This window comes from Thalassophryne amazonica, chromosome 3 (genome assembly GCF_902500255.1).
Source record: "Thalassophryne amazonica chromosome 3, fThaAma1.1, whole genome shotgun sequence".
In the NCBI taxonomy this organism is placed as follows: domain Eukaryota; kingdom Metazoa; phylum Chordata; class Actinopteri; order Batrachoidiformes; family Batrachoididae; genus Thalassophryne; species Thalassophryne amazonica.
The window spans coordinates 39,910,259-40,174,980 of NC_047105.1; the positions used below are offsets into that span (position 1 = coordinate 39,910,259).

The 264,722-nt window shown below is 41.9% G+C and overlaps 1 protein-coding gene across 1 annotated transcript; it reads left to right on the forward strand.

Annotated features, from left to right (window-relative positions):
• The first annotated feature begins 92,677 nt into the window (after positions 1-92,677).
• Positions 92,678-242,443, forward strand: snta1 (syntrophin, alpha 1). The gene is made up of 8 exons (XM_034166081.1): positions 92,678-93,130; positions 139,815-140,000; positions 233,464-233,659; positions 233,902-234,091; positions 236,535-236,665; positions 237,073-237,269; positions 239,417-239,604; positions 241,264-242,443. The coding sequence occupies exons 1-8, from the start codon at positions 92,848-92,850 to the stop codon at positions 241,354-241,356; spliced, it is 1,464 nt and encodes a 487-aa protein (XP_034021972.1). The 5' UTR covers positions 92,678-92,847; the 3' UTR covers positions 241,357-242,443.
• The last annotated feature ends 22,279 nt before the right edge of the window (positions 242,444-264,722 follow it).

Here is a 264,722-nt window from a genome sequence, read left to right on the forward strand (position 1 = left end):
TGCAAGTCACACATGTGTACCAATTTTCATCTCCCTACTCCAAAAAAACCCCTACGTGGAGGGTTTTTTGAAAGTTTCAAGGGGGCGCTATTGAGGCATTTTGCCCCACCCATGGGCAATGCCCCTATGAATTGTAAGAGGTTGTCGTGCTCGACCTGTGAGTCAATTTTCATGATGATGTGACAAAATTAAAACCGTCAAAAGGAAGAACGTAATTTCATGGCAAATGGTCAATATTCGGCACGCTGCCACACGGACGCCGTTACTCGTAACTTCACGGCGTTCATCGCCTACGTTCACCAATTTGTTGTGCATGTTTTAGAAGTGGAATGACGTTGATTGGGTTAAGTATGTGACATCAGGACCTCTTAAAGTAAAAATAGGACATTTCCCGCCACCACCGGGGGGCGCTATGGCGCAGGTGGGAACTTAAGATATGTAAACGTTCAGGGCGGAGCCCTCATCATGTCCAGCAAGTTTGAAGGATCTAAGATGAAGTATGTGGGCATGACAGCCGTTCGAAGTGAAATGGCGTGCTCCGAAAAGCTCGCCAAAGTTTGACGACCCCTAGCAGCCACGCCTTTTGACTTAATTAGAATCTTTTGATAACTTTTGATCACCATTGTGTTGTGATGATTTTGACCAAATTTGAAGACAATCGGATGAAATCCCTAGGACGGGTTCGTTCAAATGTAAGTAGTGGAAATGGCCAAAAATGGCAAACATTTGCTCAAAATCGAAAATTAAAATCAAAATGGCCGACTTCCTGTCGATATTTCACCATGACAGTAAGAGACTTTTTTGTGCGTCCTGGCATGGTAAATATGTGTACCGAATTTCGTGAGGCTACGATGAAAAAAGCCCAATGAGGAGGGGTTTTTGAAAATTTCTAGGGGGCGCTATTTCGCGATTTTTCTGCGACCATGTGCGACGCCCCCAACATATCGAATTTCGGATCTGGCCGGATGACTTTGGAAAGTTTGGTGAGTTTTTGAGCATGGGAAGAGGCCGAACTTTCGGCCGAAATTTCGATTTCAAGAGTGAGAATAATAATAATAATAATAATAATAATCAATCAATCAATCAATTTTATTTATATAGCGCCAAATCACAACAAACAGCCACCCCAAGGCGCTCCACACTGCAAGGCAAGGCCATACAATAATTACGTAAAAACCCCAACGGTCAAAACGACCCCCTGTGAGCAAGCACTTGGCGACAGTGGGAAAGAAAAACTCCCTTTTAACAGGAAGAAACCTCCAGCAGAACCAGGCTCAGGGAGGGGCAGTCTTCTGCTGGGACTGGTTGGGGCTGAGGGAGAGAACCAGGAAAAAGACATGCTGTGGAGGGGAGCAGAGATCAATCACTAATGATTAAATGCAGAGTGGTGCATACAGAGCAAAAAGAGAAAGAAACACTCAGTGCATCATGGGAACCCCCCAGCAGTCTACGTCTATAGCAGCATAACTAAGGGATGGTTCAGGGTCACCTGATCCAGCCCTAACTATAAGCTTTAGCAAAAAGGAAAGTTTTAAGCCTAATCTTAAAAGTAGAGAGGGTGTCTGTCTCCCTGATCTGAATTGGGAGCTGGTTCCACAGGAGAGGAGCCTGAAAGCTGAAGGCTCTGCCTCCCATTCTACTCTTACAAACCCTAGGAACTACAAGTAAGCCTGCAGTCTGACAGCGAAGCGCTCTATTGTGGTGATATGGTACTATGAGGTCCCTAAGATAAGATGGGACCTGATTATTCAAAACCTTATAAGTAAGAAGAAGAATTTTAAATTCTATTCTAGAATTAACAGGAAGCCAATGAAGAGAGGCCAATATGGGTGAGATATGCTCTCTCCTTCTAGTCCCCGTTAGTACTCTAGCTGCAGCATTTTGAATTAACTGAAGGCTTTTTAGGGAACTTTTAGGACAACCTGATAATAATGAATTACAATAGTCCAGCCTAGAGGAAATAAATGCATGAATTAGTTTTTCAGCATCACTCAAGACAAGACCTTTCTGATTTTAGAGATATTGCGTAAATGCAAAAAAGCAGTCCTACATATTTGTTTAATATGCGCTTTGAATGACATATCCTGATCAAAAATGACTCCAAGATTTCTCACAGTATTACTAGAGGTCAGGGTAATGCCATCCAGAGTAAGGGTAATAATAATAATAATAATAATAATAATAATAAATAATAATAATAATAATAATAATAATAAACAGCGCAATTACAATAGGGTCCTCGTAGGATGTTGCCTACTCGGGCCCTAATAATAGCTAAAATATGCACGGAAAAAAGTATGATGCATTACTTCATCCAAAGATTTTTGAAAAAAACAAAAAAACAAGTTAACATTAATGAGAAACCACAATTCACAGACGCTCACAGCACCTTGGAAAGATGTGTAAATGTATCAAGTCACAGTAAATTTTGCAGAAGAACCTAACATTGGAACCACTCCAAATGGCATCAAATAATCTCTGCCATAGTGTCAGATCAGCAAGATGTGCAACTCTAACAGAGTAATTTACGATGTCTGTTAGAAAAGTATCCAACCTTTTTATTTTTTGCAAAAACCTGATGGATTTGAATCACGTGTGCTTGCATGAGCCAACCATGAACCTTTGTGCGCATGCATTAATTTTTTCACGCCTGTCGGTTGCATCATTTGCTTGTAAGCAGCCTTTGTGTGAGGATGGGCTGGAGTCTCTCGTCGGATTTTCTTTGCAAGGAAAATGGCAGAACGATTGGAGCAGCGCGACTGCATCAAATTTTGCCAGAAACTGGGCGACAGCCAGGTGGAAACCATTCGGATTATTCAGACGGCTTTCGGTTACAATCCTATGGGCATCACACAGATTAAGGAGCGGTACAACCGGTTTAAAGACGTCCGCACAATCACATCACATCACATCAGCACTTTTTCGGCACATTCCACAGTGACAGAAGATTTGGCCATGAAAAGAGTTGCAGCGAAATTCATGCCAATGGCTTCGGCACAAAGCTGCTGAAGGAGCAAAAGCGCCTTCGTGTTGAAGTCTCACAGGACATGCTGTGACATGCCCACCTCTTCCACAATTTCTCGGATAGTCACACGACTGAAAAGCCACCGAAAGCCGTCTGAATCTTCCGAATGGTGGAAGAGCTGGGCATGTCACAACATGTCCTGTGAGACTTCAACACGAAGGTGCTTTTGTTCCGCCATCAGCACCTTCGTGCTTAAGCCATTGGCATGAATTTCGCTGCTACTCTTTTCATGGCCAAATCTTCTGTCACAGTGGAATGTATCGAAAAAGTGCTGATGTCCACCTCTTCTGCAATTTCTCGGATAGTCACACAACGGTCCCGCATCACCACAGCATTCACTTTAGAAATGGTCTGGTCATTTCAGCAAGTTGATGGCCGACCGGAGCGTGGCTAGCTCTCCACCATTGTGCGGATGTCTTTAAACCGGTTGTACCTCTCCTTAATCTGTGTGATGCTCATAGCATCGTCACTGAAAGCCATCTGAATAATCCGAATGATTTCCACCTGGCTGTCGCCCAGTTTCTGGCTAAATTTGATGCAGTCGCGCTGCTCCAATCGTTCCGCCATTTTCCTTGCAAAGAAAATCCGACGAGAGACTCCACCCATCCTCACACAAAGGCTGCTTACAAGCAAATGACGCAAACGACAGGCGTGAAAAAATTCACGCATGGGCACGAAGGTTCAAGGTTTGCTCATGCAAGCACACATGATTCAAATCCATCAGGTTTTTGCAAAAAATAAAATGGTCGGATACTTTTCTAATAGACCTTGTATATTGTGATGGAGTCGATTTAGCACTGCATTTGTTAAATGCTTTTTTGGATTGCTACCTCTGCATGTTTGTCAATGTTTTGTTGTGCTTTTGTTTTATTATTATTTTACTTGTTTATTTTTGTTTGTATGGCTGAAGCAGATGGTCCCGAGCTGAGTCTCCTTGAGGTTTCTTCCTACAATCAAACAACACCTGGGCCTGGTTTTGTAAAGTGGTCTAGTCTTTTAGTCTACTAAACTTACTTAGTTGACTATGGTTAGTCACCCAACATTAGCTGTCTAATCACCATTTCACATCAACAGCTAAACTTGTAGATTTTAGTCGTCTTACGTTAGTCAATGATTTTCACTGGCATATGGACCTTGCGAGTGCCTTTGCCAAGAAACACCTCCAATGTGCAAGAGTTTTATTTACTCCCAGGGTGGTCACAACTGCAATGTGTGTCTTAGAGTCCTGCTCAAACCCACGAACCCCTGAGAATTTATGCCCGCACAAGAACAGAGATGCATTGATTTTGTGTCTTTTCCCCTCCCACCGAAGAAAACGCATTATTTAGGGTATTAATAAAGAGATTTGTGGGTTTTTTGGTTTTATTTCCTGGCCTGTATATCTTTTGATGCGCTGGTCAGGAATAGTTCTCCTATTTCGTTGTTTTCATTTATCTTAAAGATGGTTTCGTATGTGTGCCATATATGGGCATGCAGTGCTGCTACAGTAACTCTCGCTGTGGCTATGTCTATGTGTGTAGTGCTGGCCACTCCTAACATCCCTCACGATTTGCCACACGGTTGACTTGGAGATGTGGATGTTATCATCGATAACCTGCTGAAAGGTCTCACCGGTGACATTTTTGAGGTAAGACACTAAAGATTTGTTGACTAAAATAAGATTAGCCTCCATTGTAGCAGGCTAAAAGCTTTAGTTTGGTAATGTCAAACTTTAGCCAACTAAATGCTTTGTGTAATGATGAACGTCAAAACATTAATTGACTGAGTTTAGTCAACTAAACAATATTAGACTGCTTCATGAAATTGGGTCCTAAGCGTGTTTTTCCTTCCCACTGTTGTTAATGTGCTTGCTCATGTGATGGGTATGGTTTAGACCTTACTTGTATGTAGTGCCTTGGGGTAACTTGTCTTGTACTTTGATGCCATTAAGGCCCCCTGGCACTTGCACGACTTTGATCTGCACACTTGCGCACACTCTGCCGTGCGTGAGAGTACACTCGTTGTAAATGGTTGTAAACCATATGCGGCTTTGTGCACGTGCACAACGAAAATTTTGAAATGTTCAAAATCTCCGTCACGCATTGACGTGAACTTCAAGTGAACATTACACAAACAAATCAAAAACACTGTGTGCGAGTGCGAGTGATTGCGTCAGCTCACCACATCAGAGCGCAGCTCATATGATCGATTATAACGAGATGTCAAATCTATCATAAATGTACTTTTACAGCTGCACACAAGAAGGAATGAACATGCATCTGTTTTACCAAGTGATTACAATATAAATAATTACCTTTTTAGATGGTTCCAAATGCGTTCTCCACTACATTAAGCGCGCATGTGAGAGAAACAGAAAAACTGCAGCTGGAGTGGTCCGCTGTGATTCCGGAAGTGATTAGAGGCATTTTCAACACCCAACTCCGACAGAAAATGATGAATCCACGACAAAGTCATTATTTTATATACACAGCGTCCAAGGTACAACACGTGGCAGCCAGTAGAATAAAGCGCGGCGTCCAGCGGGTGGGATTGTCACGATGATGTGCATGCAAGTGCGCGGATCAAAGTCATGCAAGTGTGTCAGGGCACCTTTAGACTGAGTAGAACTGGTAGCTCAGTGGAATAGGAGGTGAGCTACCAATATGTAGACGGATTAAATTCCTGGTCCTTGGACAAGACACTTCATCTGTATTGTCTCAGTCCACCCAGCAAAAAATAGGTACAGGAATGGCTGGAGAAGTAACCTGTGATGGACTGGCATCTAGCCCAGGGGAAATCATAGACTCTCACCCGTCCCACGCTATGCTACCTGGGAATGATCCAGATAAGCGCCAGCACCACTAAGCCTGAATAGGACTTACTTCTACCTACTTCTTTTTAGAGTGGAACCAAATGTTGTCCTTCCAGAGTCTATTTCATGCTGTAAAATTTACTGTGCAACCAGAGTGGGTATTTCCATATTTTGACCTCTAAATATTTCTTACGGTCGTTTTAAAAGAGAGGCATGACAGCAAATAACACAGCCCCAAGAATGTCATGTGCTTTCAGATAATCGCCTGCAACAAGGTATAAGCCTGAAATGTCAAAGCCATTACAACTTGGACTAAATGCAAACAGCCAACAGACGAAGAAAGTGAAAGCACTTTCCGGAACTGTGACGGTATAGTGTTCCTTTATTCCAGCCTGTGTGTATTTTTCTTGATGTGTACGTGAAACACTTTGCTACCAGCAGTTGGTTCTGGACAAACATGACTCTCTCTCTCTCTCTCTCTGTGTGTGTGTCTCAGTCTCCCTGAGGCGAGTAGCAGCTGTGTTGCTCTCTTCCTTGGCGAAGGCCACACCTGTTATCTGCAGGTGGCTCATCTGGCAACAGAGAGGGGAACACCTGGCTTGGGCGAAAACAGCCTCCAGGCTTTACTGTGCATGTGTGTGTGTCACTTTGGGGATTTCTGAAGGGTTCAATTAAAGCTGAGGGAAGATAACGGCTGGCGGTTCAGGCGGCGCGCGCACACACACACACACACACACACACACACACACACACACACACACACACACACACACACACACACACACACACACACACACACACACACACACACACACACACACCCACAGAGACATGTGTTGGCATTTCCCAAGGTTAAGCCGCAGCGTTGTTTGAACTTCTCAGCGTTACACTCCAATCCCCGCTTTTGTTTGTTTGCATTTATAGTTTTACTGGTTGTCGTCCTTCTTTCCATTTTAAGACATAACATCTGAAACAAATCCTTGCACAGCGTTCCTGCTCAGCTTTGCTGACAAAATCATACAAACTTTGCTGACGGAACAACAGATGCTGAGGCAACGTCTGACATATTATTACTCCGAGCAGCCTCCAAGGTTGTGTGTTAAAAAAACTGTACTTGCACAAACAGGGGAAAAGACACACTTTCCAGCCTTGCAGCATGAGGTGGTTTGCAAGCTGTGGAACAGGTTGCATTCTGACAGCAGTAGACCCAATGGGAGTGAAATCTGAGAAGGAACAGACAAGGTGAACTTAACAAAAGTCATAAAACTCACGAGTGACACATGGGGAGAAGTACTGGGGAGGGATGCTGGCTTAGACTAAGATTTCCTGTCACCTTCACTGCTTGTGCATCCTTTCCTGTCCTGTTATCTCCACCATGGAGGAAATATGATAACTGACACCTGTTTGAAGCCATGTTTTGGCCACGTGTGCCTCTGGGGAGGTCGGCATGCACCTTAGCATACAGCAGCACAAGTCAGGAAAGGTTACTTAAACTCGTGGTTTTGAACACACTCAAAAGTTTCAGAGTTCAGCTGGACTCCTGAACACCTCACTCGGTGCAGGCTCGAAACAGTTCATCCAATTTTCACACCAAAGAAAGAAAGAATCATCCACAGATAGATTTAGGGACGTAGTTCACCCTGAGTTACATCAGGTTGCCATGCTGAACTGAGCCTGTTTGTGGATTTGAGGTGATGGGGACTGCACTGAGTATTTACAGCAGTGAGTATAATTAAGGTGTAGTGTATTGCACATATAGTAAGAGCACAGGAGTACTAAAAACACCAGACGAGATTAAAATCAAGAGCCAAATAATTGATAGAATCAAAACAACAGTGAGCCAAGAAGGGATCCTTGAGGAACACCATGATGAATCAGTCATGTATAAACAAAATGCACTTTTATGAATATAACGTTTAGATCATTTAGAACATTTCTTTTCTAAAAAGAAAAGATTTTTCTGACTTTTGCTTAGTGTTGTGTCTGCTTGAGAGGAATTGCTATCTGCGCAGGAAAATTAGCCAAGGTGCACCTTGTTGCTGCACTTAGGTGTGTAAATCTACAGTAGTGTTCAGAATAATAGTAGTGCTATGTGACTAAAAAGATTAATCCAGGTTTTGAGTATATTTCTTATTGTTACATGGGAAACAAGGTACCAGTAGATTCAGTAGATTCTCACAAATCCAACAAGACCAAGCATTCATGATATGCACATTCTTAAGGCTATGAAATTGGGCTATTAGTAAAGAAAAGTAGAAAAGGGGGTGTTCACAATAATAGTAGTGTGGCATTCAGTCAGTGAGTTCATCAGTTTTGTGGAACAAACAGGTGTGAATCAGGTGTCCCCTATTTAAGGATGAAGCCAGCACCTGTTGAACATGCTTTTCTCTTTGAAAGCCTGAGGAAAATGGGACGTTCAAGACAATCGTTCAGAAGAACAGCATAGTTTGATTAAAAAGTTGATTGGAGAGGGGAAAACATATATGCAGGTGCAAAGAATTATAGGCTGTTCATCTACAATGATCTCCAATGCTTTAAAATGGACAAAAAAACAGAGACGTGTGGAAGAAAATGGAAAATAACCATCTAAATGGATAAAAGAATAACCAGAATGGCAAAGGCGCACCCACTGATCAGCTCCAGGATGATCATAGACAGTCTGGAGTTACCTGTAAGTGCTGTGACAGTTAGAAGACACCTGTGTGAAGCTAATTTATTTGCAAGAATCCCCTGCAAAGTCCCTCTGTTAAATAACAGACATGTGCAGAAGAGGTTATAATTTGCCAAAGAACACATCAACTGGCCTAAAGAGAAATGGAGGAATATTTTGTGGACTGATGAGAGTAAAATTGTTCTTTTTGGGTCCAAGGGACGCAGACAGTTTGTGAGACGACCCCCAAACTCTGAATTCAAGCCACAGTTCACACTGAAGACAGTGAAGCATGATGGTGCAAGCATCATGATATGGGCATGTTTCTCCTACTATGGTGTTGGGCCTATATATCGCATACCAGGTATCATGGATCAGTTTGGATATGTCAAAATACTTGAAGAGGTCATGTTGCCTTATGCTGAAGAGGACTTGCCCTTGAAATGGGTGTTTCAAAAAGACAATGACCCCAAGCACACTAGTAAATGAGCAAAATCTTGGTTCCAAACCAACAAAATGAATGCCTCGCAGATGTGAAGAAATCATGAAAAACTGTGGTTATACAACTAAATACTAGTTTAGTGATTCACAGGATTGCTGAAAAAGCAGTTTGAACATAATAGTTTTGAGTTTGTAGCATCAAAAGCAGATGCTACTATTATTGTGAAAACCCCCTTTTCTACTTTTTTTTACTAATAGCCCAATTTCATAGCCTTAAGAGTGTGCATATCATGAATGCTTGGTCTTGTTGGATTTGTGAGAATCTACTGGATCTGCTGGTACTTTGTTTCCCATGTAACAATAAGAAATATATTCAAAACCTGGATTAATCTTTTTAGTCACATAGCACTACTATTATTCTGAACACTACTGTAATTCAGAAAGACCTTGGAATGTGTTTCTTAGAATTTGCTCAATAATTACAGCAATTAATCATAACAGGGAAGACTAATGATTTAACAGATTACAGCCAAATGTATTGACTGTGACCATAATAGTATTTTTTATTTCTCAACTGATATTTCATAAATAAAGAAACCTGCTAAAATAGTAAGCTGTTGTTATTTGGCTGATTATATATATTTCATTTGATATAGTTAATTAAATAATTTAAAATATATTCTGAAGTATTTTTTATTTTGGGGAATCTCAGAACCTGGATTACTCTTTTTAGTCACATAGCACTACTATTATTCTGAACACTACTGTATCTATGCATTTCAAATAATGTAAACATTACCACCCTTATAGTACATATCTAAATCCTTTATATTGGCATGGATGTTCAGGAAAACATCCTTTCGATTGCAGTGCAAAACCTTTTGCATATATATGTCACACCGTAGTATAAGTCGCACCTGTTTTCTCTATATGGAACTCACTTTTTTAACACAGCATTTCCCTGAGGCTCAGTTTACCAACAGACAGGAATTCAGTGGAACATGTGTGCACACTACAGCATGTGCTATTACTTATAAGGAGTTTTAAATTTCAAAAATAAGCAAGATGGGCAAATAAATGTGAGCTCTATACCATTCCACTTGGCCACCACCCCTTTATATCATTAGCTGTGTAATTCCACAAAATATGAGACATTCTTGGTTTTAAAGCTGAGTGGCATTGTACAAAATGTTGGGTAAAAATCAAATGCTAATCAAATTACATTTTTTCTGTGAATCTGATTGGTTAAGCATGTGAGATTTCAGACCGTATAATATCGGGGTAACAGTGGCAAAATATTTGACGTTTCACATTTGGATGTATTACTCCACACCCTGACCGGTGTTCTGACGAGATGTCATTCCTGTTGTATGTCATTCCTGTCCTCTGTGCAACTACACGTGCAACATTGTCGGGACGCGGAAGTGTTGATTTATGTGACAAGACACCTAAATGGGTGAATTTAAGCTACCATATGAAAGTATTGATGTGCATTCTGATACAGAATTACCGTTTCACATTTGATGGAGTTGATGGATTTTCACGTTTGACGGATGACTCCGCGCCCTGACCGCTGTTGGAGCGACATTGCTTTTGCTCGATGGTATGCCTCATCGACCGAATTACCTACAGAGAAATTAACCGTGCAAACGATATTGAATTAGAATGGAAACAACCCCCTTGCACCTGATGATTTATGGACGTTCATGCTGTTATACGGTCGAAAATAGCCGTTGTACCGGCTCCACTAATGCGTCACCGGTAAAGCTCTATTTGCGACCGTATAACCAGCATGAATGTCCACAAACCATCACACACAACAGGGTTATTCCCAAAAAAGTGTAATATTTGCCATTGTGAAGACTTCTCAAACACAAATATCAGTGTTGAGTAAGATCTGGTGCACATGTGGATGTCTGCCATCCTCTGTGTGATGACAGGGCCAGCTGCACTTGGACACTGCGTGATAGTCAAAGCAGACTGCGGGGAACCAAGTGAGGCTTACAAGGACAGAGGCGAGAAAAATAAAGGTATCGGAACAATAGAAGGTATGACAGAGGAAGCAGTGCTCGCTCCTCTTTGTCTGAGCCAAGTGGGAAATGATGGAGACAAGCGAAAAGCATGAGAATTGGGACATTAAAAAGCATAATGTGGTAATACATTCTTTTCCCTCGCTTTTTTATATAGCCTCGACGCAAAGCAAAAGATTGAATAACTGCATCCCGCCATCCCGATAAAGGATACATGTCTCTGTCTTTTTTCCCCCATGATGATTTAAATGAAGCACTTTTAACAGGAGAACACACAAAAGAAACCTTAATCCCTTTTGGATGGACGTTTCAAAGGCAATGTGACAAATATGCTAAACCGTCTCAAATGCTGCAAGATGCATTTTGCAGCAGTCAGATGTGTCAGGGCAATGTTTACGCTGCATGGTGACACCTGAATGAAGAGGTCATGCCGCTGACTGGCGGTATAACAAGGAGCTTGCGATCAAGAGTGAAAAGCAAAGAATTATCTTTCAGATCCGAGGAGTATTTTTTTTTTTTTTTTTTTTTTGACAAAGGGCATTCTGATCACCCTCCTACATGGCCGCTGTTACTGAGGATTGTTACTGGTGGCCGATCCTTGGCGCGAGCTCACATCTGGATCCTATCCTCCCAGGCGCTCCGTGCAGAGCCGCACAGCAAGAAGAAACAGCTGTGCAAAACTGGCTTCAATTAGCCTCACATTCTCCCTGACAGTTAATCCCCTTCGACTCGACTCCGCACATTTTTTTCCCCCTTTAACTGGTCGCTCACTCTTCTGTCTTTGTTTTAAACTTTGCTTCAGGTCACCACACTATCTGAAGTAATGGACTGAGGAGTGTAGTGTTAGCAATTAGAAACAGACAACAGAGCCCAAAGCTGAAAGATCTCACGAAACACGACAAATGCTATCCATTAGAAAAAAGCAGTGACGTCCCGATGGAGTTGTTTTGCCTCCGAACTAGATCTAAATCGATCGCCAGTACCGAGTGCCAATCTGATACTTGTGTTTTCCGAGATATCGCACTTGCACAATGTGTGCAGAAAAGACACTGAAGTTAATCCACTGTACATGTTTGATATTTTATATTGACTTGTGTGTTGCCCGTGGGGATCCATGAGCTCTAAATTGGGAATTGTATATAAAAAAGGTAGCTGACATTTTTTCAAGGGTGGTAATAAATTATGCAAAGTTTCTATCATGATTTAGAATGGCGTGTGAATCTAGAATGAAATCAACATCCATTGTTCACCATTGTTATGCAATATCTGTAATTTCTCCAAAAATATTAGTCCATCCTTGACCCAAAATAGATAAGCATACCAAACGGCAAATGTCAACTCTCCTCAGTTTCTCCATGATCGAAGGCACACACACGCACACAGAGGCCACTTGGCTATAAATGTATATAGACTGGGTGTCAAAACTAAATTGTATGGGAAAGCATGCAAGTCTCAAATTTGAAATGCTGAAAAACAACTAAAAACCATTTTCATGCCAAATTCTTTACTAGTAATGCGATTGCTGTGGAAGGGGCGGGGCTTCAGGGATGCCTTTGACTTTATTTGTTTATTATAAAGTAAATTATATATTATACTTTATTTGTTGTCTTTCTGCCACTTGATTCTGTTTTTTCTCTCTGTTTGAGGTGCGGCTCCATCCAGAGGAGGGAGTGGGTGTCTTCTTCTGCAGTGATCTTGAAATAGATGGAATCTGTGGACCCAACCCCCTCCCCTGCCCTCCACAGCCAGCCTCCCATCCTGGACACCAGCATGAACTCCCAAAATTTTCTGTACATTTGTCTTGTCAATTGTGTTGGTAGCAGTGGGTCACCCCTTTGAGTCTGGTCTGCTTGAGGTTTCTTCCTCAATATCATCAGAGGACGCTTTTTCTTACTACTGTCACCTGTGTGCTTGCTCTGGGGGTTGGTAAGGTTAAACCTTACTTGTGTGAAGTGCCTTGAGGCAGCTTTGTTGTGAGTTGGTGCTATATAAATGAAATAAAGTGAAAATTGAAATTGAATTGACCAATGCTGTTAGAGTTATTAAACCTCCTTTGCATGTTGTCATGACATTAAACAGAATTAGTTGACTGTTTCCTCCATTAAAACAAAAGAAGTAACAAATTCACATTTAAAAATTCACAAAACATATAATTATCAATAAATCAATCAATCAATCAATTTTTTTATATAGCGCCAAATCACAACAAACAGTTGCCCCAAGGCGCTTAAATCACAGAAGTAGAATCACATTTAAAGTTAAAATCATTATTAGTATTTGCATTTTTCCTGTGAGCTTTTACAGCAGACACAGATGAAGCCCACTTGAAAGGTCACGTGGTTAAATATTAAAGAGACGCACTGATGTTACACTCACACATGGAGCACTTAGTAATAAAGTAAATCACAAATTTCAGCCGTACAGTGTATATTTTCCCACTAAAACCACATGTTGCCAACACTTAATGTCATCGCTAATGAGCCATTAATCAAAATCAGTTTAATTCTGTCTGATTTGGCTAAACAGCAGTAGGGATTCCAGCTCAGATTGGTCCTGCAGTCGTAAATAGGAGCCAGATTCGAGGAAATCTGATGGGCCTGATGAGCAAATGTAGAAGGTTCTGGAGTCACTGTAGCCCTGGGGCCCACATAAAGCACTAACAGGTGGTAGTGGTGGTGGAAAAGACCCATGCAGAGAGCAGAGGGAGTGAGAAGGATACAGGCACACAGCCTGACACACACACAAAAAACCCCAACAAAACCAAACACAGCTACTCCACCAACGTGCATGATGCATTTTCAAAATTGGGACGTGCAGCAGATAGAAACTCATTATCAGAATCTAATATAAAAAGCCCAGAGAAACCAGCAGCAGTGTGTGAATCAGAAAAGCTCTGCAGGCACCTCTCCACACCTCCAGCACAGGCAACTTTACCCACATGGCAAAACACAAAAAGCCCACGTCTGGCAACGCTAACAGGCCACTCAAGCCAAAACCAATTAGGTCTCTAATGCAAACCTGCAGGGCCCCTTTGTCGTTTATTTCCCCTTTTAATGTCAGCGGATTGGAATCCGACTGTGTAACCCACCCCCAAAGAGAGCGGGGGGGGGGGGGAATTATCAGGGCTTCCAAATGATCCACATGTTTTCAAGTACAGCTAATTAAATCAAGGCAAGATGGAAATGACGGACTCGTGTGAGCCTACGCGCTCTGGAACACAGAGCACGCATGTCTGCGCGGCAGCCATTTAACTCTCGCCGTTACATGGTGTTAATTAATCCAAACAAAACATCAGCTGCAGTCAAACTTAAAGTTTCAGCCTTTTCTGTTTAAGATGGAATGCATTTTTTTTTTCTTGCCAAATCTGGAGTTGCACCCTGCTTGTGGTTTGACACTACAGTGCACTCTGCTGCTCCCTGGTGGTCACTGCAGCACCTGTGCCATCACATGGCTTTGATTGGCACATTGGCAGTACCGCTGGGATTGGTTACTGTTACTGTATGAGATCAGTTGAGGGAGCCCTGCTGACCCGGGTCACGCCGCACTGCAGGACTGCACCTTTGACCCCTGATGGAAGACAAAAAGTTGTGGTGGCAGTCAGCAGCTCTGATCTGTTCTCTCACCGCCTGGTGTTTTTGTCTTCAGAAGCTCTAAAGTCCAGATGGTGGAAAGAGAGAGAGAGAGACAGAAAAAAAACTTTGCCGAGTGGATTAAGGGCTCCAAATCCTCCACTGAAAAGACACGTAGAGCCAAAGCTGCTATTCAGTCAAAATAGAAGCATAATAGCTGTTATGTGGGGGCTACATGAGGGATAATGCATCGAGTGTGTGTCATGCATATTTTCCTTCTCACCCTTTAATGGACACTAATGAGCGTAAGATCTGTGCAGACAAAGACATGACTGAGGTTTTGTTTGGTCATTATCTGATTTGATCTGAAGTAACACATTCCAAGGTCTTTTCTGAAGGCGGAGCTTACAGGAGCGTCAGTAAACAGCAGCGGATGGTTTTTACGTCTTCGTCGTGTGACGTCAATACAGCCGAGGTTGTGTTGCATTTTTATTTTGCAGGCAAAGGTGGCCCTGTGAACTCAGTCTGTGGTGGTATAGGGGAGGCCGGGTTTACTTGACACATCCGTGTTACTTTTCTTTAGATTGTTTAATGAGTTTTACGACCCGAAGCCATCAAAATATGGACATCGGGTATTGCAAAGGCTTTGTGTCCATCCGTCTGTCTGTCTGTGCTCAGCATAAGTCCAGTCCTATTACTGCCAGGGTCTTCAAATTTACAGGGAACATTCTTGAGACACAGACCTTGGACAAGTTCAGAGGTGGCTAACTTTGACCGATTTTAAGAAGTCAAAAGGTCATATTCTGTTTCTAATTTTTAATCTATGAATCATGCAAATCCATTGTTTGTTTGTTTGTTTGTTTTTTGGGGGGGGTGACAGCCAATCAGAGTAGAGAGGCACCGTGACATCACTGGTCTCTCTCTGGCTGCGCAATCTGCTCCCATACCACTGTGTTTCTGTGTAAATGTAACATGTTTCTCATATATTATGTAAAAGCTAGTGAGAAATAAATACTTATAAAACTGAAAACGCTATTTTTTTGTAACCTGATAACACCTCTGGAGTTTTTAAAACTTTATTAATCCCTTGGGAAGACTTCCTCAGGAAAATTGAGGTTCCAGCAGCATTGCATAGCAGCACACAGGGTAAGAAGCACACAGAGTATCAAAAGTGAAAGTAAAAAAAAAAAACCTATTTGCAAATATAAATATAAATACACAAATATAAATACCAGACATACTGATCGCTTTATTCATCCTGTAGGAAATTCAAGTACCCCATAGCATCCATAAAAATACAAATACACACTATCTAAAAGATCTGAATACACGGACATACACACAATAAAAAACAAGAACAATTGTAATACAAGAAAAAAGAAAAAAAAAAAGGCACAGTGGTTGATGTCTTAATATGGGAGTCCAGTCCAAAACCTGAGTGCATGTATGTATGTATGGGGGGGAAATACCACTAAAAAGGCATAGACCAGTGTGCAGTAGATACTTAAACATACAGGTATTTCTGTGTTACGTTGTACAGTTAGCCCATGGTACAAAAGACGTCTTCAGCCTGTCAGTAGAGCAGGACAGACACATGAGTCTGTTACTGAACATGCTCCCTACTTGTGGAATGTGGACTAAAAGGAATGAAGATCATTGTCCATAACAGACAGCATTCTGCTCAGGGTCATCTTATCTGCTGCTGAGGTCAGTGTCTCCAGCTCCACACCAACAACAGAGTCAGCTTTCCTTACAAGCCTGTCAAGTCGCCCTGCATCCCTCTTCATAGTGTTACCTGCCCAGCAGCACCACATAGAAGAGGACACTGGCCATGACAGACTGGTAGAACATGAAGAAGAGTTTACTGCAGACGCTGAAGGACCCCAGCCTCCTCAGGAAATAGAGTCTGCTCTGGTCCTTCCTGCAGAGTCCATCTGTGTTAGCAGACCAGACAAGGTGAAGTCCAAGGTATTTGTATGTACTGACTGTCTCCACATCCACACCATCAATGGAGACAGGTAGCGTAGTGGGGGCTGACCTCCTTAAGTCCACCACCATTTCTTTGGTTTCAGTAATGTTCAGTTGCAAATGATTCTTCCTGCACCGTCCCACAATGTCCTCCACTCAGCCCGTGTACTCCCCCTGCTGGCCATCCTTATTTATAACATATTAACATAAATTTTGTCATATTATCATCTCACATAGTTCCTCATATATGATGTAAAAGTTAGTGAGAAATAAACACTTCCCAAACTGAAAAAAAAAAAACAGTTTTTGTAACATAATAACACCTCTGGAGTGATTTACAAGACATCTCACGGACGTCAGTATGCATGCGCATCACACGTGATCAAAGGTAACTTACGCTCTTTTCAAAAGCTCATGTATGTGCACACACACACACAACCTCCTGCAGAGGCCGTTACAACGTAAATAAAATATTGTTTATGATTGATTGAGTTTATTCTGCAACATCAATATAAACATACAGAGGTGAAGCATAAACGCTTATTATATATTATATATTATAGCTAAGACACACACACACACACACACACACACACACACACATATATATATATATATATACATATATATATATATATATATATATATATATATATATATATATATATATATATATATATATATATTAGTTTGCACTGGGATACCATTAAACAACTGCAAATTATAAAGAAGACAATGCTCATACGGCCAAGGGTATTTTAGCATTGCGTTATATTTTTACCCGAGGCCATCAAATATGGCCATCTGTAATTGCAAAGGCTTTGCGATGGTCCATCCATCTGTCTGTACTCAGCATAAGTCCAGTTCTATTACTGCTAGAGTTTTCAAATTCACAGGGAACATTCTTGGGACACAGACCTTGGACAAGTTCAAGGATGGCTAACCTTCAGCTATAAGAGGATAAAATTCTGTTCACATTCAGATTCAATCTTCTCATTTTGTTTTTGGGTGGTGGGGATGACAGCCATTCAGAGTAGAGCTGCACCGTGACGTTAGTGGCTGGTCTCTCCAAAACCGCTTTGTTTTGTGTGTTTATATATGTTTCTCATATATTATGTAAAAGCTAGCGAGAAATAAACACTTCTAAAACTGAAAACGCTGATTTTGGAACTTAATAACTCTTATGGAGTCATTTACAAGACATTTTGTGGACGTTAGCATGCATGCTAACTTCTGCTAACTCAAAGCTAACTTCCTGTGGAGTTAAATTTGTCTCATTAATACCTGCAAATGCACAGAGGATGATCTACAAATATTCGCACAACTTCCACTCTTGTCAAAAGCGCATTTACACACACATACGCAAGGCCTCCTACAGATGCCGTTAAAAAGAGTTATTTTTGATTGACTGATTGATTGATTGAGGGGCTTTATTGAACATGTACGTAATACAATAGGATCTTAATAATTAATTAAACAACTGCAAAATATAAAGAACACAATGCTCATACGGCTGAGGATATTTTAGCATTGTGTTATATTTTAATATATATTGGAATTAGAGTTGGGTATTGCCCGGAGAGTGCATATACTGGAAAAATATACATATAAATCTGATGAAATTGCTTCAGCTGTTTCATGCAAATGAATTATTTTTGTCCAAATTAAAAATGGACAGCCTTTGGGTTTTCGCCCGAGGCCAAAATATGGCCATCGAGTATTGTGAAGACTTTGCATCCGTCCATCCGTTATGCCTATCTGTCTGTCTTTGCTCAGCATAAGTCCAGTCCTATTACTGGCAGGGTCTTGAAATTCACAGAGAGCATTCTTGGGACACAGACCGTGGACAAGTTCAAAGATGTTTAACCTTGACCTATTCTGAGGAGTCAAAAGGTCACGTTCTTTCTACACACTCTTTCATTGATTACATGCTCATACGGCCAAGGGTATTTTAGCATTGCGTTATTTTTTAAGGTTTAAGTTCTAAAAATATATATTTTTTGCCACCACTATAATTTAATTTATTAGCCTTTAAATGGGAGATTCATATGACATTGCCAATATGATCAAAATTCATGCTGTTTGAAAAAAAAAAAAAAAAAAAACATTCCAAACAACATGAAATAGCTGAAAATGCTATTGCACAATGAGGGAAAAAATTCAAATGAACAGACGGCCTTGAACTACTTTCGCCAGCAACCAATACAGTCTATGATAGGGACCACAGCGAGGTCATAGATTACATGGGGCTTCCATCAACTTACGCAAGGGATGCTGGGAAGCACACAGTGGCAGCCAATCAGAGTAGAGATGCACAGTGACGTCAACTGGCTGCTTGCTCCAACAAAATAATCCAGCATGGTGGAAACGTTACAAAACAGCTTATTTCTGTATAAACCTAAAATGTGTCTCATATATTTTGTAAAGTCTAGCGAGAAATACACTTTTAAATCTAAAAATGCTGTTTTTGAAACCAGATAACACCTCTGAAATAATTTACAAGACATTTTACACATGATAGCATACCTGTTCTGTATACAGTATGTGCATCACGCGAGGTCATAGGTAACATCCAATAACTCCAAAATCTCATGCATGCGTGCATGCACATCAGCATTCAAAGGCAAAATAAAATATTCCTTAAGGAATTCCCCCAGGGAAATATGTTCTCTTCATTAAAATGAGCTGTAATTTTGCATCACATTTAAAAAATAAACCGGCATTATATGTTGGAGTTTTGTGAAATTTAAAAGGCTGTACAGTTTTAAGTAACAATTGGGCATAAATATAACTCATCAATTTGGCTCAACCTAATTAATTTGCGTACTGAAGCATTTCATTAGCTTTGTGCAACAATTCTCTTTTCTCAGTGTACCTTCCCTTCTTATGCTGTGAGCATTTTGAAACAGAAGCCTAGATTTACAGAATTTGACAGTATCTCACTAGACATGCTGACGAAACTTGTAACGTCAACAAAAAGCACAACCTGTTTATTTGATCCTATGTCAATCAATCAATCAATTTTATTTATATAGCGCCAAATCACAACAAACAGTTGCCCCAAGGCGCTTTATATTGTAAGGCAAGGCCATACAATAATTACGTAAAAACCCCAAAGGTCAAAACGACCCCCTGTGAGCAAGCACTTGGCGACAGTGGGAAGGAAAAACTCCCTTTTAACAGGAAGAAACCTCCAGCAGAACCAGGCTCAGGGGCAGTCTTCTGCTGGGACTGGTTGGGGCTGAGGGAGAGAACCAGGAAAAAGACATGCTGTGGAGGGGAGCAGAGATCAATCACTAATGATTAAATGCAGAGTGGTGCATACAGAGCAAAAAGAGAAAGAAACACTCAGTGCATCATGGGAACCCCCCAGCAGTCTAAGTCTATAGCAGCATAACTAAGGGATGGTTCAGGGTCACCTGATCCAGCCCTAACTATAAGCTTTAGCAAAAAGGAAAGTTTTAAGCCTAATCTTAAAAGTAGAGAGGGTGTCTGTCTCCCTGATCTGAATTGGGAGCTGGTTCCACAGGAGAGGAGCCTGAAAGCTGAAGGCTGTGCCTCCCATTCTACTCTTATAAACCCTAGGAACTACAAGTAAGCCTGCAGTCTGAGAGCGAAGCGCTCTATTGGGGTGATATGGTACTATGAGGTCCCTAAGATAAGATGGGACCTGATTATTCAAAACATTATAAGTAAGAAGACGAATTTTAAATTCTATTCTAGAATTAACAGGAAGCCAATGAAGAGAGGCCAATATGGGTGAGATATGCTCTCTCCTTCTAGTCCCTGTTAGTACTCCAGCTGCAGCATTTTGAATTAACTGAAGGCTTTTCAGGGAACTTTTAGGACAACCTGATAATAATGAATTACAATAGTCCAGCCTAGAGGAAATAAATGCATGAATTAGTTTTTCAGCATCACTCTGAGACAAGACCTTTCTAATTTTAGAGATATTCCGCAAATGCAAAAAAGCAGTCCTACATATTTGTTTAATATGCGCTTTGAATGACATATCCTGATCAAAAATGACTCCAAGATTTCTCACAGTATTACTAGAGGTCAGGGTAATGCCATCCAGAGTAAGGATCTGGTTAGACACCATGTTTCTAAGATTTGTGGGGCCAAGTACAATAACTTCAGTTTTATCTGAGTTTAAAAGCAGGAAATTAGAGGTCATCCATGTCTTTATGTCTGTAAGACAATCCTGCAGTTTAGCTAATTGGTGTGTGTCCTCTGGCTTCATGGATAGATAAAGCTGGGTATCATCTGCGTAACAATGAAAATTTAAGCAATGCCGTCTAATAATACTGCCTAAGGGAAGCATGTATAAAGTGAATAAAATTGGTCCTAGCACAGAACCTTGTGGAACGCCATAATTAACCTTAGTCTGTGAAGAAGATTCCCCATTTACATGAACAAATTGTAATCTATTAGATAAATATGATTCAAACCACTGCAGCGCAGTGCCTTTAATACCTATGGCATGCTCTAATCTCTGTAATAAAATTTTATGGTCACCAGTATCAAAAGCAGCACTGAGGTCTAACAGAACAAGCACAGAGATGAGTCCACTGTCTGAGGCCATAAGAAGATCATTTGTAACCTTTACTAATGCTGTTTCTGTACTATGATGAATTCTAAAACCTGACTGAAACTCTTCAAATAGACCAGGGGTAGGCAACCTGTTCCAGAAAGAGCCATGAGGGTGCAGGTTTTCTTTGCAGCCATTGACTCCACCAGGTGATTTTACTGATTAATATCACTTTGAGCAGATGGAATCAGTTAATTAGTGAAATCACCTGGTGGAGTCAGTGGCTGCAAAGAAAACCTGCACCCTCAAGGCTCTTTCTGGAACAGGTTGCCTACTCCTGAAATAGACCATTCCTCTGCAGATGATCAGTTAGCTGTTTTACAACTACCCTTTCAAGAATTTTTGAGAGAAAAGGAAGGTTGGAGATTGGCCTATAATTAGCTAAGATAGCTGGGTCAAGTGATGGCTTTTTAAGTAATGGTTTAATTACTGCCACCTTAAAAGCCTGTGGTACATAGCCAACTAATAAAGATAGATTGATCATATTTAAGATCGAAGCATTAAATAATGGTAGGGCTTCCTTGAGCAGCCTGGTAGGAATGGGGTCTAATAGACATGTTGATGGTTTGGATGAAGTAACTAATGAAAATAACTCAGACAGAACAATCGGAGAGAAAGAGTCTAACCAAATACCGGCATCACTGAAAGCAGCCAAAGATAACGATACGTCTTTGGGATGGTTATGAGTAATTTTTTCTCTAATAGTTAAAATTTTATTAGCAAAGGAAGTCATGAAGTCATTACTAGTTAAAGTTAAATGAATACTCGGCTCAATAGAGCTCTGACTCTTTGTCAGCCTGGCTACAGTGCTGAAAAGAAACCTGGGGTTGTTCTTATTTTCTTCAATTAGTGATGAGTAGTAAGATGTCCTAGCTTTACGGAGGGCTTTTTTTATAGAGCAACAGACTCTTTTTCCAGGCTAAGTGAAGATCTTCTAAATTAGTGAGATGCCATTTCCTCTCCAACTTACGGGTTATCTGCTTTAAGCTGCGAGTTTGTGAGTTATACCACGGAGTCAGGCACTTCTGATTTAAAGCTCTCTTTTTCAGAGGAGTTGTCTTCAATGAGGATGTAAAGCTATTGACGAGATACTCTATTTCACTTACAGAGTTTAGGTAGCTGCTCTGCACTGTGTTGGTATATGGAATTAGAGAACATAAAGAAGGAATCCTTAAACCTAGTTACAGCGCTTTCTGAAAGACTTCTAGTGTAATGAAACTTATTCCCCACTGCTGGGTAGTCCATCAGAGTAAATGTAAATGTTATTAAGAAATGATCAGACAGAAGGGAGTTTTCAGGGAATACTGTTAAGTCTTCAATTTCCATACCATAAGTCAGAACAAGATCTAAGATATGATTAAAGTGGTGGGTGGACTCATTTACATTTTGAGCAAAGCCAATTGAGTCTAATAATAGATTAAATGCAGTGTTGAGGCTGTCATTCTCAGCATCTGTGTGGATGTTAAAATCGCCCACTATAATTATCTTATCTGAGCTAAGCACTAAGTCAGACAAAAGGTCTGAAAATTCACAGAGAAACTCACAGTAACGACCAGGTGGACGATAGATAATAACAAATAAAACTGTTTTTTGGGACTTCCAATTTGGATGGACAAGAAAATGAATTAAAGCTCTGTCTGGGTTTTTGATTAATTAATAAGCTGGAATGGAAGATTTCTGCTAATCCTCCGCCTCGGCCCGTGCTACGAGCATTCTGGCAGTTAGTGTGACTCGGGGGTGTTGACTCATTTAAACTAACATATTCATCCTGCTGTAACCAGGTTTCTGTAAGGCAGAATAAATCAATATGTTGATCAATTATTATATCATTTACTAACAGGGACTTAGAAGAGAGAGACCTAATGTTTAATAGACCACATTTAACTGTTTTAGTCTGTGGTGCAGTTGAAGGTGCTATATTATTTTTTCTTTTTGAATTTTTATGCTTAAATAGATTTTTGCTGGTTATTGGTGGTCTGGGAGCAGGCACCGTCTCTACGGGGATGGGGTAATGAGGGGATGGCAGGGGGAGAGAAGCTGCAGAGAGGTGTGTAAGACTACAACTCTTCTTCCTGGTCCCAACCCTGGATAGTCACGGTTTGGAGGATTTAAGAAAATTGGCCAGATTTCTAGAAATGAGAGCTGCTCCATCCAAAGTGGGATGGATGCCGTCTCTCCTAACAAGACCAGGTTTTCCCCAGAAGCTTTGCCAATTATCTATGAAGCCCACCTCATTTTTTGGACACCACTCAGACAGCCAGCAATTCAAGGAGAACATGCGGCTAAACATGTCACTCCTGGTCCGATTGGGGAGGGGCCCAGAGAAAACTACAGAGTCCGACATTGTTTTTGCAAAGTTACAGACCGATTCAATGTTAATTTTAGTGACCTCCGATTGGCGTAACCGGGTGTCATTACTGCCGACGTGAATAACAATCTTACCAAATTTACGCTTAGCCTTAGCCAGCAGTTTCAAATTTCCTTCAATGTCGCCTGCTCTGGCCCCCGGAAGACAATTGACTATGGTTGCTGGTGTCGCTAACTGCACATTTCTCAAAACAGAGTCGCCAATAACCAGAGTTTGATCCTCGGCAGGTGTGTCGTCGAGTGGGGAAAAACGGTTAGAAATGTGAACGGGTTGGCGGTGTACACAGGGCTTCTGTTTAGAACTACGCTTCCTCCTCGCAGTCACCCAGTCGGCCTGCTTTCCCGGCTGCTCGGGATCTGCCAGAGGGAAACTAACGGCGGCTAAGCTACCTTGGTCCGCACCGACTACAGGGGCCTGGCTAGCTGTAGAATTTTCCATGGTGCAGAGCTGAGTCTCCAATTCGCCCAGCCTGGCCTCCAAAGCTACGAATAAGCTACACTTATTACAAGTACCATTACTGCTAAAGGAGGCCGAGGAATAACTAAACATTTCACACCCAGAGCAGAAAAGTGCGGGAGAGACAGGAGAAGCCGCCATGCTAAACCGGCTAAGAGCTAGTAGCTGCGCTAAGCTAGCGGATTCCTAAAGACACACAAAGTGAATAATGTGTAAATAATTTAGAGGTGATTCAGCAGAGGGAGTGCTTTAGTTAAGGCACGTGAAGATTACACTGTGAAACAAATCATTATCTAGGTAACTAGATCAATCTAACTGCGCAGATTTAAACAGCTAACAGATACAGCAAAACACCGCTGTGCTCCGGAACAGGAAGTGATACAATACCGCAAGGACCTGTGGCCCACTCTTGGGCCGACTGTACTGGAAATGATTAATCTTTCTTTAACTTCTCGATCTGTTCCTAAATGTTTCAAATCTGCAGTGATTAAACCATTACTTAAGAAACCTAATCTTGACCCTAGTGTATTGAAAAACTATCAGCCGATATCAAATCTATCACTTTGCTCTAAAATTCTGGAAAAAGTGGTTTCACAGCAGCTCGTGTACTATCTTACTGAGAATAATCTCTTTGAGCCACTGCAGTCTGCTTTTAGAAAATATCATTCCACAGATACGGCTCTCACTAAAGTGGTGAATGATCTTCTGCTTACAATTTATTCGGACACCACTACGGTTCTGTTGCTGTTAGATCTCAGTGCTGCATTTGATACAGTGGATCATCATATTCTACTTGATAGGCTGGAAAATCATTTTTGGATTACTGGGCGTGCCCTTGCATGGCTGACGTCATACTTGACTGTTCTCACTGTGTTCTGTACAGTAACACTACCTCTAACCTTAGTGACATTAAATTTGGGGTTCCACAGGGGTCTGTCTTAGGCCCCCTGCTTTTCTCCCTTTATATAGCACCCATTGGGCACATATTGCGGTGTTTTGGGATTACCTTTCACTGCTATGCAGATGATACTCAGTTATACATGCCGATAACTGCTGGTAATCTCATTCACATAAAATCCTTAGAAGGTTGCCTTGCAGGATTCAATTTGACCAGTTAACGCTCAGCCTCGGCTCGTGTGTCATACATCACACTGACAAAGTGAGGAACCTTGGGGTAATTTTTGATCCTTCATTGTCCTTTGGCCTCCACATTAGAAATATCCATGTGTTTATCTCTTCTAGATTGGACTACTGCAATGTTCTATTTTTTTGGTTTACTGCAGTCCAGCATTAGGGTTCTCCAATTGGTTCAAAATGCTGCAGCCAGACTTTTGACACGAAACATAAATTTCGACCACATTACACCCATTTTGGCGTCTCTTCACTGGCTTCCTGTCCCAGTGAGATCAGATTTTAAGGTTCTGCTACTAACTTATAAAATTATTCATGGACTGGCACCTCCCTAACTAGCTGACCTAATTAAACCTTACGTACCAGCCCGGGCCTTAGGTTCTCAGGGTGCAGGACTACTTAGTGTCCCTAGGATGAATAAGAAGTCTGCAGGTCATAGAGCTTTCTCTTATCGTGCACCTGTTCTGTGGAATTATCTCCCTGCGTCAATAAAACAGTCAGATTCTGTGGAGACTTTCAAGTCCAGACTTAAGATGCACTTCTTTTCCCTTTCATATGGCTAGCATACTGGTACAGTTTTGTTTTACGCTTTTTACTTTTTTAATTCATCTTGCAGCCGGTCTGCTCTGTGTCAGCCTGATCCCGTCAGATCTCAGAAGCTAAGCAGAGCAGGATATGGTTAGTACTTGGATGGGAGACCTCTTTGGAACACCAGCAGCTGTGTGTGTTTCTCCAGGTAAAACTGGAGTTGCGTCAGGAAGGGCATCCGGCATAAAACTTGTGCCAATTACCAATGCGGATCTGGGTGTATCCACTGTGGCGACCCCGAACAAAAACCGGGAGCAGCCGAATGAACAACAACACTCTTAATTCATGTTATTAGTAATTGGAGTGGGCCGCGGCCTCAACTTTACCTAAATTCTGGGTCTTTTAGTGAAGCTTAGGGCTAGTGGTCGGCGATCACCTTAGTATTTCTTCTGTTTTTCTTGTTGGTTATTGCTGGCAAATTATACAGTATTTTTTGTCTTTCTGATGCCTGATTCTGTTCTTTCTCTCTGTTTAAGGTGCAGCTCCATCCAGAGATGGGAGTTGTATTTGTGTTGGTGACCCTCCTGCCCTGTGCATCAACAGCATTTCTTGTATATTCGTCCGTGAATTGTTCTGTAATTTATGTTTGTAACATGGCCTAAGCAGAGGGTCACCCCTGTGAGTCTGGTCTGCTTGAGGTTTCTTCCTGAGAGGGAGTTTTTCCTTACCACTGTTGCTCTGGGGGTTAGTAAGGTTAGACCTTGTGTGAAGCACCTTGAGGCAACTCTGTTGTGATTTGGCACTATATAAACGAAAATAAATTGAAATTGAAAATTGAAAAAAAATTTCTGAAGATATTCTTTTAGACCATTTTGACCATTTTAAAATCGTGAAATATTTTCTGAACCGTGGCACAATAGACATCACCATCCGTGTCTTCTAGCAGTGATTTTCTGAAGCAACGGTTTTTGTGTTTTCAGCAGTTCAAACAGTGACTCATTTCCTGAGTTTGGTACATTTATTATTTAGAGAGTTTGACAACTGAACTACCTAAAATAACTGTTTTGTTTAGTGTTTTGACCATTTCAGCTCATTCTTTAAAAGCCCATGATTAATTTAGTCTTCCAAGCATTTCAAAAGAGGGAATATTTCTGAATCAACTGGCTCACTTGATTGAAAGTAGCAAAAAGTCTTGTTTCTGCAACTGCAATATTTGTATTGTTTTTTTTTTTTGTTGTTTTTTTTGGCTTTGTTACAAAATTTAAAGTAACTGTGCTCCCTATAGGCCTACTCTGTCTTTGTCAATTCTGACCATTGTAATAACCTATTTGTGTACAAGAAACCACAATCTGCCTTCAAACACAAAAACTGTAGAAAACTGGGTAGTGTAAACGACTTCTTTTAATGAGTATATAATGACTGACATCAGGCAAAAATGAACTAATGTGACTTCATAACACAATATTGAACACAGAGCAAAGTTTACTTAAAATTCAAAGCATTTGTCATTCCTTGTAGTTGCAGTTGTGCTCTTCTGAGGAGAATAACGACACCACTGGCAAAATTGTTTGGATTCTAATGGGTTGAGTTTGCTGAATGGACATCTGTCTACAGTAGAATGAAGGGAATGTGTTGTGAACCAGACTTCAGATATGTGGTGTTCTGAGGCCACAGAATAAATACAAAAGTCAATAATGGCACAGTTTCATGACACAGCCGTAATGAATAATTCAGCATGCATAGGACACCAGTGTTCTGCTCGCAGCTTCCATTGCCTACAGCAAAGTCGTCAATGACCCTGACTGTTTGGTGTATTGATTTTGTTCTTTACTGCCTTTAACTGCAGCCTGTACTGCCTCAAACTGTCATTGAAGTGTGCAAGGATAGCTGAAAACCTCCGGAATCTAAATGTGATTGATTGAACATGATAGTAGCTCACTTACTGAGTCAAGTAACACATCAGGACAAGTTCACCTTTTACAAGCTATAGTCATATGAAAATATTGTTAGCAATCAAGCCTCCGAGCACAGTGCTTATCTTTGGCAACTCAAATGGTGTTTTCCCCAGCATTAAAAGTCCATAGTTGTAGTTATTAGCATGTTCTTGCTTTTTTAGATGACTTCATATATTGCTGTCTAGTTCATGTCTGGTGTAATGTTTGAGGCATGGATGGAGACCCCAGTGCAAAGAATGCACTGAGAGGTTACAAACACTAGGCAACAGTGTCCAATAAATAGCAGGCAAGGCTCAGAGTCCACAGGAAACAGCTCAGGTCAGTAACTACAATTATACACTTAGAGATCCGTGCAGACGAGGACTGTGCAGAACACAGGGTGTTAATAAATGCACAGAGGGGTGTTATCAGGGATACTGAAACAGGTATACAAGATCACAATAGGAAATTAGAAGCATCTACCGTCATGTTTCAGATTCAGTGGTTAACCCTCTGGGGTCCGAGGGCATTTTTTTGGACAGTTCACTTGCCTTGCATAAATGTTTTATTATTGCTATAAACAGCTCTCTCTGCATCCCACATTCAAGTTTTATGTCTCCTTTTTTCAGGACAACCTGTACTTTCAAAACATATATGCTATAGTTGTGTTTTATAAGTGTAATAAAGGTTTACAATCAGAAATAAGAAAGGAAAAAGTAAAGCCGAAAATTATTTTCCACACACATTTATTAAAAACACACAGCAAAATATAATAAACTAGTAACACATCACTCCTACAAACAATCTTTGGTGTGTCACGTGAGGTAAATCTGCCCTACAATTGGAGTTTGGAAAACCATGTGACGGTGAACCAATTCCGATTGAACACTCACATTGCTCACGTCATCACACAGCTTCTATGAGGAGTACAAAGATGGTGTACAGTGGCTCAAAAGTCCGCGGAGTTAACTTTTCAGCAAAAAAAGTAAGTTTCTATCTCATATCATTAAAAATTTATTTATAATTTAGTAAAGCTTGGTCGTATACGACGGCGTTGGCCCCAGAGGGTTAAACCCTTAGATCTTCAGCAAATGTATTTATAAAGAGAAACTGCATGAACTGCACAAGTTTTTTTTATTTTCTAATAACAAGTTTATTCAACGAGGAGAAACAAATGCTAAATTATTGTTGTGTCATAACTTAATTTTTGTTAAGCCTTTGTGACCTGTCTTCATGAAGTTAAATGCAAAAATGTTGAAATTGGCTCTATCCTGCAATAATAAAGAATCCATAAAAAAACTTACTGGATCCGGATCGTGTTCCGGATCATTACCAAAATTTAATGACTTCTAAGTTAGGCCAAGATACACCCCTGGTAAAAATTTCATTGAAATCCGTTGAGGATTTATTGAGTAATCCTGCTAACAAACCAACCAACCAACAAACGGATGTGACCGAAAACATAACCTGCTTGGTGGAGGTAATAACTAAAAACGCGATGGGGGAAAATGATATCAGATGAGTGAACACCAGCAAATCTACTCTTAACCCTGAAGAACTAAATTCAAGAGATTAAAGTGGTGGGCTTGTGACCAGAGGATACTCGGTTCAGACTGGAAATCACTAAGGACTCTTGGCCAAGTTGCTCCTGTTGTGCAGTTGAGCTCTTTGCATGTCAGCACCCTGACATTGGTGTGTTTGTGTGAATGGGTGAATATCAGTCACCACTGTAAAATATTTTGAGCATTAAAGTGTCATATAAATGCAGTCCATTTACCATTTACATGAGCACAGAAAACATGAGCGAAATAAACACTGAGCACTAGGAAAAGAATATTTAGGAAATAAAATCTGGACATGCAGATGAAACGTTTGATAAGACCAAGAAACATAATGGAAAAATGAAGGGTCAGTAACAACAAGATGCAAGACACATCAATGGATCATGAGGCTGGGAGCATGAGGACGGCTGCATCTACCAGCCTATTGGCCCCATTGAGATATCCCATAATCCCTTGTGTGCCAGAGAGTTGCAGCAGTGTAAACAACATAGAGAAACCACATGACAACAATTTCAAATGAACATTATACTACCACAATGTAAATTTTTATGCTTTTCATCCAGTAAAGGCCCCCTAACACTTGCACGACTTTAATGCACACACTTGCACGCACTGTGTCATGCAGCAGAGTAAACTCGTGGTTAAAGGGTGCAAACTGAACCTGAGAAGGGTGGTGCCACATGCAACTTTGCAAAGAGAATTTTGAAATGTTCAAAAAATCTTTCACACATAGATGTCGTGCAACAAACGTGAAGTGGTAGTGAACGCTGCACGATCTACTCGCCAACACCACACACAGCTCATCAAGTTGAGTAAAGAAGAAGTGAAGGGTGCAAGTGATTGCGTCAGCGCGCCACCATCAGACCACAGCTCATCTGAAAGATTATAACGAGATGTTAAATCTATTAGAAACATACTCTTACTGCTGCACACAAGAAGGAAAGAACATGCAACTGTTTTACCAAGCTACTACAATATAAACATAACAAATAATGACCTTTTTAGACGGCTCCAAATTCTTTTGCCACTTTGTTCAGCATGCATGTGAGAAAAGCAGCAGCTGGAGCGCTCCTCTATGATTCCGAAAGCGATTAGAGGCGTTTTCAAGAGCCAACTCAAAATGATTAATCCGCTACAAAATTATTTTATATACGCAGCGTCCAGCACACAACGCATGGCAGCCAGTGGAACAAAGCGCAGCATCCAGCTGGGAACACAGCGGGTAGGATCCTCACGATGATATGCATGCAAATGCACAGATCAACGTCGTGCAAGTGTCAGGGCACCTTAGCATTTACAAGAGACTGCTGTTTGAGACCCTGAAAACTTGCTAAAACTAATACTGCAAATATTCCGTGTCTGCTACGTTTAACCTGTGTGGAACTTCATGAACGCAAACTGAATTTCGGACATCTTATATATATTACTCTGGAAGAAACAGGACAAACAGTGTTGTAAAGGACAATAAGCAGGACGTTAAAGGGCAAGCTTCACTTTCCCCCAGAATGATAAGAACAGGAAGTGATCGCGACACACAGCGATTTCCATTGAAAATAACGGAGAAACAAACCTGAGCTTCTCACATGTTTACATAAAACAAACACAATAATAACGTCTAAAGGTAATAGATATAGGTAATATATTCACGAGAGTTTTAGGCACAATATACAAAGCATTTTAGTTTGATCAGAGCATCTCAATGCAGTGTCAGTGTTAATGACATCTGGCTGAGCGGTGAACTCTCTGAAGTTTTGCAAGATTTTGCAGGATTTGAAGCCTCAATAGGGCAAATGGAACCACCTTGGGTTCTGGATTACAGTTTCCCAGGCACACAACTGTTCAAAGTAGCCATCTGTCTACAGCAGCCAGGTGAGGTTCTTATTACTGAGTGCTGGATTGTGCAAGGGCAAGCGCACCACATGGCCAGAACATCATAGCTCATGATCCCGGTGGAAGGCACACAGACAACTGTGCATCTTTAGCGCACAGCTGTGATGTCAATACAGACTCCGATATGCATTTGTGTATGGCAGACCTGTTACGCATGCAGACATTTCTTCTTAAAGTAAAAACAAACACTCCTTAAACATGCCTAAGGCATAAAATGAATGATTTGATTGTTTATATATATATATATATATATATATATATATATAGTTTTGTGCAGCCGCTGTGCTAATCAACATTGTGTCAAGCACAATAATTTAATCACAAGGTTTCAAACTGGCCTAATTCAGATGCAATCAGCACCCAATAAATTTCTTTTTGATATTGATAAATCTGTTGCATGTGCAAACATCACCTCCTTGCATGTTTCCTCTCAAAATTTTGTGCACCCAGGTGGACAAACCCCAAAATACATATGCATGAATGCAAATGGCCTAAATGGACAACATGTGGCATTTTGCAAAACTGACAGATGCAATCCTTGTTGCACACTGTTAGTAACTTAGCATGCAGAAGTGTTTGTGAGCGCAATGGTGCTTGCACATGTTTTTATGCACACACACACACACACACATACACCATGAGTAAATCTCTTTAGACTGTTATGTGTCGGACGCAGCTCGGAGAACCGACCAGCGTTTGAAGGACCCAGTATGAAATAAGCAGAGCACGGTACAAAGGCTAACTGAATTTAATATATAACAGTGATGTGATACAAAACAACAAAAGAGTGTGCGGTCTGGCGTGGTGGTGATACGGTGCGCTCCCAGCAGCGCTAACGGTCCGGAGCCAGAAGCCGTTCGGACCCAAGGACCCCGCCGACACCCCCCAGGTGGCCGCAACAAACCGAGTCTGTGAAAGAAGAAACCATTATGTGAGTCCACACTCTACACACAGAGAGACCACTCAAAGGTGTACATAAACAGCAAACACTTCCTGGCTTAATTACTAATCAGCTTCCCAACCTGCAGGCATGGAACATCCAGTTCACAAAACTCCACTGCAGTGGAAGCCGATACATGACTAACGTACAGCTCAATATAATAAGGTGTGAGGGACACCACATTTACTGACTGTATAAACGTTAGTCACAAAATCTAACGTACCTCAGGAAGTGTGCTGACGAGCGTGAGACCTCACCCCCTCCTCTTTCACAGACCGTGCATCAAACCCTGGACGTTCTCTGCATCCACTGATGATGAGATGGCTCCCGAGACGACGATCTCACCCGTCTGGTCACAAGGTCGAGTCTCTGGCAAATACACACTGTATACTCCAGTCTTAAATGCCACCATGTTCCAATCCATATAGATGCACCACAGCTGTGAGTCCTGACGAGCCGCAGGTGATCAGGGTGAGGTCCTGATAACCTCAGCTACACAGCCACTCAGTCCCAAATGCAAGCCACCTGGAAGGAAAAACAAAAGACAGAAACAAAAAGGCAGCCAGGCCCCCCAGCCATACAACATAGTCACCCATTTAAAGTGAGACTTTAAAAGTCTAGGTGTTGAAACTTGCATAGTCACCTTTTTCACATTGAACTTGATAGAGTCTTGAATGTTTAACTCTGAATAGTGTTAATTACGAGTTAAGTATAAGTGTTAACATCAACATTGTCAAAGTTGATGGCTCCAGCCAAAATTTTACATCTTTTTTTTAATTTGAATGACTGCAACACCCTCAAAACACACATGCACACACTCAAACATCCACCGTCATCTTTCCACCCCCTTCAGCCACCCACATATGCCACACGTTCCTGTTCAGTCCCTTCCTCCTTCTTTCCCCCCTGCCAGGCCGCCACCTGCTCCCTGCAGCATGCTGCACAGCTGCTCTGCTACAATAAGAAATTACGGTCCACCGTGCACACACAGGAGTCATTACCTGCTGCTCCTGCTATTGGGCAGCAGAGGAGCCATCAGCTCCTGAGGAGCACAAGTTTCTCCTCATGGCGAGCAAAGGGAGCGAGGGCCACTAATTGTTCTGATGTGGATCAGAGGATGGGGAGCTGTAGAGGAGTGTTGTCAAGGCAAGACGAGGCCACACTGCTAATTTCATCAAAAAGAAAGAAAGAAAGCGGTTCTGATTTTATTGGGATTATTATGCCAGACACATTTTATTTATTGTACCGTGATCCATCTGAAGGCGATTATCAAAGCATCAGAAATAGCTGTGTGCCATCCCCGAAAGTTCCAGTGGGAGGATATTCATATATATATATAAATATATATATATTTATATATATATAAATATATATATATTTATATATATATAAATATATATATATTATATATATATTTATATATATATGCCCCATGGGCTAAGGCCCGACCACCAGGCGCTCGCGCGCGAGCCCCAACCCCAGGCCTGGCTCCAGGGTGGGGCCCTATACCGGGTGACGTCTCAGTCCTTAATTTTTTACTGGTTACGGGAGCTTCTGAACTGCCCTTAGTCTGACCCGTCACCTAGGACCTGTTTGCCTTGGGAGACCCTACAAGGGGCACAAAGCCCCCGACAACATAGCTCCTAGGATCATCCGGGTACGCAAACTCCCCCACCACGATAAGGTGGCAGCTAGAGGGGGAGAAACAACAGAATACAATGATTTGCAAATCCTCTTCAACCTATATTCAATTGAATACACCACAAAGACAAGATATTTAATGTTCAAACTGATAAAGTTTATTGTTTTTGTGCAAATATTTGCTCATTTTGAAATGGATGCCTGCAACACATTTCAAAAAAGTTGGGACATGGCAACAAAAGACTGGGAAAGTTGGTGAAGAACACCAAATTGGAAACAGCTGAGTGTCATGATTGGGTATAAAAGGAGCATCCCCAAAAGGCTCAGCCGTTCACAAGCAAAGATGGAGCGAGGATCACCACTTTGTGAACAACTGCTTGAAAAAAATAGTCCAACAGTTTAAGAACGTTTTTCAGTGTTCAATTGCAAGAAATGCAGGGATTCTATCATCTACAGTCCATAATATAATCAGAAGATTCAGAGAATCTTGAGAAATTTCTACATGTAAGTGGCAAGGCCGAAAACCAACATTGAATGTCTGTGACCTTCGATCCCTCAGGCGGCACTGCATTAAAAACCAACATCATTGTGAAAATGATCTTACTGCGTGGGCTCAGGAACACTTCAGAAAACCATTGTCAGTTAACACAGTTCGTCACTACATCTACAAGTGCAAGTTAAAACTCTACCATGCAAAGTGAAAGCCATACATCAACAACATCCAGAAACGCCGCCGCCTTCTCTGGGCCCGAGCTCATTTGAAATGGACAGACGCAAAGTGGAAAAGTGTGCTGTGGTCTGATGAGTCCACATTTCAAATTGTTTTTGGAAATCATGGACACTGTGTCCTTCAGACCAAAGAGAAAAAAAAAAAACATCCAGACTGCTACCAGCACAAAGTTCAAAAGCCAGCATCTGTGATGGTATGGGGGTGTGTTAGTGCCCATGGCATGGACAACTTACACATCTGTGATGGCACCATCAATGCTGAAAGGTACATCCAGGTTTTGAAACAACACAAGCTGCCATCCAAGCAACGTTTTTTTCAGGGACGTCGATGTTTATTTCAGCAAGACAATGCCAAGCCACATTCTGCACGTGTTACAACAAAGTGGCTTCGTAGTAAAAGAGTACTAGACTCTAGTACTCTAGAGTACTACACTACTAGACTGGCCTGCCTGCAGTCCAGACCTGTCACCCATTGATAATGTGTGGCACATTATGAAGTGCAAAATACGACAACAAAGACCCCAGACTGTTGAACAACTGAAGTCATACATCAAGCAAGAATGGGAAAGAATTCCACCTACAAAGCTTCAACAATTAGTGTCCTCAGTTCCCAAATGCTTATTGAGTGTTCTTAGAAGGAAAGGTGATGTAACACAGTGGTAAACATACCACTGTCCCAGGTTTTTTGAAATGTGTTGCAGGCATCCATTTCAAAATGAGCAAATATTTGCACAAAAACAATAAAGTTTATCAGTTTGAAAATTAAATATCTTGTCTTTGTGGTGTATTCGATTGATTATAGGTTGAAGAGGATTTGCAAATCATTGTATTCTGTTTTTATTTACATTTTTCACAACGTCCCAACTTAATTGGAATTGGGATTGTATGTTTCAAACAACCAAAGAACTCTCTGTCATAGTTAAACATGTCAGTGTCGTATGTATTCAGTGCTTTGACCAAACAGTGAATCAACCCAAACAAACCCTTTGATTGTGACAACATTGTCCAATCTAACTCATCCTGTCAACCAACCATTTGACATGTTAACAAAGAGATGACTAGTTAGTTAGCAGGAGGTTAAAGTCAAAGACGAAGTCAGACGGCGACAGATTTGCCGTGGCCATTATGTTCCTTCTGTGTGACAGCTGGTCACAACCCCCCCCACCCCCCCACCCCACCTGCCCTCCCCTGTTAGAGTCTTTGTCACAGCCCCTTTAATCACTCCAGCAGGACTGTTACAGCAAATCAGCTGACCAACTCAATGCACTTACTCGAACAAACATTTTGGTGAATTAGATCAACACCAAGGGAAATGGCAACATTAACATTTCGCAATTTTCATTTCACATGTGTTTGCCATATTACATAGGCATGGAAAGTCATGGAATACTGAATCAGTGAATATGGCAGCAACAATTCAGTAGGTGTAAATTCTTTATTTTTTTTCAGATGCATCGTGCTTTTTCAGATGCTGTGACTTAGCCAGCATTTTTTTGAGGGGGGGGGGGGGGGGTGTTCTGTTTTGTTTTGCTTTTTCTTTTTTAAAGGACTTCACACACGTTATTTAACATCTCAGTTAGCAACACAGAGTGGCCCTCAAAATGCAGGAAATAGTGTTTCAAAGGGTTATAAATTTCAAAATTTTCTCAGGGGGTGCCCTCGGACCGTCCTACAATATTCGCACCTGCAACGCTCGTCGCACAGCTATGCCCTAAGTCCCCCCCACACACACACACAGAATGTGTCTCTTCCCAGATAGATCTCTTTCAGTGCAGCTTCTTGTAGAGGTGGGCGGATCAGTCCTAATATTGATAATATCGATACCAACGCTGGTATTGATATTGAACGATTCTCATGTAAAAAGATCGATACTCAAGCTTTTTTTCTCTCCCGCACGCACTGACTGCTGCGCATGCAGATTCATCAAAGTCTACTCTCTGTCTGTAAGAGCAGCGCTGTGCTGTGTCACACAACACGGAGCGGTGCACCCTTGTATTGTGGTTTGTCAGCCCTCTACCTCAGGAGATTTTGTTTTAAGTTGTGTTGAGTGATATTTTTTTCAACAAAAATGTTGATTGTGATAATAAAGTATTTTGTTGTCACGTACAATGTTTGGCGAAATTCTATCCTAGGTCTTTTGGATCCTTTGGATCTATGAAGCTTAAATATGAAAAAGTATTGGTATCGGCAGAAGGTTCCGGGTTCAAATCCCACCCCTGCCTCATTTCTCCATGTAATGTGGAGTTGCGTCAGGAAGGACATCCGGCGTAAAACCTATGCCAATTCAACATGCAGATCCACCTTGGATTTGCTGTGGCGACCCCGAGTGCAAATGATAGACAATACTGGGCCTGTATTTACTTGGTATTGGATCAATACCAAAATTCCCGGTATTGCCCACCTCTATCTTCTTGTTCTGACTTTAACATGAAGTTAACACCCAAGTCTTTCATCGCCAACTGTAAATGGTAATCAAACCATTCCAACTGTATCTTCCTGAACTCTTCCGCATCAAACTCCATCGTGTCAATGTTTACAATGTGCTTGAGCAATAACAAGTGAAGTTGCTCATAAACTTTAAGTTTCTTAAATATTTATTATGGCCACTCTTAAAACTTCAGTTATTTTTATAATTTTATTACTGGTAAAGTTTGGAATTAATTTAAATGACATATACTCATTATCTCACAGGAATATATCATAATTATCTGGGAACTACTTTTTGCGTAGGAATTTATCCAGCACATCGGCCACAGGCGTGTACTAACACAGAATACCCAGAAACTGGATAGTTGTTTGGCCAAAATGAGAGCGTCCACTTTTAGCTTGCCATAAGCTAAGCTAGTGGTGCGTGTGAGAGTATGGTTCCCCCCATGCTGTGAAAAAATCCTGGCAAGAACCCTGAATATGGTGGGGCCACTATGATAACCACGAAGGCCCAACAGGAACACTGAACACGAGATATCTAATGGAGTTCTGGTGGATCTAATGGTGGATCAGGTGGATGAGGTGATGGCGGCTGTGAAGGTGAACAAACGCTGAGGCAAGCCCCCAGACCCCAATCGTCTAGAAGTTCCCAGCCACTGAACCAGACTAAGGATCTGTCAAGGATAGTGTGTTTGTCATAGTACAACGACATTCCCACATTAAACAAACCTATGCACAGTATTCTCTACATCGAACCCTGGACCTTTTCTTTGCACCCACCATCCTGCACAGGAATCAATCAAGAGACAATCTTCCTCGCCACTGAGGGATTGCCATGGCGTTTATCTGACATATTTAACTATCGCCTGTTTCCCACATATAGGAAACATGTAACAACGAGGTGGATCATCCACTTCTTGGTTTCCCATGATGCCCTGCATATTTTGGTCTGTCTCTACCGAGTGATAAGTGCCACACTGCTTGGGAAACCTGTCAATTTACAGATACAATCCTAAACTAATGACAGAGGCTTTAAGTAAATAAAAAGGTAATTACACTCAACAAAAATATAAACGCAACACTTTTGGTTTTGCTCCCATTTTGTATGAGATGAACTCAAAGATCTAAAACTTTTTCCACATACACAATATCACAATTTCCCTCAAATATTGTTCACAAACCGGTCTAAATCAAGATGCTGATTAGACACCATGATTAGTGCACAGGTGTGCCTTAGATTGTCCACAATAAAAAGCCACTCTGAAAAGTGCAGTTTTGTTTTATTTGGGGGGGATACCAGTCAGTATCTGGTGTGACCACCATTTGCCTCATGCAGTGCAACACATCTCCTTCGCATAGAGTTGATCAGGTTGTCAATTGTGGCCTGTGGAATGTTGGTCCACTCCTCTTCAATGGCTGTGCGAAGTTGCTGGATATTGGCAGGAACTAGTACAGACTGTCGTATACACCGGTCCAGAGCATCCCAAACATGCTCAATGGGTGACATGTCCGGTGAGTATGCCAGCCATGCAAGAACTGGGACATTTTCAGCTTTCAAGAATTGTGTACAGATCCTTGCAACATGGGGCCGTGCATTATCCTGCTGTAACATGAGGTGATGTTCTTGGATGTATGGCACAACAATGGGCCTCAGGATCTCGTGCCATCAAAATGCCATCAATAAAATGCACCTGTGTTCTTCGTCCATAACAGATGCCTGCCCATACCATAACCTCACCGCCACCATGGGCCACTCGATCCACAACATTGACATCAGAAACCGCTCACCCACACGACGCCACACACGCTGTCTGCCATCTGCCCTGGACAGTGTGAACCGGGATTCATCCGTGAAGAGAACACCTCTCCAACATGCCAAACGCCAGCGAATGTGAGCATTTGCCCACTCAAGTCGGTTACGACGACGAACTGGAGTCAGGTCAAGACCCCGATGAGGACGACGAGCATGCAGATGAGCTTCCCTGAGACGGTTTCTGACAGTTTGTGCAGAAATTCTTTGGTTATGCAAACCAATTGTTTCAGCAGCTGTCCGAGTGGCTGGTCTCAGACGATCTTGGAGGTGAACATGCTGGATGTGGAGGTCCTGGGCTGGTGTGGTTACATGTGGTCTGCGGTTGTGAGGCTGGTTGGATGTACTGCCAAATTCTCTGAAACGCCTTTGGAGACGGCTTATGGTAGAGAAATGAACATTCAATACACGAGCAACAGCTCTGGTTGACATTCCTGCTGTCAGCATGCCAATTGCACGCTCCCTCAAATCTTGCGACATCTGTGGCATTGTGCTGTGTGATAAAACTGCACCTTTCAGAGTGGCCTTTTATTGTGGGCAGTCTAAGGCACACCTGTGCACTAATCATGGTGTCTAATCAGCATCTTGATATGGCACACCTGTGAGGTGGGATGGATTATCTCAGCAAAGGAGAAGTGCTCACTATCACAGATTTAGACTGGTTTGTGAACAATATTTGAGGGAAATGGTGATATTGTGTATGTGGAAAAAGTTTTAGATCTTTGAGTTCATCTCATACAAAATGGGAGCAAAACCAAAAGTGTTGTGTTTATATTTTTGTTGAGTGTAGATTGTAAGTTGTATAAAATCTGTTACTGTATAGACTGACTGCAGTACCTCAAGAGGAATGAAGTAGCGTCTAACACCGTGCAAATGGTTGAACACAACTCCCCTTGGTTGTGACTTGCGAAAACTACATGGGGATGACAGCTGACTGGAGATAATGATACTTACTGGTACAGTAATATTTACACGTGCATTGAGATTAAAATCAAATGAGATTCGGCCCTCCCACTCCTGATGCACTCAGCTGGTAAATAATTGCTGCCTCTGAGTCATCTGACAGCGGTGTGAGTCCACGTTTAACCCCTGTGATCCTTCATGTTCAGTTACACTCTCCACTGTAGTTTTTTGACCCGATTGAATTTTAATCTTCACGAGAAAATATTCTCCAGTTATTTACTCTTCTGCTATATGGCACAGGGGTAAGCTGTTAGCAAAGACTGTTTACCCGACTTTCTCAGCGGCTGTGCCATCTGTCGGAGCTTTGTAGGTTGGATAAGGCTGAGCAGATATGACACCTCCACAAAACCTGCTGTTTTTAGCCTGTTTTTTTTTTTTTGTCTGTTTGCTTGTGATGTTACATGTTCTTCTCCATTGTAGCTTCATCCAATTTCAATTCATGTTTAAGTTATCAATTTCATCTCCTATGTGACCCTCATCACCTCAGGGAACAAGATATTAGTGCTCACCTCAGACCTGCTGGCTAGATTTATTTTTTTTAAGGTATTTTTGAGTGAGTGAGCGAGAAAGAGAGAGAGATTCTTTATCATTGACAGAGTACTTTTTTCTTCTTCATTGCTTCTTTCAATTTTCATTTTATTGATGGAAATCTGTGAATTTGAATTTGCATCTGGATATATATATATATATATATATAGAGAGAGAGAGAGAGAGAGAGAGAGAGAGAGATGTATGTATGTATGTATATATATATATATATATATATATATATATATATATATATATACACACACACAAAAGAAACAGCACGTGCGGAACTCCTCTGCACGTCTGTCTCAATGTGCCGAAAAAGTGCTGAAATCCACGTCTTCCGCAATTCCTGTGCTAGTCAGACGACATACCGGATCAAAACAGCATCCAGTTTAGAAATGAACGGCACATTCCACTGTTACAGGAGTTTTTTTCATGGAAAGAAAAGCGGAGGAGTTCCGCGCGTCACGGTGGAGCCGCATGGCGCAAAGCAACGCCGTGATGAAGCCTCACAGGACATGTTGGGGCATGTCCAGCTCATGCTCAATTTCTCGGATAATCACACGACTGAAAAGCAACCAGAAGCCGTCTGAAAGCCACCTGAAAGCCATCCTGTGAGACCAACACGGAGGTGGTTTTGTCCCGCGCCATGAACGGCATGGTGGCGCAATCCTCCGCTTTTCTTTCCATGAAAAAAACTCCTGTAACAGTGGAATGTGCCGAAAAAGTGCTGATGTCCACGTCTCCTGCCTTTTTGTGAAAGTCAGACGACGTCCCGGATCAACAAAGCCTTCACGTTGGAAATGATCTGGTTGTTTCAGCGGGGTGTCAGCCTGTCGACCGGCGCTCGGAGCGCGGCGCGCTCTCAGACGCTGTGGACCGTCCTTAAAGCGGCAGTAACACTCCTTAATCTGTGTAATCCCCACAAAATCGTCCCTGAAAGCCATATTAATTTTCCGAACAGTGTCCACCTGGAGGTCTCTCACAGTTTCTGGAAAAAAATTGATGCAGCAAAGCTCCAAATCGTTCAGACATTTATTTGCAATAAAAAGAACGACGAGAGGGGTGGACCACTGCTCACACAAAGCCTGCTCACAGGCGAATGACGCAACCGACAGGCATGAAAAAACTCACGCATGCGTACGAAGGTTCAAGCTTGGCTGATGCAATCACACGTGATTCAAATCCATATAGTTTTTGAAAAAAATAAAAAGGTCAGATACTTTTCTAACAGACCTCGTATATATATATATATACACACACACACACACACACACAGTGGGGAAGTTAAGTATTTGACCCCCTGTCAGTTTTGCAGGTTTTCCCACCTACAAAGAATGGAGAGGTCTGTATTTTTTATCTTAAGTGCACTTCAACTGTGAGAGACAGAATCTAAAAAAAAAAAAATCCAGAAAATCACATTGTATGATTTTTAAATAATTAATTTGCATTTTATTGCATAAAATAAGTATTTTATCCCCAAGAAAAACAGAGCTTAACAACTAGTACAGAAACATTTGTCTGCCATTACAGAGGTCAGACGTTTCCTGTAGTTCTTGACCAAGTTTTCACACACTGCAGCAGGGATTTTGGTCCACTCCTCCATACAGATCTTCTCCAAATCTTTCAGGTTTGGAGTTTCAGCTCCCTCCAAAGATTTTCTATTGAATTCAGGTCTGGAGACTGGCCAGGCCACTCCAGGACCTTGAAATGCTTCTTATGGAGCCCCTCCTTAGTTGCCCTGTCTGTGTGTTTGGGGTCATTGTCATGCTGGAAGACCCAGCCATGACCCATCTTCAATGCTCTTACTGGTTGTTTGCCAAAATCTCGCAATACATGACCCCACCCATCCTCCCTTCAATACGGTGCAGTCCTCCGCATGGTGGCTGGGCGCGCCCTTAGAGATAGGGTGAGGAGCTCGGTCACTCAGGAGGAGCTCGAAGTCGAGCCGCTGCTCCTCCACGTCGAAAGGAGTCAGTTGAGGTGGCTTGGGCATCTTTTCCGGATGCCCCCTGGACGCCTCGCTGGAGAGGTGTTCCGGGCATGTCCCATCGGGAGGAGGCCCCCGGGAATTTAATACAAGTAAAGAGTGCAGAATAAGTGGGCTTCTTAAAGAAAAATTAACAGGTCTGTGAGAGACAGAATTCTTGCTGGTTGGTAGGGGATCAAATACTTATTTCATGCAATAAAATGCAAATTAATATTTAAAAATCATACTATGTGATTTTCTGGATTTTTTTTTTTTTTTTAGATTCTGTCTCTCACAGTTGAAGTGTACCTACAACCCCTGGCAAAAATTATGGAATCACCGGCCTCGGAGGATGTTTGTTCAGTTGTTTAATTTTGTAGAAAAAAAGCAGATCACAGACATGACACAAAACTAAAGTCATTTCAAATGGCAACTTTCTGGCTTTAAGAAACACTATAAGAAATCAGGAAAAATAACTGTGGCAGTCAGTAACGGTTACTTTTTTAGACCAAGCAGAGGGAAAAAAATATGGACTCACTCAATTCTGAGGAATAAATTATGGAATCACCCTGTAAATTTTCATCCCCAAAACTAACACCTGCATCAAATCAGATCTGCTCATTAGTCTGCATCTAAAAAGGAGTGATCACACCTTGGAGAACTGTTGCACCAAGTGGACTGACATGAATCATGGCTCCAACACGAAAGATGTCAATTCAAACAAAGGAGAGGATTATCAAACTCTTAAAAGAGGGTAAATCATCATGCAATGTTGCAAAAGATGTTGGTTGTTCACAGTCAGCTGTGTCTAAACTCTGGACCAAATACAAACAACATGGGAAGGTTGTTAAAGGCAAACATACTGGTAGACCAAGGAAGACATCAAAGCATCAAGACAGAAAACTTAAAGCAATATGTCTCAAAAATCGAAAATACACAACAAAACAAATGAGGAACGAATGGGAGGAAACTGGAGTCAACGTCTGTGACCAAACTGTAAGAAACCGCCTAAAGGAAATGGGATTTACATACAGAAAAGCTAAACGAAAGCCATCATTAACACCTAAAAAGAAAAAAACAAGGTTACAATGGGCTAAGGAAAAGCAATCGTGGACTGTGGATGACTGGATGAAAGTCATATTCAGTGATGAATCTCGAATCTGCATTGGGCAAGGTGATGATGCTGGAACTTTTGTTTGGTGCCATTCCAATGAGATTTATAAAGATGACTGCCTGAAGAGAACATGTAAATTTCCACAGTCATTGATGATATGGGGCTGCATGTCAGGTAAAGGCACTGGGGAGATGGCTGTCATTACATCATCAATAAATGCACAAGTTTCCGTTGATATTTTAGACAGTTTTCTTATCCCATCAATTGAAAGGATGTTTGGGGATGATGAAATCATTTTTCAAGATGATAATGCATCTTGCCATACAGCAAAAACTGTGAAAACATTCCTTGCAAAAAGACACATAGGGTCAATGTCATGGCCTGCAAATAGTCCGGATCTTAATCCAATTGAAAATCTTTGGTGGAGGTTGAAGAAAATGGTCCATGACAAGGCTCCAACCTGCAAAGCTGATCTGGCAACAGCAATCAGAGAAAGTTGGAGCCAGATTGATGAAGAGTACTGTTTGTCACTCATTAAGTCCATGCCTCAGAGACCCCAAGCTGTTATAAAAGCCAGAGGTGGTGCAACAAAATACTAGTGATGTGTTGGAGCGTTCTTTTGTTTTTCATGATTCTATAATTTTTTCCTCAGAATTGAGTGATTCCATATTTTTTCCCTCTACTTGGTCTAAAAAAGTAACCGTTACTGACTGCCACAGTTTTTTTTCCTGATTTCTTATAGTGTTTCTTAAAGCCAGAAAGTTGCCATTTGAAATGACTTTAGTTTTGTGTCATGTCTGTGATCTGCTTTTTTTTCTACAAAATTAAAGAACTGAATGAACATCCTCCGAGGCCGGTGATTCCATAATTTTTGCCAGGGGTGTACGATAAAAATTACAGACCTCTCCATTCTTTGTAGGTGGGAAAACCTGCAAAACTGACAGGAGGTCAAATACTCATTTTCCCCACTGTACATACAGTAATGGTCACTGGTCTACAATTTTTTTCTAAGTTGTCTGCTTTGGGAAGAAATTGTGCTGTTTATTGTGGATTATGGTGTGCTAAATTCAGATATGACAATTATAGAACAGCTGATTCACACTGTTTTCCAGATATTTTAAAATTTTACATTTCACACCTATGTGTATTGAGGAAAAAGAATACTATAGCAACCACAGATACTCATTTCCTGGATATAGATATACAAATTAGCACAAGTTAACATCAGTCATGCAACGATTGTTAATTTTATAGCAAAGGTGTATTTTGTGGGGTTAAAATCTTATGCAAGTAAATGGCTATTGCTGGCCATCTTGGATCATCATAATAAATCTGAAATGACACAGGGGCCTGCTTAGAATTAATCACCTTTGTACCAAATAACATGTTACGACAGTGTTAGAAAGGATATTTGAGGGTGATTCTTTAACTACGGGCACTATTGGCCTTGTAAATGTAATTTCCACCACACCATTGCCTTACAATATAAAGCGCCTTGGGGCAACTGTTTGTTGTGATTTGGCGCTATATACATGTGCTCTGATGTCACTGTTTATGTCCATAGAAACTACCCAAACAATCTTTCTTACAAACTGTTTAAAGGGACATTACAGTGTTGTGGTGGAAATTACGGCAATAGTGTGGGACAACTACATTTTGTTTAAAAAAATCACAACAGTTGTATGACATTGAATACCCAAATTATGTTTTGATTATTTTACTAATATTTTATTCAGAGATATTTTAAAACATTAGAAAAAAACGTTTTTTTACCATTCATTTTTATCATTGAAGATCAAAAGTCTGGTTGTGGGACAAGCACAAAACGGCAATATTTGCATATAATGATGCTGAAAAAAAGGTGAAAAAGTCATCACAGACTACTAGAACAAATTTCTTAAAACACTTTCATTGTAAAGATAACTATAAAAGTGTGAAATTTCCCCTTTTTTCTGTTTTTCATACAATATGATCAAAGGACATAAGTGCCCGTAGTCTAAGAATCACCCTTGAACACTTCTCTTTGAACTTGTCTGTCCTCCAGTATTCCCAACCCATGGGTCATAAAATGGACTCAGGTGCATATCTTGAAAACTACAGCCAATCACTTCCCACTGTCGCCAAGTGCTTGTTCACAGGGGGTCGTTTTGACCGTTGGGGTTTTTACGTAATTATTGTATGGCCTTGCCTTACAATATAAAGCGCCTTGGGGCAACTGTTTGTTGTGATTTGGCGCTATATAAATAAAATTGATTGATTGAATCAGCATTTTTAAGTGTCACTGTCATTTTCAGTGACCCAAAATTAGTAAAGTTTGATGATATTTATGTTGGAAGCTTTCATGCTGTCTACCAGTATTATTTCCAGTGTCAAGTTGATTCATCAGTTGGTTGCTTGGTCCATAAAACCTCAGAAAATGATTTAAAAAAAAGGCTATCTGTGTTTTCTCATCGTGCACCCACCCTGTGGAACAGTCTTCCTGTGACCGTGAGGCAGTCGGAGTCCGTGGACATTTTTAAGTCAAGACTTAAAAACCATTTTTACTCTCTTATGAATAGTTTGTATTTTTTATGTTTTATTCTTTTACTTCTGTTTTAATTATGTACTTGATTTTTTTTCATTCATTTTTAATATTTATTTAATTTTTATATTGAATTGTTCTGTGTGAGGCGCCTTGAGACGGCTTTTGTTGTGATGTGGCACATTATAAGATGACTAAAATGAAATGGAATTTTCCAAAACTCACGGTTATGTACTCAAAGCAAAGATTCTGCTGTCAAAGTCGAGAAAATCAACCAGAACATATTCACACTGAAAAACCTGAAAACAGAGAATCTGGATTTTAAAAAGTCTCAAAGTGATTGATCTGTTATCAAAATAGTTTTTTTTTTTAAATTGTCTCGCTCTTTTTTGCAGACATTTTCATATATTCATACTGAGATGCTCATCTATTACTTATCCTCTCCTGTCCTCCTGTTGTCCTCGCCAGCTGACAGAACAGACCTTTGCCTGGTGGTGACACTTCACCCACACTGACCCATGCTGACCAGGGACAGATCACTAGTCCACGTGGGAGCCGGAGATAGAGCCAAGGCCAGGGTTTCTGGTGGGGGTGTCGTCCTAATCATTCATTGCGTGTTGGCCCTTCTGTCTTCAGCCTCTTTCCACCCCTCCTGTTCTGTGGGAAGGTTTTTGTCCCTCTCGTATCAGAGCCACACGGCACGCGTATCAGTTGAGCCCAGAATGATCTGAGTCAAGAAGGTCAGGTGGCAGACGCCTGGTTAATTATCCTGAGGGTTCACAAAGCACCCGTGGCCTCATACAAACGCACACTGAAGTGCACTAATAGAGAGAAACATTCACACGGACACATGGGGAACATTCAGGACAGAAGACACCTCAGTGTCCATCGATAGGAGCCAAACCGTTGGGGGCAAGGAGGAGGCCAACGGGGCTTCTTCAGACAAACCGTATAAGATCTGCATGAAGAAGGCGGGGACAGTTATACACATGACCAGATGGAGAGAGACAGAGAGAGTCAGAGCTATTATCAGCCTCCTCATGCATATATACCTTTACATTATTCAGTAGGTTCTAATGAGAGGAACTGAACGTTGAGGGGGTGGAGGAGATGAAGCCGGCAGAAGGTTGGCCACAGGTGTACAAGCCCGAGTCTCATTCTTTTGTGTGACCTCTCATTATCACCCCAGAGAGCCGATTCATTATTATCCCAAGTCCTCGGGTGTTCGGGGAGTGACATGGTGCGTCTGCTCACCGCGCAGTTTGTCACTCATATTTTAGGAATAAATTATTCCATATTTTTAAATCCTTTATTCTGTCAGCTCATCTCTTTGACTGGTTCATGGTCTCTCCATCTGTCTAACTTCGCCCCCCCCCCCCCCCCACCTTAAAATGAGATCTCTCTCCCCACTGATTATTATCTCCAGAGACGAGGTTCTCAGTGGTTTCTTAGTTTGTTTATGTGCAGAAAAGCTCAGAAAGTTTTGACCTGCTCTCCATGTAGTGTAATACGTCTTATCAGTAGGAAAGACCAGCAAATGTTGTTGTTGCTCTGGATTCATAGGGGATCCATGTGGGCGTACTGGTTTCCATCTACATGTGAACAACATTAACCCAAAGAGTTTTGATCTGATTAGGATTAAACTTGGTGGAATAAATGAGAGTCAACTAAGGATAAAGTGGTTTGATTTTTACTACAACTAGTTAAAAGTCATGGCGACAGGCCAAGGTCACATTTTTGCCACGTGCTTGTTTAAAATGGCTATTTTTGAGGGAGTTTGTTTAAGATACACCTATGGTTACGATTTGATTGATATGGCTTAAGGGGGGGGGGGGGGGGGGGGGGGTAAACTAAAATACAAACTAAAACAAACAGTGAGCATCCAAGCAGTGTTGTGGGTGTGTGTATGTGTGTGAGCACTCCCAGTCCTGCGTTCATGTCTGTGTCTTGTGGTCCATATTCTACCCCTTGTCACTGTCTGTCACTTGGGTGTGTTGTGTTTCTGGCTCATCCTCTGTCTTTGTCTCCGGTCTGTCTCTCCACTGTCGGTGTTTTGTTTCCCCTGTGGCCTCCTGGTTACACTCTGTTGTCGGTTGTGTTCCATTGACTATGTGCTTGTATTTCTTGATTTGGGTTCCTGTTCAGTTCTTTTTGTTATTTGATTCATTTTATTTTGTTAATTTTCATGTTAGTTTTTGTACTGTCTGTAGCGCTTTTATTTCTATGCTAAGCTCCATGTTGTTTTGAGTTCTTGACTTAGTCTTTGGTTTTTGTACTTTATTTGATTGCCTCTTTTTATGTGTTTGTTCTTCTTGAGTTTTCTCTTATGTTACACTTTTTACACCTTTGAGTTCCATGGTTGTTTTTAATTTCGTACACTTGGATTTATATTTTGATCCTATGTTTTTATTTTTAACATCTTTACTCGTAGTTTAATTGTTTTTATCCTTTTCTCACATTCCATACCGTTGGGTTTTTGCTACCTTCCTGTTTGTTCATGACCTTTGACCTTTGCACACACCTGTCTTCTATTTTCTCATCAGTTCTTTTTGCATTTAAGCCACACTTCAATTCCTGTTTGTTTGCCAGCTGTTTCACGTTGCTTACTGTGAGTATTCAGAGTTGGACTTTGCTGCTGTATCATTCCAAGTGTTTCTTGTTTCATGTCCTTGTGACTCAGACTCTGTTTTTGGATCCTTTTTTTCCACATCTCACATTTTGTCAGTGTTTGGGGGTTTTTTTAAGTGTTGTTTGGACAATAAATCACCTGGTTTTTGCACTTACCACCTGCCTCTTGCTGCCTTGGATTTTGGGGTGTTCGATCAGATCTTGTATCAAACCTATCCAGCAGAATCCATAGTCCTCCAGTAAGCCAATCAGAAGCTCTCCTCTTGCAACACCTTTGCACAAGCAATCAGGAAAATGAACTGTCACAGGACACCACTGAACACTAACACAAAGTCACAGATCACCTTCCTACTGGTCACATGACCTTTGTACTTAAAGGAAAATACATTTAGAATGGTTATTCTGAGGAACTGGTTAAATCTACACCTGTGGTTCCTGTGAAACATGAACATGAAATCATATTTTCTCTCTATATTTGTCATATGGTCTTTGACGCTGGGTGACCTTGAAAGATCAGCACACAGCTGATTTTTGAAGGTCAAAGAACTGATCAGAACCTCCTGATGCATCTCCGAACCTTTACTCATCTGGCTGTTATTTTTAATTTAGTTTCCCCAAAAACTTTATAGCAACTTTATCTTATTGATTTGTTTATTTATTTATTTTTTTAATCATTTTCACACTGGTCTGTCCTCCATGGCCTGCAGAGGAGAGGTCTAATCTGTGGTTACACAGGAACAGGTAGAGCAAACTAACACACACACTCACAGCCGTTCAGACACTGGTCCATATGGTCGCCCTCCAGAGCTGTTGCCATGAGCAGATGAGGGGAGGGATGGATGGAGAGATGCAGATAAGGCTGGAGGAGGATGAAGCAGAGGGGAGTGTGAGGGGGAGATGAAATTAATCAGCAGATTGCCCCAACTGTCCACTGTCTTTAGGGAGTTGAGACATGCATATACACTCAACAAAAATATAAACGCAACACTTTTGGTTTTGCTCCCATTTTGTATGAGATGATCTCAAAGATCTAAAACTTTTTCCACATACACAATATCACCATTTCCCTTAAATATTGTTCACAAACCAGTCTAAATCTGTGATAGTGAGCACTTCTCCTTTGCTGAGATAATCCATCCCACCTCACAGGTGTGCCATATCAAGATGCTGATTAGACACCATGATTAGTGCACAGGTGTGCCTTAGACTGTCCACAATAAAAGGCCACTCTGAAAGGTGCAGTTTTGTTTTATTGGGGGGGGGGATACCAGTCAGTATCTGGTGTGACCACCATTTGCCTCATGCAGTGCAACACATCTCCTTCGCATAGAGTTGATCAGGTTGTCAATTGTGGCCTGTGGAATGTTGGTCCACTCCTCTTCAATGGCTGTGCGAAGTTGCTGGATATTGGGAGGAACTGGTACACGCTGTCGTATACGCCGGTCCAGAGCATCCCAAACATGCTCAATGGGTGACATGTCTGGTGAGTATGCCGGCCATGCAAGAACTGGGACACTTTCAGCTTCCAAGAATTGTGTACAGATCCTTGCAACATGGGGCTGTGCATTATCCTGCTGCAACGTGATGTTCTTGGATGTATGGCACAACAATGGGCCTCAGGATCTCGTCACGGTATCTCTGTGCATTCAAAATGCCATCAATAAAATGCACCTGTGTTCTTCGTCCATAACAGACGCCTGCCCATACCATAACCCCACCTCCACCATGGGCCACTCGATCCACAACATTGACATCAGAAAACCGCTCACCCACACGACGCCACACATGCTGTCTGCCATCTGCCCTGAACAGTGTGAACCGGGATTCATCCGTGAAGAGAACACCTCTCCAACGTGCCAAACGCCAACGAATGTGAGCATTTGCCCACTCAAGTTGGTTACGATGACGAACTGGAGTCAGGTCGAGACCCCGATGAGGATGACGAGCATGCAGATGAGCTTCCCTGAGACGGTTTCTGACAGTTTGTGCAGAAATTCTTTGGTTATGCAAACCGATTGTTTCAGCAGCTGTCCGAGTGGCTGGTCTCAGACGATCTTGGAGGTGAACATGCTGGATGTGGAGGTCCTGGGCTGGTGTGGTTACACGTGGTCTGCGGTTGTGAGGCTGGTTGGATGTGCTGCCAAATTCTCTGAAACGCCTTTGGAGGCGGCTTATGGTAGAGAAATGAACATTCAATACACGAGCAACAGCTCTGGTTGACATTCCTGCTGTCAGCATGCCAATTGCACGCTCCCTCAAATCTTGCGACATCTGTGGCATTGTGCTGTGTGATAAAACTGCACCTTTCAGAGTGGCCTTTTATTGTGGGCAGTCTAAGGCACACCTGTGCACTAATCATGGTGTCTAATCAGCATCGTGATATGGCACACCTGTGAGGTGGGATGGATTATCTCAGCAAAGGAGAAGTGCTCACTATCACAGATTTAGACTGGTTTGTGAACAATATTTGAGGGAAATGGTGATATTGTGTATGTGGAAAAAGTTTTAGATCTTTGAGTTCATCTCATACAAAATGGGAGCAAAACCAAAAGTGTTGCATTTATATTTTTGTTGAGTGTATGTAGCTGATTGAACAGCGGGTGTGACACGGCGTAGCGGGATCAGTTGTATTTGTGAGTGTGAACGCATAATTAATCACATATTGGGGACAGAAATCTTTTTGCACAGTCACACCTATGAGACTCATGCTGCCTGTGGAATAGAGCATGTCCCCACAAGGTTAGACTCATTTTTTTTTTTAAACTTAGGCTTATATTAAAAGGTTCACACTGTGGACATTGTGGTTTTGTCGACTTTTACACTTAAGGATGGTTTTTATTTCACACTGAACATCCTGCGGTTGTCATCCAGGACCCGGGGTGGTTGCGTGGTACTGTGGATGTGGTGATGCACAGCCTGTCCCATGCTGCACATGATCCTCAAATTCCTACAGCAGTGTGATTGTGCAAGCAGGAATGACTACGTTTTAAGATAAACATTTTATTTTATTTTACCTTATGTTTATATTAGTTGTACATATACTCTGAATAATTTACCGTTAAATTTCACTATCTTTTATTTGGCTAAAAATGACTCGCACCACGGAAAGCACCTTTTTGGAGTTGCACTCAAATCTCGTTGCAATGCAATTTACAATAACAATAAAGGTGATTCTGATTCTAATCAGAAACAGCTTGCTTTAAACTACACACACCTGCATCTGCAGTTTTACCTTCTCAGGAGTTGGGAGCAGCAGTTCCTTTTCATTTAAAGCCGCAAAAACAGGTTTTTATCTATATAAAAAACTGCTTTTAAGAATACATCACCTCAGTGGCAAAGGTGCCCCAAGCAGTGGTCAGGGAGGTCCCTGACCCCTCCCCCTCCCCTGTGCTTATATAACTCTCCACTGAACTTTCCCCCCCCCCCCCCCACCCACCCACCCAAAATGATAAATGTCATAAAGTTGAGCATGAAATCTGATGTCAAGTTTTTGTCAATGCATGAAAGCTTTACGTCAGATTTCTTCAACAAGACAGTGCTCAGGACGGATATGGACTATTAGTGTTGTAATGTGAGGCTGTGAAAGTTCTCGCAAAAGCTTTGAAAATAATAAAAAATAAAATACATAATAAAATAATAATTAAAAACAGAAATGGTAAATGGCAAGCATTTATATAGCACTTTTCCATCTGCATCAGATGCCTAAAGCGCTTTACAAATAATGTCTCACATTCACCCCGATGTGAGGGTGCTGCCATACAAGGTACTACACACCGAGAGCAACTAGGGGATGAAGGACCTTGCGTGTGTGGAAAGCCACTCACTGACTTGCAGATGTCCAGGAGGTGATATACATCAATATTATTGTCCCAGCTGGTGACTGTCTTCTTCTCCCGCACATAACCGTACAATCCTCCACTGGCCAAGCACCGTGATGCACTCGAATCTGTGCTCAATGTGCACACAGTCTGTGTGATCCTCTGGAAGCGCTCCAATAAAAAAAAAATAAATAAATAAATAAAGGCAGAGTGTTGACATCGTCCCCATTCAAGGCACAGGTGATGTCCAGCACGCTGTCCACGCGTGGACACTGGGTGTGTGCCGACCAGGAGCATTGAACTTAAATCCACCTCTGTCCTCAGAAAAATAAATAAATAATTAAATAGACACAATGAATCTGGTTCATGCAGCTTGTGCATCCAGCACCGTGCGTACGTGCACTTCAATTGGGTGCTGGCCGGCTCCAGAGCGGGGTGGCTGGAGGCTGCTGGAGTGTTCAGTTGCTTCCAGAAGCGCTATTGCTTTCTAAAAAGAGACGTGTGTGTGGCAACTCTTCACAAGTTGTATCACAGTTTGCGCAGGTTCTGAGTCGCAGAGATGAAGTGGTGAGGGGTACGAGGTGGATGCCTGAGGATTTGGTGAGGGAGTTCATTGCGATTTATTTACTTTTGTCTTGTTGTCGGCCCACGACTGAGGCAAAGGGACGGTGAATGGCTGTGAACCTCATGCTGAACTGTGCAAATTTCCTTGTAGATGTCGTTCGCAGGGTGTCACAGCCCAGTGAGATACTAGATTAGCCAAGGGGTGAAGTGGTCCCAGCTGCGCTTGGTAGCCTTGTAAATAATGCCACCAGAGTGCCCTCTACTGGACAAACTAGGTAATGACAACATTTCCAACAGCCAACATCTTTTCTAGAATGTTTATTAGGTAAATAAAACTTTTCATATCTGCAAAAGTAACAGCAAAAACATATGTTTGAAAAAGGCTCATATCACTCAATATTATGGACCAATCGGTATAAATGTTGAGCTTTCATCAAGCGTAAAGAAATATGAGGAAACTTGGGACCATGCTGACATTACATAATTCAGGAAGGTGACCCAAATGAACACTCGGGAATTAGCAAACATTTAGTTCTAAAGGTTCACAAGAAATGCAGCAACACAGCGCAGGAATTACGAAGACGTTGGAATCATCATATTGAAATGTGACATTAGCCATTTTAACAGACAACCCTCTAAGAGTTAGCCACTAATGTAAAATCAAGGACATAAACAAAGGCTGAGCCTTATTTAGTTTTTTTTTTTTTTTTTAGGTTTTTGCCCGAATAAAAATCTGACACTGAAGAAAACCTGAACAAATCAATCTCTATAACTGCTGCACTAACTTCAAAATACAAATGTGTTTTCTGTGAGAGGGCATCCATTCGTTTGTGTGTGAAGGTCCTTTGTAAATCCCGTTTTTGTGTTCACTGAAGCTTTAAAGGTTTATCGCTGACAGTCGAAGGCTTTGGTCTGTCCGTGATTTGCTGGCCACCTGCCACTCACATTACAAAGGCACAGACTGACAGATGTACTCTCAGAAGGTCAGACAGTCAAACGCGTTGCCATTACACCAAACATCCACACACAGCTTAACTTAAAAGCTGCTGTCGGAGCTCCTATTGTCTCCCGTCATATGTGCTGTTTGACACGTGCTACTTACAAGGGCATTAAAATTTCTTTAAACAAAACATTACACCAGAATTTTTTAGAAAAGGAAAAAAGTGACATTTAAAGGGGAACGTCTGGATTTTTATGGATTTGTGCCCTATTTTCAAATGGGTTTTTTTTGGGCGGGGGGGTGTTAAATTGTTAAAAAAGAACACAGTAGGCATCTTGGGTATTGTCCACCAATTTTGTGAAACAGTTTCCCAGCTGAAGTTAAACAGTCCAGGTTTTTGGCAATTTTTCAAGTCCAGACTCAAAACATTATTTTTCAACTGTTCACAGTCAATGAGGGTACATTGTTGTGAAAATGTTTTTATCAGGTACTTTTTTTTTAATCTATTGTGGATTTTATATATGCATTGTTGTGTTGTGGTTTTTTTTTTTATTATTATTAGTATTATTTCTATTAACCACTTTGATTCAGTGAAAGTGCTATATAAATAAAATTATCATTATTATTAGTAACTTTTCCCTTGGCACAGAGACAAAAAAAAAAAAAAAATCAATCTAGTATACAATGTAAGGCTAAAGATGAAAACAAAGTAAACTGATTCTTAGAACCACAGAACAGGTGAAAATGTAATTTGAAGTGTCTGGTACCACTGCAAGGATCCCGACACAGGAAAATGTGCATGTTTACCAAAGTAAATGGAAATAAATGTTTTAAAATGACTTATTATAGAGCTAGCTGCTTACCTTAGCCTCCTTTTGTTAGCTCTTTGCTAAGTTCATATAAGTTGATTGTCATCCATATTGGGGGGCAAGTTACATGTAACAGAGTTATGTAATTAAATTATAAAATAAATCTAACTGTAATCATTAGTTACTGAGAAAAAATGTAATTAAAATACAGTTACTCGTTACAATGTTGGTAATTACATTTGGATACAATAAAAATGTAATGTGTGAAATAAATATTAATATTTGGCCTGTGTTGCTTTATATCTTTGCTAACGTGGGTCATCAAAAACCAATGAGACAAATTTGACTGGTTCTGATTTTGAATTTACACCGCTACATCCTTTCTGCTAAACAACCTCTTAGTGTTTATTTTGCAAGTTTTTGTCCTTCCCTAGTGCATAAAAATCCTATCTAGCAACTAGTGACAAATATGGTGACTTTTATTTCCACAAAAACCGTTCATTTTTGTAACAGTGGGATTGTTTGGAATGTTGCTGTTCAGGGGACAGAAAAGAGGGAGACAGCAGTTGATGAAGACGAAGAGCAGATGTTCTCTGCAGGTAACCATACAACCTTATATATATATATATATATATATATATATATACACACACACACACTTCATGTATAGTTTGCGGATTTTCTTCCGGTTTCTGCATGTTTCGTGTCATTTGTGAAGGGGCCCTTAGAAAAGTAACCAGAGTGTTAAAGTACACTGAAGTAATTCATATAGTTACATTACTTATTACATTTTAAAACGTGTAACTAGTAATCTATAACTATTATATTTCAAAAGTAACATTGCGAACACTTGTAAATGAGGGACTCATTCCTGTTGTACGCGAAACAACAAGCCCCTCAGCGACAATGAACTTGTATGGACTTAATGTAGAGCCATGTCTCCAAAACAGAAGAGGGCTAAGGTAAGTCGCTGCCTATGTAGTGGTTAGTAGGTATTCACTGTGGTGCATGCAGCCTATTTAATGAAGCAGATAATATTTTACAGCAAAACTGTGAAAATGCTGGTACAAACACCAAATTTGGCATGATTATTCCCAAGATAGCACTTAACAAATCTGGTTGACTGACCACTTTAAAATCCAAGCTGGTGGCCAGCTTGGAAAATTCCCACCATGCCGACAAATGACTTTTTTTGTGATGAATTGCTCCTGGAGAATGGATCTGTTTTACAGCATCAGTGAAGTCCAAGCTGGTGCATAATTTCATGAAGGTCACCAAATAAACCCCAAAATTATTTTTTCCTCACAAAAATGCCTTTAATTATTCGATTTGTGTGATCTTGCTGAAGGTTTTCAGCCATGGCAGATTTAATTATTCATGTTCCAACAACAATAGTGGCATAAATTGCAATTTGTCCATGTTGCCTGCAGATACTAAAATACAATACTAAAATACCCTCTGCCATATGAACATAAAAATAGGAAACAGAATGTGACCTTTTGACCACTTAAAATAGGTCAAGATTAGTCATCTTTGCACTTGTCCAAGGTCCGTGTCCAAAGAATGCTCCCTGTGAATTTGAAGACCCTGGCAGTAATCGGGCTGGACTTATGCTGAGCACAGACAGACAGTTGGACAGACACAAAGTCTTCACCATGCCCGATGGCCATATTTTGGCCTCAGGTAAAAATTACAACACAATAAATTCAACACTTAACACCTTTTTAATAGTTCAAGAGATGAACACTTTCAAACCGTGCTGGATGGAACCCATTGATACTAAATGTAACACACTTCACTCGTATTTGGCACATAAGCAAAATAAAATATAATACCATGGATAGCAAGTAAAATATAACTAAATGGAATTTCTCATCAGTGTGATTTTAACTGATCAAACAGGATCATTTCTATACAACAACTGATTTTTCCATTGGTCATTTAGGCAGCCATCTTGGGAAATGGCCGCCATCCTGAATTTTCAATTGGACAATTGACTGAGAATCACCATCCCATATTGGTACTTTAAAAAGCAAATGCATGATTTTTCCATCATCTGCTCCACTAATTCAGATTCCAGCTTTAATGTCTGTGTTTGGGTAATGGAGCAGTCAGCTCACTAGGGGGAGACAGAATATTAGGAACGCTACTGCAGAAGGCCTCTGTTGAACAGAACATTGGAACAAAACCTGATGTGATGATAAATGAATGGAGTCTGTGTGCAGGGCTGTTGCTACAGTCACATGCACGTTATTAACAGCTGAGCATCCTTAACGGGTGTGCAGTTTGCAGTCAGTGCTGTAAAACGGGCCACCCAAGAAGACCTTTGCCTTCTGAAAGAGGGTGTTGGAACTTTGCTGTTGCAGCTGCTGTGGAGCAGATGCAACGCAGGCTGTCACACAGCAGAAAGGGTTACAGGATCGCTTGCAGATGCACGATGGTATAGGAAATGTGAAATGCTTCGTCAGCTTGTTTTACCGACTCTCACGTGTTGTTAAGTCGGCACAATGAAAGTGCAGCTCAGCTGAGTCACCGGGACAAGTCAATACTTAAGAGGAGAGACTCTCAATGAAACCATTTCAATCAGCTGACAACATTTTTTTAAACAACACAATACAAATTATTCAAAGAAAAATAGAAATCGCACAACTGCAGAAGTATTTCAGCTGTTTGAGAAGATAACTCCAAATGAGATGTACCCAAATGTGAAATTAAACTTAAAAAGGCATAAAGATAAATAGCTTGCACTAAGTGGTGGAACATTAGTGAAAGCGCCTTATGGTTCTGCTCATAGTTTTTATTTTATTTTTTATTTTTTTGCCAACTCTGAATTTTAACAGAATTTAAAATACTATGGTCAGAAATATATGCAAATGGGACAGTTTTATATAATCATAGACTATAATAAAATGTCCAGTGTAACAACAACAATGCATACTATCACACAATAAAATAAAACTTACATGTACATTTTTTTAATATACATAGTCCCTCCATTTTCAGAGAACATACGTAATTGGACAAAGTAAATATAAGGATTGTTGTTAATACAAAGCAGCACTTTTACAGCCAGCTTTCTTTAAACAAGTCAGTGGATGAAAACTTGAACATTTTTAAGTCACCAACTATGTCGTGGAGTTCAATTACATCGATCATAAAGAAAAAAATAACTCAATGCTAAACTACCCTCAGCCGTATGAGCATCGTCGTCTTTATAATCAGCAGTTGTTTAATTATTAAGATCCTATTGTCTTACGTACAATTTGTACATGTTCAATAAAGCCTCTCTATCAATCAATAAATCAATTATAAACAATATTTGCATTTTAACGGCATCTACAGGAGGATGTGCATGCATTAGAGGTGGGCGATACTGGGAATTTTGGTACTGATCCGATACCAAGTAAATACAGGCCCAGTATCGCTGATATCGATACAATACCTATACTTTTTCATATTTAAGCTTCATAGAGCCGAAGGATCCAAAGACCTAGGACAGAATTTCGCCAACATTGTACGTGACAACAAAATACTTTATCACAATCAACATTTTTGTTTAAAAAATATCACTCAACACAACTTAAAACAAAATCTCCTGAGGTAGAGGGCTGACAAGCCACAACACAAGGGTGCGCAGACTTTGATGAATCTGCGTGCGCAGCAGTCAGTGCGTGCGGTAGAGAAAAAAAACCTTGAGTATCGATCTTTTTACATGAGGATCGTTCAATATCAATACCAGCATTGGTATCGATATTATCGATATTAAAATCGATCTGCCCACCTCTAGCGTGCATGTGTACATGAGCTTTTGACAAGAGTGGAAGTTAGCTTTGAGTTAGCAGACATTAGCGTGCATGCTGACATCCGCATAATGTTTTGTAAATCCTTCCAGAGGTATTATCAGGTTACAAAAACCTCGTTTTCAGCTTTAGTGTTTTTTTTCTCACTAGCTTTTACATAACATTTGGTGAAGGTGTTATATTTAGCCAAAAATGAAGCAAAGTCAGCAGCTAGTGACACCAGAAAGTGATGTCACCACGCTAACGTCCGCAAGATCATACCTTAAAAATAGGAATAGAATGTGACTTAAAATATGTCAAGGTTAGCCTGAGGGAGTCTTCCCAAGGGATTAATAAAGTTTTAAAAACTCCAGAGGTGTTATCAGGTTCCAAAAAATAGCATTTTCAGTTTTATAAGTATTTATTTCTCGCGAGCTTTTACATAATATATGAGAAACATGTTATATTTACATAGAAACACAGTGGTTTGGGAGCGGATTGCACAGCCAGAGAGAGAATAACGATGTCAGTGTGTTTCTCTACTCTGACTGGCTGCCACCCCCCCCCCCCCAAAAAAAAACCCAATGGATTTGCATGAGTCATAGCTTAAAAACAGGAAACAGAATGACTTTTTGACTTCTTAAAATAGGTCAAGGTTAGCCATCTTTGAACGTGTTCAAAGTCTGTGTCCCAAGAATGTTCCCTGTGAATTTGAAGACTCTGGCAGTAACAGGACTGGAGTTATGCTGAGCACAGACAGACGGACAAAAAGCCTTCGCAATACCCGATATCCATATTTGATGGCCTCGAGTAATAATAAATGGTATGGTACTACATAGTAAATCTTTTAGGGGTAGGGTGTTCTCAAAAGCTGACTGATTGTGCAAGAAGGAGACAAGTGAGGAAAGTCACCAAGACTCAACCATAGATTTGCTTATTATTACGTATATGTTGTGGACATGAACGAGTGAAGCTCTTCAACTTCTCACCATGTCATTTCTGGTTTGTGGCGTTTTTTTTTTTTTGGGCCATTTCCAGATTGATTTTTTTTGGGGGGGGGGGGGGGGGCAGATTGTGATTTTCTTTTTTTTGGTGGGGGGGGGGGCATTTCCAGATTGCTTTGTGCGTTTGTCTACCAGCTTTGCGGTGCTTCGCTCGTATGATTTGTAATAATGGTTGTATTAGTAGCTTCCCTCACTAGTCTCCCTTGAAACAAAATATGTAATAATAAATGTCCAAAGTTATTGTTCAAGAAATCTTATACTGAGTTTCATAAATCCATCCATCCATTTTCTTCCGCTTTATCCGGAGTCGGGTCGCGGGGGCAGCAGCTCAAGCAAAGCCACCCAGACCTCCCGATCCACACACACTTCCCCCAGCTCCTCCAGGGGAACCCCAAGGCGTTCCCAAGCCAGCCAAGAGATGTAGTCCTTCCAGCGTGTCCTGGGTCTTCCCCGGGGCCTCCTCCCAATGGGACGTGCCCAGAACACCTCTCCAGCGAGGCGTCCAGGGGGCATCCGGAAAAGATGCCCGAGCCACCTCAACTGACTCCTTTCGACGTGGAGGAGCAGTGGCTCGACTCTGAGCTCCTCCCGAGTGACCGAGCTCCTCACCCTATCTCTCTCCCTATCCCTTTAGGTCAATCATTAACAACTCCTAGATTTCATGTGTTATCTGTGTAATAATATCCTTCATACTTGTCATGAGTGCCTTGGTGGCTCCCCTCGTCGCTTTCCTTCTTGCATAGTCACTCAGTTTTTGTGAGCTGCCTACTTGACAGATTTACCATGGAGTTCCTTACTGTTTATTGTAAATGAACTCAGCCATATTCACTGTCTGGGAAATGTTTCTGTATCAATCCCTGTAAATCCACCAAAATGTGGTAATAGTTGGGTCATGCATAGATTTGATATCCACTTTTATTTCACTTTATTAAAGTTTTGTTGTTGTTGAAGAACTTTTTACTGAATATTCGGATTATGCAAAATAGTTTGATTTGCATATAGTTGTGAATATATTTTAACTCCTGCACTTAAAATTTAGGGGTGCCAATAACGGCACAACTGCATAATGGATTTCAAAAATGAAGACCTTGAGTACGGATGAAATTACTGACTGCAAAAGTTTTGGTATCTTGCTAACTCAGCTAATGTCAGAGGAATAAGAGAAGAACTTGATGCCAAGGTTTCCTGGCTCACAATTTAAATTATATAGTGTGTGAGTGAGAGAGAGAGATTGATTTCTTACAGAAACAACAAATGTCTTATTTTGCTGTCTGTTTTTATTCCTTTTTAACATACCCAAGAGAGTCTGCATAAAAAAATAAAATCACAGTACTTTGGGCAAAAACAAGTACGTCAACTTGCTACCATGTAAAATTTTTAAATGCTGGCAACTTGAGGCAAGGCCAGAAAAATACAACATATAAACATTATTTTGTAATGTTAATAAGATTTTAAAGATGATCATGTTAATCATCCTCTCCTCTGGGCTCAGCAAGCTTCGGTATAGTCGTGAGAGATCAGGAGTTCAGGTGTAGACATGAGCAGCATGTGTGACGAAATTCATATGAAAATCCCTTCTGCAGGGTTGTGTGGATTTGTGACTGTGTATTTGAGTTTTAGAACATAACTGTTCTGAAACAATCCCACTGTAGAGACCAACATGTCTCAATATTGCATCCAGTGAGTCAAAACTTCACACATTCTGGAGACCTGTTGGTTAAGAATGTTAAGATGGAGAAACATGCCCTACATTTTCTTGATCAGGCTAAAACCTTCTCAATCGAGTCTTGCATGTTCCTTGTCGACTATGCTCATACCATACCTCACGGCGTGTCGTGATTCAGCAGCACGAAATATACATTAATCTACTGGTTTGTGATATTGTCAAGAAAAGCGCTACATTGCCGTAACGGGAGCACAAATTCACTGAGTTAAAAAAAAAACTGTCACGAAAATTTGAATAATTTCATAACGGGAGCACAAACAAAAAGTGAGATTGGTTTGGAAAAAAGTCTTTTTTGGATCATGTTTTGACCTTTGACCAAAATTCTTCAAAATCTAATCACCTGTAGATATCTATCCAAGTAATATTCAGGTTTTGTTAAAAAAATAAATAAATAAAGGGGGGAGGGCAGTGCATGGAATTGTAAAGGAGTCAGTTGCGACTGAGAGGTTGCACTTCAATGACGGGAATTTTATAAGTGCCATTTCTTGAAATTTGGTGAAAATTTCAACACAAAATGCACCACAGAGAAAAGATTCAATTTATTTATTTAGTTTATATTGCATCAAATCCCAACAAAGCTGCCTCAAAGTGCTTCACACAGTCTAACCTTACCATACATTTTAACCTTTTCTTTCTTTAAAATTAATTTGAACTTGCACTGTACAATGCTGAATGTGATTCTACGATGTTATAATGACAAGTAACAGAACATCTGAAATGACTGTGGTTAAAAACGCCCTTGCTCCACCTTACTGAAACACGGTGTGGTATCAAGCTGAGATATGTATTGCTGAATCGAGGGTTCAGAAACAACATTTGGCAGGGATTTATTAATACGTAGCCATAGTAATAATTCTATTCTATCTAAATTCTATTTGTACGTAGTACAGCCTTGCTTTGGTTAAGGTTAGGGGTTATGGATAGAATTGGTGGTTGTGCTTAACGTCATTTAGGAATCTACATATCAATAGCAAATACATGTTCAAGTACGTTGCCTCATGATCAAGTGACCTAGGGCTGCAACAAATGATTATTTGGATCATCGATGAATCTGATGGGGTTTCGACATGATTAATCGATTAATCGGATTAGCAGGGAATTTTTTTAAAATGTGCCAGGGAAACAATTTTTCTCTCCTTCCATTTATTTAACAACAGAAATAATACATTTGACTCTTTTATGACAACAAACGCCGAGCCATTAATTATTATACAGAAAACAAATGCTGAACATGCTGAAATGCCAGCAGCTTAATGCTAACTTTAACATTGAAAACGCCATAGACATACTAACGCACTAGCATCAGCGTTAGCATAAAATATATCTATCAACTGTGTCAAAAGACCATAACAGGTCAGTTTAACATAAAAAAAGGTAAATATTACTCACGGACATATGCTCTTTAGGGTTTTAGTGGAGAAAAATTAAGATAAAGCGAAATAAAACAAAAACCAACGAAGCAGCAGCTCGAAGCACTCCTTCATTGGTTCAAGATTCAAAGCAAAGCTCGGATGATTATATGGAAGAAATGAAACATTTGCAGTAAAACAAAGTTATTTAGCAACTAATCGATGACTAAATTAGTTGACAACTATTTTAATAATCGATTTTAATCGATTAACTCGATTAGTTGTTTCAGCTCTAAAGTGACCTATACTGACCAATGAGAGAGATGCTACTTACAAATATCATTCCGCTATAGGACGTGTTCACTGACATCAGAATTTTTGGCGCGCCATGTTGGCGGCATCAGCAAGTGAACAACAGACAGAGGAAACATACATTCTGCTCTCTCCAATGGTGACAGTCTGCAAAAACATTGAGAGACAGCCGTGAAATATAGAGATGGAGCCAGCAGTGAAGCAGGATCACGCTATGAGATGAAGATAAAGTTAACTGGTGGTGACTGTGTGAAATCCCGCCATCTGCTGGTCAGAGAGTGAGAGCTCACTGCCTGGTGTTGGTAAAAATACATTAAATACTTTTCAAACTAAAGTTAACTGTCACTGTTAAATCTCAAATGTGGGAGTTTGTGCTTTAACTCATGCTCAGGCTATTCGGCTTAACGATCGCTAATTAACAGCCTGGAGTGACAGGTTTAAAACAGTTAAAAAAAAATGTTTGATTCATGGTTTGTCATCTAGAATTTAATGTTCAATGGACAGACTTAAAAATAAAATGATCTTGGATCCAATTCTCAAGGTCGGGCAGCATCCCAGCACCCTCTGGTGGCCATTTTGGTCAGTGAAACATTGTCGAACTCAATACAAATGCATGGAATTTGGTCACTTTTTCAAAGAGGTCAGACTTATCAACAAAGTCAATTTAATGGACAATTAGGGAATAACCCTACTGTGTCTGATGATTTACAGATGTTCATGCTGGTTATATGGTCTCAAATTGAGTTTCACGGCGACACGTTAGCAGAGCCGTGAAATGGCTATTTGCGACCGTATAACAGCATGAACATCTGCAAATCATCAGACACAAGGGGGTTATTCCCATTCTCATCTAATTCCATCGTTTGCCACTGTTTATTTTTCTGTAGGTAATTCGGCCGACGAGTCCTACCATCGAGGCAGTGTCGCTCCAGCAGCGGTCAGGGTGCAGAGTAATCCATCAAATGTGAAAATCCATCAAATGTGAAATGGTAATTCTGTATCAGAATACACATCGATACTTTCGTATGGTAGCTTAAATTCACCCATTTCGGTGGGGGCTGCGGGTATGCGACTTTCGCTCACTCTCAGCACAGCTAGCAGAGCGCGCAGCCGGTGTTCTGTTGAATTGTGTGTCACGTCGCATAAATCCACAGTTCCGCATCCTGATACTACTGTGCGGAGTCACACATCCAAATGTGAAATGGTCGAATGATTTTCCACTGTTACCCTGATATTATATAGCCTGAAATCTCACACGATTAACCAATCAGATTTGCAGAAAAAATGTAATTGGATTACAATGGTTCATTTCAGGTCAGCTTGGGTATAAATGTCATTGTTCCTGGCAATGACATCTCATGGCTGGCCGACAGAAGCAAGTCAGAGACAAACCCAAACCAGCTGAGTTCAACAGACAAGCGTACAGCCCGAGTGTGGTTTTCGCCGAGCAGCCAGTCGCGGGAAGTACGAATTCTTGCCTTTGGATTGTACCCGGCCGACCTCACCAATAAGATAATTATTAAAGCGGTTACATTGTAAAAAAAAAAAAAACACGTTTCCCATTCTCACACAGTTCATCCACAAACTTCACCCTGATTCCTGACCACCTTCAACCTGCAGCCGACGATGCCGTAATAATTCACCACGACAGCATTTGAATGCTAAAAATAGATGCAGGTATAAACAGAGATGAGATGGCCGCTTCCCACGTTTGTGACATCATGTGAAAACACTTAATGTAAACAGGGTAGGTACGCGCGTGTGACCTAAATATGGCGTCCGCTGCTTGGATGTATCAGCTGCCTCTGGCTTGCGAGACTTTCCAGGCAGCAGTGCTGAATTGCGCTTCGAGGAATGCATTTACTTTTTGACAATTGGGAATCTCCCTATTTGATCTCCCCGTGAACCTCATTTTCAAATCAAACGGTATTCCTGTGATGAGTAGAAGTTGGGAATTCCATGAAAAATGGAATTGGAAAATTGCGTTGAAAACATTCGCTTGTAAAGGTGAGTAAGATTGATTTTCAAACAATATAGAACATTTAATTCATGGGATTATGTACTTTGCTGTTAAGTTTGGTGGTTATCAAAGAGTTCGCATGCATATTTTTATGATTCGCAGCACCGATGTCAAGCCGGTGTCACCGACCGAATGGTCCCCCGAAAAATTGGTCCCCCCTGTTCACGGATTATAACCTCGTTTCTGCTTCAAACTGCACTCCAGTCATCATCTATCTCAGCGACAGATATCTGAAACTTTAGTACAACAATCATTTCCACATAAATTCAGCATTATTTCATCATAAAAAGTGACGGAAGCGATCAGAGCGCCGCGGCTAAATGAGCTGCTAGCTGATGCGTTCACTGCGTGTCGGACATTTCAAAGCATCACGGAATTTCATCTCGTTTCTGCTTAAAACTGACTTTAGAATGATTTAAGAGGTTTTACCTTATCATCTGATGGTTAATAATCCCATTAATCCATTTGATTGCTTTGGGTGAAGAGACTCTGTCTCAGACGTGCTGCTGTGGTCCGAAATGACGCATGTGCAGATGCAAAAGGTGGACCAATTTTTAGGGGTGGACTGTTCAGTCTGCGACACTGGCAAGACGGCGGACATGGCGAAATAGCTGTTTTTTATGCCCCGCGCGAAGTGAGGAATGTAGCACCCGGGTTGTCCGTCCTTCCGTCTGTCTGTCCAGCCGCAGTTCGTTCGCCGCAATGTAGCTCGGCACCTATTGCTCGCAGAAACTTCATATTTGGTGGGTACATGCCTTGGAGGAGTACTTTGCATGGGTTTGAAGGCTGGTGACCTTGACCTACTTTCCAAGGTCACCAATGGTCACAACTGCCAAATCCTTTGCCACAACGTAGCTGAGCACCTATTTCTCACAGAAACTTCATATTTGATGGGTACATGCCTTGGAGGAGTACTTCACATGGGTTCGAAGGTCGGTGGCCTTGACCTACTTTTCAAGGTCACCAATAGTCACAACTGTCAAAACCTTCGCCTGAAATTTGTTGACCGCAATGTACCTCGGCACCTATTGCTTGCAAAAATTTCATATTTGGTGGGTACATGCTTTGGAGGAGTACTTCACATGGGTTTGAAGACCGGTGACCGTGACCTACTTTTAAAAATTACCAATAGTTGCATTTGTTGGAAGGCTACTGACTTTTTATGGTGACTGTTGGCCACATCCTCTAAATAAATATAATGTCAATCTCCAATTTTTCCACTGTGTATCCCAGTTTACATCAAACACATGAGGGTTCAACCAAATACCTACCCCACACATGTATATTTTACTGAACTTTACGTGGAAAATGGTACTGCGCGCGGGGCATTTCATGACGAATGTCTGTAGTTAAAATCTTAGCAACTACTGTCAGAAAACAGTGTTTATATGACAGATTGTTGCAAATCACACATTTATATGCGATGATAAATAAGTTTGACGGAATACCGTTATTTTGAAATGTAAACAATGAGACACCGATCACAGTGTTTCCCTTAAGCACACAGACGAAAATTACCAAGGTCTTCCGACCTTCAAATGCTCATACCTTTCTTCATATGTGACATAGAACAAATATTTAAACACCATTTTGAAGGTCTCTGTAGGCTCTTTCCAACCACATCATTTCTGTTACAATTCCTTTAACTTTCATTTTTTTTTTTTTTTAATCACTTACCTAAATACGGCTACAGTGAGGCTTTTCAGGTTTCAAATCCCGCAAAACCTCGGAGAGGTCGCCGCGCTGCGAGATCTCAGTAACATTAAGAACTGCATTGAGACGCTCTGATCGGGCTGCACTTTAACCGCTGCACACGGACAACAGCATTAACATCGCAACATAAAACTATTTTTATATTGTGCCCAAAACTCTCATGAATTTATTCTCTGGGTTTATAGACGTTGTTATTGCGTTTATTTTATGTAAACATGCGAGAATCAGAGGCTGTCTCTCCGTTATTTTCAATGGGAGCTGCTGTGAGCTACGCTCGCTTCCTGTCGTTCTGGGAGAAAGTGAAGTTTGCTCTTTAACGTCTTGATTATTGTTCTTTACAACACTGTTTGTTCTCTTTGTTCCAGACTAATATATAATATGTCTGAAATTTGGTTTGGGCTTATTAAATTCCACGCAGATAAAACGTAGCAGACACGGATTATTTGTTATAATTGTTTTAGCAAGTTTTCAGGGTATCATGCAGCAGTCTCTTATTAACGTGATGAAAAGCCTAAAAAAAATTACATTTTTTTTGTGGTATAATATTCATTTAAAATTGTCATCATGTGGATTCTCTATGTTGTTTTGACTGCAGCGACTCTCTGGCGCATAAGGGATTATGGGATATGTGAAAACCCCGAATAGGCTCTTTCCAACCACATAATTTGTTACAATTCCTTTAACTTTAATTTTTTTTATCACGTACCTAAATACAGCTACATAGAGACAGCCACTGCTTTTTCTTTCTTTTTTTTTTTTTTTTGGTACATAAAAAGGGGATGGGGGTACGTGTGCCCCCAAGCTCCCCCCATGGATCCGCCCCTGCCTTATTTGTGACATCAACAAAACTAATTTAAGAACTAATACAAAAACCTCTTTGGAGTTGGAGTCTGGTCGTCGGTACCGTTAAACCGCATCACCCTCGCTTTTAACTTTGAACTTTGGCGGAAGAGGGAGGGAGGTGGAGGTCCATATTCCTGCTCCTGCTGCTCCTCCTGTGTCTCGCGCCCGTTCCGAGTTATTCCAGGAATGTGTTGAACATGGCTGCCGCGATGAAGGCGCACAAAACCGGACTGCTGGAACTTCGGGTGACCGTGGACCGCTGGATCCGCGTGTTGGCCACTCTCACCGAGGACACGCTGACCGTAAAACCCGGGGAGGGCGCTGAAGAATCCGCCAAGCCCAGCCCGAGCCCCGCCGGCGCTCTTAACGGAGACCCGCCGAACCTGAGCCTGTCCCCGGTCCCGGAAACCATCACCAACGTGAAGCGCACGGTCCGAGTCACCAAGCAAGATGTTGGAGGACTCGGAATCAGTATCAAAGGTACGAACACGTCTCCTAAATCAACAGCAAAAACCAGCAACTCCAGTCAGTGGAAGTTTTCACCACAGTTCGAGAGCAGTTTCAGGCCGAAAACTTGAAAATAAAACGCAGAAATGTGCGGAAAAAAAAAAAAAAAATTCCACGTGCGCGTCATGTTGGCGCCAGAAAGTCTTGTTAAAAGTTTGTTGACGTTATTTGTACAAAGTTGACAGCTGTGAAAGACATCAAGTAGGAACCACTTCATTGACCCGGATCCACTGGAAAACTTTCTTATAAGTCACGAATGGTGTGTAAAATACATCACAGGAAAGTTAAAAGTTCTTAAAAAGCTGAAAAACTGGCAACAGTATAGCCTTCAAATATTAATATGCATGTATATTCCTGAGCCGTCCAGCAGGTAGAGGTGGGCGACACCGGGAATTTTGGTACAACTCCTGGCAAAAAGTATGGAATCACCGGCCTCGGAGGATGTTCATTCAGTTGTTTAATTTTGTAGAAAAAAAGCAGATCACAGACATGACACAAAACTAAAGTCATTTCAAATGGCAACTTTCTGGCTTTAAGAAACACTATAAGAAATCAAGAAAAAAAGATTGTGGCAGTCAGTAACAGTTACTTTTTTAGACCAAGCAGAGGAAAATAAATATGGAATCACCCTGTAAATTTTCATCCCCCAAATTAACACCTGCATCAAATCAGATCTGCTCATTGACATTGACCCTATGTGTCTTTTTGCAAGGAATGTTTTTGCAGTTTTTGCTCTATGGGAAGATGCATTATCATCTTGAAAAATGATTTCATCATCCCCAAACATCCTTTCAATTGTCCAAAATATCAACATAAACTTGTGCATTTATTGATGATGTAATGACAGCCATCTCCCCAGTGCCTTTACCTGACATGCAGCCCCATATCATCGACTGTGGAAATTTACATGTTCTCTTCAGGCAGTCATCTTTATAAATCTCATTGGAAAGGCACCAAACAAAAGTTCCAGCATCATCACCTTGCCCAATGCAGATTCAAGATTCATCACTGAATATGACTTTCATCCAGTCATCCACAGTCCACAATTGCTTTTCCTTAGCCCATTGTAACCTTGTTTTTTCTGTTTAGGTGTTAATGATGCCTTTCGTTTAGCTTTTCTGTATGTAAATCCCATTTCCTTTAGGCGGTTTCTTACAGTTTGGTCGCAAGGTGATGATGCTGGAACTTTTGTTTGGTGCCATTCCATGAGATTATAAAGATGACTGCCTGAAGAGAACATGTAAATTTCCACAGTCATTGATGATAGGGGCTGCATGTCAGGTAAAGGCACTGGGGAGATGGCTGTCATTACATCATCAATAAATGCACAAGTTTCCGTTGATATTTTAGACAGTTTCTTATCCCTCAATTGAAAGGATGTTTGGGGATGATGAAATCATTTTCAAGATGATAATGCATCTTGCCATACAGCAAAAACTGTGAAAACATTCCTTGCAAAAAGACACATAGGGTCAATGTCATGGCCTGCAAATAGTCCGGATCTTAATCCAATTGAAAATCTTTGGTGGAGGTTGAAGAAAATGGTCCATGACAAGGCTCCAACCTGCAAAGCTGATCTGGCAACAGCAATCAGAAAGTTGGAGCCAGATTGATGAAGAGTACTGTTTGTCACTCATTAAGTCCATGCCTCAGAGACCCCAAGCTGTTATAAAAGCCAGAGGTGGTGCAACAAAATACTAGTGATGTGTTGGAGCGTTCTTTTGTTTTTCATGTCTATAATTTTTTCCTCAGAATTGAGTGATTCCATATTTTTTCCCTCTACTTGGTCTAAAAAAGTAACCGTTACTGACTGCCACAGTTTTTTTTCCTGATTTCTTATAGTGTTTCTTAAAGCCAGAAAGTTGCCATTTGAAATGACTTTAGTTTGTGTCATGTCTGTGATCTGCTTTTTTTCTACAAAATTAAAGAACTGAATGAACATCCTCCGAGGCCGGTGATTCCATAATTTTTGCCAGGGGTGTACGATAAAAATTACAGACCTCTCCATTCTTTGTAGGTGGGAAAACCTGCAAAACTGACAGGAGGTCAAATACTCATTTTCCCACTGTACATACAGTAATGGTCACTGGTCTACAATTTTTTTCTAAGTTGTCTGCTTTGGGAAGAAATTGTGCTGTTTATTGTGGATTATGGTGTGCTAAATTCAGATATGACAATTATAGAACAGCTGATTCACACTGTTTTCCAGATATTTAAAATTTTACATTTCACACCTATGTGTATTGAGGAAAAAGAATACTATAGCAACCACAGATACTCATTTCCTGGATATAGATATACAAATTAGCACAAGTTAACATCAGTCATGCAACGATTGTTAATTTTATAGCAAAGGTGTATTTTGTGGGGTTAAAATCTTATGCAAGTAAATGGCTATTGCTGGCATCTTGGATCATCATAATAAATCTGAAATGACACAGGGGCCTGCTTAGAATTAATCACCTTTGTACCAAATAACATGTTACGACAGTGTTAGAAAGGATTTGAGGGTGATTCTTTAACTACGGGCACTATTGGCCTTGTAAATGTAATTTCCACCACACCATTGCCTTACAATATAAAGCGCCTTGGGGCAACTGTTTGTTGTGATTTGGCGCTATATACATGTGCTCTGATGTCACTGTTTATGTCCATAGAAACTACCCAAACAATCTTTCTTACAAACTGTTTAAAGGGACATTACAGTGTTGTGGTGGAAATTACGGCAATAGTGTGGGACAACTACATTTTGTTTAAAAAAATCACAACAGTTGTATGACATTGAATACCCAAATTATGTTTTGATTATTTACTAATATTTTATTCAGAGATATTTTAAAACATTAGAAAAAAACGTTTTTTACCATTCATTTTATCATTGAAGATCAAAAGTCTGGTTGTGGGACAAGCACAAAACGGCAATATTTGCATATAATGATGCTGAAAAAAAGGTGAAAAAGTCATCACAGACTACTAGAACAAATTTCTTAAAACACTTTCATTGTAAAGATAACTATAAAAGTGTGAAATTTCCCCTTTTTCTGTTTTTCATACAATATGATCAAAGGACATAAGTGCCCGTAGTCTAAGAATCACCCTTGAACACTTCTCTTTGAACTTGTCTGTCCTCCAGTATTCCCAACCCATGGGTCATAAAATGGACTCAGGTGCATATCTTGAAAACTACAGCCAATCACTTCCCACTGTCGCCAAGTGCTTGTTCACAGGGGGTCGTTTGACGTTGGGGTTTTTACGTAATATTGTATGGCCTTGCCTTACAATATAAAGCGCCTTGGGGCAACTGTTTGTTGTGATTTGGCGCTATATAAATAAAATTGATTGATTGAATCAGCATTTTAAGTGTCACTGTCATTTTCAGTGACCCAAAATTAGTAAAGTTTGATGATATTTATGTTGGAAGCTTTCATGCTGTCTACCAGTATTATTTCCAGTGTCAAGTTGATTCATCAGTTGGTTGCTTGGTCCATAAAACCTCAGAAAATGATTTAAAAAAAAGGCTATCTGTGTTTTCTCATCGTGCACCCACCCTGTGGAACAGTCTTCCTGTGACCGTGAGGCAGTCGGAGTCCGTGGACATTTTTAAGTCAAGACTTAAAAACCATTTTACTCTCTTATGAATAGTTTGTATTTTTTATGTTTTATTCTTTACTTCTGTTTTAATTATGTACTGATTTTTTTTTCATTCATTTTTAATATTTATTTAATTTTTATATTGAATTGTTCTGTGTGAGGCGCCTTGAGACGGCTTTTGTTGTGATGTGGCACATTATAAGATGACTAAAATGAAATGGAATTTTCCAAAACTCACGGTTATGTACTCAAAGCAAAGATTCTGCTGTCAAAGTCGAGAAAATCAACCAGAACATATTCACACTGAAAAACCTGAAAACAGAGAATCTGGATTTTAAAAAGTCTCAAAGTGATTGATCTGTTATCAAAATAGTTTTTTTTTTTAAATTGTCTCGCTCTTTTTTGCAGACATTTTCATATCATACTGAGATGCTCATCTATTACTTATCCTCTCCTGTCCTCCTGTTGTCCTCGCCAGCTGACAGAACAGACCTTTGCCTGGTGGTGACACTTCACCCACACTGACCCATGCTGACCAGGGACAGATCACTAGTCCACGTGGGAGCCGGAGATAGAGCCAAGGCCAGGGTTTCTGGTGGGGGTGTCGTAATCATTCATTGCGTGTTGGCCCTTCTGTCTTCAGCCTCTTTCCACCCTCCTGTTCTGTGGGAAGGTTTTTGTCCCTCTCGTATCAGAGCCACACGGCACGCGTATCAGTTGAGCCCAGAATGATCTGAGTCAAGAAGGTCAGGTGGCAGAGCCTGGTTAATTATCCTGAGGGTTCACAAAGCACCCGTGGCCTCATACAAACGCACACTGAAGTGCACTAATAGAGAGAAACATTCACACGGACACATGGGGAACATTCAGGACAGAAGACACCTCAGTGTCCATCGATAGGAGCCAAACCGTTGGGGGCAAGGAGGAGGCCAACGGGGCTTCTTCAGACAAACCGTATAAGATCTGCATGAAGAAGGCGGGGACAGTTATACACATGACCAGATGGAGAGAGACAGAGAGTCAGAGCTATTATCAGCCTCCTCATGCATATATACCTTTACATTATTCAGTAGGTTCTAATGAGAGGAACTGAACGTTGAGGGGGTGGAGGAGATGAAGCCGGCAGAAGGTTGGCCACAGGTGTACAAGCCCGAGTCTCATTCTTTTGTGTGACCTCTCATTATCACCCCAGAGAGCCGATTCATTATTATCCCAAGTCTCGGGTGTTCGGGGAGTGACATGGTGCGTCTGCTCACCGCGCAGTTTGTCACTCATATTTAGGAATAAATTATTCCATATTTTTAAATCCTTTATTCTGTCAGCTCATCTCTTTGACTGGTTCATGGTCTCTCATCTGTCTAACTTCGCCCCCCCCCCCCCCACCTTAAAATGAGATCTCTCTCCCCACTGATTATTATCTCCAGAGACGAGGTTCTCAGTGGTTTCTTAGTTTGTTTATGTGCAGAAAAGCTCAGAAAGTTTTGACCTTCTCCATGTAGTGTAATACGCTTATCAGTAGGAAAGACCAGCAAATGTTGTTGTGCTCTGGATTCATAGGGGATCCATGTGGGCGTACTGGTTTCCATCTACATGTGAACAACATTAACCCAAAGAGTTTTGATCTGATTAGGATTAAACTTGGTGGAATAAATGAGAGTCAACTAAGGATAAAGTGGTTTGATTTTACTACAACTAGTTAAAAGTCATGGCGACAGGCCAAGGTCACATTTTTGCCACGTGCTTGTTTAAAATGGCTATTTTTGAGGGAGTTTGTTTAAGATACACCTATGGTTACGATTTGATTGATATGGCTTAAGGGGGGGGGGGGGGGGGGGTAAACTAAAATACAAACTAAAACAAACAGTGAGCATCCAAGCAGTGTTGTGGGTGTGTGTATGTGTGTGAGCACTCCCAGTCCTGCGTTCATGTCTGTGTCTTGTGGTCCATATTCTACCCCTTGTCACTGTCTGTCACTTGGGTGTGTTGTGTTTCTGGCTCATCCTCTGTCTTTGTCTCCGGTCTGTCTCTCCACTGTCGGTGTTTGTTTCCCCTGTGGCCTCCTGGTACACTCTGTTGTCGGTTGTGTTCCATTGACTATGTGCTTGTATTCTTGATTTGGGTTCCTGTTCAGTTTTTTGTTATTTGATTCATTTTATTTGTTAATTTTCATGTTAGTTTTTGTACTGTCTGTAGCGCTTTTATTTCTATGCTAAGCTCCATGTTGTTTTGAGTTCTTGACTTAGTCTTTGGTTTTGTACTTTATTTGATTGCCTCTTTTTATGTGTTTGTTCTTCTTGAGTTTTCTCTTATGTTACACTTTTACACCTTTGAGTTCCATGGTTGTTTTTAATTTCGTACACTTGGATTTATATTTTGATCCTATGTTTTATTTTTAACATCTTTACTCGTAGTTTAATTGTTTTTATCCTTTTCTCACATTCCATACCGTTGGGTTTTGCTACCTTCCTGTTTGTTCATGACCTTTGACCTTTGCACACCTGTCTTCTTTTCTCATCAGTTCTTTTTGCATTTAAGCCACACTTCAATTCCTGTTTGTTTGCCAGCTGTTTCACGTTGCTTACTGTGAGTATTCAGAGTTGGACTTTGCTGCTGTATCATTCCAAGTGTTTCTTGTTTCATGTCCTTGTGACTCAGACTCTGTTTTTGGATCCTTTTTTCCACATCTCACATTTTGTCAGTGTTTGGGGGTTTTTTTAAGTGTTTTGGACAATAAATCACCTGGTTTTTGCACTTACCACCTGCCTCTTGCTGCCTTGGATTTTGGGGTGTTCGATCAGATCTTGTATCAAACCTATCCAGCAGAATCCATAGTCCTCCAGTAAGCCAATCAGAAGCTTCCTCTTGCAACACCTTTGCACAAGCAATCAGGAAAATGAACTGTCACAGGACACCACTGAACACTAACACAAAGTCACAGATCACCTTCCTACTGGTCACATGACCTTTGTACTTAAAGGAAAATACATTTAGAATGGTTATTCTGAGGAACTGGTTAAATCTACACCTGTGGTTCCTGTGAAACATGAACATGAAATCATATTTTCTCTCTATATTTGTCATATGGTCTTTGACGCTGGGTGACCTTGAAAGATCAGCACACAGCTGATTTTTGAAGGTCAAAGAACTGATCAGAACCTCCTGATGCATCTCCGAACCTTTACTCATGGCTGTTATTTTTAATTTAGTTTCCCCAAAAACTTTATAGCAACTTTATCTTATTGATTTGTTTATTTATTTATTTTTTAATCATTTTCACACTGGTCTGTCCTCCATGGCCTGCAGAGGAGAGGTCTAATCTGTGGTTACACAGGAACAGGTAGAGCAAACTAACACACACACTCACAGCCGTTCAGACACTGGTCCATATGGTCGCCCTCCAGAGCTGTTGCCATGAGCAGATGAGGGGAGGGATGGATGGAGAGATGCAGATAAGGCTGGAGGAGGATGAAGCAGAGGGGAGTGTGAGGGGGAGATGAAATTAATCAGCAGATTGCCCCAACTGTCCACTGTCTTTAGGGAGTTGAGACATGCATATACACTCAACAAAAATATAAACGCAACACTTTTGGTTTTGCCTCCCCATTTTGTATGAGATGATCTCAAAGATCTAAAACTTTTTCCACATACACAATATCACCATTTCCCTTCAATATGTTCACAAACCAGTCTAAATCTGTGCTAGTGAGCACTTCTCCTTTGCTGAGATAATCCATCCCACCTCACAGGTGTGCCATATCAAGATGCTGATTAGACACCATGATTAGTGCACAGGTGTGCCTTAGACTGTCCACAATAAAAGGCCACTCGAAAGGTGCAGTTTTGTTTTATTGGGGGGGGGGGGATACCAGTCAGTATCTGGTGTGACCACCATTGCCTCATGCAGTGCAACACATCTCCTTCGCATAGAGTTGATCAGGTTGTCAATTGTGGCCTGTGAATGTTGGTCCACTCCTCTTCAATGGCTGGCGAAGTTGCTGGATATTGGGAGGAACTGTACACGCTGTCGTATACGCCGGTCCAGAGCATCCCAAACATGCTCAATGGGTGACATGTCTGGTGAGTATGCCGGCCATGCAAGAACTGGGACACTTTCAGCTTCCAAGAATTGTGTACAGATCCTTGCAACATGGGGCTGTGCATTATCCTGCTGCAACGTGAAGTGATGTTCTTGGATGTATGGCACAACAATGGGCCTCAGGATCTCGTCACGGTATCTCTGTGCATTCAAAATGCCATCAATAAAATGCACCTGTGTTCTTCGTCCATAACAGACGCCTGCCCATACCATAACCCCAACCTCCACCATGGGCCACTCGATCCACAACATTGACATCAGAAAACCGCTCACACCACACGACGCCACACATGCTGTCTGCCATCTGCCCTGAACAGTGTGAACCGGGATTCATCCGTGAAGAGAACACCTCTCCAACGTGCCAAACGCCAACGAATGTGAGCATTTGCCCACTCAAGTTGGTTACGATGACGAACTGGAGTCAGGTCGAGACCCCGATGAGGATGACGAGCATGCAGATGAGCTTCCCTGAGGACGGTTTCTGACAGTTTGTGCAGAAATTCTTTGGTTATGCAAACCGATTTGTTCAGCAGCTGTCCGAGTGGCTGGTCTCAGACGATCTTGGAGGTGAACATGCTGGATGTGGAGGTCCTGGGCTGGTGTGGTTACACGTGGTCTGCGGTTGTGAGGCTGGTTGGATGTGCTGCCAAATTCTCTGAAACGCCTTTGGAGGCGGCTTATGGTAGAGAAATGAACATTCAATACACGAGCAACAGCTCTGGTTGACATTCCTGCTGTCAGCATGCCAATTGCACGCTCCCTCAATCTTGCGACATCTGTGGCATTGTGCTGTGTGATAAAACTGCACCTTTCAGAGTGGCCTTTATTGTGGGCAGTCTAAGGCACACCTGTGCACTAATCATGGTGTCTAATCAGCATCGTGATATGGCACACCTGTGAGGTGGGATGGATTATCTCAGCAAAGGAGAAGTGCTCACTATCACAGATTTAGACTGGTTTGTGAACAATATTTGAGGGAAATGGTGATATTGTGTATGTGGAAAAAGTTTTAGATCTTTGAGTTCATCTCATACAAAATGGGAGCAAAACCAAAAGTGTTGCATTTATATTTTTGTTGAGTGTATGTAGCTGATTGAACAGCGGGTGTGACAACGGCGTAGCGGGATCAGTTGTATTTGTGAGTGTGAACGCATAATTAATCACATATTGGGGACAGAAATCTTTTTGCACAGTCACACCTATGAGACTCATGCTGCCTGTGGAATAGAGCATGTCCCCACAAGGTTAGACTCATTTTTTTTTTAAACTTAGGCTTATATTAAAGGTTCACACTGTGGACATTGTGGTTTTGTCGACTTTTACACTTAAGGATGGTTTTTATTTCACACTGAACATCCTGCGGTTGTCATCCAGGACCCGGGGTGGTTGCGTGGTACTGTGGATGTGGTGATGCACAGCCTGTCCCATGCTGCACATGATCCTCAAATTCCTACAGCAGTGTGATTGTGCAAGCAGGAATGACTACGTTTTTAAGATAAACATTTTATTTTATTTTACCTTATGTTATATTAGTTGTACATATACTCTGAATAATTTACCGTTAAATTTCACTATCTTTTATTTGGCTAAAAATGACTCGCACCACGGAAAGCACCTTTTTGGAGGTGCACCTCAATCTCGTTGCAATGCAATTTACAATAACATAAAGGTGATTCTGATTCTAATCAGAAACAGCTTGCTTTAACTACACACACCTGCATCTGCAGTTTTACCTTCTCAGGAGTTGGTGAGCTAGCAGTTCCTTTTCATTTAAAGCCGCAAAAACAGGTTTTTTCTATATAAAAAACTGCTTTTAAGAATACATCACCTCAGTGGCAAAGGTGCCCCAAGCAGTGGTCAGGGAGGTCCCTGACCCCTCCCCCTCCCTGTGCTTATATAACTCTCCACTGAACTTTACCCCCCCCCCCCCACCCACCCACCCAAAATGATAAATGTCATAAAGAAGTTGAGCATGAAATCTGATGTCAAGTTTTTGTCAATGCATGAAAGCTTTACGTCAGATTTCTTCAACAAGACAGTGCTCAGGACGGATATGGACTATTAGTGTTGTAATGTGAGGCTGTGAAAGTTCTCGCAAAAGCTTTGAAAATAATAAAAAATAAAATACATAATAAAATAATAATTAAAAACAGAAATGGTAAATGGCAAGCATTTATATAGCACTTTTCCATCTGCATCAGATGCCTAAAGCGCTTTACAATAATGTCTCACATTCACCCCGATGTGAGGGTGCTGCCATACAAGGTACTACACACCGAGAGCAACTAGGGGATGAGGACCTTGCGTGTGTGGAAAGCCACTCACTGACTTGCAGATGTCCAGGAGGTGATATACATCATATTATTGTCCCAGCTGGTGACTGTCTTCTTCTCCCGCACATAACCGTACAATCCTCCACTGGCCAAGCACCGTGATGCACTCGAATCTGTGCTCAATGTGCACACAGTCTGTGTGATCCTCTGGAAGCGCTCCAATAAAAAAAAAATAAATAAATAAATAAAGGCAGAGTGTTGACATCGTCCCCATTCAAGGCACAGGTGATGTCCAGCACGCTGTCCACGCGTGGACACTGGGGTGTGTGCCGACCAGGAGCATTGAACTTAAATCCACCTCTGTCCTCAGAAAAATAAATAAATAATTAAATAGACACAATGAATCTGGTTCATGCAGCTTGGCATCCAGCACCGTGCGTACGTGCACTTCAATTGGGTGCTGGCCGCTCCAGAGCGGGGTGGCTGGAGGCTGCTGGAGTGTTCAGTTGCTTCCAGAAGCGCTATTGCTTTCTAAAAAGAGACGTGTGTGTGGCAACTCTTCACAAGTTGTATCACAGTTTGCGCAGGTTCTGAGTCGCAGAGATGAAGTGGTGAGGGGTACGAGGTGGATGCCTGAGGATTTGGTGAGGGAGGTCATTGCGATTTATTTACTTTTGTCTTGTTGTCGGCCCACGACTGAGGCAAAGGGACGGTGAATGGCTGTGAACCTCATGCTGAACTGTGCAAATTTCCTTGTAGATGTCGTTCGCAGGGTGTCACAGCCCAGTGAGATACTAGATTAGCCAAGGGGTGAAGTGGTCCCAGCTGCGCTTGGTAGCCTTGTAAATAATGCCACCAGAGTGCCCTCTACTGGACAAACTAGGTAATGACAACATTTCCAACAGCCAACATCTTTTCTAGAATGGTTTATTAGGTAAATAAAACTTTTCATATCTGCAAAAGTAACAGCAAAACATATGTTTGAAAAAGGCTCATATCACTCAATATTATGGACCAATCGGTATAAATGTTGAGCTTTCATCAAGCGTAAAGAAATATGAGGAAACTTGGGACCATGCTGACATTACATAATTCAGGAAGGTGACCCAAATGAACACTCGGGAATTAGCAAACATTTAGTTCTAAAGGTTCACAAGAATGCAGCAACACAAGCGCAGGAATTACGAAGACGTGGAATCATCATATTGAAATGTGACATTAGCCATTTTAACAGACAACCCTCTAAGAGTTAGCCACTAATGTAAATCAAGGACATAAACAAAGGCTGAGCCTTATTTAGTTTTTTTTTTTTTTTTTTAGGTTTTTGCCCAGAATAAAAATCTGACACTGAAGAAAACCTGAACAAATCAATCTCTATAACTGCTGCACTAACTTCAAATACAAATGTGTTTTCTGTGAGAGGGCTATCCATTCGTTTGTGTGTGAAGGTCCTTGTAAATCCCGTTTTTGTGTTCACTGAAGCTTTAAAGGTTTATCGCTGACAGTCGAAGGCTTTGGTCTGTCCGTGATTTGCTGGCCACCTGCCACTCACATTACAAAGGCACAGACTGACAGATGTACTCGCAGAAGGTCAGACAGTCAAACGCGTTGCCATTACACCAAACATCCACACACAGCTTAACTTAAAAGCTGCTGTCGGAGCTCCTATTGTCTCCCGTCATATGTGCTGTTTGACACGTGCTACTTACAAGGGCATTAAAATTTCTTTAAACAAAACATTACACCAGAATTTTTTAGAAAAGGAAAAAAGTGACATTTAAAGGGGAACGTCTGGATTTTTATGGATTTGTGCCCTATTTTCAAATGGGTTTTTTTGGGCGGGGGGGGTGTTAAATTGTTAAAAAAGAACACAGTAGGCATCTTGGGTATTGTCCACCAATTTTGTGAAACAGTTTCCCAGCTGAAGTTAAACAGTCCAGGTTTTGGCAATTTTTCAAGTCCAGACTCAAAACATTATTTTTCAACTGTTCACAGTCAATGAGGGTACATTGTTGTGAAAATGTTTTTATCAGGTACTTTTTTTTTAATCTATTGTGGATTTTATATATGCATTGTTGTGTTGTGGTTTTTTTTTTATTATTATTAGTATTATTTCTATTAACCACTTTGATTCAGTGAAAGTGCTATATAAATAAAATTATCATTATTATTAGTAACTTTTCCCTTGGCACAGAGACAAAAAAAAAAAAAAATCAATCTAGTATACAATGTAAGGCTAAAGATGAAAACAAAGTAAACTGATTCTTAGAACCACAGAACAGGTGAAATGTAATTTGAAGTGTCTGGTACCACTGCAAGGATCCCGACACAGGGAAAATGTGCATGTTTACCAAAGTAAATGGAAATAAATGTTTTAAAATGACTTATTATAGAGCTAGCTGCTTACCTTAGCCTCCTTTTGTTAGCTCTTTGCTAAGTTCATATAAGTTGATTGTCATCCATATTGGGGGGCAAGTTACATGTAACAGAGTTATGTAATTAAATTATAAAATAAATCTAACTGTAATCATTAGTTACTGAGAAAAAATGTAATTAAAATACAGTTACTCGTTACAATGTTGGTAATTACATTTGGATACAATAAAAATGTAATGTGTGAAATAAATATTAATATTTGGCCTGTGTTGCTTATATCTTTGCTAACGTGGGTCATCAAAAACCAATGAGACAAATTTGACTGGTTCTGATTTTGAATTTACACCGCTACAATCCTTTCTGCTAAACAACCTCTTAGTGTTTATTTTGCAAGTTTTTGTCCTTCCTAGTGCATAAAAATCCTATCTAGCAACTAGTGACAAATATGGTGACTTTTATTTCCACAAAAACCGTTCATTTTGTAACAGTGGGATTGTTTGGAATGTTGCTGTTCAGGGGACAGAAAAGAGGGAGACAGCAGTTGATGAAGACGAAGAGCAGATGTTCTCTGCAGGTAACCATACAACCTTATATATATATATAATATATATATATACAACACACACACACTTCATGTATAGTTTGGCGGATTTTCTTCCGGTTTCTGCATGTTTCGTGTCATTTGTGAAGGGGCCCTTAGAAAAGTAACCAGAGTGTTAAAGTACACTGAAGTAATTCATATAGTTACATTACTTATTACATTTAAAACGTGTAACTAGTAATCTATAACTATTATATTTCAAAAGTAACATTGCGAACACTTGTAAATGAGGGACTCATTCCTGTTGTACGCGGAACAACAAGCCCCTCAGCGACAATGAACTTGTATGGACTTAATGTAGAGCCATGTCTCCAAAACAGAAGAGGGCTAAGATAAGTCGCTGCCTATGTAGTGGTTAGTAGGTATTCACTGTGGTGCATGCAGCCTATTTAATGAAGCAGATAATATTTTACAGCAAAACTGTGAAAATGCTGGTACAAACACCAAATTTGGCATGATTATTCCCAAGATAGCACTTAACAAATCTGGGTTGACTGACCACTTTAAAATCCAAGCTGGTGGCCAGCTTGGAAAATTCCCACCATGCCGACAAATGACTTTTTTTGTGATGAATTGCTCCTGGAGAATGGATCTGTTTTACAGCATCAGTGAAGTCCAAGCTGGTGCATAATTTCATGAAGGTCACCAAATAAACCCCAAAATTATTTTTTCCTCACAAAATGCCTTTAATTATTCGATTTGTGTGATCTTGCTGAAGGTTTTCAGCCATGGCAGATTTAATTATTCATGTTCCAACAACAATAGTGGCATAAATTGCAATTTGTCCATGTTGCCTGCAGATACTAAAATACAATACTAAAATACCCTCTGCCATATGAACATAAAAATAGGAAACAGAATGTGACCTTTTGACCACTTAAAATAGGTCAAGATTAGTCATCTTTGCACTTGTCCAAGGTCCGTGTCCAAAGAATGCTCCCTGTGAATTTGAAGACCCTGGCAGTAATCGGGCTGGACTTATGCTGAGCACAGACAGACAGTTGGACAGACACAAAGTCTTCACCATGCCCGATGGCCATATTTTGGCCTCAGGTAAAAATTACAACACAATAAATTCAACACTTAACACCTTTTTAATAGTTCAAGAGATGAACACTTTCAAACCGTGCTGGATGGAACCCATTGATACTAAATGTAACACACTTCACTCGTATTTGGCACATAAGCAAAATAAAATATAATACCATGGATAGCAAGTAAAATATAACTAAATGGAATTTCTCATCAGTGTGATTTTAATTGATCAAACAGGATCATTTCTATACAACAACTGATTTTTCCATTGGTCATTTAGGCAGCCATCTTGGGAAATGGCCGCCATCCTGAATTTTCAATTGGACAATTGACTGAGAATCACCATCCCATATTTGGTACTTTAAAAAGCAAATGCATGATTTTTCCATCATCTGCTCCACTAATTCAGATTCCAGCTTTAATGTCTGTGTTTGGGTAATGGAGCAGTCAGCTCACTAGGGGGAGACAGAATATTAGGAACGCTACTGCAGAAGGCCTCTGTTGAACAGAACATTGGAACAAAACCTGATGTGATGATAAATGAATGGAGTCTGTGTGCAGGGCTGTTGCTACAGTCACATGCACGTTATTAACAGCTGAGCATCCTTAACGGGTGTGCAGTTTGCAGTCAGTGCTGTAAAACGGGCCACCCAAGAAGACCTTTGCCTTCTGAAAGAGGGTGTTGGAACTTTGCTGTTGCAGCTGCTGTGGAGCAGATGCAACGCAGGCTGTCACACAGCAGAAAGGGTTACAGGATCGCTTGCAGATGCACGATGGTATAGGAAATGTGAAATGCTTCGTCAGCTTGTTTTACCGACTCTCACGTGTTGTTAAGTCGGCACAATGAAAGTGCAGCTCAGCTGAGTCACCGGGACAAGTCAATACTTAAGAGGAGAGACTCTCAATGAAACCATTTCAATCAGCTGACAACATTTTTTAAACAACACAATACAATTATTCAAAGAAAAATAGAAATCGCACAACTGCAGAAGTATTTCAGCTGTTTGAGAAGATAACTCCAAATGAGATGTACCCAAATGTGAAATTAAACTTAAAAAGGCATAAAGATAAATAGCTTGCACTAAGTGGTGGAACATTAGTGAAAGCGCCTTATGGTTCTGCTCATAGTTTTTATTTTATTTTTTATTTTTTTGCCAACTCTGAATTTTAACAGAATTTAAAATACTATGGTCAGAAATATATGCAAATGGGACAGTTTTATATAATCATAGACTATAATAAAATGTCCAGTGTAACAACAACAATGCATACTATCACACAATAAAATAAAACTTACATGTACATTTTTTTAATATACATAGTCCCTCCATTTTCAGAGAACATACGTAATTGGACAAAGTAAATATAAGGATTGTTGTTAATACAAAGCAGCACTTTTACAGCCAGCTTTCTTTAAACAAGTCAGTGGATGAAAACTTGAACATTTTTAAGTCACCAACTATGTCGTGGAGTTCAATTACATCGATCATAAAGAAAAAAATAACTCAATGCTAAACTACCCTCAGCCGTATGAGCATCGTCGTCTTTATAATCAGCAGTTGTTTAATTATTAAGATCCTATTGTCTTACGTACAATTTGTACATGTTCAATAAAGCCTCTCTATCAATCAATAAATCAATTATAAACAATATTTGCATTTTAACGGCATCTACAGGAGGATGTGCATGCATTAGAGGTGGGCGATACTGGGAATTTTGGTACTGATCCGATACCAAGTAAATACAGGCCCAGTATCGCTGATATCGATACAATACCTATACTTTTTCATATTTAAGCTTCATAGAGCCGAAGGATCCAAAAGACCTAGGACAGAATTTCGCCAACATTGTACGTGACAACAAAATACTTTATCACAATCAACATTTTTGTTTAAAAAATATCACTCAACACAACTTAAAACAAAATCTCCTGAGGTAGAGGGCTGACAAGCCACAACACAAGGGTGCGCAGACTTTGATGAATCTGCGTGCGCAGCAGTCAGTGCGTGCGGTAGAGAAAAAAAACCTTGAGTATCGATCTTTTTACATGAGGATCGTTCAATATCAATACCAGCATTGGTATCGATATTATCGATATTAAAATCGATCTGCCCACCTCTAGCGTGCATGTGTACATGAGCTTTTGACAAGAGTGGAAGTTAGCTTTGAGTTAGCAGACATTAGCGTGCATGCTGACATCCGCATAATGTTTTGTAAATCCTTCCAGAGGTATTATCAGGTTACAAAAACCTCGTTTTCAGCTTTAGTGTTTTTTTTTCTCACTAGCTTTTACATAACATTTGGTGAAGGTGTTATATTTAGCCAAAAATGAAGCAAAGTCAGCAGCTAGTGACACCAGAAAGTGATGTCACCACGCTAACGTCCGCAAGATCATACCTTAAAAATAGGAATAGAATGTGACTTAAAATATGTCAAGGTTAGCCTGAGGGAGTCTTCCCAAGGGATTAATAAAGTTTTAAAAACTCCAGAGGTGTTATCAGGTTCCAAAAAATAGCATTTTCAGTTTTATAAGTATTTATTTCTCGCGAGCTTTTACATAATATATGAGAAACATGTTATATTTACATAGAAACACAGTGGTTTGGGAGCGGATTGCACAGCCAGAGAGAGAATAACGATGTCAGTGTGTTTCTCTACTCTGACTGGCTGCCACCCCCCCCCCCCCCAAAAAAAAACCCAATGGATTTGCATGAGTCATAGCTTAAAAACAGGAAACAGAATGACTTTTTGACTTCTTAAAATAGGTCAAGGTTAGCCATCTTTGAACGTGTTCAAAGTCTGTGTCCCAAGAATGTTCCCTGTGAATTTGAAGACTCTGGCAGTAACAGGACTGGAGTTATGCTGAGCACAGACAGACGGACAAAAAGCCTTCGCAATACCCGATATCCATATTTGATGGCCTCGAGTAATAATAAATGGTATGGTAATACATAGTAAATCTTTTAGGGGTAGGGTGTTCTCAAAAGCTGACTGATTGTGCAAGAAGGAGACAAGTGAGGAAAGTCACCAAGACTCAACCATAGATTTGCTTATTATTACGTATATGTTGTGGACATGAACGAGTGAAGCTCTTCAACTTCTCACCATGTCATTTCTGGTTTGTGGCGTTTTTTTTTTTTTGGGCCATTTCCAGATTGATTTTTTTGGGGGGGGGGGGGGGGGCAGATTGTGATTTTCTTTTTTTTGGTGGGGGGGGGGGGCATTTCCAGATTGCTTTGTGCGTTTGTCTACCAGCTTTGCGGTGCTTCGCTCGTATGATTTGTAATAATGGTTGTATTAGTAGCTTCCCTCACTAGTCTCCCTTGAAACAAAATATGTAATAATAAATGTCCAAAGTTATTGTTCAAGAAATCTTATACTGAGTTTCATAAATCCATCCATCCATTTTCTTCCGCTTTATCCGGAGTCGGGTCGCGGGGGCAGCAGCTCAAGCAAAGCCACCCAGACCTCCCGATCCACACACACTTCCCCCAGCTCCTCCAGGGGAACCCCAAGGCGTTCCCAAGCCAGCCAAGAGATGTAGTCCTTCCAGCGTGTCCTGGGTCTTCCCCGGGGCCTCCTCCCAATGGGACGTGCCCAGAACACCTCTCCAGCGAGGCGTCCAGGGGGCATCCGGAAAAGATGCCCGAGCCACCTCAACTGACTCCTTTCGACGTGGAGGAGCAGTGGCTCGACTCTGAGCTCCTCCCGAGTGACCGAGCTCCTCACCCTATCTCTCTCCCTATCCCTTTAGGTCAATCATTAACAACTCCTAGATTTCATGTGTTATCTGTGTAATAATATCCTTCATACTTGTCATGAGTGCCTTGGTGGCTCCCCTCGTCGCTTTCCTTCTTGCATAGTCACTCAGTTTTTGTGAGCTGCCTACTTGACAGATTTACCATGGAGTTCCTTACTGTTTATTGTAAATGAACTCAGCATATTCACTGTCTGGGAAATGTTTCTGTATCAATCCCTGTAAATCCACCAAAATGTGGTAATAGTTGGGTCATGCATAGATTTGATATCCACTTTTATTTCACTTTATTAAAGTTTTGTTGTTGTTGAAGAACTTTTTACTGAATATTCGGATTATGCAAAATAGTTTGATTTGCATATAGTTGTGAATATATTTTAACTCCTGCACTTAAAATTTAGGGGTGCCAATAACGGCACAACTGCATAATGGATTTCAAAAATGAAGACCTTGAGTACGGATGAAATTACTGACTGCAAAAGTTTTGGTATCTTGCTAACTCAGCTAATGTCAGAGGAATAAGAGAAGAACTTGATGCCAAGGTTTCCTGGCTCACAATTTAAATTTATATAGTGTGTGAGTGAGAGAGAGAGATTGATTTCTTACAGAAACAACAAATGTCTTATTTTGCTGTCTGTTTTTATTCCTTTTTAACATACCCAAGAGAGTCTGCATAAAAAAATAAAATCACAGTACTTTGGGCAAAAACAAGTACGTCAACTTGCTACCATGTAAAATTTTTAAATGCTGGCAACTTGAGGCAAGGCCAGAAAAATACAACATATAAACATTATTTTGTAATGTTAATAAGATTTTAAAGATGATCATGTTAATCATCCTCTCCTCTGGGCTCAGCAAGCTTCGGTATAGTCGTGAGAGATCAGGAGTTCAGGTGTAGACATGAGCAGCATGTGTGACGAAATTCATATGAAAATCCCTTCTGCAGGGTTGTGTGGATTTGTGACTGTGTATTTGAGTTTTAGAACATAACTGTTCTGAAACAATCCCACTGTAGAGACCAACATGTCTCAATATTGCATCCAGTGAGTCAAAACTTCACACATTCTGGAGACCTGTTGGTTAAGAATGTTAAGATGGAGAAACATGCCCTACATTTTCTTGATCAGGCTAAAACCTTCTCAATCGAGTCTTGCATGTTCCTTGTCGACTATGCTCATACCATACCTCACGGCGTGTCGTGATTCAGCAGCACGAAATATACATTAATCTACTGGTTTGTGATATTGTCAAGAAAAGCGCTACATTGCCGTAACGGGAGCACAAATTCACTGAGTTAAAAAAAAAACTGTCACGAAAATTTGAATAATTTCATAACGGGAGCACAAACAAAAAGTGAGATTGGTTTGGAAAAAAGTCTTTTTTGGATCATGTTTTGACCTTTGACCAAAATTCTTCAAAATCTAATCACCTGTAGATATCTATCCAAGTAATATTCAGGTTTTGTTAAAAAAATAAATAAATAAAGGGGGGAGGGCAGTGCATGGAATTGTAAAGGAGTCAGTTGCGACTGAGAGGTTGCACTTCAATGACGGGAATTTTATAAGTGCCATTTCTTGAAATTTGGTGAAAATTTCAACACAAAATGCACCACAGAGAAAAGATTCAATTTATTTATTTAGTTTATATTGCATCAAATCCCAACAAAGCTGCCTCAAAGTGCTTCACACAGTCTAACCTTACCATACATTTTAACCTTTTCTTTCTTTAAAATTAATTTGAACTTGCACTGTACAATGCTGAATGTGATTCTACGATGTTATAATGACAAGTAACAGAACATCTGAAATGACTGTGGTTAAAAACGCCCTTGCTCCACCTTACTGAAACACGGTGTGGTATCAAGCTGAGATATGTATTGCTGAATCGAGGGTTCAGAAACATTTGGCAGGGATTTATTAATACGTAGCCATAGTAATAATTCTATTCTATCTAAATTCTATTTGTACGCAGTACAGCCTTGCTTTGGTTAAGGTTAGGGGTTATGGATAGAATTGGTGGTTGTGCTTAACGTCATTTAGGAATCTACATATCAATAGCAAATACATGTTCAAGTACGTTGCCTCATGATCAAGTGACCTAGGGCTGCAACAAATGATTATTTGGATCATCGATGAATCTGATGGGGTTTCGACATGATTAATCGATTAATCGGATTAGCAGGGAATTTTTTTAAAATGTGCCAGGGAAACAATTTTTCTCTCCTTCCATTTATTTAACAACAGAAATAATACATTTGACTCTTTTATGACAACAAACGCCGAGCCATTAATTATTATACAGAAAACAAATGCTGAACATGCTGAAATGCCAGCAGCTTAATGCTAACTTTAACATTGAAAACGCCATAGACATACTAACGCACTAGCATCAGCGTTAGCATAAAATATATCTATCAACTGTGTCAAAAGACCATAACAGGTCAGTTTAACATAAAAAAAGGTAAATATTACTCACGGACATATGCTCTTTAGGGTTTTAGTGGAGAAAAATTAAGATAAAGCGAAATAAAACAAAAACCAACGAAGCAGCAGCTCGAAGCACTCCTTCATTGGTTCAAGATTCAAAGCAAAGCTCGGATGATTATATGGAAGAAATGAAACATTTGCAGTAAAACAAAGTTATTTAGCAACTAATCGATGACTAAATTAGTTGACAACTATTTTAATAATCGATTTTAATCGATTAACTCGATTAGTTGTTTCAGCTCTAAAGTGACCTATACTGACCAATGAGAGAGATGCTACTTACAAATATCATTCCGCTATAGGACGTGTTCACTGACATCAGAATTTTTGGCGCGCCATGTTGGCGGCATCAGCAAGTGAACAACAGACAGAGGAAACATACATTCTGCTCTCTCCAATGGTGACAGTCTGCAAAAACATTGAGAGACAGCCGTGAAATATAGAGATGGAGCCAGCAGTGAAGCAGGATCACGCTATGAGATGAAGATAAAGTTAACTGGTGGTGACTGTGTGAAATCCCGCCATCTGCTGGTCAGAGAGTGAGAGCTCACTGCCTGGTGTTGGTAAAAATACATTAAATACTTTTCAAACTAAAGTTAACTGTCACTGTTAAATCTCAAATGTGGGAGTTTGTGCTTTAACTCATGCTCAGGCTATTCGGCTTAACGATCGCTAATTAACAGCCTGGAGTGACAGGTTTAAAACAGTTAAAAAAAAATGTTTGATTCATGGTTTGTCATCTAGAATTTAATGTTCAATGGACAGACTTAAAAATAAAATGATCTTGGATCCAATTCTCAAGGTCGGGCAGCATCCCAGCACCCTCTGGTGGCCATTTTTGGTCAGTGAAAACATTGTCGAACTCAATACAAATGCATGGAATTTGGTCACTTTTCAAAGAGGTCAGACTTATCAACAAAGTCAATTTAATGGACAATTAGGGAATAACCCTACTGTGTCTGATGATTTACAGATGTTCATGCTGGTTATATGGTCTCAAATTGAGTTTCACGGCGACACGTTAGCAGAGCCGTGAAATGGCTATTTGCGACCGTATAACAGCATGAACATCTGCAAATCATCAGACACAAGGGGGTTATTCCCATTCTCATCTAATTCCATCGTTTGCACTGTTTATTTTTCTGTAGGTAATTCGGCCGACGAGTCCTACCATCGAGGCAGTGTCGCTCCAGCAGCGGTCAGGGTGCAGAGTAATCCATCAAATGTGAAAATCCATCAAATGTGAAATGGTAATTCTGTATCAGAATACACATCGATACTTTCGTATGGTAGCTTAAATTCACCCATTTCGGTGGGGGCTGCGGTATGCGACTTTCGCTCACTCTCAGCACAGCTAGCAGAGCGCGCAGCCGGTGTTCTGTTGAATTGTGTGTCACGTCGCATAAATCCACAGTTCCGCATCCTGATACTACTGTGCGGAGTCACACATCCAAATGTGAAATGGTCGAATGATTTTCCACTGTTACCCTGATATTATATAGCCTGAAATCTCACACGATTAACCAATCAGATTTGCAGAAAAAATGTAATTGGATTACAATGGTTCATTTCAGGTCAGCTTGGTGTATAAATGTCATTGTTCCTGGCAATGACAGCTCATGGCTGGCCGACAGAAGCAAGTCAGAGACAAACCCAAACCAGCTGAGTTCAACAGACAAGCGTACAGCCCGAGTGTGTTTTCGCCGAGCAGCCAGTCGCGGAAGTACGAATTCTTGCCTTTGGATTGTACCCGGCCGACCTCACCAATAAGATAATTATTAAAGCGGTTACATTGTAAAAAAAAAAAAAACACGTTTCCCATTCTCACACAGTTCATCCACAAACTTCACCCTGATTCCTGACCACCTTCAACCTGCAGCCGACGATGCCGTAATAATTCACCACGACAGCATTTGAATGCTAAAAATAGATGCAGGTATAAACAGAGATGAGATGGCCGCTTCCACGTTTGTGACATCATGTGAAAACACTTAATGTAAACAGGGTAGGTACGCGCGTGTGACCTAAATATGGCGTCCGCTGCTTGGATGTATCAGCTGCCTCTGGCTTGCGAGACTTTCCAGGCAGCAGTGCTGAATTTGCGCTTCGAGGAATGCATTTACTTTTTGACAATTGGGAATCTCCCTATTTGATCTCCCCGTGACCTCATTTTCAAATCAAACGGTATTCCTGTGATGAGTAGAAGTTGGGAAATTCCATGAAAAATGGAATTGGAAAATTGCGTTGAAAACATTCGCTTGTAAAGGTGAGTAAGATTGATTTTCAAACAATATAGAACATTTAATTCATGGGATTATGTACTTTGCTGTTAAGTTTGGTGGTTATCAAAGAGTTCGCATGCATATTTTTATGATTCGCAGCACCGATGTCAAGCCGGTGTCACCGACCGAATGGTCCCCCGAAAAATTGGTCCCCCCTGTTCACGGATTATAACCTCGTTTCTGCTTCAAACTGCACTCCAGTCATCATCTATCTCAGCGACAGATATCTGAAACTTTAGTACAACAATCATTTCCACATAAATTCAGCATTATTTCATCATAAAAAGTGACGGAAGCGATCAGAGCGCCGCGGCTAAATGAGCTGCTAGCTGATGCGTTCACTGCGTGTCGGACATTTCAAAGCATCACGGAATTTCATCTCGTTTCTGCTTAAAACTGACTTTAGAATGATTTAAGAGGTTTTACCTTTATCATCTGATGGTTAATAATCCCATTAATCCATTTGATTGCTTTGGGTGAAGAGACTCTGTCTCAGACGTGCTGCTGTGGTCCGAAATGACGCATGTGCAGATGCAAAAGGTGGACCAATTTTTAGGGGTGGACTGTTCAGTCTGCGACACTGGCAAGACGGCGGACATGGCGAAATAGCTGTTTTTTATGCCCCGCGCGAAGTGAGGAATGTAGCACCCGGGTTGTCCGTCCTTCCGTCTGTCTGTCCAGCCGCAGTTCGTTCGCCGCAATGTAGCTCGGCACCTATTGCTCGCAGAAACTTCATATTTGGTGGGTACATGCCTTGGAGGAGTACTTTGCATGGGTTTGAAGGCTGGTGACCTTGACCTACTTTCCAAGGTCACCAATGGTCACAACTGCCAAATCCTTTGCCACAACGTAGCTGAGCACCTATTTCTCACAGAAACTTCATATTTGATGGGTACATGCCTTGGAGGAGTACTTCACATGGGTTCGAAGGTCGGTGGCCTTGACCTACTTTTCAAGGTCACCAATAGTCACAACTGTCAAAACCTTCGCCTGAAATTTGTTGACCGCAATGTACCTCGGCACCTATTGCTTGCAAAAATTTCATATTTGGTGGGTACATGCTTTGGAGGAGTACTTCACATGGGTTTGAAGACCGGTGACCGTGACCTACTTTTAAAAATTACCAATAGTTGCATTTGTTGGAAGGCTACTGACTTTTTATGGTGACTGTTGGCCACATCCTCTAAATAAATATAATGTCAATCTCCAATTTTTCCACTGTGTATCCCAGTTTACATCAAACACATGAGGGTTCAACCAAATACCTACCCCACACATGTATATTTTACTGAACTTTACGTGGAAAATGGTACTGCGCGCGGGGCATTTCATGACGAATGTCTGTAGTTAAAATCTTAGCAACTACTGTCAGAAAACAGTGTTTATATGACAGATTGTTGCAAATCACACATTTATATGCGATGATAAATAAGTTTGACGGAATACCGTTATTTTGAAATGTAAACAATGAGACACCGATCACAGTGTTTCCCTTAAGCACACAGACGAAAATTACCAAGGTCTTCCGACCTTCAAATGCTCATACCTTTCTTCATATGTGACATAGAACAAATATTTAAACACCATTTTGAAGGTCTCTGTAGGCTCTTTCCAACCACATCATTTCTGTTACAATTCCTTTAACTTTCATTTTTTTATTTTTTTTTAATCACTTACCTAAATACGGCTACAGTGAGGCTTTTCAGGTTTCAAATCCCGCAAAACCTCGGAGAGGTCGCCGCGCTGCGAGATCTCAGTAACATTAAGAACTGCATTGAGACGCTCTGATCGGGCTGCACTTTAACCGCTGCACACGGACAACAGCATTAACATCGCAACATAAAACTATTTTTATATTGTGCCCAAAACTCTCATGAATTTATTCTCTGGGTTTATAGACGTTGTTATTGCGTTTATTTTATGTAAACATGCGAGAATCAGAGGCTGTCTCTCCGTTATTTTCAATGGGAGCTGCTGTGAGCTACGCTCGCTTCCTGTCGTTCTGGGAGAAAGTGAAGTTTGCTCTTTAACGTCTTGATTATTGTTCTTTACAACACTGTTTGTTCTCTTTGTTCCAGACTAATATATATAATATGTCTGAAATTTGGTTTGGGCTTATTAAATTCCACGCAGATAAAACGTAGCAGACACGGATTATTTGTTATAATTGTTTTAGCAAGTTTTCAGGGTATCATGCAGCAGTCTCTTATTAACGTGATGAAAAGCCTAAAAAAAATTACATTTTTTTTGTGGTATAATATTCATTTAAAATTGTCATCATGTGGATTCTCTATGTTGTTTTGACTGCAGCGACTCTCTGGCGCATAAGGGATTATGGGATATGTGAAAACCCCGAATAGGCTCTTTCCAACCACATAATTTGTTACAATTCCTTTAACTTTAATTTTTTTTTATCACGTACCTAAATACAGCTACATAGAGACAGCCACTGCTTTTTCTTTCTTTTTTTTTTTTTTTTTTGGTACATAAAAAGGGGATGGGGGTACGTGTGCCCCCAAGCTCCCCCCATGGATCCGCCCCTGCCTTATTTGTGACATCAACAAAACTAATTTAAGAACTAATACAAAAACCTCTTTGGAGTTGGAGTCTGGTCGTCGGTACCGTTATAACCGCATCACCCTCGCTTTTAACTTTGAACTTTGGCGGAAGAGGGAGGGAGGTGGAGGTCCATATTCCTGCTCCTGCTGCTCCTCCTGTGTCTCGCGCCCGTTCCGAGTTATTCCAGGAATGTGTTGAACATGGCTGCCGCGATGAAGGCGCACAAAACCGGACTGCTGGAACTTCGGGTGACCGTGGACCGCTGGATCCGCGTGTTGGCCACTCTCACCGAGGACACGCTGACCGTAAAACCCGGGGAGGGCGCTGAAGAATCCGCCAAGCCCAGCCCGAGCCCCGCCGGCGCTCTTAACGGAGACCCGCCGAACCTGAGCCTGTCCCCGGTCCCGGAAACCATCACCAACGTGAAGCGCACGGTCCGAGTCACCAAGCAAGATGTTGGAGGACTCGGAATCAGTATCAAAGGTACGAACACGTCTCCTAAATCAACAGCAAAAACCAGCAACTCCAGTCAGTGGAAGTTTTCACCACAGTTCGAGAGCAGTTTCAGGCCGAAAACTTGAAAATAAAACGCAGAAATGTGCGGAAAAAAAAAAAAAAAAAATTCCACGTGCGCGTCATGTTGGCGCCAGAAAGTCTTGTTAAAAGTTTGTTGACGTTATTTGTACAAAGTTGACAGCTGTGAAAGACATCAAGTAGGAACCACTTCATTGACCCGGATCCACTGGAAAACTTTCTTATAAGTCACGAATGGTGTGTAAAATACATCACAGGAAAGTTAAAAGTTCTTAAAAAGCTGAAAAACTGGCAACAGTATAGCCTTCAAATATTAATATGCATGTATATTCCTGAGCCGTCCAGCAGGTAGAGGTGGGCGACACCGGGAATTTTGGTACAACTCCTGGCAAAAAGTATGGAATCACCGGCCTCGGAGGATGTTCATTCAGTTGTTTAATTTTGTAGAAAAAAAGCAGATCACAGACATGACACAAAACTAAAGTCATTTCAAATGGCAACTTTCTGGCTTTAAGAAACACTATAAGAAATCAAGAAAAAAAGATTGTGGCAGTCAGTAACAGTTACTTTTTTAGACCAAGCAGAGGAAAATAAATATGGAATCACCCTGTAAATTTTCATCCCCCAAATTAACACCTGCATCAAATCAGATCTGCTCATTGACATTGACCCTATGTGTCTTTTTGCAAGGAATGTTTTTGCAGTTTTTGCTCTATGGGAAGATGCATTATCATCTTGAAAAATGATTTCATCATCCCCAAACATCCTTTCAATTGTCCAAAATATCAACATAAACTTGTGCATTTATTGATGATGTAATGACAGCCATCTCCCCAGTGCCTTTACCTGACATGCAGCCCCATATCATCAATGACTGTGGAAATTTACATGTTCTCTTCAGGCAGTCATCTTTATAAATCTCATTGGAAAGGCACCAAACAAAAGTTCCAGCATCATCACCTTGCCCAATGCAGATTCAAGATTCATCACTGAATATGACTTTCATCCAGTCATCCACAGTCCACAATTGCTTTTCCTTAGCCCATTGTAACCTTGTTTTTTTCTGTTTAGGTGTTAATGATGCCTTTCGTTTAGCTTTTCTGTATGTAAATCCCATTTCCTTTAGGCGGTTTCTTACAGTTTGGTCACAGACGTTGACTCCAGTTTCCTCCCATTCGTTCCTCATTTGTTTTGTTGTGTATTTTCGATTTTTGAGACATATTGCTTTAAGTTTTCTGTCTTGACGCTTTGTCTTCCTTGGTCTACCAGTATGTTTGCCTTTAACAACCTTCCCATGTTGTTTGTATTTGGTCCAGAGTTTAGACACAGCTGACTGTGAACAACCAACATCTTTTGCAACATCGCGTGATGATTTACTCTCTTTTAAGAGTTTGATAATCCTCTCCTTTGTTTCAATTGACATCTCTCGTGTTGGAGCCATGATTCATGTCAGTCCACTTGGTGCAACAGCTCTCCAAGGTGTGTTCACTCCTTTTTAGATGCAGACTAACGAGCAGATCTGATATGATGCAGGTGTTAGTTTTGGGGATGAAAATTTACAGGGTGATTCCATAATTTTTTCCTCAGAATTGAGTGATTCCATATTTTTTTCCTCTGCTTGGTCTAAAAAAGTAACCGTTACTGACTGCCACAATCCTTTTTTCTTGATTTCTTATAGTGTTTCTTAAAGCCAGAAAGTTGCCATTTGAAATGACTTTAGTTTTGTGTCATGTCTGTGATCTGCTTTTTTTCTACAAAATTAAACAACTGAATGAACATCCTCAGAGGCCGGTGATTCCATAATTTTTGCCAGGGGTTGTACAAGGGTGCGCTGCTCTGTGCTGTGTGACACAGTGCAGCGCTGCTCTTATAGACAGAGAGTAGACTTTGATGAATCTGCGTGCGGGAGAGAAAAAAAGCTTGAGTATTGATCTTTTTACATGAGGATCGTTCAATATCGATACCAGCGTTGGTATCGATATTATTGATATTAGGATCGACCAGCAGGATTTATCAATGTTGTTCAAGGATATAGAAAACATTATGGACCATAATGTTTGTTGATGTGCCTGTCAAGAAAAAAGGCAAGTATTTATTAAAAGTTATAATCAGTCCAAAACGCATAAAACATTGTTTTTGCAAGGATTAACTTAAACACAGTCATCTTGTATATGTCCTACTTAAAAGGGTATATAACAAGGACAGATTGATTAAAAATGTAGTGAATTTTGGTGCAGTAAATAAATAAAAAAAACTAACTTTATTTAGTTTATGCCATAGACATATCTACCACCTGGAGGATACAGTGCCCGCCTTCACGAGCTATAATTTGCTCTGGCAACCGCGGGGAAAAAACGTGCTAGCTATGTTGCAAAAAATATGCAACACAACATGTAAGTCAAACCGGAATTGAAAGTTGAAATCAAAACTTTTCATCTGTACTGCAAATTACTCATGGTAATTTCAAAACACTTGTCTGAAACCTTTAAAATTTCAAAAATATAACAAAATGCTAAAATACCCTTGGTCATATGAGCATTGTGTTCATTATAATCTGCAGTTGTTTAATTAATTATTATACCATGGTTAGTGAGAATTCCATGTGTAACTGGCGTGCATTATTTTCGTGTATACGCACACGTAGTTCGGTGAGCTAAGTCACTGTAGTATCACTTCGCTCTGGTCATCACCATAGCAACGCGCAAATCAGTTGGCGCAGATCAGCTGTGTTTTGACAGGTGAATGACAGAATCGAGATAAAACATGGATTTCCAAGTGGATTTTAATATTTTGGGCCAAAATAAAACGTTTGAGGAATGGGAAGAGGAGGAGAGCAAACAAGAAGAACGGCAAAAGCAACTGCATAAAGATTTAACATCGGATGAACTTCGCGGAATAACACCACTCCGCTTTGTGTTGTGGTGTTTTAGACTCCGCGTCGTGCATTCAAACCGTATAATGCACAACTTCTTATTGTTTAATCCTTACTTAAGGTCCTGTTGTCTTATGTGCAATTTGTACATGTTCAATAAAGCCCCTCTATTTATCAATATCAATCTATCAAAGTTTTAAGAGTGGAAGATGTGCAAATCAAGGAATATTTGCAGGTCACCATCTGTGCATTTACAGGTATTAATGAGACAAATGTAACTCCATAGGAAGTTAGCTTTGAGTTAGTGGACGTTACCGTGCATGCTAACATCTGCAAAATGTATTGCAAATGACTCGAGGTGTTATCAGGTTACAAAAACAGTGTTTTCAGTTTTAGAAGTGTTTAATTATTGCTGGCTTTCATAATATATGACAAAGAGGATATATTTATACAGAAATGAAACAGAGCTTTGCAGCTAGCTACCAGCCTGTGATGTCACCATGCTAAAGTACACAAAATGTCTTGTAAATAAGTTCAGAGGTGTTATTAGGTTCCAACAACAGCGTTTTCAGTTTTAGAAATGTTTATTTCTTGAGAAGTTTTTCATAATATATGAGAACCATGTATATAAACATAAAACAAAGCGATTTTGGAGAGGCCAGGTACTGGCGTCACAGTGCAGCTCTGCTGTGATTGGCTGTCACACCCGCCACTCAAAAACAAAACTGAACAGATTGTAACAGAATGTGATGTTTTAACCTCTTAAAATAGGTCAAGGTTAGCCATCTTTGAACTTGTCTAAGGTCTGTGTTCCAAGAATGTTCCCTGTAAATGTGAAGACTCTGGCTGGACTGGAGTTATGCTGAGTACAGATCGATAAAACCTTATCAATACCCATCCCTAGTTGTGATTCTGCTTTGTCACAAGCACGAGCTTGGAAAGGGAGTTGTTAAGGTTCGATTATTGGTTTGTTTTCAATTTAACACTCGATGTTGAAGGTTCTGTTATGCCACGTGGAGGATTACCCCTTTGATATTGGTAATGGAGTTTCAATTTTTTATTCATTTGAAGCAGCTTCATTCATTAATTTCTGCTGCTTATCTGTGTGTGGGTCACAGACCAAGCAGCTCATTCCATACTTCCCTATTCTCTGTCATGTCCTCTTCCCGGGTGATCCCGATGCATTCCCAAGCCAGCTGGGAGATATAATCCCTCCAGCGTGTCCTGGGTCTTCCTCAGGACATACCTGGAAGACCACCCAAGGGAGATGACCAGGGGGCATTCTCACCAGATGCTTGACCCACCTCAGCTGGCTCCTTTTCAATGCAAAGAAGCAGCAGCTCTACTCTGAGTCCCTCTCAGATCATCGAGCTTCTCACCCTGTCAAGGAGTGTGAGTCCACATATCTGATGGTGGAGACCCATTTCTGCCACTTGTATCTGTGCCCTTTTTCTTTTGGTCATTACCCAAAGTTCATGACCATACTGTAGGTGAGGATAGGAGCATAAATGGACTGGTAAATTGAGAGTCTCACCTTCTGGCTCAGCTCTTTCTTCACTACGATGTCTGGTACAGCATCCGTTAAACATCAGAGGCCGCTCCAATCCGTGTATCCATCTCACCCTTCAACTTCCTCCCCCACTCATCAACAAGGCTCTGAGATACTTAAACTCCTCAATTTTGGGCAGTAACTTTCCCCTTACACAGAGTGGACAATCCACCCTTTTCCATCAGAGGACCATGATCTCAGATTTGGAAGTGCTGATTCTCATCCCAGTCGCTTCACCTCATACCTGCTCAGTGCACATCTGAGGTTACTGCCCGATGAAGCCAAAAGAAAAACATAATCCATAAAAAACAGAAATGCAACTCTGTGGTCACCAAACCCTCCAGTCCCTGGCTTTGCCTTGAAATACCATCAATGAACATCGTAAACAGGATTGTTGATCAGGGGCAGCCCTGGTGGACTAACACCCACTGTGAAAAGGATTTATTGGCAAGAATCGAGACACATCTCTTACTTTGTTCATAAAGAGACCAGCTCGTGTGTTGCTGCAGTTCCGGTGTCGCAGATCGAACGGTCTGCTCCTAAAAATTGGTCTGCCCCGCCTCCACTGCGCGTGCATCATTTCGGAGCTGAGCCGCTTGTCTAAGAGAGAGTCTCTTCACCCAAAGTGATCAAATGGATTAATGTGATTATTAACCATCAGATGACAAGATAAAACCTCTTAAATCATTCTAAAGTCAGTTTTAAGCAGAAACTAAACAAAACTCGGTGACACTATGAAATGACGGACCCGCAGAGAACGCATCAGCTAGCAGCTCGTGTAGCTGTGGCACTCTGATCGCTTCCTCCGGCTTTATGATGAAAATGCTGAATTTATTTGGAAATGATTGTTGTACAAAGGCTTCAGATATCTGTCGCTGAGATAGATGATGACAGGAGTGCAGTTTGAAGCAGAAACAAGGTGATAATCTGTGAACCGCGGCTAATGACGCATGTGCAGTGAAGGCAGGGCTGACCGATTTTTAGGGGGACCGTTCGGTCTGCGACACAGGCACTCCATACTCCCACAGGGCACCTGGAGCGACCAGGTCACACACTTTTCCAAGTCTGCAAAACACATGTAAGACTGGCTGATCAGACTCCCAAGACTCTTCTAGTATTCTTGCAAAGGTAAAGAGATGGTCCACTGTTTTATGAGCAGGGCAGAAGCCGCATTGCTCCACCTGAATCTGAGGTTCGACTAACAGTCTAAGTCTCCTCTCTAATACAGTGACACATGCTTCCCAGGGGGGACGAGAAGTGTGATTTCTCTGTAACTAGAACACACTCTCCAGTCCCTGTTTTTGAAATCAGAAGTAAACATCTTCCTATAGCTCCCGCTCAGCTTCACTTTGGTAGTGGGTATTGATTTTGTTAGTAGATGTTCTGTATTATAAAGCTGTGCATTCACTTCTAATTTATGGAACATCTGCAGTCAAGCAGTATTTAAAGTACTACTTAGGTGAGTCCTCCTACTGTAAAAAGAGAATCACCCTTTGTTAACAGATACAATGCCTTCGCACTAATTAAAGAATACAGGTGAAATAAGAGGCATAGAATCATATTGAAACCTATGCCATATTATTTGCCTGATCATAAAGATTCCAAAAAGGTATGGTTTGGATGGTCTGCCACTGAATTCTATGGAGTTATGGGATAAAAACAGCAAGAATGGTGACAAAGGTCAGTGTCGGTTTGTACAGGGTTCAAAAGTTAAAATTGTTCCAATTTTGGTAAAAAGTGATGCAAATTACTAGTTGAATACCACGGTTTTAAAAAGGAATAGTTTGGACCATGTATCATCCTTACTTATCATGTTACGGGGTAACATATGTCACATCGTCGGCACTTGCTTTTGTTGTCGTTTTTATTGTTTTTGCATTTTGTTGCATGGAATGTGTCACCGCTCCTGGTGTCGAGCGGACGGCCAGGGACGCGGCTGCCCCCGCCGCCTGTCTTATCGTCCTTATCGGACTTTCTACGCCAGCTGCTTGGCGTGTTGCCTCGGCATCTGCGCCGCAGGGGACGCGGGAAGAGAGGAGGAGTCCGTGTTCGGCTCAGAGTGTGCCTGGCTGCTTCCTGCAAACATGCTCCACGACAATTCATGGCTGGATTCTTCACACCATATGACGGCTACGATGTGTGGCGTTCCCTGACTTTTAGCTATTGTGGCTTCGGCCGGTTGTCCGCGGTGCCGGGTCTCCACTTCCGCGTCACCGTCTTGTGAGGAGCTGCAGTGGTGGCTGGACTTTGCTGCTGCCTTCATGGACTCGCAATTTTATGCCATGAATGGACTGGTTTCTCCATTACTCCCAGATAACATCCTCTCTTCTTTCCACTCCACATGCACAGTAATTTTGGACTCTGTTGCACCGATGCGCTGCAAATCCAGGAAATCAAAATCCGACCCCTGGTTAAACGCTACAACCCGTGCCCTCAGGCAACGCTGCAGACAGGCAAAGAGAAAATGGAAAAAGGACAAACTACAGGTGTCTCTGGGTTTTCTGAGGGACAGTCTAACTGACTATCAGAAGGCTGTGAAGGAGGCAAAAGCACAATATCTGTCTCATATTATTTCTAGCAGTTGTCATCGTCCCAGTGTGTTATTTCAGACTATAAACTCAGTTGTAAATCCACACACCTCTGTTTTGATGGACGCTACAACCGCAACCTGTGAGGAGTTTCTTCAGTTTTTTATTGACAAGGTTTCCTCAGTCAGACAGAACGCTGATCAGAGCTGTAATGTTGAGTTGTCTGCTCCTGCTCCTCGTGCACATTGAGCCCATTTCTTTTGCATCTCTTGCTGATGTTGTTACACACATAAAATGTACAAGTTGTCCTTTAGATGTTGTTCCAGCTAAGGTGCTGAAGGAGGTTTTTAATACTGTTGGAGTGGGTCTCCTAACTTTTATCAATGCTTGTCTTAGATCAGGGTCTGTTCCAGCTGCTTTTAAACATGTGGTTCGACCTTTTCTTAAAAAACCTCACCTGGACTCATCAGTTTTATCCAATTTTAGACCTGTGTCTAAAAGGTTTTAGAAAAGCTTGTCTTTTTACAGTTACAATCATTTTTAGAAGACAATCTCATCCTTGAAAAATTCCAGTCTGGGTTTAGATCGCGCCACAGCACTGAGTCAGCACTTTTAAAAGTTCATAATGATATTACTTTGTCAGTGGATGCAGGAAATCCTGCTGTGCTGGTTCTGTTGGACCTCACAGCAGCCTTTGATACTGTGGATCACACAGTACTTATTTCCCGGTTAGAACATTTTATTGGCATTCATGGTACTGCACTTAAGTGGTTTAGATCATATTTGGCTGAAAGGAGCTTTTCTGTCATGATTGGGGACCTCTGCTCATCTGTCTTGTGGTGTGCTGCAGGGTTCTGTCCTTGGGCCGATTTTATTTTCTTTGTACATTCTGCCATTGGGGTCAATTATAACCCAGCACAATCTGTCCTTTCATTGTTATGCAGATGATCTGCAAATCTATTTGCCTGCGAGGACTAATGGGAGTGATGCTTTGTCATCATTATTTAATTGTATTCGCAATGTAAAGCAGTGGCTGTCCCAAAACTTCCTTTACCTGAACGATGGTAAAATGTAGATCTTGGTGTTTGAGCGCTCTGGCATACCAAATGTGGTAACACCAAATTTTGGTGCTTTGGCTAACTATGTAAAACCAGCTGTCAAGAATTTGGGAGTGATATTTGACAGCTGTTTGAGGTTTGATCAACAGATAAACTCTGTTGTCAAAGTTATTTTTTTTCCAACTTCGCCTTTTGGCTAAAATAAAAAACTTTCTCAGTAGACGTGATCTTGAGACGGCCATTCATGCTTTCATCAGCTCCAGACTTGATTATTGTAATGCACTTTATTCGGGCATTAATCAGTCGTCTCTTGCACATCTCCAATTGATGCAGAATGCTGCTGCTCGTCTTTTAACAAACACTTTTAGACATGAGCATATTACACCCATCCTGTACTCACTCCACTGGCTTCCAGTTTATTTTAGAATTGATTTTAAAATTTTAATGTTTGTTTTTAAAGCTATTTATGGCCTTGCACGTCCCTACTTGTCTGAAATTTTAACTTTGCGCACCTACAGTAGGACATTAAAGGCGTCTGGCCAGCTTTACTTAAATGATATAAACGCTGGGGTGATCATGCTTTCGCGGTAGCTGGCGCCAGACTGTGGAATGAGCTACCTCTTGAGTTACGTACTATTCCTGACCTAGCACTTTTTAAATCTAAGTTAAAGACTTATTTATTTAAACTGGCTTTTAACACTTAGTGGGGAGGTGACATGCTCTGTGTTTTTTTTATGTGCTGTTTTAAAATTTTATTCTATATGTGTTTTTAATGTTAAGCACTTTGGACACTAGTCGGTGCTGTAAAGCACTTTATAAATAAATGTTGATTGATTGATTGATTGATTGATTGATTGATTGACATGTCATAGAATCCAATAGATGTAGACCTTGTTTGACCTTTACTTTGGAGAGCAAGCATTCAACACTGTCAAAACTATTCCATTTATTGATCCTGTTAGCTCAACAAATAATTTGCGTCACTTTTTTGCCAAAATTGGAGCAACTTTAACTTTTGACCCCTGTACAAAATGAAACTGACCTTTGTCACCATTCTTGCTGTTTTTATCCCGTAACTCCATAGAATTCAGTCACAGATAGTACAAAGTATACCTTTTTGGAATCTTTATAATCAGGCAAATGATGTGGAATATTTTTCAATATGATTGGAGCATCTTTTAATTTTGACCTCTGTGTAATTCTTCAATTGACCCCTACCTGACCACCGATGGAAAAGTCAAGTGGCCAGTCGGTTTTTTCAAAAGAGGAGTGTCTAAGGAGTATTTCTGCTGATTTTGATGCTTTTATCACCATTTGCATGATTGTTTCAGTTATCTGCTGCACTACAAAGCTTCCTTGCCCACACCCTTCTTCATTCATGAGCTTCTCAAAATATTCCCTCCACCTACTCAACACACTGTCCCTGCTTGTCATCACATTACCATCTGCATCTTTTACCACCCTAACCTGCTGCACATCCTTTCCAGCTCGGTTCCTTTGTCTGGCAAATCAGTACAAATCCTTTTCTCCTTACTATTCAACTTCTTGTACAGCTCACTAAATGCCTTTCTTAGCTTTTTCCTCTTCTCTTTTCCCCTTATGCCACATCTACTTGTACCCCTGTCTACTTTCATCTCTGACTCTGACTATCCCAGTTTTTTTACCGACCTCTTCTTATGCTTTCCTAGACATCTTCGTTCCACCACTAAGTCTCCCTGTCTTCCTTCTGCTGTCTAGATTTCACCCTCAGTACCTTCATAGCTGTCTCCCTCACTACATCTGCAGTACTTTTCCAGTTGTCCAAAATTGCTTCCCCTCCATCCAGTGCCTCTCTCACCTGCTGACTGAATTTCACCCATAAGTCTTCCTCCTTCAGCTTCCACCATCTGATTCTTTGTTGAGTTCTCACTCTCTTCTTCTTCTTCACCTCTAAAGTCATCCTACTATTTTATTTTTACTTTATTACAGTTAAAAGAGCCCTGCGATAGACTGGTGTCAAGGGTGTACCCCACCTCTTGCCCTTTGACTGCTGGGATAGGCTCCATCTTCCCCAAGGAATTTTGATTGGAGTAAGCAAGGATAGAAAATGAGTCAGTGACTGACATGTTCACCTTTTTAAAAATTTTACTGTGTGTGTGTGTGTGTGTGTGTGTGTGTAAATACTGTATTTTCTGGAGTATTGTTCATGGTTTAAATAGAAAAAACTCATTTGGGAGGCCCTGCGACTTATATTCCGTTGCAAATTATATACTGAAAATTCGCAGGTTTATCATTAATAATGGTGATTATAATGACTGTTTATATAGAACTTTCCCATGAATCAAAGCACTAAACAAAATAAAACAAAATAAACACCAATAACCAAAGAATAAATACCAGTAATAAAAAATACACTACAAGAATGCACAAAGATTCCAAATTAAAGAGCTCATAACACAGAAGAAAGTGTGACTTGTATGTTTTTTTTTCCTCTTCAAGAGGCATTTTTTTGTCAGGTGCGACGTATACTCTGAAAAATACAGTATATAAAAAATAGGGACGGAACAGAATTATTTTAATTAGCAATTAATTGAGAAAATAATTAAATTGAATAGCTGTTTGGTCCATAACATATCAGACAATGATGAAAATGACAGTGTTTTCCAGAGCCCAAGATTCTGAGGGTTGGGACCCAAGGAGGTGCATGTCATGGCAAGAGGCAGTGGATAAAAATGCAGAAAAGTTCATGAACAATGAGGATTTTGATAGTGTTCACAAGAGTAGTTGCTCAGGAACGGAAGGAGGAGGCACCCGTGGTCTGGAGGGAGGTCCGGGGCAAAGTAGCCAGAGCCTGGTGGAGCCAGTGGAGCTGGCGGTGACGGACAACTACAAAGAACAAGAGGTGACAGGGCTACACAAAACACAGAAACACTGACTGGGAAATACTGGGGACAAACATCAGCAGAGTTGAGGCCAAGTTACCACTCTGAGGTATGCAAGAATCTGGCGAGGATGGAGTGAAGAGCTGGGGTTGAAATACTGTGAGCGTGATGAGTTGCAGTTGTGTCCAATAATTGGCTCCACTGGCAGAACAAGGAGGGAAGGGAGAGAGAGCACAGCCACCGAGTCCAATCACAATAAAGACGATAACATCAAATGTCTTGGTTATTTGTTCACAACCCAGATAATTCAGTTGCTGCTGGACAAAAGTAAAGAAAGTGGTAAAATAAACTAGAATGTATTCATGGCGCTCCAAAGAAAGTCAAACCACATTTTCCTGAGCATTAAAACTGTATTGCATTTTAGGGATGTGAATCTTACAACAACTCACAGTTCAATTCGATTCTGATTCTTGGGGTGATGATTCGATTCAGAATCGATTTTCGATTGAAAGAGCTCTGAGAAATAGTTATATTACGTAAAAAATGTTTATGTTTAAGAAAATGCAGCTTTACAAGGTTAATCAAGTGATTCTAAAGATGTAAATTTACCTATCTGCTTTGCTCATTCAGAGTTGGCTGGCAGTTTAGCGAAGTGATGGACTGCGCGCTGGTCAGTAGTCGGCAGATACCGCTGCTCCGCTTCTTTTAGCTCCGGGTGATGGTGTAGCATGTGGGCTTGCGGATTTGAAGTGTTTCCGAAGTACTTGACTTTCATTTTGCAGATTTTGCACACTGCATAATTCATGTCAAGCTCCTTCTTACACAGCAAATAATAAAATCCAAAATGCGCTCAAACATTTGCCTTCAGCAAAGACGGTGCTGGCTGAATTAGCTCTTCGTCCGCTATGCTAAGATGCAGCTCACGAATGTTTGAAGCACGCCGGACCCTCCCCTCATGGGGACACTGTAGTGCGGAAGCCGTTGCCTGACAAACAGTACACGCAGCGAGTAAGCAAGAAAATGTTTAAAAAATGCTTTTTAAAAATCAATTCTTGGACATTTTGGATCGATTCAGAATCTTAATAAATAAGAATCGCGATTCAGACGTGAATCGATTCCCCCCCGGCACCCCTATTGCATTTTCCGATTGCTATTTACAGCATATATTGCCAGTGTAGCAGACCGAAAAATTGGTCCACCCTGCCTCCACTGCGCATGCGTCATTTCGCAGCTCAGTAACTTGTCTGAGACAGACTCTCTTCACCCAAAGCGATCAAATGGATTGATGTAATTATTAACCATCAGGTGGTGGCCAAGTGTTTAATGCACTTGCTTTCAGTGCAGAAGGCTCTGGGTTCAAATCCCACCCCTGCCACATTTCTCCATGTAATGTGGAGTTGCGTCAGGAAGGGCATCCAGCGTAAAACCTGTGCCAATTCAACATGCAGATCCACCTAGGATTTGCTGTGGCGACCCCGAGTGCAAACAAGGGAGCAGCCGAAGGGACTTACTAGATGACAAGGTAAAACCTCCTAAATCATTCTAAAGTCAGTTTTAAGCGGAAATGAGGCTATTTTAAGCAGAAACAAGGCAATACTCTGTGATGCTTTGAAATGACCGACGTGCAGTGAACGCATCAGCTAGCAGCTCGTGTAGCTCTGATCGCTTCCTCCATCTTTTATGATGAAATAATGCTGAATTTATGTGGAAATTATTGTTGTACAAAAGTTTCAGATATTTGTCGCTGAGATAGATGATGACTGAAGTGCAGTTTGAAGCAGAAACGAGGTGATAATCCTGGAACCGCGGCTAATGACGCATGTGCAGTGAAGGCAGGGCGGACCAATTTTTAGGGGGGATCATTTGGTTGGCGATACGGTGATTATTAGTAAACAGACTATTTATGGTGCGCCACAGCTGTGGTACAGTAAATAAATTGAATTCATACTGCAGGCTTAATATTCTAACATACTGATTTTAATATAAATCAGTATGTTAGAAAAAAATAAAACAGCTGGCCTAATGTGTTGATTTAAAAGCGCAAGTTTTAAAAAAAAAAAATCATTGTGTTGTTGCTATTTGGAGTTTTCAGCGACTTGTAACTGCCGGTGTAGCTGACTCGTTCACTACCATGAATTATCTCCCTATCAAAACAACAACAAAAAAAGATTTCTCATAAACAAAGCAGTCATCAAGGTGAGTATAGCGCTCAGGCAGGGAAAAAGTGCACTTCTACTAAAATGCGTGTCAGTTTGCCTCTCTTGTCAAACAAATTGTTTGCCAAAAAAATTGCCGACCTAAAGTAGCACTGTTTTGGGATATTTTAGGATAGTAAAGTTGTGTGTCATTGAACTCTTCAAGACGTGCTGTATTGTATAAGAATCCTGCAAACAAATATGTTTTTGTGTGCATGTTGCACGTAGTTATTGTGCACTGTCAAGATGTTTAAACCATCTGCATGTATTGACGGTGCAGAACTGACCAACACACGAGGTCAGGTTGATGGACAGCTTTGGACCTGCACCAGAAGTGGCTCATCATTATGACTGTTGGTCACGCGTTGCTTTCTCCTGTACATCTGCCACCATCAACGGCAACAAAGCTTCCCTGCAGCAACACAAATACGATGTCTGTCTCCATGATGACGCGTGGCTATGAAAGTCAGACAGCATGTTATTTACTGTATGCAGAAATCATAGCTGGCGCGCTGTGGGCTTGACACTGTTGTGACGTGACTGTGTTGTTTGTTGAAAAGAGGGTGGAAGAAGAAAGGGGCAGGCAAAGGTGCTGAGAAGCAAGCCATAGTTGACAAGATGACAAAGAAAGAGCGTGAAAGAACAGACAAACTGCAGCAACAGGCCACAAGTTGTGGCGGACGAGCTGACACCACAATGTGAACAGCTGAGTGGAGCAGCCAGTTGTCATTGGGCAAAGATGAAAGCTATGTGCATGGAAGTGGAGTACTCTTCTGGTGTTAATTTTAGACAGCCCACCCCGGCCGAGAGAAAAGCATGGACACAGTCAGCACCTCACATGTCTAAATTTAAGAGGAGAAGCTGGGAAGCGAGGCTTCAGCCCTTTATGCCAGACTGCCCACCAGAAGTTGGTTTAAATAAAATGTTCTCCACCACATATGTCAAATGTCACGCTTGGCCTCCTGAGAACATTTGTCCAAGTTGGAACAGATTGGATGATTAATTTAATGTTTAATTTAAGGTCTGTGAGGACATGCTTGTAATTTTATTCAAAATATCCATCTTTATTGGACGAGGCACTGTGCAGTCCAACTGGCACCCACAGCAAGCAAGTCATATTGGGTTTGATGCAGGTGACCAAGGGGAAGTCACCTTGCTTCAAACCCAATGGCGATTGTACTGGACCCAGACAAAGATCCAGGCTTTCAATGACTTCCTGGAATTGGCCATCAGAAGTGTATCAGTATGCAGATGCAAGAGACGTTCACACAGTGATGTTAATGTCTCTGGGTCCTTGGCTTTTGAGATTGGAATATGCTTGGGAAGAGCTTATGGAGTCATGAAGTTGCTGAACAGAGGTGTTTGCTGATGCAAATATCTTTGCAGGAAAGTGAAGGTCCAAGTCTTTAGTGTCGTGGTACTTACTGCCTTAGTGTATGGTAGGGGTGTTCTAACGGGCAGATGCTCAGAAATGTCAGGAGTAGAGGGTATGCACTGATGTCATCAAACTACATCCTGAGATGGTATACCTCCTTGTTGGGTGGGAAATTGTGGAAAGAAATTGATTGTTTACAGCAGCTGAAAGTTCTAAAATTCCACAACCCAAGAGCAAAATCCTTTTTTGTGGTGAAGTCAGTGAAGGATAAGTATATGAAGAACATTGTGCGGAATGGCCTTCAGGACCCGTATTTATTTGCAGATGGTTTTTGACCTGCTGGCATGCGAATATGTCCCTGATATTAAGAACCCGGATATCTACAACTATTTTGTCAGGGAAACAAATACTTAGCTGCAGGGTCCGTGAACAAGATAATCTTAAGATGTGTCTCAGATCAACATAGGAAAGGTGAGCTACTTTGTGCACATTTTTTTTTTTTTAAATGGCGGCAAGGAAAATCACACGCATCCACAGCACACGGGCTAGTTTATGTTGTTCCTCCTGCTTAGTGAGAAGTGCAGGTAAAGCACATGTTAAACACTTCTCATACCACAGTAACTTGATGATTGTCATTGTTTTATCACAAATGCGGAGTTTGTGTTTGTGTTTGCGATGCTAACTTACAAACTGCTGGTTTGTCTTTAATGATAGTTAATTAAACAGCCTCACAGAGCTCAGACAGTGTCATTTGAACGCTCATCCCTCTATAGATTTCAACACATTCAACACACGTTATTTTACATTGCCAGACCGTGCCAGATCTGTTTTGCCTTGTGCGCAACTCTCGTAACGCAAACTCTCAAAGTGGTGTTATTGTCATGTGAGTACTACTGATAAAACAAAAACATGTGAAATAGTGAATTAAATGAAAAACTTCCCCATACAAAACAAGATATTGTGGGTCACCTGGTACAGTTGCTTGGAACTGGAAAGAGCTGGGCAACGATTAAAAATTTTAATTGCATGATTTCCATGATTAATCGCATTGTTATACGTAAAATCCAAAAATTAATTTAAAAGTAGTGTATAGCACAGTTTTATTTTAAATGTTATGCCATATGAATGAAAGTGCCATAACATTTGTTCCGCAAACACCGAACAACAGCATTTTGTATATGCTGTTGCAGTTAAAGAAAAATAAATTATGGTTACCCAGTGAAGTCCAGTAGTCCCCAGTGAGATCAACAGTGGGTGCACGTTATAAAGTTGTGGCTTTTGCAGTCCTCTCCTCTATGGTGTGTTGTGTGCAGTCATTTGTTTTGCAGTTCTCAGAATGTCTCTCAGCCTGACGTCCTCCACAACATTAATTGGCCTGCAGTCTCTAGCAATCCATTTCGCTGTTGCATTTGCGAGCTTCTCTTGCCTTTATTTATCTACAGTTGTCCCACATGTTGCATCTAACGTAGTGTGCCGAAGACTCGTCACACTGCTTCCTGTGAGCGCAGCAGTCAGCAACAGACTTGCAAAACAAAAGCCTGTGAGCAACAGACTCTCTAAAAAAAAAAAAAGATAAAATAATAAAATCCAAAATGCGCCCAAACATTTGCCTTCAGCAAAGACGGTGCTGCCTGAATTAGCTCTTCATCCGCCGGACCCCCCCGCCCCTCGCGGAGATGCTGTAGTATGGAAGCCGTTGCCTGAGAAACAGTACACGCAGCGAGTAAGCAAGGAAATGTTTAATAAAATGCTTTTTAAAAATTGATTCTTGGACATTTTAGATCGATTCAGAATCATAATAAATAAGAATATATATATATTAGGGCTGGGCAACGTTAACGCGCTAACGTTGCGTTAATTATTGAGGTCATTATCGCCGACAATTTTGTTCCTCCCCTTAACGCTGCGTTTTTTTGTTTTTTTTTTCTTTTATGACTGTTGCTCGTTGCCTTTTATTTTGAAAGCGTCAGTTGGGGGCGAGCTTATGCTGCTGCTTCCTGCTGATAGCTGAGTTCACACAGAAAACGACACGAGGATCGAGAAAAGTACAGGCTATGCAATGCACAACAAAACAAAATGCAGAAAGACGCCGAACTTTTGAATGGACATTTTCGGTACAAAGATCTACAGGATCAGGCCCGGATCCAGACCGGTTTGGACCGATGCTATTTTTTTTTACGCATTGTTCGTCATCGGTAAAAAAAAAAATCTTGAATAATCTCGAATAGCCGAACGTGTCCCCGCGGTGAACACAGCTTTTCGGTAGTTTTCATGTCAACCTATAGTCCGTAAATGATACGGATTTTTCCGAGTTTCAGAGTCATACGGCGTACACATAAAGTCGGATATTCAGGGTTTGGTCTGTAATAAACCATTTCTGCAGCGCGGCTCCACTTTGAAACCATGAACCACTGAAGCAATGCTTCGATCCAGTAGCTTGTTGGTTCTTTGTGTTGTGTGGGCCGCTGCAGAGGAGGTACTGCTGGCCCACCACCACCAGATGACGCCCTGCTTGGAGTGCGGACTTCAAGCACGAGAGGGCGCCGGAGCCACTGGGAGTGACAGCTGTCACTCATCATCAGCACCAGCTGTCACTCATTCAACTCATCACCAGCACCATAAAGGCCGGACTGCAACTCCACCTCCTCGCCGAGAAATCAGCTACCTTGGAGGTAATTTTCTCTGCTAAACCAAAAACACTGACTAATACTCTGAACTTCTTTGCAGCCGTTTTCTTGTGGGTGTTGCCTTATCTGTGGGATTGGCGTTTGGTGAGATCAGCGACGGCTTCGCTTCACACCCCAACCAGATAAGTGGTTAGGAGCTGCACGAGTGTGTGACTGGAGGTGGAGGTGCTCCCTCCCAAAAGAACACAGACTGTGGGATTACTGAGTGTGCGTACTCACACTCACCTGTACTGTTTCTGTTCTCTGCCAGCAGTGCCAGGTCTGACAGCTGGAGACGGTGACCACCTGGGGACCCAGGACTTGGCTGCTCCGGTGTTCTTCAGATCCGTTGGCGGTGAGGGCCGTGTGGGATCCGGCTCGGTTCTGGACGGGCGTCTCCTATCCTCAAGCCTGCCCACACGTCACCCAACATAATTGACTGTAGTTCCAAACTGGTTGTTGTCTGTATTCCGTTGTGCACAATTTACAACATTAAATTGTTACTGTTTGGCTTATCCATTGCCCGTTCTTTTACGCCCCCTGTTGTGGGTCCGTGTTCCTACACTTTCACAACAGGATTTCTCAGCCAGCGTCATGGATCCCGAGGGGCGTCAACCATCGCTTGAACAGCCAATGGAAGAGCGAGGTGCACAGGCACCAGCAGGAGGTGTGTTAGGTGAGCTGCAGCACATCTTAACCGCTTTTACTGCTCAGTTGGACTTAATTACCGAGCAGAGTGTTTTTCTCAATCGAAGGATGGAGGCTTTCACCGCCCAGGTGGAAGCGCATGCTCAGGGCGCTGCTGCAGCACCTCCTCCTGCTGACCGAATGCCAGAAACAGACATTCCACTGGTCGTTCAACGAACCCCCCCACCTTCCCCTGAAGCATACATAAGCCCTCCGGAGCCGTACGGAGGCTGTGTGGAGACGTGCGCGGACTTCTTGATGCAGTGCTCGCTCGTCTTTTCACAGCGTCCCATCATGTACGCGTCAGACGCTAGCCGGGTGGCTTACGTTATAAAGCCACGCGCCTGGGCTACGGCGCTCTGGGAGCAGAATTCACGGCTCCTAATGATTTACACTGAGTTTGTGAGGGAGTTCCGACAGGTGTTCGACCACCCTCATAGAGGCGAGACCGCTTCAAGCGTGCTGCTGTCGATGAGACAGGGGTGTCGGAGCGCAGCGAAGTATGCAGTCGACTTCCGCATCGCGGCAGCGCGAGCCGGCTGGAATGCTGTTGCGCTCCGTGCCCCCTTTGTAAACACCTTCTACCTCCCGTGTGATTTTGGGTTTTCCATGGGTGTTAAAACACAATCCCCGGATTGATTGGCTGTCTGGGGTTGTGGTTCAGTGGAGCGAAACCTGCCACCGGGAGTGTTTAGGATCCTCGGTTCCACCCGGTGTGACAGCTAAGGAGAAGGTTTTAGTTCCCCCCAATCTGGCGGCGGTGCCAGCCGAGTACCATGACCTTGCTGACATCTTCTGCAAAGATCTGGCACTCACGCTGCCCCCGCACCGTCCGTACGATTGTGCCATTGATTTGATACCGGGCGCTGAGTACCCGTCCAGCAGGCTGTACAACCTCTCGCGTCCGGAACGCGAATCAATGGAGACCTACATCCGGGACTCGTTAGCTGCCGGGTTGATCCGGAACTCCACCTCCCCGATGGGTGCTGGTTTCTTTTTTGTGGGCAAGAAGGACGGCGGACTCCGTCCATGCATTGATTACAGAGGGCTGAACGAGATCACAGTTCGCAACCGATACCCGTTACCTCTGTTGGATTCAGTGTTCATGCCCTTGCATGGAGCCCAAATTTTCACAAAATTGGATCTTAGGAATGCTTATCACCTGGTTTGGATCCAGGAGGGAGACGAGTGGAAGACGGCATTTAACACCCCGTTAGGTCACTTTGAGTACCTGGTCATGCCGTTCGGCCTCACCAATGCGCCCGCGACGTTCCAAGCGTTGGTTAATGACGTCTTGCGGGACTTCCTGCATCGGTTTGTCTTCGTATATCTAGACGATCTACTCATCTTTTCTCCGGATCCTGAGACCCATGTCAAGCATGTACGTCAAGTCCTACAGCGGTTGTTGGAGAACCGGCTGTTTGTGAAGGGCGAGAAGTGCGAGTTCCACCGCACTTCTTTGTCCTTCCTGGGGTTCATAATCTCCTCCAACTCCGTCACCCCTGATCCGGCCAAGGTTGCGGCGGTGAGAGATTGGCCCCAACCAACAAACCGTAGGAAACTGCAACAGTTCCTCGGTTTTGCAAATTTCTACCAGAGGTTCATCAAGGGCTACAGTCAGGTAGTTAGCCCCCTGACAGCCCTGACCTCCACAAAAGTCCCTTTCACCTGGTCGGATCGGTGCGAAGCCGCGTTTAGGGAGTTGAAACGCCGGTTCTCGACTGCACCGGTTGTGGTGCAGCCCGATCCCAATCGCCAGTTTGTAGTTGAAGTGGACGCCTCTGAGTCAGGGATAGGAGCCGTGCTATCCCAGAGTGGGGAGTCCGACAAGGTTCTCCATCCATGTGCTTACTTTTCCCGCAGGTTGACCCCGGCTGAAAAGAACTATGACGTCAGCAATCGGGAACTTCTTGCGGTGAAGGAGGCTCTTGAGGAGTGGAGACACCTGTTGGAGGGAGCATCGGTACCATTTACGGTTTTCACGGACCATCGGAACCTGGAGTACATTCGGACCGCCAGGCGTCTGAACCCCAGGCAAGCCCGCTGGTCACTGTTCTTCGGGCGTTTTGACTTCCGGATCACCTACCGCCCCGGGACGAAGAACCAACGATCTGACGCCCTGTCCCGGGTGCATGAAGAGGAGGTCAAGACCAAGCTGTCAGACCCGACGGAAACCATCATCCCCGAGTCCACTGTCGTGGCCACCCTCACCTGAGACGTGGAGAAGACCGTCCGGGAGGCCCTGACATGGAGCCCGGACCCGGGGACAGGTCCGAAGGACAAATTGTATGTCCCACCAGAGGCCAGGGCTGCGGTCCTAGACTTCTGTCACGGTTCCAAGCTCTCCTGTCATCCAGGGGTGCGAAGGACCGTGGCAGTGGTCCGGCAGCGCTTCTGGTGGGCATCTATGGAAGCCGACGTCCGGGAGTATGTCCAGGCCTGCACCACCTGTGCCAGGGGCAAAGCCGACCACCACAAGGCCCAAGGCCTCCTCCAGCCTCTGCCTGTGCCTCATCGCCCCTGGTCTCACATCGGCCTGGACTTTGTCACGGGCCTCCCGCCGTCCCAGGGCATGACTACCATCCTCACGATAGTGGACCGCTTCTCCAAGGCGGCCCACTTCGTGGCCCTCCCGAAGCTCCCGACAGCCCAGGAGACTGCAGACCTCCTGGTCCACCATGTCGTGCGTCTGCATGGGATTCCATCCGATATTGTCTCAGACCGTGGTCCTCAGTTCTCCTCTCAGGTCTGGAGGAGTTTCTGCAGGGAACTGGGAGCCACCGTGAGTCTCTCGTCCGGGTACCATCCTCAGACGAATGGACAGGCAGAGTGGGCGAACCAGGAATTGGAGCAGGCCTTCCGCTGCGTGACCTCCGCGCACCCGACGGCCTGGAGCAACCATCTGGCCTGGATCGAGTACGCTTATAATAGCCAAGTATCGTCTGCTACCGGCCTCTCCCCGTTTGAGGTGTGTTTGGGGTACCAGCCCCCATTGTTCCCGCTAGTGGAGGGAGAGGTCGGGGTGCCCTCGGTCCAGGCCCATCTGAGAAGGTGCCGTTGGGTGTGGCGTACCGCCCGTTCTGCCCTGCTCAAAGCCTGGACGAGGGCTAAGAACCATGCAGACTGCCGGCGTGCCCCGGCCCCTACGTATCAGCCTGGGCAGGAGGTTTGGCTTTCCACAAAAGACATTCCCCTGCAAGTGGAATCCCAGAAATTAAAGGACAGATACATTGGACCATTCACCATACTCAAGATCCTCAGTCCAGCCGCAGTGAAGCTGAAGCTGCCAGCTTCGCTGCGGATCCACCCGGTTTTCCATGTGTCACGCATCAAACCTCACCACATTTCACCCCTCTGTACCCCCGGACCGGCGCCGCCTCCTGCCCGGATCATCGACGGGGAGCCGGCTTGGACCGTGCGCCGGCTCCTGGATGTCCGTCGGAAGGGCCGGGGGTTCCAGTATTTGGTGGACTGGGAGGGGTATGGACCCGAAGAACGCTCTTGGGTGAAGAGGAGCTTCATCCTGGACCCGGCCCTCCTGGCTGACTGACTTCTACCGGCGGCACCCGGACAAGCCTGGTCGGGCGCCAGGAGGCGCCCGTTGAGGGGGGGTCCTGTTGTGTGGGCCGCTGAAGAGGAGGTACTGCTGGCCCACCACCACCAGATGGCGCCCTGCTTGGAGTGCGGGCTTCAAGCACGAGAGGGCGCCGGAGCCACTGGGAGTGACAGCTGTCACTCATCAGCACCAGCTGTCACTCATTCAACTCATCACCATCACCATAAAGGCCGGTCTGCAACTCCACCTCCTCGCCGAGAAATCGGCTACCTTGGAGGTAATTTTCTCTGCTAAACCGAAAACACTGACTAATAGTCTGAACTTCTTTGCAGCCGTTTTCCTGTGGGTGTTGCCTTATCTGTGGGATTGGCGTTTGGTGTGATAAGCGACGGCTTCGCTTCACACCCCAACCAGATAAGTGGTTAGACAGGAGCTGCACGAGTGTGTGACTGGAGGTGGAGGTGCTCCCTCCCAAAAGAACACAGACTGTGGGATTACTGAGTGTGCGTACTCACACTCACCTGTACTGTTTCTGTTCTCTGCCAGCAGTGCCAGGTCTGACAGCTGGAGACGGTGACCACCTGGGGACCCAGGACTTGGCGGCTCCGGTGTTCTTCAGATCCGTTGGCGGTGAGGGCCGTGTGGGATCCGGCTCGGTTCTGGACGGGCATCTCCTATCCTCAAGCCTGCCCACACGTCACCCAACGTAATTGACTGTAGTTCCAAACTGGTTGTTGTCTGTATTCCGTTGTGCACAATTTACAACATTAAATTGTTAATGTTTGGCTTATCCATTGCCCTTTCTTTTACGCCCCCTGTTGTGGGTCCGTGTTCCTACACTTTCACAACACTTTGATTCACTGCTCTTCAGAAACGGCAAGCCGATTCTTAACCCCTCGCAAAGCCATTAAAATATTGTCAGGCACTTTTGTGTGGATTAAAGTCACTAACTGGGACTCTTGTCTTGTTGCTGTCAAGAAACGAGAATCGTCCTCCGTTCCATTCACACAGCTCGAAACGCTGCGCAGCTGAGACAGAGTCCGGTCGGAATTAATAACTTCAAAATGAATCGGCGCTTTAAATAAAATGACACCTCTTTCCAAATGTAATACAGACAAGAAACTACAATCGACTAAAACGTTTTTTTTTTCCTCCCAAAATGAAACGTGCTGTATTTTCTTTTCAAATTACATCCTGAAGTGAAGCACAGCAGCTCTAAGCTCAGCTCAGATATATGGAAACACATTCATGCAAATAATGTCTGAAAGGAAATGCTTTTGACAAAAACTACAGATTTTGTTTATTCCTATTTATGTCCAGAGATCAAGGATTCACCATGTAGAGTTCATTATGTACAAAGTTTAAGGATCCAGTGACCATATTCATATTTATTTACTTTAAGACTCAATAAAATGTTCAATTTCAATTAAATTTAATTGGCTTATAAAGTGCCAAATCACAACAAAATCTAAATATACTAAAACAAATACATCACAATTGTACACATATCAAATTGTGGTATGTGTACAATTGTGACGTATTTGTTTTAGTACATTTAGTCATGGACATGAATATTGTTATTTTGATATGAAACAGGATAACAAATGACCTGCCAGTGGTTTTATATTTGATTTCATTAGTGTGTTTCAGTTGAAATTTACATTTTCAAATTTATGCAGTGTTCATTTACATTTTCAAATAAAACTGTGCTTTTAAGCGGCTTTTGAATTAATTTTTGGGTTTCACATATACCATGCGATTAATCATAATTAATCACAGAAAGTCACTGAGTTAATGCGGTTAAGATTTTTTTATGTTTGCCCACCCCTAATACACTCAACAAAAATATAAATGCAACACTTTTGGTTTTGCTCCCATTTTGTATGAGATGAACTCAAAGATCTAAAACTTTTTCCACATACTAGCGCCTTGGGGCAACTGTTTGTTGTGATTTGGCGCTATATAAAAAAATTGATTGATTGATTGATTGATACACAATGTCACCATTTCCCTCAAATATTGTTCACAAACCAGTCTAAATCTGTGATAGTGAGCGCTTCTCCTTTGCTGAGATAATCCATCCCACCTCACAGGTGTGCCATATCAAGATGCTGATTAGACACCATGATTAGTGCACAGGTGTGCCTTAGACTGTCTCATGAGTCATTGTTAATCACCTGTCAAAGCCCCTACGTGAAACAGTCTCACTATGTCTTTATAAGTCAATTGTCACAACTGAATTGCACCTTGTTCTTTCAAATGTCAGCTGTCAAAATGTTCCAGCGTCATTTCAGCACAGATGACAAGTTGTTCAGACACAAGCTTCACCAGATGTCACCATGTTAGTTTGATTGGCTTTGCTGCTTCGCCAATGTACCTTTTAATATAATAATCTTGACATAACACCAGTCATTCAGCCAAAGATGATGTACTGCAGTTCATAAAACGGGAAGAGATTTGGTGATCACTGTATTTGCATTGTTTTGATTTGGTGGCAGTAACTGCTCCATTGACCACCATTCACGGATTGGTCTTTACGGTCATAACTATTACCTCTTCAACTGGGCGGATTCCATTGTCAATAATGATGATCCATAGATTAGGGATTAGGGTATGGACGCTCACTAATTAGACAACAGACTGTTGCTGTCACTGTTTGTTCATGTGTGGTTGTTTGTCCTGGTAGGTTGTATGGTTGAGGCCTCAGTGTCTCACTTCACAGTTACTGTCTTCACCACTTGTCGTTCATTCTTGTCTGTCTTCGTGTTGTTTTGGTGGTCGGCCCTTCCTGATAAAAGCTGTTGGTTGGCTTTGAGTAGGATTGTTGAAGGCTGATCGGGAAGGGCGGATGGGGGTCTCACACACACACACACACACACACACACACACACACACACACCACATTCACTCACGCACTACATACCTTCTGTCTTGCAAGAATAAATTGCATATATGTGTATTAATGTTCACAAATGGTTCTGCCAGTGTGGCACTTACCATTACTATATATGTAGAAAATGTCAGAAAATTAATATTTCTGTACAAATATTTATGGCTGGTGGTACACTGGTGCCACCCAGCCCTAAATGTGTGATAGCGTGCCATGATAAAGGCCTACTTTATATCAGTGCTATATGGATATTACTTAATTTGTTATAGTAGTTTTTATTTAAATGACAGGCAGGAAAATAGTTTAACATGGAATATAATTTGGTATATATGTAATAATTGCTGTTAGCTGATTATATCAACCCCCCCCCCCCCCCCCCCCCCATCTGCTGCTACATTGAATACAGTGAAATTGAGATAATTCAATTTGGCCTTGGAGTGTTCTTAGTGGAGCTCCAGCTGCAAGTGTCCTTCCAAAGTGCTCTTTTTCCCCCAAATAGATCAGACATTTTTCACCATCAAGTTGCTTTGAATGCATCATAATACATGTTACTTACGACGACCTTTCAGAAGCACACAATGAGGGCAATGCAATTACCCTTTTTACTAAACGCATTAAAGCAAGCCGAGCTGTGCGTAATGACCTGTGTTAAAGCTCCCGCGCAGAAGATCCAGAGGTGCCGCGCGATACGCTGCGAGAGAAGATTATACAGTAACATAATAGGCTGTAGTTTCTGTGGCAGTTCGTATTGGGGGTAAAGGTAACCTGAAGGTTAGCAAAGCAACTTGTGACTCGAAGTTATTCAGATTTAATCCTCAGACCAGCTGACAAGAGTTGAACGGGAGAATCGAACAACACAGGCTTTTTGTTTGTTTGTTTTACCCCATGACAGCCGACATTCAGAAGCAAGTAATACTTTGCCACCTTTAATTGGATTTTGTGAAGATTATTGTTTTGTTTTGTTTTTTTAAACACAGCCGACTGTTTTGTAATTTTTTTTCTTTTTTTATGCTGACCTACTGGTAACTATGTGGCTCTGAACCCCCTCTGAAGTTGGATTGTGATCAATGCAAACACTGATGAATATTTTATCTTTATGCTGTTCTTGTGCTTTAGGGGGCTTCATATGTTGCTTTTGTGGCCAAATCAGCAAACTTTCCTGTCTGTACAATACTTCTTGGGCCCTCAATCCTGTCAGACCCTGTCAGTGAGACTCATCCATGGGAAGAGTGAATCATTGTTGCTGTTTTTTTTTTTTGAGGAGCATGGACATTCATACTTTGCCTTTTTCCACATAATCACTTGCTGACTCGTCAGAAAAAGTGTCTTCTTTATTAGAATTTTGAAACTGCTTAGGTAAAGATGAGCACAGCATATTTTCACTCTGTGCTTTGCAGCAGTTAGACCCCCCACAATGTGAGTCAGTAAAACAAGTTTTTTTACAGCATAAGATTTTACAGATCGACTTAAAAACTTCTAATTTTGGATATCAGTGAATATTAATATGAGAACAAACAGATTCAGATTTGGTCTATCTGGACACTCTCGGGTATGAGAAATTGATAAATTATTGATTACCACATCAAACGTGCCCCCAAAACAAAAGGTTCCTGGCTGGCACATCTGTTCCACTCTCCAGGAAAGCCATCCGGTGTAAACATTGTGCCAAATCAACATGCGACTCTAGTGGAACCTCCACGTCGACCCCAATTGGGCAGCACAGTATCATTTGAGGACGGGCAATAAGGGGTTAAAATGACACAATAATCTTACATCCGGGGACAGCGCTGTGGGAGGTTTTGCAGGCAAACAAATGTGAAAAAGCAAAGAAAAAGTGACGATGTGGAGGAAAGTGGACATGTGTTGCGGTTTGTTTGACTCGGAGCTCAAACATGTCGAGGCGGTTGTGGAGGCCAGAGAGGCTAACACTTACCGACACGACCTCTCCCATTTGCCTCGTCTTCCCTTCTCCACTGGAAACTGAAAAAAAACCCTGCACTTTTCACGACTGCTTCAGTGATTGCAGCCGAAAACAAAATGGTACACCATTTATCCGTGTGAAGTTATGCTGTGTTGGTATTGTGCAATGGGAGGCTGCCCCCAGAAGTGGTCAAATCTTGCGATATCATGCAGAGATTCAAATGAGATTGCGCTGCCCTATTAAAAAAAAAAGTGGGAGCAGCCAAAACAAAGATGTAATTGTCACTGACTGTCATGGTTTTGCTTTGGTATAAGAGCCAGCACTCCCACATTGTGTTGGTTGGTATAAATAATTTAAAGGGGAGGAAAGCCTGATGTGTCACCTTCATGTGATGGCAGGTTCAAAATCTGGGCCAGACAAATATCTTCCTGAAATGTGTTCACAAGTGTAATGTGATGACTCATATCACAGCGCGTTGTATCTGGTGTTGGGTCCTGCAGTGGGTGCTTTGTGCTTACTGTTATTTATTGTATATGTCTCCATTAACATATTTTTCTGCCCTTATTCGGTACCATGTTGCAAAGGCAACAGGTATATCAGGCCGTAGGTTCTCCGCCAGCAGTGTAAATATTACATTGTTAGGGGTTATTTTTTTAAATTAGTCACAAAGGTGCCAAAACTGTCTTTGCACAGTAGTGTTGCAAACACTGCTCCATTTTGTTTGTGCAACAACAAATGAATGTATGTACTGCTGCATTTACACATAACGACAACAAGTCACGAATGCCACGAAGTACACATTGTTGGCCGCTGATCACGAATGTGATGATTTGGGGCAGAGGCGTCAGGTGTCCTCAGGAACTGCTGCAACCTGTTACCACCCGTTATGATTAATGGCACGTGTTGCTGGAGAATTATCAGGAACCATTACGCATGGTCAAGAATAGTGTTCCGCACTGTTGTGCACTATTGCGCGTAACAGTGCATCGTTAAGTTCTGTCATGTTGTGAACGAGGTGAATTGTCTCCCCACACACACCCATATTCATCCAACCGAATTCAGATCGCTCCAGTTTTTCAGAAGAACTTTGTGACTGCATGCGTAGTTGGGCTCTGTGCCGTGGAGTGGCTTCATGCGGCTCTCGTCTCGCATGTTTTCCCAAACATCAGGCACATGCAGCAGGTGGAACACCTGCAGGAGAGCACTGAAATGAGACTTTTAGCCGACTTGGTGTCAGAAATCAAACTAAATGCGGTGCATCAGAGTTTAATTGTGCGCACGGTTCTTCCTCCGCCGGACTGGAGGAGGTGCAGAGATGTCTGGCTGCACGTGAGGCTTCTCTGGTTCCTCTGGCTCAGACTCGTTTTCCTGCTCATTGGTTACAACAGCAGGTGGAACACCTGCCGGACCGTCCTGAGGAGCTTCAGCAGGAATTGTAGAACGACACTTGGCTGACTTCGCGGCACTGTTCCTCTTTGGCATACTGCATCAAACTGAATGCTGTGGAGCCGAGTTTAATTGTGTGCACGTGACAAAAAACTGATTTGTCGTGGCGTGCAGTGAAATGTGACGCCGCCTTACAAGTCGTGTCAAAACTTGACAGTTTCCGTGTCACTTCGTAATAATGCGTGACAGTTTGGGCTCCAAGAACCATCACAGGAACCACTACGAACGTTGTCACGTTCTATTAAGGATCAATACTCATCAAGACGGATCAACACGCTCAGTTGCGTTCTCCACGTCATGAGACGAAATGCGGGTGGTGTGTGACATTCGTGGAAGAGTTTTTGACAGGCAAAAACATGCTCCACCAATATCAAAAATATCACGCACCAACACGCACTGTTAAGAACCCTATTCAGATGCGTTAAGTCACGTTAAGAATGTCAGAAATGACAGAAAAATTACATTCGTAACACGTCTTGCTTATGTGTAAACGCACCTTACATTAGACATTACACATTACATTTGTGTAATGTGTACTGCAACTGAAGTATTTGCACAGTAGCACCAACTTTCCTTGCTGACTTAAATATTCCGAAAGTCTTAAAGTTTAATGTGGAATATACAGTCAGTCTTTGCACTAAATTGCTACAGTGGTATCTTAAACTGGACAAAAATGAAAGTTAATACTAAAGAGAATGAAAATATCTGCATATTAGTATGAAATTGGCCACCTTTTGATCATGCATGTGTGAAGTAACAGTGTGCAATACAAAACTAAAGTCATTTCAAATGGCAACTTTCTGGCTTTAAGAAACACTATAAGAAATCAGGAAAAATAATTGTGGCAGTCAGTAACGTTTACTTTTTTAGACCAAGCAGAGGGGAAAAAAATATGGACTCACTCAATTCTGAGGAATAAATTATGGAATCACCCTGTAAATTTTCATCCCCAAAACTAACACCTGCATCAAATCAGATCTGCTCGTTAGTCTGCATCTAAAAAGGAGTGATCACACCTTGGAGAGCTGTTGCACCAAGTGGATTGACATGAATCATGGCTCCAACACGAGAGATGTCAATTGAAACAAAGGAGAGGATTTTCAAACTCTTAAGAGGGTAAATCATCACGCAATGTTGCAAAAGATGTTGGTTGTTCACAGTCAGCTGTGTCTAAACTCTGGACCAAATACAAACAACATGGGAAGGTTGTTAAAGGCAAACATACTGGTAGACCAAGGAAGACATCAAAGCATCAAGACAGAAAAGTTACAGCAATATGTCTCAAAAATCGAAAATGCACAACAAAACAAATGAGGAACGAATGGGAGGAAACTGGAGTCAACGTCTGTGACCGAACTGTAAGAAACCGCCTAAAGGAAATGGGATTTACATACAGAAAAGCTAAACGAAAGCCATCATTAACACCTAAACAGAAAAAACCAAGGTTACAGTGGGCTAAGGAAAAGCAATCGTGGACTGTGGATGACTGGATGAAAGTCATATTCAGTGATGAATCTCGAATCTGCATTGGGCAAGGTGATGATGCTGGAACTTTTGTTTGGTGCCGTTCCAATGAGATTTATAAAGATGACTGCCTGAAGAGAACATGTAAATTTCCACAGTCATTGATGATATGGGGCTGTATGTCAGGTAAAGGCACTGGGGAGATGGCTGTCATTACACCATCAATAAAGGTATTAAAGGCACTGCGCTGCGGTGGTTTGAATCATATTTATCTAATAGATTACAATTTGTTCATGTAAATGGGGAATCTTCTTCACAGACTAAGGTTAATTATGGAGTTCCACAAGGTTCTGTGCTAGGACCAATTTTATTCACTTTATACATGCTTCCCTTAGGCAGTATTATTAGACAGCATTGCTTAAATTTTCATTGTTACGCAGATGATACCCAGCTTTATCTATCTCATCATCAATAAATGCACAAGTTTACATTGATAGTTTGGACACTTTTCTTATCCCATCAACTGAAAGGATATTTGGGGATGATATCATTTTTCAAGATGATAATGCATCTTGCCATAGAGCAAAAACTGTGAAAACATTCCTTGCAAAAAGACACTTAGGGTCAGTGTCATTGCCTGCAAATAGTCCGGATCTTAATCCAATTGAAAATCTTTGGTGGAAGTTGAAGAAAATGGTCCATGACAAGGCTCCAACCTGCAAAGCTGATCTGGCAACAGCAATCAGAGAAAGTTGGAGCCAGATTGATGAAGAGTACTGTCACTCATTAAGTCCATGCTTCAGAGACTGCAAGCTGTTATAAAAGCCAGAGGTGGTCCAACAAAATACTAGTGATGTGTTGGAGCGTTCTTTTGTTTTTCATGATTTCAGAATTTTTTCCTCAGAATTGAGTGATTCCATATTTTTTTCCCTCTGCTTGATCTAAAAAAGTAACCGTTACTGACTGCCACAGTTTTTTTTCCTGATTTCTTATAGTGTTTCTTAAAGCCAGAAAGCTGCCATTTTAAATGACTTTAGTTTTGTGTCATGTCTGTGATCTGCTTTTTTTTCTACAAAATTAAACAACTGAATGAACATCCTCCGAGGCCGGTGATTCCATAATTTTTGCCAGGGGTTGTAGTTGATAGGTTTGTGGTCGCCAAGAAAATCGTGAGTTACATTCCTTGTTTACGAGTGATTCAACAGGACAGTGTTTGATAGGAGTGGAACGATACATTGTGTTTCATTAAAATCGTACGGTGGATCCTGTATTGAATTAAATCTGTTTTTTATGAGCATCCTGATGCTATGAAAAGTCATCTACTACACAGAAGGAATAATGACCTCTTGCAGAAGAATCCTAAGGTTCATAAAATATGCAAACAGCAACCAGATGACCTCAAGGATTGTAATTTATATGTTACACATTCACTACAGATAGTTTTCTGTATAATTAATGTGAACAGGGCGTATTTGTCTATGATGATATGTATTGAATGGCGATATCATGCATCCTGGGGCTAGTAGTGGGTTGTTCTGCCTCTAGTGTTTATTGCTCTTAGCTCACAGCAAGGCCATGTGTTTGAAGCTGGTCTATGGCCTTTCTGTTTTGGCTTCCTTGGGGTTTTCCTGGGGGTAGTCGTTCCTCTCTTATGTATGTCGAGTTATTGTGAGTCTCTAAATTTTCGAAAGATGTGAATGGGTTTCCTTATGTATCCGTACATGGTTGACCCCACCCTTCCTACTCTGTATGCTAGGTTTGACCTTCAGGTAGGTACGGTTGTTCTGAATGTTCTCCTTTACCTGATCTCGATGCCATGGAGAAGTCCAGTACAGTAGTAGTTAGAGACTGCAGAGGAGGCGAATTGTATCATCTCGCCCTCTGTGTTGTTGTAAGGAGTACTTGACTGTGGCTCCAAAGGATGATACATGATTTAAATCTCAAGAAATCACTCAGAGGTGCAACCCGGGGAGGAAGTCGTGGGTCCTCCCAACCAATCCACAACAGGGTGGCGCGCCCTGCTAGTAACTGTGGCTGCCCTGTTTATTTCCTGCACCCTGTTGCTGTGCCTCGACGCCCGCTGTTTTCATTTTTTTCCCCCTCTCTTGCCCTCTGCATGCACGTCGGTGCACAATTGAGAATTTACTGAGGGGTGGAAAAAAATGCATCTTTACTGAATGTAATCACCCTATGATGGATTCTCCTTGTTTTTCTCTCTCCGCCATTCCTATATGATTATGTCATTCAGTATGACATATTATTGAACGCTTCACACTGGCCTTTGTTTATACCTGCTCATTAAAAATCTTAGGGAGAACCCTGAACTTAAAACTGGATTTCTGCCTGGTGGGGAAACCACCTTCAATGCTCAGATACAACATTTGCTGTGACTTGAATCAAATTAAGTCAATATCTGAACTCTGCTGATTATATTTACGCTTTGTCTTACACACAAGCGACTAATTATGCAGTTATTGGATGGTTATTACAGAAGACATGCTGTTGTGTCCAAAATCTGTCTTCAGCTGAGACTTTTGAGTCCTCCTAATTATAATGTCGGTACTTTCTGCAGCTCCGTCTTCGAGTCTGTTAAGTAACAGCAGATTGGATATGAGAAAGCTCTTCTGCAGTGGACACCCACTGTTGGCCAGTTGACAAGGGCACGGAGACGCGCTCCGTGCAAGATATGAGGAGGAAAATGATGCCACTGAGAAATGCCGTGTATTCCCCTGCAACTGTACCACCTACACCAGTACATTATTTTGCAGGAGTGTTGTGTGGTATTGATCAGCTGCAGGTACATGCAGTAGGTTTTCTTACTCATTTAGAAAAAAAAAACTGTTATATGGAAATTAACTTTGCATTAGCTCACAAGATGCTACAAGGATAAAGTTTCTACCACATGCTACAGTGTATGTTCTACATTCCGTATTGCACAATTCTTTCTATTGATTTGTATTTAACTGTCTTATGGCGGTTGGGTAAATGCTGTCCCTGAATCTGTGTGTTTTGCAACTCAGGCTACAGTACCGTCTACCTGAGGACAGGAGGGAAAACAGATTGTTAAAGGGATATAAAATGTCCCTGATTATCCTTCTTGCCCTGAACAAGAAGCACTGTTCTGCCAGTTCAACAATGTTTGGCAGCCTGGCCCTAATAATCTTCTCTGCTGCTCGAAACTGCCCGAATGAGCGAACCCTGAAAACATTGCGATGACGTCGGGTTGGGCAAGGATGAACGATTCCAATGCAGCGGTTTCGTGCGTGTGCACGAAATCCGTCGCAGCGGGAACACAGTGTGAGCAGCTAGAGCATGTGGAAAAGCATGTGTCTGAAATTCGGTTTGCGTTTATGAAGATCTCCGCAGATTAAACGTAGCAGACATGGATTATTTGGAATATTTGTTTTGGCAAGTTTTCAGGGTCTCATGCAGCAGTCTGTTATTAATGTGATGAAAAGCATAAAAAATTACATTTTGGTAGTATAATGTTCAATTGTAATTGTCGTCATGTGGATTCTCTGTTATTTAGACTGCAGCGACTCTCTGGTGCACAATAGGGTGAATGGACAGTTAAAGGAGAAAGGATTGTTGTTTCAATCTATATTTCATTTGTGAACAGGTACATTATTATTGCTGGTTTGCGCTAATATGATCAACCATTTTAATTTCCCCTCGCGTGCGGCAGTGGTTAGAATAGTCACATTTTCTCATCAAGATGAACAATTTTGTCAGGAAGCACCTTAAGAAAGTTCAACCAAATTAAACTTTGGCTACTTTGCATTGTGACGAATGCTCACACACCCAAAAGAAACGAGGCTTCCAGCTCAAAACAGAAGACAACTGACTGAACCACATACCACGTTTAGTGGAAATTTGCTGAAAGACCTGGATGGAGTAGGTAAACAAACAAACTAACTAACTGACAGACATTTCTGAAAATATTGTATAATCAATTAAAAATGTATAACCTTGTTTTAGTGTTTTATTTGATTTTGCTTTATATATTCAGTTGTACAGGGGAAATACTTTGATGAGCTATATATGCATTTCATTTTTATCTATTTAAATATTATCCATTTAAATTTTAATTTCAGTTTTAGAAAATGCTGTTACCAGTTTCCTGCACTTTATTTTTTAACATACTTCAAAATGTTCTGTTTTCTAGTATTTGATGCAGCGTGTGTGTAAAGATTTTTTAAATAGTTTTTGTTAGTTTGTGTTTCTGTGGAGTTTGCACTTAAAATTTAAATATTTACTGAAGCTGTGTTATATATCTGTTCCGTCTGTCAGTTATGGACAAGTGGAACATACCAGTTATCCAAAATGAAGCCACAAAAACATGCAGGTTCTGCTGCTTGAGGCTGGCTCCAGAAAAGAGCACGTTGGCATAGAAGCCCCTGTTAAAATGTCCAACTTTAAAGCAGAAATAAACATGAAAATTCAGTAACGTACAGTGGGGCCAAAAAGTATTTAGTCAGCCCCTGATTGTGCAAGTTCTCCTACTTAGAAAGATGAGAGAGGTCTGTAATTTTCATCATAGGTACACTTCAACTATGAGAGACAAAATGAGAAAAAAAAATCCAGAAAATCACATTGTAGGATTTTTTAAGAATTTATTTAAAATACTAGTATTTACTAAATACGTATTTGTGGTGGAAAATAAGTATTTATTCACCCACAAACAAGCAAGATTTCTGGCTCTCACAGACCTGTAACTTCTTCTTTAAGAAGCTCTTCTGTCCTCCACCTGTTACCTGTATTAATGGCACCTGTTGGAACTCGTTATCTGTATAAAAGACACCTGCCCACAGCCTCAAACAGTCAGACTCCAAACTCAACCATGGCCAAGACCAAAGAGCTATCGAAGGACACCAGGAAGAAAATTGTAGATGTGCACCAGGCTGGGAAGAGTGAATCTACAATAGATAAGCAGGTTGGTGTGAATAAATCAACTGTGGGAGTAATTGTAAGAAAATGGAAGACATACAAGACCATTGATAATCTCCCTCGATCTGGGGCTCCATGCAAGATCTCATCCCGTGGGGTCAAAATGATCATGAGAACGGTGAACAAAAATCCCAGAAATACATGGAGGAACCTGATGAATGACCTCCAGAGAGCTAGGACCAAAGTAACAAAGGCTACACACTATGCAGAGAAGGACTCAAATCCTGCAGTGCCAGGCGTGTCCCCCTGCTTAAGACAGTGCGTGTCCAGGCCCGTCAGAAGTTTGCCAGAGAGCATATGGATGATCCAGAAGAGGACTGGGAGAATATCATGTGGTCAGATGAAACCAAAATAGAACATTTTGGTAAAAACCTAACTAGTCGTGTTTGGAAGAAGAAGAATGCTGAGTTGCATTCCAAGAACACTATATCTACTGTGAAGCATGGGGTTGGAAACACCATGCTTTGGTGCTGTTTTTCTGTAAAGGGGACAGGACGACTGATCCGTGTTAAGGGAAGAATGAATGGGGCCATGTATCATGAGATTTTAAGCCAAAACCTCCTTCCATCAGTGAGAGCACTGAAGATGCAACGTGGCTGGGTCTTCCAGCATGACAGTGATCCCAAACACACCGCTTGGGCAACAAAGGAGTGGCTCTGTAAAAAGCATTTCAAGATCCTGGAGTGGCCAAGCCAGTCTCCAGACCTCAACCCCATAGAAAATTTGTTGAGGGCGTTGAAAGTCCGTATTGCCCAGCGACAGCCCCAAAACATCACTGCTCTAGAGGAGATCTGCATGGAGGAATGGGCCAAAATACCAGCTACAGTGTGTGCAAACTTGGTGAAGACTTACAGGAAACGTTTGACCTCTGTCATTGCCAACAAAGATTATGTTACAGAGTATTGAGTTGAACTTTTGTTATTGACCAAATACTTATTTTCCACCATAATTTACAAATAAATTCTTTAAAAATTCTGCAATGTGATTTCCTGATTTTTTTTTTTTTGTCTCTTACAGTTAATGAAAATTACAGGTCTCTCTCATCTTTCTATGTAGGAGAACTTGCACAATGAGGGACTGACTAAATACCTTTTGGCCCCACAGTACGAGGTCTATTAGAAAAGAAACCGACCTTTTTATTTTTTTTAAAAACTATATGGATTTGAATCACGTGCGATTACGTCAGACAAGCTTGAACCTTCATGCACACGCATGAGTTTTTTCATGCCTGTCGGTTGCCACAGCAAAACACCACCGTGTTGATAACCATTCGTAAGATTCAGGTGGTTTTCGATGGCTTTCAGTCAAGTGAGTATCCGAGAAATTGTTTAACAGCTGGGCATGTTCAAACTTGTCCTGTAATGCTTCCAACAGAGGTGTTTTGGTGTGGCGCCGCACAATGAGCGGCTGGGTGCCGACGCGCAAATCCGTCCGCACGTCTTTCATTACAAAATCTCCTTTAACAGTGGCATGTCCGGGTAAACTGCTGATCCCGAGCTCTTCTGAAACTTCTCTGTTCTCTCACGACGTCCTGGGTCAACAGAGGCTTAAATTTGGAAGTTTTCAGCTCGAAACAGGCTGACGACGGCGGCTTGGGGCGCGGCGTGCCGTCCGGCCCCGTGGGCAGTCCTTAAAGTGACAGTAACACTCCATAATCTCTCATCAGCCTTAAAATTTTCACCGAAAACTGTCTGAATTTCTCGAATGGTGTCCACTTGGATGTGCCTTACAGTTTCAGAAAAAAGTTTGATCAAGCAAAGCGCCAGTCTCTCAGGAAGAAGTCAGACAAAGGAATTCCGACGAGGGGAGTGGACCAGTGCTCACTCAAAGGCTGCCCACAGGCGAATGACGCAACCGACAGGCGTGAAAAAACTCACACATGCGCACGAGGGTTCAAGCTTGTCTGACGCAATCACACGTGATTCAAATCCATATAGTTTTTGAAAAAATAAAAAGGTCGGTTTCTTTTCTAATAGACCTCGTATGTCTTCTATAATACATTCCAGTTCTAAGGTAGAACTCTACTAGTGTATACTAAGGTATATCTAAATATCTACAAAAGAAGAGTAGAATAGAAGAGTAGAGTAGAGCCACTTTGGTGCTTAGTCTTGAGAACCAGGGAACGTAGGTTGAAAAGATTTTTTATCCCATGGGAACTCTCCCTACCAACCCAAGCGGCTCAAGAAAATGGACATCATGTATATAAGTGATATCTACACAATATGGGTAATAAACAACATATACAAGAAATATAGTTACTACGTAATATTATAGGCGTTAGCTTCTAAAACCTAAATATTCATACAGGAGAAGATTGTATTATACGTATACCTAGTCTGTACACTAGTAGTAAAATTAAATTATAGCTAGTAGGCTAATGCTGCGTTCACACATAACGACGACAAGTCACGAATGCCACAAAGTACACATTCTTGGCTGCTGATCACGAATGTGATGATTCGGGGCAGAGGCCTCAGGTGTCCTTAGTAACTGCTGCAACCTGTTACCACGCGTTACGATTAGTGGCACGTGTTGCTGGAGAATTATCAGGAACCATTACGCACGGTCAAGAATAATGTTCCGCACTATTGCGCGTAACAGTGCATCGTTAAGTTCTGTCACGTTGTGAACGAGGTGAATTGTCTCCACACACACACCCATATTCATTCAACCGAATTCAGATTGCTCCAGTTTTTCAGAAGAACTTTGTGACTGCATGCGTAGTTGGGCTCTGTGCCATGGAGTGGCGCAGAGAGGAGGAGCAGACGGACAGAGCCAGATGTGTAGCTTCATGCAGCTCTTGTCTCGCTCATTTTTCCAAACATCAGGCACATGCAGCAGGTGGAACACCTGCAGGAGCGTGCTGAAGACCAGTGAAATTAGACTTTTAGCCGACTTGGTGTCAGCAGTCAAACTGAATGTGATGCAGCAGGGTTTAATTGTGCGCACGCTTCTTCCTCTGCCGGACTGGAGGAGGTGCAGAGATGTCTCGCTGCACGTGGGTCTCCTCTCGCTGCTCAGATTCGTTCTCCCGCTCATCGGTTACAACAGCAGGTGGAACACCTGCAGGAGCATCCTGAGGAGCTTCAGCAGGAACTGTGGAACGACATTTGGAGACGAGTTTAATTGTGCGCACATGACAGAAAACTGATTTGTCGTGGTGCGCAGTGAAATGTGATGCCGCGTTACAAGTCGTGTCAAAACTTGACAGTTTCCGTGTCACTTCGTAATAACGCGTGACAGTTCGGGCTCCAAGAACCACTACGAACATTGTCATGTTCTATTAAGGATCAATACTCATCAATACGGATCAGTACGCTCAGTTGCGACCTCCACGACGTGAGACGAAATGAGGGTGGTGTGTGACATTCGTGGAAGATTTTTTGACAGGCAAAAACATGCTCCACGAATATCAAGAATATCACGCACCAACACGCACTATTAAGAAAACTATTCATATGCTTTAAGTCACATTAAGAATGTCAGGAATGTGTCACGAATGACAGAAAAATGACATTTGTAATGCGTCTTGGTTATGTGTAAACATACCTTAAGCTATAAGTATGGTTATTTTATTATAGAAACAGAAGCTATGATATAATATTTTAGGTATCTATCTAAGGTTCACCATGCTAGCTTACTATAGGAAGACAAAATACATATTCTATATGCTATCTAAAGGAAACTTCAAATTTAGACACTATATGTTGTTATCTATTAAAGAATCATTAAAAATCTACACCATGTAAAATAAAAATGTAAATCAAGAATATAAGCTAACTATAGCTAGATGAGCTACCATTAAATTAGCTGTTAATAAGCCAACCATACCTTGCTAGCCAACAATCAATCATCAATCAATTTTTTTTTTATATAGCGCCAAATCACAACAAACAGTTGCCCCAAGGCGCTTTATATTGTAAGGCAAGGCCATACAATAATGATGTAAAACCCCAACGGTCAAAACGACCCCCTGTGAGCAAGCACTTGGCTACAGTGGGAAGGAAAAACTCCCTTTTAACAGGAAGAAACCTCCAGCAGAACCAGGCTCAGGGAGGGGCAGTCTTCTGCTGGGACTGGTTGGGGCTGAGGGAGAGAACCAGGAAAAAGACATGCTGTGGAGGGGAGCAGAGATCGATCACTAATGATTAAATGCAGAGTGGTGCATACAGAGCAAAAAAGAGAAAGAAACAGTGCATCATGGGAACCCCCCAGCAGTCTACGTCTATAGCAGCATAACTAAGGGATGGTTCAGGGTCACCTGATCCAGCCCTAACTATAAGCTTTAGCAAAAAGGAAAGTTTTAAGCCTAATCTTAAAAGTAGAGAGGGTGTCTGTCTCCCTGATCTGAATTGGGGAGCTGGTTCCACAGGAGAGGAGCCTGAAAGCTGAAGGCTCTGCCTCCCATTCTACTCTTACAAACCCTAGGAACTACAAGTAAGCCTGCAGTCTGAGAGCGAAGCGCTCTATTGGGGTGATATGGTACTACGAGGTCCCTAAGATAAGATGGGACCTGATTATTCAAAACCTTATAAGTAAGAAGAAGAATTTTAAATTCTATTCTAGAATTAACAGGAAGCCAATGAAGAGAGGCCAATATGGGTGAGATATGCTCTCTCCTTCTAGTCCCCCGTCAGCACTCTAGCTGCAGCATTTTGAATTAACTGAAGGCTTTTTAGGGAACTTTTAGGACAACCTGATAATAATGAATTACAATAGTCCAGCCTAGAGGAAATAAATGCATGAATTAGTTTTTCAGCATCACTCTGAGACAAGACCTTTCTGATTTTAGAGATATTGCGTAAATGCAAAAAAGCAGTCCTACATATTTGTTTAATATGCGCTTTGAATGACATATCCTGATCAAAAATGACTCCAAGATTTCTCACAGTATTACTAGAGGTCAGGGTAATGCCATCCAGAGTAAGGATCTGGTTAGACACCATGTTTCTAAGATTTGTGGGGCCAAGAACAATAACTTCAGTTTTATCTGAGTTTAAAAGCAGGAAATTAGAGGTCATCCATGTCTTTATGTCTGTAAGACAATCCTGCAGTTTAGCTAATTGGTGTGTGTCCTCTGGCTTCATGGATAGATAAAGCTGGGTATCATCTGCGTAACAATGAAAATTTAAGCAATACCGTCTAATAATACTGCCTAAGGGAAGCATATATAAAGTGAATAAATTGGTCCTAGCACAGAACCTTGTGGAACTCCATAATTAACTTTAGTCTGTGAAGAAGATTCCCCATTTACATGAACAAATTGTAATCTATTAGACAAATATGATTCAAACCACCGCAGCGCAGTGCCTTTAATACCTATGGCATGCTCTAATCTCTGTAATAAAATTTTATGGTCAACAGTATCAAAAGCAGCACTGAGGTCTAACAGAACAAGCACAGAGATGAGTCCACTGTCCGAGGCCATAAGAAGATCATTTGTAACCTTCACTAATGCTGTTTCTGTACTATGATGAATTCTAAAACCTGACTGAAACTCTTCAATAGACCATTCCTCTGCAGATGATCAGTTAGCTGTTTTACAACTACCCTTTCAAGAATTTTTGAGAGAAAAGGAAGGTTGGAGATTGGCCTATAATTAGCTAAGATAGCTGGGTCAAGTGATGGCTTTTTAAGTAATGGTTTAATTACTGCCACCTTAAAAGCCTGTGGTACATAGCCAACTAACAAAGATAGATTGATCATATTAAGATCGAAGCATTAAATAATGGTAGGGCTTCCTTGAGCAGCCTGGTAGGAATGGGGTCTAATAAACATGTTGATGGTTTGGATGAAGTAACTAATGAAAATAACTCAGACAGAACAATCGGAGAGAAAGAGTCTAACCAAATACCGGCATCACTGAAAGCAGCCAAAGATAACGATACGTCTTTGGGATGGTTATGAGTAATTTTTTCTCTAATAGTTAAAATTTTGTTAGCAAAGAAAGTCATGAACTCATTACTAGTTAAAGTTAATGGAATACTCAGCTCAATAGAGCTCTGACTCTTTGTCAGCCTGGCTACAGTGCTGAAAAGAAACCTGGGGTTGTTCTTATTTTCTTCACTTAGCCTGGATGAGTAGAAAGATGTCCTAGCTTTACGGAGGGCTTTTTTATAGAGCAACAGACTCTTTTTCCAGGCTAAGTGAAGATCTTCTAAATTAGTGAGACGCCCATTTCCTCTCCAACTTACGGGTTATCTGCTTTAAGCTACGAGTTTGAGAGTTATACCATGGAGTCAGACACTTCTGATTTAAAGCTCTCTTTTTCAGAGGAGCTACAGCATCCAAAGTTGTCTTCAATGAGGATGTAAAACTATTGACGAGATACTCTATCTCCCTTACAGAGTTTAGGTAGCTACTCTGCACTGTGTTGTTATATGGCATTAGAGAACATAAAGAAGGAATCATATCCTTAAACCTAGTTACAGCGCTTTCTGAAAGACTTCTAGTGTAATGAAACTTATTCCCTACTGCTGGGTAGTCCATCAGAGTAAATGTAAATGTTATTAAAAAATGATCAGACAGAAGGGAGTTTTCAGGGAATACTGTTAAGTCTTCTATTTCCATACCATAAGTCAGAACAAGATCTAAGATATGATTAAAGTGGTGGGTGGACTCATTTACTTTTTGAGCAAAGCCAATAGAGTCTAATAATAGATTAAATGCAGTGTTGAGGCTGTCATTCTCAGCATCTGTGTGGATGTTAAAATCGCCCACTATAATTATCTTATCTGAGCTAAGCACTAAGTCAGACAAAAGGTCTGAAAATTCACAGAGAAACTCACAGTAACGACCAGGTGGACGATAGATAATAACAAATAAAACTGGTTTTTGGGACTTCCAATTTGGATGGACAAGACTAAGAGACAAGCTTTCAAATGAATTAAAGCTCTGTCTGGGTTTTTGATTAATTAATAAGCTGGAATGGAAGATTGCTGCTAATCCTCCGCCCCGGCCCGTGCTACGAGCATTCTGACAGTTAGTGTGACTCGGGGGTGTTGACTCATTTAAACTAACATATTCATCCTGCTGTAACCAGGTTTCTGTAAGGCAGAATAAATCAATATGTTGATCAATTATTATATCATTTACCAACAGGGACTTAGAAGAGAGAGACCTAATGTTTAATAGACCACATTTAACTGTTTTAGTCTGTGGTGCAGTAGAAGGTGCTATATTATTTTTTCTTTTGAATTTTTATGCTTAAATAGATTTTTGCTGGTTATTGGTAGTCTGGGAGCAGGCACCGTCTCTACGGGGATGGGGTAATGAGGGGATGGCAGGGGGAGAGAAGCTGCAGAGAGGTGTGTAAGACTACAACTCTGCTTCCTGGTCCCAACCCTGGATAGTCACGGTTTGGAGGATTTAAGAAAATTAGCCAGATTTCTAGAAATGAGAGCTGCTCCATCCAAAGTGGGATGGATGCCGTCTCTCCTAACAAGACCAGGTTTTCCCCCAGAAGCTTTGCCAATTATCTATGAAGCCCACCTCATTTTTTGGACACCACTCAGACAGCCAGCAATTCAAGAGAACATGCGGCTAAACATGTCACTCCCGGTCTGATTGGGGAGGGGCCCAGAGAAAACAACAGAGTCCGACATTGTTTTTGCAAAGTTACACACCGATTTAATGTTAATTTTAGTGACCTCCGATTGGCGTAACCGGTGTCCATTACTGCCGACGTGAATTACAATCTTACCAAATTTACGCTTAGCCTTAACCAGCAGTTTCAAATTTCCTTCAATGTCGCCTGCTCTGGCCCCCGAAGACAATTGACTATGGTTGCTGGTGTCGCTAACTTCACATTTCTCAAAACAGAGTCGCCAATAACCAGAGTTTGATCCTCGACGGGTGTGTCGTCGAGTGGGGAAAAACGGTTAGAGATGTGAACGGGTTGGCGGTGTACACGGGGCTTCTGTTTAGGGCTGCGCTTCCTCCTCACAGTCACCCAGTCAGCCTGCTTTCCCGGCTGCTCGGGATCTGCCAGGGGGGAACTAACGGCGGCTAAGCTACCTTGGTCCGCACCGACTACAGGGGTCTGGCTAGCTGTAGAATTTTCCACGGTGCGGAGCCGAGTCTCCAATTCGCCCAGCCTGGCCTCCAAAGCTACGAATAAGATACACTTATTACAAGTACCATTACTGCTAAAGGAGGCCGAGGAATAACTAAACATTTCACACCCAGAGCAGAAAAGTGCGGGAGAGACAGGAGAAGCCGCCATGCTAAAGTCGGCTAAGAGCTAGTAGCTACGCTAGCTAGCGGATTCCTAAAAACACGCAAAGTGAATAATGTGTAAATAATTTAGAGGTGATTCAGCAGAATGAGTGCTTTAGTTAAGGCACGTAAAGATTACACTGGGAAACAAATCGTAATCTAGATAACTAGATCAATCTAACTGCGCAGATTAAACAGCTAACAGATACAGAAAAACACCGCTGTGCTCCGGAACAGGAAGTGATACAATACCGCAGTGAGAGCCAACCACCAGTAGAGGCCAACAAGGTTAAACAAAGCCGGTAACTAGCGTATAAAATACAATAACGTAGTTTAACCCTACAATAATGGTATTAACACATTCATATAACAAAAAATGTAAACAAAAGTGTGCATTAACGTTAGCTTCCCAAACAGAACAGATTCAACTATATTGTTAGCTATGATAAACGGTGCTGCAGCCGGCTAGATAAGCTAACATTGGCTGTAAAGTTTAACTAATTGTACCCCACTCTTCCATTTTTATCACTAATATAATAATATTGAAAAAAGAACAGGAAAACGTTAAAGCATGCTGAAATGTATATGGAGACATGATATAAGTACCTTAGTGAAAGGATATAGAGGTGGAACCGCTCCAGGCTAAAGAGAGCTCGGGGCTCGTGGCTGCAGCAACATGTAGGCCATGGTTGCCTTAAACTAGCTTGACGGAGAGGGATAAATTCCAGGTAAGCTAACACTGACAGTAGTAGGCCTAGTTACCACTTAGGTAGCATACTCTTCATAATAAAATAAAATAAACAGAAAACAAAATCCTAAAAATTATTCACGTTTGGTGGAAAATTATGTTTCCAGTCTGGTACAGAAAATGATTTTGGTCTATATTGCTAGATTCTGCCTCCATGACAACTGTTCTTGGGATGATTTTTTTTCACCCATTCCTTAGTTTAATACATTTTAAGCCATAAAGTTATGTATAATTGGGGGCATAGTCATTTTGAGTGACAGATACTAGGGATGTCCCGATCAGGTTTTTTTGGCCCCCATCCGATTCCGAGTCATCTGATTTAGAGTATTTAGAGTATCTGCCAATACCGAGTCCCGAAAAAAACTGAATGAACAATGAACAAATGCTAAATATATAATAATTTCATTTTAATCACCTTATTTTATTATTTATCACTTAAACAGTGCATTTCTCCTTGAGGTAGCTTGAACAATCAAGTAATAATCTACCAGACTTAAAAAATGTTCCATGTTATTTTATTTGTCTAAAGTAAATGTCCAAGGTTCTGTATGTTAAACAAGAAATGATCTAATCTGAAATAAGAGGTGGTTTTAATTTATAGATGAAAGGTTTCTAAAGAACCATTTATTGATTTAGCTATTTTAATTACAAGTGTTCTAAACTTTTTTTAAACAGTAATCAGAAATTTTGATGTAACAAACAACAACAAAAACATTTCCAAGGATTTTTCTTCAGACACGTGGTTTCTGCACTGATCTGTGGTTGAAATCCCCACCTGACTGGAAAATCACTAAGGGCCCTTGGGCAAGGTCTTTAATCCCCTATTGCTCCCGGTGTGTAGTGAGCCCCTTGTATGGCAGCACCCTGACATCGGGGTGAATGTGAGGCATAATTGTAAAGCGCTTTGAGCATCTGATGCAGATGGAAAAGCGCTATATAAATGCAGTCCATTTACCATTTGTACAGATCAGTGGTTTCTGCCACTAGTCTTCTGTGTTTTGGCCCGACGCGTTGTTCCTATTGGACAGCGTGAAGCTACGTCACATCAGAGCAGCGCAGTGAACGTGAATGAAGACAGAATCTGTTTAAGACGCGCTCCTAAATGTGATGAGTGCGCACGTCGCTCGTGCACACACCATCTCTCGCTCCATTTTGCAGACAAACGATCACAGGGCAATTTGTTTTTTTCTTTTTGTTAATCAGACGACAGATCGTCGTCCTGAGGACTTGGTCAGCACCGGGTCCTGCTGCGCATGGAAGGATGACTGAGCAAGAGTTTCGGTGGGAAAGTGTCCATCATCCTCTTGTCATTCCATCGAGGTGTCAGGCTGAGCGCGTAAACACACAAACAGCAGTTCTGCGCAAGAAACTTTGCGCACGTAACTACCCCCACCTCTGTCCGGGTTACAATTCCATCTCTTCTTCCCAAATTCACTGCGCAACTCTTGTTCCCTTTTCTCCTCTGGAATCGGTTTCAGCCGCACGCATTTGTGAGAATGTCCGGTTGAACTTGTGTTTTTTCTTTTGTCCAAAAAAAAAAAAGAAAAAAAGATTGGGTTGAACTTTGACCCGCGTCAGCCTGCCGACAAGCGGCAATGTGTGCTCCTGTCAAAAGCGTCGCGTCAAAAGCCGAGCTAAAGCGACGTCTCTAAAGCAACGCGTCTCACGCCTCTGACGCTTCCGATGCATGAAAGGCTCATTAATCTGCAATAATGAGCCTGAAATAGCGCTGATCAAAATAATGAGGATAAAATCTATATTGGATTCCTGATCGGATGCAACGTCCGATTTCGATCAAGTCTGAAACCACTTGATCGGGCCTGATTTCCGATCACGTGATCGGATCGGGACATCCCTAACAGATACTGTGTACCAAGCTCCGATTCAGAGCTCTGGTTTCCCAAAGGCTGCTAGTTGTGGAGGAGTGTGTTTGTCTTTGTTGGCACATTTTATTATAACTATCTGTAATAATATGGCTTGTTATGTGGTAGTTGTCCTAATTGATCGTGTAGGATATCTGCACTTCAGTATTTCTTTCAAGTAAAATTTTCATGTTGTTTTAATTTTGTATGCTAACAGCATTAGCATTTTTAGCAGCTATCAGTAGCTTGATGAAATCTGGGATTTAATAAATACCCAAACCAAGGTTACCCTGTTAATATCAGCTTGTTCAGTAACTCTAAGATGGGGGTGTGTTCAGGCTTCATTCATTCCACCCAGGTTTCGCAGGGTCTCCCCTACGTGCCACTTCTTTATCCCTCTATGGGCTGGTCCGTGACATAGGGAGAGTAAGTACTCCAAATTTGGTGACAGTAATGGCTCTTCCTGGTCTCTCTAGGAGACTTATGGGTGACATTGTGCAGTGTGTGTGTGTGTGTGTGTGTGTGTGTGTGTGTGTGTGTGTGTATATATACACTCAACAAAAATATAAACGCAACACTTTTGTTTTTGCTCCCATTTTGTATGAGATGAACTCAAAGATCTAAAACTTTTTCCACATACACAATATCACTATTTCCCTCAAATATTGTTCACAAACCAGTCTAAATCTGTGATAGTGAGCAGTTCTCCTTTGCTGAGATAATCCATCCCACCTCACAGGTGTGCCATATCAAGATGCTGATTAGACACCATGATTAGTGCACAGGTGTGCCTTAGACTGCCCACAATAAAAGGCCACTCTGAAAGGTGCAGTTTTATCACACAGCACAATGCCACAGATGTCGCAAGATTTAAGGGAGCGTGCAGTTGGCATGCTGACAGCAGGAATGTCAACCAGAGCTGTTGCTCGTGTATTGAATGTTCATTTCTCTACCATAAGCCATCTCCAAAGGCGTTTCAGAGAAATTGGCAGTACATCCAACCAGCCTCACAACTGCAGACCACGTGTAACCACACCAGCCCAGGACCTCCACATCCAGCATGTTCACCTCCAAGTTCGTCTGAGACCAGCCACTCGGACAGCTGCTGGAACAATCGGTTTGCATAACCAAAGAATTTCTGCACAAACTGTCAGAAACCGTCTCAGGGAAGCTCATCTGCATGCTCGTTGTCCTCATCGGGGTCTCGACCTGACTCCAGTTCGTAGTCGGAACTTCGCACAGCCATTGAAGAGGAGTGGACCAACATTCCACAGGCCACAATTGACAACCTGATCAACTCTATGTGAAGGAGATGTGTTGCACTGCATGAGGCAAATGGTGGTCACACCAGATACTGACTGGTATCCCCCTCCCCAATAAAACAAAACTGTACCTTTCAGAGTGGCCTTTTATTGTGGACAGTCTAAGGCACACCTGTGCACTAATCATGGTGTCTAATCAGCATCTTGGTATGGCACACCTGTGAGGTGGGATGGATTATCTCAGCAAAGGAGAAGTGCTCACTATCACAGATTTAGACTGGTTTGTGAACAATATTTGAGGGAAATGGTGATATTGTGTATGTGGAAAAAGTTTTAGATCTTTGAGTTCATCTCATACAAAATGGTAGCAAAACCAAAAGTGTTGCGTTTATATTTTTGTTGAGTATATATAGCTCGTGGCTATCAAGCGTCTTAGACTGAGGGAACCAACATATTGTCTTAGCCTATGAGAAAATATTTTCTTAAACATAAAATAGAGTAAACATTTGTTTTTCTTTTTGTTATCCAGGTGGAAAGGAGAACAAAATGCCCATCCTCATATCAAAGATCTTTAAGGGACTGGCTGCTGATCAGACTGAGGCTCTATATGTTGGTGATGCCATATTATCTGTCAATGGCTACGACCTACGAGAGGCCACACACGATGAGGCGGTGCAAGCCTTGAAGAAGACAGGCAAGGAAGTCATTCTTGAGGGTAAGAGATTTTTCATTTAGAAACCAAGAAACAGACACTCGACCTCACTCATCAAATTCACTCTTCCTCAAAGATTCTTTTGTCTGGCCGCATTTGGAACGTGCAGTAGGTTGATTAGTGTGACGTATTCAAACTGTCCACCAGATGAAGATAAATAAATTATCCACATTGTGATCATTTGATGTCCCCTCCTGTTATCCTGGTTATATCATGAGCAGAAGTAATGTTGGTCCTGTGTCTCAAACAGTAAAGAACTATTTAAAGTTTGATAGAATTTAGTTATAATCAGATGTACCTGGTCATGATGGAGAACATAATCATGGTGAACTCAACCTTGTATGACATTTCTAAGCCAACTGAAGCAAACTATTTTTGATCTGTTCACTCCAACACAAACACACACAGTTGATTCTAGCACCTTTTCTCATGTTTTGGTGCAATATTTCCTTTGCAAAATGATCCTCACAATGAGTGGGTGTTTGAGTGGTGATGTGAGAAAGCTTTCCAGGTTTCTGAGGTGCTCAGCCTCTAAAAAGTGTCCGCTGAAACACACACAAGGTGAAGTTTCAAACTCTTTTATGGTTTGCAAATAAAATTTGATTCTGTATTGGCAACATTCTCACATTTCAAAGTAAAATATATAACTTCCCCTGTCTTTGGCTACATATCCAAGCCCCACATAGATAGAGAGATGGAAACAATAGATTGAAATCCTCCTGTCCATTCTCTTAACTGCACATATCAGTAGCAATCAATAGATTTGAGTAATTTGTCTATAGGTGATTTTTCAGTGTCCTGAAAATTGAATTGTGAAACTGTTGCTCCCAATCTCAGTCTACAGGGACCTCTAACCTACATTTTCATTATTGGTAGAGCAGGTAAAGATAAAAAAAAATGATGAAGACTCTTCATCTTCAGCTCAAACTGTCAAATGTTTGAGCTCCTTAAAGGTTGCTGGCCAATCCATCAATTCAGAGTCAAATGGTCCACATTGACTATTTGCTACATCTACATCCAACTCTTTAAGATACCGACATGTCATCTAAATGTCTTTAAACAAATAGTTATCTCCAAATCATGCAGTTTTGTAGGGAAGTCAGATAGGCCCTATCTGAACATGGTTGATATAGGAGTTGGGCTATCAACCTCTTGATTGGGCTTTGATTGCTAGTGTCCACTTTAGGCTAGCTGTCTGTGTCCTTGAACAAGACACCTCATTCACATTGTCTCACCCATTCCACCCACCAGCCTGACCTGGAGGAGTAACCTCTAATGGCCTGTTGTCCCATGCAGAAGACGTTGAGGGCTCTCATCCGGTTTGCACAATGATCTGTAGGACTGACTCACTCATGCCATCTGAACCTCAATCTTAGTTACTAGTTACTATAGGCACTTGTTGCCTCACACCCTCCACTTTTTTTTTGTTTACAGGTACCACTTGGCATTGGTGTTGATCAGACTGCAATTTTGTTTTACTGCGAAAATTATGGAAAATTCAGCTTCCACTGCCTGTGAAAGCTGCACCATGCACACTGCAACATGACGAACTGGCTGTGAAAACTCCGGATCTGCAGATTTCATCATGGGGGGGGTATTAGTGTTGTACTCCGTAATCGTGATCATCACTGAGTTTTTAAAATACTTATCGCAATGCGTTCTTTTTTACGTGCAAGTTTTAGAAATTCGGCCACTGATCTATATCTGTTATACAGATCAGTGGCCGCGGACCCGCGGAACCCCATGGAGAAAAATCTTCACTCAAAACGCGGGTGTTTGATGGTTGTCGTAAAGCGGGACTGATTGGTTGCTGCCGTGATTCTGTGCGCCTCCTCCAAGACACCGTTTCAAGCTAAACGTAGCATGTGTACATTGCATACTTTTAGAACTGTCATGTTTTTAAAATAATTATTTTGCGGTATATCTGTGTCACAGAGTGACATCGGACAGAGGGAAAATGGCGAGAAAGACGAAAAGAAATGTGAAAAGTGAACTGCATCTTGTGGAAACATGATACACATTTTTATCTCCCTGGAAAATAAACATTGTGCTGTTCAAACAGGATTTCACACAAGATTATGTGACTTTTTTTTTAGTTAATCTAGACTTTCTTTTCATTGGAAGAAGGACATTCTGGCTTTGAATGGATTTACAGGAATTTATGCAAGAATATAAATGACTTTTTTTACTATAAGGTATGTTATTGATATTTTACCATGATTTTCAAAATATTCTATAAGCTTTAGCTGTGGTTTTTAAAATGCTTTAACAGTCTTTTCAGTCTTCATGAATTTCATGTAGTTTAATTGTTGTGACTGAATGCATAATTCGGTTTACAGTTAAAAGGAAAATCATTCCAGGTCCTACTTCCATGTCATATTCCGTTATTTCAACATGATCATTGACAGTTCAAATGAGACGTTAAATCAAGGATCATTTAAATATGCGCTTCTTTTGAGACTTTTTTCTTCCAGGAGATGCAGAAAATGTATCATTAGATACAATATTAATGTGGTTTCTGGGGCCCTGCAGGCCCTAAACCCTGGCTCCTGGACTTTACCCAGTCTCCCTGCAAATTTTCCTTGGATTTCACACTTTTCATTTCACAGACCTGCACATAGACATCCAATATAATTACCTGCCCTGGATGACGCTTGGCCATCCTCCAGGCAGCCTACCAGTCCATGCCCAATGTTACCATCAGTATGTTGAAACCAGGTCATATGCGAGCGTCCCCTTGTCCTCGTTGAGGTGAGCTGGATCATGCCAAGGTAAATGACACATGGCAGTAGAGTTGTAATTGAAGTTGCCTCACAATTCAAGTAGTCATTCTCATCTCATAAACTGCTGGGGGGTTCCCATGATGCACTGAGTGTTTCTTTCTCTTTTTGCTCTGTATGCACCACTCTGCATTTAATCATTAGTGATTGATCTCTGCTCCCCTCCACAGCATGTCTTTTTCCTGGTTCTCTCCCTCAGCCCCAACCAGTCCCAGCAGAAGACTGCCCCTCCCTGAGCCTGGTTCTGCTGGAAGTTTCTTTCTGTTAAAAGGGAGTTTTTCCTTTCCACTGTCGCCAAGTGCTTGCTCACAGGGGGTCGTTTTGACCGTTGGGGTTTTTACGTAATTATTGTATGGCCTTGCCTTACAATATAAAGCGCCTTGGGGCAACTGTTTGTTGTGATTTGGCGCTATATAAATAAAATTGATTGATTGATTGATTGATCTCGGTCTCTCTAAGTAACCGTTCTTTGGACATAGTTATTGTAGCAGTACCCAAGTATTCTCCGGGAAGACATGATACCAGGCAGTTGAACTTAAATTCACTGCACTTTCCTGTAATCTATTACAAGATAGAACTGTGTTTTCCTTGTTTTGTGAGTTGTTTACCATAAAAGCATCTGCCAGTTGTACAGATGGAAATGCCATCTTTGATATCTTGTGTTTTCATACAATTCCCTAATATTTTGGTTTAATTTTGCTGAACGGTCATACCGTACTTGATGATGTGAAAGAAAAAGGTGTTATACCTGAACTTTGATCCAGCTGGATTGGAAACGGCTAAATAATTAGCTAAACTCAGTCAGGACGCGGAAACCAGAAATTCACAGCTTAAGATACTGTTCAGGCTCGCATTTGTTAATATCACAGCACCTAATAAGAATCCTTCCATTATATCAAACAGATTTGACACCAGGAGGAATCTCTGAAAGTTTGCCAGAAGTGTGGGGAACTTTGAGGGTAAAACCGGCTGTGCATAGGAAGGTTTGCAGTACAGCCAGCAGGTGTTTGCTTCCTTTTCTCTTGCTGTTAGTCATTCTCATTTCTCTGAGTGACGGTATCGGCACAATTACATGAAAAGGGGTCGTCTGCCGGCAGGTGCGAAACAACATGGTGAGGTGGAAATGGAATCTTTAGATATGAGAATGAGGAACAGTCTTGACAACTGATAGCATCGCAGAGATTCTACAACCCCTTGATGTCTGAACTTCATGTTGTTTGATTGAATTGTTAAAGCCATCTCTATAAATCAATCAATTTTTTTATATAGCGCCAAATCACAACAAACAGTTGCCCCAAGGTGCTTTATATTGTAAGGCAAGGCCATACAATAATTATGTAAAACCCCAACGGTCAAAACGACCCCCTGTGAGCAAGCACTTGGCTACAGTGGGAAGGAAAAACTCCCTTTTAACAGGAAGAAACCTCCAGCAGAACCAGGCTCAGGGAGGGGCAGTCTTCTGCTGGGACTGGTTGGGGCTGAGGGAGAGAACCAGGAAAAAGACATGCTGTGGAGGGGAGCAGAGATCGATCACTAATGATTAAATGCAGAGTGGTGCATACAGAGCAAAAAGAGAAAGAAACAGTGCATCATGGGAACCCCCCAGCAGTCTACGTCTATAGCAGCATAACTAAGGGATGGTTCAGGGTCACCTGATCCAGCCCTAACTATAAGCTTTAGCAAAAAGGAAAGTTTTAAGCCTAATCTTAAAAGTAGAGAGGGTGTCTGTCTCCCTGATCTGAATTGGGAGCTGGTTCCACAGGAGAGGAGCCTGAAAGCTGAAGGCTCTGCCTCCCATTCTACTCTTACAAACCCTCGGAACTACAAGTAAGCCTGCAGTCTGAGAGCGAAGCGCTCTATTGGGGTGATATGGTACTACGAGGTCCCTAAGATAAGATGGGACCTGATTATTCAAAACCTTATAAGTAAGAAGAAGAATTTTAAATTCTATTCTAGAATTAACAGGAAGCCAATGAAGAGAGGCCAATATGGGTGAGATATGCTCTCTCCTTCTAGTCCCCGTCAGTACTCTAGCTGCAGCATTTTGAATTAACTGAAGGCTTTTTAGGGAACTTTTAGGACAACCTGATAATAATGAATTACAATAGTCCAGCCTAGAGGAAATAAATGCATGAATTAGTTTTTCAGCATCACTCTGAGACAAGACCTTTCTGATTTTAGAGAAAGGGCTCATAAGTGTTAACTCATCACTGCATGTTGCTCTTCAACATGAATCAAGTTCACAAAACGAACAGTACCAAAGATGGAAGTTGGTGAGCGGATGCTGATGATGATAGTGAGAGAGGGGCTGAGATGGAGGGCAACCAGAGACGAGGTGTGCGATTGAAGCATGTATGAGTTGAAGGGGTGCGGTGAGATGTTCTTCAATGTGCACTTGAAGCTAAGCAAAGGAAAGTGCCTTGGCTAACCTATCTTTTGTCACTCTTGCAAGTGTATGTGCCACTTTTTTTAATATGTATTTTTTTCGTGTGTGTGTGTATGTTGGCCTATCCAAATGATGTCTGTTAGCAGTTCATTATGGAGGCAGGGATGGGATAGGAGATGTCCAAATAAGTATGGACCTCCCAAATTCAAACTCCTTCCTTCCTTTTTGTCTGCAATGTCCAAATACTTAGCAACCATGAGTTCCTTATGTTAAATAGATAAATGTATTGATCAGTCAAGATCGAAGTTCAAAATTCAAAATAAGTTCAAAGATACAATCAATGGCTTTCATCCAAGACAGTTATATCATTGGTTGCCGAGCAACTGTACTGTCAGATGTGAAGCAATCATAAATGTCTGCAGAGTTGGGGCAGCACGATGGATTAGTGGTTAGCACTGTTGCCTCACAGCCAGAATGTCATGGGATCGATTCCCACGTGTGTCCTTTCTGTGTGGAGTTTGCATGTTCTCCCCGTGTTTCCGTGCGTTGCCTCCAGGTGCTCCAGTTTCCTCCCACATTTAAAGACATGCAGGTTATAATATAATATATAATTGTCCGTGTCTCCCTTGCAAAAGAGCTCTCGATGTCAATGGGACTAACCTGGTTAAATAAAGATTACATTTACTTGCCTGGGTACCCTGCTATTATTGTATATTTCTTTTGGATGTAAAAGTCCATATTCTTTGTTTCTTTAAGTGTGTGAACTACTAGTTTTGTGTGAACCATTTCATTTTTCTTCTTTTTTTATGCCTTGGACTTGAAGGTTTGGGCCTTGGCTACAGCACTGCACTAAAGTTTTATTATTGTTATTATTATTTTATTTTATTTTGATCCATTGAGAGGTGGGAGTGGGTGTCATCTTCTGCAGGCCTCCCGTCCTGTGCACCAGCATGGACTCCCAAAATTTCCTGTACATTTGTATTGTCAATTGTGTTGGTAGCATGGCTCAAGCAGAAGGTCACCCCTTTGAGTCTGGTCTGCTTTAGGTTTCTTCCTCAAATCATCAGAGGGAGTTTTTTCTTACCACTGTCACCTGTGTGCTTGCTCTAGGGCAGGGGTGGGCAACTTTCTCCAGAAAGGGCCAAGAGGGTGGAGGTTTTCTTTGCAGTCAGTGACTCCACCAGGTGATTTCACTGATTAACTGATTCCATCTGCTCAAAGTAATATTAATCACTTTAAGGTTAGACCTTACTTGTGTGAAGCACCTTGAGGCAGCTTTGTTGTGATTTGGTGTTATATAATTGAAATAAATGGAAAAATCTGCATATCAACGTCCACGATTTGGGTGAGCGCTCACCCACAGTGTCCAGCCACAGTCGTCCTGTGTGTTCAGTGACGTGAGTTGTTCAGGCTGGCGGTATGTACTGTAAGATAAAAATCCACCCTGCCTGGAAATTGTCTGTGTTCGTGATGACACTCGCACTTACATGGTGTATTGTCTAAACAGTTCATCGCAGAAGGTATGACATGAACTTTCCATTTGGGAAAATGACTTTAGAAAAGGACCATTAAAACCGCTGTCACCACTTTTCCATGTGGCAACATTTCTGTGGGTTAGCTCACACAGCAGGATGGCGTCAGTAACTTCAGCCAGGCGGTGCGGATACAGCCACAGCAACAGCCGCGGGAAATCATTGCAAATCTCCCTGCCTTACATGTTCACAGTCAGGCAGAAAAGTGTTGATATCAGGCAGCTCAACCAGTGATCCGTCAAGTCAGGAATCATTTCACGGCTTTCCCTTCTCCCCCAAAGGACCCGATAGAGGAGTGAAGAGACGAAAGGCTTGGACGCTTGCTGGGGATCACTGAGGGGGGAGTGGGTTTAGGGTGCTCGAGCGTGCACGTGTCCAGTGGGGACGTTCATTTTTGTCTTGCAATTGCTTACATCTGAACACATCGTAGGAATAAAGAAAATAAAGTTTACAGTTGCATTTCACAATATTTCAAGATTATTTTTGCATTACTGTAAATCCGCTAAATGCCCTTATGGGCAGAAATAAAAGTGCCAGTACCACATTGTGTTGTGGGTTTGGCGTTTTATCAAGATATTCAGCAGCACAGTCGGGAGCAAAGTTGTTGTTGGCGCTGCCAGTTAAAGGTCAGGATAATAGTTTTTACTTGAACATGAGCATCAACACTAACGCTGATGTGCTCAAGGCAGTTTTCACTGCAGACGGCCTCAACCAAGATCAAGGAAGAACTACCTCACTTCAAAATATCTGCAATGTGATTTGTGAGCTGTATTACTTGAATCTGTCAGATAACTACACTCAACAAAAATATAAACGCAACACTTTTGGTTTTGCTCCCATTTTGTATGAGATGAACTCAAAGATCTAAAACTTTTTCCACATACACAATATCACCATTTCCCTCAAATATTGTTCACAAACCAGTCTAAATCTGTGATAGTGAGCACTTCTCCTTTGCTGAGATAATCCATCCCACCTCACAGGTGTGCCATATCAAGATGCTGATTAGACACCATGATTAGTGCACAGGTGTGCCTTAGACTGCCCACAATAAAAGGCCACTCTGAAAGGTGCAGTTTTATCACACAGCACAATGCCACAGATGTCACAAGATTTGAGGGAGCGTGCAATTGGCATGCTGACAGCAGGAATGTCAACCAGAGCTGTTGCTCGTGTATTGAATGTTCATGTCTCTACCATAAGCCGTCTCCAAAGTCGTTTCAGAGAATTTGGCAGTACATCCAACCAGCCTCACAACCACAGACCACGTGTAACCACACCAGCCCAGGACCTCCACATCCAGCATGTTCACCTCCAAGATCGTCTGAGACCAGCCACTCGGACAGCTGCTGGAACAATCGGTTTGCATAACCAAAGAATTTCTGCATAAACTGTCAGAAACCGTCTCAGGGAAGCTCATCTGCATGCTCGTCGTCCTCATCGGGGTCTCGACCTGACTCCAGTTCATCGTCGTGACCGACTTGAGTGGGCAAATGCTCACATTCGCTGGTGTTTGGCACGTTGGAGAGGTGTTCTCTTCACGGATGATGCGAAGGAGATGTGTTGCACTGCATGAGGCAAATGGTGGTCCCACCAGATACTGACTGGTATCCCCCCCAGTAAAACAAAACTGCACCTTTCAGAGTGGCCTTTTATTGTGGGCAGTCTAAGGCACACCTGTGCACTAATCATGGTGTCTAATCAGCATCTTGATATGGCACACCTGTGAGGTGGGATGGATTATCACAGCAAAGGAGAAGTGCTCACTATCAGATTTAGACTGGTTTGTGAACAATATTTGAGGGAAATGGTGATATTGTGTATGTGGAAAAAGTTTTAGATCTTTGAGTTCATCTCATACAAAATGGGAGCAAAACCAAAAGTGTTGCGTTTATATTTTTGTTGAGTATACTTTCACAACCTTTAAGAGAGTAGATTAGAAACCTGAGTGCTTGCAGCAGGATTTTTCCTTTTTGTTCTTTTGGTACTTTTGATAGACCTGAGTTCAATTGGAGTCGTGCAAGGTTTTATTGATGCAACAACAAATGCAAAAAGCTCTAAGATCTGCCAATGCCAAGGTGTTTGAACATTTTTAAACATGTACTAATTATATTTTAAATATGCATTTGACTAGTCAGAATTAGCAAGACCCTGATTTTTATTTTCCTTCGGCTGCTCCCTCATTTTACTCAAGGTCGCCACAGCAGATGTATGGTGTTGATTTTGACACAGGTTTTACGTCGGATGCCCTTCCTGACACAACTCCGCATTGCATGGAGAAATGTGGCAGGGGTGGGACTTGAACCCGGAACCTTCTGCACCGAAGCCAAGTGCACTAACCACTTGCACCAATCACCTACAGCAAGACCCTGAATATAGTTTGATAATTCATAAGTACATTTGGAGTGTCAGACATTGGCCAGCACGCTGTGAGTCTGTCAGACTACAGCACAAAATTCCCAGTGCATTCTAGCCTGTGCGGATTAGCTCACAACAGAAACATTGTGAAAATGCCAGAAAGTGACCACGGTGATTTTGGAATGAATATGAACTTAGCTCCACGGATAAATGATGAATGATTATCATATATTATCTGTTGATAAATATACTGAGCTTAGCAACACACTAATAGTATCTGTATGTATGAATATCTTGCAGGATTTTTCAAGATACATTGAAAACATGTGGCGCTGTAATGGACCCAATACAAAAGGAGGTAGTCAAATGTAACAGCAGAAGCTACAACTTTTGCAAAGTGGCACACTGAGTAAAATAAGGATCCACTCTGATCACCTGAAATAGACTTACTGCAATATTTAAATCAAAACATGTATTTTTAAAAACCATGTTGCTGTGTGTTAATCCACTGGCTGATCAACTCACAGATGAAGCGAGGACACACACTTTAAGCAAAGCATGTTCAGCTATGAAAAAATGCCTTTATTCTGTTTTGATCAACAGGGTGAACAGCGGATTTATCAATGTGGCTTTTACAGAAAAGCAACACTCCACATCCCAGTTTTTCAGAAGCTGTTTTCACGTTTATACACAGTCTGTCCGCTGACTGTATTAAAGCTACAAAACTGGTGACAACATGAACAAATAAATAATTACCTGGGAAATCAATGTAGCAACAGAGGGCTCGAACATTTAAAAGCGGCAAACTGTAAATAAAGTATTTTATTCTGATCTGTTGTGCCGTTTCAGCTGGATTCATCACCACAGAAAATGCCATTGGAAATACTTTAATTCCTTATTGTGGAAATTGCTTGTGAATAAACACAGCATTTTTAAAGATGTCATCCTCTGTTATAATGCAGTGCTCTGGGTGCATTTTTTTTTTTTTTTCGGCCAACGAAAATGAGACAAATTGTCCCTTTTTAGGTGAGAGCGTGACTGATGCACACAGCGCAGCGTGGGCGAAGGTGCATGTCACACACTCACATTACCAGGATCATTTTATTCACGTAAATTTAATGGCGTTGACATCTTTTGTTGGTTTGTCATGAAAAACGAAAGCGGATTTTTACCCTTATCACATGGCAATGTAAACATGCATGCTTAATTTAATTATTCCACATTGTCAGTCCCTGCGATGTAACAATCGCACATGTGCACATTGCAATGGGGTGTTCAATCGATATATCATGCAGCTGTACAAATACCAGTGTTGCCAACAATGGTTAGCCTACACATGCTTGTATCGGATGATGATGTTTCTTAAACTGTATTTTGAGAACTGTAATTTATATCAGCAGTCCATTTGAAATTCGAAGATCTCCCAAAATTAAGCAACTTTGAGCCAGAATAGCTTTTCATAACTTCTTTGTAGAATTGTTTAAATGCTTTGTAATTGGAGAGAGTGACAATCCAAGATATCTCGACTTCAGTCAAACTAGTTTTACATATTGATAGTCAGCAGTTACGTTTTGACAAGTAGCCATTATAATTTAGGATTTAAAAATACACATTTAAGATATTTTAAACTACAAGATGTTAAATATATCGTTAACTGGAATTCAAATGTCAGAAATGCAGTAAAGCTGTCCTGAAATACAGTTTTGACAGGTAGATGGAATTACTGCATAATCAAAACTGAATTATTTCTATAATTAGTAACTTTGTAGAATCTAGTGGGGCTCTTTTATAGTAAAAACATAATTCATTCATTCAATTTCAATTTATTTCATTTATATAGCGCCAAATCACAACAAAGTTGCCTCAAGGTGCTTCACACAAGTAAGGTCTAACCTTACCAACCCCAAGAGCAAACACACAGGCAACTGTGGTAAGGAAAAGCTGCCTCACCCCCTATGACTGCTGGATTAGGCTCCAGCCCCGCCATGACTGTTAATTGGAGTAAGTAGGTATAGAAAATGACAAAAATAAATGAATATTGTAAGTAGAAAATCTGAAGAACCAATGATCCAGTGGTTTTGAATATGTTATTTTCCAAGATATTTACGTGAAGAGACAATAGTATCTCCTAGGAAAGTAGAATGTATGTTGACCTAGGATTGGGCAATATGGCAAAAATTGGTGGCTTAGTGATTAGCACTGTTGCCTCATAACAAGAGGGTCTTGGGATTGCATACTGGCTTGTCCTTTCTGTGTGGCGTTTGTACATTTTACTTGTTTGCTTGGGTTCCCTCTGGGTGTTCTGGCTTCCTCACACTTTAAAATTTATTTAGGTTAGGTGAATTGGTAACTCGAAGTTGATCGTAGGTAAGTGGGTGTGACCATTTGTCTGTATATATGTGGCCCTGTGACAGACTGGCATCCTGTCAAGGGTATACCCTGCCTCTCGCCCTGTGACTGCTGGGATAGGTTCTAGCCTGCCACCCCCCCCCCCCCCCATGACCCTTAATTGGCCAAACAAGTCTACAAAATGAATGATTGATATGGGTTGCTGCCAGTTTGAATACTGTCCTGATAATGACTGAAATTTGAAGAAGCTCTGTAGTTATTAAACATGTCTTTCACTGTATTTTGTTTTAAGAAGCAAAAATCATGTCTTGGGGCCATTATTGTGTAAGGTCAGGCTCCTTAAATGTCCCTTGACAGTGACTTTATTGGGGAAAAGGTTTGAAATTGTTTGTTCACATAATAGAGCCACTGTGTCTTTAACACTTTTAATCTTGCTGTAAGTATCGGCACAACTACAACATTGGTTAGATTGTTTGCCCCGTTTCTACCACCTTTTTTTGGTTGATTGATGTAACACCGATAGCTGAAACAGCACTGGACAAATTGAGAAATCCAAACATTTCCCAAACATACAAAAATACTTTGTTGAGGGTATCCGAAAGCTCGTTAACATCGATATTAATGTTACCAACAGTTAAGATCTCATCAGCATGAGTATGCAAATCAGAAATGAAATCACTGAATTCATTTAAGAATTTGGAATAAGGGACAGGAAGCCGATAGACATAGGCAAAATAACACAATTGCAAGCCATCAGTGTGACTATAACTGATTGTCCCAGTCTGATAAGGGCAGACAATTAGATGTTAAAATAAGTTAAATTTAGTACACCTGTGAGGTGGTGAAGTTTTACAGATTTATGGAGTAAAGGAATAGCTCTGTCTTGTTTAGTATCACAAGCATCATGAGTATACACAGGTGGAAAAGCTTCATTTAAAGGCAGATGTACATTTGGCTTCAACCATGTTTTGCATGTCAAGCATATCTAAACAGTGTTCCAAAATGAGATTGTTTATCAGCAGTGATTATAGGACAGCAACTTTATTTTAATAAAGCTTAGACTGACACTTACTGGATTTGGTAGATGACAAGTTTGAACACAGAATTTATTTTACCTTAATGAGAATTTCATTTTAGGTGCTCACGACACATCAGAAGCAACTTGGGGGGTCATGGACCTTGCCCAAGGATCCTTTGTGATTGTCTGGTCTGGCAGGGCTTTGAACTGAAGATCCTCTGGTCTCAAGCCCAACGCTTAACCACTAGACCATCACGTCCTTAGTACAGTACAGAGTCTCGGTATGACAAAGTAGCGTATTTTCCATCAGAAAATCCACTCTATTGCACAATTTAAAAATACTTAAAATATACATTTTAGTAAATTTATTACATTAAATGAATGAAATATATAAATCTCCAAAATATTCTACATTAAATATACATAATATCCTACCCATTGTGGTTTTCTTACCTTAATGTGCCCACTACTGAATTCCAAATTCAAATTAATAGTATGTCTCCTTTGTTTTTATCGCACCTTCATCAAAACTGTGATGGATTAATCACCCTGTGTAAGTGAAGAACAGGAAACACCTCAGAGGCTCAGAAAAAAAAAATCTAACACAGAAGATGAAGCCACAAAGCCATTGCTGCCTTTATTTCATCTCAGCTTGCCTGCATGTGTTTTTGTATGGGTGCGTGCGTGTTGTCACAGAGGGTCATGAATAGAGGTGCATAAGTCAGCCTGACATTTCCCCACTTGTGCCGACACTTTATTATCACGCCATTATAATAGAGCTGTGGATTCACATGTGGCTGAGTAGCAGAATAAACAGGGAATTTTCTTTATATAATCAATTTTGCACAATGTTACGTTTGAGAATACAGGGAACACTAATCATACAATAATTTGGAAATTTGTCTTTCTGTCTTTTTATTCATTGTTTGTGGTTGATTTGCACTAAACTCTATGTGGCAAAACTTCATGTAATATTTTTTTACTCTGAAGTCCACCAACTTGGCACACACTTTGAGGTGGGATCTTAAATTGCCCTGGTGAGTTCACATTTACCAAAGGTCAGTCATTCGAGGGTCAAGGGAATTGAGGTATACATCCCCAATTCCAATGAAGTTGGGACGTTGTGTAAAATGTAAATAAAAACAGAATACAATGATTTGCAAATTCTCTTCAACCTAAATTCAATTGAATACATCACATAGACAAGATATTTAATGTTCAAACTTTATTGTTTTTGTGCAAATATTTGGTCATTTTGAAATGGATGCCAGCAACACATTTCAAAAAAGTTGGGACGGGGCAACAAAAGACTGGGAAAGTTGATGAATGCTCAAAGAACACCTAATTGGAAACACGTGAGTGTCATGATTGGGTATAAAAGGAGCATCCCCAAAAGGCTCAGCCATTCACAATCAAAGATGGGGTGAGGATCACCACTTTGTGAACAGCTGCATGAAAAAACAGTCCATCAGTTTAAGAACGTTTCTCAACATTTAATTGCGATGAATTTAGGGATTCCATCATCTACAGTCCATAATATAATCAGAAGATTCAGAGAATCTGGAGAACGTTCTACACATAAGCGGCAAGGCTGAAAGCCAACATTGAATGCCCGTGACCTTCGATCCCTCAGATGGCACTGCATTAAAACCGGCATCATTGTGTAAAGGATCTTACCGCGTGGGCTCAGGAACACTTCAGAAAACCATTGTCAGTTAACACAGTTCACCGCTACAAGTGGAAGTTAAAACTCTACCATGCAAAGTGAAAGCCATACATCAACAACATCCATAAACGCCGCCGCCTTCACTGGGCCCGAGCTCATTTGAAATGGACAGACACAAAGTGGAAAAGTGTGCTGTGGTGTGATGAGTCCACATTTCAGATTGTTTTTGGAAATCATGTACGTTGTGTCCTCCGGGAAAAAAAGAGAAAAAAGACCATCCAGATTGTTACCAGCGCAAAGTTCAAAAGCCAGCATCTGTGATGGTATGGGGGTGTGTTAGTTCCCATGGCATGGGCAACTTAGACGTCTATGATGGCACCAGGTTTTGGAGCAACACATGCTGCCATCCAATCAACATCTTTTTCAGGGACGTCCCTGCTTATTTCAGCAAGACAATGCCAAGCCACATCTGCACATGTTACAACAGAGTGGCTTCGTAGTAAAAGAGTGCGAGTACTAGACTGGCCTGCTTGCAGTCCAGACCTGTTGCCCATTGAAAATGTGTGGCACATTATGAAGCGCAAAATATGACAATGGAGACCCCGAACTGTTGAACAACTGAAGTTGTACATCAAGTAAGAATGGGAAAGAATTCCACCTACAAAGTTTCAACAATGTGTCCTCGGTTTCCAAACATTTATTGAGTGTTGTTAGAAGGAAAGGTGATGTAACACAGTGATAAACATACCACTGTCCCAGCTTTTTTGACACATGTTGTAGGCATCCATTTCAGAATGACCAAATATTTGCACAAAAACAATAAAGTTTATCAGTTTGAACATTAACTATCTTGTCTTTGTGGTGTATTCAATTGAATATAGGTTGAAGAGGATTTGCACATCATTGTATTCTGTTTTTATTTACATTTTACACAACGTTTCTACCAAACTTGGTCTGTCATTGATGGTTAACCCTGAAATTGCCCTTCAAGACTGGTAAGGTGGCAAAGGTCAAGGAATTTGTTTCTGGCAAGGACAGCCAGAGCTCAGTCAGTCATTTGGTTGAAGGTCGAGGTCATTGAGATCAAATGTCACATTGTGTTAGCACTTCCTGTCTTCATGACCAAGGGTAGCATTTCGCTGGTGTATAATAAAAATCGAGTATTGTAAATCGACTACAGTCCTAAAAAATGATCTTGATAAAGTACTACCTGCCTCTGAACTGTCGTATTGTATCTGTATTTTAACTGGGTTTCTGTAATCACTGAAAACGCATTCCTCACCACCGCCAGCTTTGTCACCTGAGATAGGGTGTACCGCCTCTCTATGGACAACCCGTACAGCTAAACAGTTTTGTAGTTTTATGTACATATGATTACACCTGTTGTTGTTGGGGACAAAAAATATTGTTCCCACACTTGTGAGGAGTGGTTTTCCTTGTGGGGGACAGAAAGCTGGTCTCAGTGGTTTTAGACGAGGTTTTTGGTGCTGTCAGACCGTAACTTGCCTTCTTTTTTATTAGTGGTAGCTGCGTGTAGAAATATTTAAAACAACATGTAGGATGTGATGTAACTAGGCTGAAACAGTGTTAAGATATACTTCAGTACTTTCTCATCCAAGTCTGAGGAAATGTGACTGTGCTGTTTGACTGTTCGGCCTGTTTTTGTACAGATTGAGGGTGGTAACTTAAAGGAGAATGTTCACATTTGCTTCACCTATGTTGGGGGTCATCTTTTCACTTGGGCCAAGAATGAATTTAATCAGCACATTGATTTAGAGAGTCAACAAAACGTTAGTGTCCAGGTACATGGACAGGATCCCTACAGAGGTAATTATGAATACAATTTTTATGACATTCGATTATATACTTGGCCACTTATTTTAGCATCTTGGCACCTGGCATGTGCTGCTGTGCACTGAGTGAATATAAGTTGATTGCTTAGTTTCCAACCGGCTAAAGTAAGCAACTAACTATAGAATTGGTCAACAAATAATGTTTATTTACATTTAGTCAGGTAAGCATGTGTGTTTGCTTCAGCAGGGATCCATTTTATTCAGCTTTCACTTCTAATAACTTTTTTGCCTGTTAATGGTGACAAGAAGCAGTTTACTCTGAGTGGTTTTCATTGCCCCTTAAAAAAAAACATTTCTTCACCAGTTAGCTTACAATGGTGTTTGTGTTCTAAACAGATCATACACTGGTCAAATTTATTTTTGTCCTGGGTGAAAAAATGAATGCAAAATCTTCTAAAACTAGAGCCAAGGTTGAAAAATGTCAGCGATCTCCTTTAATATTAGTTTGTATACTTGACTGGAGAGCAAGAGGAGTGGTGTTGGCGTCTGTCTCTTTTGCCAAGGCATTTCTTGACACTGCGACTTTGTACTTTCCATTAAGGTCATGGTGGTCAGGCTCAGTGCGCACGCACACACACACACACACACATACACATACAGATTACGTAGGTTTAGTTACAGAACCTCTGATGTAGCACAATTTAGTTTCCTAAACCCTTTATTCAGTGGAAGTGTGCACAGCTACCTACGTTTTGTGGACATACTTTTCCCCCTCATTTTTGCATTTTGTCACTTTCTCTCATGTTACATTTTAATATAAGACAACAAGCATAAGAATGAAATGTAGTTTTAAACTGTGAATCTATTTACTGAAGAATAAAATGTCATCTGACGTGTGTGTGTGTGTGTGTGTGTGTGTGTGTGTGGGGGGGCTGTTTCCACACATGTCCAGTTTTGTAGTAATTTCCTTTCAACAAACAAGCACCGGTGGCTTTGATGGCAGCCACATGTAGGATTAGGAAATTATACTGATAAACAAACTGAGTTCAAGCGCCACTCATTTTCAATCAGAGTGGGTGTTTTACAGCCACAAGAGACGAGTGGTTGTTACGCCTGCAGCTAGGCGGAGCCGAAATAGAGAAGTCTATTTTATGCAAATGCCAAGCCGTGGGACACAGTCACTGTCAAGCTGAGTAAAGGCAACATGTTTATTGGTTAGTTGTTGGTTATATTTATTTACAGGAAAGTTGTTGTGTTTAAACTGTAAAATATCAAACCTCAATTGCATTTCTTTGTTGTAAGGGTTTGATAATGAAATGTCAGGAATCCTTGCCCTTTTTTTATGAACATATTGGCAGTTTTACCTATATTGTAAACCGATAGCAGGCCATGGGTGTGTTATGGCTTAATTTAGAAAATAGCATAGTCCCTTGATTGATTTTATGCACTAACATTATTCATTCATCATATGGTTGATACTTAAGCCTCCGTCACACAGAGCAAAAATTTGCCGGAAGTATGCCCGACACTGCAAATATTGTCATAAACTAATGCAGTCGGGAGGAAAAGAGGCATGGCCAGCAGTGTTGGAGCACAGACAGACTGCCTCGCTCACACCTGTCAGATCACATCCAGAGCATATGTAGATGACACAGACTGCTGTCAGACGGTCAAAAAAGGAGCTACAGACTGCCCGATCTCCATATGACTGCATGGCAGACCGGAGTGCTGTTTTCTTCACGGGCACGTCGTCGCCTGTGTGCATGGCACACCTGTGCTCTGTGCACACATGCGGGGCTGTACTTATCACTCAGCTGTGTGTGTGTGTGTGTGTGTATGTGCGTGCGTGCGTGCGTAACACTGTCTGGGCCACTAAGCACACGGGGCACACGTGGACAAGTCAACAGCTTGGCTCCAAAGTTTGCTGACAGTTGGGCCATACAGTCCCTCAGACGGAACCTTTCCAGGGAACTTTCTTTTTTTGGGCATTATTGTATTTGGCACTGCTGGTCATACCAGCAGCCATACAGTGCCAGATCTATCTCGAGGTTCCCTCGTATGCGCTCAAATCGTTTCAGATCCCGTTTAGCCGCCATTGGAATATATAAATTGCAGTTAGATGGTCGTCAGATAACACATGGATCACTGTCGGATTTGTGTCCCATCTCAATGGCACCCAGAGAATTATGAACATGTGCGTCACACTGGGGGTTACCGGCAGATTGTGACCAACTATGTCGACTTCCGCAGATGGCTGTCAGAACGTTTTGGAACTGAAATCTGACACCTTTCGGATGTGCGCCAATTCATAAGTCCAACACCACTCTGCGTGATTCCGGCTATGTGTGATGGGGGTATTAAGAAAAACAGTATTGTTCTCCAAAATACCCTGTCCCATTAATGAGATAATGTGATAATCCACTAATTAGTAAAATACCATTTCAACAAGAATTCCTTTAAACATGTGAGAGCGCTGTGTACTGCAAATAAGTCCAGACATTAACAATAGGGTTGCTGCAGTGTCTGTCAGTAGGCCACCCTCCGCATGTCAAGCTTCCCCAGCCTGTCCATGTGCCAGGCTGTATTACATATATGTGAAATACATGTGCAGTGAAAAAAGACATTCCATCCCACTGTAGCCCACAATACCAATAGGAAGGTCATAATAAATTAGCAATAGAAAGGACGTAGAATGCAACAGCGGTGTTATTCCTCATACTCATGCAATAATACCCTGATACGGTGAAAATGGTTCCCCATCATGCATATATAGAAGAATATGACTTACCCTGTGGAAGATATCATATATATGATGGCTGTTGTGTTCCAACAATTTATCTAATGTGAAATGAGTTTGCGATACGTTTGTGGATTTGGGTGGCCCTGAAAAGGGCCTTTGGGGGGTCTGTAATCAGTTCCAAACCGACAGCTGGATCAATTGGTGTCATCATCTCTGGCAGCACTCCTCTCCATAAGCCTCTGGTAGGACAGTTTTTATTTGTTGTTTGTGTGGAATAACCTGAAGCATGGATCAATGCACAGCCACACATTACATGGAACCCACTCATAACTGGATTGGTGAGTTGTTCGTCCATCCCAAAGTGGCTTTCCTCTTTCCAATTATTGTGGAACACATGACATGTCTGCTGAGGGTTCTTGGTTTTCTGACCCTCCCTGAGTTTGATCTTCTTGAGGAAATGGTGACCTGTCAGACGTTCCACATCTAGTGGATTCAAAGCTCCATAGGGATGAATCATTGTAGCATCGGTGTCCCGCACCAGTGCTTTCACCATCTTATGATGGGGAAACTCGGTGAAGCACAGGCTTCCTCTTAAGCTTGTTGCAATGCTCCCTATAGAGGAGGTTTACATTCAGGACTGGCATCATCAAGAGGTGGAAAAAGACCTTCTTCCACCACTTGAGGATCCTCCTCTTGAAAGTGGGATAGGACACCATCTAGCCATGCCTGTCGACAGCACACATATACTTGCCATAATCTCCCATAGTTCTGCAGTCTTACCAGGAACAGTGATGAAATTGGCACCGTGAATCCTTGTGCACACACAGACCTCCACCCTATCGTGCCATTTCAGCAGCTGCACCAATCCATTCTTCAACTTGATGTGCTCTCTACAGGGTACCACATGCATGAGTCTTTCTCTTCAGCAGATTCTGGAACAGGATGGCCGATGTATAGTAATTGTCGATGAAGCGTTTGTGGCCTTTGTTGAAATACAAACCCATCAGTCTCATCACTAGGTCATGTAGCTTCCCATTCGCTGAAGCTGGAATGCCCTGGTCCCCCTGGTATATCTCGAACTGTGTACAATAGCCATTGGAGGAATCACACATCATAAACAGCTTCACTCCGAATTTGTCTGGCTTTTGCAGGATGTAGATTCTGAATGACAGGTTACCGCTCTAGACAATCATACCCTCATCCAGAGCCAGATATTCACCAGGTGTGTAGAGAGACATGAATTTCTGTGTCAATATCTTATACACTGTTCAGAGTTTGAAAATTGGATTGTGGCCATCCTGTCCCAGTGGTACATACTGGCTGTTGTTGTTAAAATGAAATAATGACAGGATCAACAGGAATCTGTTCCTGGTCATCACTGTTTGGAGAATGGAATTTCTAGTAATTTATTTGTCGACCAATAATTGTGTAAATGTTGGTGCTGCACCAGTCCCATCCCAATAATAAGTGTTAGAAATGTTTTAATTCGTTGGTGGACACAGGACACCATTTTCCTAATCGTGACTTCGGCTTCAGGTGGCTTCCTTTGTCCGAATGCAAAAAATCCTGGGCATACCTGTTAGTTTTCACAACCATGAGATTGATCAAATCATCAGTGTAAAACGGGTTGAAGACATCCAGGCGTCTTCTAGTCGCACGTGTATTTTTGGCCCTTCCCCCATGAACTGCAAAATATTCGGGTCCAAGATGCCACTCATCCAGTTTGCATCCTCGAGTTCTGCAGACTCCGGTTCCTAGTCTTCGAGGTCATCTGTCTTGAAACCCAGGAAATCATCATCGGAATCTTCCGCCATGAATATTTCCTTGATTCATTTCCCATTCTCCACGTCTACGGTGTCGGGAATGCTGTCTTCATCGACAGTGGTATCTGTGGTCACCGCCATGATTCAAAGGCTTTGTTTGTTCAGCTGCAGGTGGTCGGTCCACCCCGTCTATTTTGGGGATGACACGTGTCTGACAAATGCAAAACAAGTATTACACCCGGAAGCATGTCTGACATACACATCTGGGGGTGCCCTCCAAACACTAAATGTCGCGGACTGGCAATCAATGGAAGTTTTTCCAGGGAGCGATTATTTCAAGGACCGGAAGGGAGTGCCATGCATGGCGGTCTGCCATATATTGATGACCGGCAGGACTAGGGTTAAATTGTTTTTACTTATTTGTTTTGGGCAGATTATGGACTTGGGGCATCTCCTGACAAACTAAAGCATGCTGCCCATCGGTTTTTTGAATTTTGTAATGTGTACTTGATGTATATTACTTCAAAATACTGTGTATTTTATGTCATCAATTTAAAAAAAAATACTTTCTTATTGTTGTACATAAACAAATAATCGTGTAATTTGGAATGAGTGTATATTATTAGATATTTTGATTTTTGTACATTAAACTGGTGTACATAGCTACAGTTGTATGCAAAGGTTTGGTCACCCCTGATAATTTTCATGATTTTCCTTTATAAATCATTGGTTGTCTGGATCAGAAATTTCAGTTAAATATATCATATAGCATATATCATATAACACACTGTTTGAGAAGTGAAATTAAATTTCTAGTATTTACAGAAAGTGTGCAATAATTATTTAAACAAAATTGGACATGTGCATAAATTTGGGCACCCTTGTCATTTTATTGATTTGAATTCATTTAGCACTAATTATTGGAACACAAAATTGGTTTGGTAAGCTCATTGACCGTTGACATCCTTACACAGGTGAATCCAATCATGAGAAAGGGTATTTAAGGTGGCCATTTGCAAATGTTTCCCCTCTTGGCATCTCTTCGGGACATGCCATAAACAGAGTCACGTGAGGTATGCTAAAGCACATTTGGACAAGCCAGCATCATTTTGGAACAAGGTGCTGTGGACTGATGAAAGTAAAATTGAGTTATTTGGACATAACAAGGGGCGGTATGCATGGCTCAAAAAGAACACAGCATCCCAAGAAGAACACTTACAGTAAAATTTGGAGGTGGTTTCCTCATGCTGTTTGGCTGTGTGGTCAGTTCAGGTACTGGGAATTTTGTTAGTTGAGGGTCACATGGATTCCAGTCAATATCAGCAGATTTTTGAGAACAATGTTCATGAATCAGTGACAAAGTTGAAGTTGTGCTGGGGCTGGATCTTTCAACAAGACAATGACCCTAAACACTGCTCAAAATCTACTAAGACATTCATGCAGAAGAACATGTACAATGTTCTGGAATGGCCATCTCAATCCACAGACCTGAATATTATTGAAAATCTGTGGTGTGATTTTAAGTGGGCTGTCCCTGCTCAGAAACAACAAACCTGACTGAACTGGAGATGTTTTGTAAAGAAGAATGGTCCAAAATACCTTCAACCAGAATCCAGACTCTCATTGGAAGCTATAGGAAGCGTTTAGAGGCTATTATTTCTGCAAAAGGAGGATCTGCTAAATATTGATGTATTTTTTTCTGTTGGGGTGCCCACATTTCTGGACTTGCCTAATTTTGTTTAAAGAATTTTTGCACACTTTCTGTAAATCCTCTAAACTTCACTTCTCAAATATCACTGTTTGTCTGCTATATGATATATTTAACTGAAATTGCTGATCCAAACAACCAATGATTTATAAAGGAAAATCATGGAAATCATCAGGGGTGCCCAAACTTTTACATACAAGTGTATTTCTTACACACACCAATTTATGTTTGCCTAAAGACTAAGTTAATTACACACAATTACTACAGATGCTCAAAAATCTGTACACAAACACATTTCCAGTGGACCAAGGAAATATGCTTGGTGAAAATGTTCTTAAAATCTTTAGTCATCTCTGGACTTTTTACATACATGTAACAGAATGACAATTTGTACAGCATACCTCCTGTCTAGGCGCTGGCCGGCTTCACTTGTAATGCATTCATGACGTCATGTCAGTAACATGCATTGGTATGCATATTTACATTCATCTCACAAAATCAAAAATTGTGCAGCATCATTTTACGTAACAAAATTCTAATTTGTGCAGCATAACACTGATGTGACAAAATGAAAATTTGTGCAGCATAGCTCCCCTCTAGGCACTGGCCAGCTTCTCTTGAAATACATTCGCAATGTCATGTCAACAGCATATCCATAATACGGTCCATACTATGTAGCCCAACTCCAAATTTATGCTATTATACGAATAACAACCTTACTTGTGTGAAGCACCTTGAGGCAACTTTGTTGTTTTTTGGCGCTATATAAATGAAAATAAATTAAAATTGAAACAAAGTGCTGATTACTGAGCCCTTTATTGTAAGACGTGACCCTGAGAAAGGTACGTCATTACCAATGAGTATCAAACAGTGATACACCATCCATCAGAAAGGTACAGCACCAACACAAACATGTACCGCTACCGATTAATATTTGAGTCAAATTATTGACCATACCATTTCATGAAAAACATGTATGGACAGGCTTGACATAACTCAATATTGCTGTCATTGAAAAGCAAATACACGTTGGATGATGAAGAGCAGAATAATCCAAAACATTTATCATTGCATCACCCAGGCAACACAGTCACAATGCAATAAAATAATGATTCATTCAATACTTCATGAACATAAAAAATATATACACTATATGCTTAATTAAGCTTATTATTAGGAGCCTCAGTCCTCAGAGGTACATTTAATTTGAAAAATTGATGGGAAAATTGGTTGTTGTCATGTGTACGACTCCGAGTACATACTGCATGATATTATGGAATGTGATGCGTTCGAGTGAATTAATATTTTATTTGGAATTGACCAGTTTATGATATGGCGTTATCACATGATCAGTTTCATTTACATCAGCCAAACATGCATGTACACAATATCTTCGATTAATTACAAGAAAACTCAGTACAGTACAGTTTTGTTTTTCTTTTTCTTTCTTTCTTTCTTTTTCCACTTTCTTCCACTTTTAGTCTGCTTATTCAAACTTTCATTTATCAGTGAATTTTTGGTAGTATTGCCAATGAAAATGGACTTGATTTGGTATTGGAATTTCAGTGCTTGTACATGCTGTGGTACTGGTAGTAGTACTCGAGTTGATAAGTGCCAGAAACTCCATTACAGTTTGGGCCTTTTTGCTGACGGATTGTTTCAAAATCTCACCATAGAACAAAGCTTTGGGTTAAATAAGTTCAATTTACCATCATTAACCAACCCCAAAGTGAATAAAACTTCATTTCTTCACTCGTTGATGGGCCGCCTCCTGACGTGTCGGTTTCCATCTTGGTTGTCATCATATATTTGCTTGCGATCAAGCCTGAAAATGCTGCCTCCTGATTGGTCAAAATGACCAAACCAGGAAGTGCCCGGCTTTTATAAACGCCATTGTACATGAATATTAGTGACTGAAATCGCCATGAGAATTAATTAGTTTTCGGAAAATTGGGACAACAGCATGAGAACAGCGTTTGTAATAATATTTAGCAAATTATCATAAATTAAACCAATCACGGTATCACGTACAAACACAATAAGATTACATATCCTGCTGACTAAAGTAGTTTTACTGCCAAATATTCGTGTCTGTATCAGCCCCCAAAAATCTGTATTGGTTGGGCTCTAGACTTGATCAGTACAGCAAAGTTGAAGTAAAACCCTTTTTATAGTAGTAATGAATGGATCAATTTAATCAGGTGTATTTAACTAATTTTTATTCCTTTTTTTTTCTGAGGGTGATAGTTTTTTTTTCTCAATTTTTGTATAGTTGGGCATTTTTATTTTGTATTAAATTATAAGTAAATTGTATTTATGATTCATTTCTACTTTGCTATTCAATGTTTCTTTAGCTCTTTAGACATGTTTTCTTAGAAAGGGATTTTCCATTTTGTGTTGTTATTGTGTTGTGTTGACGGTGTTTTATTCTTTATTTTATTTTATTGTCATGTTTGATACTGAGGACTACATTGGAAATAATTTTTACTGAATAAATCCACACCAGTCATTGGCTTGAGTATGTGCTTTGTTTCTGCTGTAGTTTCAGTGATGGTTGTATTTTTGCAACAAGAACAAAAATATAAGTTTGTATTTTCCAGTTGCGACAAATGCACAGTGCGACAAACCTGCACACTGAATTTGTTTTGAGGTCTACAGAGTGTTTCAGCTGCACAGCTCAGAGTGGATCATTAACCTGCGTTGGCAGGAAGTGTTGCCTTTTGGTTAACGTCCCCGAGGACCCAGCGGCTGCACTTTTGACTGTCATTTATAAATGTGACTGTGCCGACTGTATCCTGCCTGAAGATTAAGTGCTTTGTCTTTGGCTTAAAAATTCAACCTCCACGAGCAGGGATGTGATGCAGTGGTGCCTGAGATGAGATGAGATTTGAAGTTAATTTGTATCCTTGATGTTATGTGAAGGATGATTTATTTGTCAGTATTTTAAAACAAAAAACTAACCTCTCCTTCACATTTTTGCTCACGAATGGACATTGTTAAGACTGCCAGTGGATAACTTTACTGCACAAGTTAAGTTAGCATGACATTTGCATCGCCTCGTTTTTGTAACTTCAGTGGTGGTTGGCAAACATGTTTGTGCATTACCGCCACCTACTGGATAAGAGTGTGTAACAGCATACTGACAGCGGAACACAGGAAGAGTACAACATTGAAAATGTTAACGTAAAATGATAAAAGTATTAGTATCAAAATATGCATAAACTAACAGTGTCTGGACAAATCCAGTCTACAACCCCTTGCAAAAATTATGGAATCACTGGCCTCGGAGGATGTTCATTCAGTTATTTAATTTTGTAGAAAAAAAGCAGATCACACACATGACACAAAACTAAAGTCATTTCAAATGGCAACTTTCTGGCTTTAAGAAACACTATAAGAAATCAAGAACGGTTACTTTTTTAGACCAAGCAGAGGGAAAAAAAATATGGACTCACTCAATTCTGAGGAATAAATTATGGAATCACCCTGTAAATTTCATCCCAAAACTAACACCTGCATCAAATCAGATCTGCTCGTTAGTCTGCATCTAAAAAGGAGTGATCACACCTTGGAGAGCTGTTGCACCAAGTGGATTGACATGAATCATGGCTCCAACATGAGAGATGTCAATTGAAACAAAGGAGAGGATTATCAAACTCTTAAAAGAGGGTAAATCATCACGCAATGTTGCAAAAGATGTTGGTTGTTCACAGTCATCTGTGTCTAAACTCTGGACCAAATACAAACAACATGGGAAGGTTGTTAAAGGCAAACATACTGGTAGACCACGGAAGACATCAAAGCATCAAGACAGAAAACTTAAAGCAATATGTCTCAAAAATCGAAAATGCACAACAAAACAAATGAGGAACGAATGGGAGGAAACTGGAGTCAACGTCTGTGACCGAACTGTAAGAAACCGCCTAAAGGAAATGGGATTTACATACAGAAAAGCTAAACGAAAGCCATCATTAACACCTAAACAGAAAAAAATAAGGTTACAGGTGGGCTAAGGAAAAGCAGTCATGGACTGTGGATGACTGGATGAAAGTCATATTCAGTGATGAATCTCGAATCTGCATTGGGCAAGGTGATGATGCTGGAACTTTTGGTGCCGTTCCAATAAGATTTATAAAGATGACTGCCTGAAGAGAACATGTAAATTTCCACAGTCATTGATGATATGGGGCTGCATGTCAGGTAAAGGCACTGGGGAGATGGCTGTCATTACACCATCAATAAAGGTATTAAAGGCACTGCGCTGCGGTGGTTTGAATCATATTTATCTAATAGATTACAATTTGTTCATGTAAATGGAGAATCTTCTTCACAGACTAAGGTTAATTATGGAGTTACAGACTAAGGATAATTATGGAGTTCCACAAGGTTCTGTGCTAGGACCAATTTTATTCACTTTATACATGCTTCCCTTAGGCAGTATTATTAGACAGCATTGCTTAAATTTTCATTGTTACGCAGATGATACCCAGCTTTATCTATCCATGAAGCCAGAGGACACACACCAATTAGCTAAACTGCAGGATTGTCTTACAGACATAAAGACATGGATGACCTCTAATTCCTGCTTTTAAACTCAGATAAAACTGAAGTTATTGTACTTGGCCCCACAAATCTTAGAAACATGGTGTCTAACCAGATCCTTACTCTGGATGGCATTACCCTGACCTCTAGTAATACTGTGAGAAATCTTGGACTGATTTTTGATCAGGATATGTCATTCAGTGCGCATATTAAACAAATATGTAGGACTGCTTTTTTGCATTTGCGGAATATCTATAAAATTAGAAAGGTCTTGTCTCAGAGTGATGCTGAAAAACTAATTCATGCATTTATTTCCTCTAGACTGGACTATTGTAATTCATTATTATCAGGTTGTCCTAAAAGTTACCTGAAAAGCCTTCAGTTAATTCAAAATGCTGCAGCTAGAGTACTAAAGGGGACTAGAAGGAGAGAGCATATCTCACCCATATTGGCCTCTCTTCATTGGCTTCCTGTTAATTCTAGAATAGAATTGAAAATTCTTCTTCTTACTTATAAGGTTTTGAATAATCAGGTCCCATCTTATTCTAGGGACCTCATAGTACATATCACCCCAATAGAGCACTTCGCTCTCAGACTGCAGGCTTACTTGTAGTTCCTAGGGTTTGTAAGAGTAGAATGGGGGGCAGAGCCTTCAGCTTTCAGCTCCTCTCCTGTGGAACCAGCTCCCAATTCAGATCAGGGAGACAAGACACCCTCTCTACTTTTAAGATTAGGCTTAAAACTTTCCTTTTTCTAAAGCTTATAGTTAGGGCTGGATCAGGTGACCCTGAACCATCCCTTAGTATGCTGCTATAGACTTAGACTGCTGGGGGGTTTCCATGATGCACTGAGTGTTTCTTTCTCTTTTTGCTCTGTATGCACCACTCTGCATTTAATCATTAGTGATTGATCTCTGCTCCCCTCCACAGCATGTCTTTTTCCTGGTTCTCTCCCTCAGCCCCAACCAGTCCCCGCAGAAGACTGCCCCTCCCTGAGCCTGGTTCTGCTGGAGGTTTCTTCCTGTTAAAAGGGAGTTTTTTCCTTCCCACTGTCGCCAAGTGCTTGCTCACAGGGGGTCGTTTTGACCGTTGAGGTTTTTACGTAATTATTGTATGGCCTTGCCTTACAATATAAAGCGCCTTGGGGCAACTGTTTGTTGTGATTTGGCACTTTATAAATAAAATTGATTTGATTGATTGAAATGCACAAGTTTACGTTGATATTTTGGACACTTTTCTTATCCCATCAATTGAAAGGATGTTTGGGGATGATGAAATCATTTTTCAAGATGATAATGCATCTTGCCATAGAGCAAAAACTGTGAAAACATTCCTTGCAAAAAGACACATAGGGTCAGTGTCATGGCCTGCAAATAGTGCGGATCTTAATCCAATTGAAAATCTTTGGTGGAAGTTGAAGAAAATGGTCCATGACAAGGCTCCAACCTGCAAAGCTGATCTGGCAACAGCAATCAGAGAAAGTTGGAGCCAGATTGATGAAGAGTACTGTTTGTCACTCATTAAGTCCATGCCTCAGACTATAAGCTGATATAAAAGCCAGAGATGGTGCAACAAAATACTAGTGATGTGTTGGAGCGTTCTTTTGTTTTTCATGATTCCATAATTTTTTCCTCAGAATTGAGTGATTCCATATTTTTTTTCCCCTCTGCTTGGTCTAAAAAGTAACCGTTACTGACTGCCACAATTTTTTTTTCCTGATTCTTATAGTGTTTCTTAAAGCCAGAAAGTTGCCATTTGAAATGACTTTAGTTTTGTGTCATGTCTGTAATCTGCTTTTTTTCTACAAATTAAACAACTGAATGAACATCCTCCGAGGCCAGTGATTCCATAATTTTTGCCAGCGGTTGTAATTGCTAAAATTCCCCCAAAATAAAAATATTTCTTCTTCTTTGTCTTTCGGCTGTTCCCGTTGGGGTCGCCACAGCAGATCAATCCTTCCATCTCATCCTGTCCTCTGTATCTTCCTCTGTCACACCAACCACCTGCATGTCCTCTTTCAGCACATCCATGAACCTCCTCTTTGGTCTCCCTCTTCTCCTCCTGCCTGGTGGCTCCATCCTTCTCCCTATATACCCTGGGCCCCTCCTCTGCACATGTCCAAACCATCTCAATCTCGCCTCTCTGACTTTGTCTCCAAACCGTCCCACCTGAGCTGTCCCTCTGATATGTTCATTCCTAATCTTGTCCATTCTTGTCACTCCCAAAGAGAATCTCAACATCTTCAGCTCTGCCACCTCCAGCTCTGCCTCCTGTCTTTTTGTTAGTGCCACTGTCTCTAAACCATACAACATAAAATATATATTTTACCATATTTATTAATTTAAAATAATGAAATATCCAAATCTCCAAAATAACATGAGCTAACTAGTTTAGTAGGTTTTTTTACTCATAGTATTTATAAAACATGAGTTGATAAATAAAATATACTTCATGATTACAGCAAGTAAATGGCTTTGATCTGTTGAGTCATTAGTGTTTCTTGCTCTGGCCAAACATGTTCAAAGGTCCTTCTAAATTAAATATATTTTTTTAGTTCTAGCTCATAATTGCTAAATGTTGTGTTAGATTTGTGTTTCTTTATTCTCATAAAGTTAGTCTTTATATGATATGTTATATAATTGGTTTGGTGCTAGCTTGGCATTAGGTGCAATGTCGGATAATCACACGACTGAAAAGCAACCGACAGCCATCTGAAATCCACCTTTAAGCCGTCCTGTGAGACCAACACCGAGGTGGTTTTGTCCCGCGTAATGAACGGTTCCGCGGCGCTTCCCTCCGCTCCTCTTTCCATGAAAAAAACTCCTGTAACAATGGAATGTGCCGTTCATTTCTAAACTGGACGCTGTCTTGATCTGGTATGTCGTCTGACTAACACAGGAATTGTGAAGAGTGTGGACATCAGCATTTTTTCGGTACATTGAGACAGACGTGCGGAGGAATTCTGTGCGTCGCGGTGGAGCTGCATGGCGCAAAGCAACGCCGTGATGAAGCCTTCCAGGACATGTTGGAGCAGGTCCAGCTCATGCACAATCACAATCGGATATTCATACGACTGAAAAGCAACCGGAATCCATCTGAAATCCACCTTTAAGCCGTCCTGTGAGACCAACACCGAGGTGGTTTTGTCCCGCGTAATGAACGGCTCTGTGGCGCGTCCCTCCGCTTTTCTTTCCATGAAAAAAACTCCTGTAACGGTGGAATGTACCGAAAAAGTGCTGATGTCCACATCTTCAGCCTTTTTGTGAAAGTCAGACGAGGTCCCGGATCAACAAAGCCTTCACGTTGGAAATGATCTGGTTGTTCCAGCGGAGTGTCAGCCTGTCGATGGGGGCTGGGAGCGCGCTGCGCTCTCAGCAGTTGTGGGCGGTCTTTAAACCGTCTGGATCACTCCTTAATCTGTGTAATCCCCATAAAATCGTCCCTGAAAGCCATATTAATTTTCCGAACGGTGTCCACCTGGAGGTCTCTCACAGTTTCTGGAAAAAAATTGATGCAAAGCTCCAAATCGTTCAGACATTTATTCGCAATAAAAAAAATAGACGAGAGGTGTGGACCACACCTCACTCAAAGCCTGCTCACAGGCGAATGACGCAACCGACAAGCGTGAAAAAACTCACGCATGCGCATGAAGGTTCAACCTTGGCTGATGCAATCACACGTGATTCAAATCCATATGGTTTTTGAAAAAAATAAAAAAGGTCAGATACTTTTCTAACAGACCTTGTATATATGAGTTTTGGTCAGGTCATGGACTGTACCTTTGGGTGTTGCTCACCTGGGCTGAAGGTCCAGTGATCTTATAAATGTTGTTGGTCATCTGTCAGTCTGTGTGTGTAAATATCTTCTTTGAAACCTTTGGGCGAATGAAGCTGAAACTTGGTGTGCGTGTTCCTACCCATGAAGACACCAAAGTTTGTTCGGAGTGTTCCAGTCAGATTTCAATTATGGTCACCGTGGCTGTAATTGTAAATGTCATACATGGCCATTTGTGAGCCATGCATGCTATATGGGTAACAATCAGCTAGCCCAAAAATATATCCAATGGGTTTTGTGAAATTTTCTATTTTGACGTTGGTGTGACCCCAGGTTCCGGTTTCATAAAGCGGTCTAATCTTATTTAGTTGACTAAACTCACTTAGTCGACAAATCTTTTGATGTTAGTTGTTGCAGAAAGCGCTTAGTCGAAATGGCGGCTATCATGTTCCACCACTTGATGGAGCTTGAAGGAAGGAATGAAGGAGAGCCTTGCAGCGAGAGTGGGTTTTCCATGACCAAAATAATCCATTGAAGATGTTTACAGACACAGAGGCCGGGAGTGTTTCTCCTCAGGTTCTGATTCCGGCCATGGTTGTAGCAGATGACCAACCCTGAAGTAAACAAAAGTCTCATGCATTGAAGGCATTTCTTGGCAATGGCACTCACAAGGCCGCTTATGTCTGAAAATCGTCGACTAATGTTTTTATTTTTATTATTTTTTTTTTTCTCTTTTAGCACTGTTGTCGTGCGTTATCTGTGCTGCTCCACAGCGTGTTTAGTTGATTTTTATTTTATTTTAGCACCGTTGTCGTGCGTTCGCTGTTGTCGTGCGTTGCCTGTGCTGCTTCATGGCCTGTTTGGTGCCTTGATTGGGGCACTCCTGCTGAATCACCTTTAAATTATTTACACATTATTCACTTTGTGTGTTTTTAGGAATCCGCTAGGTTGCGTAGCTACTAGCTCGTAGCCGATTTAGCATGGTGGCTTCTCCTGTCTCTCCCGCACTTTTCTGCTCTGGGTGTGAAATGTTTAGTTATTCCTCGGCCTCCTTTAGCAGTAACGGTACTTGTAATAAGTGCAACTTATTCGTAGCTTTGGAGGCCAGGCTGGGCGAATTGGAGACTCGGCTCCGCACCGTGGAAAATTCTACAGCTAGCCAGGCCCCTGTAGTCGGTGCAGACCAAGGTAGCTTAGCTGCCGCTAGTTCCCCCCTGGCAGATCCCGGGCAGTCGGGAAAGCAGGCTGACTGGGTGACTGTGAGGAGGAAGCGTAGCCCTAAACAGAAGCCCCGTGTACACCGTCAACCCGTTCACATCTCTAACCGTTTTTCCCCACTCGACGATACACTCGCCGAGGATCAAACTCTGGTTATTGGCGACTCTGTTTTGAGAAATGTGAAGTTAGCGACACCAGCAACCATTGTCAATTGTCTTCCGGGGGCCAGAGCAGGCGACATTGAAGGACATTTGAAATTGCTGGCTAAGGCTAAGCGTAAATTTGGTAAGATTGTAATTCACGTCGGCAGTAATGACACTCGGTTACGCCAATCGGAGGTCACTAAAATTAACATTAAATCGGTGTGTAACTTTGCAAAAACAATGTCGGACTCTGTAGTTTTCTCTGGGCCCCTCCCCAATCAGACCGGGAGTGACATGTTTAGCCGCATGTTCTCCTTGAATTGCTGGCTGTCTGAGTGGTGTCCAGAAAATGAGGTGGGCTTCATTGATAATTGGCAAAGCTTCTGGGGAAAACCTGGTCTTGTTAGGAGAGACGGCATCCATCCCACTTTGGATGGAGCAGCTCTCATTTCTAGAAATCTGGCCAATTTTCTTGGATCCTCCAAACTGTGACTGTCCAGCGTTGGGACCAGGAGGCAGAGCTGTGGTCTTATACACCTCTCTGCAGCTTCTCTCCCCCTGCCATCCCCTCGTTGCCCCATCCCCGTAGAGACGGTGCCTGCTCCCAGACCACCAATAACCAGCAAAAATCTATTTAAGCATAAAAATTCAAAAAGAAAAAATAATATAGCACCTTCAACTGCACCACAGACTAAAACAGTTAAATGTGGTCTATTAAACATTAGGTCTCTCTCTTCTAAGTCCCTGTTGGTAAATGATATAATAATTGATCAACGTATTGATTTATTCTGCCTAACAGAAACCTGGTTACAGCAGGATGAATATGTTAGTTTAAATGAGTCAACACCCCCGAGTCACACTAACTGTCAGAATGCTCGTAGCACGGGCCGTGGCGGAGGATTAGCAGCAATCTTCCATTCCAGCTTATTAATTAATCAAAAACCTAGACAGAGCTTTAATTCATTTGAAAGCTTGACTCTTAGTTTTGTCCATCCAAATTGGAAGTCCCAAAAACCAGTTTTATTTATTATCTATCGTCCACCTGGTCGTTACTGTGAGTTTCTCTGTGAATTTTCAGACCTTTTGTCTGACTTAGTGCTTAGCTCAGATAAGATAATTATAGTGGGCGATTTTAATATCCACACAGATGCTGAGAATGACAGCCTCAACACTGCATTTAATCTATTATTAGACTCTATCGGCTTTGCTCAAAAAGTAAATGAGTCCACCCACCACTTTAATCATATCTTAGATCTTGTTCTGACTTATGGTATGGAAATAGAAGACTTAACAGTATTCCCTGAAAACTCCCTTCTGTCTGATCATTTTTTAATAACATTTACATTTACCCTGATGGACTACCCTGCAGTGGGGAATAAGTTTCATTACACTAGAAGTCTTTCAGAAAACGCTGTAACTAGGTTTAAGGATATGATTCCTTCGTTATGTTCTCTAATGTCATATACCAACACAGAGCAGAGTAGCTACCTAAACTCTGTAAGGGAGTTAGAGTATCTCGTCAATAGTTTTACATCCTCTTTGAAGACAACTTTGGATGCTGTAGCTCCTCTGAAAAAGAGAGCTTTAAATCAGAAGTGTCTGACTCCGTGGTATAACTCACAAACTCGTAGCTTAAAGCAGATAACCCGTAAGTTGGAGAGGAAATGGCGTCTCACTAATTTAGAAGATCTTCACTTAGCCTGGAAAAAGAGTTTGTTGCTCTATAAAAAAGCCCTCCGTAAAGCTAGGACATCTTTCTACTCATCACTAATTGAAGAAAATAAATATAACCTCAGGTTTCTTTTCAGCACTGTAGCTAGGCTGACAAAGAGTCAGAGCTCTATTGAGCTGAGTATTCCATTAACTTTAACTAGTAATGACTTCATGACTTTCTTTGCTAACAAAATTTTGACTATTAGAGAAAAATTACTCATAACCATCCCAAAGATGTATCGTTATCTTTGGCTGCTTTCAGTGATGCCGGTATTTGGTTAGACTCTTTCTCTCCGGTTGTTCTGTCTGAGTTATTTTCATTGGTTGCTTCGTCCAAACCATCGGCATGTTTATTGGACCCCATTCCTGCCAGGCTGCTCAAGGAAGTCCTACCATTATTTAATGCTTCAATCTTAAATATGATCAATCTATCTTTGTTAGTTGGTTATGTACCACAGGCCTTTAAGGTGGCAGTAATTAAACCATTACTTAAAAAGCCATCACTTGACCCAGCTATCTTAGCTAATTATAGGCCAATTTCCAACCTTCCTTTTCTCTCAAAGATTCTTGAGAGGGTAGTTGTAAAACAGCTAACTGATCACCTGCAGAGGAATGGTCTATTTGAAGAGTTTCAGTCAGGTTTTAGAATTCATCATAGTACAGAAACAGCATTAGTGAAGGTTACAAATGATCTTCTTATGGCTTCGGACAGTGGACTTATCTCTGTGCTTGTTCTGTTGGACCTCAGTGCTGCTTTTGATACTGTTGACCATAAAATTTTATTACAGAGGTTAGAGCATGTCATAGGTATTAAAGGCACTGCGCTGCGGTGGTTTGAATCATATTTGTCTAATAGATTACAGTTTGTTCATGTAAATGGGGAATCTTCTTCACAGACTAAAGTTAATTATGGAGTTCCACAAGGTTCTGTGCTAGGACCAATTTTATTCACTTTATACATGCTTCCCTTAGGCAGTATTATTAGACGGTATTGCTTAAATTTTCATTGTTACGCAGATGATACCCAGCTTTATCTATCCATGAAGCCAGAGGATACACACCAATTAGCTAAACTGCAGGATTGTCTTACAGACATAAAGACATGGATGACCTCTAATTTCCTGCTTTTAAACTCAGATAAAACTGAAGTTATTGTACTTGGCCCCACAAATCTTAGAAGCATGGTGTCTAACCAGATCGTTACTCTGGATGGCATTTCCCTGATCTCTAGTAATACTGTGAGAAATCTTGGAGTCATTTTTGATCAGGATATGTCATTCAAAGCGCATATTAAACAAATATGTAGGACTGCCTTTTTGCATTTACGCAATATCTCTAAAATCAGAAAGGTCTTGTCTCAGAGTGATGCTGAAAAACTAATTCATGCATTTATTTCCTCTAGGCTGGACTATTGTAATTCATTATTATCAGGTTGTCCTAAAAGTTCCCTAAAAAGCCTTCAGTTGGTTCAGAATGCTGCAGCTAGAGTACTGACGGGGACTAGCAGGAGAGAGCATATCTCACCCGTGTTGGCCTCTCTTCATTGGCTTCCTGTTAATTCTAGAATAGAATTTAAAATTCTTCTTCTTACTTATAAGGTTTTGAATAATCAGGTCCCATCTTATCTTAGGGACCTCGTAGTACCATATTACCCCATTAGAGCGCTTCGTTCTCAGACTGCGGGCTACTTGTAGTTCCTAGGGTTTGTAAGAGTAGAATGGGAGGCAGAGCCTTCAGCTTTCAGGCTCCTCTCCTGTGGAACCAGCTCCCAATTCAGATCAGGGAGGACAGATACCCTCTCTACTTTTAAGATTAGGCTTAAAACTTTCCTTTCGCTAAGGCTTATAGTTAGGGCTGGATCGGGTGACCCTGGACCATCCCTTGGTTATGCTGCTTTAGACGTAGATTGTGGGGGGGTTCCCATGATGCACTGTTTCTTTCTCTTTTTGCTCTGTATGCATCACTCTGCATTTAATCATTAGTGATTGATCTCTGCCCCCCTTCACGGCATGTCTTTTTCCTGGTTTTTTCCCTCAGCCCCAACCAGTCTCAGCAGAAGACTGCCCCTCCCTGAGCCTGGTTCTGCTGGAGGTTTCTTCCTGTTAAAAGGGATTTTTTTCCTTCCCACTGTTGCCAAGTGCTTGCTCATAGGGGGTCGTTTTGACCGTTGGGGTTTTTCATAATTATTGTATGGCCTTGCCTTGCAATATGGAGCGCCTTGGGGCAACTGTTTGTTGTGATTTGGCGCTATATAAGAAAAAAAGTTGATTGATTGATTGATTGATAATCTAAACGTTTAGCCATCTATGTGAAACAGAGATTAGATGGCTAATGTTGGGCAACTAACTTTAGCTGACTAAGTAAATTTAGTAGACTAAAAGATTTGACCGCTTTATGAAACCGGGCCCTGGACTGTGATCATGCCCCCCTTTCCAGTTGTCACTTTAAACATCTTCTCAGAAACCACTGAACCAATGAAGCTGATACTTGGTGTGCATGCTCCTTTCCATGAAGACACCAATGTTTGTTTGAGGCATTGCGATCCAATGTCAAATATGGTGGCTATTGCATCCATATTGAAAATGCCACCTAGAGCCATTGATCAGCAGTTTTTAAAGATATTGGGCTGAAATTTGGGACAAGTGTAGGTAGTAGGTATCTCCAAAACATATCTGACTGTTTTTTAGGATGTTTTTAATTTTGACCTTGATACAATCTTCAGAGCTTGGCCATATCCACTAGCTGAAACTATAATGTCTTGTATCATCCAGGTGAGCTAAAGCACACATTGCACTATTTTATTATAATTTTTTCTTTTAGATTTTTTAGTGTTTTTGATTATGTTTATATTTCTATCAGTTTTTTTTCTCTTGACAGTTTTATACTTGTATTGTGCATGATGTGTGTTTTTTATGAACTGTTGCACACATTTTTTTTTATCACACTAATAAATGAATTCTGAATTATTTTATTACAGATGTGCTGTTGTTTGATGTACTGGGGAAGAAGTCAATAAATTTACAGCCCGTGTTGATACTGGCCATGCTCACATTGTTGCCCCAGATTGCTGGAAAAGGCCCGTTTTTTCTATGATGAGTGGGTCTTTTTTTACCCAGGAACATCCCTGTATTGTATTATTGTATTATACTCGACAAAAATATAAACGCAACACTTTTGGTTTTGCTCCCATTTTGTATGAGATGAACTCAAAGATCTAAAACTTTTTCCACATACACAATATCACCATTTCCCTCAAATATTGTCCACAAACCAGTCTAAATCTGATAGTGAGCACTTCTCCTTTGCTGAGATAATCCATCCCACCTCACAGGTGTGCCATATCAAGATGCTGATTAGACACCATGATTAGTGCACAGGTGTGCCTTAGACTGCCCACAATAAAAGGCCACTCTGAAAGGTGCAGTTTTGTTTTATTGGGGGGGGGATACCAGTCAGTATCTGGTGTGACCACCATTTGCCTCATGCGGTGCAACACATCTCCTTCGCATAGAGTTGATCAGGTTGTCAATTGTGGCCTGTGGAATGTTGGTCCACTCCTCTTCAATGGCTGTGCGAAGTTGCTGGATATTGGCAGGAACTGATACACGCTGTTGTATACGCCGGTCCAGAGCATCCCAAACATGCTCAATGGGTGACATGTCCGGTGAGTATGCCGGCCATGCAAGAACTGGGACATTTTCAGCTTCCAAGAATTGTGTACAGATCCTTGCAACATGGGGCCGTGCATTATCCTGCTGCAACATGAGGTGATGTTCTTGGATGTGTGGCACAACAATGGGCCTCAGGATCTCGTCACGGTATCTCTGTGCATTCAAAATGCCATCAATAAAATGCACCTGTGTTCTTCGTCCATAACAGATGCCTGCCCATACCATAACCCCACCGCCACCATGGGCCACGCGATCCACAACATTGACATCAGAAAACCGCTCACCCACACAATGCCACACACGCTGTCTGCCATCTGTCCTGAATAGTGTGAACCGGGATTCATCCATGAAGAGAACACCTCTCCAACGTGCCAAACGCCAGCGAATGTGAGCATTTGCCCACTCAAGTCGGTTACGACGACGAACTGGAGTCAGGTCGAGACCCCGATGAGGACGACGAGCATGCAGATGAGCGTCCCTGAGACGGTTTCTGACAGTTTGTGCAGAAATTCTTTGGTTATGCAAACCGATTGTTTCAGCAGCTGTCCGAGTGGCTGGTCTCAGACGATCTTGGAGGTGAACATGCTGGATGTGGAGGTCCTGGGCTGGTGTGGTTACACGTGGTCTGCGGTTGTGAGGCTGGTTGGATGTACTGCCAAATTCTCTGAAATGCCTTTGGAGACGGCTTATGGTAGAGAAATGAACATTCAATACACGAGCAACAGCTCTGGTTGACATTCCTGCTGTCAGCATGCCAATTGCACGCTCCCTCAAATCTTGCGACATCTGTGGCATTGTGCTGTGTGATAAAACTGCACCTTTCAGAGTGGCCTTTTATTGTGGGCAGTCTAAGGCACACCTGTGCACTAATCATGGTGTCTAATCAGCATCTTGATATGGCACACCTGTGACGTGGGATGGATTATCTCAGCAAAGGAGAAGTGCTCACTATCACAGATTTAGACTGGTTTGTGAACAATATTTGAGGGAAATGGTGAATATGTGTATGTGGAAAAAGTTTTAGATCTTTGAGTTCATCTCATACAAAATGGGAGCAAAACCAAAAGTGTTGCATTTATATTTTTGTTGAGTATATATTTCTGATTATTGCACTTTGTCTTCATGTTTGGCAATTTTTTCTTCAGTGGGTTGACTAACACTCTCAAATAGTGTTCTAATAAAGCTGATAATGTCAGTAAAATGATTTTTTTTTTTCCTATTTAGAGCTTTTGGTATAATTTCTAACTTTCTGTTGATCAGAAACAAGAGAGGATGTGACTGCTACAGTGCACCAGAATGCACCCTCGCACAGTGTAGAATTTCGGGGATCCAGGCCTTCTGGGTTTACATACAGCAAGCCATCTGGTCCTGCTTACCTGGCACAAAAAAGTCTAGCTTTTTTCCATTTGTGGATGTTTTTCGGCAAGGCAGAAAAAGAGATACATAATCAGATTGTATCTCTTTATACTGATTTAAGGATGATTATGACTGATTTCTGACTTGCAAGTATTTTGTACCTGATGTGTATGCACACAACCAGGATATTACTGGACAAGCTTGTCTGCTCTCATCAGTCTTTGAATTTCATTCCATAGTTTGTGATCTGTAACGAAAACTTCAATCTTTCCTGCTGTCTGTTCACACCGAAAATAACCTGCAAATAGAATGCACTCGTATCTGCAAGGATGTGTACTTGCACATGTGGCAGTATACTCATGCACATTCTCTCTCTCTGCCATAGGTGTACACACACACGCACACACACACACACACACACACACACACACACACACACACACACACACACACACACACACACACACACACACACACACACACACACACACACACACACACACACCACACACACACACACACACACACACACTTGTCCTGCTGCTGCTGAGGATGACCTGAGAGCAGACGTGAGTGTTTTCTCAATTCACGGCTTGTAGCTGCTAATTCACAGCTGGGTCTCTTTTTGCTCAAACTGTCAGTTATTTAATTGGGTCATCTGGCTGAAAGGCTGAGGCCCCGTCCACACGGAGACGGGTTTATGCATACCTGCAAAACATTTGTGTTTTATAGACATTTCGGCCACACAAAACCAGCATTTTCAGAGCCTGAAACCACTACTACTTTTTGAAAATGGCTCCTAGAGTGGATAAATCTGAAAATGCCAGATTTGCGTTTTCGTGTGGACAACCTATACAGAACCTTTCTGAAACAATGATGTCATAGCCCTGTCTGTGTAAATTCAGCTGTTCATAATGAACAACATTGTTATTAATGGTGTGATTTAACCTATAAATTTAACATACTTTTTTTGTCTTGATGGATCCTTAATGTGATTTATTTTTGTCGCTAGCAATGTGCTGTGGTGAACGCTGAGACCATTGTTAGGCTAATAAAATACTTCCAGAAAAGACTTTAAGCTTTTAAAATGTTATTTTTTTTCTTCTTGTTGGTGGTGGCTTCCTCTTGCTCAGGCTGAGAAACGTGCCTGGAGCAAACACCTAGGGATTTCTTTATTTATTCACAAGAAATTTCCATGATAAGGAATTAATGTATTTCCAGATGTTGTCTTCCATAACAAGAGCATCTTATGTGGACAGCAGGTTTTGGCTGTGATAATTAATCTGGCTGAAAGGACTCAACAGGTCAGATGGAAAGACTTTATAGTATTTACTCTGTGTGCCACTTTGTGAAGTTTAACTTTTGCTGCTACATTGATTAGCTCCATACACCAGTTATACACATGCTCCACAACGTCTTCTCCGTTTTTTGTGGAAGTGTTACAATGCCACATACAGGCCTGGCATATGTAATACAGTGTTTCAGCAGTTTTTTGTGGATGGCAATATTTCTGGAAATAGTACCTTGTTTATGCAACACTTTTTTGAAAATGACAAAGAAAGACAGTAAAGGAAAAGCTCTGTTTCTGTGTTTTTAATTAGTTCATTTTAATTAACTTATTCCAGTTGAATTGTAAATGGAGTAGTTCTGTAGTTTTTTTTTTTACTATGTGCCCTCCTTTGACTAAATTTGTATAAAATAACTATTCATGGGCAGATCACATCAGTGTCCTCGTTTCCTGTCTCTTGTCCGTCTGTGTCTGTTGCTGTAGTAGTTAGTGACCCCTATGTAATGTAGTTTGTCATTGTATTGTAAGCTCCTGTGACGTTTGTGTGTTTTTACTGTAAATTGTTTAATTTTTACAGTCTGTCAGGGACTACAGATGGAAATTAGCCCACAGCTATAATCTGATATATTTACATTTTATGTGTTCATCAATATGTGTTGTCCCTTTTAAATAAATGAAATGAGTGTGAACAAGGCCCGATATGACCTTGTATGATCATGAGTCTGTCGTTGTCTGTCTGACTGTCATAGTCTATGGTCCATTTTTACAAAAAATGTTCTCTCTCTTCAGTCTCATGGATTTTCATTCTTTGTTTTGTTTTATAGCACTTAAACCAGTTTTATTGTTATTATCTATCGTCACCTGGTCGTACTGTGAGTTTCTTGTGATTTTTCAGACCTTTTGTCTGACTTGGTGCTTAGCTCAGATAAGATAATTATAGTGGGTGATTTAACATCCACATAGATGCTGAGAATGACAGCCTCAACACTGCATTAATCTATTATTAGACTCAGTTGGCTTCGCTCAAAATGTAAATGAGCCCACCCACCACCTTAGCCACACTTTAGATCTTGTTCTGACATATGGCATAGAAATGAAGACTTCACAGGATTCCCTGAAAACCCCTTTTTGTCTGATCATTTCTTAATACATTTACATTTACTTTAATGGACTACCCCAGCAGTGGGAATAAGTTTCATTACAGTAGAAGTCTTTCTGAAAGTGCTGTAACTAGGTTTAAGGATATGATTCCTTCTTTGTTATGTTCTTCAATGCCATATACCAACACAGTGCAGAGTAGCTACCTAACCTCTGTGAGTGAGATAGATTATCTCGTCAGTAGCTTTACATCCTCATTGAGCACAACTTTGGATGCTGTAGCTTCTCTGAAAAGAGAGCCTTAATCAGAAGTGCCTGACTCCGTGGTATAACCCAGAACTTGCAGCTTAAAGCAGATAACCCGTAAGCTGGAGAGGAAATGGCGTCACACTAATTTAGAAGCTCTTCATTTAGCCTGGAAAAAGAGTCTGTTGCTCTATAAAAAAAGCCCTCCGTAAAGCTAGGACATCTTACTATTCATCACTAATTGAAGAAAATAAGAACAACCCCAGGTTTCTTTTCAGCACTGTAGCCAGGCTGACAGAGTCAGAGCTCTATTGAACCAAGTATTCCTTTAACTTTAAATAGTAATGACTTCATGACTTTCTTTGCAAATAAAATTTTAACTATTAGAGAAAAAATTATTCATAACCATCCCAAAGACATATCTTATGTTCGACTGCTTTCAGTAATGCTGGTATTTGGTTTAGACTCTTTCTCTCCGATTGTTCTGTCTGAGTTACTTTCATTAGTCACTTCTCCAAACCATCAACATGTCTATTAGACCCCATTCCTACCAGCCTGCTCAAGGAAGCCCTACTGTTAATAATGCTTTGATCTTAAATATGATCAATCTATCTTTATTAGTTGGCTATGTACCACAAGCTTTTAAGGTGGCAGTAATTAAACCATTACTTAAAAAGCCATCTCTGACCCAGCTATCTTAGCTAATTATAGGCCAATCTCCAACCTTCCTTTTCTCTCAAAAATTCTTGAAAGGGTAGTTGTAAAACAGCTAACTGATCATCTGCAGAGGAATGGTCTATTTGAAGAGTTTCAGTCAGGTTTCAGAATTCATCATAGTACAGAAACAGCATTAGTGAAGGTTACAAATGATCTTCTTATGGTCTCAGACAGTGGACTCATCTCTGTGCTTGTCCTGATAGACCTCAGTGCTGCTTTTGATACTGTTGACCATAAAATTTTATTACAGAGATTAGAGCATGCCATAGGTATTAAAGGCACTTCGCTGCAGTGGTTTGAATCATATTTATCTAAGAGATTACAATTTGTTCATGTAAATGGGGAGTCTTCTTCACGGACTAAGGTTAATTATGGAGTTCCACAAGGTTCTGTGCTAGGACCGATTTTATTCACTTTATACATGCTTCCCTTACGCAGTATTATTAGAAAGCATTGCTTAAATTTTCATTGTTACGCAGATGATACCCAGCTTTATCTATCCATGAAGCCAGAGGACACACACCAATTAGTTAAACTGCAGGAATGTCTTTCAGACATAAAGACATGGATGACCTCTAATTTCCTGCTTTTAAATCCAGATAAAACTGAAGTTATTGTACTTGGCCCCACAAATCTTAGAAACATGGTGTCTAACCAGATCCTTACTCTTGATGGCATTACCCTGACCTCCAGTAATACTGTGAGAAATCTTGGAGTAATTTTTGATCAGGATATGTCCTTCAATGTGCATATTAAGCAAATATGTAGGACTGCTTTTTTGCATTTGCGCAATATCTCTAAAATTAGAAAGCTCTTGTCTGAGTGATGTAGAGCTGACGCAGGAGTGGATTTTCACTCCCGTCCCATCCCGCTTCCAGAAAAAAAATCCCATCCTGTCCCACTCCTGTAAAGATGACTTCCGATCCCATCCCGCTCCCACTCAAAATCAGTCCCACTCCCATCCCACTCCCGTATGTCTCGCGCCGTGATGACCAATCAGGGACTGAATATGTAGTGACGTGGAGATGTCTGGAGTTTGACTGAAGATGTGAACATGTCCTGTATCTGGTAGCAGCCTGTGAGCAGGACTTATGTCTCTTTTGTCCTTTATTTCACAATTATGACAGAGTTTTTGGAGCGAGCAGCAGCACTACAGCAGTGGGAGTGGAGTTTCTTTTTTTTTTTTTAACGAGGTCTGTCCATAAAGTATCGTACGAGGGTTCAAGCATGTCTGACGTAAAAACATATGAATGAAATCCATATAGTTTTTAAAAAAAATAAAAAGGACCGTTAATTTATGGACAGACCACGCATGTCACGTGCGTGCGCAAGCGAATCGTTCATGGAGATTATTTTACTTATTAACTACACAGATGTATAATAAAACAAATGGTGACTGGTTTCTAAACACAATTATGACAGTTTTTTGGTGGAAGAGCGAGCTGCAGCAAGCAGCGGAGTTTCTTTTTTTTTTTTTTTTTTTTAATTGTTTACATGTGCGCGCGTGAAGGGGACAGTTGGTCCTCAAGTTGGGTCCTGCAGAGGCGGAAGGACCGCTGAAAGCAGCCGTCATCCAGACTCAACTCCTGCAGCAAATAATGATACTCTCTGTATTGGGTGCTTTTCACAACAACTCGCTCCGTGTGATCAAGGTCGGTCATGTTAACTTGACTGACAACCGGAGCCTGCGAGCGGAATGGAAGCTCCTCTTATTTGATGACGCACGGGGCGAGTTTTCGCAGCAAAAGCAGAGCGACACACCGGGCAAAGGAGGCGCGTCCGTTGCCACGCGACCCCCACAAATTTGTAGCGTCTGATCGCGCCCGGTATGAACGCGGCATTAAATAGATGAAAATCATCATCTAATTCATCTAATAAGCTAATTCATGCATTTATTTCTTCTAGGCTGGACTATTGTAATTCATTATTATCAGGTTGTACTAAACGTTCCCTGAAAAGCATTCAGTTAATTCAAAATGCTGCAGCTAGCGTACTGACAGGGACTAGAAGGAGAGAGCATATCTCACCCATATTGGCTTCTCTTCATTGGCTCCCTGTTAATTCCAGAATAAAATTTAAAATTCTTCTTCTTACTTATAAGGTTTTGAATAATCAGGTCCCATCTAATCTTAGGGACCTCATAGTACCATATCACCCCAATAGAGCACTTCGCTCTCAGACTGCAGGCTTACTTGTAGTTCCTAGGGTTTTGTAAGAGTAGAATGGGAGGCAGAGCCTTCAGCTTTCAGGCTCCTCTCCTGTGGAACCAGCTCCCAATTCGGATCAGGGAGACAGACACTCTCTCTGCTTTTAAGATTAAGCTTAAAACTTTTCTTTTTGCTAAAGCTTATAGTTAGGGCTGGATCAGGTGACCCTGAACCATCCCTTAGTTATGCTGCTATAGACTTAGACTGCTGGGGGGTTCCCATGATGCACCGAGTGTTTCTTTCTCTTTTTGCTCTGTATGCACCACTCTGCATTAATCATTAATGATTGATCTCTGCTCTCTTCCACAGCATGTCTTTTTCCTGATTCTCTCCCCTCAGCCCCAACCACTCCCAGCAGAAGACTTCCCCTCCCTGAGCCTGGTTCTGCTGGAGGTTTCTTCCTGTTAAAATGGCGTTTTTTCTTCCCACTGTCGCCAAGTGCTTGCTCATAGGGGGTCGTTTTGACCATTGGGGTTTTTCTGTAATTATTGTATGGCTTTTGCCTTACAATATAAAGCGTCTTGGGGCAACTGTTTGTTGTGATTTGGCACTATATAAATAAAATTGATTTGATTTGATTTGACTAAGGATGGTGCATAGAACTTCATGGATTTAAGCCATTTATTTATGAATGAACTTATGTATAAGCTAAATAGTGTAATTGGGATCTTGGCCATTCAAAAAATGCTTATTCTCCCTCAGTTCTTGATGGATTCAGTTCTGATGGTTCTGTTTGTTAGATCTAAGGATGGTGGTTTGGACATCTTCACAGATTTGAGAAATTTTAATGACTAATTGAGCTATGAGCTAATTAGTCTAATTATAGATTTGGTCATTCAGAATGCTTCAAAATGCTTCCTTTGTCTCAGTCAATGGATTTAATTTTTTTTTCTTTGTTTTTGATAGAACTAAGAATGGTGCATAGAACATCTTCACATATTTGAGATTTTTTTTCTCACTAATCAACTTATAAGATAATTAATCTAATTAGGAACTTGGCTATTCAAAAAAATCTTCTCCGGCAATTCTTCATTGGAGTTCAGATATGATGGTTCTGTAGATGCACTTCAAGGATGGCGTACATAAGTTTTAGTTTTTTGCAAAATTACAACTTGAAATGAGGGACTCTTCTCATTTTTCATATTTCAAATCTGATTGTTTTGTTTTATCACAGGTGATCATTTTCAGTTTGTGAAATTTCAGTAGGGTGGTATGATTACGGGTGGTAGCGCTGGGCATAAATTGGATTTTGCAATGTATCATGTTGATGTGACTGATGACATCATCAAGGCCATGGTAATATTTATAGTGACTTGTGGCCAACTTACACCCACCATCATAGCAATCTACTACTAATGCATGGAAACTGATTGAGAATTGCAAATGATCTTGCCCTGTTCTAACAAGCTTGACGCCAGAGGTGGGACAAAGTCACCAGCAAGTCATTCTCAAGTCATCAATCGGCAAGTCTCAAGTCATAATGATCGTTTGCAAGCTGACTTGAGACTTGACTTGAGACTTGCCGATTCATGACTTGAGAGTGACTTGACAATGACTTTGTCCAACCTCAGCTTGATCCTAATTATAGCACAGAGAATTTATCACCAGTTTTTGCAATTTTGGTCACTAAGAAACATAAAAGTAAGTCCCTTTGGCTGCTCCCCCTTTTTTTTTTCACTTTTCACAGCAGATCCGAGGAGGACCTGCATGTCAAATTGGCACTTTTTACACCAGATGCTATTCTGAATGCAATTCCGTATTGCATGGAGAAATGTGGCAGGGGTGGGGTTTGAACCTGGGAACCTTCCACACTGAAAACAAGTGCAATAACCACACTGTAAAACTCAATGAGTTAGTTGAACTCAAACCATTTGAGGAAACCGATTGCCTTAAACCATTTGAGTTTGCCGACTTAAATAAAATAATTTTAAAAAAATGTAATTGTTAAAGTTTTAGTAACAATTTATAGTTAGTTAACCTTATGTAAATCTAGTTTCACTTTTTCAATAAAAAAAAGTGACAAATTTCTGCCTAGAAAATTTGCATTACATTTTGGATTAGATTTTTTGATGCATTCTTTGGTTTAATTATTGACTCTGCGTTGTGTTGTTATGACTCTGCCCATTTGCTCCCCTCGGGACGTGAACGTACGATCTCCGGCATGGAAGTAGGACTCTCTATCCAGAAGGCTAAAACCCAGGGCTGTGGCCTTGTGACCAGAGAATTCTTTTGAGCTGTGGGGAGTGAGGTTTACTAACTACATCTGCACAGCGACACCTGCTGGCCTCCGTTACATAAACTCAATTAATATGAGTGAATGGAATGCATTGGAAATACATCACCTACACTTAAATGTCCCAAAACTTTAAATGCACTTAAAGGAGCTGAGTTGTTATGACAACAGTTCATTTTTGAGTTAGTTTAATTAATGGAAATGACTGACTATAACTTTTTTCAAAGTTTGAGTTACATTAACTTAATTATTGTATTGAAATGGATTGTTTGGTTTAACAGTGCACTTGTTCACCACCTCTGTATAATTATTAATAAGCATATGACAACTAAAACTAATTGCAGACTTAAACATTCAGAATGCCTCTCCTGTCTCAGTTCTTCATGAATGTGAGGATAAATCCTTGAATGCCATTACCAAATGATTTATTGGAGCAATGCTTCTCTCATTTAATTTAATTAAACAATTTATTTTTTTGCATATTAGTCATAAATCTTTTCATCTGATGGGTGACATCACCATATCCTGTACGCTGGTGTGGAGTTGCACAACACACAAACAGCCTGCCAAACGACCAGGAAACTAGGAAAAAAGTGGAGTTGTAACGATCTGTAATTAGAAAATGTACAAAAAAAATGGAATTCAGGAGGGAGATGAGATAGAAGCATCTGATTGGATAGTTTTGAGTCTGGTTTGAGTCATTTCCCAGCAGTTTGACCGTAATCAGGCTGATACTTGCCACAGAATACTTGATTTTATTTATGAACTGTACATGCAGCACGAGCAGCCAGTTCACGTTTGGCTTCCCTGTTCTGACCCTGTCACTCCCTGCAGCGCACACTTCAGCCTGGGGAGGGGAATAACAGTGATATACATGTTCTTCCCCTGAATACACAGTCAGAGCATGCACAGGTGGATGGCAGGTAGAGGCGGCGGCCATGCCTGTCGAGTGAAGAGCGAGCAGAGATAATCCACCGGGGTAATGACACTGTGTTGCGGAGTGACTCGGATCACGCCGTGACTCGAGTTGACTGTCTGAACTGTTCTCAGGCTCTCTCCATTTGTGGCGGAGATGTGCTGGTATTTCATCGCCTAATTACAACTTTCTGGCTGTTCCTCTTCTTACAGCGTAATTATGACTTAGAAAATAAACCTTTCTCCTGGAGCCGTGACTGAGTGCTTCAGCCACATCCCTCCAGTTTCACACTGTGTCTTTGCTATGAATGTGCTGTTCTTCTTTATCCCCATCTCATTTTATTTAACCTGATTTTCACGTGCCCTCTTATAGAGTTAGAGAGCTGTTTTGTTGTTATCTGAGTCGGCATTGAACAGGTAAGTCAGTGAGATAGGAGTTGGACTGTCGGTATTTAGATCTGTGTTTGATTCCTGGTCACACTACCTGTCTGTGTCCTTGGATGTGATGTCTCCTCTGTATAGTATCAGTCTACCCAGCAGTAATTGGGTTTTGTCCTAGGGTGGGGAAGAAACCTGCGATGGATTGGGGTTCAATCCAGTGGGGGGGGGGTTCGACTCTAATACACTTCATGCTATAGGACGCGGGGATAATGGTGCATTTCATTTGTATTCAGAGGTTGGACTTTCCCAGTAACACCCCTCAGGATCACCCCCTGAAGTTTTAATATCACCTCATTCCAACCCCACATTAATAAATGTGTGTGTGTGTGTGTGTGTGTGTGTGTGTGTGTGTGCGCGCGCGTGCACTTGGCACTTGGCTCCAGTGCGAAAGGTTCCTGATTCAAATCCCACCCCTGCAACATTTCTCCATGTAATGTGGATTTGCGTCAGGAAGGGCATCCAGCGTAAAACTTGGGCCAATTCGATATGCAGATCCACCTTGGATTTGCTGTTTCGACCCCGAGTGCAAACAAGGGAGCAGCCGAAGGGACTTACTTACTATATATAGAGCACTCAACACTCCAAAATCTTGGAGGCATCCAGCTTATTTTCTGACTAGCAGTGTTGTGTGGAAACTGGAGAGCATTTAACTGGGGTGTGATGTCATTCTCAACTGCGATGTCAGACGTCCAGACTAAATAGAACGCAGTATGCGAACCTCCATGTGCCTGTATACTGTAGGTGTTACTTTTTCTTTTTCTGAGTCAGTGAAGTGTATAAAATAAATAATAATGAAAAGGAGGATTACACTCAGTGTCTCCCTTGTGTCCACACCTCTGCCAAAAAACAATAGGCCACATTAGTCTTATTAATCTCATCCAGTATCCCAACCCTTTGTTCAACCTCTAAATCAAGCTGCAACAAATAACTGATTATAATCAGCTATTAAAGTAATCAGTAATTATTTTAATAATCAGTTAACCATTTTGTGTAATTTAAAACGAAATCCAAATTTGCGGAGTTCAACTAATTAAATGTGAAAATTTCCTGATTTCATTGCTTTTTTTTAAACTCATCTCTGATAAGAAGTGATTGTCTTTCAATTGTGGACAAAACAAAACATTTAAGGACAGTATTTTGGGAAAAACTGATTGTCATTCACTATGTTTTGATGTTTTATTGCCAATACAAGTCTTTGATTAAATGAGGAAAATAAGCAAGATTTTTTTGTAGCCATTCCTCCAAACCTACAAGCAACCCAATAACCACTTGATTGTCAGTCAAAAAGCAGCAGATGCAAGTGAAAACGTAACCTACATAAGAGCTTACAGAAGGATTAGAAGGTTGTTCATATTTCACCATAAATATAATTATTGTTAATGTTAATTTAAAAATGGAATTAGTTTTAATTATACAAATATTGTACAGAAAGTACAGATTATATGGCCAATGACCCAGACAATGGCATAAGGACTATGAGATTGGATGTGGCAAGACAGGAAAGTGAGACAGAACACAGGTGCACCATCTGTAGCGGAACATTAAAAATGAGCAAGGTGTCAGGATTCATCAGGGGAAGACAAAGTGCAAAAACCAGCTGCAACAACATAAAGCATCTGATAGGACCCAGCGAGCAATTTCTGAGTATATCAGTCCAGCTTGTCAGTCAGTTGAGGACCAGAGCCAGGAGGCATACCACAGTGCTTTGAACCTCTCCACTCAGTCTGCTCAGAGCACGACAAGAGAGAGAAAAGCTGAAAGGTTACAGGATTTTGAAAAGAAACCACGCTTAGAGTTGCCACCAGCAATAGACTGCTGTTGGGCACAGCTGGACAAGAATCCGGAGAACACTTTGAATGCAGATGCAAGCAACAAAATCAAAAGTATGGTACAAATAGTCCATCAGACATGCTGTGACGCCTTTGGAGTAAAGGAATGTTACAACCCCAATTCCAATGAAGTTGTGTCCTTGTGTAAAATGTAAATAAAAACAGAATACAGTGATTTGCAAATCCTCCTCAACGTATATTCAACTGAATACACCATGAAGACAAGATATTTAATGTTCAAACTGATAAACTTTATTGTTTTTGTGCACAAATATTTGCACAAAAACAGTAAAGCAGGATTAATCACGGAACACTCTGACAACTCCCCCTGTTGACGTGAGTTAAGTCACGTCACTAAAGAAGAAGAGAAGAAAAATAAAAGTGAGGTACAAAAACAAAGAAAGAAAAGGGGAAAAAATTACAAGTATAAAACAAAACAACAAAACACGCATAACCTATGTGTCTAGTTCAATCTAAATTAGTCCGACATCAGTTTATTTTCATTTAGTTCGATTTCAGTTTATTTTTCATTTATTTAGTGCCAAATCGCAACTAAAAAAGGTGTGGTCTAATCTTACCAACCCCCAGAGCAAGCACACAGGTGACAGTGGCAAGGACAACTCCCTCTTGATGATTTGAATGATTTGAGGAAAAACCTCAAGTTCTGATGATTTGAATGAATGATTTGAGGAAGAAACCTTAAGCAGACAAGAGTCAAAAGGGTGACCCTCTGCTTGAGCCATGCTACAGACAGAGTATGAAAATTCTAACTATGTGGCTATATGGTGGAAAGTAAATATTAAATTGTATCAAAAGGATAAAATATATCTAAACATTTGTAAGGAATCCCTAAGTGCACCATAACCATGTGATAGCTTTAGCATCAAAGTGAGATCAGTTAATTTAGACCGTAATTGTAGACCCTATTCTTTCTGTATCCAGTGGAAGGAGGTGATCTCTTTCGGGTATCTCAACTCTCTAGCATATGGTCCAATGGTGCCAGGGTCCAATTCTTTGGGCGAGTCTGTTTCAGCATCATCTGCAGACTCAAAGCAGAACTTCAACTTCGCACATTTGATATGGGAGCGGTTTAAGGGACTCTTGTTTAGCAGTAGCAGTATTAATAAATCTGAGAACCAGGGCATCATGTCAGTGTTTGCATAAATATAAGCTGGACATTTTTTAAGGAGGTTAGAAAAATTAAAGGCAGAAATAATGTATTACCAAGCAATATTGACAGGTGCACTGATAATGCTGAAATTGCTGGAATTTTTAGTAATAATTATAAAGATTTGTATAACAGTGTCACATTTGAGCATTCTGAAATTAATGATATATACCAGACAGTTTCAGATAGAATTAATAAGAATATAAAATCTCCGTACATAAAGTTTCCAAAGCACTGAAACATGGTAAATCTGATGGAGAGGAGGGTATGTAGTCAGATCATATAATATATGCTCCACACAGATTTATTATTGAGTATGATAACTGGAGTTATGGTTCCAATTCCGAAAAATAAGAGCATGATCTCCAATTCAAATAATTATCGTGCCATTACCTTGAGCATTATTATTGCAAAAATTGTTTATCATTATTCTAGTCAAACAAAGACAAGCATTAATGAGCTGTGACCTGCAGTTTGGTTTTAAACCAGGTGTCTCCACTACTCAGTGCACCTTTGTCATGAATGAGGTCATAAGTTATTATAACTACAACAAAGTAATGTTTTTGTGACCATGCTTCATGCAACTAAAGCTTTTGATAAAGTGAACTACAGCAAACTATTTAGAAAATTATTAGCCAGCAATATTTTTATACTTATAGTTATTGGTTATCAGGTACTTAAAATAAATGGTCTCACTATGTTCTTTCTCCCATTCCATTTTATGTATACATTTATGGTTTGTTAATTAGGTTGAAAGAAAGTGGTGTTGGATGTTATATTGGGAAAAATTATGTTCGTTGTTTGAGTTATGCTGATGATTTAACCCTGCTAGCTCCTACCAAAAAAGCTCTTTACAATCTCATTGAAATATGTAAAAATTATACCTCAAAGTTTGATATTACATTTAATGGCAAAAAATATATATTTATGGTGATTAAAGGTTTTAAATGTCAAGAATACAATGGTGTTGTGAGTGTTAATGGTTCAAATATTTATAAAACAAATAAGGCAGTCTTTAGACGTAAGGTTGTACAGGAGATATAGCAAATTTGCAGATATAGTGCTCAATTCTGACAATGACCTTGTTCGATCTGTGGGTGACAATATCTTGAGAAATCCTTTGTCTACTTTCTGCAATAATTTTCAAAAATTTAGAAGTTTATGTGATTCTATCCAAGATTGTATTCAATACTCCAAGGAGATATGGTACACTAGTCAGACTTTATTGAGTGGTTTCATGTCAAAGATAAATTTTATAAAAGAAATGATTTCAATCAGGGATGGTCAATTGTCATGCAGTATTGGCAGAAATAACTGTAGACATCTTGGAATATCACTGTATAATTTGACACCTTAGTTATTAATATTGGTGGTGGCATGGCTAATGGGTGCAGCGTGTCCCACCTCCCAGTTTGCATATTTATAGAATGCACACATTCCACAATGCTCCTACAATGTATCTTTTATTTATCTATTTTTTATTTTTACCTTTTAGCTTATAATTTTATTTTTGTCTATTTCTTAATTTGTTATAATTATTTTCTTTAACCAACATGTACATGTTGTGTGAATAAACATATTATTATTATTATTAGGGTTAGGGTTAGGCTTTATAGGGCTAACCCTATAAATATTTGAAACCAAGGAGTGTTTTTGTGTTCACCCTATATATCTATAATGTCAATATAAATGTGCAATAGTTACATCCATCATTATCCTTATGAAATTAGTAGGTTCATCATGATCATATTAATACAATAACATGCTTTTGGAGGGCGGTATGCATTTTCAGAGGCCCGACGTCCATGCCCAGTTGCTCAAAATGACCGATATTCACCCAAGTTGTCATGACAACTGCATGACAATTTACTGAGATACACAACACATTAACTATTTAATGTTATTTCAAAACGCATGACACCCAGCAAACACATACATTAAAAGTTGGCTCACTTTAACTTTTGTCTTGTTGGCTGGTACCGCACTGCTCTCCAAATTTGCCAGGGCTTCCTCATCAAGCTGGCTGCTTTGGCTGCTGTTCATTGTCGGACTATCCATGATAGAATCATCCAGAATATCCATATTGGGACCAACACACACTTCTTGCCTTTTCATGTTATCGTCTGCGGACAGTTCTTGGGTTGCGCATGATATAATGTCATCACTTTATGCACAGCGGGCTGGTATTGGGATACCTGCCCCCTACTGCAGGCAGGTGTGGACAGGTGGTGTAAATGTAAATCTATACCACAGGCCCAGAAACGCCTCAGTAAGTGATAATAATTATCAATATCTCTGCAAACAATTGGGGAGTTGATGGTCTAGTGGTTAAGTGTTGGGCTTGAGACCAGAGCATCCTCGGTTCAAATCCCATCCTGGAAAATCACTAGGGGCACTTGGGCATGGTCCTTAATCCCCTAGTTGCACCCGGTGTGTAGTGGGCGCCTGGCATGGCAGCACCCTGACATCGGGGTGAATGTGAGGCGTTGATGTGTAAAGCGCTTTGAGCATCTGATGCAGATGGAAATCCATCCATCCATCCATTTTCTTCCGCTTTATTTGGAGTAGGGTCGCGGGGGCAGCGGCTCAAGCAAAGCCGCCCAGACTTCCCGATCCACACACACCTCCCCCAGCTCCTCCGGGGGAACCCCAAAGTGTTCCCAAGCCAGCCGAGAGATGTAGTCCCTCCAGCGTGACCGAGCCCTCCTCCCAATGGGACGTGCCCGGAACACCTATCCAGCGAGGCGTCCAGGGATGCCCGAGCCACCTCAACTGACTCCTTTCGACGTGGAGGAGCAGCGGCTCGACTGCGAGTTCCTCACCCTATCTCTAAGGGAGCGCCCAGCCACCCTGCAGAGGAAACTCATCTCGGCCGCTTGTACTCGGGATCTCGTGACCATAGGTGAGGATCGGAATGTAGATCGATCGGTAAATCGAGAGCTTTGCCCCCCTACTCAGCTCTCTTTTCACCACGATGGTCCAATACATCGACTGCATCACTGCAGACGCTGCATCGATCCGTCTAGCAATCTCACGCTCCATCCGTCCCTCACTCGTGAACAAGACCCCGAGATACTTAAACTCCTCCACTTGAGGCAAAGACACTCCACCGACCTGAAGAGGGCAAAGCACCTTTTTCCAGTCGAGAACCATGGCCTCAGATTTGGAGGTGCTGATTTTCATCCCGGATGCTTCACACTTAGCTGCAAACCGCCCCAATGCACGCTGAAGGTCCTGATTTGATGAAGCCAACCGGACCACATCGTCCGCAAACAGCAGAGATGAGATTCTGTGGTTCCCAAACCAGACCCCTCTACACCCTGGCTGTGCCTATAAATTCTGTCCATAAAAATAATGAACAGAACCGGTGACAAAGGGCAGCCCTGGCGGAGGCCAACGTGCACTGGAAACAGGTTTGACTTAATACCGGCAATGCGAACCAAGCCCCTGCTGCGGTCGTACAGGGACCGGATAGCCCTTACCAAAGGACCCTGGACCCCGTACTCCCGGAGCACCCCCCACAGGGTGCCCCGAGGGACACGGTCGAACGCCTTCTCCAGATCCACAAAACACATGTGGACTGGTTGGGCGAACTTCCATGAACCCTCGAGCACCCGATGGAGCGTGTAGAGCTGGACAAGTGTGCCGCGACCACAACAAAAACCACACTGCTCCTCCTAAATCCGAGGTTCGACCATTGGTCGAATTCTCCTCTCCAGTACTCTGGATTAGACCTTATCGGGGAGGCTGAGGAGCGTGATCCCCCTATAGTTGGAACACACCCTCCGGTCCCCCTTCTTAAACAGAGGAACCACCACCCCGGTCTGCCAATCCAGAGGCACTGTCCCCGATCGCCACGCAATGCTGTAGAGGCGTGTCAGCCAAGACAGTCCCACAACATCCAGAGACTTAAGGTACTCAGGACGGATTTCATCCACCCCAGGAACCTTGCCACCGAGGAGCTTTCTAACCACCTCGGTGACTTCGGCCAGGGTAATGGATGAGTCCGCCTCTGAGTCTCCACTTTCTGTTTCCTCTTCGGAAGACATGACGATGGGATTAAGGAGATCCTCGAAGTATTCCTTCCACTGCCCGACAACATCCCCAGTCAGGGTCAACAGCTCCCCACCCCCACCATAAACAGTGCTGGTGGAGAGCTGCTTCCGCCTCCTGAGGCGTCGGACAGTTTGCCAGAATTGGAAAATGTCAGAATGTCTTCGAGGCCGACCAATAGTCCTCCTCCAAGGCCTCCCCGAACTCCTCCCAGACCCGAGTTTTTGCCTCTGCGACCGCACGGGCTGCGGCACGCTTGGCCTGCCGGTACCTGTCAGCTGCCTCCGGGGTCCCACCTACCAACAAAGATAAGTAGGACTCCTTCTCCAGCTTGACGGCATCCCTTACTTCCGGCATCCACCACCAGTTTTGGGGATTGCCACCGCGACAGGCACCAGAGACCTTGTGACCACAGCTACGAGCGGCCGCATCGACAATGGAGGTGGAGAACATGGTCCACTCGGACTCCATGTCTCCAACCTCCCCCGGGATCTGGGGGAAGCTCTCCCGGAGGTGGGAGTTGAAGACCTCGCTGACAGAGGGTTCCGCCAGTCGTTCCCAGCAGACCCTCACGATGCGTTTGGGCCTGCCAGGTCTGACCGGCTTCCGCCCCTGCCAGTGGATCTAACTCACCACCAGGTGGTGATCGGTTGACAGATCTGCCCCTCTATTCACTCGAGTGTCCGAGACACGTGGCCGAAGGTCAGATGATACGACTACAAAGTCAATCATCGACCTCCGGCTTAGGGTGTCCTGGTGCCACGTGCACTTATGGACACCTTGTGCTCGAACATGGTGTTTGTGATGGACAAACTGTGACTAGCACAGAAGTCCAACAACTGAACACCACTCGGGTTCAGATCGGGGAGGCCGTTCTTCCCGATCACCCCCCTCCAGGTCTCACTGTGTTGAAATCCCCCAGGAGAACAATTGAGTCCCCAGTCAGAGCGCTATCTAGTACCCCTCCCAGGGACTCTAAGAAGGTCGGGTACTCTGCACTGCTGCTCGGCTCGTAGGCCGAGACAATGGTGAGAGACCTGTCCTTGACCTGAAGGCGTAGGGACGCAACCCTCTCGTTCACTGGAGTGAACTCCAACACATGGCGACTGAGCTGGGGAGCAATAAGCAATGCGACCCCAGCTCTCCGCCTCTCCCCTTTGGCAACGGCAGAAAAATGAAGCGTCCAGCCCCTCTCCAGGAGTTGGGTACCAGAGCCAAGCTGTGCGTGGAGGTGAGCCCTTCTATCTCTAGTTGGTATCTCTCAATCTCCCGCACAAGCTCAGGCTCCTTCCCCCCAGTGAGGTGACATTCCACATCCCAACAGCCAGGGGCTGTGAGCATGGACTGGGCCGCCGTGCCACCCGCCCTCGACTGCCACCCAATCCTCTCTGCACCCAACCCCCATGGCCCCTCTGCAGGTGGTGAACCCACAGGAGGGCGGCTTTTTCGGGCTGAGCCCGGCCAGGCCCCATGGGCTAAGGCCCGACCACCAGGCACTCGCTCGTGAGCCCCAACCCCAGGCCTGGCTCCAGGGTGGGGACCCGGCTCCACCATACCGGGCGACGTCTCCACCATACCGGGCGACGTCTCGGTCCTTGATTTTTTACTGGTCATGGAGGTTCTGAACTGCCCTTAGTCTGACCTGTCACCTAGGACTTGTTTGCCTTGGGAGACCCTACAAGGGGCACAAAGCCCCCAACAACATAGCTCCTAGGATCATCCGGGTATGCAAACTCCCCCACCACAATAAGGTGGCAGCTCGACGGGGAGTGCAGATGGGGGGGGGGAAAAAAAAAAGCTTTTTTCTTTTTTTTTTTTTTTTTTTTTTTTTTGCAGATGGAAAAACACTACATAAATGCAGTCCATTGCATTCTAACATTTATTCGTGTCATTCGATTAAACTGTTTTTAGTGAGGTGTCCGCTGGAAGTGTGCGAAAGGGCATCAGTGATTAAGCGACATTAGTCCATACAATTCGAAAATTGTTAAAAACTGTTTTTACATGTTTATTGTTTTTGTTTTTGCACTTAGACAGGAAGTTGCGTAGGACATCTTAGCCGTTTTTAATTTGCTGAACATTGTGTGAGCTGTTGCCATCTATTGGTGATATATAGTATGACTCCCAAGTGAAACTTGTGTGATGTTGCACATGTGCACGCTGAAGATGAGGTTCACTGTGGGAAACTATACCACCAAGTGGCAAAGGCTCAAGAAGGGCATCATGGCAGGATGCACCATTTTGGTGGTCTTGTTCATGGCTGCAATGAACCTGATTCTTAAGGCTGGAGAGATGCAGTGCAGAGTCGGTAAAGCTGATGATGGTACAAGACATCCTGCCTGCTAAGCATTTATGGAAGATGTAACAGTCATGACTCCATCCATCCAGGGACTACAGTGGATCCTCAGTGCACTGGAGAAGATGGCAACATGGGTGCGAATGCAATTCAAGCTGGAGAAATCCAGAACCTCTGTATCCTAAAGGGGAAGTTAACAGCTAACATTTTTAGCATCCAAGGATCACACATTCCAGCTATTCAAGATCAACATATCTGCTGCTTTAGGAAGAGCTACGACAGCTCCCTGAAGGATGCTGGCAACCTCAAGGGCATTAAATCTCAACTTGGCACCTGGCTCAAAGCGATTGATGGCAGTCAAATGCTTGGACGCTTCAAGGTATGGTGCTTTCAGTATGGCATTATACCCAGACGGCAGTGGCCATTCCTATTGTATGACTTTCCCATGTTATAAGTGGAAAAGATGGAGAGGCTCTGCAGCAAATTTCGGCATAAATGGTTGGGTGTCCCCCCCATCTTTTAGCTCAGTGAACCTGTACAGCAAGTCCTCCAAGCTCTGCTTACCAGTCTCATCAGTGGCAGAAGAATTCAAAGCCACCAAGGCAAGAGCAGTCAGCATACAGCTTTTGTTCAAGGATGGGAAGGTTAGACATGCCAGTAAGTCCATTAGATGTTGGAGAAAATGGAACCCTCAACAAGTGGTGTCAGATGCAGAAGCATATTGGAGGCACCAAGAGGTTGTCGAGGTTGTTGAGTAAGTGACAGCTCGTGGTCCAGAGGGTCCGAGAAGCTACAGAAGAGGATCGCCAGGTGAAAGCGACCGGGCTTGCTACTCAGGGGCAATGGATGCAAAGGGAACAAGCACTTGAGCGACCATTGTCTTGGAAAAAGCTCTGGGACACTGACCAAGGCAAGCTGTCCTTTCTGCTGCAAGTGTTAGCTGACCTTCTGCCAACACCTAGTAATCTAAAAATATGGGGGAAGGAGGAAGATGCATCATGCAAACAATGTGCTGCAACATTTTGTACATTAAACCACATCTTAACAAGATGTCTAAAAGCACTGGCAGAAGGCTGTTATAGATGGAGACATGACCAACTTCTGGCTGAAATCGCCAAATAGGTGGAAGCACAGAGAGTTACAGCCAACAATAGCAGGTCATCCCCTGTTGCGTCCATCAATTCCCAATTCCCAAAACCCACCATCCATTCTGCAGTGTGCGACTGATTGGGAGATGCAGGTGGACTTGAAAAGAAAACTAGTCTTTCCACAAGATGTGGCAGCAACCTCCCTTTGTCCTGACATGGTATTGATATCCAGGAGCACAAAGACGATCATAGTAGCAGAACTTTCAGTGCCTTGGGAAGACAGGCTAGCTATTTTATATCAACTGAAAAAAGCCAAGTACCGGCACTTGATAGAAGAGGCTCTCACCAAAGGATGGCACACAGCCATTTTTCCACTCGAGGTTGGCTGCCGAGGTTTCCCAGCAACATCATTGCGCCATTTCCTACAGAAAACAGGCCTAGAGTCAAAGCAGTTGAGGAAGACCATTAGGGAAGTTGCCCTGGCAGCTGAAGCCAGCTCAAGGTAGTTATTGGTTGAAGAGAACCCACAGTTGGAACGCTTCTGCAGGTGAAGGCTGACCACCATTTGCTGCCCCTCTCAGGTGAAGTGTACAGGTTAAGGGGCGAAACGCTAGTGAACCTGAGATACCTGCTGATGATGTAGAGGGGTTCTCAACAATGTGGTTTCTCAGACCCCACCATTTAGGAAGACCACCAGATGGATATTGTTGAACATATCTTAGTAGCGCCTGTAGTTTCTGCTTGTAGCAAAGCATTTTAATATTTACCTCAAATTACTGTGTTGAAATAGCACCCCCAACAGGACTTCTTAGCCTTGTTAGAAGTACTTGTTCATTGTGTTTTCTCTACTTTTATGAACAATACTAGGGGGAATAGTCCTATCTCGTGATTTTGTCAGGTCAGGAAGTAAGTTCTGGTGCTGCACAGTCCATCCCCACCATCTGAAAGTGGCCATGTACCCACCACAGCCAGGTGATGCATGGCTTAATTTTCCAGCAGCAAGGATCCTCAAGGCTGGGGAACCTCCACACGTTATCCTATAATGCAAATAGCACACCTCATCTCAATATCAGAAACAGTAGGACGGTAAAGTCCTGGACCTTCCTTCTCTTGCAAAGGTATGGACATTGCCAAACACTCAGTCCAGTGAAAACTGGAAAGAAAAAAAAATTGGTACTGTATTTTAAAATCCTGGTGACAAACAAATATGTTGTCTTACCGTTCTACTCATTTTATTAAATAATTGAGGTTGTATCCTTCAGTAACCTGGACAGATCTAATTTGGAGTGGCGTGTCATTTTTTTACTGCTGGTGCTAACATTAGGTGAGCCATCTGAAACTGTCTTTGAAGCAGGAAATGAGAAATGGTTGTTTTGTATTGTGTTGTGTTTGAGTTTAGAAAGAAATGACGTGATTTATTTAGGCTGTCCGTGCTACATTTTTCAGTGTGCAGTGAATGACATAAAAATAAACAAATGGCATGCAATTCCTCCTTCGTGCACTAGTCAGCTTCAGTCAGTGTTATGTGTGAAGGGGCCCTAACATACATATATAAAAATTGCATTGCAAGATTGGCTAAAACCTGGCGAATCTGTTGGACGTTGTCTGCAGTATATAATATACTGCATTACAATTTGGGGTGGATCTAGGTAAAATAGCAGAGTTGAAATTATAAATTAAATTTAAGGTTACAAAAGGTTTTAGAAGTCATTATGAAACAAAATTGCTGAAAATGAAAATGTTGGAATGTGGCTGCTTTACATTTTGAAGCAGATCTGGATAAAAGATTAAATCCCCCCCTCCATTTTACCTCATTAATTTACAGTATTTCTGCAGTTACAATTTCATTCAAATATCTGCCTTATTGTGTTCCTGGTATACGCGTAGTCATTTTGAAAAATTGTAAAAATATAATTACATCCTGCTTTGCATAAATGTTTGTTTTTTATTACCATACTTAAATCTGTGAATATCTAAATGTGGAGCCACCTCATTTTCCCATTAAATTTTCTATCAAATGGGTAGAATGTCAATGAGTCCTTTATCATCTGCTCAGGAGAAACAAGTGTTTACTTCCAGGTATGTCGTTCAAGTGTAAATTGCTGAAAAACAACCACTGGTCATAAAGAGTTAACTTTGACTATCAGTGGTCTTAGTGGCTACCGCGTCCCTGCTGTTAGCAACAAAGTTTCATAAAATGTCAAGAAACACAAGACCTGTTTATGTACATCTGCCTGAACAAACCCAAACATGTCACACTGTGTCACCATTCCTACTGAAACAAAAATATAAAGGAATAACTGCCAATTATTTTCAGAAGATGCCAATGGGGCCCAAAATAGGAGGTTCACTGGTCCTCCCCTGTATCTACATGTATGAGAACCCAAAATTTCTAACCTGAATATGCAGTGGTTTTGACAGTTACTTAAAAAACTTTTGCAAATGTACTCGTTCCATTAATCCGATGTATGCCCTGTAGACTTCAGGGAACAGTTATTTTTGACATATTTAACCTTTGTAGAAATACCTGCCTCAGTTTTCTTAAGCTGTTGTGTCCTGCTATGGAACCTGTAACCCTGTGGACATAAAGGTTGGATCCTTTTCTCTTCAGTACTGCAAACCTCCAGCAACATTATGCTTAGACTCAGCGAGGGAAAGGATTAGCCCAAGAAAATAAGGCAGCTCTATTAAATCACAACTGTCCCTCTGATCATTTGTCCCTCTGCTTTGTTGCATTTGCCTAACGGGCCCCTTGTTGATCCCCTGTGCCTGATAAATCTGCACCTCTATCACTTCATTACAGGCTTCACAGAATCTGCTCACAGTGTTGTGCAACCTGATTGGAGGCTTAACAAGCATGTGAGGAAGCCATTATTCAGAATGAAAAAACAGTTAAAAAAAAAAAACAGAAAATGTATGAGTCAGGGATTGAATCAACAATAGTGAACATCTCTGAAAAGTGCTGCTGACATAAATCAATTATTTGCTGCTAACTTTTCAACAAGTGCAGACTTTCAGGCTTGCTGAGTGTCTTGGAATAAATCTTCATTTTTATACTTGTGCATAATAGCGTCTCCTCCAAAACAATCAGCCGGCATGCTGGGCTACGAGAAGATTCAGGGATGATACTTTCTGTTGTGGAATGATTTCATATGAATTTCATACATATGATGCAATCCACTCACTCACCACTCATCTTCAACCGCCTATCTGGGATCATGAAGCCCATTTCGGCCACTGATCTAGCTCTTTTGATCATGACCCAACCCTCAAGACCATAGGTGAGACCAGGCATGGGCCAGGTATGAGATTTTGACGGTATGATAACGTGAGCAAAAATGCTGCGGTTTCACGGTATTATGTAAAGCTTTAAAATGTGTTTTAACAACATTATGGCTCTTTGCATATGAAGTGCATGTGATTCAGGTGCACTAATTGAAGCGATGTCTACCGCTATGAGCACTATACCACTGATAACTTTAGAGAAAATACCAAAAAGATTCTCTCTTTTAGACATGTAGCATCTCCCCCGTGGGAAACATGAGCTTAGGGAGAAATGTGGATGGAATAAGGTTCGGAACTCCGGATGCTCAACACTTGGTCCAGCTTCACCAACAAAATGCTTGGAATAGATGTATTTGTCCTTCTTGACATGTTTGTGGGTTGAAATTTGGTCAACCACAAGCACGACTCGAGTCCACCGCTTGTACTTCTCAGTGGTTTCAAAGATGGGATAAAATTTACTTCTTCCATGTAATCCTTTGCGGGTATCTTGAACCGCTCTGTGTCCGACACATGCCATAGCTACGGTGCTTGTTGCCACCGTTTTTGGCTTGAAGGGCTATTCTGCAGAAAATACAATGAAAAAGCCGACTTGGTCCTTTTAGACGGAGGGAAAAGTTCAGTGCAGGCTTCATCTCCTTCAGCCATGATGCAGAGCTAGCTAACGCTGCCTGTTTGTAAACAGAGACAGAGGTGTGCACCAGGGGGAAGGGCGGCAGCGGGCGCCTCCGCTCTGCCTGTCAAGAATTCGTATAACCCGCTCATGCCGTAGGGACAGTATAACGGAAAATTTTAGTGGATTTGATATCGTGGCTTTTTCATACTGCGGTATACCGTGAAACCGGTTATCGGCCCATGTCTAGGTGAGAGTAGGAACGAAGATTGACCACTAGATCAAGCGCTTTGCCATTTTTGCTCCCTTTTCGTCACAACAGTACGGTCGAGTAGAGCGAATGCAATACCACCCTGCTGCTCTGACTGTCCAACCAATCTCACGCTCCATTGTTCCCTCACTCGTGAACAAGACCACAAGTTGCTTGAACTCCTTCACTTGGGGCAAGACCTCATTACCTATTCAGAGTAGGCAGTCCATTGGTTTCCTGCTGAGCAATCCAGTGTGGAGATTTATTTTCCATAATAAATTAGAATAAGCCAAAAGTGGCACTGTTTGCCTTCAAATACATATTTCATAAAAGACCACAGGTGGTGTCAGATCAGTGCCAAACCATACTTGTGTAAAAAATGCATTTGAGCGTATTATATTATTTCACACATGTAGATATTATTAACAGCAGAAGCGCAAATTATTGCTGATGGGCAGCACAGTGGCTTAGTGATTAGCACTGTTGCCTCACAGCAAGACGTTCGTGGGATCAATTCCCACCTGTGGCCTTTCTGTGTGGAGTTTGAGTGTTCTCCTCATGTTTGTGTGGGTTCTCTCCAGGTCCAGCTTCCTCCCCCATCCAAAGACTTTCAGGTTGGGTGGACTGAAAACTTTAAATCATCCTGAGGTTGTGCGTGCGGCTGTGAATGTGTTTATATGTGGCCCTGTGACAGACTGGCGTCCTGTCCAGGGTGTACCCCACCTCTATCGCTATGACTGCTGGGATCGACTCCAGCCCCCCCCGTGACCCTTAATTGGAGTAAGCGGTTGAAGATGAGTGAGTGAGTGAGCTAATTTGACATTTAATTTACCAGAGATATGTACTTTACATTTTTCCTGCTGTCGCACGGAGTCGCTGCCTCTGCTCGCCTTTTGTTCTCCGCTGGAGCAAGCACCACATACAGTAACAGAAAATGGCACAGAAGAAGCCCAGATAAAGAAAAAGTCAGCTGTTATTAGAAGCATTTACGAGCGTTTGAGTATGTGGAAGTCCATGTGGAACTGCTTCAGTCACAATGTTAAAATTGCGACACCCAACTGGTTCATAGGGCGTTCTGTGAATCAATGTTTCTCCTTTGTGTACTTTGTCTCCTGTCCTTAGGCCTGACCTTGAACTGGAAGTAGTTTTGAAAAAAAGGATGTCCTCATATGTGGACGCAGGGTCTCATGAGGTTAAAGATTATTGTTGGATGCCTTTATTACACGTTTTTAGCTTCAACCAGTGCTTCAATCAGATACACTCAGGTGCCTCATTTAGAATGAATCCGACCTGCAAATGAAGCTCAAACATGCAGCAGAGCAAATATACAAATGCATAGCAGTGTTACTTGCTTTTTAGGCAGGAAAAATCTACAAACACTAAGTAAACAAACAAACAAAAGCATTGGACAGTGGAAATGTCTGCAGCTCAACTATCTTTTCACTCTTTTCCTCTTCTCTGCCAGGTTATTTTCAAGTTTCCTTCACTTTCACATTGTCGAATTAGGACAATTAACTCTCCTGACACACAATGCAAAATAATCAAAGCTCCGCCTTGGCAGTATGTGAGTCTGAGAGTCTGATTCACTGCACCCTGGTGAACCTCCCCTTCCCAGCATCCATACCTTATACTCCCAGAAGCTGGCTTATATCCATGATTTTAATGAGATGGGCTATTGGGAGGATGAAATGATTCACTCAGAGCAGGACAAACCTTCTATGACTGAGTAATGCTGCCAGAAAAAGCCACGTTACCCTGCAAAACACCAAGACGGAGACACCAGAGACACAGACTCAACATGTATTATGCGAGTTCACAGAGATGACCAAATTGAGGCAAACATCTCTACTTTCATCGTGTGCACATAAGTCATGAAAACATACTCAGGCCAAGTGATGTGGTTTTAATAAGTGAAAGTAGAAAACAAGCTATTCGAAAAGCTAACTTAATCTAAAGCTAACAAAGCTAGCTGAATGCAGTGCTAGCTTAATATAATGCTATCTGACTGCAATGCTAGCTGAATGTAATGCTTTCTGAATATAATTCTTTCTGAATATAGTGCTAGTTTAATATAATGCTAACTGAATGCAATGCTAGCTGAATATAATGCTTTCTGAATATAGTGCTAGTTTAATATAATGCTAACTGAATGCAATGCTAGCTGAATATAATGCTTTCTGAATATAGTGCTAGCTTAATATAATGCTAACTGAATGCAATGCTAGCTGAATATTGTTGTGTGGGCCGCTGAAGAGGAGGTACTGCTGGCCCACCACCACAAGATGGCGCCCTGCTTGAAGTGCGGGCTTCAAGCACGAGAGGGTGTCGGAGCGACTGGGAGTGACAGCTGTCACTCATCATCAATACCAGCTGTCACTCATCCACTACTCATCACCATAAAGGCCGGACTGCAATTCCACCTCTCCGCCGAGAAATCAACTACCATAAAGGTAATTCTCTGCTGTATCTAAAAACGACAATAGTCTGATCTCATTTGCAGCCGTTTTCCTGTGACGTGTCCTTATCTGCTGTATTGGCGTTTGGTGTGGACTGCGACGGCTTCGCCTCACACCCCAACCAGATAAGTGGTTTTCCAGGAGCTGTACGAGTGTGTTTGGAGGTGGAGGTTCTCCCTCCTTAAGAAACACGGACTGAGGGATTACTGAGTGTGCGAACTCACACTCATCTGTACTGTTTTTGTTCTCTCTGCCAGCAGTACCCGGTCTGACAGCTGGAGACGGTGGCCACCTGGGGACCCAGGACTTGGCGGCTCCGGTGTTCTTCAGATCCGTTGGTGGTGGAAGCCGTGTGGGATCCGGCTCGTTTCTGGACGGACGTCTCCTATTCTCGAGCCTGCCCACACGTCACTCAACGTATAATTGACTGTTTTTCCAAACCTGTTTTGTCTGTATTCCGTTGTGCACGTCATAACATTAAATTGTTACTGTTTTGGCTTATCCATTGCCCGTTCATTTACGCCCCCTGTTGTGGGTCCGTGTTCCTACACTTTCACAACAGAATATAATGCTTTCTGAATACAATGCTAGCTTAATATAATGCTAACTGAACGTAAAACCCGCTGAATATAATGTTAACTTAGGATAATACTAGTTTAATATAATGCTAACTGAATATAACGCTTTCTGAATATAATGCTAGCTTAATATAATGCTAACTGAATGTCAAGCTTGCTGACAAGCTAGTTGACTTAAAATTGAATGAGCCTTTTGCATATTAAACCTACTGAACCAAAAACTAACTGACTATAAAGCAAACACAATCTTTTATGTTCACTGATAAACCAGTGTGATCTAAAGCTACCTGAATATGGGGACAGCGATTGAGGTGTTTTGAGCCTGACCCAGGAAAAACTAGGGTGTGGTTCTCCATTTTTTGGCATTCTGAGAAACCGACATTTCTCAACATTGAACCCAGTGAGTCAAAACTTAATATTCAAATATTAAAGTTAACAAAAATCCTACTTGTTAAAAATTCTGAATGTAAAGGAAATTTAAGTCAACAGAACTTAAAGCTAACAGAAAAGCTAATTTACTCTACAACTAATTAAAAAATAATGAAACTGCCCATTGCCTTCACCTGCGATTGAATGTTGCTAATTAGCTACATCAGTACACAGAGAATACTACAATGGAACCTCAGTTTTAGAACTTAATTGGTTCCTAAATGTTGTTGTTAAACTGAGTTGTTCTTAAACCAAAACCAATTTTACAATAAGAAACCATGTAAAATGGACTAATCTGTTCCTGGCTTTTACCTTTTCACAGCATTTTATGCATAAAAGGCAAGCAAAATACAAAGAATATGCATATGTTGTTTTTTTTTTTTTTTTTAATTATTTATTCAATTTTATGTTGACTTGTTTTATGTAAGGCACCTTGAGACGGCTTTTGTTGTGATTTGGCGCATTATAAGCTAATTAAATTAATTAAATAGTATCATATACAAAATGCTGTACAGTAATTATTATAAAATAGACAATTTAATTTCACCTGCACAGAAGAGACTTGATGGCGTACATGGATAGTGAAGAGGACGGATGTTACTGTCCGTTAAGATGTTTCAAGGCACAAGCCAGATTATTCCAGATGTTGCTGTGAAACTCTGGTCGGATTTAATGTTGTATGCTAACAACATTAGCATTTTAACAGCTGTCGGTAGCTTCACCCGTTAGCTCTACTTAATGTATAAAATACGCAACTCATAACCTTTAATGTCCACAACAACGTAAACCCTTAAGAGAACCACTGTGCAGACCGAACACAAAACAAAAATAACCCTTCTTTCGAGTTTATTGGCGGATTGTAACCCACGTTGCATTACTGCCACCTACTGCGGGGGAGGTGTTCGTGCACCAAGACTTTGTTGGAAAAGTGATGAGTATGTTAGTGAACTGATTTGTTGGTAAAGAGAGCCGTTCTAAAAACCGAGGTTGTAATTTTGTGACCCTCAAGGTAGGAAAATCTGACAGTTTGGTCAGATTGTTGAAAACCATTTTGACAACAAAAAGGGATGAAGTGCATGAAAAATTTAGCTACCTTCTAACTACAGTATTTTTGTTTGTATGAGCACCCATATTGTGTGCATGTGTTTCCTTGTCTTTAACTTTTCACATTTTGTAGTTGAAGCGCATAAGATAACAATGAAAAATGGGTTTTTAGATTGAAGCTATTAAAAGTACTCCATGCAGAAACTGCTTTTTGTGATAGTACTTTAATTGTGTTGAGGCTATTTGCAATGCGTCCGTATTTTTGTGTGTGGTGTGTGAAGTGTTGCATGTACTTGTTGCATAAACGGTATTTTTGTTCTCTGTGTGTGCAAATGCTTTCTCCAATTAGTTCATTGTGTATAATTCAAGTACCTGTTGTTGAATTGATGCAGGTGTTTTTTGTACTAGCAGAGGCAGCCGTTTTTGTTCAGGTGTAGAGGAGTTACAAAAAGTGTCAATGTCTTTCATTTAAAAAAAAAAAAATGTAAGCACACCATTGGAATCAGTGTCTCAGCGCTGTGGTTTTAGGCACCACAGACTGCTTTTGTTCAGTCTTGTGATTATTTTCTTTTTCACTGTATTGCTTCACGTTCTGGTTTTTAAAGACTTAGAAGAATGAATGTCATTATTCCACACACTCCGATACAGTAGGTGGCGGTGTGCACCTCTAAAGCTGGTTTGCAATATGTCGATAAACACAAAGATGAAGAAATACTTATATTTTTGTTATTAATTGATGTGAAGTATTAAGTTTATTTTCAGACTGTGGCTAAGTGAAAACATTGCCCTGCTGTGATATCTCCTTTCGACTTAAAGAGCAGTATATTTACTGCATTGTCATGTAATACTTTTTTTTTTTTTTTGCAAAGTAGTATCGCCCTCTATTGGCCAGTCACCACTGAAAGTATGTATTGGAGGTGGTTATGTTTTCTGTTTCGGTTTTATATTTTATTTGTTTGTTTGTGAGCAGCCCGGAACCCACAATTTTTCATCTGTGAAATTTTTTACTGAATATTCATATCCTGATAGGCAAGAACTGGTTCAGTTTTCAAGGTCATAGGTCAAAGGTCAAAATCAAGAAAATCTTGGAAACTTGGAAAAATCCCTATCTTTAACAGTGAACGAAAGTTCAAAAATTCATAACCCTGTCAAAAAAGTTCCCATTTCTCTCATATTTGAGAGTGTTATGAATGTTATTTTTTATTGACTGACAAAGTTTGATCCACATCTGATCCAGATTACAGATTTTGTGGCCATTTAAATTTAATATTGAAAACCCTATTTAATGTACATTTTACATTATATCTTAATCAAACCTGGCCCAATCACTCTCATATTTGAATTTGAGGTGCAGACTGAAACTCACTATCGTCTGACAAAGTTTGATCTGGATCTGGACAATTGAATTTAATTTTGAAAAGCCCATTTGGTGTACTTTTTGCATTATGTCTCAGTCAAAAGTGCCTCAATCACTCTCACTTTTCTGGTGTGGATTTACCTACACCACCAAACCGCCTATTTGTCCATTATTTGTAAAGCGCTTTGAGCGTCTGATGCAGATGGAAAAGCGCTATATAAATGGAGTCCATTTACCATTTATTTCCAGTTATCATTCGGAAATCAGGTGCCAAAAAGCATTGACACATTGTGCATAGCAAAGATAACAAATGTTCTGTGAAAATGATCTGGAAAAAAAAATTCTAAAACTGAAAAAGTTGCGCAAAAAAACCCCTGACAACACTACAAAAAACTTTGATTCAAATGCATGAACTAAATAAATACTCCTGACATTTGATCACATGTGATTTAGCTTATGAAAAGCCACTTCGAATAGGACTTTGACCATGATTTTTTTTTTCCAAGGTCAAATTTTTTTAATTAATTAGAAACTAGTGTTGGCACAGGTTTGCGCTTTATGAATGCAGTGCTCTCGTTTTTAAATTTGTTACCTGATGCTCTAAGACATCTTTCATGCACAGAGTGAATCAATAACAGCTTTCTTTTTCTTTTTCTTTTTTTTACCCTGATTGACCTCAGTGTACTGATTTTATATATATATATATATATATATATATATATATATATATATATATATATAAACAAGTTGTTCCTTGTTTGCAGTGTTTTTAATGATGTTTTTGCTCCAGAAATCTTCCTACTTGGTGGTGTAACACTGTTGCATTCTTCTCCTGACATAGTTTACAGAGTCAACAGCATGCTTCTGAGGTCACTGACTGACCAGCGGCATTCCAGCGCCTCCCACAGTAACTCGGGGCAGTAAAACATTGTTCTGAGTTTGTCATGGCAGTGGAACATTTTGACCACAAAAAAGGAAGTAAAAACCACATCGTCCTCCCGCTGATGAAGAATTTGCGGCAGGGGTGCGGACGTTGCCAGACGCGTCGGTCCGTCTGCAGATATTTTAAGTAATTAAAATGTTGGCGTGAATTGGTTGCAGTGTGAAAATGAAAACGTGTCCTTTGGCAGTTGAAAGCAGCCTGGGAAGTGGAGAAGAACATCTTTAGAGTCACTGTTTAGTGAATTGTGTCAGGAAGTGAATTGGCTGGATTTAGGGAGGTTCAGTGTAAAGGCTTTAGAACAGCTTAACGTTGGGATTGTGCAAAAGAAGCGATGGAGCTCCACGCACACAACATACAAAAGTAGTGTCGCTGGCTGCCAGATAAGCTCAAGTAATAACAGCGGCATCTCAGCTAATTTTAGCTGCGTACTGAACGCGCCGGTGCTCGTGTTCATGGCAACATTTCTGGCTGATCTTGACGGTGTGTTTGGTCATTCTGTGCGTCTCTCCATCACACTCTTTCTTCCCCTGTCTTTCTCTTCTCACCTCTCATATTGTTCTTTCTTGTCCTCCTGTCCTTTTATTTCTCCTTCCCTCTGTTCATTCCATTCATTACTATATTTGGAAACTACATGTCTGAATTTTTTTTTTTTTGGATGTCAGGCCGTAGCTGTTGGCTGACATTTTCCTTTTTATGTAACCCCCTTTGTGTTCATACTATGCAACACCAGTGTGATCATTTTCACATTGCTTTTTGGAAAATGCAACCACCTCTTGAACCTGCTTCATTTCGCCCTGACCTGTGCTGTTTGTGTAAATCACACACACACACGACCCACATTTATGTTAAATAATGAACGTGAGACTACAGCAGTGTTTATGATACCAACAGCCATGTTCGTCTCTCTCTCTCAGCTGTCACTCTCCTATTAAGTTTTTTTTTAAGCCACTTTAAGTTGCCATATTTGGAATCCTTGGCCAACATTTCATTCAACTTTGTTCAATTCAAACATTGCTTTTTATCTTATGAGCTTTCATTTGCTGAATGTTTTACTAAGAATTACATGTTCACCCCCCCTTAAGTATCAGATGGAATATTAGATAAGAGGCCAAAATGTTGGATAGTTTCAAAATATGATCTTTGCATTGATGCCAGTTTTGCCTCATGAAAAAAATTGCAAACCCAGCACACAGTTCTATTAATATTTACAGCTTATGCCTCGTTTCCACATAGTGTGTGGACAGTGTCTGTAATATATGTCGAGTGCCATCTAGTGTTCTGTGTAATAACGGATTATTAACCGAGAAAGCGATGTTAATGATTTGTTTATTATATGGCTGTTCAGAGCTGTGTTTTCATCTAGTTGGTCTTCATTTTGCATGTCCACTTTGAGCTTGTTTGCTTTTAATTCCTGCAATTCAAACTCATCAGTGTAATAAAATTTGCTTGGAGAATGGTTCTCTTTGTCGCTTGTAATTTCTTTGTTCGCTTTTTGTTTTGTTTTATTTCCTGCTGTGAAAATTGTAAACAAAGTTGCAAATCTGATATGCGATCCGGACCGATTGTCATAGTAATGGCCTGATATGTGAAAATATCAAACTGGAAATCAGCTAGTCAGAGGGGGGTACTGTCGTAGATATAATAAAGAAGTTTATTTCATTGTAGACACTACAGTAGCCATTGAGGCATCTGTTTTCTATACCCATTTACTTCACTCAAGGGTCACAGTGGGCTGGAGCCTATTCCTGCAGTCATAGGGTGTGAGGTGGGGTACACCCTGGACAGGACGCCAGTTTGTCGCAGGATTGCATATAGACAAACACATTTGCACACACACCTATAGTTAATTTAGAGTCTCCAGTTCATCTTCATGTCTTTGGAAATGTGAGGAAGCCGGAGCACCTGGAGGGAACCCACACGAGCATGGGGAGAGCATGCAAACTCCTAAAAAAGGCTTAGGTGGGAATCAATCTCACAACCTTCTTGCTGTGAGGCAACCTTGCTAACCACTAAGCACTCGGCTTCATTGCGTGACGGGTGTTCCTGGGGCGTGCACTAGCATCTCTGATGTCTTGTAAATCACTTCAGGTGTGTTACCTGGTTACAAAAACAGCATTTTTAGTTTTAGAAGTGTTTATTTCTTGCTAACTTTTACAAAACATAGACAGTGGTCCCTCGCTATAACGCGGTTCACCTTTTGCGGCCTCGAAGTTTCGCAGATTTTTTTAGTCCAATTTTGCATGCTTTTGTTTTGTTTTTTTTACAGCGCATTGTGTTCTGTGTCATCAAGCAGGCCGGTCGCGGCACCGCAAAGGGAGAGCACGCACATTGTGTTCTGCATGTCTGTTTATAATAATCTTCTCGCCCAGAAGAAAAAAGAGCGCCAACAACTACCCATAACTGTGTTCTTCACTCGGAAAAAGACACCTACACCGAGGTGTCACTCAGTGGAAAAAGACGCGACACCGGAGCGGCGCCAGGACGAAGAGGCGCAATCAGAGGATCTGTCACTATTAATACGTAATTTCTTATGTGTCCAACCTCGTAGGTTGATTGTTAAAATTAAATTTGTTAGTTCTTAAAGCCATCATAATTATTTATAGGAAAACATTCTATTTTTATTTCTCAAACAAATGTTTGGGCCTGAAAACAGGTTGGTCTTATTTTTCTGCTCAGGTTTGAACTTTGAGAGTGTTTACACACGAGAGAAAACTGAGAAAATGTTAATGCCTGTTTGAGAAAAGTGTCTAGTGAGGGGTTTTACAGCCTTAAAACGTCTATAATAATTGTAAAAAATAACGCTGACTACTTCACGGATTTCGCCTATTGCGGGTTATTTTTAGAACATAACTCCTGCGATAAACGAGGGACCACTGTATACAGAAACGCAGTTGTTTTGGAGTCTTTTCTGTTATCAAGGATTATTTTGTGCGAGCTCACAACCAGCTGACGTTACGATGCCTGTTCAGTCTGATTGGCTGTTGCCGTGTTGCGTGTCTCAGTATTTGCATAAAATAGACTTCAGGTCTGTTTTGGCTCCACCTAGTTGGCAGCCGAGTGATCGTGTCACATCACCCACGTGTGAGCTTGACACACGTGGGTGACGTGACATTCAGATCATCAGCTGAGTGTGCACATGATCTGATGATCCGTTTCACCTGGCACAGCCTGTTGAGGTGCGCGCCGTGCGGCTGCTGCAGCGCTGTGCAGCTGTTTTATGTATTTCCACGTGAGGACAGCAGGCACACACACGCACTTCACGGCGGACAGTTGGAAGGTGATGTCTTTCAAAACATGGTGCGTGTTCTCCAGCTGTGACATCCAGGTCCAGAGATCTCAACAGCAGTGGCTCAGGCGAACACACCCATCTGTCCGTTCAGCTCACAGAATAAAGTGTCACTCTCCTTTTGTTTGCTCCATGCTTAATTATTTATTTATTTGTTATCTCATTGTGTTTGTAGTTATAATTATTTATATACCCGGCTGGACATAATAAGACATAATAGTCCACTGCTTCATTCATGTCATTTCATGACTGTACGTCTATGACCATGGGTCATATACAGAGGCACAGAGGGATCATACTTGTATTGGCCACTTGATAACGGGGATTAATTGGAAATTGCTGTGTTTTTTATGGTGTAGTTTGTTTGTTTTTTTCTCCACAGCAGCGGCGCGATGTGGTGCAACACATTCCAGCTGCTCACACTGTGTCACAGCGGGATTGTTCACACCTGCCCGACCGTGTGCACCTCCTCACGTCGGCTCAGTCTTTTCGGGTTCGCTCATTAAAGCTGTTTCGCTGTGATTCACCCCGATTTGTTCTTATTCGTGCTATGTGTGAAGGGGCCCTAACACAGTAAAAACACACAGAAGTGTTTTTACATTAAAAAAACAGACCTTCATAAGAGTCATTTACACATACACTATGTGGAAATGAAGCATTACAGTGTTTCATATAAGAACTCCACTCTGAAAGGTATCTTGTGGTCATGCAACCCTCACTCATAATGCAGAAAAGGATGGACACACTCACAAATGGAGTACTGTTCTATATGGCCTAAAAGGACACATGGTAGGAAAATGTCATAACATGATTATACATATTGGACAGAGGCTATAAACTTTGTTCAACAATGACATAACATTCAGATTCTACAGTTTTTGAAGTGGCTCTGTAAGAATCTGGACTCATAATTGTCCCAAAAGTAAATAGGGTGAGGAAACCTATTTAATTATGTATATACATTTTAGAATGTATATTGGACAGTAAATAAGTTGTTGAAGTTGAAGCGTGACGGATGGACGCACCCATAGACTGAGTGAGACTCTGTAGCACCCATCCAGATGTGGCTGGTAGGAGATGATATGCCTAAATAAGTAGTGTCTGGAGAGATTATTCAGGGCCCAGGATATAATGCAAAACGTACGCTACAGACATTGTGCTCACATTCCTCAAATTTCATGATTTCCACGTTGGCTGTCACCAACAGAAGGTGCTGAATCTTGTCAGCTCTTCGCATAGCCTTTTCTTTGGTGTCTTCATACATATATATATATATACACGAGGTCTGTTAGAAAACTATCTGACCTTTTTATTTTTTAAAAAAACTATATGGATTTGAATCGTGCGCTTGCATCAGCCAAGCTTGAACCTTCGTGCGTATGTGTGAGTTTTTTCACGCCTGTCGGTTGCGTCATTCGCCTGTGGGCAGGCTTTGAATGAGCACTGGTCCACCCCCCTCGTCAGATTTTCATTGTCAGGGAAATGGCTGAGCGATGGGAGCAGCGCTGGATCAAATTTTTCCAGAAACTGTGAGAGACTGCCAGGTGGAAAGATTCAGACGGCTTTCGGTGAGGATACTCTGGGCGTCACACAGATTAAGGACCATTACAACTGGATTAAAGACGGCCCACAGCGGCGGGGGGCGCGCCGCACTCCGAGCGGCCATCGACAGGGACTAATGGCGCACAACAAAAAGCACGTCCGTGTTGGAAACCATTTGGAAGATTCAGACGGCTTTCGGTGGCTTTTCAGTCGAGTGAGTATCCGAGAAATTGTGTAACAGCTGAGCATGTCACAACTTGTCCTGTGAGACTTCCAACACAGACGTGCTTTTTGTTGTGCGCCATTGCGGCTCTGTGTCGACACGCGAATTCCTCCGCACGTCTTTCATTACAAAATCTCCTGTAACAGTAGAATGTGCTGCAAAAGTGCTGATGTCCACCTCTTCTGCAATTTCTCTGGTAGTCAGACGACGTCCCGGTTCAACACAGCCTTCACTTTGGAAATGATCTGGTCGTTTCAGCCTGTCGATGGCCGCTCAGAGCGCGGCGCACTCTCCGCCGCTGTGGGCCATCTTTAATCCGGTTGTAATGGTCCTTAATCTGTGTGACGCCCAGAGTATCCTCACCGCAAACCATCTGAATCTTCCGAATGGTTTCCACCTGGCTGTCATTCACAGTTTCTGAAAAAATTTGATTCAGCGCTGCTCCAATCGCTCAGCCATTTCCCTGACAATGAAAATCCGATGAGGGGGGTGGACCAGTGCTCACTCAAAGCCTGCCCACAGGCGAATGACGCAACCGACAGGCGTGAAAAACTCACGCATGCGCACGAAGGTTCAACCTTGGCTGATGCAAGCGCACATGATTCAAATCCATATAGTTTTTTAAAAAAATAAAAAGGCCGGATAGTTTTCTAACAGACCTCGTATATATATCGGTTGATTTATCGGCTATTGGCAAATCAGCTGATTTATCGATTATCTGCATTTTTTATTTCATCCAAATATCGTTAGCGGCATCAGCCTTAAAAAAAATCCATATCGGTCGGGCTCTAGTTATAACAGTCAGTTACAAGTTATTGTTGAAACCTGTCCACCTCCTGGAATTTGCACAATTTTCACAATTTTGCTATTTTAGGCCTAAAATTGTTTTTCTCTGGTCTGACTAACCAAGGTAGATTTTGATGTGGGTCCCTATCTTAAATTAATCTACATATCTTAAAGAACATCTCTGCCAATTTTGGTGCTTTTATCACATTTTGAACAATTTTTGCCGTATCTGCTGGACTAGTAGCATGTTTTTTTTTTTTTGTTTTTTTTTGCTATGAGAGGATTTATTCAACTGTCGTGGGAGAATAGTGGCTCTTAGAGGCAGTATCTTCGGTTAACTAGGCTCATCTCTGAGCGTGGCGCTAATTTCAAGATGTTCAAAATGTAGCTCCAACAGCGTGGAGCAGTTTGTGTATGAGTTACTACAACAACAAAGCTTGGGTCCCACTGAATAATAAGCCATGAATAATGACCCAAGCATGGTGTGTCAGCAATTATTCAAAGAATGACCCACGTTTTCATCTGTCACATATCCGCTATGAAGGTGCCTCTATGTGCCTCTCTGTACCCCGCATGTGCCATGTAGCAGCCTCTACTGACCAACCTGTCATCAGAGCCTTGAATGGCTCGCATCAGCCACGCTAAGCCACGTAGTGCCATGATAACGCGATGTTGGTGCATGTTTTGGCATGGGTTTGGTTCAAACCTCCAGCCCTCCCACACCTGGTCCCTTTAAAGTGTGGGTTTTCAGTTCATAGCAGCATTTAAAGATGTCACATTTTTTAAATGCAGTCCAAAAATAGATGCTCCAGTACAGTCCCGCAGTTGTGCATTGTGCGCCAGGTTGCTGTCCACCTGTAATGCACCAGACCAGCTAAAACTGGACCAAGGGTTCCTGGACAACCGCATCTGTGCTCCTCGCTGGCTCCGCTGCTCGCTGGCTTTATTTATTTTGTGGCTTTAAACACACACATCGTGATACCGCTTTTAACTTGTTCATCCGTTTATTTCTGTAAAATTGCTCTCTTGCGCGCATGCTGCTATTCTGCACTCCTGGACAGCCACCTCTGCGCTCCTTCTCACTGGCTTCCTTTCCATCCATGGCTTGCTGGCTTTATTTTTTCCCTGGCTGTAAATACAGTCATTTTCACACCGTGATCCCACTTTTAACTTTGTGTTCATCCGTTTATTTCTGCAAAATCGCTCTTTTACATGCAATGAGGTGGCTGCTTTAATTATATACACCTGCTGCCGCAACTCATGTGGCTCACTTTCAAAAAAACAATTTCTTTATTTCTTCCGCAGCTTACGAGTCACCGTGATAAAACTTTTAACTTTGTGTTATGTCTTCAGAATCGGTCTTTTGCGCACTCTCCTGTGTTGCTGGACACCTCTGTGCTGCTTTTAGTGGCTTCATTGGAGTTATTTCTTCCACGGCTTCAAACACACATCCACTTTCACACAGTCATCCAAATTTTAACTTTGTGTTCATACATTATTGACTGAAAAATCACTCTTTTGTGACCTGGCTTCTGCCTAAATGCTCGTTTGAAGCATGATGAGTCACTGCCTCAGTGCGCAGTGCGCACACACAGCGGAGCTTATGTGATCCATTAACAAGATATTAAATCAACCATAGACATACTTTTACAGCTAGGAACTGTTTTATCAAGCTATAAAAACATTAGAAATAGTTACCTTAAGCTGTTCAAAATACTTTCCACATGGAGCAGGAAAGAGAAGAAAAAAAGTGTCTAGATGAAACAGTCCTCTGTGATTCCATAAGCAATTAGAGGTGTTTTCAGCATCCAAGGTTTGGCAGAAAATGATTAATCCGCTACAAAATAATTATTTCATATACAGCATCCAGCACACAGAGCAGGTGGAATTGTGTGCGCAAGAGGGCAGCTGCTCCAACAATAGCTTCTCGGGTCCTGCGTAGTTGCCAGGCGCATGGATAATGGACTTTTAGCAGACTCATAAGCACCATGCATATGCCTCTGAAGCCCCTGTCACACCTGGCCCGCTTCGAGTTTCGTGATGCGGCGTCATGACGACTCCACATGGAAGCAACCTAGTGCCGAGATGATGTAGCGCAACGTCACAACAGCGTGAGGGAAGCAAAGGACGAAGCAAATTGGACGCCAGAAATTAAGCATGCTTATTTTTTTTACGTCCTGTGCTTGACACAGAAAGGAAGTGGTTTCAGCGCAAGTCAGAGCAAAGCGACGGCACTCAACGTGACTGAAAGCCACACTCTAACAAGACGACGTTACCTGATGTCAATTTATGATTTCTGCTGTGTTTCTTTGTTCCCGAAGTAGAAATCATGCAGGATTGTTTTTATACCATGTACACAATGCAGTAAAAACTACACGCTCAGAGCACAGAAAAAAATGCTGATTGCAGCCTGACAGCTGCTGCAGCTTCTCGCTCTTAAACTCTGTCACAACTATGTTTAAATAAAGTCCATAAAAGTTCTGCTCACAGACTGACTGCCAGAGACACGACATGTCCACATCCAGTAAAATGTCCGGACATCTCTAGTCCACTCACGGACGATTTGTTTGCGCGCACATTTGTGAACAATTAAAAGAAAAAAACAAACTGGCTGGCTGCAGGCAGCTCCTCACTCTCCCCTCAAACTCTCTCATCACTGTGTTAAATAAAGGACAAAAACAGACATAAGTCTGTTCACTGACTGATTGCCAGAGACAGGACATGTCCACATCAAGTATAACTCCAGACATCTCCACATTTACTTATTTCAGCAAGACAATGCCAAGCCACATTCTGCACGTTACAACAGCGTGGCTTCATAATAACAGAGTGCGGGTACTAGACTGGCCTGCCTGCAGTCCAAACCTGTCGGCCATTGAAAATGTGTGGCGCATTATGAAGCTCAAAATACAATAACGGAGACCCCCAACTGTTGAACAACTGAAGTCGTACATCAAGAAAGAATAGGAAAGAATTCCACCTACAAAGCTTCAACAATTAGTGTTCCCAAATGTTTATTGAGTGTTGTTAGAAGGAAAGTTGATGTAACACAGTGGTAAACAAACCACTGCCCCAGATTTTTTGAAACGTGTTGCAGGCATCCATTTCAAAATGAGCAAATATTTGCACAAAACATTAAAGTTTATCAGTTTGAACATTAAATATCTTGTCTTTGTGGTGTATTCAATTGAATATAGGTTGAAGAGGATTTGCAAATCATTGTATTCTGTTTTATTTACATTTTACACAATGTCCCAACTTCATTGGAATTGGGGTTGTAGTAACTCGTACACAAACTGCGCCACGCTGTTGTTGCTAAATTTTGAACATCTTGAAATTAGCGCCACGCTCAAAGAGGAACCTCGTTAACTGAAGATAATGCCTCTAAGAGCCACTCACAGTCACCATTCTCCCACGATAGTTGAAGAAATGCTCTTGTAGCAAGAAAACATGCTGTGTGGCTCATTATTCATCCTTTGTTATTCGGTAGGACCCAGGCTTAACAAGGATTATAGAAGCATGTTTGTGGTGCAGACGAGGCTGCTAAAAGCCCATTATCCAAGTGGACCTCGGACCTGAGAGGCTGTTTTTGGAACGGCTGTCCTCTTGCGCACACAATTCCACCTGCTCTATCTACAAGGACGCTGCATACAAAATAACTATTTTGTAGCAGATTAATCATTTTCTGTTAAACTTTAGAGGTTGAAAACACCTCTAATCGCTTCTGTAATCACAGAAGACCGTTTCATCTGGACGCTTTTTTCCACTCTTTCCTGCTCAATGAGGAATGTATTTTGGAACAGCTTAAAGGCAACTACATTTTAATGTTTTTATCGTTTGGTAAAAGAGTTGCATGTTCATTCCTTGCTGTAAAAGTATGCCTATGATAGATTTAATATCTGGTTAATGGATCAGATTGAGCTCCGCTGTGTGTGTGCACTGATACAATAACTCGTGCAAAAGGCGCATTTAGGCACAGTGCCAACTGGCAAAAGAGTGATTTTGCAGTCAATAATGGATGAACACAATAACGCCAATAAATTAATATATAACGCCAGTGAAACCATGAGAAGGAGTGCAGAGCTGTCCAGGAACATAGAACGAGAGCGCGCAAAACATAATGCAAATTTAAAAGTTGTATCATGGCGATTGTAAGCCGTGGAAGAAATGAAGAAATACATATATATTTTTTGGAAGTGATCTACAGTTGTGGCAGCGGGTGTATATAATTAAAGCGGCCACCTCCTTGTGGTGTCTTTTTTTTTTTTTTGGAAGTGATGTAGAGTTGCAGCAGTGCACACTCACTCAGTGCAGAATCTTTTTTTGGACTGCGTTTAAAATGTGACATCTTGAAGGGATGCTGTGAATTGAAAACCCACACTTTAAAGGGACCAGGTGTGGGAGGGCTGGAAGTTTGGACCAAACCCATGCCTAAACGTGTACCATCGTTGCGTTATCATGTATGTGGCTTGACGTGGATCATATGCGGCAACATGAGCCATTTGATGCTGGACGGGGCTCAAATGACAGGCCTAACTGATTAGGACAGTTCCTGTATAGCTCCTCTGGATAATTTCTAGAGGTTTGCACAGCTTGTGTGAAAAGGACATAAGAAGGCAGATCTTAAGAGCCATAAGTAAACGACCCAAGTTGTTGTGCTTTGCATCAGTGATGAGGCTGGTTTAGGTGTTTTTGAAACATAAATGGGGTGAGAGAATTGGGAAACAGGTCACACATTATATATGCAGAGCAATACTGAGAATACATCTTCAGTCTGTCTTCAGTATGCGGTTTATCCACTTTAAAGCTGTCTTTGTTGGTCCAAAGCTAAATTTAAGAGATGTTGTCCCTGTATGTGATCGCTAATACCAAGCCCTCTCTGGAGTTCTCTGCATGTTTTGGACTTATAGATTCTAACACCCTGGGGTCAGTCTAAGCAAATGAAGCTGACATGGTAGCTTTTTGTTTGTTCTTGTTTTTTTTTTTTTTTTCATTTATGCCAAAAAGCTTATACTGTGTAAATAGAAGCGCTCGTTGACTTCAGCGTAAAGTACCACGGGATCAAAGACGCAATGTTCCAGAAGGCTCAGTCCAGAGTTGAGTTAATATTTGATGACCATTTCAAAGTTTTTGCAAGAAATGGAGGCTGAATTAGTATGGTATTGTCATTGTTATGCCTCACGCGGCATTTGCCCTGCGAGGCAGGGCATATAGCATCCGGGTTGTCCGTCCGGCCATCTGTTTGTCCGGCCGGCCGGCCGCAATTCGTTCGCCGCAACATAGCTCGGCACCTATTGCTTGCAAAAACTTCATATTTGGTGGGCACATGCCTTGGAAGAGTACTTCGCATGGGTTCGAAGGCCGGTGACCTTGACCTGCTTTTCAAGGTCACCAGTGGTCACAACTGTCAAATCCTTCGCCGCAACGTAGCTCGGCACCTATTGCTTGCAGAAACTTCATATTTGGTGGGTACATGCCTTGGAGGAGTACTTCACATGGGTTTGAGGCCAGTGACCTTGACCCACTTTTGAAGGTCTCTAATGGTCACAACTGTCATATCCTTTGCCGCAACGTAGCTCGGCACCTTTTGTGCACAGAAAGTTTATATTTGGTGGGTATTTGCCTTGGAGGAGTACTTTGCATGGGTTCGAAGGCCGGGGACCTTGAACTACTATTCAAGATCACCAGTGGTCACAACTGTCAAATCCTTCGCCACAATATTGCTCGGCACCCATTGCTTACAGAAACTTCATATTTGGTGGGTACATGCTTTGCAGGAGTACTTCGCATGGGCTTGAAGGCCGGTGACCTTGACCTACTTTCCAAGGTCACCAATAGTCACAACTGCCAAATTATTTGTCACAACGTAGCTCTGCACCTAATGCTCACAGAAACTTCATATTTGGTGGGTACATGCCTTGGAGGAGTACTTCGCATGGGTTTGAAGACCGGTGACCTTGACCTACTTTTCAAGGTCACCAGTGGTCACAACTGTCAAATCCTTCGCCTGAAATTTGTTCGCCGCAATGTACCCCTAGTTGCATTTGTTCGAAGGCTACCGACTTTTTATGGTGACTGTTGGCCACATCCATCCATCCATCCATCCATTTTCTTCCGCTTTATCCGGAGTCGGGTCACGGGGGCAGCAGCTCAAGCAAAGCCTCCCAGACCTCCCGATCCACACACACCTCCCCCAGCTCCTCCAGGGGCACCCCAAGGCGTTCCCAAGCCAGCCAAGAGATGTAATCCTTCCAGCATGTCCTGGGTCTTCCCCGGGGCCTCCTCCCAATGGGACGTGCCCAGAACACCTCTCCAGCGAGGCGTCCAGGGGGCATCCGGAAAAGATGCCCGAGCCACCTCAACTGACTCCTTTCGACGTGGAGGAGCAGCGGCTCGACTCCGAGCTCCTCCCGAGTGACCGAGCTCCTCATGAACCCTCGAGCACCCGATGGAGCGTGTAGAGCTGGTCCAGTGTGCTGCGACCAGGACGAAAACCACACTGCTCCTCCTGAATCCGAGGTTCGACCATCGGTTGAATTTTCCTCTCCAGTACTCTGGAATAGACCTCACCGGGGAGGCTGAGGAGTGTGATCCCCCTATAGTTGGAACACACCCTCCAGTCCCCCTTCTTAAACAGAGGGACCACCACCCTGGTCTGCCATTCCAGAGGCACTGTCCCCGATCGCCACGCGATGTTGCAGAGGCGTATCAGCCAAGACAGTCCCACAACATCCAGAGACTTAAGGTACTCAGGACAGATTTCATCCACCCCAGGAGCCTTGCCACCGAGGAGCTTTCTAACCACCGCGGTGACTTCTGCCTGGGTAATGGATGAGTCCGCCTCTGGGTCCCCAGTCTCTGCTTCCTCTTCGGAAGATGTGACGATGGGATTGAGGAGATCCTCGAAGTACTCTTCCACCGCCCAAAAACATCCCCAGTCAGGGTCAACAGCTCCCCACCCGCACCGTAAACAGTGCCGGTGGAGAGCTGCTTCCGCCTCCTGAGGCGTCGGACGGTTTGCCAGAATCTCTTCGAGGCCGACCAATAGTCCTCCTCCATAGCCTCCCCGAACTCCTCCCAGACCTGAGTTTTTGCCTCTGCGACCGCACGGGCTGCAGCACGCTTGGCCAGCCGGTACCTGTCAGCTGCCTCTGGGGTCCCACCTACCAACAAAGATAAGTAGGACTCCTTCTTCAGCTTGACGGCATCCCTTACTTCCGGTGTCCACCACCGGGTTCGGGGTCTGCCGCTGCGACAGGCACCAGAGACCTTGTGACCACAGCTACGAGCGGCCGCATCGACAATGGAGGTGGAGAACATGGTCCACTCGGACACCATGTCTCCAACCTCCCCCGGGATCTGGGAGAAGCTCTCCGGGAGGTGGGAGTTGAAGACCTCCCTGGCAGAGGGTTCCGCCAGTCGTTCCCAGCAGACCCGCACGATACGTTTGGGCCTGCCAGGTCTGACTGGCTTCCTCCCCTCCCAGCGTATCCAACTCACCACCAGGTGGTGATCGGTCGACAGCTCTGCCTCTCTCTTTACTCGAGTGTCCGAGACATGTGGCCGAAGGTCAGATGATACGACTACAAAGTTGATCATCGACCTCCGGCTCAGGGTGTCCTGGTGCCACGTGCACTTATGGACACCCTTGTGCTCGAACATGGTGTTCGTGATGGACAAACTGTGACTAGCACAGAAGTCCAACAACTGAACACCACTCGGGTTCAGATTGGGGAGGCCGTGCTTCCCGATCACCCCCCTCCAGGTCTCATTGTCACCGCCCACGTGGGCATTGAAATCCCCCAGGAGAACAATGGAGAACAATGTTGGCCACATCCTCTAAATATATATAATGTCAGTCTCCAATTTTTCCCCTGTGTATCCCAGTTTACATCAAACACACGAGGGTTCAACCAAATACCTACCCCACACATGTACATATTACTGAACTTTACATGGAAAATAGTACTGCACGCGGGGCATTTCATGACGAATGTCTCTAGTTGTGATTAATATCATTACTGTAGTTTTTTATCCATCATGTTTTGTATTTGGGTTGGCCGATGTTGGCATTTTTTTGGATACGCTTGTAGACTTTGGGATGAGTGTGGTTGTGGCCTATTTTTTTCCTCGGTGATGTTGCAAAAACAGTTTTTTATTGTCTTTCAGAGAGTTGCATTGTAAAGTTGCATGTCAATTTTATTTTTTGTGTGTTTTGAAGTTTTTAAATTTTTCTATTTTTAGTTTCAATTTATTTTCTTTTATATTGTGCCAAATCACAACAAAGTTGCCTCAAGGCGCTTCACACAAGTAAGAGCTAACCTTACCAACCCCCAGAGCAAGCACACAGGTGACAGTGGTAAAGAAAAACTCCCTCTGATGATTTTAAGAAGAAACCTCAAGCAGACGAGACTCAAAGGGGTGACCCACTTCTTGGGCCATGCTACCGACACAATTTACAAAACAGTTCACAAAACAAATATACAGGAAATGTTGCCAGTGCACAGTACAGGAGGGTTACTGTACTAAAAGCAATACTTTTCAAATTAGACTTCTATAATCTATGCTCTAGGAGAGGGGCATTGCAAATTTAACAGGCAGATATTTGGGTGTAACAATACACTAGCAGCATGATACACCTGTCCTAATTAGGTACACATCACAATACATAATTACATCACTATTCCCACTAATTATGTAGAAAGTAATCTGTGGTGAATGTTTTAACTTAAAAAAAATTCTGAAGCATAAATTGTAATCCTTGATGCTAGGATTGTTCTATAAGAGGGTTTTTCCTCCATGCAATATTTGACTTTTCATAGTATCACAATACTACTTTAAGAAATATGATTTGATACAGGCTTCACGATATGATTATCATGATTCACAGTACATTGTTACGCCCCCAGCAGATATGCCAGTGTATTGCCACAAAGTGTTCATACTGTAATACACCAACTTTTCATGGAGACACATGCCAAATGAAGAGACAAAAAAATATGACTAGACACCTTCATTGATTGTGCTGTGTCCAAGAACATTTCTCCAAATAGATCTTACCACGTTGTTCCATTTAATTTGGAAGTTTGTAGGTTTTATTTAGGGTGGCATCTCCAAATTTCATCAATTAAAGTATTAAATTTACGCATATATGGTTGCGAATCATAAGGTCCAACCTGTGACCTAAGGTGACTACTAGATGTCTTTGGTACTATGGTGTCTTCAGAGGATCCTTGGGTACTGCTGGAATGACTTTGTGTCAGACAAGGGTTTACTTAGGGAGACTAAGGCCCTGTCCACACGGGAACAGATTAAGGTGCATCTACATAAGTCTTGTATCGTTTTGGAAATTCAGCCACATGTAAATGATGTTTTGGAGGCAGCTGAAAATGATAGTGTTTTAAAACGGGTCCCAGATTGGGTTAATCTCAAAACACTGGATTGTGTCTCTGTGTGTACAAGCAATACGGAATGTTTCTGAAAGGATTACATCACGGCATCACCTGACTTACCACAGCGACTTATAATTAATCATGTGATGTTGTTGTTGATAGTATAAGTACTTTGTTTCATCTTGGTGGATCATTAAATAGATTTTTGGCAGAAAGCTGAAGAGATGACCGTTGCGGTGAAAGCCGCTGAGTAATCTCCAGCCTGATTACTGTTAGGATGAAAACCTGTCACGTCAGCTAACAAGCTGTCATCACGGCGGATAAAACTGTGAGATATTATGTTTCATGGCTAATTAGTCTATGATATAAATCATAATATAACTTGATGCCTTTGGTAATAAGTCTTTGCTAACATCATATTTCTTTATAATGATGATAATGATAATAATAATATGATGATGATATAATAATATCCAGCAAAACCATATTAAATGAATCCTTTTCCCACATTTCTATACAGTGCCTTCAGTTTGGATTTATCATGTGCATTTTTTAAAACTGCCACCTGTACAAAAACACCTCGCATGGAACATGTTAATATATTAAAAGGTACATTAAAGCTTACGTGGACTCACCATCCGTTTTCTTTTTTCCATGATTTGGATAATTCAAAGTTTTTTGTGTGGTACTCCACTCTTTGTAAAATCTAGATTTATTTTTTAATTTGGAGCTCCGTGCTTGTGTAATATCCATATTGTTTTTCTTACGTGTGGTGCTCTGGTCTTAGTAAGCCCCAATTTAAAACAAACAAACAAATAAAAAAAACAAACATTAGTTTATCATCTTTGACATCAGAAAAAAAGTGGTGAGGGCGAGCAGGTTTTTTTTTTTTTCCTTTCTTAGAAGCGAGTACATACAGTGTCATTTCAAATCTGAAAAATGACACATACAGCACCTGCATACCAAGTGAGGTACTGAAAATATCAGCTTATTTTTAAAATAAATCTTGTTTCCATGTTGAATACAGTGTTCTGCAGACTCGTAGCATGATAAACATGCATGCTGTGTGTGAGTGAGACGGAGCAACTGACTGCGTGGTTGCCAGTGACAACAAACGGCAAATTCCGGGCCAGGCTTGGTAAACTTTGGCTGTCTTCGGCCAAAGCATACTCAACACCTAGTGGATATGCCAGGTCTTGCAAAAGTTGTACTGTCGTCTGAGAAATTCACCAATTTTTTTTTTAAAATATCAAAAATTAATTTAATGTTTAGCTCAAAGTCCAGTAAATGATGGAAAATGCATCCGTGCACTCACGTAACATACAGTGCCACCTACAGGCCTGGCATATGTACTACGGCTTTTTTGGTTGATTTGCATGTTTTAGTGTGGCCTCAGATAAATCTTGTAACGTTGCCTTGTGGAACAGTGTTTGAAAGCAAAAAATGTTTTGTATCGGTGTGGACAAGGCCTAAGATGAGTGGTATGACTTGAATGCTGAGGGAACATCAGCTACAGCATTTTGGTCATGGGATGTTTCTCTTGGCAAGATCCAGTCCGCAGGTGTCATTGATGAAGACCCCAGCATTTAGATGGTTATTTTCGAGAGGTGGGGATGGACCAGTTCTCTGCTTGGGTGCTGACCATCCAGGACCAGGACCAGTTTTGTCATGTGGTGGATGCGACACCAGCACATGCCCACGATAAATATAAGTATTGAGTTGTGGAGTTGGGTGGGTCGGGGGTATTGGTCAGCCATATTTGTTGTTTCCCTTATTATCTGGAATCCTTGCTTCATTTATTTCAATTTCAATTTATTTTCATTTATATAGCGCCAAGTCACAACAGAGTTGCCTCAAAGCGCTTCACACAGGTAAGGTCTAATCTTACCAACCCCCAGAGCAACAGTGGTAAGGAAAAACTCCCTCTGAGGAAGAAACCTCAAGCAGACCAGACTCAAAGGGGTGACCCTCTGCTTGGGCCATGCTAGAAACATAAATTACAGAACAATTCACAGAACAATTCACAGATGAATATAGAAGAAATGCTATTGGCGCACAGGACAGGAGGATCGCCAACATGAATACAACTCCCATCTCTGGATGGAGCTGCACCTTAAACAGAGAAAAAAACAGAATCAGGCATCAGAAAGACAAAAAATACTGTATAATTTGCCAGCATTAAACAACAAGAAAAACAGAGAAATACTAAGGTGGTAGCCGGCCACTAGCCCTAAACTTCACTAAAAGACCCAGAATCTAGGTAAAGGTTAATAAAAAAACTTTGATTAAAAAATTATAAAAGTGTACATCCAGGGAATGTACACACTCTTAGCCATTATTGAAATGGGCAGTTTCGTGTTTTGTAGCTTCCCCATGCCACCACCCTAATGAGGAATTTACTGAGCCTCCCTGATGTGGTTGTTTAGTGTCGAAGCAGGGAGATGGTGAAGTTTCGTGATGGCTACCACTTCAAGAATTCATGCCCGCTGTACCATTTGCTTTCCCAGACATGTGGCCTGGCCTTCCATATTGAGATCAGCCACATCAATTTTAAATGGCTTGAGTCCAGAAACAAAGATGCTGTTGGCTAATCCATAGCGTACACACACACACACACACACATCAGTCAGCTGGCAAAGGAACAAATGAACACAGTATTCTGTATGCCGGTTGACAGCTACTTCAAAGTTGTTGCGCATATTTTTCAGCCCCGGTTTGATATATGCCCCCAGTCTACACATCCAGCAACAGAAGGATTTTTGACTGTAGATTATAGACTAGAAATAAAGATGCATGAGGTGCTGCTCCACACTGGAGCCAGAATCGGCTTGCTCCACCGTTGTCATTTAAAAACTGATTCTGTGCAGTCAATACAATACAGTGTTGGAAAGGGTCATGCCTGCTGCTGAAAAGAATATATCAAGCTATGTTCTAATTAAGCAGAGTGCTGTCAACATAAAAGTAATGTGCAAATTAGTAACCTGTCAGAAAAAAATGGCACATTGCAAAAAAAAAAAAAAAAAAAAAAATCAAAAGAAAACAGCAATACAATCACTGTCGCTGAGGTAGATGATGACTGGAGTGCAGTTTGAAGCACAAACGAGGTGTTAATCTGTGAACTGCGACATCGGGGGCAGGGGGGAGATTTTTAGGGGGACCGCTCAGTCTGCGAGATGCAGGGCAGGCCGCCAGTCTGTCACAGGGTACCACAAAACAAACTATTTAAAACTCAAAAACAGTAGAAATCTGGCAGTAAATTCAGCCCACAACTTTCTTTCCAGCTTCCAGCATTTTCTTTAAAAGTAAAAGAAGTAGGTCATCCTCCCCAATAATGTCTTCGTAGATTGTATAGAAGAGCTTTTAATTTTTAAATTTGAATGAAGACTGTCAGCTTCCCACGACCACACTGCAAAGGAACTCACTCTCCAACAAGAGACGAGACGAGAGACGAGAGGGGTGGACCACACCTCACTCAAAGCCTGCTCACAGGCAAATGACGCAACCGACAGGCATGAAAAAACTCACGCATGCGCACGAGGGTTCAAGCTTGTCTGACGCAATCACACGTGATTAAAATCCATATGTTTTTTTTTTTTTTTTTAAATAATAAGGTCGGATACTTTTCTAACAGACCTCGTGTTAGGCCATAGAAGACACCATTACATTTTGGCGATGATCCACCTCCGAATCTGGATTCTGGATCAAGTTTAACTTTATATAGTCCTTGAAGGATTATGTCAAAACTACATGGATTCTCACCATTTTTTTCACCATGGATACATATTAGGGCATGGAAGACTACATTAAATTATGGACGTGATCTGGATCGGAATCCAAATTCTGGATCAAGATTTCATTTTATTTATGCTTTGAAGGATTACATCAAAACTACTTCACAGATTTTGATGAAATTTTCAACACAGGTACATATTAGACCACGAAAGACTCCATGACATTTTGGAGGTGATCCGGATACAGATCCTGATTCTGGATCAGGTTTAACTTTATATAGTCATTGAAGGATTATGTCAAAAGTACTTCACAGATTATCATCAAATTTTCACCACAGATACATATTAGGCCATGGAAGACACCATTAAATTTTGGAGATGATCCAGCTCTGTATTCTGGATCAAGATTCACTTTATAAAGGCTTTGAAGGATTACGTCAAAACTAATTCACGGATTCTCACCACATTTTCACCACAGAAACATATTAGGCCATGGAAGACACCAGTAAATTTTGGAGATGATCCGGATCCGGATTCTGGATCAAGATTCACTTTATATAGGCTTTGAAGGATTACGTCAAAACTACTTCACGGATTCTCACCACATTTTCACCACAGAAACATATTAGGCCATGGAAGACACCATTAAATTTTGGCAATGATCCACATCCGAATCTGGATTCTGGACCAAGTTTAACTTTATATAGTCTTTGAAGGATTATGTCAAAACTACTTCACAGATTATCACCAATTTTCACCACGAATACATATTAGCCCATGGAAGACACCATTAAATTTTGGAGATGATCTGGATTTGGTCCGGATTCTGGATCAAGATTCACTTTATATAGGCTTTGAAGGATTACGTCAAAACTACTTCACGGATTGTCACCACATTTTCACCACAGAAACATATTAGGCCATGGCAGACACCATTAAAGTTTGGTGATGATCCACATCCGAATCTGGATTCTGGACCAAGTTTAACTTTATATAGTCTTTGAAGGATTATGTCAAAATTACTTCACAGATCATCACCAATTTTCACCACGGATACATATTAGCCCATGGAAGACATCATTAAATTTTGGAGATGATCTGGATTCGGATCCCGATTCTGGATCAAGTTTCATTTTATATAGTCTTTGAAGGATTACATCAAAACTACTTTACAGATTCTCACCAAATTTGCACCACAGACAGATATTTGGGCATGGAAGACACCATTAAATTTTGGAGGTGATCAGGGTCTGGATTGGTGGACATCAGAAATCTGTGATTGCTCTTGTTATTATCATATTATTGTTGTTACTGTGTGTAAAAAAATGTCTAGAAAGTAAAGACTAAAGTGGACCTTTACTCTAACAAGGGGGTAAGGACCCTTTTGACAAGGCTTGAGGGGTGGACCACACCTCACTCAAAGCCTGCTCACAGGCGAATGACGCAACCGACAGGCATGAAAAAACTCACGCATGCGCACGAGGGTTCAAGCTTGTCTGACGCAATCGCACGTGATTCAAATCCATACGTTTTTTTTTTAAAATAATAAGGTCGGATACTTTTCTAACAGACCTCGTATGTATCTGTGGTGAAAATGTGGTGAGAATCCGTGTAGTTTTGACATAATCCTTCAAGGACTATATAAAGTTAAACTTGATCCAGAATCCAGATTTGGAGGTGGATCATCGCCAAAATGTAAGGGATTCTTCTATGGCCTAATATCTATGCGTGGTGAAAAGTTGGTCAAAATCTGTGCAGTAGTTTTGACATAATCCTGCTAACAGACAGACAGTGGATGTTATAATGAAAAGTAATGTATTTTTAACAAGTCACTATCAATCAGTCATGTCAATCGGTCATTATTAATCTTGGTGTAGTTCTACTGTTACAATTCTGCTCTCAGTGGAATTAATAGGACACACAAAAATATCTGTTTACTTAATTAAAAATAAATAAATACATAAATGCAAACATTAAGAGACAGCTTGGATTGAAGGTGTTTTTTTTCTTTCTTTCTTTGTTTTTATTTTGTTTTTTGTTTTTTTTAGTTATGAAAGTGACAAACAATGGTGACAATGGATTGTCTTTAATTTACATAATGAAGAATATATCACAATATATATTGTAACCACACTCACTCATCTTCAACTGCTTACTCCAGTTAAGGGTCACAGGGGGCTGGAGCCTATCCCAGCAGTCATAGACCGTGAGGCGGGATATACCCTAGACAGGACGCCAGTCTGTGGCAGGGCCACATATAGACCAAAAAACACATCCACAACCGCACCTGCGGACAATTTAAAGTTTCCAATCCACCTAACCTACGTGTCTTTGGATGTGAGAGGAAGCCGGAGCACCCGGAGAGAACCCACGCAAACGGGGAGAACACGCAAACTCCACACAGAAAGGCCACAGGTGGAAATGGAGCCCATGACCTTCTCGCTGTGCTAACCACTAATCCACCGTGCTGCCATATTGTAACCATGTATGCGTTTAAATTAAACCGCAATATGAATTTTATGCCATACCACCCAACGCTATGTGTTCTAAGACATTTCTAAAGGTGTGATGTTTGGCCTGAGCTTCAACAATAAACCCAGCCCGCACCTCTTTATTGATGATTGACACACTGGAGAGAGATTTGTGGTGAAATTAAAAACAAATGGAGCTGTCATTGTTTTAACAAACTCGAATCGGTTCTAGGTGACAGCCATGCTGTACTCTGGGGATGGTGGTGGCCCTCCGCACTCATTCCTGTTGTTCACTGCGGCAATTCTTGTGCTCATTTTTTGGCTCCGTGCCTTTTGTAAAAGAAGAGCACTTCACACTTCTCCAGTGCAACCGGAGCTGTGGCTTCAGCCACATGCCTTACCATGTCCTCTGGACTATTTTTAATCCAGCAGCAGCCAGTCATGTCAAACCTATACCAGTCCGCTAGACTGGACTTGAGACCAAAGCCCCCTTTGCCACTTGCACTGAAATCCATGTATCCTGTTGCAGTTTATGCAGGAATAGAAGGTAGACCCATTAATGTGGGGAGGCACTCTGGTTCTCTTCTAATTCTTGACCTGGTATCAAACGGGGATATTGTTTTAGTGAATTGACTCATTTTTGTTCACTTACTGTGCAATAGAAAGAAAAAAATGTGTTGTTGTAAAGTGAGGGTTATGTGAGGGTTACGTTTAAGCTTATTTTAGTGTTTAGGCTGGGATTAGGGTTAGGTTTTGGATTACGGTATATTGGGGACAAAGTTGTGGATACGTTTCGGGTTATGTTTGGGGTTGCATTAAGTTTAAATTTGCCGTTGAGTTAGTGCCTGTTTAGTGTCTCATATTAGTCAGTCATGGATTTTGTCTCTTCACAGTTCAGGGACATGTTGGATAATCGGTTACATACAGTATTTATCATATAACTGACTGTACTTTTTAACATTTTTTTTAGAAAATTGGATTTCTCTCACATGACACAGTTGTCAAAAGTGACTAGGATACATAGATGTTTGATAACAGTGTCTTAATGTGATGATGTCATAAAAATTATAATCTTGTCCTTTCAGACTCTTGGTATAGAGGAGGATTTTCTTTCACCAAAACATTAAATCTAGGCTTGCATCTCAGATGTACCTTCTGGCAAATTGTAGCTAAACTTTCAGGTTTTCTTTTTAAGAAAATCCTCTAAACAACTTCATCATGAAGCTGCATAACTGGTGATACAAAATACAAACATGCACTATGCACAATTTCTCCAGTCACAGCCACAGAAGCCTATAACTTCTTCTGGGTTGTCTGGGTGTCTTGGTGACTTTCCTCACTCTTCTCCTTCTTGCACAGTTACTCAGTTTTTGAGAACTGTCTACTCCACACAGATTTACCAGAGTGTCATACTGTTTGTATTTCTTCATAACTGATGTAAATAAAGTTCAAGACATATTCAATAACTTGGAAATGTTCATGTATCCATCCCCTGACTTGTCTGAAGAAAACTGGCAGTAAAACTGATTATTCATTGTTTTTATATTTTTAATTAATTTATATCAAGTGGAAGAGATTGGCTTTGAGTTTGCATTTCAGGAAGGTAATTTTAGAAATTAAATTTTTTTTGCATTTTTTTGTATTTGAAATGGCATAAAGAAATTAAAATGTGTGAAATACCAAGTGTTCCAATACTTTTGGAGGGCACTGTATGTAAAGGCCACTCCACCAAAGAAGTTGTCATGCATAGATCGCGTGCGATCGCTGGGGGAAGAACGTGTCCAGGTCCATTAGAAGTCCTCACACACAATTTGTGCACGATCGCCAGGGGGAGAACATGTCCAGGTCAACTTTAGGTCCTCACGCACAGATCGCGCATGATCTCCAACTGGAGAACATGTCCAGGTCCACTATAAGTCCTCACGCACAGATCGCACGCGATTGCCAGCGGGAGAACATGTCCAAGTTCATGATAAATCCTCACGCATGAATTACGCGCAATCATCGACCAGAGAATAATGTCCCTCAGCCGTCAGCTCCTCAAGTTCTCTCATGATTGTGGCACATAACATAGATTATTAGATAGAAAGTCCATTGTCTCCTGAAAATAACGTATTTGGACTTTTTCCAATGTCAGAAATCCATCTGCACGTTCAGGCTGCCTGTAAAAATATCATTGTGGAGACATTCCACGTGTGCATTCCTTGCTGAAGTAAAATGGCTTCCTGCCACACAGACAGCAGCATCACCACACGTTAGGTTTGAAAATCCGACAGACTCTGAAAAAAATCAAGCGTTTTGGGGTGAAGTGTGTCGTCTCCTGTCTGTAAATCACTTTCAAATGAAACCAAAGAAGCTTCATTATCAGACGTACTAGCATTCGTTTCTCTCTGTCTGTCAGCCATCGGGATGTTTCTGCTTTTTCTCAAATGTACGTCAAATGTTGTGTTGCTAGGATAAATAACGTGTGACATGTCCTTTAAACAATTTTTGCGGACCACCTCCCTCCCCAAATATCCAAAAACATTAGGTCTGCTTACTGCTCCAACAGTATATTACTGTCTATTGGACTTTGGAGCCATTTTTAAACAGTCTAACCAACAGTTTCAAGCTAAAGTATGATATTAATTTAAAATATGATATTTTACCAATATACTCACAGACCACTAGGGGTTGCTCATGGACCAACATTGATCTGCATACCACACTTTAAGAGGCTGCTTTAAAACAGTCAGGGGAGTGTAGTCAGAGGGGGAAGCGGTGCGGCATGCTGCACAAAATAGCTGAGAAATCAGCCTACAAAGAATTCCTTACAGTTGTTTTTTCTTGCGCTGGCTCTTCCTCACATCATAAAAGCTGCTTCAGTTTCCAACTCATCTCTGAACCTGGAGGCTCTGCTTTCATATCCCATATTCCTTTTCTTCCCTCGCCTGTCCTCTTGTACTTCGCCTGCCTCTCCTCTTTATCTTAATTCGCTCTCGTTCTCGCTCTGCCTCAGTAAAGTACATCAAGGAGATGTCGGCGTTCTTTAAAAGCTCGGGGTCCCCCGGCGCCGCGCTCCCCTGGGACTCTCCTCCCTCCACACCCCAGAAGGCCCCAGAGCTGTCACCCGCCGAAGTGAAGGAGCCCCGCAGCATCCCGCTCAGAATGTGCCAGGTGACACGAAAGCAGTGCCCCCCGGACACGGAAAACAGGTACTGCACATTAACACATTTTTTTTTATTTTTACTTGGTATTTTTCTAAGAACAAAAATCTGACAGTCTTTACCCTGAAGACAACAAAAATGTCCAAAAGAGAATATTGAAAGGGGACTTCTTACTCAGTCTCTCTCACATATTCTCTTTAGTAACATCTAAAGCTCCGTCTTCACCTTTGAGTTTGAGTCACTTGCCGTTTACCGCATGTCTCCTTCCTGCTCCTCTCATCATTTGCCAGGTATTTTGAAGTGGTTTCATCCAACAGAAAGAACTCTGTGTTCCTGCGGGCAAAAGATCCGGCCATGGCCCAGTCTTGGTACAATGCCATCCAGGCTGGTGCCGCCAACCTTTTACAAAGAGTGAAAGAGGAGATGAAGTGCATGCAGCCTGGCATGGAGGTCAAACATCTGGGCTGGATTACAGAGCAGGTATGTCCTGCTACAGACACACACACACACACACACACATACCAGTCGTGCTGCACATCCTGCTCTGCAGGATTTTATGTTTTAGGACTGGCATTTTAATGTTTTCAGCTTTTATGCTGCCTCGTGTTTCATATTTATGATATTCTGCTGTGCGCCTTGTTGCACATTTCTCATTTTGCTGAACTGACTGTTTTCTCCCTGGTGCACAGTAGACTTGTTACACTACATTGTAGAGTACAGGTTTGAAATTGTTGAGTGTTCTCAGTCATCCTGACGATGTAGCCATATGAGACTATTTGTCTCATATGGCTAAAAATGCATCATGCATCATTTTATTTTTGAAACATGGTTTTATAGCTTCATGCAACAAGAAGTAAAATGAATTTAGATACTGCATTATTTATTTATGAGGCATACACTTTAGCAAGCAGCAGGTAATGGGCTCATTAATGTGATTGTACGAGGTATGAAGAACTTGAGTAAACTGCTTCTATTTAGTGTTAAACAAAATGCACATTTACTAAATGTAAGTAAACTTTTTAAAATTCCTATCATTTTTTAAAACATTGTAGTTAGCCTTATCTTAGCCATGCTGGCGTCCTCTTTGGTGTTCTGGCTCTCCCACAAAGTGCAAACAAGTGGAGTGCCCTGTCGCATGAAGGCTATTTCCTCTCTTTATTCAAGAGCAAGGTCTTTCTGTTTGAGAGCATGATTGATTAATATCACTTGTTTTCGAAGACCCTGCATGTCCTTGTCATTCAAAATTTCTTCACCTTGTGCCCCAGAATGTGGATCAGACAGTACGTCTTACAGACCAGTATACAGGAGCAACTTGTCACATGTATAGGTGCTGCAGTCTTATGGCCATAGATGATAATATAGTATTTTTTTCATATATATAAGCTGCAGAACTAGTGAAACGGGGGGGCACGACTTGTAGTCTGGAAAATATGTCTTGAAGGTGTGTTACCACTCATCCAAGTGTCTTTAGCTTATTAGGATTGTGTAGTTGAGCAGTAGATGGTCCATTTTTTATTACCTTAGTTGTATTAAAACCTTGTCAGTAGCCAAGGTTTTAAGGACTCCACTCCCCCGTGACAGTCACGTCATATGAAAGAACTTGTGTTTTAAAAAAATTGCTGGGAAGGAAATACATGGGACTCAGCATGATACCAGCAGTAGATGTGTGAAGTAAATCAAAACAATGTTTTTCCAAGTTACTGTATAAAACTACTTCATTATTAATGCATGTGTGCATTTGATTATTTACAACATATGCCTCTTGTGGTATTATTAATTTTGTGACTATTTGTTGTGCACTACATCCACCATAAACAAACTCACTGCAACTAACCTCTAATACAAACATACCAATTAAATAAGCGTTTATTTAACTGGTTGAAAGGAGCCAGCTGAGGTGGCTCGGGCATCTTTTTTCCGGATGCCCCCTGGACACCTCGCTGGAGAGGAGTTCCGGAAGACCCAGGAAACGCTGGAGGGACTACGTCTCTCGGCTGGTTTGGGAATGCCTCGGGGTTCCCCCGGAGGAGCTGGGAGAGGTGTGTGTGGATCGGGATGTCTGGGCGGCTTTGCTTGAGCCGCTGCCCCCGCGACCCGACTCCGGATAAAGCGGAAGAAAATGGATGGATGGATATATAAATATATTCATATTAATGGAAATATGTGGAGGTAGCCATCCAGTGTAAAACTGTGGCTGTCCTGAAAGAATGTACTTTCTTGAAGAACATTTCCAGCACCTGGTTTCCTCTTTCTTACTGACTTATCTTTTCATAAATGTATTTTAAAGCACCTGAATCTGTGCAATCTGTGTTTCATCAATCACCCTCGTGATTTCTTCAGTATATGGAAGGATGGAAGTCTATGATCAAAACTGAAGAAGTTACTTTGGGAAGTGGTGAAATGTCAAAGATTGCTTTTGAGCAAACTTCAACAACACTGAGGTTTTCTACCTTGCTCTGACTACCTTTATGTAATCTGTGAATGATGAAGAAAGGGAACTCTGCCATTTATATTCAGTCTACTGATATAAATTAGTCCATTGGTGCCAATACATTCTATATATAGAAAAAGTCTAGACTGCATTGTTTACTATAGAATTTAAAGAGACCCGACAATCCCCCAGGAGCACACATGATCGGGAGAAAAAAACTCCCTGTAAGATGAAGAAACCCCAAGCAGAACTAGACTGGAGGGGGCATCTGCTAATGACATAAGTAATGATTACCTAATTAAAGTAGCAATGGAAAGATCCCCATGTGAAATAAAAAATTATTTCTGTCTGTGAGCTTTTATAGACCCATTTCCAAGGGTGTAGGACCATCTAGTTATATTGAAATACAAACTCTTCACGCTAGTATGTGGGCTCTGTGATGCATAATGGCTTCTAGACATCTTCAGATCTCTCTCACGTGTATATCTGAAGGTGGCCCAGGGACCAGAGAAGCCGGTACTGGCTATGCTGACTGACAAAGACCTACTCCTGTATCCCTCCATGCCTGAAAACAAAGACGGCCTCAGCAGTCCCACCAAGAGCCACCCCCTCATCACCACCAGGTTCACAAACTCAGAACACACAAGTGTACTTTGTCTTTTTCCTCTCTTGCACATGCACCAAACCTTTGACACACACGTTTGACATTTCGTAAATTTGGCGGCTCTGCTGATCCCACCCAGTTTTGCGTCAACACATCTTCTTGTGCTTTATTTTGGCTCAGCAGGCTTAGTGTTTCCACAACTGGAACTTTGGACATTTTGCAGTGTAATATTGTTTTCATGTGGAAATTACAGTATTAGTGCTGCCAAAACGTATGAGTCATGTGTTTTTGTTGTTTTGTTTTGTTTTGTTTTTTCCACCTCGAACAATTCCATATCACTGTTTCTGTCTCTCTGAACACTTTGACCCTGTAACACACAAACATGTGGATCCTTTCTGGTTTCTTCTCTTAACTCTACCCCCTTAGACTGGTCCACTCAGGCCCAGGAAAAAGTTCTCCTCTCCTGGACTCTGAGCTGTCATTTGGCTTGCGTCTGGGTACGAAGAATGGGGTGGAGACCCATGTGTTCAGGGTGGATTCTGCCAAGGAACTTTCAGCCTGGACTCATCTGCTGGTGGAGGGCTGCCACAACGCAGCTGAGCTCATCAAGGAGGTCACCACAGGTACAAACGCAGCCAGTGTTCCAGCCCCACGCCTGTTCCATCACAAGTCCTCCTGCCCAGTGAATTATCAAAGACCACAATGAATCGGCTAAAAATATGCTGTGTATTTTTTGCTGGACCTCGTGAGCCATCGAGTAATGATAGTGGATTATAAAGGTTTGCAAAAATGTATCTTGTGAGTTCTTTCCTTTAGCAGTTAAGTGGCAGTTCAGATGGTTTTGCTCTGAAGGTTCGTCGTCAACATTGAAACCATCTATGTGAAATTCAGTGTAAACTTAGTGAAGGATAACACGAGGTTCCTGACGTCTCAGCCAACTTGGCACGAGCAGTGTTCAGAGTGAAGGATGGATTTGATGAAATTCGGAGCAAAAAAGGCTACACTGGCAAGAAGCAGGTGATTCCCATGTTTAACCCTGAGCTGAGTAGACTGGATTGAGGGGGTCTCAAATCTGGTATCAAGCACTCAGTCGATCTGTCAGCACACGAGGAAAAGGAGCAAATCTGGGGCACTTCAGGCTGTAATGTGAATGGGACCGACATATGTGGAAGTAAATCTGTGTCATCAGAGTTTGAATTAGAATTTTTAAGGTTGAATGTTTTTAGCATCAAAATCAGAGTTTGAAGTTGAATTCGTTTAGCATGAAAATATTAAGCCTTAAAATCTTCAACATTAAAAAAAAAAATTAAACCTAAAAAAAATTTCAACGTCAAAAATTTAACCTCAAAAAATAGAAAAGCAGGGAGAAGCAATCGATCCCTGTCGCAATCATCCAGTGTCACAGATCATTGAGACAGGGATCGATTGCTTCTCCCTGCTTTTCTATTTTTTGAGGTTAAATTTTTTGAGGGTTTTTTTTTTTCTTTTTTTCTTTTTTTTTTGAGTTTTGAGGCTGAATATTTTGATGCTAAACAAATTCAACCTTAGAAATTCAACTTCAAACTGATTTTGATAGTAAGTAAGTCCCTTCGGCTGCTCCCTTGTTTGCACTTGGGGTCGCCACAGCAAATCCAAGGTGGATCTGCATGTTTGAATTGGCACAAGTTTTACGCCGGATGCCCTTCCTGACGCAACTCCACATTACATGGAGAAATGTGGCAGGGGTGGGATTTGAACCCGGAACCTTCTGAACTGAAACCAAGCGCATTAACCACTTGGCCACCACCCCTGCTTCAAACTGATTTTGATGCTAAACAAATTCAACCTTAAAAATTCAAATTCAAACTCTGATGGCACAGATTTACTTCCATAGACATATTACATGCCAAATGTGAGCCCCCCCCCCCAAAAAAAACTGAAATCATGATGTGGATTTATGAAATTTATTTAATTTATGAAATCCTACCAAAGCTTGATCATTGGTTTAAAAAAAATACATTTCACAGAAATATACAAATGTATTTTTCTGAGAAATTCATAATCTTTTCCAATAACATTGAAAAAATCACAATTATTAAAAAAAATCTGTTTGACCAAAAGCATCACACACATCACTGAGGTTTATTTATTTATTTTTTTAACATGACACTTTGCCTTCAACAACACAGATGCTTGGCATGAAACAGAAGGCCACCATCGAATTGCACTTACATGAGAACATTTTATAAGAAAAACATCTTCAGCACTATGGATTCCAGGATAGATTAGATGAAAAATAATGTTTGACTTTTACTATATTGGTAGGAGTTGAAATCTGTGGAGCAGATGCCATGTTCTGATGTCTGACACTTTTTATTCAAAGTTCTAATCGTAAACTCGAGCTGAAGTTGGACAATCGACTATTTAACGGGAGTTTTAAACATCTTTACCAGTTAGATGCTTTTTCTTGCATTTTCTATCTGTGGTGTCTTCTAATGTTTGCAGCTGTTCACTTCAAATCCTGAACAAGATCTGTTTTGTAATTTTATAATTACTTTATAATTAGAAAAGTTAATTCAACTTTTGCAGTTCTGTTCTTGACAAGCCTCGTTCACAGTGTGGTGACGCAGCGCTGCCCTCTGCTGGTGAAAAGTGCCAATCAAAGCAACAAAAAATATCAAAGTCTACAGTTTTTAGAAGAGAATTGTAATGGGTTGTTGTGTTCATGTGTTAAATTTGTTTCACTCTAACTTTTTTTTTTCTTTTTTTTTTTTTTTCAACACCCCGGTAGCGTGCAGCTGGAATGGGAAGGAGTGCTTCCTGGGAGTGCACATTGATGAGGGCTTCAAGCTCTTCACGGAGGAGATGGGCATCAGGAAAAGTATTTTGCTCCAGCAGCCTTTCGAACGCCTAAGAATGTCCTCAGACGATGGCGTTCGCATGATGTACCTGGACTTTGGAGGTCCAGAGGCCGAAATTGTGAGTTGTAGGATGTTGCATTTTAAATCGTAAGCATCAAGACAATTAAGGCTGAAATAACATCAGCACAACTTACAGTGAGAGTTTGCAGTTTGGTCTGATTTCTGTGAAAAAAAAAAAAAAAAACTTGAATTGAAATTGAAAATTAAAAAAAAAAAATGTCTGGCCAGTGTTGATGGCAAATTGATAGTCAAACAGCAACCTGCATGTTGACTTTGCATTTATGTTTGTATTTTTACCTGAGGCCATGAAATGTGGCCATCAGGTTTGCGTCTATCCATCTGTCTGTCCCTCTGTGTTGAGCATAAGTCCAGTCCTATTACTGCCAGAGTCTTCAAATTCACAGGGAATATTCTTGAGGCACAGACCTTGGACAAGTTCAAAGATGGCTAACCTTGACATTTTTTAAGTGGTATTTTAAGATGTTAAAAAGTCACATTCTGTTTCAATCTGTTCAGTTTGTTTTTGAGTGGTGGGGTGAAGCCAATCAGAGTAGAGCTGCACCGTGACGACAGTGGCAGGTCTCTCCAAAACGGCTCAGATTTGTGTGTTTATATATACATGTTTCTCATACATTATGTAAAAGCTAGTGAGAAATAAGCACTTCTAAAACTGAAAATGCTGATTTTGGAGCCCAATAACACCTCTGAAGTGATTTACAAGACATTTTGCGGACGTTAGCATGGTGACGCCACAGGCTGGTTGCTAGCTGCAAAACTCTGTTCCATTTGTGTGTCCTATATATCCTCTTTGTCATATATTACGTAAAAGATAGAGAGAAATAAACACTTCTAAAACTGAAAACACTGTTTTTGTAACGTGCAATAATCATGCTGTCTAATCAGCATCTTGATATGTCACACCTGTGAGGTGGGATGGATTATCTCTGCAAAGGAGAAATGCTCACTAACACAGATTTAGACAGATTTGTGAAATACTGTAGGTCTTTTGTGTGTATAGAAAATGTTTTAGATCTTTGAGTTCTGCTCATGAAAAATGGGAGCCAAGACAAAAGTGTTGCGTTTATAGTTTTATTCAGTGTATATGTGTGTGTTTGCAATAGGATACCAATTAAACAACTACAAATTATAAAAAAGGAATTGCTCATACGGCTGAGGGTATTGTAGCATTGCATTATATTTTTTTATTTTAATTTTATTTATTTGCTTCAAGAAAAAAGTCTTTTCTCTGGGAACTGGATGATTTTGAGTTGTAGAGAAAACATTTGAGGTTGTCATCTTGAGCTTTACTACATAAACCATAGCATTTTTGACCATTTTCTAGTAACTGTATGGCTTTAAGAACTAATGGAATAATTGAGAAAATAATTGACAGAATAATGGATAATGAAAATAATTGTTCCAGCCCTTAAGATGATCAAACTATATATTATTCCTTTAAACACTGAACTTCTTCATCCTTAAATTGGAGCTCAGCGTGGCTTTTTTTTCCCTGTACTGGTGCGCCACATGGTGGTTATTGGATGTAATTATTTATTATGATTGTAAATTGAAGAATGGTAATTGGATAATGTTCATCATTGACACAGCTGTTAAAATTTGGGAGCACATTTTTGGAAACTGAGGCAACGAGGCTGTTTTCTTTCATCAATCATTCTGATTTATTTCTCGTTTCTTTTTCTCTTTTCTCTTCATGCAGCAACTCGACCTCCGCTGTTGTCCCAAGACCATTGTATTCATCATCCACTCATTTCTGTCTGCGAAGGTCAAACGACTCGGCCTCCTGGCGTAAAAATATCCATCCATTGGGATCATCAACAATAAAGAATATTTGATAAGAACCCCAAAGACTCTGAAACAGCAGAGGAGGGAGCCCAGGAACAGACACTTACTAATCACATCTGTCCAGCCTTCTGAAAATTAGTGTCTGTGGTCAGAGAGCGCTGCAGTGTAAACGGCAAAAAGAGGCTCATCAGCAACACTGTACGCGTATGTGGAATCTGACGCCTGTCAAATTAGTCACTTTGTGACAGAAAAGCTTTTTGGCCCGTTCTTTAGTTTTGACTCTTGTGTCACGGTTGGAGGTCGTTTTCATCTGTCCGTCTTTGCTTTACGTGCTGTGAGCCGTCGTAACAAAAACAATAACACGACTTTCCTCCCCGAAGTTGGACAGGCAGCTTGACTGAAATGACTGAAGCGATGTGCTGTTTTTGTGAATATTAAAGTGGATTTTATTCAGCTTTTTTTTTTTTTCTTTTGAAGACAGCTTCCAAATGCCAAATTAAATTTTCAGTAAAGCCGACCGAACTTTATTCTTTTTTATTTGTTTGTTTGGTTTTAGCTTCTTCTTTACTCTGCCATATTTTGGTTACTCTGCAGCCTTGAAAAGAAAAAAAAAGGGCTAACAGATGAAGTGGAAAATGGAAGCTCCTGTCAGGTCGAGTCAAAGGCCAACTCTTGAATCAACAGTTTTATTTTAAAATATCGTGCCAGTCCAGCTGAGCTACGTCTCCTCTTTGGATACATGTGGGAGTACAGTATTGATTTTAGCGCTTTGGAATTGCTAATTACATTGTATTATGTTTTTGCCTGTATTTCATGTTTTAACCAGCAGAGAGTGCTGGCGAGCTTAATCTGAATGTATTTATGCCACATTAATTTAAAAAAACTTATTAACGAGTTGTTTGTTTGATCACATTAGCTTATGATTTGTGTCTTTTCTCTGCCCAACACTAAACAGACTGATATTAATATATATTTCAGAACTACAAGTCCTTTGCTTCCAAGAATAAAATATATTATATATTCTTATTTAAACAAAAGTGTGCCTTCGCAGGGCTTTGTATATAAACATGTAATAAACTTCAACTTTTATTGTTTCCATGTCTCTTATTCATCCAGCAAGTCAACTGTCAAGATTATTTTAATTTGAAGCTGGTGTGAAAACACATTTAACACTTGCAAAACATTTTTCCTGCAGATTAGTGACACAGGAACCCAGAGTACAATATAAAGGTGCAACATAGACCACAGTTAAGGTAAAACTACTGTAATTAATGACACAACTTTTTAATTATTTTATTTGTAACTAGAGCACCGCCCTCATAGAGCGCATATCTCCACCAACACTAGTCTCCAATTCCACACAATTTTTTGCTTTGGAAAAAACATTTCAAGGTCAAAGTCCTGCAGAAATGACTTTATAAGCTAAATTAGATGTGATCAAATGTCAGGAGTACGAGTATGTCTTTAGTTCATTCGTCCTCTTGACCCCCTCACTACTGCCCTGATTAAATCGAGTATCAACTCTATAATCCCTCATCACTACCATTATACACTCTTCGTTGCAAACTAGATATCTCCCAACTTCTCTCAAAACAGCTCTTATCAACCCTCTGCTAAAGAAACCTCTTGATCCAGATATTCTATCAAGTTACCGGCCCATATCCAATCTCCCTTTTCTTTCAAAAATTATAGAAAAAATTGTGGCCACCCAAATTCGCAATCACCTGCACTCTCACAGTCTTTATGAAATATTTCGGTCAGGGTTTCGCACTGCACACAGCACAGAGACAGCCCTGGTTAGGGTCACCAATGACTTGCGGATGGCCTCTGACCAGGGTGCCCCATCTCTCTTATTACTCTTGGACCTCTCAGCCGCTTTCGACACTGTGGACCAGTCTATCCTCTTCCACCGATTGCAATACTTTATTGGCATTTCCCACACAGCACTCCAGTGGTTTCGGTCCTACCTGACTGATAGATCTGAGTATGTGGCTCTGGGAGGAGCTAGGTCGAGGGCCCACACTGTCACCTGTGGAGTACCTCAAAGGTCAGTCCTCAGTCTCACATTATTCTCCATCTACATGCTCTCCTGGGCCATATCATCAGCAGGCATGCAGTCGCCTTTCATTGCTATGCTGATGATACTCAGTTTTATGTCAGGTTGGACACTACATCGCCTTCACTTTCATTAACTGCTCTTACGGCCTGTTTGGAGGAGATGGGGGCATGGATGAATGACAATTTTCTTGAGCTTAACAGGAATAAAACAAGGCGTGCTCATTGGGACCCCTCACCAACTTTGGTCCTTGCCTCTGTTTTTTCATTTGCCGGCCACAACATTCCCCTAAATTCCTCTGTCACTAACCTTGGGGTACAGTTTGATCCCCACCTGTCATTTGACATCCACATCCAGCACCTCTGCAAAACTGCATTCTTTCATCTCCGGAATATTGCCAAGCTCCGTCCCTCCCTTTCCTTACCCAATGCTGAGAAACTGGTCCATGCTTTTGTCTCCTCCAGGCTGGACTATTGCAATGCACTCCTCATGGGGATACCTGGCAGGAGACTGCAGTATATTCAGAACTGCGCTGCTAGGATCCTGATGAGGGTGCGGAGGTCCACGCATATCACACCCATTCTTAAAAACCTCCATTGGCTCCCTGTTCGGTTCAGGATTTAATATAAGATCTGTCTCCTGACCTATCAGTGTGTCTATGGCAGCGCTCCGGTGTACCTTAAAGATCTGATTAGTCCTTACAATCCATCACATCATCTTCACTCTGCTGACAGTCACCAACTTCAGCCTTCAAAGGCCAAACTCTGCACTATGGGAGATAGGGCATTCCAGACGGCTGCACCCCGACTGTGGAATGCTCTTCCCTTCCATCTAAGACTGCCACAGTCAGCTGAAACTTTTGAAAAACACTTAAAGCCATGCTTGTTCTTAAAAGCTTTTTCTTAATTATTATCTGATGGGGTTTATTTGTTTTTTTCTTACTGTGTTTTATTGTGCTTTTATGGTAGCGCCTTGAGATTTGCTTGTCAAATGTAAGGCGCTTTATAAATAAAATTTATTATTATTCATGCACTTGAATCAAAGATTTTTTTTGTGGTGTCAGTTTTTTTTTTCTCAAATTTTTTGGTTTCTGAAATCTTTTCAGATAATTTTCACAGAACATTTTTTATCTCTGCTATGCACAATTTGTCATTGCTTTTTGGCATCTGGTTTCCGACTGATAACTGGAAGACAAACAGGCATAAAATTGGAACCTCCATCTAATTTTGGTGGTGAAGATAAATCCATAACAGCAAAATTGATTGACATATTTTTGATTGAGATATAATTCAAAATGTACACCAAATTGCATTTTCAATCTAAAATTCAAATGTCCACAAAATCCGCAATCTGGATCAGATCCGGATCAAACTTTGTCATGTGATAGTGAGAGTGACTGTCAGTCTGCACCTCACTTTAAAATATGAGCGTGATTGGGGCATGTTTGATTAAGATATAATGTAAAATGTACATTAAGTAGGATTTTCATCCATCCATCCATCCATTTTCTTCCGCTTTATCCGGAGTCGGGTCGCGGGGGCAGCAGCTCAAGTAAAGTCGCCCAGACACACACCTCCCCCAGCTCCTCCGAGGGAACCCCAAGGCGTTCCCAAGCCAGCCGAGAGGATGTAGTCCCTCCAGCATGTCCTGGGTCTTCCCCGGAGCCTCCTCCCAGTGGGACGTGCCCGGAACACCTCTCCAGCGAGGCGTCCAGGGGGCATCCGGAAAAGATGCCCGAGCCACCTCAACTGACTCCTTTCGACGTGGAGGAGCAGCGGCTCGACTCCGAGCTCCTCCTGAGTGGCCGAGCTCCTCACCCTATCTCTAAGGGAAGCGCCCAGCCACCCTGCGGAGGAAACTCATCTTGGCCGCTTGTACTCACGATCTCGTTCTTTCGGTCATGAGCCAAATCTCATGACCATAGGTGAGGATCGGAATGTAGATCGATCGGTAAATCAAGAGCTTTGCCCCCCTACTCAGTTCTCTCTTCACCACGACGGTCCGATACAGCGACCGCATCACTGCAGATGCTGTACCGATCTGTCTATCGATCTCACGCTCCATCCGTCCCTCACTCGTGAACAAGACCCCGAGATACTTAAACTCCTCCACTTGAGGCAAGGACACTCCACCGACCTGAAGAGGGCAAAGCACCTTTTTCCGGTCAAGAACCATGGCCTCGGATTTGGAGGTGCTGATTTTCATCCCGGACGCTTCACACTCGGCTGCAAACCGCCCCAGTGCACGCTGAAGGTCCTGATTTGATGAAGCCAACAGAACCACATCGTCCGCAAACAGCAGAGACGAGATTCTGTGGTTCCCAAACCAGACCCCCTCTACACCCTGGCTGCGCCTAGAAATTCTGTCCATAAAAATAATGAATAGAACCGGTGACAAAGGGCAGCCCTGGCAGAGGCCAACGTGCACTGGAAACAGGTTTGACTTACTATCGGCAATGCGAACCAAGCTCCTGCTGTGGTCGATAGCCTTAACAAAGGACCCCGGACCCCGTACTCCCGGAGCACTCCCCACAGGGTGCCCCGAGGGACACGGTCGAACGCCTTCTCCAGATCCACAAAACATATGTGGACTGGTTGGGCAAACTCCCATGAACCCTCGAGCACCCGATGAAGCGTGTAGAGCTGGTCCAGTGTGCCGCGACCAGGACAAAAACCACACTGCTCCTCCTGAATCTGAGGTTCGACCATCGGTCGAATTCTCCTCTCCAGTACTCTGGAATAGACCTTACCGGTGAGGCTGAGGAGTGTCATCCCCCTATAGTTGGAACACACCCTCCGGTCCCCCTTCTTAAACAGAGGGACCACCACCCCGGTCTGCCAATCCAGAGGCACTGTCCCCGATTGCCACGCGATGTTGCAGAGGCGTGTCAGCCAAGACAGCCCCACAACATCCAGAGACTTAAGGTACTCAGGACGGATTTTATCCACCCCAGGAGCCTTGCTACCGAGGAGCTTTCTAACCACCTCGGTGACTTCGGCCTGGGTAATGGATGAGTCCGCCTCTGAGTCCCCAGTCTCTGCTTCCTCTTCGGAAGACGTGACGATGGGATTGAGGAGATCCTCGAAGTACTCATTCCACCGCCCAACAACATCCCCAGTCAAGGTCAAATTTAAATGGCCACAAAATCTGTAATCTTGATCAGATCTAGATCAAACTTTCTCAGTCAACATAACGCTCTCAAATATGAAATAAAGTTGATCTTTTTGGACCATGTTGGGAATTTTTGAAAATTTATTCAATGTTAAAGATAGGGATTTTTCCAGTTTCACAAGATTTTCTTGACTTTGACCTATGACCTTGAAAATTTAATCAGTTCATGCCTATCAGTATATGAATGTTAAGTTAAAAAAAATCACAAACATGCATATGAAATTCAGATTGTGGTCTCCAGGCTTTTCAAAAACAAAAAAACAAACGGGCGAAAACATAACCTCCAACTTTGTTGTCAGAGGTAATGATCATCAAGCAACCGGGCAGATGGAAAGGAGAATAAATCTAAACTAATTAATTACATTTATTCCATTTCAATTTATTTATTTTATATAGTGCCAAATCACAACAGAGTCACTTCAGTGCGCTTCACAAAACAATTCACACAACAAAATAAAATGAATTAAAAGATTTTTTTTTTAAGCACAGTAAAAGAGTAAAAAGCATAGTAACATACTATGCCAGTATGCTAATCATACAAGGAAAATAAGTGCGTCTTAAGTCTGGACTTAAAAGTCTCTACAAATTATTTTATATTATACAGTCATTAGTCATAACATTGTGTCCACTTGCCTAATATTATGTTGGTCACCCTTCTGCCACCAAAACAGCCATGACCTGTTGAGGCATGGATTCCACTGGACTTCTGAAGTTTTATGTGTTATTGGCAACACGACGGAAGATCCTTCTGTTGCATCAGACCGCATTGGCCCCCATTTGGAAAAGATATACATAAATTTTATAAAGATTGTATCTGTTCTATCTTGATCTTGTAAGTATTGCATGTGAAGGTCAAACCAGATATAAGGTCCTCAGTAAATTTGTACAATATGTAACTTTTAGTAAGTGCTGACCACACGAGAGCTTGCAGTGATCATGGAGACGTTCAACATGGTTTGGCCCTTATCAAAGTTGCTCAGATCTTTATGCTTCCCCATTTCTTCCTAATTGCAACACATCAACTTTGAGTGGAAAATGTTTAATTGCTGCCTAATATGTCCCAGCCACTGACAAGTGCCACTGTAACGAGATAATTATCAAATGTTATGTCAGTGGTCACAATATTAAGGCTGGTGTGCATGTATATATACACTCACCGGCCACGCCATGAACTACATTTTACTAGTATAGCAGGTTGGACCTTCAGATCTGCTTTAATTCTTTGTGGCGTAGATCACACATGAGGAAAATGTTTTTCAGTCATAAATTGGGCCAAATTTCAGCTCCAGCCACCAATAAAGCCAGTCATGAATTTTCAGTTTATGACTTTGAGTCAGTCTTTGGGTTGCGTCCCATTTTGGGTGGTCCAATTTTGGCCACAGTCGCAGTCTTGAAGTTTTGCTGATTTTGGCTGGAGATGGAAAATCCAAATATGGTTCAAGAGAAGCAGCTTGGGTGAACAAGAACAAACTGTCAACCGGTCACCATCCGTTTATCTGAAACATTCCAGTAAAAGAACAGATCCTCTTCTCCAGATTTTAACTGTTTTTTGTTGGTTTGTTTGTTTGTTTTTATGAAACATGTTGGGGTTCTGCCTCAGACTACAGATCTCGAGCCCTTTGCATGGTCTTTATTTAACAGATTCTGACTGTTTTATTTAGTCGATACACAACTGGCACAGTGAAGCTGCTGATGGTGATGGTGACAGTTTGTTCTTTGCGAAAGTCATCCCCTCTTATAGACTTTGCTAACCGCCAAAACATGAATCAGCTGCAAATTGGGAATTGCACAATGTGAATACTGAAAAAACATCTCTCGAAACGTGAACGCAGAAAAATGTGAATTTCTTCACGTGTTATGTACCGTATCTGTTTGGCTGAGGAGCCAACGGTGCAAAGCGACCATCTGTGGGATTATGACTGTGCACCCCTCACTTTCATTGCATCACGGGGCTTCGTGGCACCCCTCGACTCACCCGTTGCCATGTAACAGGTGTACCGCCCCAGTCAAACTCCCCATCTGCCACTGTCCCAACCCAGTCTCACGGCAGTTTGTGGCGGCATTACGGAAAGTACATTAATCTATGAGTTTGTGACGGCTGGGGACATGAAATGTGGGGTGACAAGGGGTATGGGGGGGTAGGGTTAGGGTTAGAGGAGGGGACACACTTACGCTATGGTTATGGTTAGAGTTAAGAGAAGGGAGTGGATTATAGTAAATAACAAAATGAAAAAAGCCATGTCACGAAAATGAGGTGCTTTTCGTGACAGGCGTATTGCCGACCGAACGGTCCCCTCTAAAAATTGGTCCGCCCTGCCTTCACCGCGCATGCGTCTGAAACTGATTCTGTACACCCAGAGCGATCAAAGGAAATAATGTGATTATTAACCAACCTCTTAAATCATTCTAAAGTCAGTTTTAAGCAGAAACGAGGTGATAATCGGTGAATCGCGATTGACGCTCCAAAATGATACATGCACAGTGAAGGCAGGGTGGACCGATTTTTAGGGGGACCGTTCAGTCGCGACAGGGGCACGAAAAGTATCGTGAGACCGGGCTGCACTGTCCCCAGAGTGGGTCACGCCTAGAGGAGCCGAACGCTTGGCACCAGAAGCGTGCGCCTGCTTGGGGCTCATCTTCCCACCTCACCAGGTGTAGTAACCCCCCCCCCCAAAGAAAACATAATATTTTTGTGGAGATGGGGTTTGCAAGAAAGATTTCCTGAAGTAACTCATCCATATGCTACATAAACAGAAAGAAAATATACATCATGAATGATATTCATGTTTTGTGGGATATTTCATTCATGGTTTGCAGAAAAATCATCACCAGTTTGTGGATATTCACGGTTTGCGTACATTCTCATTAACAGTTTGTGGATAATGCACAATTTGCAGCAACGTTTCACAACCACAATGCCGTGTTATCAGTGAGGCACAGCTGCTGCTTTTAAGTCCATCAAACGTGTGCATGTTTGTGCGCGTAAATGCTTTTATGCACAGAGTTTTTGCAGACAACAAACGGAGACTCGTAAACCAGACTGTCAAATCAGAGTCGAGTGTTCACATATGATCACATCAGCATCGTCCCCCGCCCCTACTCCCCGTTTCTTTATTACTCCCCCCCCCCCAACTCTCCTTGTTGAGGGATCACCATGGTAACGGCTGGCAGCTTTCAGATTGGCTGCATCCATTTCACCCCTCAACTAGAGTTTTACCACTGAAATTGCCAATCAGCCTCTCTGATCCACAAGAGGGGAGGAGGAGGAGGCCATTGTGTGAATATGTTTTGATTAGCAAAAGTGAAGGGGTACTTACCAGAGGGAGAAGGAAGGATGGAGGAAAAATCTGTGGAAAATGTGATGTCTGGAGAATACGTAATCGAATTTGCATCTATAGCGCTGTTTTTGTGTCAAAGCCTGGAAAGCAAACAACCCACAGTGAAGGACTGTTGATCCTAAATGAGACTGAAGAAACACAAACTTTTTGATATTTGTTCATTGGCAGAATTTTTTTTTTTTTTTTTTTTGAACGACTGCAGAAATCCAGAACTGTGAATCAAAAGAACAGAAAAGATGAGTATTTTACAAAATGATTATTTGATATTATAATGAGGATAATGAGCTAAACCATGTTTTCATGGTTTAGCTCATTATCCGTTTTACCGGCTCCACTAACAGGTCGCAGGTAAAACTCAATTTGCGACCGTAAATTCCAGCATGAACGTCCACAAATCTTTAGACACAGCAGGGTTCTTTCCTAATTGAACAAAGGGTGTGAATTCTTGTACACATTTGATTTCTTAGTTTTTATTTGGAATAACTTTGCAAAAATAATAATTAAAAAAAACCTTTTTCATGTCGTCATTATAGGGTGTTGTGAGTAGAATTTTGAGCAAAAACTAAATAAATTAAATTTCTCAATTTTGGAATAATGCTATAACAAAATATGTAAAAACTGAAGCACTGTGAATACTTTCCGGATGCACCGTGCGCACGATATATGACTTATGCAAATGTTTTTAAAAATGAATAAATTGGGGTGTCTATTTTGAAACATGGAGTGCCCGTATCAGTATCATGTGTGTCATAATCCTATTGGAAACAGGACCCTAAAATCTCCCTAAAGTGTACATTTCTTCCCATATGTGGACCGACTCGACTAGACTATTGGAATACTATTTGTTGGGTCTGATGGGGGGGGGTTCACTTTTCTTTCTGAGAAGTGAACATCCTGGCCATTGGACCCCAGAGCTTGAGCTCCAGTCATTACACAGACTACATGCTGTCATGGCAGGGGCCCAGTTCATCCATTTGGCACCTTTCTCACACATTTTTATGGAACAGCTCCTGCTGTAGGTGATCATCCAAAGTGATGAGCACCACTCTTTGTTTATTATGATTGTTTTCTGCCATACTCCACGTGTAAAGGCTTCGTGATCAGCGACCATCCTTATCACTGATATTATGATGATCATAACAATAATAATCATCCCAGTCACCATCACTGCTGTTGGTATCATGAACATGTCCCTTCACTCTGCTGTGAGGCTGATTAAGACATCAGGATGTGCACAGATCAGCTGCTTCAAAATGTTATGCCTCATCACAATATGTGGTTGCTCTAAAATTACACTGTAAAGCTTTATGCAAATCTGCATTACTGCATAAAATGGTCACTGGCATTATTTTGGGGAGTGTCCACAGCCATGTCTCAAGACTGATAAAAGACTGAATGCAGATCAATGAACTGTCAGAACACATATTGAATTTCATATATATATATATATATACAACCCCAATTCCAATGAAGTTGGGATGTTGTGTAAAATGTAAATAAAAACAGAATACAATGATTTGCAAATTCTCTTCAACCTATATTCAATTGAATACACCACAAAGACAATATATTTAATGTTCAAACTGATAAACTTTATTGTTTTTGAGCAAATATTTGCTCATTTTGAAATGGATGCATGCAACATGTTTCAAAAAAGCTGGGACAGTGGTATGTTTACCACTGTGTTACATCACCTTTCCTTCTTGGGAACTGAGGACACTAATTGTTGAAGCTTTGTAGGTGGAATTCTTTCATATTCTTTTTTGATGTACGACTTCAGTTGTTCAACAGTCCGGGGTCTCCGTTGTCGTATTTTGCGTTTCATAATGCACCACACATTTTCAATGGGTGACAGGTCTGGACTGCAGGCAGGCCAGTCTAGTACCTGCACTCTTTTACTATGAAGCCACGCTGTTGTAACACGTGCAAAATGTGGCTTGGCATTGTCTTGCTGAAATAAGCAGGGACGTCCCTGGAAAAGACATTGCTTGGATGGCAGCATCTGTTGCTCCAAAATCTGGATGTACCTTTCAGCATTGATGGTACCATCACAGATGTTGCCCATGCCATGGGCACTAACACACCCCCATACCATCACAGATGTTGGCTTTTGAACTTTGTGCTGGTAACAGTCTGGATGGTCTTTTTCCTCTTTTGTCAGGAGGACACAACATCCATGATTTCCAAAAACAATTTGAAATGTGGACTCATCAGACCACAGCACACTTTTCCACTTTGCGTCTGTCCATTTCAAATGAGCTCGGGCCTAGAGAAGGCGGCGGCGTTTCTGGGTGTTGTTGATGTATGGCTTTCACTTTGCATGGTAGAGTTTTAACTTGCACTTGTAGATGTAGCAGCAAACTGTGTTAATTGACAAATGTTTCTGAGCCCACACAGTAGGATCCTTTAGGCAATGATTGGTTTTTAATGCAGTGCCGCCTGAGAGATCGAAGGTCACGGGCATTCAATGTTGGTTTTCGGCCTTGCTGCTTATGTGTAGAAAGTTCTCCAGATTCTCTGAATCTTCTGATTGTATTATGGACTGTAGATGATGGAATCCTTAAATTCCTTGCAATTGAACATTGAGAAACATTGTTCTTAAACTGTTGGACTATTTTTTCATGCAGTTGTTCACAAAGTGGTTATCCTCGCCCCATCTTTGCTTGTGAACGGCTGAGCCTTTTGGGGATGCTCCTTTTATACCCAATCATTCACTCACCTGTTTCCAATTAGGTGTTCTTTGAGCATTCATCAACTTTCCCAGTGTTTTGTGCCCTGTCACAACTTTTTGAAATGTGTTGCAGGCATCCATTTCAAAATGAACAAATATTTGCCATAAAAACAATAAAGTTTATCAGTTTGAACATTTAATATCTTGTCTTTGTGGTGTATCAATTGAATATAGGTTGAAGAGGATTTGCAAATCATTGTATTCTGTTTTATTTACATTTTACACAACGTACCAACTTCAGTGGAATTGGGGTTGTGTGGTGTGTGGTGTGTGTGTGTGTGTGTGTGTATATATATATATATATATATATATATATATATATATATATATATATATATATATATATATATATATATATATAAACGCAACACTTTTGGTTTTGCTCCCATTTTGTATGAGATGGACTCAAAGATCTAAAACTTTTTCCACATACACAATATCACCATTTCCCTCAAATATTGTTCACAAACCAGTCTAAATCTGTGATAGTGAGCACTTCTCCTTTGCTGAGATAATCCATCCCACCTCACAGGTGTGCCATACCAAGATGCTGATTAGACACCATGATTAGTGCACAGGTGTGCCTTAGACTGCCCACAATAAAAGGCCACTCTGAAAGGTGCAGTTTTATCACACAGCACAATGACACAGATGTCGCAAGATTTGAGGGAGCGTGCAATTGGCATGCTGACAGCAGGAATGTCAACCAGAGCTGTTGCTCGTGTATTGAATGTTCATTTCTCTACCATAAGCCGTCTCCAAGGCGTTTCAGAGAATTTGGCAGTACATCCAACCAGCCTCACAACCGCAGACCACGTGTAACCACACCAGCCCAGGACCTCCACATCCAGCATGTCCACCTCCAAGATCATCTGAGACCAGCCACTCGGACAGCTGCTGGAACAATCGGTTTGCATAACCAAAGAATTTCTGCACAAACTGTCAGAAATCGTCTCAGGGAAGCTCATCTGCATGCTTGTCGTCCTCATCGGGGGTCTCGACCTGACTCCAGTTCGCCGTCGTAACCGACTTGAGTGGGCAAATGCTCACATTCGCTGGCGTTTGGCACATTGGAGAGGTGTTCTCTTCACGGATGATGCGAAGGAGATGTGTTGCAACTGCATGAGGCAAATGGGTGGTCACACCAGATACTGACTGGTATCCCTCCCCAATAAAACAAAACTGCACCTTTCAGAGTGGCCTTTTATTGTGGGCAGTCTAAGGCACACCTGTGCACTAATCATGGTGTCTAATCAGCATCTTGATATGGCACACCTGTGAGGTGGGATGGATTATCTCACCAAAGGAGAAGTGCTCACTATCACAGATTTAGACTGGTTTGTGAACAATATTTGAGGGAAATGGTGATATTGTGTATGTGGAAAAAGTTTTAGATCTTTGAGTTCATCTCATACAAAATGGGAGCAAAAACAAAAGTGTTGCGTTTATATTTTTGTTGAGTATACATATATATATATAGCGTGTAGAACTATGTGATGGTAAATGCTACTGTTGATCATAGCTATTAAATATAACGCAATGCTAAAACACCCTCGGCAGTGTGAGCATTGTGCTCTTTGCATTTAATTATTAATTAATTATTAAGATCCTATTGTCTTACATACAATTTGTACATTTTCAATAAAGCCCCTCTATCAATCATTCAATCAAAAACAATATTTACATTTTAACGGCGCCTGCAGGAGATTTTGCATGTGCGTTTGCATGAGCTTTTGACAAGAACGGAAGTTGTGCAAGTCAAGAACTGAGACAAATTTAACTCCATCGGAACTTAGCTAACATCCACTAAATGTCTTATAAATCACTTCAGAGGTGTTATTAGGCTCCAAAAACAGCCTTAGAAGTGTTTATTTCTTGCTAGCTTTGACAGAATATATGACAAAGTGGTTATATTTACATACAAACAAAATAGAGTTTGCAGCTAGCTACCAGCCTGTGACATCACTGCGCTAACATTCGCTAAATGTTTTGTAAATCCTTCCAGAGGTGTTATCAGGTTACAAAAATAGCGTTTCCATTTTGGAAGTGTTTATTTCTCACTGTCTTTTACATAATATATGACAAAGAGGATATATTTACATGCAAACGAAACAGAGTTTTTGTTGTGAAAGTGTTGTGCATGGACCCACACAGGGGGCGTTAATGAACGGACAATGGATAAGCCAAAAAGTAACAATTTAATGTTGTGAATCGCACAACGAAGTACAGACAATAACAATATGGTGGAATGTCAATTATACACAAGGTGACGTGTGGGCAGGCTCGACGATAGAAGACGTCTGGCGAGAGAAGAGCCGGATCCCACACAGCTTCCACCACCAACGGATCCGAAGAACCCGGAGCCGCCAAGCCCTGCGCCCCAGGTGGCCACTGTCTTCAGCACTCAGACCCTGTACTGCTGGCAGAGAACAGAGACAGTACTGATGAGTGTGAGTTTGCACACTCACACACAGTCTGTATACAGTTAGGAGGGAGAACCTCCACCTCCGAATCACACACTCGTGCAGCTCCCGAGATAACCACTTATCTGGGTGGGGTGGGAGGCGAAGCCGTCGCAGTCCACACCAAACGCCAACTCAGCAGACAGGGTATCCGTCCCAGGAAAAACGGCTGCAAAAGAGATCAGACTAATGCTCGAATTAAGGCTCAGCAGAGAATTACCTGTATGGTAGAAGATTTCTCGGCGAGGAGGTGGAGTTGCAGTCCAGCCTTTGTAGTGGTGGTGATGGGTGACAGCTGGTGTTGATAGGTGACAGCTGTCACTTCCAGCGGCTCCGACGCCCTCTCGTGCTTGGAGCCCGCACTCCAAGTAGGGCGCCATCTGGTGGTGGTGGGCCAGCAGTACCCTCTCTTCAGCGGCCACACAACAGGACCCCCCCCTCAACGGGCGCCTCCTGGTGCCCGACCAGGTTTGTCAAGTGCCAGGCGTAGAAGTCAGCCAGGAGGGCCGGGTCTAGGATGAAGCTCCTCTTCACCAGGAGCGTTCCCGGGGCCATACCCCTCCCAGTCCACCAGATACTGGAAGCCCCGACCCTTGCGACGGACGTCCAGAAGCCGACGCACGGTCCATGCCGGCTCCCCGTCGATGATCCGGGCAGGAGCCGGTGCAGGTCCAGGAGTGCAGAGCGGTGAGGTGTGGTAAGGCTTGATCAGTGACACGTGAAAAACAGGATGGATCCGCAGTGAAGCTACGGCTGCCAGCTTCACTGCGGATCCATCCTGTTTTTCACGTGTCACGAGGACCTTGGCGATGGGAAATGGTCCGATATACCTGTCTTTCAGTTTTTGGGAGTCCACTTGGAGCAGGATGTCCTTCGTTGTCAACCACACCTCCTGCCCGGGCTGGTATGCAGGGGCCGGGGAATGCCGGCGGTCTGCATGGGCCTTGGCCCTCGTCCGGGCCTTCAACAGGGCAGAAGGGGCGGTCCGCCACACCCGGCGGCACCTCCTGAGGTGGGCCTGGACCGAGGGCACACCGACCTCTCCCTCCACAAGCGGGGAACAATGGGGGCTGGTACCCCAAACACACCTCAAACGGGGAGAGGCCGGTGGCAGATGACACTTGGCTGTTGTGGGCGTACTCGATCCAGGCCAGATGGGTGCTCCAGGCCATCGGGTGCGCGGAGGTAACGCAACGGAGGGCCTGCTCCAGCTCCTGGTTGGCCCGCTCTGCCTGTCCATTCGTTCTGCGGGTGATACCCGGATGAGAGACTCACGGTCGGCCCCCAGTTCCCTGCAGAAACTCCTCCAGACCTGAGAGGAGAACTGGGGGCCACGGTCTGAGACGATGTCCGCTGGTATCCCATGCAGACGCACCATGTGGTGGACCAGGAGGTCTGCTGTCTCCTGGGCCGTAGGGAGCTTCGGGAGGGCCACGAAGTGGGCCGCCTTGGAGAACCGGTCCACTATCGTTAAGATGGCGGTGTTGCCCTGGGACGGCGGGAGGCCCGTGACAAAGTCCAGGCCGATGTGGGACCAGGGGCGATGAGGCACCTGTAGGGGCTGGAGGAGTCCCGAGGTTTTCTTGTGGTCCGCCTTGCCCCTGGCACAGGTGGTGCAGGCCTGGACGTAGTCCCGGACGTCGGCCTCCATAGACGCCCACCAGAAGCGCTGCTGGACCACTGCCATGGTCCTGCGCACCCCGGGATGACAGGAGAGCTTAGAACCATGACAGAAGTCCAAAACCGCAGCTCTGGCCTCTGGTGGGATGTACATTTTGTTCTTCGGGCCAGTTCCCGGGTCCGGGTTCCATGTCAGGGCCTCCCGGACGGTCTTCTCCACGTCCCAGGTGAGAGTGGCCACGACAGTGGACTCGGGGATGATGGTCTCTGAGGGGTCTGACAACTCGGCCTTGGTTTCCTCTTCATGCACCCGGGACAGGCATCCGACCGTTGGTTCTTGGTCCCGGGGTGGTATGTGATCTGGAAGTCAAAGCGCCCGAAGAACAGTGACCAGCGGGCTTGCCTGGGGTTCAACTGCTTGGCGGTCCAGATGTACTCCAGGTTCCGACGGTCCGTGAAAACCGTGAAGGGCACTGTCGCTTCCTCCAACAGGTGTCTCCACTCCTCAAGAGCCTCCTTCACCGCCAAGAGTTCCCGATTGCCGACGTCGTAATTCCTCTCAGCCGGGGTCAACCTGCGGGAAAAATAGGCACAAGGGTGGAGGACCTTATCGGACTCCCCGCTCTGGGACAGCACGGCTCCTATCCCTGAGTCAGAGGCATCCACTTCCACTGTGAACTGGCGAGTAGGATCAGGCTGCACCAGAACTGGTGCAGTCGAGAACCGGCGTTTCAACTCCCTAAACGCGGCTTCGCACCGATCCAACCAGGTGAAGGGGACTTTTGTGGAGGTCAGGGCTGTCAGGGGGCTAACTACCTGACTGTAGCCCTTGATGAACCTCCGGTAGAAATTTGCAAAACCGAGGAACTGTTGTAGTTTCCTACGGTTTGTTGGTTGGGGCCAATCTCTCACCGCCGCAACCTTGGCCGGATCAGGGGCGACGGAGTTGGAGGAGATTATGAACCCAGGAAGGACAAAGAAGTGCGGTGGAACTCGCACTTCTCGCCCTTCACAAACAAGCCGGTTCTCCAACAACCACTGTAGGACCTGACGTACATGCTGACATGGGTATCAGGATCCGGAGAGAAAAATGAGTATATCGTCTAGATATACGAAGACAAACCGATGCAGGAAGTCCCGCAAGATGTCATTAACCAACGCTTGGAACGTCGCGGGCGCATTGGTGAGGCCGAACGGCATGACCAGGTACTCAAAGTGACCTAACGGGGTGTTAAATGCCGTCTTCCACTCGTCTCCCTCCCGGATCTGAACCAGGTGATAAGCATTCCTAAGATCCAATTTCGTGAAATTTGGGCTCCACTGACAGGGGCGTGATCACTGAATCCAACAGAGGTAACGGGTATCGGTTGCGAACTGTGATCTCATTCAGCCCTCTGTAATCAATGCATGGACGGAGTCCGCCGTCCTTCTTGCCCACAAAACGAAACCAGCACCCATTGGGGAGGTGGAGTTCAGGATTCAACCCAGCAGCTAACGAGTCCCAGATGTAGGTCTCCATTGATTCGCGTTCCGGATGTGAGAGGTTGTACAGCCTGCTGGACGGGTACTCAGCGCCCGGTATTCAAATCAATGGCACAATCGTTTACGGACGGTGTGGGGGCAGCGTGAGTGCCAGATCCTTGCTGAAGACATCATCAAGGTCTTGGTACTCGGCTGGCACCGCCGCCAGATGGGGGGGACTAAACCTCCTCCTTAGCTGTCACACCTGGTGGAACCGAGGATCCTAAACACTCACTGGTGGCAGGTTTCGCTCCACTGAACCACAACCCCAGATGGCCAATCAATCGGGGATTGTGTTTTAACACCCATGGAAAACCCAAAATCACTCGGGAGGTAGAAGGTGTTACATAAAACACCAATCTCCTCCCTGTGATTCCCAGACACCACCAATGTCACTGGCTGTGTTGGTGTGTGATTAGTGGAAGAAGGGTGCCATCTAGTAGCCCGCACCGACAATGGTGACAGTAAGGCCACTAGAGGGAGCCCAACCTCCTTTGCCCATTGCTATCCAGGCAGATTCACCCTCTGACCCCGTGTCCACCAGTGCTGGGGCGTGAAGGGTTAGATCCCCACTCAGGATCGTGACTGGGATACGTGCAGATTGTTGGGGGTCTCCCCGCGTGGGTGTTGTGACCCACCCTTAGCCCAGTCTCTAAGGACGAGTGCTGCTGTTTTGACTGTTTGGGGCATTCTCTCTGTGTGTGCTCGGTTGAGCTGCAGAGACAAACACTCTCCATGGATCAGCCTCCTTTGTCTCTGATTCTGATCGCTCTTTGGCCCTGCTTGTTTCCATAGCAACGTCAGTAGGGGGAGCTGTCGTCACGTGGAGAGCCCTGGCTGTGGAGCGTGGGGAAGACAGCTCCCTTTCGGACCCAGGAGGAATCGGGACGGCTTGTGCCTGACCATGCCCTTCGTCTCGCTCCCGTCAGTGTTCTGTTAATCGGTTGTCTAACCGTATAACCGGGTCGATAAGCCCATCTAAATCCCGCGGCTCATCCTTCGTCACCAGGTGCTCCTTAAGGACCAGAGACAGTCCATTTACAAAGGCGGCGCGGAGCGCAACAGCATTCTAGCCGGCTTGCGCTGCCGCAATGCAGAAGTCGACTGCATACTTCGCTGTGCTCCGACACCCCTGTCGTATCGACAGCAGCACGCTTGAAGCGGTCTCGCCTCTATGAGGGTGGTCGAACACCTGTCGGAACTCCCTCACAAACTCAGTGTAAATTGTTAGGAGCCGTGAATTCTGCTCCCAGAGCGCCGTAGCCCAGGCGCGTGCCTCTCCTCGAAGCAAATTTATAACGTAAGCCACCCGGCTAGCGTCTGACGCGTACATGACGGGACACTGTGAAAAGACGAGCGAGCACTGCATCAAGAAGTCCGCGCACGTCTCCACACAGCCTCCGTACGGCTCCGGAGGGCTTATGTATGCTTCAGGGAAGGTGGGGGGGGTTCGTTGAACGACCAGTGGAATGTCTGTCTCTGGCATACGGTCAGCAGGAGGAGGTGCTGCAGCAGCGCCCTGAGCATGCGCTTCCACCTGGGCGGTGAGAGCCTCGATCCTACGATTGAGAATAATGCTCTGCTCGGTAACTAAGTCCAACCGAGCAGTAAAAGCGGTTAAGATGTGCTGCAGCTCACCTAACACACCTCCTGCTGGCGCCTGTGCACCTCACTCTTCCATTGGCTGTTCAAGTGATGGTTGAAGCCCCTTGGGATCCATGACGCTGGCCGAGAAATCCTGTTGTGAAAGTGTCGTGACACGGACCCACAACAGGGGGCGTTAATGAACGGACAGTGGATAAGCCAAAAAGTAACAATTTAATGTTGTGAATCGCACAACGAAGTACAGACAATAACAATATGGTGGAATGTCAATTATACACAAGGTGACGTGTGGGTAGGCTCGACGATAGAAGACGTCTGGTGAGAGAAAAGCCGGATCCCACACAGCTTCCACCACCAACGGATCCAAAGAACACCGGAGCCGCCAAGCCCTGCGCCCCAGGTGGCCACTGTCTTCAGCAGTCAGACCCGGTACTGCTGGCAGAGAACAGAGACAGTACTGATGAGTGTGAGTTCGCACACTCAGTAATCCCACAGTCTGTATACAGTTAGGAGGGAGAACCTCCACCTCCGAATCACACACTCGTGCAGCTCCCGAGATAACCACTTATCTGGGTGGGGTGGGAGGTGAAGCTGTCGCAGTCCACACCAAACGCCAACTCAGCAGACAGGGTATCCGTCCCAGGAAAAACGGCTGCAAAAGAGATCAGACTAATGCTCGAATTAAGGTTCAGCAGAGAATTACCTGTATGGTAGAAGATTTCTCGGCGAGGAGGTGGAGTTGCAGTCCGGCCTTTGTAGTGGTGTTGATAGGTGACAGCTGTCACTTCCAGCGGCTCCAACGCCCTCTCGTGCTTGGAGCCCGCACTCCAAGCAGGGCGCCATCTGGTGGTGGTGGGCCAGCAGTACCTCCTCTTCAGCGGCCCACACAAGTTTTGCAGCTAGTTACCAGCCTGTGACGTCACCATGCTAACGTCTGTGTAATAAGTTTAAAGGTGTTATTACATTCCAAAAATGGCGTTTTCGGTTTTAGAAGTGTTTATTTCTCGCTAGCTTTTACATAATATATGAGAGATATGCATATAAACACAAAACAAAGTGGTTTTCAAGAGACCTGCCACTGATGTCACAGTGCAGCTGTACTCTGATTGGCTGTCATCTCCCGCCACTCAGTCTTTGAACTTGTCTACTGTCTGTGTCCCAAGTATGTTCCCTGTGAATTTGAAGACTGTGGCAATAATAGAACTGGACTGATGCTGAATACAGACGGACAGACAGACACGCAGATGGACGAACAGACAGACGGATGTCAGGTCTTTGCAATTCCTGATGGCCATATGTTGTCCTCGGGTAAAAAGAGAAAGAGATCTAATATTATCATGTTAAAGCTGCTTCATATAAAATATTTTTGTTACATTGTCTTTAACATAAAGGATATTATCAGCTCGCTGTCTTGCTCTTCTTGGATTAACCTTTTCGTTCCTCAGGTTGGATGCCCTTCCTCTTTTATCCTGGAGGGGAGAGTATGCAAATTAGAATACTGCATAATTTCAAAATGGTGAGTGACAAGGTTGTTACTAGTAAATATACCATGCCCTTAGCCTTTATGTTCATTTTTATTTACTTATTACTGATATGCTGTAGTGAAGTACCATGGCATTGATCTAAGTTTTCCAAAAAAATGGTTTATACAATTTTCCAAAGTCAAGTCAAATCAGTAGCATGCAACAGGAACATTTCTGTTAATGAGTATAATCTATGAAGTAGCTGTCTTTCCCTCCCCCCTTATTGTTAATTTCCTGTGTTGTTTCTCATTTCTTTTCTTCCTTTGAAAATAGTATCTGCTTTGTCGTTGTCTGTTGTTGTCCACGTGCTTTCTGGGAAATTCACTTTGGAAACAGAATGTAAACAAAACCATGTGACCCCCAGCCTTGCTTGTATGTCATAACAATGAGTTTTCCCTTAATGGATGCCAGCATTCTGAAGAGTTTGGGTTTCAATCTGCTACAAAAAGCCTAATTCTGCCAAAGGTATGTGAAATAATGTGCTTTAATTTTGGTGAATGATGCTGTAAGTATCATTTGTTTTTATTTGTCAACAAATGTGAGCAACTTGTCACTCAGAAAGGGTGAAATGGTGCAATTCTGTGAGGCTTGAAGTATTTGGGTCCTCATATACAAAGGTTGCATACGCACAAAGATGTGGCGTGCGTCCTTCTCCACGCTAACGTTCAGATGTATCCAAAAGTGAAATGACCGTGAAAATGTGCGGCGCGTCAAAATCATGACTGATGTACACACGTTTACATAGCGCTTGGTGCACTGCCGACACCTAGAAGTGATGCTGGGAAACTGTTAATAGTGTGAAAACAAGAAGTAATCAGAGTGATGTGCACACCAGAGACACACTTATCTATCTATCTATCTAGATCAATTGATCTGGATTGATAGATTGGTCTATCAATCTATCTATCGATCTAGATAGATCGATAGATAGATAGATAGATCTAGATAGATCAATAGATCTATCTAGATCTATCTATCTGCGTGGGTTTGTTAAACATGGGAATGTCGCTGCATGTTGAGGACGTCTTGTTTCACCAGGGCCCTGTTAACCAGCTCATGTTCAGAGTTCCTGCTGGGCCTTCACAGTTACATAGTGACCACAGGGCACACAAGGTCCACACCGTGTTTCACCCCAACAGGCAATACCCTACTTGATCTGTTAGCCAGGTGTTAGGACACGGAGGAGGAGTTGTATTTTGAACAGGTGCAGCAGAAGAATAAAAGAAACACTCAAGTGCACTTCCTTAAAATTGTTCTTACATAGTTCCCTTCACCACTGGCATGTTGCGCAGTGTGCATTATTGCCGACAGGTGGCAGTAGAGCATTGAGGAAGACATTTGACGCTCTGCTGTGCTTTTTGGCCAGGAGGGGTCACTGTTTCTCTACACACAACAATCACAAAGCAAACGCTGGTTTTAAAAGGGAGAGGAGGAAAAAGAGAATTTAAGCTTTGATTGGTCCTGACCTAATTCAGAATAGGACATCCCACAATATTTAATACTCTATTTCTCCCTCTCTCTCATCTCTCACCCTCTTAACACAAAAGGACTAGAAAGTGGAAGGAGGGCGAGAGATTAATGCTCAGGCTTGAGCTGAGTAATTCATATTCCAATTGGAAAAGCACGTTATCTATTTTCTCACCCTGCTTCATTGTGCTTGTCTTCCTAAGAGGCATTCGAACCAAAGCAAGATTCAACACGACTCAAACGGGACTTTCAAGGAACTGAAAGCAAGGGGGGGTGTAACATTCAGTCCACAACCTTTAAATGTGACACCAAACTGAAGGCAACAACTGTGCAATCACTTTCCCATCAGCTCCTCAATAAGCACGTCAAATATGTGCAGAGGGATGCGGCGAGACTAAAGCTGAATCTTGTGTCATTGGAAAGTCATTCATCCAAGCTTAATCAATCTAGGTTGTTTGATTCAATTCAAAATGCCTTGCAGGCAGAGGAAGAGAGGAAAAGAGAAGCAGAAAATGAGCTGAGCCGACTCCAACTGCTCTCCATCTTTTGTCTCCTTCATTTCCCCTCTTTCTCCTCTCCTCGTCCTCCTAGAGGCACGAATTATCGGCAGTCATTTCATGCTAAGGCATAGCCTGAAATTCTTTCAGTAAAAAAAAAAGTGTGTTTTTTTTTTTTTTTTTATTATATTGTTATTACTACTGTATGTCTTAAAGACCAGGTTAAGGTTATTGAATATGCCAAATCAAATTGTATTTTCGCTCAAGTAAGCTCCTTGGAAATATTCCATCACTGCAGCCTTTTATTCTTTCCAAATGTAGTTATGAATTTTAAAGCAGACTTGTTTTAGTGGAGGAGAGTGCTGTGTGATCGGAATACTGAGCAAAGATTGGAATTCCTTGTTCTGGAAACACTGAAAAGGAGACTGCAACTGTCAACGGGGGGGATAAAAATAGAGAAAATGGGTTGTTATGGGGGCTGCTGGTAATGACAAGCACACTTAGATTATTTTTTAACTCCATAAACCATGGAGGAAAAAAATAGAAAAACATAAAAAACAAAAAAAAAAAACAATGGGCCCCAGGCAAGAATTTTTTCAAAAACTTTTCTTATGTCTTTTTTTACGATGATGGGTTTGTATGGGTATGCCACACCAGATTTAAGAAAAGCTTGTAAGTACAAAAAACAGTATAAATAATGTGTTTAAATGGTGATGATGCCTGTGTGTACTTCAGGAAAAGCAATGAATTATAATAAATAATGGCAAATGAGGCTACATGGCCCCACCCACATATGTCAGAGGTGTGCAATCAGAACACTGGGATCAGCAACAAAATTGAGAAACTTTGGTGATTGGCATCCTGGAGTGAGAGAAGCACAAATGAAAGATTATCATTTTTAACAGCCTATAAAGTACAATTAAGGGACTTTGCAAAGCCAGCAAATTGTGGAAAAATAATGAGTGCTGTTGTTGGTATTGGGTGTTGGGGGGTTTGGCTGGATATTTTAGTGTTGTTTTCTTTTCTTTGCTCTCCAGGTGGTATGCAAACTGGGTTTTTTCTGTGGAGAAGGTGCTCACAGAAGAGTCCTTCACCCTCATCAGCATTATTGGCTGCACTTGTGGAGGATGTTCACGTGCAGGCCTAATGACTTGCAGCACCTGTGGATGATGCTCACGTGCAAACTTAAAGACTTTCAGCTGAAGCAGATAATGAGATGGTGTTCTGCATTTAAGCCATGAGTGATTTGAGCAGAATTGCCGGGAACTCGACCTTGTGACGTTCGTTTGTGAGATGCTGAGGACCGCGCCTGGGTTTGACACATCGTGCCTGTGAAGGAGGACGGGTGAGGGACACATGCTGTCAGCACACATCAGAGGTGA

Excerpts from the sequence above, each read along its gene's own strand:
- snta1 (XM_034166081.1), top strand. The coding sequence starts at position 92,848 with ATGGCTGCCGCGATGAAGGCGCACAAAACCGGACTGCTGGAACTTCGG. Across the intron at positions 93,131-139,814 it reads ACTCGGAATCAGTATCAAAG|GTGGAAAGGAGAACAAAATG; the intron begins GTACGAACACGT and ends TTTGTTATCCAG. Across the intron at positions 236,666-237,072 it reads CACCCCCTCATCACCACCAG|ACTGGTCCACTCAGGCCCAG; the intron begins GTTCACAAACTC and ends CTACCCCCTTAG.